Genomic DNA, 277841 nt, shown 5'->3' on the forward strand with positions numbered 1-277841 from the left:
AACACAGGTGCACCTTGTGCCGGCGACAATAGAGTACCACAGTAGGATTCATAATGCCCATAACACCTAGCGGTCAAACAAGGAAATGTTCCAATCGTTTTCCCACTATTCATTTCTCCCATAGGGAATTTTAGTTACACTTAAAAAACGTCTGTGTTTTGTGTAGGTTTATCCTGGTGTGCATGTGTATATCTCTCTAGTACAAAGTGACTTAACAATATATTCGTTTCTATTTACCCCAAAAATGAAATGGTAATTAGCAGCTAATGATAAAGAACTACAAATGCCATAATGATCTGGACGAGACTGCAGAATCGAGGCAAAGGTAAGAATCTCTGGATTAACTATCTAATGTTAGCTAAATTTAGTAATGAATACATTTCTTTAAAATGGACAATTCTGTGAACGGTCTTGTGCAAGTTTTAAATTGACAATACCTGTTAGCAAAGGTGTCAACTAGAGATGACATGCAGGAGCTTGCAGGGATTTGTAGTCTTGAATGATTTTCGAATTTGAGAGTAAATAGAGGAGAATATACAGTTGAAGTCGGAAGTCTACATACACCTTAGCCAAATGCATTTAACCTCAGTTTTTCACAATTCCTGACATTTAATCCTAGTAAAAATTCCCTGTCTTAGGTCAGTTAGGATCACCACTTTATTTTAAGAATGTGAAATGTCAGAATAATAGTAGAGAGAATGATTTATTTCAGCTTTTATGTCTTTCATCACATTCCCACTGGGTCAGAAGTAAACATACACGCAATTAGTATTTGGTAGCATTGCCTTTAAATTGTTGAACTTGGGTCAAACGTTTTGAGTAGCCTTCCACAAGCTTCCCACAATAAGTTGGGTGAATTTTGGCCCATTCCTCCTGACAGAGCTGGTGTAACTTAGTCAGGTTTGTAGGCATCCTTGCTCGCACACGCTTTTTCAGTTCTGCCCACAAATTTTCTATGGGATTGAGGTCAGGGCTTTGTGATGGCCACTCCAATACCTTGACTTTTTTGTCTTAAGCCATTTTGCCACAACTTTGGAAGTATGCTTGGGGTCATTGTCCATTTGGAAGACCCATTTGCGACCAAGCTTTAACTTCCTGACTAATGTCTTGAGACGTTGCTTCAATACATACACATAATTTTCCACATGATGCCATCTATTTTGTGAAGTGTACCAGTTCCTCCTGCAGCAAAACACCCCCACAACATGATGCTGCCACCCCCATGCTTTATGGTTGGGATGGTGTTCTTCGGTTTGCAAGCCTAACCTTTTTTTCTCCAAACATAACAATGGTCATCATGGCCAAACAGGTCTATTATTGTTTCATCAGACCAGAGGACATTTCTCCAAAAAGTACGATCTTTGTCCCCATGTGCAGTTGCAAATCGTAGTCTGGCTTTTTTTAATGGTAGTTTTGGAGCAGTGGCTTCTTCCTTGCTGAGCGGCCTTTCAGGTTATGTCAATGTCCTCCAGCATCTTCACATGGTCCTTTGCTGTTGTTCTGAGATTGATTTGCACTTTTCGCACCAAAGTACGTTCATCTCTAGGATACAGAACACGTCTCCTTCCTGAGCGGTATGACGGCTGCATGGTACCATGGTGTTTATACTTGCATACTATTGTTTGTACAGATGAACGTGATACTTCAGGCGTTTGGAAGTTGCTCCCAAGGATGAACCAGACTTGTGGAAGTCTACACATTTTTTCCAGAGGTCTTGGCTTATTTCTTTTGATTTCCCCATTTTCCCACTGAGTTCGAAGGTAGGCCTTGAAATACATCCACAGGTACACCTCCAATTGACTAAAATGATGTCAATTACCCTATCAGAAGCTTCTAAAGCCATGACATCATTTTCTGGAATTTTCTAAGCTGTTTAAAGGCACAGTCAACTTAGTGTATGCAAACTTCTGACGTACTGGAATTGTGATACAATGACACCCCCACTGTGGCGTTCTATAAAAGGCCACTCTAAAATGTGCCGTTGTGTCACGACACAATGCCAAAGCTGTCTCAAGTTGAGGGAGTGTGCAATTGGCATGCAGACTGCAGGAATAGCCACCAGAGCTTTTGCCAGGTAACTGAATGTTAATTTCTCTTACGTCATTTAGAGAATTTGGTAGTACGTCCAACCGGCCTGAAAACCGCAGACCACGTGTAACCACGCCAGCCCAGGATCTCCACATCCAGCTTCTTCACCTGCAGGATCGTCTGAGACCAGCCACCTGGACAACTGAGGAATCTCTGGGTTTGCACAAACTGTCATAAACCGTCTAAGGGAAGCTCATATGCATGCTCGTCGTCCTCACCAGGGTCTTGACCTGACTGCAGTTCGGTTTCATAATCGACTTCAGTGGGCTAATGCTCACCTTAGATGGTCACTGGCATGCTGGAGAAGTGTGCTCTTCACGGATGAATCCCGGTTTCAACTGTACCGGGCAGATGGCAGACAGCGTGCATGTCATTGTGTGGGCAGATGTCAGCGTTGTGAACAAAGTGCCCCATGGAGGCGGTGGGGTTATGGTATGGGCAGGAAGAAGCTATGGACAATGAACACAATTGCATTTTATCGTTGGCAATTTGAATGCACAGAGATACCGTGACGAGATCCTGAGGCCCATTGTCGTGCCATTCATCCGCCACCATCATCTCATGTTTCCACATGATAATGCACGGCCCCATGTTGCAAGGATCTGTACTGCCAAATTCTCAAAAATGACGTTGGAGGCGGCTTATGGTAGAGAAATTAACATTACATTATCTGGTGGCTATTCCTGCAGTCAGCATGCCAATTGCACACTTAACCCAGTTCTCCATGGCCTGCATTCCCACCAGACATGTCATCCATTGAGCATGTTTGGGATCCTCTGGATCGACGTGTACAACAGCATGTTCCAGTTCTGACCAATATCCAGTAACTTCGCAAAGCCATTGAAGAGGTGTAGGACAACATTCCACAGGCCACAATCAACAGCCTGATCAACTCTACGCGAAGATGTGTCAAATGGTTGTCACACCAATTTGTAAGTCGCTCTGGATAAGAGCGTCTGCTAAATGACTTAAACGTAAACGTAAACACCAGATAGGTACTGATTTTCTGATCCTCACTCCTACTTTAAAAAAAAGGTATCTGTGACCAACATATGCATATCTGTATTCCCAGTCATGTGAAATCCATAGATTAGGGCCTAATGAATTTATTTAAATTGACTGATTTCCTTAAATGAACTGTGACTCAGTAAAATCTTTGAAATTGTTGCATGTTGCATTTATATTTTTGTTCAGTGTATATGAGGCAGACTTTGTTTGTTTTAGTGCAAATCCAACCCTTGTAATTTAGGTACAGTATGAAAATAAGGAGACAATTAGGCTACAGGAGCATCACAGGTAACATTTTGAGGATCATTTTCTTTCATTAATTTGAGCAATGTTCCTTGCAAAATGATTTCAGTTGTTTCCATAGATAGAGCAACCATTTACTGTCTATGTATCACTGACCCTGGATAAGCTAGTGACTGGGCTAACACAGCTAACCTTTCAGGTCAATAATATGCTGTTTTTATGAACAAAACGTTGGGTTTTTAATCATGAGGGAAATTGAACTAGCTAGTAGCTAGCTAGTTAAATTTAAAAAATCTAATCAAATTGTATGTCACATGCGCCGAAAACAACAGGTGTAGACCTTACCATGAAATGCTTACTTACAAGCCCTTAACCAACAACGTAGTTCAAGAAATACAGTTAAGAAAAGATTTACTAAATAAAGTAATGTATAAAATAAAAAGTAACACAGAATAACAATAACGAGGCTATATACAGGGGGTACCAGTACCGAGTCAATGTTCAGGTTACAGGTTAGTTGAGGTAAATTGTACATGTAGATAGGGGTAAAGTGACTATGCATAGATAATAAATAGCAAGTAGCAGCAATGTAAAAACAAAGGGGGGTGGTGGGGTGTCAATATAAATAGTCCGGGTGGCCATTTGATTAATTGTTCAGCAGTCTGATGGATTGGGGGTAGAAGCTGTCAAGGAGACTTTTGGACCTAGACTTGCGTTAGCAGAGAGAACAGTCTATGACTTGGGTGACTGGAGTCTTTGACCATTTTTTGGGCCTTCTTCTGACATCGCCTAGCATATAGGTCCTGGATGGCAGGAAGCTTGGCCCCGGTGATGTACTGGGCTGTACGCACTACCCTCTGTAGCGCCTGTCGTGGAAAATTGCAAGATTATGTTATAATGCTTGTATTGCATTGTAATGGTTGTTTTATTCGACAGAATAGAGTATTTTGTTAACTATTGTGTGTTCTACTGAGGATGGGCCTCTGAGATAACACTGACAGAGGAGATTTACGATGGGTCTAGGGTTTCCGGGATGATGGTGTTGATATGAGCCATGACCAGCCGTTCAAAGCACTTCATGGCTACCGACGTGACTCGTATGGGGCGGTAGTCATTTAGGCAGGTTACCTTTGCTTTCTTGGGCACAGGGACTATGGTGGTCTGCTTGAAACATGTAGGTTTTACAGACTCAGTCAGGGAGAGGTTAAAAATATTAGTGAAGAACAGCTGGTGCTCTCATGCATGCTTCAGTGTTGCTTACCTCGAAGCGAGCATAAAAGGCATTTAGTAGGCTCGCGTCACTGGGCAGCTCACCGCTGAGTTTCCCTTTGTAGTCCATAATAGTTTGCAAGCCCTGGTGTAGTAGGATTCAATCTTAGTCCTGTATTGACGCTTTGCCTGTTTGATGCTTCGTCTGAGGGTATAGCAGGATTTCTTATAAGCGTCTGGATTATTGTCCCGCTCCTTGAAAGTGGTAGCTGTAGCCGTTAGCTCGGTGTGTATGTTGTCTGTAATCCATGGCTTCTGGTTGGGATATGTACGTACGGTCACTGTGGGGACGACGTCATCGATGCACTTAATGCTGAAGCCGGTGACTGAGGTGGTATACTCCTCAAAGTCATTGGATGAATCCTGGAACATATTCCAGTCTGTGCTAGAAAAACAATCCTGTAGCGTAGCATCCACATCATCTGACCACTTCCATATCGAGCGAGTCACTGGTACTTCCTGCTTTAGTTTTTGCTTGTAAGCAGGAATCAAAAGGATAGAAGGGTCAGATTTGCGAAATGGAGTGCGAGGGAGAGCTTTGTATGAGTCTCTGTGTGTGGAGTAAAGGTGGTCTAGAGTTTTTTTCCCCTCTGGTTGCGCATGTGACATGCTGGTAGAAATGAGGTAAAACGGATTTAAGTTTGCCTGCATTAAAGTCCCCGGCCACTAGGAGCGCCACTTCTGGATGAGCATTTTCTTGCTTATATCCTTATACAGCTCGTTGAGTGCGGTCTTAGTGCCATCATTGGTTTGTGATGGTAAATAGACGGCTACAAAAAATATGGCTGAAAACTCTCTTGGTAGGTAGTATGGTCTACAGCTTATCATGAGGTACTCTACCTCAGGCGAACAATACCTCGAGACAGCTAGTAGCTTACAAGGTTAGCCAACTTCTCAAAACGAACCTCATTGTGGCTAGCTACTTTTTGTCCCTCATGCTAGCCATCACAACCAAATATCACTTCAGAAATGTCAAAATAAAAAAATATTGATATGGCCAGCATTGTAGACCGTTTGTGCCCTCTTGCTGCAGCTTTAGCTCATTTCGAAATAACAGAAATGCTGTGAAAAATTCTAAAATGTTTTGTCACCAGTGCCTGTTGGCATTTTTTATCCTCACGCACTGTTGCTCCCACAGCACTAATCTGGTGAGCACCTTTGTAACTCCGTCCAAGCAAGGCATTTGGTTGGTTTGAATTTTTGAGAGGCGTCACTGATTTAAACCGGGTTCTGACCCCACTTTAGCTGATTTCTGCCATGGAACTTCCCTTGTCTTCCCGTTTTAGGGAATGTGGAGTGTGTGTGCATGCGTGCGCATTGTCAAAATGTACGGTATGGCTCTATGCAGACCCATTAATATACAACATCCACTGTACAGTGAGGTCCAAAAGTATTGGGACAGTGAAATTGTTTTGGGGTTTTGGCTCTGTACTTCATCACTTTGGATTTGAAATTATACAATGACTGAGGTTAAAGTGCAGACTGTCAGCTTTAATTTTAGGGTATTTCCATCCATATCGGGTGAGCCGTTTAGAAATGACTGCACTTTTTGTAGTACTCACCATTTTAGGGGACCAAAAGTATTGGGATAAATTCACTTATGTGTACTAAACTATTAGAAAAGTATTTGGTCCCATATTCATAGCATGCAATGACTATATCAAGTTTGTGACTCTAAAAATGTGTTGGTTCCATTTGCTGCTCTTTTTGGTTTTGTTTCAGATTATTTTGCGCACAATAGAAATTAAATGGGAAATAACATGTAATTTTGGAGTCACTTTTACTGAAAATAAGAATGGAATATGTTTCTAAACACTTCTGCATGAATGTGGATGCTACAATGATTACGGAAAATCTTGAATGATTTGTGAATAATGATGAGTGAGAAAGTTTCAGACACAAACATCATACCCCCAAGACATGCTGACCTCTAAACATTACAATAATGGGGGGGGGGGGTTAGGTTTTTTGGGAGGTATGATATTTGTGCATCTTTAACTTGGCTGCAAGTATATCTGGCAGCAAGACAATAACCCCAAGCACAAAGAAATGGTTAATTGACCACAAACTCAACCTTTTGCAATGGCCATCTCCATCTCCGGACTTGAACCCCATTGAAAACCTGTGGTTTGAATTGAAGAGGGCAGTCTATAAGCACAGACAAAGGATATCAAAGTATTACTGGTTAAACAAAATCTTTCTCTGAGCAATTGTATTAGTATAAAATAAGATCATTGTCAAAATGTTTGGAGCATACAATATAGTTCAGTATTTGTATAATTTATTTTATACAGTCATTTTTGCTCATCTTTATCAATGCTGACAATAATTTCAGATGTGACCATGTGCACACATGCACATCATACAGTGTACACACTAGTGCAAGGAAATTCACAAATACATGTACACCCACACGTCAACTGTTCTCTCTGTTGCCGCACAGCAAGCGATCCTGATGCATCAAGTCTGGAACCAACAGGACACTGAACAGCTTCTACCATAAGTCATAAGACTACTAAATAGTCCTGGTATATATTTGGTTTACTATCTGTATTGACCCCCCTTTGCACTAACTATTTTGACTCATCACATACGCTGCTGCTACTGCTCATCATCTATCCTGTAGCCAAGTCACTTTATCCCTACCTCTACGTACATATCTACCTCAATTACCTCGTACCCCTGCACATCGACTCGGTACTTGTACCCTGTGTATATAGCCACGGTACCGTTATTCATTGTGTATTTATTCCTTGTGTTATCATTTTTATTAAATTTGTCTCTGCATTGTTGGGAAGTTCCGTAAATAAGCATTTCACTGTTAATCTACACCTGTTGTTTACGAAGCATGTGACAAATACAATTTTATTTGATTTTGGGGTTTTCAAAACAAAACACACATCCTCCGATTCTGAGGAAGCAACAAGGGGAGAGGAGGATTGAGGCACGGAGATCTAAAATTAAGTGGAGAAGCTTCGGGACACTGTGGAGGGACACTGTGGGAGAAAAGATTGCTCAGAATGCCACTCTGACAGTGGTGTTACTGTTGTGTTCTCTTTGCCTGGCTAACCAGACTCCCTGCTCTGGCCAAATGCTATACCACGCCCACGGACGTTAGTTCATCTCCGCAATGAGTCTGGATCAGAGAACCTCCCCAACACATTCAGGGCCGTCTAATTGGTACAGAAACCGATGGGTTGGGCCAGAGCCAGAACACACGTGGGTAAATCAGCGGTTTCAAAATTCATAATTGGCTTTGATACTCTGATTGGTTAGAGACAATCCAATCGCTGATGACTTTGGTTTATACAATGCCCCTCACCACAAATGACTTCAATGATGGCATCAGGTTAGCGTTCTCTCTCTCCCTCACTCCCTAGTGTAACAATCAGTGGAGGCCAGCAATAACAATATATGACAGAGGCAGGAGGGAGACGCATTCACAAACACTGGAAACAGATAGAGGTTAATTGAGGAGAATAGAGGAGAGGAGAACTGAGCAGAACCAATGGAAACCAAGGAGAACCGGGGAGAGGAAATAAGAAACAAGGACAGGAGAGATGAGGATAACTGAGAAAAAATGCAGGGAAAAGAAACTAGAAGAGGCTGATGAGAGGAGACACAAACCAACGAGAGAGGAGAGGAATATGATGCTCTCTTCAAGGCTGCCATATTATAAAGGGCTCAGTAAAAATCTCCCATCCTTGATGCCAGGAATGGACAGATGGCGTGAAAGAAAGAGAGAGAGAAGACGAAGGAAGGGAAGGATTGAGGAAATAGCAGGTCAGGGCAGGGAAGCACTCGGCTACTCCTCCTCCTAACCCTCATCATCTTCCTCCTACCCCTATCATCAGTGTCTCCCAATAAAGACAGATATTAGTCTTACCAGGCGAGCTTGAAGCCCTTCATTAGTGCAGCGGTGAGCAGAAGTGTTGCTGTCCAATGCCCATAGCGAGGTCTCCCCACTCGGACGGCCAGTCATTCCTTGCCATGTTGAGTGGCAACAGGAGGGGTAGTCCCGGGGCCCTAGGTCTGTCCGCAGGGCCCATGTGAGGGGGAGAAAGAGGGGAGCTTGCCCTGGCTCACAGAGAAACGGAGGAAGGAGAAGAGGAGCCAGCTAGCTCAAAATGCTACAATGCTAACACTAGTGCTGATAAAGCTGTCCTTTCCTGCTGCTTGTCCCAAACACTTTCAGCCTCATCTGTGTGTGTTTGTGGATGAGAGTGTGGATGAGAGTGTGAATGTGTATGTGTATGTGTGTGTGTGTGTGTGTGTGTCAGAGTGAGTACGGTGGTGGCAGCTGCTCACATGCAAACTCTCCCATATGCAGTAGACTCACTTACTCTCTCTCTCGCTCTGCAGATGAAAGCAAGAGCTGAGCCGCTTGCAGGGCTGAGGGACCTATTGGGCATGCTCCGTTCCTCTCACATCCAATCCAGCGAGCCCCCTCTTTCTCTCTATGAGCTTAGCTCCTCCCCCCAACAGAACAGTACTGTGGCGCCAACCAAACAGTACCGTTTCCCTCTCTATTTCACACACACACTCTCTTATGTCTGTTAGAGTCAGACCCTCGGAGGGGATTACAGTGTGTGTGTGTGTGTGTGTGGCTTCAAACTCCAGGATCCATCAGTCCTAGCAGCTGGCTCTCTAATCTCTTAATGCGGGATAGATGGAGCACACTGCGTGTGTGTGTGTGTGTGTGTCGGTGTGGATGTGAGAGCGAAAGATAATGTGTGTGTGTAAATGAAAATTAGGGAAACCTAATTGTACTGTTTTGTATATGTGTGTGCTTGTATGTGCCTGTGGCTGAGTCAATTTCCGTATTTCCAATTTCAAAATTTCTCTTTGGTCAAGTCACATTCATTGTCACAGGTTGGCATATTTTGTCATGATTCTTGCCGAGGAGGGAAAACGGCAGAGTGATCACTAGCTGGCAAAGCCACAAACTCATAAAATGTGATCATAAGCCTAACCTTAACCACAATGCTAATCCTAATGCTTAGCCATAACCACCCTGCTAACCCTAACCACCCTGCTAGCCCTAACCACCCTGCTAACCCTAACCACACTGCTAACCCTAACCACCCTGCTAACCCTAACCACCCTGCTAGCCCTAACCACCCTGCTAAGCCACTGATATTGTAAGTCAGTATTCTATATTGTAATTTATGGACATCTTGAGTAACATTTTCCTAACGTAATGACACACGCAAACTAACTAACATATTATATAGACAGGGGGAGTAAAATTATCATCTGTGACACAATTTATGTTGTAACTTTTCTTAATCAATGTCTGTGAGAAGGAGATGATTACCCTGTTCCAGTAAACACGCTGTATTTTGTACATGGTGCACACAATGCAATCCCCGTATCGTCTATAATAATACTACAGGCCATTTTCTTACAGCACGTGTGTCTAAGTTAAAGAAGCTATTTATATGCTGTACTATTTATATGCTGTTTTTGTTTAAATCAACAGGAGCCTTAAGTGCCCATTTAATTGTCAGACTCCTTCCTCATTTGGGTTGAGCTCTGGGTCAGAAATTAGCCTTGCTTTGCTCCCTGCACTATACGTCCTGCTCCAGCACATTTGGCAGCACGCCGACAGGGAAAAGGGGAAGGACTGAAGAGGGAGTTGGAGAGAGAGAGACGGAGGGAGGGAGTGGGCACCGGGGCTGCCTCCCTTTCTCCCTCCCTCTCTCTTTCCTTCTCCCTCTCTTTCTCTTTCTCCCTCTCTGCTACAGTCAAGTTTTGCAGAGTCACCTTACCCAAAATGCATTTGGGCCAAGGCTGGGTGTCACATGGCCAAGGACTGTTGTCATGGAAACCTCCCCTTAGATGCATGGGTAGTGCCACGATGACACAGGAATTCAAACCACTCAAAACCAATGACTTGTGTCACGTACATTCAGGTTTCATGAATGTAAACCAATCCATCCTAATCTGGTAAGACACATAAAATATCAGTATGAGTGTTTCTAGTCTGGTCGATTCCACAGTATAGTAACAGAGAGGACTGCCACAGTGATGTACCTATAGCCTACCATGTAATCACAGTGGTTACCTAAAAAAAGTACCCTTTTTGAACTTCAACCTTCCCCGAGTACCCCCTTACTAACACGCACCACACGTTTGACTGCGCTTTAATCAACAGAAAGTGGGTTTGAAAATGATTGTATTTTTTACACATTCATAATTGATTTGGATTAATTTAACATTGAAAAATGCCTTTTGACTGCATTTGAATAGCTTCTCAACACATCCAGTAGCAACATATTGATGACTTGAATGTCCCAAAAAAACATTACACTGGTACTCAGACAAGGATGTATCACTACAATATAATGTACCTGCTACAACTGACCAGTGTTGCATTTAGCCCTGGTAACACTAAAGTATTGTTCTTAATATTTTTAGACAGCAGTGAAGAGAGGGGAAGACTTTGGGTCATTGAAATGTGCAATATACACTGAGTACACCAAACATTAGGAAGACCTAATATTTGACAAGGCATGGACTCCACAGGGATGCTGGACCATGTTGAATCCAATGCTTCCCACAGTTGTGTCAAGTTGGCTGGATGTCCTTTGCGTGGTGGACCATTCTTGATATTATACTCACAGGAAACTGTTGAGAGTGAATAACCCAGCAGCGTTGCAGTTCTTGACACCCTCACACCAATGCACCTGGCACCTAATACCATACCCTGTTCAGAGGCACTTCAATATCCCTCTGAATGTCTTAATTGTCTCAAAGCTTAAAAATCTTTCTTTAACCTGTCTCCTCCCCTTCATCTACACTGAACAAAAAACAAGCATTTAGCTACACTTGCATTAACATCTGCTAACCATGTGTATGTGACTAATAAAATTTGATTTGAAGTGGATTTAACAAGTGACTTCAATAAGGGATCATAGCTTTAACCTGGATTCACCTGGCCAGTTTATGTCATGGAAAGAGCAAGTGTTCCTGTTTTGTATACTCAATGTAAGTCCCATGTATTATTATTACAAAACAACATATAGGGTTGAAAGAGAGAGACCTAAGGGCGGACCTGTGAATCGAACCTGTCTGACAGAACTGCGGTATGCCATGCAGGGTGTTCCAGCCGGCCTACATTGCTGCTCTATATTCACTGTAATTGTAGCTCTGGATGCGGGCCTGCTGATTTCCTGTGCTTGGTCTCTGGAGACGTGGCTGAGATCACTGTGGACCCAAGGCTCTCCTTACGCACGCATACGAACACACACACAGCTATTTCAGCACACACAGCTTCCTATGCTTTGAGCGGCGCAGCAGGGACACACACCAAGCCAGAGTTCAAAGGGCCAGGCCCCAGAGCGCCCACACACTGGCTCTCAGTCCCCTCTATAACCTTATTTGGTATTTTTAGCCACGCTGCTTTATACCGGCCAACCAATGAGAGGGCGGCGCGGGAAGTCAGGTGACAGACGGGTGCCTGTCGAGCTCGGTTAGCATCAGAAACAGAGCTTCTAGGCTGTGGTGCTAATCCCTTAGCCTAGCATCTGCTCTTCTACAATCTGCACCGGGCGAGCCTCCCATAGAAAGATTGACACTGCTCCGGGGTGAAGTGTCCCTTAGGTACAGAACAAGGATCAGCCTTTCTTAACCTAAACCATTCGTGAGGGGAAACACTAAACTGACACAAAATCAGCGTCTAGGGGAAACTTCCCCCTACTCAGCACGGCACACAGTTTCTCTCACGACGCCACCAACACAATATAGTGAGGCTACCGAGACATTAGTAACTCCGCAAGACTATAATTAGCAACATAATTATATGCTATCTAGCACCTTAATCTAAATGAGCACATCAAAGTCAGGGGAGGAGAGGCTGAGGGAATTAGTCTGAGATGGAAAGAGGAGTTTAGTGAAAGACAAAGTGATGGGCTGGAATGAGGGCGAGAGAAACGTTAACAGTTGGGAGTTTTAACTGTTACACCTTAAACCTTTTAGCTCTTGTCTGTCTGTAGTGGAGCGTGTGTATGTGTGTGTGTGTGTGTGTGTGTGTGTGTGTGTGTGTGTGTGTGTGTGTGTGTGTGTGTGTGTGTGTGTGTGTGTATGGGTTCAGATAACCCTGGTCTGCTGCATGCTGCAGTATGGTGGTGATGAATCATCAGATGTGGTAATATGAATCCCCGCTGATGCTGTTACTGCTGCATCACTGAAGCACCCTCTATCTCCTCAGATCAGAGCCGCAAACACCACTCTGACCTCTGAACCGAGATCCCTGAACAGATACGCACGCTCAGACAAGCGCGCACACACACAAAGATGCATGCACACAAAAACCCCTCTCTTTGCTATCTTCATATGACAATTCCTTTTATTCGTTTGTCCCATGTGGTTTGACTCTCAGGCCACACTGCTCTTCCTTACAAATGGACAATACAGTTCTATTTTATTGAATTATATTCTGCACTGATCTGAAAAGAGGTGAAAGCAATCGGGAACGACTACTGGAAATCTGCTCTCACCTGTTCCATTTCTTAAGATAATTAATAACAAATAATTTGGGGGGGTCCTATATTTATCCTGTTACAGAATTGTACTAGCGTGTCATGAAAACGTGTTTCTTGCATATCCCAACTCCTCCTAAGATGCCTGCAGGGAGTGGGCTCATGGCCAGGGTCACCATTCTCCAGCGCCCTTGGAGCAATTTGGGTTAAGTGCCTTGTTCAAGGGCACAGAGACAGATTGTTTTCACTGTGATTTGATCCAGTGACCTGCCTCCAGATCAGGGCACATGAAGGAAAGGAGTCAAGGAAAGCTACTTTACCCCTTTAACACTAGAACCGCTAAAGCCGCATTCTACTTTACCCCTTTAACACTAGAACCGTTAAAGCAGGCATTCTGACTGCTCATTCATGTATTTATTTTATTACTCTGACATTTTTAAAGTCATGCTCCCCGCCGTCTTTGTCATTATTTGAAAGGTTTAACCCCGTTGCCCCTCCTTCTCCCGACGGTTGGGCCTGCTCTGCTCATTCTCCCGACATTGGAAGGTGCAGTGGTCAGTTGATAATCACCCTGATACTGAACCTAAACTAATTTCACACATATAACAAATTAAGTAAAGTATGATGGGGACGAATGGGTGAGTTGATGAGCAAGGGGAAACGGACAATGCATAACTACGTAGTAACCAGAATGAAGAACAGGGTGGGCCATTCTTTGTATTGGTATATTCTACTAATAATCTCAAAATGGTATGTACCCTATATCAGTCCACCCAATCAAAGCAGTTTCATCAGTCTACTCTGGCCTACTTGGAGTACACAGTGAGAGCGTGCGTGATTTAGAAGGGCAAGAAGACAAAGACGAATGGATGGATGCACACGTGACACAGATGGCGGGGAGGAATTCAATCATGACATCTCTGATGATTATTCTTCTGATTCTGAGCCTCAGCCTGAATCTACACTTCCGAGGCCAAGTCATAAAAAAGCCAGAACGGTATGCCCGGGCCACCAACAAAGGAGATGGTGAGACAGGGGAAAGGAAGGAACTGCACCGTTTCAGAAAAGATCCACATTGGGCAGCAGGTGAGCAAGTTTCAGAGAATGTGGTGATGAGGCTTGTGGAACCTTATGCTGGCAAGGGGAGAAATGTCACCATGGACAATTTCTTCACTTCACTGTCATTGCCGAACAAGTTGCTTGCAAATAAAACAATCCTAGTCGGCACCATGAACAAAGCGAGATGGGAGCTCACCCTCTCTGCGTAAAATATGCACTTGCACAGCTGTTGTACTCCACAACGGTACTGAAGAATGACAAGACAACACTCACACTATACCAGTGCAAGGCAAGAAATAACATTTCTGTCGTTAGCACCATTTTTCCGACAGCTGCCATTGACAGGACATGACGAGAAAACCGGATACTATTACGCACTACAACCAAACAAGTATTCAGAACCCTTGACTTTTCCCACTTTGTAACCATATAGCCTTATTCTAACAGTGATTAAATCGTTTTTTCCCCTCAATCTACACACAATATCCCATAATGATAAAGCAAAACATTAGTATTCAGACCCTTTACTCAGTACTTTTTTAAAGCAGCTTTGGCAGCGAATACAGCCTTGAGTCTTCTTGGGTATGAAGCTACAAGCTTGGCACACTTGTATTTGGGAAGTTTCTCCCATTCTTCTCTGCAGATCCTCTCAAGCTCTGTCCGGTTGTATGGGGAGCGTAGCTGCACACATACTTTTGGTCATAAAGTGTAGCTACTAAGCAAAGAGTAGTAGCATAATAAAACTTAAAATTTGTGTTTTGAAAAACATTTTGTTATTTCCATAACGTTTCTTTAGACCTGCCCCCCAAAATGATAATGTTTATCTTTGTGATGGTTTTTCATTTGTACATATAGCCTACAGTAGCCCCAATTACATTAAGCCGTGGGTCGATTTCTCCTTTAGCGGATGGTGAGGGGGCCCGAACGTAGTTATAAATAATTGGTACACTGCAAATTGACCGCAAGAATCCCAAACAGATTTTTTATTTAATTTGTATTTAACCCTTATTTTATCAGGTAAGTTGACTGAGAACACATTCACAGCAACAACCTGGGGAATAGTTACAGGGGAGAGGAGGGGGGATGAATGAACCAATTGTAAGCTGGGGATGATTAGGTGACCATGATGATATGAGGGCCAGATGGGGAATTTAGCTCGGACACCGGGGTTAACACTCCTACTCTTACGATAAGTGCCATGGGATCTTTAGTGACGGCAGAGAGTCAGGACACCCATTTAACGTCCCATCCGAAAGACAGCACCCTACACAGGACAATGTCCCCAATCACTTAAAAAATATATATTGGACCAGAGGAAAGGGTGTCTCCTACTGGCCCTCCAACACCACTTCCAGCAGCATCTGGTCTACCAACCAGGACCAACCCTGCTTAGCTTCAGAAGAAAGCCAGCTGTGGGATGCAGGGTGGTATGCTGCTGGCAAATACAGATGTAGTATTTGACAAAAACATTGAGTATTTTCTAACCTTGATTTACATTGGGATATGATCAGATATGCCTCTCTATTTATGAGTGAGTGTCACGCCCTGACGTTAGAGATCCTTTGTATGTCTCTATTTTGCTTGGTCAGGGCGTGAGTTGGGGTGGGCATTCTATGTTTTTGTTCTATGTTGTCTATTTCTATGTGTTTGGCCGGGTGTGGTTGTCAATCAGAGGCAGCTGTCTATCGTTGTCTCTGATTGAGAACCATACTTAGGTAGCCTTTTCCCACCTGTGTTTTGTGGGTAGTTGTTTTCTGTTTTTGTGTCTGCACCAGACAGAACTGTTTCGCTTTCATTCTCCTGTTTGTTGTTTTTGTTCAATTTGGTTATTGGATTAAATTATGAACACTTTAAACGCTGCACCTTGGTCCACTCTTCCTTCAGCCCACGAGAATCGTTACAGAACTACACCACCACCAAAGGACCAAAAAGCGTGGTAGGAAGGAGCAGCATTTGTTGGAGAGTTGGACATGGGGGAAATCCTGGACGGCAAGGGACCCTGGGCACAGACGGGAGAGTATCGCCGTCCTAAAGAGGAGCTGGAGGCAGCTAAGGCAGAGCGGTGGCGCTACGAGGAGTTGGCTCGAGGAGCCGTGCACGAGAGGCAACCCAGAATTTTTTTGGGGGGGGGGGGGGGGGGGTTGGGGCACACTGGGAGATTGGCGGAGTCAGGTCATAGACCTGAGCCAACTCCTCGTGTTTGCCGTGGGGAGAGTGTGACCAGGCAAGCACTGTGTTATGCGGTGAAGCGCACAGTGTCCCCAGTGCGCACTCATAGCCCGGTGCTCTACATCGCAGCTCCTCGCATCGGCCGGGCTAGAGTGGGCATCGAGCCAGGAGGGATGGTGCCGGCTCAGCGGCATCTGGCCTCCAGTGTGTCTCCTCGCCCGGGTTATCCTGCGCCAGCCCTACGCACGGTGTCCCCGGTTCGCCAGCACCAGCCCAGTGCGGCCTGTTCCAGCTCCCGCACTTGCCGGGCTACAGGGGGTATCCAGCCGGACGAGTTGTGCTAGCTCTGCGCTCGAGACCGCCAGTGCGCCTCCACGACCCAGTGTATCCGGTGCCTCGGCCAAGGAAGAGGCCTCCTGCATGTCTCCCAGCCTGGTGAGTCCTGTGCCTGTACTAAGCCCTAACCCTCCTGCATGTCTCCTCAGCCTGGTGAGTCCTGGGCCTGCTCCCAGAGTCAGGCCTCCTGTGTGTCTCTCCACTCAAGTGATGATCCATGGCAAGAAGCCTCCAGTGATGATCCATGGCAAGAATGCCTCCGTGATGATCCATGGCACGAAGCCTCCAGTGATGATCCATGGCAACGAAGCCTCCAGTGATGAATCCATGGCACGAAGCCTCCAGTGATGATCCATGGCAAGAAGCCTCCATGGATGATCCATGTGGCACGAAGCCTCCAGTGATGCATCCATGGCACGAAGCCTCCAGTGATGATCCATGGCACGAAGCCTCCAGTGATGATCCATGGCACGAAGCCTCCTGTGTCTCTCCACTCCAGTGACGCCCTTCAGTCCGGAGCCTCCAGCGTCGATCCCCAGTCCGGAGCCTCCAGCGTCGATCCCCAGGAGAAATAATTCAAGAAGTTTCATTGAAAATGAATCTGTTTTGGTGTTTAATTTTTGGGGGGGCTCTGTTACTGTACACTGGCACACTGTGATGTTGGCAATGGCCAAAATGACCTGAGGAGTGGATGTGTATTTCAAGTGGGTGGGTTGGAACCTTTGAAGTTTTTTTTAGAGCCGAGTTCAATGGAATAGTCCCAAAAGTGCTAAATCTGTTTCTAATTCTAAATAGCTTAATTTATTGTGATGTACATTTGTACAGGTTGTAAAACAAAATGTGTGAGGTGAGCAAAGGCCCTTCGAGCTCGGAGGCACCCCGAATCAGGGGACTGAGGGGGCGTGTGCTACGCCTTCATGGGAGAGGGTATACCAGTTCAAGGCAAGCTTGCAACACCTGAAAGCTTGCAATGGAGATGTTACACCATTATATGTCCTCCTTTGACACAAAAGAATAGTGTGTTCTTGCCACAGCTGGTGCTAAGAGTAAAAAGTGTTTTGAAATGTTTGGCTATGGTGTGCCCTAATGAACACGAGTCCCTTTATTAAGGGGTCTACACAGTCTATGCAAACAGAGGTCAGTTTGCGGCGCTTTCTACGTAGTTCTACGTACATTTGTGCGGCTGAATTTTTTGGAACGCGAGCAAACAGACCTCCGTCGGCTCTGTTCGCGTAGATCAGCCAAACTCAACTGGCGGACGCGGTCCAGGTCCGGACCCAGAAAAGGGTCAATCCGGACCAGACATCACATTTGTTATATAAAATTTACTACATTATTTTTAGATTTTTTAAAATCTACCAGGCGTAACAGCCTCTAACTCAGCAACCTTTCTTTCTCGCTCTCTCACGAAGCAACGCCAACCTCTACTAGTGCCCTGTCTAATCCAATCGCCTAGTTATATGCAAATACAAGAGGCCGCCGCGTCTTACCCAATCACATCAATCCAAATATCTTCTGTGGAACCATGGGACATGCTGGTAGAAAGTAACAAAGATTTGACCGTGATTCAAATGTAAATATCACATATAGAAGGAGCTTAGTTACCAGTATCTTTGTTAATAAGGCTTGTTCAAAAAAATTTAAGTTGACTCTGAAAACTGTAAATTCAAAGAAGAGTGAACGGAACAGTATGTATTCTCCCCGCAACTAGCACAAAACCAATGTGTCTGATATGCAGCGAGTCCGTAGCTCTCCTGAAAAGAGCCGATGTTAAGTGCTATTATGACACCAGGCATAGTAAATTCGATCAGATGTATCCCCTGAACACGGAGGTGAGAACAAACAAGATTAACCAACTCAGATCCCAATATGAGAGGTCCACCAAAGTCCTTGTCAATTCCCTGACAACCCAACAACGTGCAATGGAGTGTTCACTGAGGATAGCTTGGGTTTTGGAAAAACACCCCCAAAAAATGTCAGATGCTGAAATGGTAAAAGAAGGCATGTGTGAAGTTGCTGACACCTTGCTTGAAGGTAAAGAAAAAGATGAGCTCAGGGAAAAGGTCAAACAGATCCCACGGTCAGATCAACAGCAATGCGGACAACTGAAATATTTGCTCTAGATTTAACTTCATAACTTGAAGAGGACATTCACAATGCACCATGCATTTCATTAGATGTGGATGAATCAACAGATAACACTGATAATGCACAGCTTCTGGTGTTTGTCAGATTTTATAACGAAACAAAAAAGGAATTCTGTGAGGAGCTGTTGGGCTTAACAAATCGAGAAGCAGACACACGGGGAGAGGATATCCATGAGGTCATCAAAGGGATGCTTACAAAAAGCAGGATAGATCTGAAGTCAGAGGTCTCCATCACCACAGACGGAGCTCCAGCCATGAAAGGAAGAGGGAGGGGACTGGTTGCACATTTGAAAGAGGACCACCCTGACCTGACATCATATCACTGCATCATCCATCAGTCTGTCCTGTGTGCCAGTCTGGGAAAAGAGTATTTTGAGGTCATGACAACAATGAGGAAACTGATCAACTTTTTGAGAGCAATATCATCCCTACAACACTCCCTGCTACGAGGCATTCTGAAAGAGGCCAATGCCAGTTTTGATGACTTACTACTGCAATGTCAGATGGCTCAGCAAAGGCAGGGTTTTGGAATGCTTTTGGGCCATTCAAGAGGAAATCAAAGCTTTCTTATCAGAGCAAAAGAGTGACAAGGCAACTCAGTTTTCTGAGTTTTTGGAAGATAAGGAGAAGATGGAAACAGTTGCATTTTTTACGGACAATACATTACAACTTAATCAAATGAATGTTAAGCTGTAGGGACGGGACAACACAGTGTGTGATATGATAACAGCAGTCCAGGCTTTCCAGAAGAAATTGTATATTTTCAAGAATAATCTCCAAGGAGAATTTGTCCACTTCCCCAATATTCTGGTGTAAACGCACAGAGACAAAGATGTTCCCAACCATATTAATTTTATCCAGAAGCTGATGGATAACTTCAAGGCTCGCTTTGATGATTTCACTATTGGAAGAGAACTGCTGCTGATCATCCAGAACCCCTTCTTGGTCACAAATGTGAGAGAGTTGTCAGAAGAAGCAAAACAGATCTTCATATGGAATCACGTAGTAACCAAAAAGTGTTAACAAATCAAAATATATTTTAGATTTTTCAAAGTAGCCATCCTTTTCCTTGATGACAGCTTTATACACTCTTGGCATTCTCTCAACCATGCCAAACCATCTCAATTGGGTTGAGGTTGGGTGATTGTGGAGGCCAGGTCACCTGATCCAGCACTCCATCACTCTCCTTATTGGTCAAATAGCCCTTACACAGCATGAAGGTGTGTTGGGTCATTGTCCTGTTGAAAAACAAATCATAGTCCCACTAAGCGCAAACCAGATGGGATGGCGTACTGCTGCAGAATTCTGTGGTAGCCATGCTGGTTAAGTGTGCCTTGAATTCTAAATAAATCACTAACAGTATCACCAGCAAAGCACACCCACACCATCACACCTCCTCCTCCATGCTTCACGGTGAGAACCACACATGCAGAGATCATCCGTTCACCTACTCTGCATATCACAAACACACAGCGGTTGGAACCAAAAATCTCAAATTTGGACTCATCAGACCAAAGGACAGATTTCCACTACTCTAATGTCCATTGTTTGTGTTTCTTGGCCCAAGCAAGTCTCTTCTAGTAGTAGTTTCTTTGCAGCAATTGAACCATGAAGGCCTGATTCACACAGTCTCCTCTGAACAGTTGATGCCCTGCCTGTGTCATTAAACCCCTACAACTCATCCAGAACGCCGCAGCCCGTCTGGTGTTCAACCTTCCCAAGTTCTCTCACGTCACCCCGCTCCTCCGCTCTCTCCACTGGCTTCCAGTTGAAGCTCGCATCCGCTACAAGACCATGGTGCTTGCCTACGGAGCTGTGAGGGGAACGGCACCTCCGTACCTTCAGGCTCTGATCAGGCCCTACACCCAAACAAYGGCACTGCGTTCATCCACCTCTGGCCTGCTCGCCTCCCTACCTCTGAGGAAGTACAGTTCCCGCTCAGCCCAGTCAAAACTGTTCGCTGCTCTGGCACCCCAATGGTGGAACAAACTCCCTCACGACGCCAGTCAGCGGAGTCAATCACCACTCCTCGAGGGACACCTGAAACCCCACCTCTTCAAGGAATACCTAGGATAGGATAAAGTAATCTTCTAACCCCCCCCCCCCCCTTAAAGAGTTAGATGCACTATTGTAAAGTGGTTGTTCCACTGGATATCATAAGGTGAATGCACCAATTTGTAAGTCGCTCTGGATAAGAGCGTCTGCTAAATGACTTAAATGTAAATGTGTCTGTTACTTGAACTCTGTGAAGAATTTATTTGGGCTGCAATTTCTGAGGCTGATAACTCTAATGAACTTATCCTCTGCAGCAGAGGTAACTCTGGGTCTTCCGTTCCTGTGACGGTCCTCATGAGAGCCAGTTTCATCATAGCCCTTGCTGGTTTTTGCGACTGAACTTGAAGAAAATTTCAAAGTTCTTGACATTTTCCGCATTGACTAACCTTCATGTCTTAAAGTAATGATGGACTGTCATTTCTCTTTGTTATTTGAGCTGTTCTTGCCATAATATGGACTTGGTCTTTTACCAAATAGGGCTATCTTCTGTGTTACCCTCTGTCACAACACAACTGATTGGCTCAAACGCATTAAGAAGGAAAGAAATTCCACAAATGAACTTTTAACAAGGTACACCTGTTAATTGAAATGCATTCAAGGTTACTAACTCATGAAGCTGGTTAAGAGAATGCCAAGAGTGTGCAAAGCTGTCATCATGGCAAAGGGTGGCTACTTTGAAGAATCTCAAATATAAAATATATTTTGATTTGTTATTTCATAGTTTTGATGTCTTCTCTATTATTCTACAATGTAGAAAATAGTACAAAATTAAGAAAAACCCTTGAATGAGTAGGTGTCCAAACTTTTGACTGGTACTATACATCCTGACAATGTTTGGCTCCACATACAGCTGTGAATCAGGCCTCTCCACAATTAACTTTATTAAAAACAAATACCGCACCAGGCTCAGCAATGAACCCCTGCACCAGTGTCTCAGAGTTGCTCTCACACCATTTGTGTCAAGGCACATATACATTGGTTCACAGCGCACTTTTTGCATAGACAATTATGCAACCACTTTTGTTCTTCGGCAATGTTGATGCATGTTGCACATGTTTACATTAAAAATAAATAAGTTGTAATTAATTCAAATTCTTAGTCTCATTTAATGTATATTTCATATAACATGTTTCCTAAGTCATAGACGACTATGTTTGTTACTGCGCTGTACCACAGAGCCGATAAAGGACGATATCCATCCTGATCTTTGCCACCTAAGACATTTGTGTCACTGACAAACACCCCTGGTGTAGACTGTGTAGAGCCCTTTAGTCAAATGTATTCAACCTCACCAGTGCTCAGTGTGAGGAAATGAAACTAAAAGAAAGAAAGAAAGAAAAAGAGAGAGAGAAAAAGAAAGAGAGCGAGAGAGAGAGCGAGAGAGAGAGAGAGAGACTAGGGGAAATTCTCTGAGACTGTGTTGTAATGTGTACAGCCTCCTTGTGGTCAAGCCCAGAAGACATTTGATGAGAAAAAAAGGAACAGTTGCTTCAAAGCAACTTAACACCTCCAATTTAACACTTGGGAATTGAACACCCGTCTTTAAAACAGTCCCCCTCTCATTTCACTCTCTCTCTTTATCTTTCCTTCTCCCTTTCTCTCACACTCGGTCATGCACATTCTCCCCTCTCTCTAAATGACTCTAAACCTGCACTACTGTGTAGCAGTCCTCCTGTGTAGCAGCACTGCCCTCTAGTGGAATTATCAGAACAATGCAGGTACTTCACAGACCTCAGACCACACCACATCATCAACATCTCTTTGCACGCTAGCAAGTTGGGTTAAGTTGGCTGATAGGCGACACATTAAAAACATAACGTCTTCCAAAAGTCTTTATGAGCAATACATACCATTTTTATTTGCTCTCTCATTGTCTTTTAAGCATTCACCCAGCTGCCCACAAGCATGCATGTTTGAACATGCATATGCACGCAAGCGTGCAGTCACACACACAACCCCACAAATACGAACATGCTACACACCTCTCCTCCCGGCGATGAGGGGTCAAGAAGTGAGCAGAGTCCTCCTCATGGCTGCTTTGTAGGCTGCTCTCCCTGCTGGGGAAACACACCACAGAGAGACAGTGTTAGGTGTAATGTGTGTTGTAGGCTGCTCTCCCTGCTGGGGAAACACACCAACAGAGAGACAGTGTTAGGTGTAATGTGTGTTGTAGGCTGCTCTCCCTGCTGGGGAAACACACCACAGAGAGACAGTGTTAGGTGTAATGTGTGTTGTAGGCTGCTCTCCCTGCTTTTACGCTACTGCTACTCTCTGTTTGCCATATATGCAAAGTCACTTTAACTTCTTTGGGGTAGGGGGCAGTATTTTCACGTTCGGATGAAAAGCATGCCCAGAGTAAACGGCCTGCTAAAAAGCCATAAAATCTAGAATATGCATATTATTGGTAGATTCGGATAGAAAACACTCCGAAGATTCTAAAACTGTTTGAATGATGTCGGTGAGTATAACAGAACTCATATGGCAGGCAGAAACCTGAGAAAAAATCCAACCAGGAAGTGGGAAATCTGAGGTTGGTCGATTTTCAACTCAGCTCCTATTGAAGATACAGTGGGATATTGGTAATGTTGTACTTCCCAAGGCTTCCACTAGATGTCAACAGTCGTTAGAACCTTGTCTGATGCCTCTACTGTTTAGTGGGGCCGAAGGAGAGAGGAATGAGTCAGGTCTGCCATGAGGTGACCATGCTCTAACCATGCGCGTTCACGTGAGAGCGAGCTCTGTTCCATCGCACTTCTGAAGACACAAGAATACGCCGGTTGGAACATTATTGAAGAATTATGTTAAAAACATCCTAAAGATTGATTCAATACTTTGTTTGTCATGTTTTTACGGACTGTAATATAACATTTTAAACTTTTCGTCCGTACTTTCCGCTGGACCTGCCCGCGCGTGAGTTTGGAAAGTGTACTGAACGCTAGAACAACATGAAGGAATTTGGACATAAATGATGGACATTATCGAACAAAACAAACATTTATTGTGGAACTGGGATTCCTGGGAGTGCATTCTGATAAAGATCATCAAAGGTAKGTGAATGTTTATAATGTTARTTCTGACTTKTGTTGACTGCARAATATGGCGGKTATATTTGTGWCTTGATTGYGCTCTGAGRGCCGACTCAGATTATTGCATGGTTTGCTTTTTRCGTAAAGCTTTTTTGAAATCTGACACAGCAGTTGCATTAAGGAGAAGTGCATCTAAAATTCCATGCATAACAGTTGTATCTTTTAGCAATGTTTATTATGAGTATTCCTGTAAATTGATGTGGCTCTCTGCAAAATCAAAGGATGTTTTGTGACTTCTGAATGTAAGGCGCCAATGTAAACTCAGATTTTTGGATATAAATATGAACTTTACCGAACAAAACATACATGTATTGTGTAACATTAAGTCCTATGAGTGTCATCTGATGAAGATCATCAAAGGTTAGTGAATAATTTTATCTATATTTCTGCTTTTTGTGAATCTCTCTTTGGCTGGAAAAATGGCTGTGTTATTCTGTGAATAGGCACTCACCTAACATAATCGTTTGGTTTGCTTTCGTCGTAAAGCCTTTTTAAAATCGGACACTGTGGTTGGATTTACAAGTGTATCTTTAAAATGGTGTAAAATACATGTATGTTTGAAGAATTTTAATTATGGGATTTCTGTTGTTTTGAATTTGGCGCCATGCAGTTTCACTGGCTGTTGAAGAGGTGGGACACTACCGTCTCACGTACCCTAGAGAGGTTAACTATACATTCATGTACATACTACCTCAATTGGGCCGACCAACCAGTGCTCCCGCTGATAAAATAATTTATACGTTTAAAGAAAATGATGAAATAATTCCACTCTGAAGAGAGACACTCCATACTGTCTCCACCCGTGGAGGGGAGAAACTGTTAGGCTTGCAGAAAATTATGAAACATGTTGCAGATTAAACAATGTATCTGTATAGTGGAAAAACACAGACTGTCTGAGCAAGGCGTAGCTTAAGATTTGAACTTGTATGTATGTGCGTAGGATACCTACTGTTTGTGTGTGAAGGTATGTGCGTAAGGAGCCAGTATAAAATTGATGTTTTTGTACAATGAACTAGAACGTTCTCGTGAATAAACGTTTTGACTATTGTAAGCTGGGACTCTTGTTTGTATCATTCAACCAGAATCTTACAAACTCTGGGTTGCAGACTGAGTAGATTAATTGAAGTTAATGAACATTGATAACAAAATTCTCATAAAAATGTGGTCTTTCGAGCCGGATTCCAATACCTGTTCCTGTCGTCCGAAGGTAACACGCCGAAACCTAAAATAGGTTTTGTGAGATAGGACGGTAATTCTATGCGAACAAAATAACTCAAATGGTCAATTAACAAGAGTGAATTGACCATAGATCTGATTCAAAAGACAATACTGAAATAAAGTCAAAAAGGAGGAGGCGAGAGATTTGAATGAAATGAAACGAGGTAACCTAATCAAAGATCCAAAATTAATAGATTGGAATTAAACGAAGATAAACTAGTCATAGATCCAAATTAATAGTCATAACACAACAAAACCAGGTTAAAATGGGAAGTAAAGGTTCTAAGGGATGTGGAAAACTTACGGGCGATGAACAATGTATGGGGTTAAAAGATAAACGAAATATCGATTATGGCCTAAAATGGAGAAAGAAATATGGGTTTTGAAGGTTGCCTGGATGTGGGGAAATTGGAGTCTATGATTACACTAATGCATAAATGTGGAAAGGATGAGAATAAGCAGAGAGAACAAGGTTTTAACTAATAATGGGAGATAACTCCTCAAAGGAGGTCCCGGAATTAACCGGGGATGAGAGGTAAATCTAATGCCCAAAATGGAGAAAGAAGTACGAATTTGAGAGACGTCTAGATGTAGAAAAATTTGAATGAATGATAAAGTAGATACATAAGACATGTGTAGATAGTCAAGGGAAACAGCAGGTCGAGGGCTAGATACCTGGCTGTCTGAAGCCCGGGAAAGAAGTTAAGGCAAGCGTAGAGAAAGCGTGAGAGAAAGTTACAAGAAGGATATCAGCAGGGGAAAATGATGTGCGTGTGAGACCTAATAACTTATCAAAAGTCACAATAGTAATTATTCCTAAATTCTGAGTAGTGAAAAAAGTCAAGAGAGGAAAGGAAGAGGGAGATAGTAAGAAGAATCATCGCCGGAGAAATGCCTGGACCTTTAAATTAGGGCTATTTTCTGGGAATTGTCTCGGTAGGACGTGCCTGATTTTACGACTACAGACAATTATAAATAGGGTTATTTGCGAGGAGTCTTCATCATTTCAAAAGCTTTGGTGGTCCAGGGGTATAATTCTCACCTACTACGCAGGAGACCCAGGTTCGTATCACCAATAGACAAACATTTTTGGTTTCTGATTGTAATTCAACTATTGATATGTTTTGCCTGGAAAGATACTGTTGTTAGTGTTTGTTTAAGATATAAACTGAACGTTTTAATAGCTTGTTTAGGTTAAATTGAAAGACTAATTCATTCAAAATAATAGCGAGGCGATTTCGATGTAATATGGAGTCGTATTTAAATAACTGAATCACAGATAATGGCGATAGAGTTGTGCCCACCAAAATGTTTTATATTCTTATGGATTGACTGATGCATGTTATAAGTTTGGCGACTTACATGTTACTTTTAAGTCTTGGACATTTCATAATGGTGAAGCCGAAAGAGAAGGGACAGTTGTAAAGTTTGGTTTTAATCTTACAATAGAGGTAAGGCAGAACGTTGTTTGAGTAGAGGTTATATTTTTGCCCACTGGTAAGAAGAGGAGAGTTGGTTGTGGGCGCTGGGCTATATTTGGCTGTAAGGGATTCAGGTCTGAATAGTTGAATTGTAACAGTTTTGTGATAACACCAGTGAATTTGAACAGGAAGTTAATGTATTCTAACATTATAATCTGTTTCCATTACGTGGAACAATGTCAGGTCAGTACAGTGGATTGCAGGTTGAGTTCATTTTATTTTACAGGGACAGTGCACATTAATCACAGTTGTGTGTGTCTAATGGCAGGGTATTCCTATCAGGACTTTGAGAGACTGTTTGCAGACAGACTGAATGGGTTTTAATGTTGCAAAGCAAGCTTGGGCCAAACTAGTCAAGTAGTATGTTAAGTAGGGGAATTTCATAGATTTTAAGTACAGTATTGTATCCAAGGGTAGCACATGTTCAATTAAGTACATATAAACATTGAGGAAGTTTAAAACTAATGAATGGAGGGAGTACAATGGAATTATCATTATTATTAGGTTTTGTTTGTAGTCAACGTTTGGGTTTCTGAATCGGTGTAGTATAATGAATGCTGACCAAGTGTTTTTTTTCTGGGAAAAGGAGTGTTTCATTGTCTCTCTTTGGAATGTTTCCTAGAGCCACGATATCTTAAAGGGGTACACACACATATGGCATTTTAGAAGTTTTATTTTCTGAGTTTTAATTAAACACATAAATTATTTAGATAAGGGGATGTTCTGGGTACCTGGGATACAACATGTAGAAAATGTTTGATGGTTTTTCTTTAATTTGTCTAATATAGTAAGAAATACTTATTTGAAAGGGTGGTATGACTTTTGACCTCTATCATGGCTCTCCTGTGTGGTCTGATCAGCCTCATGGGAGGGCCATTTGGATAATGAATTTGAGGTCATTTGTAATACTGATTTAAGGTAATTTGTGTAAGTGATAATTATGATGGAGTTTATAGTTCTTTGACATATTTGAAATTTGAACCGATGAGAAAAAAGAAGAGGGCATAACCTTTGACTAAGGGTAGACTTCCTTAAGTCTCTCTTCCTATGGCCACAAGGGTACAATAATTTTTCTTTGTGGAGGGTTTCAGAGTAGTGATTTTGATCTGATTATTTTATTTGAAACTTTGTTTTAGCTTTTGACCAGTAGTAGTATTTTTCATACAATACTCTCATGGAGAATTATGGGTTAAAAATGGGGCAAAGGTGGGTTTATAAAAAACTGTCAAGGTTATTTTGAAACTCCCACTATTTTGGCTTAAGTAATGGTTAGTAATCTAGCAAAGTTTTATTTTCCCATACAGCTGTTGTTGTATGCAGTGTAAGAAATGTAACACAACAAGGCTGTGAAATTGATATAATAGTATTATTATATTTTGTTGTTGAACAAGGTTATAATGTTAGCAAGAATAAGTTTAATAATGGTAGACTTATGTAAGTATTTAGAACATATCTAAGCAAACAGGACAGGGATATATGACATCTGTGGTGATTCAGGATCATTGAGAGTAATCGAGATAAACTTTATCAACTAGGTAATAATCTTAGAGATTACTAGCATAGACATGTTAATTTTTCAAAAAATCCATGAGTGCAGACAGTGAGACAGTGAGACATGTAGTCAATATTTGGAAACAACCCATATCTGTTATAAGAAAGAGCGACAGACAGATAGTAGAAAAGGCAGACGGAGAAGGGCCCCCCCGCCCTATGCTGAGCCCTAAATTGACCTTGATGGTTTGGGAGTATTAGGAGGAGGAAGTGAGCAAGATAGAGAGAGAGCAGAAGGAATTTGAGGAGAATGAGAGGGAGAGACTGGGAATGAGGAGCAGGAGACCGGGAGCGTTACGAAGGTTAGAATCTCATTATAAGCCAGGATTGAGAGAAGATAGAAGTGACACAGAATAGTTAGATGACAATGAGAAGATACCCCAATTCCCACTCATAACCTTACCCAATCCCAGAGCTGGGGACGGAGCATAACCAGACACGATAGAAGTATAGGGCATGGACACAGAGGGATGTAGCAAGGGCATTAGAAGGAGTCGCACATCCTAAGACAGGAATAGGGGGATTCAGAAGAGATTTGGTACAAGGATAAGTTGCCCATACTACCTAAGTCATTGTGTAGATATGCAGCAATATTGACATTTGGGCAGAGCCAGGCTCTGTGAAGGGAGTAGTACACAGCTTTGTACGAGATCTTCAGTTGCTTGGTAATTTCTCGCATGGAATAGCCTTCATTTCTCAGAACAAGAATAGACTGACGATTTTCAGAAGAAAGTTCTTTGTTTCTGTTCATTTTGAGCCTGTAATCGAACCCACAAATGCTGATTCTCCAGATACTCAACCAGTCTAAAGAAGGCCAGTTTTATTGCTTCTTTAATCAGAACAACAGTTTAACATTAACAATGTCTACACTGTATTTATGATCAATTTGATGTTATTTTAACGGGCAACAAAATGTGCTTTTCATTAAAAAACAAGGAAATTTCTAAGTGACCCCAAACTTAACGGTAGTGTATATTATTTATTTAAAAGTCCCACAAAGGTATTTAACCAAATTCCCAAAGCAAATATGACAATCTGATTACTTAGACAACACACAATGTCAAATGTCAAACTCAGAAAACCAAAGTAAAAAAAACTGACAGTAAACCAGACAGGAAACAGACAGAAAAAATGATAGAAGCCCCCACTAGAGAGCAGCAAAGACTTTGTTATTTAATTGTAACTTTTAATTTTTTTATTTTTTTAACTTTAGTTTATTAGTAAATCTTTTCTTAACTCTATTTTCTTAAAACTGCATTGCAAAGCAATGTCACAAATAACATTTGATTTGACTATGTCAACAATGAGGGTAAATATGTTATGGTAAGGCCAGGAGTCGTTCCATAATGTGATTTGACTAATCATTGTCGTAAATAGTTATTTCTTATTTCTAGTCTAGAATTAGGATTAATCTGTGTCCGGGAAACTGGCCTGTAGAGACATATACTGTGTCTCTGGTCGTCTTGTCACTGTAAGCTATAATTTGTCCTATTGAAAGTCATAACTGGCAACAATGCAAGGAAAAGGCAGCAACATTTATGCAAATACAGTGAGATGTTTTCCGTGAAGGGGCATCCAAAGACAAAAGACAAGTCTCCATTTGTTGAATAGGCCTCTTCACATAACCAACAGTGGCACGACTACAATCTGCCTTACATGTACCACAGGAAAGAGTGAGCCAAAGAAAAAGTGCCACCTCCCGCAGCAACTAATATACCGTCAGAGCAGCCTGGGAGCCAGTCTGTTTCTGCAATAGCCAACTTGGCAAGATTTGCCATGACAACAACGAGGCGTGGGTGCAGAAACAGTCTGCCATCCAGGCTGTGTGTCAGAGCACCGGAAACTAAAGGCTGGTGGGCTACGTAAGCAGCAGTTCTGTTTTATATTTAGCAAATCAGACCTGCGTTTCAAATGGCACTTTTGACCACAGCCCATAGCCCAGGTCTTCACAAACTCCTTCCAGTACTGTACCCTGGCACTTTTACATGGGTTATGTCTCAAATGGCACCCTATTCCCGATATAGTGCACTACTTTTGACCAGAGCTCTATGGGCCCCAAAAGTAGAGCACAACATAGGTAATAGGGTGTCATTTGGGACCCAGAGAGTACCTTTAGCTCTCATCTGTAAGGCTGTACATGTCAGGGGATTAGCACGCTTGTCAGCTCCAGAACTATCTATTTTACAGTAATGAGCTTGGATTGTAGCTTCTCACTTTGTCTCCTGGGACGGCTGTAGTATAAAGTCAGAGATGGGCTTCACCTCATCTCTTGTGAACACCCAAAAATTTGTCGAGATTGCAGGTTGACATTTATTGGGATTAATCTTGTCCTGGAGGTAGATGTAACAAGTGCGCTGAGAGTCGGAAAGCAAGTTCTGGGAGTGAGTGTTTTAATAAATAAATGAAACAATAAACAAGTACAACATACAACACACCGACATGAAAACAGAGTCAATAACACCTGCGGAAATAACCAAGGGGAGTGACAGATATAGGGAAGATAATCAAGGAGGTGATGGAGTCCAGGTGAGTGTCATGAGGCGCAGGTGCACGAGACGATGGTGAGAGGTGTGCGGGATAATCAGCAACCTGATGACCTAGAGGCTGGAGAGTGACAGCAGAGCTGAGCGATTTCCACTAAATGGGCCAGCGGCAAAGTCAAAATTGGCTATATGTATTGTAAAATTATCTCTTTGGTCTTAAATTCAGGTAATGGTTAGGCATAATAAGGCTAGCAGTGTGGTTAAGGTTAGGTTTAAAATCTGATTTGATTATCTGAGTGACTACCCTGTAGAGCTGCCTCCACTACAGGCAGTCATTCCACTGAGTCATTCCAAAAAATTCCAACCTGTGCCGAGATTAGTGTTCACCAGTTTTACAACTATCATCACAGTAGTACCAATGTTACAAGTTGTACAAATCGTACATATTTGAAAGTACTGAACAGCCAGGGACAATACTGTAGTAGTCAATACTCCTCATAAGACTCAAATATGCATTCTCTCACTTCTTCCAACCTAGACGAAGCTAGTAACAAACACCAGGCAACTTCTAGAAATAAACATTATGCTCATAAAATATGTACGAGGCCAAAACATCAACTTCCAATAGTGAACATACACCCACATTTTTATAAATATAAAATGTATTTATTAATTATTAATAGTCATATTCAAATTATTTATTGCTTAAACTATGTATTATGGCAACGCAGTGCAGTGCATAACATCTACATTCACTGAAGACCAAACTCTGTTAGTAAGGGCATTTGTATGTATTAAACATTTGTATCTATATTCTTAAGTACACTCCTGCATTTCCTGTTGTTTGATGATAAATAGCATGGGGCTGGTTTTATTTATAATGTATAGGACAATTCATACTCAGCACTGTGGCTTATGTAACATTCCAAGGAGCCTATTCAGAGTCGAGGTAAGCTTGGGGGTAAAAATAACCTGTTTATAGAACAGACTGGGACGTCACCAGCAGGTGTCTATGGCTGCGTTTAGACATGCACGCCAATTCTGATATTTCTTTCACGAATTGGTCTTTTGACCAATCAGATCTGCTCTGAAAAAGAGCTGATGTGAAAAGATCTAATGCGATTGGTCAAAAGACCAATTAGTGGCAAAAAATATGAGAATTAGGCTGCATGTGCAAACAAAGTCTACTAGATCACAGAAACCTGGGATGAAGTTTCAATGAACAAATAGGGGCCCACTGAGGACTTGAAACACTAGGTGCACTCTGACTTTTCCTGTCACTAATCCCTATTAGAAGCTTGTTCGAGTGAAAAGTGATAAAGGTCGTTGAAATCAACAAACCATATTTCCCTTTGATAAAAGTAGGTAGGTGTGACATTTTTTACAGAACAGATTTTTTTCAGGACCAATCTCTTACACAAAGACAAAAACAAAATACATCCCAGCAACTCTACAGACCAGGGTGTGTATTCATAAAGTGTCTAAACCTCAACAACAAAAAACTAAGAAAATGATACGGACAATGGCAACTCCAACTCTAAATCATACCTTTCACTTAGTGTGTAATTATACCTTTTCTGGTCATACAGAAACTGTTTTGTTCTATGGTTCCACTTCTACATGGTTCCAACTTCCGACTAAACTTTGATGCTTGAGGATGCCTTAAAAATAGTAAGCTTGCCCGACTTTATATACAACACTCAATGGGTAACCCACTCTTGTTGTATACATTAATAACACTTGGGGACTACCCTCATTTGTTATGTGACTGCCTGGCAGTAGGTTGAAGTTTCCCCTAGTTCCTGATCTTAGGTCAATTTAGCATTTTTCCCACTAATGGTTAAGGTTAGGATTGGGGAGGGGAAGCTAAATCCTAGAGGTAACTTCAGATGGAGCTTCTATACAGACCTGCTCTCACTGCTGTGCTCCTTCCTCTCTCGCACGTTCAGCCAACGCCGTAGCAGGAAGCGTTTGCGTCGCGGCGAAGCGCTGGGTGTGGAGCAGTTGGACCAGGTGGCTGCCGCGTCCTCGTCGCTGATTGGCGTTATCTCGATGGACGGCAGCTGAAGGTACTCCATGGCCCCTGAGAAGGAGCGTGACCCATGGCCCTTACTCATGACCTCTGACCTCGTGGCAGCCGCCACAGACACAGCCGGGGTCACGCTGCTCTCACTCTGCACGTTCTTCATGCGGCGCATCTTGAAGCGCTTGCGGCGGAGGGACGGAGTGGCGGAAGGGTCACCATCCCCGGCGGGTACCTCAACTTCGTCTCCCGATGCGGAGGCTCCCAATCCTGGGTCGCCATCCTGGGTCTCCCAGTCGCCGGGGGATTGCACCTGGAAGGAGGGGAGCCGAAGGTTCTCAGACATGATCTTCTGTCCCACCAACAACTGGCTCATAAAAGCAGCCGAGGGGCACCCTCTATCCAGGGAGGCTGATAGAGGGAGAGGGAACGGATGTCTTGCAGGATGCTGCGTGGAGTGCAGCAGTGTAGGTGGAGAGACCTTTGAACTGTTTTGTCCAGAGTGATAGGGAGTATACAGAATCAGGACTTGGTCGAGGTTGTAACTCTACCTTGTTATTGTGTGACAGATCAGGGCAGTTCCTCAGTGGTCCTTATGAGCAATGGCATCACCTATCCAGTCCTGCTGTCTGTCCTCTCCAATGAGACTAGAAAGAGCAGAATCTCTGCCTGCACTCGTGATCAGAGACATCTGGCATGTGGCTCCATCTAAGTACTGTGTTCCATGAGGTATGTCAGTTTGAGCTGACAAGTGGAGGTATAATGTTACACCAGTTCTTCCAAGTAGACGGTTTGGATGCAAAAGCACTATGGCATCTTCTTGTGTCATTACTCGTCCTGATGACTTGCTCTATGTGCCGAGGTCTCGAGAATTTCTGATCCAGCCGCTGTCAGTAGTCCATTAAGATGAGTGCTATTCAGCGCCCCCTTGCTCTAGTCCCTGGTATCACAGCCATGGCCTAAAAGTCAGAGGAAAATGAAAGGATACCGTATGCTAAGTACGGTGTAGCCACATGCATGTAGATATTCACAGCACCAGTCACAATTACACAATGATACAGAGACACACACACAGCGAGAGAGAGAGACACACAACGAGAGCGAGCGAGACACACACACAGCGAGAGAGTGACACACACAGCGAGAGCGAGAGACACACACAGCAAGAGAGACACACACAGCGAGAGCGAGACACACACACACAGCGAGAGCGAGCGAGAGAGAGACACCATTACAGCGAAGAAGGAGAGAGACACACACACCAGGAGAAGAGAGAGAGGAGAGAACACATAGCGAGCGAGAACACACACACAAGCGAGCGAGACACACACACAGCCGAGAGCGAGACACACACACAGCGAGAGCGAGAACACACACACACAGCGAAACGCGAGCGAGACACACACACAGCCGAGAGCGAGACACACACACAGCGAGCAAACACACAGCGAGAGCGAGACACACACACAGCGAGAGCGAGAGACACACACAGCGAGAGGCGAGACACACACACAGCGAGAGCGAGACACACACACAGCGAGAGAGAGGAAGAGAACACACAGGAGAGAGAGAGAGAGACACACAGCGAGAGAGAGAGAGAGACACACACAGCGAGAGCGAGCGAGAGAGAGACACACACACAGCGAGAGAGAGAGAGACACACAGCGAGAGAAAGAGAAGACACACAGCGAGAGAGAGAGAGACACACAGCGAGAGAGAGAGAGACACACAGCGAGAGAGAGAGAGAGAGAGAGACACATAAGGAGCGAGACACACACACACGAGAAGCGGACGAGAGACACAACACAGCGAGAGCGGAGACACACACACAGCGAGACAAACACACAGCGAGAGCGAGAGACACACACAGCGAGAGCGAGACACACACACAGCGAGAGCGAGACACACACACAGCGAGAGCGGAACGACACACAGCGAGGAGCGAGACACACACACAGCGAGAGCGAGAACCCACAGCGAGAGCGAGACACACACACAGCGAGAGCGAGAGACACACACAGCGAGAGCGAGACACACACACAGCGAGAGCGAGAGACACAACCAGCGAGAGCGAGACACACACCAGCGAGAGCGAGAGACAACACACAGCGAGAGCGAGACACCACACACAGCGAGAGCGAGAACACACACACAGCGAGAGAAAGAGACACACACACACAGCGAGGCGGCACACCGAGGAGAGAGAGACGCAGCGAGAGCGAGCGAGACACACACACAGCGAGAGCGAGACACACACAGCGAGAGACACACACAGCGAGAGCGAGCGAGACACACACACAGCGAGAGCAAGCGACACACACAGCGAGAGCGAGAGCGAGAGAGAGAGAGAGAGAGACACACAGAGGGAGCTGGGGACTGATATTCTGATTGGTTTCATCTCCTTCCCAGCAGGGAGCTGATTCAGAGAAAATAACTGTTGATTGCCCTCATGGGAAGCTAATTTCTGCATGCAACCCAAATGGCATCGCTATTCCCTATGGGTCCTGGTCAAAAGTAGCGAACTATGTTGGGAATAGGGTGCCATTTGGAACGCAATTCTGAGTTGAGTGAGCCACCATCCATCATCCTACTATTTCTCTGCAGATTAAGGCCAAAACAGATTGGGGATGCCATTCACATCAGATAATGACAGACAAACAGACAATTCTATATGTGGATGATAAACTCCAGCTCCAAAATTCCCAGTTTTCAGATTTTCATAGAAGTCAGATAATACAGAGATTATTTTCTTTCCCATATTTTCTGTATTCACTTTTCATTCTGATCATGCCAGTTGTTTAACTCGCAAAGCACTGTTAAAAACTCACTCTGTATAAAGCCTTTGGTACATGGCAGATTAGATACTGTACCAGTCAAAAGTTTGAAATAACACATATGGAATCATGTAAACTCAGCAAAAAAAAGAAACAGCCCTTTTTCAGGACCCTGTCTTTCAAAGATAGTGTTTAAACCCTTTACAATTAAGATCTGTAAATGTAATTAGATTTTTACAACTTGTTTCCCATGCTTGTTCAATGAACCATAAACAATTAATGAACATGCACCTGTGGAACGGTTGTTAAGACCCTAACAGCTTACAAACGGTAGGCAATATTTACACATGTTAAGTTTGCTGAAAATAAACGCAGTTGACAGTGAGAGGACGTTTCTTTTTTTGCTGAGTTTAGTAACCCAAAAAAAGTGTTAAACAAATCAAAATATATTTTATATTTGAAATTCTTCAAAGTAGCCACCCTATGCCATGATGATAGCTTTGCACACTCTTGGCATTCTCTCAACCAGATTCATGAGGTAGTCACCTTGAATGCATTTCAAGTAACAGGTGTGCCTTGTTAAAAGTTCATTTGTGAAATTTCTTTCCTTCTTAATGCGTTTGAGCCAATCAGTTGTGTTGTGACAAGGTAGGGGTGCTATACAGAAGATAGCCCTTTTTGGTAAAAAACCAAGTGCATATTATGGTCAAGAACAGCTCAAATAGCAAAGAGAAACGACAGTCCATCATTACTTTAAGACATGAAGGTCAGTCAATCCGGAACATTTCAAAAACACTTCTTCAAGTGCAGTCGTAAAAACCATCAAGCACTACGATGAAACCCCCACAGGACCCCCACAGGAAAGGAAGACCCAGAGTTACCTCTGCTGCAGAGGATAAGTCTCAGAAATTACAGCCCAAATAAATGCTTCACAAAATTGAAGTAACAGACATCTCAACATCAACTGTTCCGAGGAGACTGCGTGAATCAGGCCTTCATGGTCGAATTGCTGCAAAGAAACCACTACTAAAGGACACCAAAAAGAGGAAGAGACTTGCTTGGGCCAAGAAACACGAGCAATGGACATTAGACCGGTGGAAATCTGTCCTTTGGTCTGAGTCCAAATTTGAGATTTTTGGTTCCAACCGCCATGTCTTTGTGAGATGCAGAGTAGGTGAACGGATGATCTCCCCATGTGTGGTGCCCACCATGAAGCATGGAGAAGGTGGTGTGATGGTGCTTTGCTGGTGACACTGTCTGTGATTCATTTAGAATTCAAGGCACCCTTAACCAGCATGGTTACCACATCATTCTGCAGCGATACGCCATCCCATCGGGTTTGCACTTAGTGGGACTATAATTTGCTTTTCAACAGGACAATGACCCAACACACCTCCAGGTTGTGTAAGGGCTATCTTACCAATAAGGAGAGTGATGTAGTTCTGCATCAGATGACCTGGCCTCCACAATCACCCAACCTCAACCCAATTGAGATGGTTTGGGATGAGTTGGACCGCAGAGTGAAGGAAAAGCATCCAACAAGTGCTCAGCATATGTGGGAACTCCTTCAAGACTGTTGGAAAATCTTTCCAAGTGAAGCTGGTTGAGAGAATGCCAAGCGTGTGCAAAGCTGTCAAGGCAAAGGGTGGCTACTTTGAAGAATGTCAAATATAAAATATATTTTGATTTGTTTAACACTTTTTTGGATACTACATTCCATGGTTTTGATGTCTTCACTATTATTCTACAATGTAGAAAACAGTACAAATAAAGAAAAACCCTGGAATGAGTAGGTTTGTCCAAACTTTTGACTGGTACTGTAAATGTCAAAGAACTTCTCTTCACAACTGAATGGAGACCTACTTATTGAGGACGTTGTTTGAATCGTGTTCAATACAGATTCCAGGCTACTTACAGATTCAGCATTAGATAAAATAGCTAACTGCATCTAATGTAATATATGATGTTGAAAAGAGCTTGAATATAATGCTTCGAGTTCATTAATCTGTGGTGCAACAACATCCAGTCCTGTGATCACAGGATGTGGTTAAAACTGAGTAATGTAACATTTGGCTGCAATCTGATTACTATAAAATGAACGTACCTCGTATGCCCTTTCACACAATCTCCTTCACGCAGGCACACAGCTTTTAAAATTGTGTGATTTTGCAGGACCACATTTTCTAAAAGATCTTGTTCAGGGATTTAACAAATGAACTGACCTACAGCGTGAGAAACCCTTCCACTGCCCACATCGTTGGTGGCAGCTTTCAGTCAGTCAACAACCAGGTTGATAGAACAGAGATTTGTTTTTAAAGACTCCCAACCAAGCTCAGCAAAGATATTGCATTACTGTACATTAATACTTTCTTCACCTTAGACCTCCACAACTTTCTTTTAAGATGTATTTTTAAAGGTGCAGTCTGGGATTTGATCAATAGTCATTTAAATTCTTATTATATGCACATTGATATTCAAAGAATATAACTGTAAATGCCTCATGAGCTTATCACTGTCTATGAATTTGAGAGGGGTTCCCTAGTGGCGCAGCAGTCTAAGGCATTGCATCTCAGTGCAAGAGGCGTCACTATAGTATAGTACCTGGTTCAAATTCAGGCTGTGTCACATCCGGCCGCGATTGGGAGTCCCATAGGGCGGCGCACAATTGGCCCAGCGTCGTCCGTGTTTTGCCGGAGTGGGCAGTCATTGTAAATAAGAATTTGTTCTTAACTGACTTGCCTAGTTAAATAAAGGTTAAATAAAATACAAAAAATATATATATACCCAGCTCTACCTACCCCTCTGCTCTATCCAAAAACAAGTGGTGGGGAGGGGCTTCCATTTTGCTGAATAACTAATCCAAGACAGTAGCTTAAAAAAAATAAACAAATGCACAAAACTTGTTTACAGCATAAGACATCTTTACTTTGTCAATAACATTGAATGGTTCTGCTCCAACAGCAATATGGCCTTCTTTAATGCTTTAATCTATAAAAGAGTAACTGAAAAATACATTTCAAATAAAGCTCAGTGCACAAAGAGAAATAGGCCTATGTGTGAGAACTACCATCACAACAGATAAATTGTGTGCATACAAAATGGCACCCTAATACCTTTACAGTGCACTATAGGGCTCTGGTAAAAAGTAGTGCACAATAGAGGGAATAGGGTGCCATTTGGGATGCATCCTGGGACTGACTGGGGCCCCACAATGACCATCTAAAGAGGCTAAACAAACAACCACCTGGCTGTGTTTATACAGTCCTGCTGAAGTTATTCAAGTCTTGCACGCTAAATGAGGAACCTCTTTGCCCTCATCCGCAATAAGAACAGTGGAACTGCAAGTCAAGGTCAAATATTTGCCTTGGAACCTTGGAGCAGTCAAACCAAACCGTTTGCTTCAATCACAGTCAACGACTACAGGTGACATGAAATCTGTGGCCCAGTTAGATAGCCTACCCCCATACATCTCACTGCCGCATCACTGTAGAGCAGACACCAAATTGACTCTCTCAGAAATACACTGACTGGTCTGTCCCTCTCAGAAATACACTGACTGGTCTGTTCCTCTCAGAAATACACTGACTGGTCTGTCCCTCTCAGAAAATACACTGACTGGTCTGTCCCTCTCAGAAATACACTGACTGGTCTGTCCTCTCGAGAATACACTGACTGGTCTGTCCCTCTCAGAAATACACTGACTGGTCTGTCCCTCTCAGAAATACACTGACTGGTCTGTCCCTCTCAGAAATACACTGACTGGTCTGTCCCTCTCAGAAATACACTGACTGGTCTGTCCCTCTCAGAAATACACTGACTGGTCTGTCCCTCTCAGAATAACACTGACTGGTCTGTCCCTCTCAGAAATACACTGACTGTTCCGTCCCTCTCGAAATACCTGAACTGGTCTGTCCCTCTCAGAAATACACTGACTGGTCTGTCCCTCTCAGAAATACACTGACTGGTCTGTCCCTCTCAGAAATACACTGACTGGGTTATCCCTCTCAGAAATACACTGACTGGTCTATCCCTCTCAGAAATACACTGACAGGTAGGTCTGTCTCTCTTTCGCTGTCTCAATGGACAAAGAAAGCAGAGGGAAGTGTGGTAGGTGACCAGTTACTTCTTTTCAATGTGTTTCCCCTCTAAGGAAGACAGTCAGTTGACCAACTGAATGCATTCAACCGAAATGTGTCTTCCGCATTTATCCCAACTCCTCTGAAACGACATCAATGTCATCGGTGCCCGGGGAGCAGTTGTTGTTGGGGTGAACTGACTTGCTCAAGGGCAGAACTGCCTCTGGGATTCGAACCAGCGACCTTTCGGTTACTGGCCCAATGCTCTTAACCTCCAGGCTACCTACCGCAAAGCACGCAAAGTCAGCAGACAAAAGCCTGCCATTCTACCATCAGACATGTATACAGCTGCGTTTACACAGGCAGCCCAATTCTGATATTTTTTTCACTAATTGGTCTTTTGACCAATCAGATCAGCTCTGAAAAATATTTTGATGTGATTGGTCAAAAGAACAATTTAGTGGGAAAGTATGATAATCGGGTTGCCTATGTATTGTGTGGAAATCAAACTGTTATAAATGTCCAAATAAATGTCCAAGGCCAACTTCGTTTGGCAAATGAGTGTTGGTCTTATTTCAGGAATTGTACTCTCTGAAGAAGTTACATAGCCTAACATCCTAATAGGAAACTGCAGGACCCAATCAAAATGTTAATAGGTGACATTTTCTAATTTGACAATTCCACAAGAATGTGTCAATGCTCTGACAAAGTTGTGTAGTGCCCCATGTCACGCATTGTCATACCGTAACTACACGCCAATGTCCTTATGAATTAATATCAAAACGTACAATACGACCACTCAGTATCGCTGTAGGCTATATCACAGCAATGCATTAAAAGTAAAATAGGACAAAGAACGTCAAATAAATGAGATACTACGTGGCAATTATTTCATACAAAACCAGCGAAAAGCTGCACTAGTCCCCACGATATGACAATGTAAATATTGCAACGTTTTTCAAAACACCAAAATGTAATGTTTCAGCAAACAATTAGCCTGCTATCCGTATTCCTACCTTTTCAGACCCAGGCATGAATTGTTGAAAAAGTAGCCAGATGTCAAACTGCACCTTGTAAACTTTGTCACAGCAATAGACCGCGGACTTTCACAATGTATTTCCTTTCGTTAAGATGTGTCCACGCACAGCCTTGAGGGGAAGTTTTGACAAAAAAAATAATAACTTTGCTTGTTCTATCAATCACTATTTATCAAACGTATCTCAGAAATAATTTGTAATTTATCCTTTTGTCAACTTTATTTCCTGCACATAGGCTACCAGGCAGTATTCGATTGACACGTCCTTCATTCAATCAGAATGGCCTTTCAGTTTCAAAGTTCCGAGAAGGCTACGCTTTTCGGAAGAAGGTCTTATTTGTGTCAGGTTGCATTTCGTGCCTGAACTGTTAACGCTAAGTGAGAATGTGACAACAAATGACGCATGTGACAATTCCGCAAACACTTATCAATTTCATATGGCCTCGTACTTATTCACATCATGATCTCAGAGATCTTTGCGATACACCCCATCAAAATTCTCCCTTTTCATATCATAATCCCTCTCCAATCATTTATCTATGCCTATTTCTCAAATCACACAATCCAGGCCTAAATAGACTGAACACTAGAAATTATAAAACACATTTTGCAACAAAGGCTACAGCCTAACACTAGAAATTATTAAATACATTTTGCAACAAAGGCTACAGCCTAAAATGTCATAATTGTCAGTAGCTTCGATGCAAACGCGATACTTTGACATTGAGAGTCCAGCACAATGTCAAAAGTCTCATTGTCGCATCGAAGCTAAATGGTCAGATGTTGTTCATCATAGCCTATTATGCTTCACGGTGTAGGCCTATAATGAGATCTAATCATCAGTTTCTCATGGAGAAAGATGTTTCTAATTTTGTAGATAGCCTACAGTATCATAACAGCTGTGTTAGTTGTTCTCTTTAACTATTGTCCTCCTATCCCCTTTCATCTATATTTTTTTCATTTGCATTCAGGCTTGAATAAAAAAAAGCCCATTATAAAATAGCCTAGAGCCAGACCATCAATGGCCATATTGAGGTTATTGTGATTGACAGAGCGGGTTGGTTAGTTACATGACTTGGGGGGTGAAACACAATTACATCCTAAATGGCACGCTATGGGCCCTGGTTAAAAGTAGTGCACTATAAAGGAAATAAGGGTGCCATTTTGGACACATTCACAAATTATTTTCAGATTCCAACCTCGCCACACATCAGCCTGGCAATGACACAATGAGTTGTGATGTCATCCCGAAGGCATCTTTACTGGCAAGTAGGGTGACCACATGTCCCGAATTGTGCGGTCAGTCGGGAATTTTGGCCCTTTGTCCCGCAACCAAACAATCAATCCCGCATTTTACCAACAAATTCAAACACCACCAATTTAGGAAAAAAATGCAATTTGTCCCGTATTTCAGTCAGACATTCCAACCTGTCTCTTGCAGTCACGTTGCGCTTATGAAAATACATCATAAGGATGTGGTAGCCTAATGGTAGCTTAAACACCACTTCCCAATCATTTTCAATGGAAGGAAAGCGGTGAGAAGCGGAGGGGGGACCATTGGGCAGCGCGAACGTGCCGAAAATTTTCTAAATTTCCCTACTTTATGCAAATCACCTGAGGCGACCAATCATATGGAGTGGTTCCCATGACGAATTTGATGCTCTGCGATCCAAGGCGGGAGACTTTCTTCAGCAAATATGGTTGACAAAAATACTAGGATGGAAGCAAATGTAAGTAATTATAACATCATAACGAATCAGGCAAAAAAAAGTACAGTTGAGAGGAATGTTAGTTCATGTAAAGACAAACAATTATGCATATTTTTTGTCATAAAGTTCATTACGAAAATCCCTATTTAGCAAGCTAGCTGACTAGCTAAAATTAGCCAGCTAGCTGTCTAGCTTTATGTGTGTTGTGACATGAGTTAGGAATTGTAATTCTGGTTGTTTAATGTTTTAGGGACTCCTGAGAAAACCAGCAAACCAGGCTGTCGTCTTGTGAAACAGTGGATGTAAAGAATCTAGCTAGCTGAAGGTTTTACTGCAAATTGAATGTACAATTTTGTAAGCTTGCCTTGCTGATATTTGCCATGCAATGCAGCTGAAGTAACGTAGCTAGCCAACTATTTTCTTGCTTATTGCACAGTGGAGGATAAAAATACCTGTATGCCTATGGATGTGTAGCAAGCCATGTAGCCGATCTGTGTATGGACCCTAAAACGTTTGGTAAACATATTAGTTCAGAACCTAGCTATGAACCTCAGCTATCATAGCCAGTTGTATCAACTTCAACGAAGCCTATGGAATGAGTAGAATATAATATAACTTTGTACCAAGGATGCAAGTCATATATACATGTAGTTACCAATCAATCAATCAAATGTATTTATATAGCCCTTCTTACATCAGCTGATATCTCAAAGTGCTGTACAGAAACCCAGCCTAAAACCCCAAACAGCAAGCAATGCAGGTGTAGAAGCACGGTGGTTAGGAAAAACTCCCTAGAAATGCCAAAACCTAGGAAGAAACCTAGAGAGGAACCAGGCTATGAGGGGTGACCAGTCCTCTTCTGGCTGTGCTGGGTGGAGATTATAACAGAACATGGCCAAGATGTTCAAATGTTCATAAATGACCAGCAGGGTCAAATAATAATAATATCATGTATGAGATCCCAACATTGTAGCCTGTACATTTAATATATTCACTGATCATGCACTCTACCTTGGCAAATAAATGTGCAGTGCAGGTATGAATGTCTGTGATATTCTTTTTCAGTCATATCCAATACCAGGAGTATAAAATTCCAGTCTTTGAATGATGCTCTGTCTGCATGTATAAAATTATACACTTCAACAGTGTTTACCAATCCTGGACTCTCTACAAGCAACAAAGATCAAGAAATACCAGCGAGACACAGAGGACTACCAGCTCAAACAGGTGTACGCATGGGAAGGCCCAAGAACAGGAGCACGGAGAGGCCGACGGAGGGACGCACCACTGATCGGGGGACGCAGATACACAGCAGCGGGAGGACATGGAAACTTGGACACAGAGGCATCCACCGGGAGCGAATTCCCTACAGACAGTGACTCTAGCTACCATGGCACACAGTCCGTTTTTTTAGCCCGAAAGCAACATAGGGCTCCACGAAAGAAAATAAACGATGCAGGAGAGGCAAGCGGTCGAAGAGGAGACCAGGAACACAGGCCGTGGACACGGAGCTACAGCATGACGCGGTAATTAACCTCTCCAAAAAAGACCTTACTGACGCTCAAAGTCTCAGTCTTATCTAAGGGCCTCTCTTTTGTACCTACATGTACAGATAAACCATTCGATACGAAAGTAGATCTGTTTAAATTCTTTCGCAAGATTAAACTTAAGCATGTGTTTTCYCAAAACACTGATTCGGGCCTAGTAACACATCAAAGAACTGGTACCCATTTTAAGCCCAAAAGCAAATTCTGTCCCATGGTTAACAACTCCTCGATTAATACCTATTGTAGGTTAGTCGAACAAGAAGCCATGTCAGTATATACGAGACAAACAAACCATATTCAGAAGAATCTCACTAGAACAGAAGAACTGGCACTCAATGAATTAATGAAAGATTCATCTTTGGTTATAAAACCTACAGACAAGGGGGGTGCTGTGGTTGTTTTAGACTATGAAAAATATAAAGAAGAAATTCAGAGACAACTCAGCAATGAACGTTTCTATAGAAAACTGAGTGTTGATCCCACACAGGTGTTCCAAAGGGATATATGCTCGAATCTGGAGCAAGCCCTATTAAACAACCTTATCTCAAAACCTGAATATGAATATCTTTGCTGCAAATGTGCCATACGTCCATGCTTATACATTTTACCGAAATTACACAAACCTAAAACACAACAAGGCAACTATCCAGGCAGACCAGTGGTTGCAGGAATAGGCTCAATGCTAGAGCCATTGTCGAACTTTGTAGACTCTTTTATTAAATCTCATGTGCAATCATTGCCATCATATGTATAAGACTCTATAGACTTCATAAACAAGATCTCACCAATAATGGGTTTAAAAGAAGACTGTATTTTGGTCACATTAGATGTCGAGAGTCTATATACCAGCATTCCCCATGTGGGGGGGCTGGCAGCACTAGCACACTATTTGGGAGGCAGAGATACTAATGAATATCCACCAACAAACTTCATTCTAGAGTTGGCTGAATATGTTTTGACATATAACTATTTCAGGTTTGATGATGAATACTACCTTCAAACGAATGGAACATCGATGGGCTCTACATTTGCTCCGAGCTATGTTAACCTCTATATGGGTCTTTTTGAAGAACGTTTTGTTAATAATGAAAACGAGAATCCATTTTTGAATAAAGTCCTGAAGTGATATCGATATATTGACAAAAAAAATTGTATATGGGAAGGAACTGAAGAAGAACTGTCAGATTTTATGGCACCACTCAATGACATTGACCCTAATCTCAAATTCACTATTGAACGTGACACTCAACGTGTTCATTATCTCGATATGTGGATTGAGAAATCAAATGGAACCCTGGTTACAACTCTGTATAGAAAAGAAACGGACAGATATACTCTATTACAGGGTGACAGCTTCCACCCTGAGCCATTAAAACTTTTTAGGGATAGGGGGCAGCATTTTCACTTTGGATGAATAGCGTGCCCAAAGTGAACTGCCTCCTACTCTGTTCCAGATGCTAATATATGCATATTATTATTACTATCGGATAGAACACACTCTGAAGTTTCTAAAACTGTTTGAATCATGTCTGTGAGTATAACAGAACTCATACGGCAGGCAAAAACCCAAACAGGAAGTGGGAATTCTGAGGCTGGTCGATTTTCAACTCATCGCCTATTGAAATCCCTGTGGGATATGGATCTGTTTGCACTTCCTACGCCTTCCACTAGATGTCAACAGTCTGTAGAATGTTGAATGAAGCTTCTACTGTGTTAGGCCGGATGGGGGCTGTTTGAGTCAGTGGTCTGGCAGAGTGCCAGGTCCTGGTCATGCGCATTCCACATGATATCGACTTGCTTTCCATTATTTCTACAGACAGAAAGGAATTCTCCGGTTGGAACGTTATTGAATATTTAGGATAACAACATCCTGAAGATTGATTCTATAGTTAGTTTGACAAGTTTATTCGACCTGTAATATAACTTTTTGAAGTTTTCGTCCGACGTTCGCCTGGACCTGCACGAGCGTTTGGATGTGTATACTAAACGCGCTAACAAAAGTAGCTACTTGGACATAAATAATGGACATTATCGAACAAAACAACAATTTATTGTGGAACTAGGATTCCTGGGAGTGCATTCTGATGAAGATCATCAAAGGTAAGGGAATATTTATCATGTAATTTCGTATTTCTGTTGAATCCAACATGGCGGAGAAATATGTGTTGTTTATATCTGAGCGCCGTCTCAGATTATTGCATGGTGTGCTTTTTCCGTAAAGTTTTTTTAAAATCTGACACAGCGGTTGCATTAAGAACAAGTGTATCTTTAATTATATGTAAAACATGTATCTTTCATCAAAGTTTATGAGTATATCTGTTATTTGACGTGGCTCTCTGCAATTTCTCCGGATATTTTGGAGGCATTTCTGAACATGGCGCCAATATAAACTGAGATTTTTGGATATAAATATGCACATTATCGAACAAAACATACATCATCTGATGAAGATCATCAAAGGTTAGTGATTCATTTTATCTCTATTTCTGCTTTTTGTGACTCCTATCTTTGGCTGGGAAAATGGCTGTGTGTTTTTTGGACTTGGCAGTGATCTAACATAATCATATGTTGTGTTTTCGCTGTAAAGCATTTTTTAAATCGGACACGATGGGTAGATTAACAAGATGCTTATCTTTCATTTGCTGTATTGGACTTGTTAATGTGTTAAAGTTACATATTTCCCAAAAATATTTTGGAATTTCCCGCGCTGCCTTTTCAGCGGAATGTTGTCGAGGGGTTACGCTAGTGGAACGTGTGTCCTAGAAAGGTTAAAAAGAGGACTTCCAAGAAGCCAATTTTTTAGACTGCGCCGTATATGCCACTCCACAGAGGATTATCTAGAAAAAGCAGCGGAGATGCGCATGAGGTTTCTAAGAAGAGGCTATTCGTCACAATGTGTGGATGAAGCTCATAATTTGGCATTGGAAAAGACACGAGATGAACTGCTACAAAAAAGACCCGCTAAAGCTAAAGAACACTCCGTAATGTTCACAACTACATATACTTTGAATTCGCGAAAAGTGGGAGGTGTGGTCAAGAAACACTGGCATATTTTATCATCGGACCCAGCTTTGCCGGCTGAATTTAAATATCCACCACGTATTGTGTATAGGAGAGGTCGCAATTTACGCGATAAATTGTTTCATGCCAACTGCCAGCCACAAAAGAAAATTAGCCAAGCTCTTTTACGCCCTCTACCAAATGGTAGCTATAAATGCAGAGGATGCGCACAGTGCAACAATATGATGAAGTGGGAATATTTCTGCCACCCACACACAGGAAAACGGTTCCAAATAAATGACATTATTACGTGTTCCACCACCCATGTTATTTACATTATTAAATGTCCATGTGGGCTCTTATGTCGGTAAAACCACCCGCTCTCTCAAACAGAGAATTAGTGAACATAAAAGTTCAATCAGGAGAAATGACAGGGATTATCCAGTCGCTGTACATTTCAATGACCTGAAGCATGACATTTCCACCTTTAGATTTTGTGGCATAGAGAAAGTTAAAATATCAGACAGAGGAGGAGATATTAATAATACTCTGAGTAAAAGAGAATGGTTTTGGATTTTCACCCTCCAGACATTATTTCCTAACGGACTTAATGATGAAATGCCTATGTATGTTATGTTGTGAATTTGAACATGAAATATGTGTCTATTGTAGATTATTCTGACGTTTTTCGTACGATGTACCCAATGACTAATGAAAACTTGCTATGTCCTCATTGAGATTTTACAGACGTGTTCAATACGCCTTATTTATACACTTTTGTAATATTTCTGAAATGCATATTGTTATATTTGGTAGCACTTATGTTTTTTCTTTGCCTCCAACCCCCTTCGATGTGTAGAACGGATGTGGGTGGGGCCAGGTCTACATAAGGGTGCACATTTTAAAAAATCACAAAAGCTCTGACGAAGGCCGTGTGGCCGATACGTAAGCTTATTAAATATCGGTGATACTATCAGGAGCAGTGTGCGGTTTCCTTTTTCCTTCATCTTCTGCATGTATATATAAAAATTATACACTTCAACAGTGTTTACCAATCCTAGAATTGACTAGAAACATGATTTAACTAGTTAGGCTGATTTGTAATACATATATACAGTACCAGTCAAAGGTTTGGGCACACCTACTCATTCAAGGGTTTTTCTACATTGTAGAATAATAGTGAAGACATCAAAACTATGAAATAACACATATGGAATCATGTGTTAAACAAATAAAAAAAAGTGTTAAACAAATAAAAATATATTTTATATTTGACATTCTTCAAAGTAGCCACGCTTTGCACACGCTTGGCATTCTCTCAACCAGCTTCACCTGTAATGCTTTTCCAACAGTCTTGAAGGAGTTCCCACATATGCTGACCACTTGTTGGATGCTTTTCTTTCACTCTGCGGTACAACTCATCCCAAACCATTTCAATTGGGTTGAGGTTGGGTGATTGTGGAGGCCAGGTCATCTGATCCATCACTCTTCTCTTTGGTCAAATAGCCCTTACACAGCCTGGAGGTGTGTTGGGTCATTGTCCTGTTGAAAAACTAATGGGATGGCGTATCGCTGCAGAATGCTATGGTAGCCAATGCTGCTTAAGTGTGCCTGGAATTCTAAATAAATCACTGAGAGTGTCACCAGCAAAGCACCCCCACACCACCTCCTCCATGCTTCACGGTGGGAACCACACACCGGAGTTCATCCATTCACCTACTCTACGTCTCACAAAGACATGGTGGTTGGAACCAAAAATCTCAAATTTGGACTCCACCGGTCTTATGTCCATTGCTCGTGTTTCTTGGCCCAAGCTTCTGCTTATTGGTGTCCTTTAGTAGTGGTTTCTTTGCAGCAATTCGACCATGACGGCCTGATTTACACAGTCTCCTCTGAACAGTTGATGTTGAGATGTGTCTGTTACTTGAACTCTGAAGGATTTATATGGGCTGCAATTTCTGAGGCTAGTAACTCTAATGAACTTATCCTCTGCAGCAGAGGTAACTCTGGGTCTTGCTTTGCTGTGGGGGTCCTCATGAGAGCCAGTTTCATCATAGCGCTTAATGATTTTTATGACTGCACTTGACGAAACTTTCAAAGTGCATGAAATGTTCCATATTGACTGACCTTCATATTTTAAAGTAATAATGGATTGTCATTTCTCTTTGCTTATTTGAGCTGTTTTCCCATAATATGGACTTGTTTTTTTTTACCAAAAAGGGTTATCTTCTGTATACCACCTCTACCTTGTCACAACACAACTGATTGGCTCAAACGCATTAAGTAGGAAAGAAATTCCACAAATGAACTTTTAACAAGGCACACCTGTTAATTGAAATGCATTACAGGTGACTACCTCATGAATCTGGTTGAGAGAATGCCAAGAGTGTGCAAAGCTGTCATCAAGGCAACAGGTGGCTACTTTGAACAATCTAAAATACAAAATATATTTTGATTTGTTTAACACTTTTTTGGTTACTACATGATTCCATATATGTGTTATTTCATAATTTTGTTGTCTTCAGTTATTCTACAATGTAGAAAATTGTACAAATAAAGAAAAACCCTTGAATGAGTAGGTGTGTCCAATTGACTGGTACTGTACATAAATAGAACTTAAACAGTACACTACACCTCCTATGCATCATGTAAATACTCTAAAACCAGTTTCTCAATATCATTTTTTTCCCACCTGCATTGATCTGATAAACACAGGATAGGTGTAGTATTTCATCAAATGAGAGACTTAATTTCAACCAGTAGAGAATGTGAAATGCTTTATTGAAAGAAGTTCATTATCCAAGTGTTATAAATACATAATACATGCATTATAAATATACTTGTAATATTATATATAGAGGTTCAATCTTTACTTCAATGCACATATGGTGTGCATGATAAAAACAGAGGAAGAAAGGAGGTGATGAGAGAGGTATAAAAGGGAAAGAGGTAAGAACAGAGGAACAGGGAAGACAGCAATTGTGTTTCTAGTGGTGTCCTAACCAGCCTTGGGCTCCCAGTCGGTCCGAAGGTTATTTTAAGAGCGAGTGAGGTAGCGATGATGGGACTGGGGGTTGGCATCCTCTCTCACATCAAAACATACCTGCAGACGAGAGAGAATTTAAAAAACACAAGGCTTAAACATGCTAACATTGTCAGTCATGATAATCATCAGAAGGTGAAATGCAAAACTGACCTTGGATCATTAACTCTGGGACTACTACATCTCTATCTGTATTTCAATGTAAAGCATCTCTTTAATAATACTTCCTGTTGACCCGACCAAGTGACCTGTCATCATGCTGTGCCCTCTATGTAGCCAGTTCAGATGCGGGAGGGATTCACCAACACAGCTGATATAACCTAAAGGATTTAGGGAGAAGGGGAGAGGGATGAAGGAGAGCGACTGTTATTGAGAAAATAAGGTAGTTAAAGAGTGTTTAATGGGAATCTGTGTGTGTGGCCTCACCTGGTGTCCACACTAAGTGGCTGCAGAGTACTTTATGCTGTAAAACATGCACAGACACACAAGGATAAACAATATAGCGTAGTTATAGAAATAATTAAGTGTCTTACTATTCTCCATGGTTGGCCCTCTTCCCTATTCTTTGAAAGTGTAAGGAGCCACAGTTATACACCTGAGCATGCTTACTGCACAACACAATCCAGCAATCAGATTGATACATGAGTGTGTAGGTGTGGGTTGTAGGGTGTCTAATTGTTCTACATTATTTCAATATGGGTGAATTAAAATAGCCTGTACAGACATCACACCCTTACCTAAACAGCACCCTCAGCAGAGAAGTAGAAATCAAAGGGATATAAACTGGGAACTGCAGTTGACATAGCTAAGTAAATGGAAGAATACTCTTATTGCAATGTGGATGGCTCTTAAAAGAGCCGTTGGTTGTGCATAGTGTAATCTATGGTGTTGCCAGGGAACAGCACCCTCTTCGAAGAAGTAGGAGGTGAAGTTCTCACACACACAGATTGCCTCTCTTGCTGCGTTGTTGGACCCCATCCTTGAAACATCCTACAGATCAGTAGACTTGGTCCTCGTCTCCATCCTCATGAAGATATGCAGGACACAGGTAGCCTTCACAAGCCTGAATTCCCCCAGGAGGCAGTCCCAGATGGCCCTGGTCACCCAACCTTGCAGTGCCCTACACGGTAACTGTAGGGAATCGTTTTGAAGGAATCTCCAGTTACAAGGTATCTGTAGGAATATGGAAGATAATATCATTATTAGACTTTTACATCACCAGGTCATTGTGGATTACTAAAGTATAATATCCCTTACAACACATCATGATAACATTGGATAGATAGATGCATGTGCATACACATGTGCATGTGACAATAGCAGGATCATATCAAGGATAGCGTCACAAATGAATAAATACATATCACTTGAAGCTTGATGAGTTGATCATTTAACCCACTGTTCCTAGGCCATCATTGTAAATATGAATGTGTTCTTAACTGACTTGCCTAGTTAAATAAAGGTCAAATAAAACATTTGAGTCAGCTGTGCAGTGCTAAGGAAAAAACAAAAAATGTGCTCCCCATTGAGTTCCCAGGACCAGGACTGAAAACCACTGCTCTTCATTGGGACCTCTTCATCTGCAGACAGGCTTTCACAGCTCTCTGTTTCTGAGGACAGAAAACCTCACAAGAAACAGACTTCATTATACTCAAAATAAGACCACACTGAATATTATGTCACTATTATCTCCGGCCTCACTTCTAGGGACTGGAACTACACAAAGTACCTGCCCTATCCAGAATAGCCTACTCTCTCACTTTGACAGTTGGGGCTGCTATCCTTTCACCCTCCTCCATGGCTGTTAGCTAGCTACCTACAAATGCATTTGGAGTTTATTTTTTAATTTTTTACAGTGATAAATACATCAAGATAGCTAGCTAATAGGAAGTTAGGTAGCTGGTGATATTTAATTCACTTAGCTAGCTATCTATACAGTATGTAAAGTTGGCCAGATAGCAAGTTAGCTACATTAGCAGCTCATTTGAGTTAGCCCGCACTGTTGCTAGTTAACTAGTAATACATATTATGTTTTACATTTTTTAAATGTATTTACTTACTTGAATAGGTTCTCCCAGCCATGTGGACGATTGGAAACAGGTCAGCAAAGTTTGTTTGTCACCAGAGCGTTTTAGAGCATATTACTATGTACTTGTGAATAAATTCATGAAAAATGGAGAATGGATTAAACTATTTACCCATTTAATAACCAGACCTTAATACAAACTTGCTATGCTGAATTCTTGACCCACAATCAAATGTGCTGCTATATGCTGCAAGGACGCCCACAAGCGAGCCACTCTGGGCGGCCTAAGCGACACGCTGCAATTTACAGCGTGCTAGTGTACACGAATCGTAAGCCTACTGGTGATGTTAAACACTCCAATCATTGTTGAGATCTGATACCCTACACAGCACAAGACAAGATGTAGGCCAATGTCATAGGCCTATCATCAACCAATCATATTTCTCAAACCCTTTCGGGCTAAATTTCAACTAAACTTCGAGAGGATGGATAGGCCTCCTAACTACTTACAGAAAGCGTGCTTCTGATGAAGACCTACAAAAGTAAGTAAATAGCTGTATTAGACTCAAACTTGTGAGGCTCTCCTGCTCATTCAACATATGTTCTGCTACTTCACTCATTCCTGTTTTAAAAGACTCCCATATCCTAACTGTTTTACATTCCCTGAGATCAACCAGAATTTTTTCCTTTGACAAATATTCAGAGAGAATTTCATAAAAATAGCCACACATGGTCTCTTGTTTCTGCATCAAGAGTAGGCTACGCTTCAATTGCTTGGTCGGTGTAGTGGACTGCAGGGGTGTATTGCTGCCAGAGCACACCGGATGGTGGTAGTCACAATGGTGGTAGTTTAGTAAAGTTATAGCAAAGCTGAATCAATGTCTTGGAAGATGACAACGATAGTATAACGTCACTGTTACACCAAAAACACCACATTTCCTATCAGATTGTAGGTCGGTTAGCTGAATAGTCCCCCCAAAATGTAATGCGGCCAAAACTCAACAGCGTGCGCCACTAGGCAGAATGTTCTTTGATTGAAACAAAATATAGGAAGGCTATATAGTTTAACACGATCTGCTCTAATTTAATCACTAAAAAGTAATTTAAGAAGCTTTAAATGCATATTCCCATTAAACTGACTTGAGATCAAATGATTGGGATGCAGACGCAGTTTGGACATTTCCCTGGTAAAATGTGAAGAATTATCATTCACAATTGATAGTGACGATGGCCTATTTTAAAGATGGGTATGACTAACTTGGTTTGAAGGTATTAAAAATTGTATTGAGATAATAGGCAGACGTTGCAATTGGTGGATGTATTTTATGCATATTCTATAATGATATTCGATATCTATCAGTACAAACTTTGAGAAATTATGCTACTAAATGTTTTTATTCATGTAGGGTCACACTGTCTGGCAAAACCATCCTGTTGTCCCGCATATGGGTAATTTAAATGTGGTGACCCTAGTGACAAGTTTTATCTTTTCAAAGTTTGACCCAAAAAACAAAACAAAATGTGAATGGTCTGTGTAATTGAGGAAACTGTACCACACTCAGATAATTTGTGTGCTGATATAGATACAGATTGAGGTACATTGATGCCACAATATCCTGCAAGGGATAAAAAAAAGTGTTCTATCACCCAAATCTCCAAACATATTTGTCATCGGTTGTCCTTAAATGATTTAGGGAAAACTTTGCCACACATGGAAACCACTGGCCACATCTTTGACTTCGCCAATTATTGTCATCTCCAAGGTTTTGGCATCTTCCATAAATTGCGTCTGCAAATCTGCCATATAAATAGTTAAAAAGAATAAGATGAAGCTCCGGTAAAGATGGATAACTATTAAAAGATAGCTGATATGCGTTTTTCTACATTGTAATGGACACAGAGAACTTTTGGCTGCTGGCAGGCTTCGGCACAGCAAAGCCAAGTCAGACCGTGCTCATGGTTCTTACAGGGGAAGTCAAATGAAAGGCTACAATGGATTTGCTCATGATCCTGCATGCCACAAATAACATGTAGCTATAATTTCCCAGAATTTATTTTGAGGGGGCTTTTCATTATCTGGATAGACATTTCTAGCTAATGTTACACCAATCAAAGCAGTGGACCGTGTAGTGAAGCAAAACTATTAATCTTGGGGCAACAGGGGGAGCAGGTTTGCAAAATGCTATCATATCACGGAATTATACTATTTAATAAATGGTCAGATATATGGGGGCGGAAGGTAGCCTGGCGGTTAAGAGCGTTGGGCTAGTAACTCAAAGGTTGCTGGTTCGAACCCCCGAGCTGACTAGGTGAAAAATCTATCAATGTACTCTTGACAAGGAACTTAACCCTAATTGCTCTGGATAAGAGCATCAGCTAAATGACTCAAATTTAAATATATATTTTTTAGATTACAGACTAGTTCAAAAATAAGTGAAAATTGACAAAATATCCAATGGATTATGATTATTTTCGGGGGAAAAACTAAATAAAAATGGATGTGCAAAAACACAAGTTTGCATCCCCTATTTTAATTTGCTCCATGGCTGAGGCGAGCAAGTGGACAAGTCTGTTTGGATCATCTCAGTCTTGAAGAGGAATAACTTTGCATCTGTTTCTGATTAATAAACAATCCCATGCTGATGGGTGGTAACATTCAAATAAAACCCAGCCCTGAAATGTAACGTAGGCTGAAAATAATGTGTATGTCATATATCATAGGAAAAGACACCGCATTCACACAGATTTGCACGAAATGGGCACTTCAGATTTGTCACTTCAAGCCCAAATATATAATTCTTTGACTAAAACGATGACTTATCAACTTAAATCGTTGTGCAACATCATGGGTAAGCTCTGGCTATCGTCTTACAGCTCAAAAAAGTGGATTTCTACTGGTGTGGGTGCTTAAATTCCTATATCAAAGAATCATGCTGCCCAAAAACAGGGTTGTCAAACATATGGCCTGCAGGCCGAATCTGGCCCACGAGGGGGTCCAAAACGGTTAGAGTACTTTACTTTAAAATGACTAAAACCAAATGGAAACTGTGTAGAAATGATAATGGACCTACATTCATACAGTTTCTTGACTGTGTCCAGCTCACTACTAATCACCAAAATGAAAGCTAGACAGTCAGGGAGCATCGAAAATTTTGAAACATGCATAGGACTATTTTGTTCAAATTTGAATGTCAAAGAAATATTTTTTTAAATCACTGCGGCCCTCCGGACCTCGTTTAAGATCGAATGCAACCCCCGGGGAAAAATTTGTTTGACCCCCCCTGCCCTAAAATATCAACAATGCCCCCACAACATCCTTCCTCCGCAGTCAGACCCTGTTCCTCATGTCAAGATGAGTAACCAACCACATTTCCTCAACAGTGTGGATGCATTCAATGCTTCACTTCAAATACCTCCCGCAGTCCTCCAGCCCTTGGCTGATGTGTTACTCTTAAATAAATGGATAAATGGTGTGTAATATTTGCCTTAAATTAGCATTTTGCCTACACAGCTCACAATGCACTGCAGTACAACCAGCCCAGTGCCCACTGACTATACAGGACCAAAGTCCCTTTAAAAAAAAGCTACAGTAGTCTCTGAACAATGTTTTAATAATTGCTATTCTAAGGACAGATAAGATCATCTGTAATCGGGGTCCTTTTCAATTCAGCAAGTAAATTGACATTACAATATTTTCTTCAATGCTTCTCTATGAGGAAAAAAAATATTGGAATTTGTTTACTTCCTGAATTGAACTGGAATTGACCCCAACCCTGAAATACTGTAACTGAAATCATTTGAATACTAGGTCTGTACATTATTCAATTTGGATCTTAGCTTGGCTACAGACGGACCCTTTCTACTGTATCTCCCTTTGCCGCTGAGTTCAGAGCCATTTCATTATTTTGTTCATAATGACTAATGCTCAACATAATTTACCCAAATGTCAACTTGCCTCTTTCAAACAAGTGTGTTTTGTGCCCTAGTTAAAAGCCTCAAACCCCCCACGAGAGCGTCAGTATGACACATAACGGCACAAAGCACACTTTAACGTCACTCCTCTAATTTCCATCAGTACCACCAAAGACTCACTTGACTTCAGGCTATAGAAATCCACTGGGGACACAAAAGTGCTTCTCAAACATTCACCCTATTCCCTACATAGTCCACTAACGGGAATAGGGTGTCAATAGTTATGTATTCGGTTCATGTTTAAGCCCCCCCTTTGGGGCTGTCAAATCGCTCTCCCTCTCAGAATACGCCTATAGGAGTTTCGCATTCAAAGCCACATGTACTCTTCAGTAATATATTAAACCCACAATGAGTCTGACTGGAACGGAAAGAGAGTCAAAAGAGGATGATAAGTGGTGGTGATTTCAAGAACAATCTGTCGGTTACACTGTAATAATCATGACAAGATGGATGTCGTTGACAATCAACAGTCTATCTACAGTCATGACACAATCCATTAGTTTGTTCGCTTTACACTGAACCAATATCTGACCTAAACACTGAATCATCATAAGAGTGCAAAGTCCGTTGTCATTACTGTTTGTTATGTCATGACTATATCAGTGTTATGTAGCCGTTATGAAAAAGGGTTCAAGTGTTACCAAAACTACTTCTACCAGTGTGTAGAGAAAACGTAGGATGAATATCTAATGAATAATTGTAGACCAAAGCTGCTGTTCTTAATTCAAAAGACATATGAAAAGTAGGTCTTGTATTCCCAAATGATATAATGCATCCCCAAACGATTCGTACTACTAGGCCGGTCTACTGACGTCAGCCGCTATGAATAAATTATTACAGTTAATTTAAAAAATGTGCTGCACAGTGCACTTTAATAGGTGCTTTCTGTGCAGTAATCAGTCAGAAAGTAATCCTTATTCCGTTTTTTTGATAATCAAGTACTGTACTCAACACGGAAATGAATGAATAGTGAAGTGATTCAAAGTGATTTTATCCAACAACAAACTAATTCATCAACTCCTTACCATTTAGTGCATAGCTGATCGTAATCTTCCCTGTTACAAAATGAATAAAGAGGTGTTTGGCTATATGAACTAGGAGGAACGGTCAACTACCCGACAACATCGTTACTTTCCAAAAACGTCTGTCTCAATTCCTCAAATAAAGATCACACTTGAGAACAGCAAACAGTGAGTGGACATTCACTTTCTTGATATGGCTATACTTTTCCCCCCAGCTCGTGACATTTATATTTGCATATGTCCTCTATTTTTTATAATTTATTGAGATTAGCTCCACTCCTGTTACATATTCATAACGATCTGCTCCTGACCAATCCCTGGGGACTTGACCTCGGTCAGACCCATGTCATGTGTGTGGGGGATGAGCCCTCTCTCTAGGCTGCCATGATAAATTCCCCTTGATGGTGATAAGCCTGTCTGTGCTATACGGTACCCTTAGGGGTGCTGAGACGCCCCTACACATACAAACACATACACTGAACCTCCCACTGGGAAACCCACTCTGTGTGTGACACCAACTCAGAACCATGTGGTAATACATTGACAATTTGTGTGGAATGCTTTATTTTGTGTGGTGGCACATACCAAAACGATGCCCTTTCACTTCTCTAGAGCAGTATTTTTCAGCCCAGTACTATTCTCACAAAACGAATTCCACTAATCAAGGGCTCAGTGATTAGTTAAATAGGTATATCAGGTGCAGTATGTTAATGCTGGCCTAGAACAAAAGCCTGCACACACCCTGTGGGTCCCCAGGACCAGGATTGAGGAGCAGTGCTCTAGACTAAAGATGATCCCCATAGTCTTGGTATGGAACCTGCTCCTGGGTGAATTTTCTCCTACATGTACAGATCTAGGATCAGATTTCCTTCCCCCTATCTTAACCATTAGTGGGGAAATACACATACCCAATGGCAGGTCTAGTGGCAACTTTACCCTACACTATGGAACCTCTGAGATCAGGCATGCTAATAGAACACTAGCTAGCTGAAATAGAAGCGTCTGATTGGACATTACGTAACCAGGGCTGTCACTTCTCATTTCACCAGGCCAGTGAGAGAGGGCGGGCTGAGGAGTCAGACGACGTCCACTGTAAGAGCAATGGGATTTGATTTAATTTTCATCGAGATACAAATAATCACAATCCCACAAACTAGCAAACCATTAGGCGTATTGCGACAACGTCATTTAGGATTAGGCTGACGGTGTGCATATGGAACAGAACTGTCATACAGAATGTCCAGCCTCAGGACATGAAACAACCCTCACCATTTCCAACCAATATTACTACCTCTTCTCAGCTGACATAGAACGTCAAAACAACTTGACACAACATTACAATCATGTAGCATCTTACTTCGAGTTGCACATCAGCCATCTAGGTAAGATATTTAATCTAGGATAGTGTTGAATGGTGCATAGAGGCATCTTCTCCCTACCAAGTGTGATAGGATAAAATATTTAGGCACAACTTGAACTACAGGCTATTAGGCTGTCAGGAAGTATGTACAAAGCCACCCCAACTACATAGCTCCGAGGTGAAATTTCCCCTAGGTACAGATCTAGGATCAGCTTCCCCTTCCCCAATCCTAACCTTAACCATTAGTGGGGGAAAATGTTAAACTGACACAAGATCAGAGGGTTTCTCAAGGGTTCTTTGGGAAGGGTGAGCCTTTCAATGGTTCTTTGCCACTCAGAAAAGGGTTCTTTCATTTTTGAAGGAGAATTAAAATGTAGGTGCGGCATCTCAGAATATTTTGGGGCGTGGTTTCCTCACAGTTCTTTTTGTGAAACTGAGTGACATTCCTATTTAACTGTTGTGTAATGCCATTACATGTTAAATATGACTATGGCCAGTTATGGTGTCTTGTGAAATACTCATGTATGACCTTGTGTCAGTTGAGAACAGTTGACTAAATCAGTATGTGGGTCTCAATTCTCTCCTCAGGGACCCACAGCCATTGCAGGGCTAGCAAACCTGATTCAACATAACACAAAAACACATAAGGAATTTTAACAATATAGTATGGCTAACCAGATTAAAAAACCCTGTATGGTTATTCAAAAGGATCTACAAAAGAACCTTGGATTGGAGATTGAGGAAGGATTTTATAGAACCATTATCCATAAAAGTTCTATAAAGAACCATAAAAATGTGTTCTATATAGCCCCAAAAAGGGTTGTAACCAGAGCAGAACCCTTTTTTGGTGAGATATAGAACCTTTTATTAATGTTTTTTTATAGAACCTTCAGGAAAGGGTTATTTATAGCACCATACAGGTTCCATTTGGAAATGTTAGGAGCATGGGTCTTTATAGAACCTTCCAAAAAAGGTTATATATATATAACACTATATTCCCCACCCCCCCCAAAAAATGAGTGTGTGTACTCCCTTTTAACAGTGAGTGTAAGTAAACAATATTGTGGAGGATGGATGAGCTTGTAAGAGTTGTGCCTGCAGCAAATGGGTACAGAAATAGGCTCATGCCCAGCTGTACCTTCGCCTGATATAATGTAACATGACATTACAGCACACTACAATTACATCTGTTAGCAACACATGTTGAAGGGGTTAACTGTTGCATTACTTTATTTCACGTTCCTGAAATATAGAATATCACTTAAATATTAGATTTTTTTATAATTTAATGATGAATGACAAAGATAAATGAATTTGTTCTGGTCATGCAAAATGCCATACTCATCATAGCTGCATATTAGACCACACACACTTCACGCGAGACTTCCTACCACGAAACCTACCACCGTTTACACAGCAGGAATATGATGCGGTTTTGAAAAAAGCTGGATTCTAACGTTTATTTGATAGCAAGGGACACATTTCACTATGTCTGGTAAGTAGAGTTCCTAGAGATTCTACATATGCTTTTATTGACAGGAAGAAGAAGAAAAAATTGTGAAGCCGGCTATATTTTCCATCGCCAACCACCAGAACAATGCACAGCTCAGGGAGTCCAACCAATACACAGACTCCCGATGTTGTGTCCCAAAGCTAGGCCACAAATATGCCCAAGGTGAATGGTTGAGCATGGCTGTGTGTTTCAGTCCAGCCAGCCTGCAGTAGATACAGCGTATGTCCGACCAGTCTAGTCTGACCCCATATTTACAGAACACATATTAGCAACTTCATCATTCCTCCTCCTGAAACCTCACCCCTCCTCAAGTCAATGTTTCAACCCAGCATTAGTCAAGTCTGGGTGACTAGTGCAGGGTTGAGACATGACTAGGGGAGGGGTGAGGTCTGAAGAAGAGGAATGTGGAAATTCCTAATATGTTTTGGTGAAGTTGGCTCCTGAGTGGCACAGCGGTCTAAGGTACTGCATCTCAGTGCTAGAGGCGTCACTACAGACCCTGGTTCGATCCCGGGCTGTATCACAACCGGCCGTGATCATGAGTCCCATAGAGCGACACCCAATTGGCCCAGCGTCGTCCGGGTTTAGGGGAGGGTTTGGCCATTGTAAAAAATGTGTAAGAATTTGTTCTTAATTGACTTGCCTAGTTAAACAAAGGTTCAATAAAATGTAATTTAAAAATGTTTCTGAAGTTGAAGTTTTGAGCAGTTTTCTCCAGTGGTTAGCTTCAAGGCAGACTATTTTGGACTGATGTGCAGTGTGCTTTTCTGTCTCCTTCGCAGCTGTCGTGGCATTCACCCAGGTGGATGCTGCACATCAGTAGTGAGAGAGTTCTAGCCATGGCATCTGACTTCAGATACTAATACTGAGAAGCGCTGCTTCAGAAACCAGGGACCAGGGAGCCCTGATGAATGACTACGGACCAGTCTGAAACACCCAGGATGTGACCCCCCTCTATTTCATCTCTGAATGCCTCCTCTCTAGCCTTCCCATTGGGGCTGACTGCTCAAGCCATGAAGGAACTACCCTGCCTGCCATAATCTATTGAACTATTTGTTTTGTTTTTCAAAATTGCATGAATTTGTTTTCTCTTAAAGTGCTTTGAGAGTGTAATGAAAAGCGCTATAAAAGCTTAATAAATCTATTCTTATTCTTATTATTATGTATTCCGTAGATGCTCACCTACTTTCTCCAGACTGCACGCTCAGCTGCACCGTTGCGGACCTGCTGTTAAGACAACCTTCCTTGGGTGGAAAGAGCAGAACACTCCCCCAAACAACCTAAGTTGCATTGCAAAAGCAATGCTCTCAGGGCACGTAGCGTATACTAGCTAGCTAGAGTACTGTATGCATGATTTGCTACAATGCCTCCAGAGCACAAAACGCATGCTAGTATAAGGGTGATTTAATCTGTTCAGACAAGGTTTGTATCTGGGGAATATTTTAAGCAATCTGAGGCCCATGTTTTTAAATGTACAGCGCATATGTAGCCTATGTACCCCCTGGGACTTCACTAAAGAAACATATCAATATCCTTCAGCTCAAAATAACATATTAAGATCTCTAAATCAGGAGGATTAGCTTGGTGCTTTTTTAAATAATACGATTACTATTAACATAATGGGTAAGTTTCTAGCTACTATTGTGGGTTTACACTAGGAGTATGTTGTTGTGTTCCACACAAGCCAATGATAAGAGCCTAAGTGTCCCAATGAGAGCAGTGGGATGTGGGAGTGAAATTATGTTGTTACTTATTATTATTCATTGGCTCAGCATCCACTTTAACAAGGAGGATTTCAGCTATAATTCTCTCACATATGTCACCATTTTTTTTTTTATAGCTGGTATTTATTCTGTTATTTTCATTTTTTTAAAGCCGTGTGGCGTTATCTAGGAAGGGAAAGCGGTAACTGTCTTTCGAGGGTTGGATATAATATGCAACTCTGCATCTTACTGTACAAGCTGAAGAATGGTGTTTTCAAAATGAGGTTCAAGCCCACAGACCCCACTGATGCTACTCAAACTATTTTGGGAGAAAGAATAGTCTGTGATTAATTGTGTTTAGCAAAAGGATGAAGACTGACGATGCTAATCATTTTTTGATTCATTTTTTTATTTAACCCTTATTTTATCAGGTAAGTTGACTGAGAACACATTCTGATTTACAGCAACAACCTGGGGAATAGTTACAGGGGAGCCAATTGTAAGCTGGGGATGATTAGGTGGCCATGATGGTACAGTATGAAGACCAGATTGGGAATTTAGCCAGAACACCAGGGGTTAACACCCCTACTCTTACGATAAGTGCCATGGGATCTTTAGTGACCACAGAGAGTTAGGACACCCGTTTAACGTCCCATCCGAAAGACGGAACCCTACACAGGGCAATGTCCCCAATCACTGCCCTGGGGCATTGGGATATTTTTTTAGACCAGAGGAAAGGGTGCCTCCTACTGGCCCTCCAACATCACTTCCGGCAGCATCTGGTCTCCCATCTAGGAACTGACCAGGACCATAAGTTATGAATGCATGGCTAATGCAAATTAGTTGTGCCTTACGTGATAAACGATCGTTCAAGCTGGAGCCAGATTTTCATAATTACTAAACAAAAACATTGTCTAAGTGTTGAGATTAAATTATGAGAAAAACATATTTCAAGGAACAATTGGGTTCACTTGTCATTGCTGGCAGTTTGGAGACCTGAAGCATTCTGAACACACATTACCTATCAGCAATAGAACAATTTCCTTATTAATCCTCACAGAATGAGGTAATTATTTTGTCAAGTGTTGACAAAAGCCCTATGTCCAATATGAAAATGAGGGCCTACTTGTTTTAATGGCAGATAATTCTTCAGAGCAAGGCCATAGAATTGTTCAGGGTCCCCATGGAGCGAATGTTAGAAAGATAAGAAAGCGCACCGTCAGATGTTGGTAGTGGGATAGTCACAAGGTGGCCATTCCAAAATGGACAACTGAATGCTGAGTAAATAGTTAAGCTATTTTAAGCATATAACTTAGGGTTAGAGGCTTATGGTTAAAAAGTGTCGTTCCAGTACTTTCATCCTTCCCAGCATGGCTAGTGCTAATGCTGATCATATATTTCCTTGATTCCTTACGTCCTCTCTCCATACGTCCTCTCTCCATACATTGAAGGTGAAGGTCTGAGGGGAGGAACTTAAATCTTCTCCTCCAATGCATTTTGAGAAGGAGGCGAAAAGAGAACACATGATGAATCAAGGAAACACCAACATTCATCCGGTGAGTGAAGGGAAATGGAAAATGATGGAGGGGAGGAGACATCTCTACTCTCTCAATCACTATACAGTCTGCATGGTAGGTCCCCAAATCCATCCTCTCAGACAATCCACTCTCTTTACCCCCATGGGTAATTTGAAGAGGGCTTAGAGAAATCCCCCTATCTATCTTAGCTCTCTGCAGAGGGGAGCCCGTACTGTATGGTGATCACAGACATCCACTGAGAAGCAGGGAAATAAACAGAGCTGGAGGGAAGAAAAGTGGGGCACAGTACATTCTACTCCAACAGTTGAATAAACTATAACGTATCATTGAGTGAGTGGCATTTATGAACTACAACAGTGATTACCTAAATGAGCATTAACCATACTCACCTTTCAGAGAGTCACAGGTTGTGAGGCTAAACAATTTAATGCACTGCATCAATGTGATACTTTAAAGTAACTGTCCAGTGTTTCCAGATTTCTATGAAATATTACCTATAATTAACTACAATATGAGTGAAATTGTTTTTCTTGGAATGGTGTGGGCGTACCTCAACAGAATGGTGTGGGCATATATCGGTCATTGAAAATATTCATGTGAGTAGACCGCTGATTGGCCAGCTCATCCTCTAGGAGGATGACATCTTCCTCTGAAGAAATAGCAAGCATTTTTTAAACGTTCTGTTTGAGATACAAGTTTGTGGTAGAGTTTATGGAAGTTTTTCTCAAATTTAAGCTTTGGCCACAAATATGAGTATTGGATTCAACAACATTATTTGAGTTAATAACATAATATTAACTTTTATAAGTGAGATTTTCACTGGATAGTTACTTTAATTAGATATCAAGCTGGGTCCCTTGCATTTGGCTGCTTCAGGTCAATGTCATGGCTCATGGCTTCATGAGTAGGAGACATGATATGGGTGATGATGGCAACATCTTTGGAGGAGGCAGACCTTAATACAGGTTATGAGCTGCATTTTTAAATCAGAGACAGTAGGAGACAGAACCAGTAGCGATCTAATGATGTGATGGCATTCACATTACACCACCTCCCCCATTGCCTCTGTATAACAAGGTGTGCCTCATTGGAAAATACTGAAACACGATCAGACTAAAGGACATGACGCAAGTCATTGCAATAATACTTTTTGGTGAAATTCTGAAAGCTGGTTCTCTTGAAAAAGGACACTATGCTCTGGAATGACTAATATCAATCTAGTCCAGATTGTTGCACAAACTGATCACTCCCTGTTCCACTCATCACACTTGTGACTTCACAAGCTATTCATCACTGGCTATCTCCATTGACTCAAGACAAGTGACTAAAGCACTGGTTGGACTCTGTTACTCTTCATAACTTATGGAGTATTTCAATGTTAGAAGTTGATTGGCAATATTAAAAGTCTACATTGTGCTTTGTCCCCTCACATACATACAGACATACATACATACATACAATTTAAAAAAATGCAAGACTTTACAATTAGTTACTATCAAATCTAACCTTCAACGTACAACTTTGAAGCAAAAAAATTGTTGGATTTACCTCTTTCTTGCGCACCATACCGCTTTCTCCAAATTCCTTGGCTTGTTGTAAAACACTGTTTAAATGAACAGCCTAATAATCAATTTCCTTGGAGTAAAACTAGAAAAGGAGTATCATGTGTATCCTCTCCTGTATTCCCTCTACCGTCCAGACTCTCTAAATGCAGCTCAGAGAAGCACTGAAAAAAGGCAGGGGAGTACTCTCATTCTTAAGATGCATCCTCCCCAGGTCTCATTCACTCACATTTCCATTTATTTTTCTTCTTTTGCATGCCGTCTCGCTCTCTATCGGCCTCTCTTTCTCTTTCGTCTCTTCACCGACTCAGTTTCATCCCTATTATTTGGCGTTCTCTCTCCCGGTCTCTTGCAGCTCACTCCACTTGCTCTTGTCCACCTCCCTCTTCTCCGTTTGCCTCTTCACTTACTCCTTTCTTGCGCTCTCTCTTCTCTATTTGCCTCTCTCTTCACTCACTCCTTGCATGCTCTTGCACTCATATATATATATATTATTTATTTTTTTCTCTCTCGCTTGCTCTAACCAGTGAATCTTGCTGTTATCCTGTTTTCCGGTGTGCCTTGATTCCCAAGCCAGAGAGCACCACCACCAAAATAACACACGCACCACTTAGACCAGACCCTTTTACAATTGTTTTTGGTCGGGTGGACAGAGTGACATGGTGTTCTAGGGGGTAAATATATCCCGGCGTAGCATGGCGTGCATCTCAAATGGCACCCTAATCCCTATATAGTGCACTACTTTGTGATCTGGTCAAAAGTAGTGCACTATATAGGGAACAGTGTGCCATTTGGTACATAACCATGCTGTCTCAATCCTGATAATTCACCACTCCATATCCTCCAAAAACACACATGCAGCGTGTGCAGCTTTGTAGAAATTCAGCCTCGGAGCATTCACAGCAACAACAATCAAGGTGTTTTACAGTGCTATGCCAACATAAAGCATAAGCACTTCCTCTTCTGCAAATCCTTATTATTTGGCGTCTCGACAGTCTGGTTTTGTGCATGCATTAAAAAAGAGAGCTATCAGTCTTTGTAAAGCATTGTGGCATCATAAAACATTCAAACACAAGGACAAATCTTCCACAAGAGGGAAGGACAAATCTTCCACAAGAGGGAAGGACAAATCCTCCACAAGAGGGAAGGACAAATCCTCCACAAGAGGAAAGGACAATCCTCGCACAAGAGGGGGAAGGACAAATCCTCGCACACAGGAGGGGAAGGACAAATCCTCCACAAGAGGGAAGGACAAATCCTCCACAAGAGGGAAGGACAAATCCTCCACAAGAGGGAAGGACAAATTTTCCACAAGAGGGAAGGACAATCCTCCACAAGAGGGAAGGACAATCCTCCACAAGAGGGAAGGACAAATCGGGTGACAGTGAAACAGAAAACAATCCTTTATCCACCATATATTGCAACATTAGTTTAGCCGTGCTCTTAATAAAAGCAACTAACCGAAACGTTAAGCACAAGTGTTTGTTTCTCTTTACCATTACAAAATGTTTACCAATATTATTTATGAAACACAATACTAAAAAAGGTTAAGTGCATCCAATCCTTTACAATATTTTCGAATTGACAACACTCATGAGAACATTCTTTATGCTAATATATTCATACAGCTCATGACAACAAATGTCTAAAATATCTCAAACACCATTTTCTTTTTATTCTTTTTTTTTTTTACATCAAGTCAGTAGCTTCTTCTGACCTACTTTCAATGGAAGTGCCTCTGAAACTCATCTAGAACAGTGCAAAAATATTTTTGCAGCCCTAAATATTAGCCTAATTCGACACTTCGCTATTTACAGGTATTGCAGGCTGCAGTTGCACCCTTCTCAGTGTATGAGGTAATTAAGGTAGATACAGTATGTACATATAACTAGGAATAAAGTGACAAATAATAAACAGTAGCAGCAGCGTATGTGATGACAAAAAAGTTACAGGTTTTTCATCACAATATTCTCAATGCAAACCTGTTTACAGTGACATATAGCCTAAATATAATGAAAACAGAAGACTTGAACAAAAACTGCATACACAAATGCTAATGGTATTCATACGCTATTTGTATACATTCACAATTATTTGATATCAAAACACAGTAAGTTGGATAAACAGGAACCCATATTTCCTCTTGTAAGGACTGGGAGTCTAGCATTGTTAGGGCCATCGAGACCAAAATTATTGAGTGTGCTATAAATAGCATTTTCCCCTCACCAGATGCAGTGTGTGTGCTGTTGTTCTGCAGATAGTGTGTACAGTATGCTACTCTGATGCTGCGGTTAGAAAGATTAACTGAACTGTTGCAGTTAACTTAGAGCAAGGCCTTAGGTCCAATCTGGTAGCTGGCTCTCAAGCCAGGAATGAAGGTGCTGTAGCAGTCTAATCTATGTGTACACAGATCCCACTTGTCATATGGCATGACACGCTCTCTGGAAAAACTACATATGGAAGGGAGGAAGTCCCCAGAAGAGAGTTGGTTGACTTTGCATCCCAAAAGGCATCCTATTCCCTATATAGTGCACTACCTTTGACTAAAGCACTATGGGCCCTGGTCAAAAGTAGTGCACTATAAAGGGAATAGGATGCCATTTGGGATGTACAATTTAATTCCAGAATTAATGATTCAGTCAGGATTGTTATCCTTGATGATTAGCATCTTGTTTGTGGTTAACTAGACCCGAAGATGTGTCCCAAACAGCATAGGGTTCAACTATATAGGGAATAAGGTGCCATTTGGGACAACCACAGAATGGTGAATAGGGAGACCAGAGACCACCCTGTCTGCTTCTTAACAAGGTGGCCACATTAAATTGATACATTTCATGTATGTAGAGTTTTACAGTACTGTACTCAAAAAAGGCAAAGCTAAAAGACAATTAAGCTATTTTTAAACACCTTGTGGAAAACCTTGAACACATACAAATTCAGACAGTGTTTCCTGACTTGAATCATATAAAAACATCTTCCCAGAAACAGGAGACCACACACCTATTTTCTTTACCACCAGTCACGAGAAGCCATACACCTCAAAATGACAGTACATTTCTGTTCAACCGTTTTGCCTATTTTTTCGCAGCACTTTCACTCACAACCTTTAGCTAAACAAATCTCCAGCAGTGCTGTCTGACTCAAATCACATTACCATCTTCCCACAGAGCAGGAGACCATGTACACTCACCCCGCTCACCACCCCCAGTCTATGACCGAGTAGCCATCCCAGTCATGCTCCCATAACCAGCCTGGTACATGCCAAGAATACTCAACGACAGAGTAGGATAGAATGCAATTCAGTTAAGATCTGTTCATTCAGTTGGCCTTTTACAGGGATTTGAGTTAAAGATAACATTAAACAATCAAAATGTAGGGGCCTCCCGGTTTGATACCAGGCTGTGTCGCAGCCGGCCGCGACCGGGAGACCCATGAGGCGACGCACAATTGGCCCAGCGTCGTCCGGGTTAGGGGAGGATGCGGCTGGGCGGGATGTCCTTGTCCCATCGCGCTCTAGAGACTCCTGACATGGTCGCCGGGTGTACAAGTGCTTCCTCCGACACATTGGTGCGGCTGGCTTCCGGGTTAAGAGTAAATTGTGTCAAGAAGCAGTGCGGCTTGAAGGGGTTGTGTTTCGGAGGACGCACTGCTCTCGACCTTCGCCTCTCCCGAGTCCGTATGGGAGTTGCAGCGATGGGACAAGACTAACTACCAGTTGGATATAACGAAATTGGGGAGAAAAGAGGGTAAAGGACAAAAATGAAAAAAGAATAACATCAGCATTTTGAGACAACATGACAGATGACAACTACCACATGAAAACAGATAGAGCTATTTACACACCACATGAGGCTGCTAAGCGGAGGACGGCTCATAATAATGGAACGGCGCGAATGTAATGACATCAAATACAGTAGCAGTCAAAAGTTTGGACAAACCTAATCATTCAAGGGTTTTTCTTTATTTTTACTATCTTCTACATTGTTGAATAATAGTGAAGACATCAAAACTATGAAATAACGCATATGGAAAGATAAAAGCTTGCGCACACTTGGCATTTGGCATTCTCTCAACCAGCTTCACTTTGAACGGTCTTGGACGAGTTCCCACATATGCTGAGCACATGTTGGCTGCTATTCCTTCACGTTGCAGTCCAACTCATCCCAAACCATCTCATTTGGGTTGAGGTCGGGTGATTGTGGAGGCCAGGTCATCTGATGATGATCATCACTCTCCTTCTTGGTCAAATATCCCTTACACAGCCTGGAGGTGTGTTGTGTCATTGTCCAGTTGAAAAACAAATGATAGTCCCACTAAGCGCAAACCAGATGGGATGGCGTATTGCTGCAGAATGCTATGGTAGCCATGCTGGTTAAGTGTGCCTTGAATTCTAAATAAATCACAGGACAGTGTGACCAGAAAAGCACCATCACACCTCTTCCTCCATGCTTCACGGTGGGAACTACACATGCGGAGATCAACCATTCATTCACCTACTCTGCGTCTCACAAAGACACGGCGGTTGGAACCAAAAATCTCAAATTTGGACTCATCAGACCAACGGACAGATTTCCACCAGTCTTATTATTGGTGTCTTTTAGTGGTGGTTTCTTTGCAGCAATTCGACCATGAAGGCCTGATTCACACAGTCTCCTCTGAACAGTTGATGCTGAGATGTGTCTGTTACTTGAGATCTGTGAAGCATTTATTTTGCCATTTGTCTTAGTCAAGGTTAGGGGAAAATAAGCTGTACGTGGATCTGTGCCTATAGGAGAATTTACAGTGCCTTTTGAAAGTATTCATACCATTTGACATTTTCCACACTTTGTTATGGAAGTTTTATTCTAAAATGTATTGAAATAATTTCCTCAGCAATCTACACACAATACCCCATTACGACAAAGCGAAAACAGGTTCAGACATGATTTGCAAATGAAATACCTTACGTAAATAAATACCTTATTTTACGTAAGTATTCAGACCCTTTGTTATGAGACTCGAAATTGAGCCCAAGTGCATCCTGTTTCCATTGATCATCCTTGAGATGTTTCTACAAATTGATTGGAGTCCACCTGTGGTAAATTCAATTGATTGGACATGATTTGGAAGGGAACACACCTGTCTATATAAGGTCCCACAGTTGACAGTGCATGTCAGAGGAAAAACCAAGCCAAAGGAATTGTCCATAGAGCCCCGAGACAGGATCATGTCTAGGCAAGGGTACCAAAACATTTCTGCAGCATTTTCAGGTCCCCAAGAACACAGTGGCTTCCATTCTTAATTGGAAGAAGTTTGGAACCACCAGGACTCTTCCTAGAGCAGGCTGCCCGGCCAAACTGAGCAATCGGGGGAGAAGGGCATTGGTCAGGGAGGTGACCAAAAACCCGATGGTCACTCTGACAGAGCTCCTCTGTGGAGAAGGGAGAACCTTCCAGGAGGACAACCATCTCTGCAGCACTCCACCAATTAGGCCTTTATGGTAAAGTGGCCAGATGGAAGCCACTCCTCAGTAAAAGGGACATGACAGCCTGCTTACAGTTTCCCAAAAGGCATCTAAAGACTCCCAGACCCCAAGAAATAAGATTCTATGTTTTTCAGCAGCAGGGACTGGGAGACTAGTCAGGATTAAGGGAAAGATGAACAGAGTAAAGTACAGAGAGATCCTTTATGAAAACCTGCTCCGGAGCGCTCAGGACCTCAGACTGGGGCGAAGGTTCCCCTTCCAACAGGACAACAACCCTAAGCACACAGCCAAGACAACATAGTAGTGGCTTCGGGACAAGCCTCTGAATATCCTTGAGTGGTCCAGCCAGAGTCCGGACTCGAACCGGATCAACATCTCTGGAGAGACCTTAAAAATTGCAATTCAGCAACGCTGCCCATCCAACCAGACAGAGTTTGAGATGATCTGCAGAGAGGAATGGGAGAAATTCCCCAAATACAGGTGTGCCAAGCTTGTAGCGTCTTACCCACGATGACTCGAGGCTGTAATCGCTGACAAAGGTGCTTCAACAAAGTACTGAGTAAACAGTCTGAATACTTATGTAAATGTGACATTTCATAATTTTTTTGTTGAAATTAGCAAAAATGTCTAAAACCTTTTTGCTTTGTCAATATGGGGTATTGTGTGTAGATTGATGAAGAAAAAATCAATTGAATTAATTTTAGAATAAGGCTGTAACCTAACAAAATGTGGAAAAAGTCAATGGGTCTGAATACTTTCCGAAGGCACTGTATACCTGAGCCAGACCAATATGTAATATTTTCCCAATATTTGATTAAACCACCGATATTACTTACATATGATGAACAAGAAAATATCATGCTATTCACAATGTACTACAGACATTTCAGAATTGGTGGATTTGCTTCCCAAACATTTATATACAGTGGTTCCTCCTTTAAAAGTTGCGCCATCTGCATCACACCTTGCGGGCTGCTGCAGCATTCTGTGGCACGTTATTTATTTGTCAGCCATTTTTTTTGTTAATGCGAGTTAGTTCTAGTTTGACCACCAGAGGGCATCTTTGAGAAGCATTTGATAGTCTTCCATATTGGCATTACCAGAGAATTTAAAACCTTTTTTGTAATAACATAGTATATGGGATTGATTAAGAAATTTGGCTTAATTAATTTGATTAATATTATGGTGTTTCTATTCCGAGAAAAATGAAACCCTCGGGGTTTCTGTTAGGATGGAATGTAAAATATTGCGCTGTACAACGTGATGGTTGGCAGTAGGCTACAGCATAAGAGGATTGGAGGATTCTAAATTAATATCTAAGGGGCATAACATTTCCACAGTTGACGCTGTTGCTATGCAACCTCTTGCTAGCTAGTTAGCATAACAAATGACTAGTTAGACATTTTTCAAGTTTGGGTGTGTTCTTAAATTCATTCTGGACTGCCTGCGCTCATAAATTCAGAGCGTTGTCAGATTGTCAATTTGTAAATTCAGACCACTTCACTCTCGGAGCGCACACTTGATGTTCGGGCTGAGGAGAAGGGTTGATTTGAGCGTTTTGGCCTTACAACGGCAGTCAAGCACCCAAGCTAACGTAGCTTGCTAGCTACTTCCAGACACAAATGAGACCACTCTGACCATTTTACTCACCCTAGCAGAGCTGGTTAGGCAGTTTTCGTGTTAACCAGAGTGTTGGTGACTGTAACTGTGCTGCTGGAAACAATTTAAATTACGCTTTTTTTGACGATGTTTACTGACACTGGCCATATTCAAAGGGTGTTGAGAGCTCATAAATTCATTATTCTGCACTCTGGTACACTCAGACGAGAGTGCTCTGAAAGAGTAGATAGCCAGAGCGAATTTACGAAAGCACCAGAATGTCCATTGAGAATGCACAACGACTATACCATTTGACTATACCATTTAGCTAAGCTAAGAATAATCCAGTCAATAAACATTGGGTAGTTAGATAGCTTATAGTTAATTTACTGGCAAGTTTGATGCATAACTACTAACTTTAGGTAGATAGCATATCATTACAGCAGTATGTACCGGTATGTTAGCCATGTGGTTCGTAAGGACAGCATAGCTAACAAATTGTCAGCAAACATAATGTGTAAGGTAACTTATTTGAAAAGTCATTACTTTACTACATTGAGTAGCACGCTACCAAGAGGACGCGCTCTATCAACTATGCGTCTTGAGCATGCTTTTGGTGTACAGTCGATAGCGCGCTGGTCTTCGGGCAAGAAGATTGAGGGTTCGAAACCTGCTCCCTGCTTGTTTAATTTGAAGTCGTGCACAATTATCCGTTTATATTAGCCATTAATTGTCAGTTAGAGGCACAGTAGTGCATTGGGACCCAAAAGCAGAATCAGTGCTCTAACTCCCCCTTGGTCGTTAGGGCAAATCTGGTCTGTGATAGGAGTGTTTTTTTTTCACACCTAGCTCGGCTATTAGACAATTCTTTAGTAAAGTTTGAATAGTCTATTGGTTCAGCTATCCAACTTGCAACAAATTGTTGTTACTCCCATCTAGTTCCTCGCTCTCTTCCACGCGTCATTCTCCGCCTGAGTGGCTCGCTTGTGGGAGTGCTGGCAGGATATGGCAGCACCTTCGGTTTTGCGTCAAGAATTCTGCATAGCAAGTTTGTATGAAGGTCTGGTTATTCACAGGCAAATTGTTATATGCTATGGAGGTACATTTGTGTCTTTTTGTCCAGAGCAAAATCTTTCTTTTCAAGCAAAAATAATTGTTCTGAAAGCAAAAATGAGGCTTCAAAGTAAAAGAAAAACCAATACTGTTGGTTGTAGCCTTTCTTTCCGACACAAAGGAAGTCATAGCAGACACCTACAAAGGACTGTGTGATGATGGCATCTCAGCTAAGCAGCACTGGGCGTTCTTCCATCCAACTTCTACATCGCTAGTAGTTAGCTCCTACGATTCAGTGTCGGTTCATAATATTCTACACACACACACAGTAGAATGATATATCATGCAATTATTATTCTCAAGCTAACCAAAAACATTTAGCTACGAACACCTGTTCTCACCATTTTCAGTTAGATGAATTTAACTTTCTTACATGGCAACTGATAAGCAGGCAATGTCCTATTTGTTTCACAGTCAATATATAAATCATATTTCATGACAGTGTAACGGTTAACTTTAGGGATAGGGGGCAGCATTTTCACTTTGGATGAATAGCGTGCCAAAATTGAACTGCCTCCTACTCTGTCCCAGATGCTAATATATGCATAGTATTATTACTATTGGATAGAAAACACTCTGAAGTTTCTAAAACTGTTTGAATGTCTGTGAGTATAACAGAACTCATATGGCAGGCAAACTTCCAAACAGGAAGTGGAAATTCTGAGGCTGGTTGTTTTTCAACTCATCGCCTATTCAAATCCCAGGGAGATATGGATTTGTTTGCACTTCCTACGCCTTCCACTAGATGTCAACAGTCGGTAGAACGTTGAATGAAGTTTATACTGTGTTGTGGGGCCGGATGAGAGGGGAATGAGTCAGTGGTCTGGCAGATTGCCAGTTCCTGGTCATGCGCATTCCTCATGATATCGCCTTGCGTTCCATAACTTATACAGACACGAAGGAATGCTCCGGTTGGAACGTTATTGGATATATATGATAACAACATCCTGAAGATTGATTCTCTACTTAGTTTGACAAGTTTATTCGACCTGTGATAAAACTTTTTGAAGTTTTCGTCCGACGTTATGCGTGACTTGCACGAGCGTTTGGATGTGTGTGCAAAACGCGCTAGCAAAAGTAGCTACTTGGACATAAATAATTTACATTATCGAACAAAACAACAATTTATTGTCGAACTAGGATTCCTGGGAGTGCATTCTGATGAAGATTATCAAAGGTAAGGGAATATTTATGATGTCATTTCGTATTTCTGTTGACTCCAACATGGAGGAGAAATTTTGTTTTTATCTGAGCGCCGTCTCAGATTATTGCATGGTGTGCTTTTTCCGTAAAGTTGTTTTGAAATCTGACACAGTGGTTGCATTAAGAACAAGTGTATCTTTAATTATATGTAAAACATGTATCTTTCATCAAAGTGTATGATGAGTATTTCTGTTATTAGATGTTGCTCTCTGCAATTTCTCCGGATATTTTGGAGGCATTTCTGAACATGGCGCCAATGTAAACTAAGATTTTTGGATATAAATATGCACATTATCAAACAATAAATACATGTATTGTGTAACATGATGTCCTATGAGTGTCATCTGGTGAAGATCATCAAAGGTTAGTGATTAATGTTATCTCTATTTCTGTTTTTGTGTGTGTTTTTTGAACTTGGTGGTGATCTAACATAATCATGTTGTTTTTTCGCTGTAAAGCATTTTTGAAATCAGACACGATGGGTAGATTAACAAGATGTTTATCTTTCATTTGCTGTATTGGACTTGTTAATGTGTGAAAGCTACATATTTCTAAAATATCTTTGAATTTCCCGCGGAATGTTGTGGGGGGGTTCTGCTAGCGGAACGTGTGTCCTAGAAAGGTTAACTTTGTTTACAGAAGGATGAAAGAACACAATATGTCTGTCAGGGAATGCTATTCTGATGTCAGATGAAGAGTTAGACCAGAAAGTCAGGGCCATTAAGGTAAGGATGCCCCATGCGGGCTTTAGAATGGTCAAAGGAAGTCTCAGAGCAATGGGCCATCGTGTACAATGGTGAAGAGTTAGGGAGACTTTGTAGCATGTAGATAGTGCAGGTATCAATGCCAGAATCATCCAGCTTCGTTGCATTGCTCGGCAAAAATACTCTGTTCCTGCTCCCCTGTCTCTCATCCACATTGATACAAATCACAAATTAATAAAGTACTAAGATGTGTAATGTCTCCATCAAATCTAAAAAGTTGTTTTAACTTTTTATTCTTATTTATTCTTAGACAAAAGTTCAATGATGTATGAAATTGGAGTTGTTCTTCATCAACTGGTAATACATAAATAATGAAGCAGGTTAATAGGTTAACTTCTCTAGGGTAGGTGAGACGCTAACGTCCCACCAGGCCAACATCCGGTGAAACTGCAGAGAGCTAACATTTTAAATACACCATTCGTTGTATTAAACATTCTTGTAAATACATGTATCTTACATCATTTAAAAGATGAACGTCTTGTTAATCCAGCCGCTGTGTCAGATTTCAAAAAGGTTTACTGCAAAAGCKAACATMRGATTTTCTGAGGACYGCGCCCCACACARACAAGTATTACTAGCATTTTCCAACCAAGCATTAGCGTCACAAAAGTCAGAAATAACAATAAAATAAATTGCTTACCATTGAAGATCTTCCTCTGGTGGCAATGCCAAGTGTCCTAACTACACAGTGAATGTTCGTTTTGTTTGATAAAATCCATTTTTATAGCCTAACACGAAACATTTGTAAACCGGTTGCGTCGTGATTTCTGTCTCATTCAACTTTGGACGAAGCGTTTGTGGTAATTACACGCACTAAACAAACGTTTATCCAGTCATGGTTGGTTTTATTGCAATCCTCTGGTTGTTACTAACACAACCATACATGATGGTTCTTTTCCCGGGACGTATTGACCGAAGCAAACCGATTTGAAGACACCAATCAATTACCTCATCACGCACCAATGGTAGGACCGGTCTATCGTTGATTGACTGTATTTTGTCCCAATGACCACTGATCATCTTGAAATCTAGCTTGGAAGATAGCCAATGAGCTGAGGTAAACTGCAATATGTAATGTTTATACTTTCGAAGACCAGCCTTTGTCATAAACTCTGGCGTAAAAGAGGTTCATTCGCCATTGCAAATCCTACTTGACGGAGCCACGAGTGTTAACTTCTTATGGCTGAAGGGGCAGTATTGAGTAGCTTGGATGAAAGGTGCCCATATCAAACGGCCTGCTCCTCAGTCATAGTTCCTAATATTTGCATATTATTATTAGTATTTGATAGAAAACACTCTAAAGTTTCTAAAACTGTTTGAATTATGTCTGTGAGATTAACAGAACTCATATTGGCAGGCAAAATCCTGAGTTGAAATCAAAACAGGAAGTCAGAAATCTGAGCCTGTATGTATTCACCAGAGTCCCTTAAGAAATCCACTTGAGTTATGAATGATGTTGCACTGCCTAGGGGTTCCACTAGATGTCAACCATCAATAGAAATTCCAATGAGACTCCTATGATGTTGTGGGAGAGAATGATAGCAGAATCAGTCAAGTGTCCATCAAGCAGCCATTTTCTGATCATGCTTTTTTTTCATGGAAGTCACCTACGTTCCATTGCTCACGCAGACAAGAACGAATACTCCGGTTGAAACTTTATTGAAGCTATATGTTAAAAACATCCTAATGATTGATTCGGTACTTAGTTTGAAATGTTTCTTCGACCGGTAATATCACATTTTGAAGTTTTTGTCCGATATAAAGCTGACCAGAATTAGCGTTTGCACATGTTTACAAAACGCGCTAACAATTGGACATAAATAACGGATTTTTTCGAACAAAACAAACATTTATTGTGGACCTGGGATTCCTGGTGTGCTTTCTGATGTAGATCATCAAAGGTAATGGAATATTTATCATGTATTTTTGTGTTTATGGTGACGCCATCTTTGCAGCTGTGGTATGCTACTATTGAGCGCCGTCTCAGATTATAGCGTGCATTTCTTTTTCCGTAAATCTGACATAGTGGTTGCATTAAGGAGAGGTATATCTATAATTCAATGTGTATAACTTGTATTATCATCTATATTTATGATGAGTATTTCTGTTGAAACGAAGTCACTTGATGTTTTTGCATTTAGTGAATCTAGTCGCCTCAATGTAAACTCAGATTTTTTTATATAAATATGAATTTAATCAAACAAAACATGCATGTATTGTGTAACATGAAGTCCTATGAGTGTCATCTGATGAAAAATTATCTAAGGTTAGTGATTCATTTTATCTCTATTCTGGTTTTTGTGAAGCTATATTTAGCTGGAAAAAATGGCTATGCTTATTGTGGTTTTGTGGTGACCTAACAATCGTTTGTAGTGCTTTCGCTGAAAAGCCTATTTGAAACACTTTGGTGGGATTAACAACAAGATTACCTTTAAAATGATATAAGACACATGAATGTCTGAGGAATTTTAATTATGAGATTTCTGTTTTTTGAATTTGGCGCCCTGCACTTCGACTGGCTGTTGTCATATCGGTCCCGTTACCAGGACTTCAGCCATAAGAAGTTAATTAAGCATAGCAGTACATATTCAATAGCATTTTCAACATGTTTATATATTTAAATTATGGCGAATAAATCAGGAAAAGCTAAAACAAAGTCTAGGTATACAGATTTAACCCAAATTATAGAGGAAATTGATAGACAGCGAGACAGAGTTTCTTCAGGAAGATGAATCTTTTAGTGAAGCTAGTTTTGACTCCCAAGCGGGATTCATGTTTCTGCATGGCAAGGATGCCATGCTGGATTGGTCAATTCTAATGCTAATGTCATTGTTTGAAATTAATATGAAATATTATTCATTTGAGATTTATTTTATTCTTATTTTATTTGCAATGTATAATAATATAATCTGTAATGAAATGTGTAAAGTACACATTGGCAATACTGTGTGTGTGTGTGATATATTTTTTAAATGTATTTTACATGAACATGGAATGGAACAGCACTTCACCATAGTGATTATGTTCACTGTACTCTATATATATCTGTTTATTTTACGTGTTGATACAGGGCTCATACGTGAAAGTATTGTTACTGATTTTTTTATCTTTCACAGTGGCAGTGATTATGATTATGAGCCGCCATTGTGTAGGTGTCCATCTCCCTCTGAAGCTGGTTCATCCAGCCAGTCCCCCGCTGTCTCTGGCTCCACACCTACCCGGCCATCTAGAGTTGTGAAGTCAGTGACAAAGAAGAGGAGGTGGGGAAGAGAGAAACCTGCAGACAGAGGGCCAGAGGCACTCTGTGTTAGAAGATGATGTGGAACCAAATCCACCCGTTTTTAGACCCAAAAGGCAGCCAGGACCTCAACTAGACATGACTGCAAAGTACAGCCCCCTTCAACTTTTTCAACTGTTTTTCACCTCGTCAGTTGTTGATTCCCTGGTGGCGAACACCAATAAGTATGGGGCTAAGAAGCAGGCAGGAAAGAAAGAGGCATGGAAGACCATTTCCATGTCAGACCTTTTCTGCTACTTTTCAATGGTCATTTACATGGGGCTGGTGAAGTTGAAAACTCTAAAGGGACTACTGGAAAACATCAGCTCTCTATCAACTGCCTTTCCCCATGACTGTCATGTCTTCTAAAAGGTTTCTGACTATCTCACGGGCGCTTCACATCAGTGACCCAGAAGTTGATGGGGAGAATGACAAGAAGAGAGGCACACCAAGGTTTGATAGGCTCTGTAAAATAAAACCTCTCTACCCCAGCATCGTTGATGCCTGCAAGACTTATTTTCAGCCCGCCCAGAACCTGTCCATCGATGAGAGAATGGTAGCCTCCAAGGCCAGAATCAGCCTCAAACAATACATGCGTAACAAACCAACCAAATGGGGTTACAAGCTGTTTGTTTTGGCTGATTCTGTGTGTGCCTACACTTGCAATTTTTTTGTTTATGAGGGAAAAAACAGTTTTGCTACCGGTAATGGACTGAGTTATGATTCCGTTATGGAGTTATTGGATTTTCAACTGCTGGGGAAGGGCTACAAACTTTTTGTGGACAACTTCTACACAAGCCCTACCCTGTTTGCAGACCTAAGGAAGCTGGATATGTGGGCTTGTGGCACCACTCGGACCAACAGGGTGGGATTTCCAAAGACCAAGCTGAACGACATGCCTAAGCGGGCTGAGCGGGGTACCATGCGATGGATCCGTGAAGATGGCCTGCTGTTTGTGAAGTGGATGATTACCAGAGAGGTGGTCATGTGCTCCAGTATCCACAAGTCCTTCAGTGGAGATCATGTCATCAGACGTGTGAAGGATGGTGCCGGGGCATGGACCACAAAAAATGTCCCCATTCCAGCTACTGTGAAGGACTACAACAAGAGCATGGGAGGTGTGAACCTGTCAGATGCGCTGATAGGATACTACAATGTTCTTCACAAGACCATGAAATGGTACAAAACATTTTTCTATCATTTCATTGACATTGCTGTGGTGAATTCCTTCATCCTCCAGAAGGAAATGGCCAAGAGCTGTGGACAGCCCCCCATCTCACAGCTAGCCTTCAGGGAGCTGCTCATCCAGGAGCTTGCTAGCTACAGCAAGTCCACTGCAGCACCTTCTGCTCCAACCAGTGCTGTTCACCTGCCCAGATTCATCTCTGCAGGTATGAATGTGCCTCAGGGCAAAAAGGGCACAGTAGGGAGACGTCATTGTGCGCTTTGTCACAGGAAATGCCCCATCACCTGCACCACTTGTTCAGTAACCCTCTGCTTTACAGCAGAAAGAGACTGCTATGGGGCATGGCATGAGCAGCACAATATTGTGTAGAGGACTGAGGGTCTTCACAATATTGTAAATAGAAAATGTGTAAATAGTTAACCTTATTTGTTTGTTTATTATTATTTATTTATTTCAACAACAAAAAATCATTTATATATATTTTTTGGGGGAGTGTGTTATAATAGCATTTATGTATTTTGTATATAGTTCTTTCCTTCAAAATGTATCACTGTACCAATTTGGCCACTTGGGTACATTTGTGTGGGACACCTGGGTGACTTCATGCTCAATATCATGTAGCTCGCTCATTTTTGAAGTTCTGTCTAAAACTTTGCTCAGCTATTGTTGCCATCTTATGTTCTTCATTCAATTCATCCACAGCATCCTATCTGTATGTTTGGCTGTTCTTGGCCATTTGAAAGATGATGCAGCAACAATAAAAAAACAGAAAACGTATGTTTATTTCCTTGTATTTTCTTCTACCAGATCTATTGTGTTATATTCTCCTACATTCAATTCACATTTCCACAAAATTCAGAGTGTTTCCTTTCAAATGATACCAAGAATATGCATATACTTGATTCTGGGCCTGAGTTACAGGCAGTTAGATTAGGGTATGTCTTTAGGCGGAAATTGAGAAGAAGGGGAGGGGTACCCCAAAGAAGTTAAACATTTCACTTTTAATTACATTTACATTTAAGTCATTTAGCAGACGCTCTTATCCAGAGCGACTTACAAATTGGTGCATTCACCTTATGATATCCAGTGGAACAACCACTTTACAATAGTGCATCTAACTCTTTTAAGGGGGGGGGGGTTAGAAGGATTACTTTATCCTATCCTAGGTATTCCTTAAAGAGGTGGGGTTTCAGGTGTCTTCCGGAAGGTGGTGATTGACTCCGCTGACCTGGCGTCGTGAGGGAGTTTGTTCCACCATTAGGGTGCCAGAGCAGCAAACAGTTTTGACTGGCTGAGCGGGAACTGTACTTCCTCAAGGTAGGGAGGCGAGCAGGCCAGAGGTGGATGAACGCAGTGCCCTTGTTTGGGTGTAGGGCCTGATCAGAGCCTGAAGGTACGGAGGTGCCGTTCCCCTCACAGCTCCGTAGGCAAGCACCATGATCTTGTAGCGGATGCGAGCTTCAACTGGAAGCCAGTGAGAGAGCGGAGGAGCGGGTGACGTGAGAGAACTTGGGAAAGTTGAACACCAGACGGGCTGCGGCGTTCTGGATGAGTTGTAGGGGTTTAATGGCACAGGCAGGGAGCCCAGCCAACAGCGAGTTGCAGTAATCCAGACGGGAGATGACAAGTGCCTGGATTAGGACCTGGATTGGATTAATTCCAATGCTTTTTTTCAAGATACAACATTGTCATCTTTGGCGGTATAGATGGATTTTCAAGGAAGTTAAGTATAGTATTTTGTATACATATTGCATATTTCCATCACCTAATGAACAACCACAATACCAGTCTGGTTTAAGTTTTCTGTGCTGTATTGACGTATCCTGAAATTTACTTCTGCCGCTTTAGATTGAACGGTCATTCTCAGTTATTGTTTTAATCTATAAAAAATACGCTATTTTCTTTACTGTCAGAGTGCGAGTTGATTAAGGGGTCGAAAAAGTAGATATTGTCAGATGCATGTTCACTGTCCGAGGAACAGGCCGTGGAAGCCTTATTGCTGGCAAAGGTGTCCATACCAGAGGTTATAACCAAACTGTTCTGTGTTCTTTTTCTCTCTTCCTCTCTGCCTGTCTTGTTGTACATGGAACCTGTCTCACATGCATACATTTTTTAAAAAAAACTGCTAATTTTCAGATTTACACCCACAAACATAGCCATTTTCACTGACTATCAAGCCCCCTGTCGCTGCCAAGTCATGATTTCCCTGGGGGTTAGCCTTGCAATAACCAAGTGGTGAGACACATAGCCCTCTATATTGAAATGTTTCAGGTACACTCAGATAGGTGTCCGCGTCACATACAGTCAGTCAATAACCACTCACAGAGACACACACAACTTACATTTCTATAACCTCGGACCCACCTCAGTGTTCACTATTCATGGTGGAAGACCACAGGACCACAGACATTAGGCCCCCCCACAAAACCTTTTCTTTCTCTCTGTTAGAGTGGAACGCTTATGGAGAGATGTTTGGAGTGCTGTGACATGTCAGTACCAGAGGTCGACTGATTATGATTTTTCAACGCCGATACCGATTATTGGAGGACCAAAAAAAGCCGATACCAATTAATCTGACAATTTATTTATTTATTTGTAATAATGACAATTACAACAATACTGAATGAACACTTATTTTAGCTGAATATAATAGATTTTATTTATGTATTTAGCCTCAAATAAATAATGAAACATGTTCAATTTGGTTTAAATAATGCAAAAACAAAGTGTTGGAGAAGAAAGTAAAAGTGCAATATGTGCCATGTAAAAAAGCTAATGTTTAAGTTCCTTGCTCAGAACATGAGAACATATGAAAGCTGGTGGTTCCTTTTAATTAACATGAGTCTTCAATATTCCCAGGTAAGTAGTTTTAGGTTGTAGTTATTATAGGAATTATAGGACTATTTCTCTCTATACGATTTGTATTTCATATACATTTGACTATTGGATGTTCTTATAGGCACTTTAGTATTGCCAGTGTAACAGTATAGTTTCCATCCCTCTCCTCGCTCCTACCTGGGCTCGAACCAGGAACACATCGACAACAGCCACCCTCGAAGCAGCGTTACCCATGCAGAGCAAGGGGAACAACTACTCCAACTCTCAGAGCGAGTGACGTTTGAAACGCTATTAGCGCGCACCCCGCTAACTAGCTAGCCATTTCACATTGGTTACACCAGCCTAATCTCGGGAGTTGATAGGCTTCAATGCTTGAAGCATTGCGAAGAGCTGCTGGCAAATGCACGAAAGTGCTGTTTGAATGAATGCTTACGAGCCTGCTGGTGCCTACCATCGCTCAATCAGACTGCTCTATCAAATAATAGACTTAATTATAACATAATAAAACACAGAAATATGAGCCTTTGGTCATTAAAATGGTAGAATCCGGAAACTATCATTTCGAAAACAAAACGTTTATTCTTTCAGTGAAATACGGAACCATTCCGTATTTTATCTAACGGATTGCATCCCTAAGTCTAAATATTGCTGTTACATTGTACAACCTTCAATGTTATGTCATAATTATGTACAATTCTGGCAAATTAATTACGGCCTTTGTTAGAAATAAATGGACTTCACACAGTTCGCAACGAGCCAGGCGGCCCAAACTGCTGCATATACCCTGACTGCTTGCCCGGAACGCAAGAGAAGTGACAATTTGCCTAGTTATAAGAAATTCATGTTAGCAGGCAATATTAACTAAATATGCAGGTTTAAAAATATATTCTTGTGTATTGATTTTAAAGAAAAGCATTGATGTTTATGGTTAGGTACTTGGTGCAACGACAGCGCTTTTTTCGCAAACCCATTTGTCGAAGTAGGCTGCGAGTCAATGAGAAATTAACAGGCACCGCATCGATTATATGCAACGCAGGACACGCTAGATAAACTAGTAATATCATCAACCATGTGTAGTTAACTAGTGATTATGTTAAGATTGATTGTTTTTTATATTATATTGTTTTCTTGCTGCCCTCGCGTAACAGATAGTCAGCCTGCCACGCAGCCTCCTCGTGGAGTGCAATGTAAGGCAGGTGGTTAGAGCGTTGTACTAGTAACCGGAAGGTTGCAAAAACGAATCCCTGAGCTGACAAGGTAAAAATCTGTCGTTCTACCCCTGAACAAGGCAGTTAACTCACCGTTCCTAGGCCGTCATTGAAAATAAGAATGTGTTAACTGACTTGCCTAGTTAAATAAAGGTGTTAAATTATTATTAATATACACTGCTCAAAAAAATTAAGGGAACACTTAAACAACACAATGTAACTACAAGTCAATCACACTTCTGTGAAATCAAACTGTCCACTTAGGAAGCAACACTGATTGACAATAAATTTCACATGCTGTTGTGCAAATGGAATAGACAAAAGGTGGAAATCATAGGCAATTAGCAAGACACCCCCAATAAAGGAGTGGTTCTGCAGGTGGTGACCACAGACCACTTCTCAGTTCCTATGCTTCCTGGCTGATGTTTTGGTCACTTTTGAATGCTGGCGGTGGTAGCATGAGACGGAGTCTACAACCCACACAAGTGGCTCAGGTAGTGCAGCTCATCCAGGATGGCACATCAATGCGAGCTGTGTCAAGAAGGTTTGCTGTGTCTGTCAGCGTAGTGTCCAGAGCATGGAGGCGCTACCAGGAGACAGGCCAGTACATCAGGAGACGTGGAGGAGGCCATAGGAAGGCAACAACCCAGCAGCAAGACCGCTACCTCCGCCTTTGTGCAAGGAGGAGCACTGCCAGAGCCCTGCAAAATGACCTCCAGCAGGTAATACTTATTTTCCACCATAATTTGCAAATAAATTCATAAAAAATCCTACATCGTGATTTTCTGGATTTTTTGTGATATGTGAATGGCTTGACAGATCTTCCTTTAAATTTATCGTCACTAATACAGATCTGGAGGACCAGCTTTATCAGGAGGATAATCTGGAATCAGGAAACACTGACAATGGGGTCATTGTTCCTGACATCCCATGCCCCCTGTCTACTGAGAATCTTGCTGTGCTGCAACATCAAGTGAACCATACCACTGACTCCTCATCTTTTGGTCAGGACATATACATGCACGCTCTTCGATTAGTTAGGAGTCTCCAGCCTTTTTAGGTGCAGTCCTCCCACACTATGTAGGATAATGTTTTAGCCCCAGTGCCACTCCTGAAAATGGCAAATATTTGAATTTTTTGGAGGAGGGTGAAAGGATAGCAGGCCCAGCTGTCAAAGAAGGCCAGCATCCCGGAGTCACCTCTTCACTGTTGACGTTGAGACTGGGATTTTGTGGGTACTGTTTAATGAAGCTGCCAGTTGAGGACTTGAGGCGTCTGTTTCTCAAACTAGACACTCTAATGTACTTGTCCTCTTGCTCAGTTGTGCACCGTGGCCTCCCACTCGTTCTATTCTGGTTAGAGCCAGTTTGCGCTGTTTTGTGAAGGGAGTAGTACACAGCGTTGTACGAGATCTTCAGTTTCTTGGCAATTTCTCGCATGGAAGAGACTTCATTTCTCAGACCAAGAATAGACTGACGAGTTTCAGAAGAAAGTTCTTTGTTTCTGGCTATTTTGAGCCTCTAATCTAACCCACAAATGCTGATGCTCCAGATACTCAACTAGTCTAAAGAAGGCCAGTTTTATTGCTTCTTTAATCTGCACAACAGTTTTCAGCTATGCTAACATAATTGCAAAAGACTCAATGGAGGAACGAAGTCAGAGAAATGCTGATGAATGTCTTGCTCGAGCTGTGTATGCAACTGGTTCAACTGATGCTCACAGGCAATGTGTATTGGAAGAGATTTCTGAATGTTCTTCGCCCAGCATACACCCCTCCAACCAGACATGCTTTATCTACTAATTTACTGGTGATGGTCAAGCAAATCATAGAGAAAGCAGACTGTATTGCAATCCTCTGATGGGTGGTTGAATGTTCGTGGGCAAGGAATAATTAACTACATCACCTCCACCTCTCAGCCAGTATTCTACAAGAGCGCAGACACAAGGGACAACAGACACACCGGTCTCTACATTGCAGATGAGCTGAAGGCAGTCATCAATGACCTTGGACCACAGAAGGTATTTGCACTGGTGACAGACAATGCTGTGAACATGAAGGCTGCTTGGTCTAAAGTGGAGGAGTCCTACCCTCACATCACACCCATTGGCTGTGCTGTTCATACATTGAATCTGCTCCTCAAGAACATCATGGCACTTAAAACAATGGATACACTCTACAAGAGAGCCAAGGAAATTGTTGGGTATGTGAAGGGTCATCAAGTTATAGCAGCAATCTACCTCAACAAGCAAAGTGAGAAGAATAAGAGCACCACATTGAAGCTGCCAAGCAACACCCGTTGGGGTGGTGTTGTCATCGTGTTTGACAGTCTGCTGGAGGGGAAGGAGTCTCTTCAAGAAATGGGCATATCACAGTCTGCCGATATGGACAGCCCCATCAAGAGGATCCTCCTGGATGATGTATTTTGGGAGAGAGTGGTAAGCAGCCTGAAACCTATAGCAGTAGCCATTACACGGATTGAAGGAAACAATGCCATCCTGTCTGATGTTCAGACTCTGCTTGCAGAAGTAAAAGAAGAAATCCGTACTGCCCTGCCCACTTCCCTGTTGCTCCAAGCAGGGGGAAACTGGAGTTCTGAAATACATCAAAAAGCGTGAAGACTTCTGCCTGAAACCCATACACGCCGCAGTGTACATGTTGGACCCCAAGTATTCTGGCAAGAGCACCCTGTCTGGTGCAGAGATCAACAAGGCCTATTGTGTCATCACTACCGTGTCTCGCCACCTTGGCCTGGATGAGGGCAAGGTTCTTGGCAGTCTGGCGAAGTACACTTACAAGCAAGGGCTTTGGGATGGAGATGCAATATGGCAGTCGTGCCAACATATCTCATCAGCCACCTGTAGGAAGGGACTTTATGGATCTGAGGCTCTTTTACCTGTGGCCTCCATCATCCTCCAAATCCCACCAACATCAGCCTCCTCAGAGCGCAAGCTGTCCTTGTTTGGGAACACACACACGAAAGCACGCAACAGGCTGACCAATACAAGTGTTGGTGACCATCTGGGAAAGCTTTTTGAGCTTGGCAACGAGCCATCCTCAACAAGGTTGGAAAGTGACAGTGAAGATGAGGCCTCAGATTCTGATGTTCAAGAGGTGGACATTGAGGAGGTCCAGGGAGAAGACATGGAAGCCTGAGAGGAAGCCAACCAAAGCTTTAGTTTCTAGACTATCATTATACAGATGTATGTTGAAAACATGTCAACTCAGTTAAAGTTCAATTCGTAACTAAATAGTTTAACATTTCTATTGGAAGGATTTAAGAAATTTGCAATTATGTCTCCTTATGATAAGGTAAAAGGTTTATGTATCCATATAATATGATAAATATATCCAATGCAAAAATAATCTACATTTAAATGATATTAATATTATTTTGCATATATTTCCGTTAATTCACATATATTCCCGTTAATTCCCACGGAAAGTTTCAACCTCTGAATATTCCCCAAAATGTGCAACCCTAGTGTGGACCATGAAAGATCCTTAGTGATGTGCACACTGAGAAACTTGAAGCTCTCGACTCGCTCCACTACAGCCCTGTCGATGCGAATGGGGGTGTGCTCTGCCTTCCGTTTCCTGTAGCCCACGATCAGCTCCTTTGTCTTGCTGACGTTGAGGTAGAGGTTGTTGTTCTGGCACCACACTGCCAGCTCTCTGACCTCCTCCCTACAGGCTGTCTCATCGTTGTCGGTGATCAGGCCTACTACCGTCATGTTGCTCTACAAACTTAAAATGATGGACACCTAGCCACTTATGGAAGTGCTAAATATTTGTGGCCTCAAACTGTGTGTACTGTATGCTAGTTGACAGGTTGAGTTCATCAGGAGTTGAGTGGAGCGCGGTTGCGGATCAACGTGCAAAGGTTCATGTTCGCCATCTCTCCCTCTGCCATCATCAGAGCAGTTTATCTGCACACCAGCTGACCAAAACATCACCTGTTTTACATCAAGTGGATCCCAATCTTCTCTTTTGTGTTTGTTTCCAACAGTCGGTCAAGCTCTCGATTCAGAAGTTGTACATGTATGGTCATTAAGGCAACATAAAAATAAGTGAATCAACCTTGAAGATCAAACTTTCCTCTACCTTCACGGAGTGCCTCCACCACATTATAGCAATAATCTGAAGAGTTAATCTAATCGGAAAATTGCTACTCTCGTCTTCTTAGTACATACTGTATCTGTCACTGTAATGGTGCCAAAATGAAACAGCCCTTAGGAGCTCCTCTGTTAGATAGCTGAACTGCTGGTCCTTCTGATTCATAACGGTACCATATCTCCCCAGACTTCAGACTCTTTCCTCTTCTCTAACTAGAATACATGCACACACCGCACCCAGCCCTACTGCAAGTTGGCCTCCGGAGCTCAGTGGTTGGACTCATTCTAATTGACTTGGTGGACACAGTGGCAACGTATTCAGTAACCATCAAAGGCCTCCCTCCCTGTGCTGCTCAAATCACTCCTCCACTTAGAAGTGCAGTGAAATATCCAACTCTAAAGTTTGCAGTCATACACATTATATAGTACATGTAGTGTGCTGATTGAATAAAATAGCAGTTTTGCAGTGGGTGGAAGGCGAGTCATTAAGGAGGAGAATGCCAATTAGTCACATCACATTAACCGAAACAACATTCCTGTTGGTGACTGTAAATGCTATTTAAACAAACAGTAAACACTGGAAAGACTGATTGTCTGTGTACTCAAAAACAAACTACAACTAGACTGTCAACTACAAACAACTAGAATTGTTGACTGTCAGAAAAAAATATAACCCTAAAAAGTTAAAATCGGACAAACTATATGGACATCTATCTTTGTCAAAAGTCTCACACCAACACTAAAACTGTAGATGACACTGCAGAAGTTCCTAGAGGAACAGATTGCTTTAGCTCTGGAGTTTTTTTGACTCAGTCATCCTCTCCCAACCCCAGAACTGGTGAGAAGAGAGATGAGCGCAATCTGCTTCGTGACTTGCTGGCCGTGGGGGTGTATTCGGCCTTCGAGGGGTTGTGTGGGAGAGACTATTCAGACTGGAGGAGTCACCCACAGGTACACCTCTAATTGACTCAAATTATGTCAATTAGCCAATCAGAAGCTTCTAAAGCCATGACATCATTTTCTGGAATTTTCCAAGCTGTTTAAAGGCACAGTCAACTTAGTGTATGTAAACTTCTGACCCACTGGAATTGTGATACATTGAATTATAAGTGAAATAAAAATTGTTGGAAAAATTACTGTTATGCACAAAGTAGATGTCCTAACCGACTTGCCAAAACTATAGTTTAACAAGAAATTTGTGGAGTGGTTGAAAAACGAGTTTTAATGAGTGTATGTAAACTTCCGACTTCAACTGTATATAGGGAATAGGGTGCCATATGAGACGCAAATCATAAGTGGTTATACCACAGCATTGTTGAATACTCGTTTCTGATTGGCTAGAAGGGAATTCTAGAATGGATATTAAAACCAGACAGTTGGAAAAGATATCCGGACACCTGACAATCATGACGCAATATCCACCTACACATGTAGCCTGTACTTGCTACAAAGTTACAGAAAGCTAAACCAACAAACACACAAACCAAAATTGGATACATTGTAAACTTAGGTCCAACGAAGAAAAACTTAGCTAGCTAGTTAGCAATTGATTTTTTTTGCTGAGACTTTTTTGGGGAGCATCTGATGACCTAACGTGATGAGTGATGAACATGAATTTCTCTGATCCCTACTGTAGTCATGATGCAAGTGGCGCTATGCTGTCAAATCCTCCCACATTCAATTTCTAGTTTGACCAGGTGTTTTCAGCAACTGATATTTTTGAATTTGGTTGTCATATTGGCAGGTTTGCTAGCAACAAACTATTTCGCAAGCTTCTAGCCTAGTGTTTGATTTGCAATGTGACAAGAAGGCACTATGCAAGGTAAAATTGGGTGCTGTAGGACACCTACAGCACCCGGTGTCACAGAAAGGCCAAGAAGGTCATCAAGGACAACAACCACCAGAGCCACTGCCTGTTCACCTCGCTATCATCCAGAAGGCAAAGTCAGTACAGGCGCATCAAAGCTGGGACCGAGAGACTAAAAAACAACTTCTATCTCAAGGCCATCACTGTTAAATAGCCATCACTAGCACATAGTGATGCCTATATACATAGACTTGAAATCACTGGCCACTATAATAAATGGAACACTAGTCACTTTAATAATGTTTACATATCTTGCATTACTCATCTCATATGCATATACTGTGTTCTATACTATTCTACCGTATCTTAGTCTATGCCACTCTGACATTGCTCGTCCATATATTTATATATCCTTAATTCCATTCCTTTACTTAGATTTGTGTGTATTGGGTATATGTTGTGAAATTGTTCGATATTACTTGTTATATATTACTGCACTGTCAGAGATAGAAACACAAGCATTTCGCTTCACCCGCAATAACATCTGCTAAACACATATCTGACCAATAAAATTTGATGTCAAAAGAAAACAGCTTAAACAAATGCAGCTACTTTTCTGTTATTCTGGTTGCTGCAGAGGTCATGACTGCAAGGGATAACGGAACATATAGAATGAACAACTGGGTCGTGTCCTTAAATATAGAACTAATCGAACAAACGAATGATTGGATAGCGTCTCTAGCAACCAAAAGATGAAAGTATGAATTTGCTTATAAAAATATCAACTATTTTTTTTCTCCCCCTACCGGTAAATGTGTGATTTAGTATTGTTTTATTTGGTAACTGTGGTATAAGTGGGATAAACGCCTCTTGTCCCGCTGAGTCATCCATTATTTCCAAGGTAATGTGCAGAAGGTCTGTGTTTATCCGTTACATAATAGCACAAAGCCCCTCCCCCCAAATCTTGGATTTGACTCATTCTCTGCCGGTAGTGTGACAACGCGCCATTGTGTGCCCTGATTGTGCCATTACTGTGTCGTCCCATGTTGATGTGAGACATTTGGCACCACTGGAAGAGATGGCGAGTAACTTAAGGAATCAGATATAGCTACAGAATATATGCTAGAGACTGAGGTTACGCAACGCGCTGGATGAGTAAACTTCTAAACAAGGGTGTACACATTGTGACAGCTCCAGTGCACCATTTTTTGCTCTAGATAAGAACATCAATGACTAAAATATCAAATTAAAATTTTAACTTGGATGGAGCAGGCTCAGGGTTTTTGAAGGGAAACGTAAGGTGGAGTGTGTAGTAGACTGTGTGTGTGTGTAGGGAAATACATCATGTGCAGTGATGTAGTGGAGAGTAAACACAAGCAAACGCAGGTCACCCACCCTAATTTGTTTGCCCAACAGTTTACCCACCTTTTGCAGAAAAATGCATTTAAAGTATAGGGAGCGTTACTTTTTTTACCCCGGCAAGCGATCACAGTTTACCCATCAATTGTTTTTACCACTACATCACTGGTCCTGTGACACTTAGGGGGATTGTTCATTCAAAAACAATATTTTAGTATTTTGTTCATTAATCCACTTACCCAAATAACTGTGCAAAGACACTGTCTGTCCAGACACAGTGCACTTCGAGCTCACAAAACCAGCTTCATATGTCCTTGTGCGTATCTTGCGCATGCACAAACACAATCTACACTCCTCTGCTCTGAATGACAAACGGTCTATTCTTCTAGCCTCATACAGGTGGCAGAAAACGACCTGTCAATCATTCCTGCTTTGGCCACAGGAGAAACATCAGCAGTGCATGATGGGACTTAATCTCCTTATCATCATTAATATAACAAGTGACAGAAGACATGTGTACCGGGTTCTCTGTGAACAGAATAGTTCAGCCTGGGTATCTATAGGGCAGTGCATTCACTAGGAACCAAACGTGCCAAAACAGGGAGAGACTAACCTGAATTTGAACAATAAGAAACACTTGCAACATGTTTTACTACATTGTGCACTAATAAACACACCTCAGGGCAGTGTTTCACATGGAAATAGCATAGCATAGTCAGTGTATATGTATTACCCAAGTCTTCCATCTAGTGGCCGTGAGTGAGACTCAAAGACACCAAAGAGGCTAAATTATGATCAGTACCACACATATTCTGTCAGGCTTCTAGGCTGTTCTATACACATCAATTTGTCATGCCAGCCCTCATTTTCAGTAGGCAGTTACTGATCAATAACAAAGTTACAGGCTGGTGTGCAAGAGGCTTGTCTGGCTGGTCTACCGGGTAATGCTGCCGCCTGCAGTACATATAAACCACCCCAGCTACTATACATCTCCCTCTGTTTCCCTATCCATGTCATGCTATCCCCGGCTGAATAAAATGGAGGAAAAAATGCCTAAGAAATATATTCTAACAGTAACTGTCTGGCTACTTAACATGGCCTTGCTCTCCAGAATTAGAAGCTATCCACAACAGATTGTGAAGAGCAGTAGAAATTCAACTGCTTCCACTCAAATTGAAGGAACTTTAGAGGTGTTCGAATTTTTACTCTACCATATTAATATCAAATATGTTCTTCTGTATATCGCAGGTGGATGAAACTGGATGTAACAATTCAACTGACAAAACTTTAAAACAATCAGACAATTTATTATTTGAGTTATTTGGGGTGAACAAAGAAGCACCTGAAAAGGTGTAGGCTACTTTGTAAAATGTTAGCCTTACAATATGACTTAGAAGAATACTTTTTTCAGACGTATTCATTCATCATTCATATTCTTCTTCTAAGTCAGCATGGTTACTGATACAGTACTGACAAGAAAAGAGCTATATTAAATAATGCATGTCCTGTTTTTGCAGAAGGGGTGAAATAGGATACAGAGTGTGTTGCATTAGGGATTTAATTTCCTAATGTTGATATAATATCGACATTACATTCCCATAAGAGGCCTGGACATGCATTACAACAACCTAATCCCTTATTCAAACTGTGGTTCCTACACTGCTGCTTTTCCCAAGGATACTAGATCTATATCTATTTTTAGCAGCTAGAGGTCACAGATAATGGCTAAGGAGTCGATAAGGCAGCCTGCAAGTGTCTATATCCCAAATAAAACATGTAAGGAATAGGCTACCATTTGGGACATAACCAGCGTGCAGGCTAGGGACACGAGGCATGGGATCTACTGAATGGAAATAATGATCTGGGATTGATTTCAGCTCAGTACGTCTGTATTCTATGTTGAGTCGAACATTCACTGGTCACATATCCCAGTGGACACTACACAGATGCTTTTAACCATTACTTTGACAAGAGGGGAGCACTTTCACAAGCAAATCTTTACAATGTCCGTCTAGAACAATTGGCAATCAGGTAACCTATTTGTTATGCTTAAGCATTTCATAAGCACAACAAATGCAATTTATGCATGTCTGTAAGGCTTGGGGGATTTTTTTCATATGAGGTTTGTCACAGTGATTGTCTGCACGCATTCATTCAAGCTGAGCATAAACAAATCAGAGTCTAATGTAGGAGTGTTTCATTCTAGCCTGGCTAGAAAAATACCCTGCAGTCCTTCTGTTGTACAACCAACATATTGGTAGCTTTAAAATAAAATTGCAATAAGAAAGACTTGTCAATAATCAACTGACTGGCTTTCTTGATGTCTATAGTATTCTCTCGGGTGTGCAATCTGGTTTCCGCTCAGGTTATGGATGTGCCACTGCAACCTTAAAATGTCCTCAATGATGTCACCATTGCCCTTGATTCTAAGCAATATTGTGCTGCTATTTTTATTGACTTGGCCAAAGCTTTTGATACGGTAGACCATTCCATTCTTGTGGGCCGGCTATGTAGTATTGGTGTCTGTGAGGGGTCTTTGGCCTGGTTTGCACAATATATCAGTGAACATATCGGAATCGGCCAATATTAGCTAAAAATGCCAACATCGGTATCGGCCCGATGTCTAGTTTAACACCAATGTTAAAAACTGATGTCAAAGCTATCGTGCACACCTCTATAATCGTTGGTACAAGACGTAATGACGCCACGTAGAATTGTGCTACACGTGCAACACAGCCTTCCTAACCTAGCCCACAATGTCTGCTGTATGGATCAAGCAGTCAACAAGTCGAGCCGTCATTTGAAAGAGTAAGAACATTTCAGCGAGCAACGAAAAGGCGAAATCCATTAAAGCCAAGATAATAAAATTCATTGCCTTTGACAATCAACCGTTCTCTGGGGGGAAGGGGTGAACCGGTTGAGACTTGGCGAGACTTTTGGTCTAGACCTGGCGTTCCGGTACCGCTTGCCGAGCAGTTACCATACCAGGTGGTGATGCAACCCATCAGAATGCTCTCGATGGTGCAGCTGTAGAACCTTTTGAGGATCTGAGGGCCCATGCCAAATCTTTTCATTCTCCTGAGGGGGAAAAGGTTTTGTTGTGCCCTCTTCACGACTGTCTTGGTATGTTTGGACCATGATAGTTTATTGGTGATGTGGACACCCAGGAACTTGAAACTCTCGACCCGCTCCACTACAGCCCAGCCTGTTCGGCCCGCCTTTTCCTGTAGTCCACGATCAGCTCCTTTGTCTTGCTCACATTGAGGGAGAGGTTGTTGTCCTGGCACCACACTGCCAGTTCTCTGACCTCCTCCATATATGCAGTCTCATCGTTGTCGGTGATCAGGCCTACCACTGTTGTGTCGTCAGCAAACTTAATGACGGTGTTGAAGTTGTGTTTGGCCATGCAGTCGTGGGTGAACAGGGAATACAGGAGGGGACTAAGTACACACCCCTGAGGGGCCCCAGTGTTAAGGATTAGTGTGGCAGACGTTATGTTGCCTACTCTTACCACCTGGGTGGTAATAAAGTTTTTGATTTGTTTGACTGCAACTTCTGGGGTAGCTAGCTTTAGCTTGGTACCTGGCTAGCACCAATACAACCAGCCTGAAAACGATGACCAGTAGAAACTGCAGTCATTTTCATTATTCTTAGCAATGATTTAGGAAACCTTGAGTAAGTATTAGCTAGGTTGCCCCTTGTTGTTTGTCAATTGAAATTGAACTTTGAAAGGGACTTTTTACTAGGATTAAATGTCAGGAATTGTGAAAAACTGAGTTTAAATGTATTTGGCTAAGGTGTATGTAAACTTCCGACTTCAACTGTACTAGAACACTTACAAGGCCACAATATTTTTAAATATTGGTTATCGGCATCAGTTTCTTTTTGCAAGGAAAATATCGGATATCGGTATCGGACAAAATTGTCATATCGGTGCATCACTACTAACTACCTCTCAAAGAGTGCAATGTATAATGTCAGAAAATCTGCTTTCTCAGCCACTGCCTGTCACCAAGGGAGCACCCCAAGGCTCGATCCTAGGCCCCACGCTCTTCTCAATTTACATCAACAAAATAGCTTAGGCAGTAGGAAGCTCTCTCATCTATTTATACGCAGATGATACCGTCTTACAGCTGGCCCCTCCCCGGATGTTGTGTTAAATACTCTACAACAAAGCTTTCTTAGTGCCCAACAAGATTTCTCTACCCTTAACCTTGTTCTGAACACCACCAAAACAAAGGTCATGTGGTTTGGTAAGAAGAATGCCCCTCTCCCCACAGGTGTGATTACTACCTCTGAGGGTTTAGAGCTTGAGGTAGTCACCTCATACAAGTACTTGGGAGTATGGCTAGACGGTACACTGTCTTTCTCTCAGCAGATATCAAAGCTGCAGGCTAAAGTTAAATCTAGACTTGGTTTCCTCTATCGTAATCGCTCCTCTTTCACCCCAACTGCCTAACTAACCCTGATTCATATGACCATCCTACCCATGCTAGATTACCGAGACGTAATTTATAGATCGGCAGGTAAGGGTGCTCTCGAGCGGCTAGATGTCCTTTACTATTCAGGCCATCAGATTTGCCAACAATGCTCCTTATAGGACACATCACTGCACTCTATACTCCTCTAAACTGGTCATCTATGTATACCCGCCGCAAGACCCACTGGTTGATGCTTATTTATAAAACCCTCTTAGGCCTCACTCCCCCCGATCTGAGATATCTACTGCAGCCCTCATCCACATACAACACCCATTCTGCCAGTCACATTCTGTTAAAAGGGCCCCAAAACACACACATCCCTGGGTCGCTTCTCTTGTCAGTTCGCTGTAGCTTGCGACTGGAACGAGCTGCAACAAACACTCAAACTGGACAGTTTTATCTCAATCTCTTCATTCAAAGACTCAATCATGGACACTCTTACTGACAGTTGTGGCTGCTTTGTGTGATGTATTGTTGTCTCTACCTTCTTGCCCTTTGTGCTGTTGTCTGTGCCCAATAATGTTTGTACCATGTTTTGTGCTGCTACCATGTTGTGTTGCTACCATATTGTTGTTATGTTGTGTTGTTACTATGCTGTGTTGTCATGTGTTGCTGCCTTGCTATATTGTTGTCTTAAGTCTCTCTTTATGTAGTGTTGTGTAGTCTCTCTCGTTGTAATGCGTGTTTTGTCCTATATTTATATATTTTTAACCCCAGCCCTCGTCCCCGCAGTAGGCCTTTTGGTAGGCCGTCATTGTAAATAAGAATTTGTTCTTAAAACTGACTTGCCTAGTTAAATAAAAAGGTTTTTAAAAAATGAGTTACTGCAAACGATCCAATAAAGATTGCGATGTCACTCCTCTGGTGCGTTAGAGCCCTGGCGGTCTTTCGGATGCAAAACTGGCCTGTGCTCCAGGTAAAAGTTGGCCAAAAAGTCACTTATCTAGGATCAGCTTACTCTCCTCAAACCACAACCTTAACCATCTGGAGGGTTTGGAGGGTACTATGGTGTTAAATGCTGAGCTGTAGTCGATGAACAGCATTCTTACATAGGTATTCCTCTTGCCCAGATGGGTTAGGGCAGTGTACAGTGTGATTGTGTTGTCTGTGGACCTATTGGGACGGTAAGCAAATTGGAGTGGGTCTAGGGTGTCAGGTAGGGTGGGGGTGATATGGTCCTTGACTAGTCTCTCAAAGCACTTCATGATGACGGAAGTGAGTGCTACGGGGCGATAGTCATTTAGCTCAGTTACCTTAGCTTTCCTGGGAACAGGAACAATGGTGGCCCTCTTACATTTACATTACATTTAAGTCATTTAGCAGACGCTCTTATCCAGAGCGACTTACAAATTGGTGCATTCACCTTATGATATCCAGTGGAACAACCACTTTACAATAGTGCATCTAARTCTTTAAGGGGGGGGGGGGGGTTAGAAGGATTACTTTATCCTATCCTAGGTATTCCTAGGTATTCCATGAAGAGGTGGGGTTTCAGGTGTCTCCGGAAGGTGGTGATTGACTTCGCTGGGCGCTGACGACACCCTCACGACCTGGCGTCGTGAGGGAGTTTGTTCCACCATTGGGGTGACAGAGCAGCGAACAGTTTTGACTGGGCTGAGCGGGAACTGTACTTCCTCAGAGGTAGGGAGGCGAGCAGGCCAGAGGTGGATGAACGCAGTGCCCTTGTTTGGGTGTAGGGCCTGATCAGAGCCTGAAGGTACGGAGGTGCCGTTCCCCTCACAGCTCCGTAGGCAAGCACCATGGTCTTGTAGCGGATGCGAGCTTCAACTGGAAGCCAGTGGAGAGAGCGGAGGAGCGGGGTGACGTGAGAGAACTTGGGAAGGTTGAACACCAGACGGGCTGCGGCGTTCTGGATGAGTTGTAGGGGTTTAATGGCACAGGCAGGGAGCCCAGCCAACAGCTAGTTGCAGTAATCCAGACGGGAGATGACAAGTGCCTGGATTAGGACCTGCGCCGCTTCCTGTGTGAGGCATGTGGGAACAGCAGACTGGGATGCTTGATTACATATGTCCGTAAACACACCAGCCAGCTGGTCTGCGCATGCTCTGAGGACGGGGCTAGGGTTGCCGTCTCGGCCGGCATCCTTGCGAGGGTTGTTGTTTAGTTTGTCTGGGAGAGAGACATTGGGGTCCGCGACGGGGCTGGTTTTCTTTATGTAGTCTGTGATTGACTGTAGACCCTGCCACATACCTCTCGTGTCTGAGCCGTTGAATTGCGACTCTACTTTGTCTCTATACTGACGCTTAGCTTGTTTGATTGCCTTGCGGAGGGAATAGCTACACTGTTTGTATTTGGTCATGTTTCCGGTCGCCTTGCCCTGATTAAAAGCCATGGATCGCGCTTTCAGTTTTGCGCAAATGCTGCCATCAATCCACGGTTTCTGGTTGGGGAAGGTTTTAATAGTTGCTGTGGGTACAACATAACCAATGCACTTGCTAATAAACTCGCCCACCGAATCAGTGTACTCATCAATGTTGTTGTCCGACGCTATGTGGAACATATCCCAGTCCACGTGATGGAAGCAATCTTGAAGCGTGGAATCCGGTAGGTCGGACCAGCATTGAACAGACCTGAGCACGGGCGTTTCATGTCTTAGTTTCTGTCTATAGGCTGGGAGCAACAAAATGGAGTCGTGGTAGGATTTTTCAAAAGGAGGGCGGGGGAGGGCTTTGTATGCATTACAGAAGTTAGAATAACTGGTTTTGCCAGCCCGGGTCACGCATTCGATATGCTGATAAAATTTAGGGAGCCTTGTTTTCAGATTAGCCTTGTTAATATCCCCAGCTACAATAAATGCAGCCTCAGGATATGTGGTTTCTAGTTTACATAGAGTCCAATGAAGTTCTTTCAGGGCTGTCGATGTGTCTGCTTGGGGGGGATATACATGACTGTTATTATAATCTAAGAGAATTCTCTTGGTAGATAATGCGGTCAGCATTTGATTGTAAGGAATTTGAAGTCAGGTGAACAAAAGGACTTGATTTCCTGTATGGTGTTATGATCACACCGCGTCTCGTTAATCATAAGGCATACACCCCCGCCCTTCTTCTTACCAGAGAGTTGTTTGTTTCTGTCGGCGCGATGCGTGAAGATACCAGGTGGTTGTACCGGCTCTGATAACGTATCCTGAGTGAGCCATGTTTCTGTGAAACAAAGAAAGTTACAATCTCTGATGTCTCTCTGGAAGGCAACCCTTGCTCGGATTTCATCTACCTTGTTGTCAAGAGACTGGACATTGGCGAGTAGTATACTCGGGAGCGGTGGGCGATGTGCCCGTCTACGGCGCCTGACCAGAAGACCGCTCCGTCTGTTGTTTTGGGTCGCCGGCTGGGATCCGATCCATTGTCCTGGGTGGTGGACCAAACAGATGATCTGCTTCGGGAAAGTCGTATTCCTAGTCGTAATGTTGGTGAGTTGACGTTGCTCTTATATTCAATAGATCCTCCGAAGGCGCCTGTTTGCTAATAAAAAACTGGTTACCAATGGAATTAGAGCAGTAAAAACAAATGTTTTGTCATACCAGTGGTATACAGTCTGATATACCATGGCTGTCAGCCAATCAGCATTCAGGGCTCGAACCGCCCTGTTTATAATATTGTATATATGCTTTAAACTTCTCCTAGTGGCTGGTGGTGGTGAGGTATCTCTGTCTCTTGACACTCTGCCATGTTAATCTTGGAGTGAGACCATGCATGAGACTAAGAGAGCACTGCTGCACTCTAATTTGTGTGCTGCTGACACATGGTCACACTTCTGACACTACTGGGGTTTCCTCGCCCAGGGGTATATGGGCAGCCATGCTCAGGCATTGTGTGTGTTTTTTGCTGTCAGACTGCACAGAATCACTGATCTACGAATCATCTTGCATCCCATTCCCAAATAACAATTCATTATTATGTGTTCAAGATTAGAGTGATTCTTCACGAAACCAGAACAAAAAAATACCATGATTTTTGGGGATTTCCACCAAATGTAATCTATAGAATGGTCCTTTGGAGGAAGTTTTAATTACATATATTTGAGATCTGTATCTAAAAGCATAATTGAGAAATAACTAATCAAAGTTGGCATATTTGACATTTTTGGGCTTATCCAGGCTTCCATCAGTAGGTGCTCCAAAGCAAAAATGTATGTCATATGAAGCTTTCCTGCTTGTTCTGTAACATGAGTAGTATGTACGATTATTTTTTTTAATTGAAATGAAAATATTACTCGTATTACAGAACAAGCAGTAAAGCTTCATATCACATACATTTTTGCTTTGGAGCACCTACTGATGGACTCTTAAAGAAGGATAAGGCCAAAATTACATACATTTGCCAACTTTAATTATTTCTCAGTTATGATTTTAGATACAAATATGTCAACAATCTTTTCTCCAAATAACCATTCTATGAATTACATTTTGTGAAAATCCCTAAAATCATGGTCTTTTTTTTGTCCTAGTTTGTGAGGAATCACTCATTAGCAATTCTGCACCTCACCTTGCTTCAACTGATCCTCTCAGACACGCCGACTGGCTAAATCCAAGGCCAACAAGGCTCTTTCTCGAGCCACCTGTGATTCTGCCTCGAGGTTTGTTTGCCTCATAGTGGATCAAATCAAATTGTATTTGTCACATGCGCCGAATACAACAGGTGTACAGTGAAATACAGCGAATACAACCTTACAGTGAAATGCTTACTTACAAGCCCTTAACCAACAATGAAGTTAAGAAAAATAAGTGTTAAAATATTTACTAAAATAAACTGAAGTGTAAAATAATAAAATAAATAAGAGTAGTGAGGCTATATACAGCAATATACAGGGGGTTACCGGTACAGAGTCAATGTGCTGGGACACAGGTTAGTTGAGGTAATTGAGGTACCGTCTCGACCCCGCCCTGTGCAACTGTGTTCTGGACTTCCTGACGGGCCGCCCCCAGGTGGTGAGAGTAGGAAACAACATCTCCACCCCGCTGATCCTCAACACTGGGGCCCCACAAGGGTGCGTTCTCAGGCGCAGTAGCGCCTCTTCAACCTCAGGAGGCTGAAGAAATTCGGCTTGTCACCAAAAATTCTCAAACTTTTACAGATGCATCCTGTCGGGCTGTATCACCGCCTGGTACGGCAACTGCTCCGCCCACAACCGTACGGCTCTTCAGAGGGTAATGAGGTCTGCACAACACATCACCGGGGGCAAACTACCTGCCCTCCAGGCACCTACACCACCCGATGTCACAGGATGGCCAAAAAGATCATCAAGGACAACAACCACCTGAGCCACTGCCTGTTCACCCCGCTATCATCCAGAAGGCGAGGTCAGAACAGGTGCAACAAAGCTGGGACCGAGAGACTGAAAAACAGCTTCTATCTCAAGGCCATCAGACTGTTAAACAGCCATCGCTAACATTGAGTGGCTGCTGCCAACATACTGACTCATCTCTAGCCACATTAATAATAAAAAATTGGATGTAATAAATGTATCACTAGCCACTTTAAACAATGCCAATTTATATAATGTTTACATACCCTACATTACTCATCTCATATATATATACTGTACTCTATACCATCTACTGCATCTGGCCTATGCCGTTCGGCCATCTCTCATCCATATATTTGTATGTATATATTCTTATTCATTCCTTTACACTTGTGTGTATAAGGTAGTTGTGAAATTGTTATATTACTTGTTAGATATTACTGCATGGTCGAAACTAGAAGCACAAGCATTTCGCTATACTCGCATTAACATCTGCTAACCAAGTGCATGTGCCAAATAAAATTTGATTTGGTTTATGGCCAACATACCACGGCTAAGGGCTGTATCCAGGCAGTACGCGTTGCGTCTTGCGTAAGAACAGCCCTTAGTCGTGGTATATTGGCCATACACCACACTCCCTTAGGCCTTATTGCTTAATTAAACCATTCAAATGTAGAGCAGGAAAGTTATGCTATCTGATTGTTGATGTAGAGATTATGGAGGTGCCCTCTATTGCTTATGCGAATTATTGTGAATTATTAGCATATGGTGAAAGAGTTATCCTCCGCTTTAAATGAGGATGTCCAATCTGACAGATGCAATTCAATACCTCAATTGGACACTGCTTTGGTATAAAAATGATATTAAAAACATTATTTCCCCCTCAGTGGAAGTACAAGCATCAGAATTCCATTGATAAAGCCTTTGCTTAGAAGTGATATGATTCTTATATCCAATTCATACAGACGTCATACCAGCATATTGTAAACATTGCATGTCGCGATGCATCTGAATATCAGCCAGCATTCTGAAAATTATTAAATAGTCTCATCTCATCATCTTTAGGCATTTTTAGTCAGGGTGGGGCGGTGAGCTTTATTCCACATGAAAGCAGACTGTACGTAAGCTTCAGAGTCCTCCTCTGTAGCCTTGATAGAGCATATAATCATCCCTCTTTTCTTTTCCTTTAATTAAACCCTTTCCAACCAAAGGGGGGGGGGGGGGTAATATGCCACCATCTCCCAGTCCCACTTGGTACAGTTACAATCAGTAATTTCCTGCTTTCCCAGGCCCCATTGACATCCCATGACATGTTGGTGGATCTGAAACGTGTAGGATGCTTTTGATCGGCAGGAGGCCTTGAATTGACATGAGGACAAATTGGCAGTGATTTGACTTTGATACAGATGTGGCAGCTGTATTACAGTGTTTTAATGACTTGATTAACAGTGATAGCTGTTAAAAACAGAGTGCACACTGATCAGCTTTGATTGATCCTATTTTTGGTAAATCAATGCCTGATTGAGCCAACATCCATCGCGACTGATTACCTCTTATCAAAGGCATCAACTCACTCTTGCGCAGCTCAATAAAAAAGGTAAATACTTTAAAGTGATAGTTCAGAGATTTTACATAATTAGACATGTTTCCTTATAGACTTGGGCGGTAAACCATATATATATCTTACATCAGGGAATTTTGAAATAGCCACAGGATGGTTTTTCAATACCGTCAAAACTATTTCTTTGAAGTTTTTATATACATTTTTATAGTTGTAGCTACTTAAGTTAATACCTGCCGTCAACTTGTGCAATACGTTAGGAGATGAAGCAGATCGTGTTCTTCATTTCACCTGTCACAATATTTTATATTATGAAGGTTACTGTAGTTCCCCAGAACAGTTGAGCCAGTCAAGTGTTTGTTTGTAAATAGCACAACGGGAGAAAGGGTAGCAGTTGAGTCCAGCTGTGTATTGACGGGTCGCGTTATATATTGAAAGTCAAGCGTTTTTTTGCTTCAATAGAGTGATCTGGGACGTACCACTATAGTTTTCCTTCTCAGAAAATACATTAGTGCAACACATTCGGCTGAAAATAGCTTCATTTTCATCAGATGACAACAGAAGTGCAACACTATTTGGCTGGCAGCCAAACAAGTAAATGAGCTTACAATGAAAAAGCACAATCTTCTTTGCAAAAATTATGCATGGCTATCATACTTTGAATGTTTAGCCAGCTACAGTTACCCATAGTTGGCTAGCTAGTTTATAGTTCGGTCATTTATTCCAATAAATTGTAGAATTCCCCAAAACATATTTATGAAGCTAGTTACATTTTATAGGCTCCTCACTACGAGACCAAGCCAATTTGAGCATCACTCCCATTTGCCAACACTAAAATAAATGTCATCTACATATATTTTTTTAAGCAAGCTTGCGTCATAATCTTGTCTCACATGCCGAAAATGCAGCCGTGCTGATTCAATTTTACACTTCGTGGCTACCGGAGTTAGACACGGTACTACAGCTTACATTCAATGTGGGTCATATCAACCCCACAAGTGATCAAAGTTCTTCACTCCCTTCCTCAACCAAAATTTCAGGCCGATGGGGCAACATTTGTGAATTGGACCACCAATTAGGATGCCAATCAAACTGCATCCGATTTCGACAGATTCCCCAGAGGTAAAGTGGCTAGCGTGAGGACTGCAGCCCTGGATACCGCCCAACCCGATTTACTTACCTTGAAGGCAGTCTGGACGAGAAGAGACAGCAAGCCACTGCTTTCAAGGTAAGTAAACAAATATGTACATTTACATTTAAGTCATTTAGCAGACGCTCTTATCCAGAGCGACTTACAAATTGGAAAGTTCATACATATTCATCCTGGTCCCCCCGTGGGGAATGAACCCACAACCCTGGCGTTGCAAGCGTCATGCTCTACCAACTGAGCCACACGGCACACGGGACTACATATGTAAATATGTAAAACGGCTGAACTATTCCTTTAGTTTAAGGGAATAACAGGGTTCATAAGGCTTACTAAAAAGACAACACTGTGCTGCTTCCTCTCAGCACTTATCCTTGATGAGTACACAATGAATATCACCAAAACATGACCTGCATTTTAGCTCAGTGCTTTAGAAAGGCAAAATGTGCAGGGTAATCAGCCGGAGAACATTAAACAACGGAAACGATAATGAAAACTACCTGACCGTGAGGTGAATTCATGCACTAGGCCTACTCTGCTGTCAGACCAAGGACAAACAGCAAAGGATAAAGACATATCATCAGTGCTGGGCTGAACCAAGCACCTCACCTCAGCCACCCTCGTAACTCTCCCCATCTTGAAGCCAAGGTCAGGGGAACTAATGGGGGTGATAAGCTAAACAAACCTGGTGGTCACTGAGTACATTCAGCAAATGTTTACAGGTCTCTAAAATGTTTTGAATAAGTGTCCAATACTGAGTCACCTGCTATGTTGGTCTTATATTTTGCATTACATTGAATATGAAGACATATTTGGGTTTGAATGGTTGATTGACAAACATTAAGTGCTTCTCTGTTCTGATTGGTTTGGTTATTTTTACTGTATGTGACTGCAATGACAACACACACAAAAAAATCTTAAATAGGGAAGAGGTCAAGTTTACATGTAATTACTGTACACTGCATTATCAGGATACCTTCCTAAGTTTCCAGTTTATTTGCAGGCCAACGCTGAAATAGAGCTGTTGTAGAGAGGGGGACATATATATCTGCACTGTTGGAGAGCGAATTATCCAGGAACAGGCAGGGCATAATCAGAGTCAATACTGAGAGCAGGGGAAAGGGATCCAGCAACTACAACCCCCACTCTCCACTCCCTCTCTCCTGGCCAAGCCGCTTCAAAGGTGCCCTTCAAGAGCTGCAGCCTCCAGAACAGCGGTGCCTCTGCTTCTCTCTCATAGGCTGCCTGTGTGTGGTGTGAAGGAAGAACACTCTGTCTAACACCCAATACACAAGCCTAATGAGGGTAGGCTACTTCCCTGGTCTCTGCCTACATGAGACTTTTGCCAGCAAAATCATCCAGGCTAACTTTTACGATACATAATTGTCTATAATTGTTTCAAACATAGTACTGTGAAGCATTGGTGTCTGATCATGTCATTGGGTTTCATTAAGTCTACCCTGGGGTATTAGAATCAATACTGTGTGTGTGTTGTGCTGATGTCTAAAATGTGATTGGGTTACATTGTTTGTGATTACCTGCTTGGGTTTGATTATAGTATGTATTATTCTAGCCTATTTCATTGCAATGTGTTGAGATACAAGTTACGTAGACTTCCAATTAGTAATGAAATTGTAGGGCTGCCAGCCTGGATATTTGAGAAATGTGACGCTGATGAGAGTTTAAGCAACAACACTACAAAGCACAGAGGACAACTTCACCGAGTTGGCCAGACAATACGTTGTGTTAAAGTGCTTGGAATTTAAGTTTGAAATGCACAATAACTTTCAACAAAATGTTGTAAAAACGGTTTGAATACAGTGTCATGTTCACAGGATCAGGCTGCATTCAGTCTTCTGAATCCATGTTTATTCTGTTTATAAAAATATTTATTTTACAAAAGATCTCATCCATTGATGCCACTGGTTTTTATTTACAGTATACATATCTAAATATATGCAACTTACGTATTACTCCAACCCAACAAACCTTACGCAATTTGTATGGCAATTGTTAACGTTTGAGCATGAGTATAGTGAAGGACGAGAGTCTACTGCCTACTGCCTACCTGTGTCCTCTCGAATTCGACGGAATTGGTGACGGCGGTTTGCTTCGTTGTTGTAGCTGCTGCAAGTACCCCAGACTGATGCTCCTCGTCAAACATTCGTCCTCAGCCTCTTCGAGCTTCAGTTCCGGGATCAAATGTCCGTTGTTTGCCATTTGAAAGTTTAACGCGAAGGGCTAATGTACACAATACATGCGATGTTGCACTTCGTAAGGTTGTTAAAATGGGGCAGCTACAAGCGCCGTTAGAGGTTGCACCCGTGTGAAATATTCTGTTTTTGCTGTCCTCCCTGCATCGATAGGTTGACTGATTCTCCGACAGAGTGATGTGACGGAGAATAGCACACTTCGCGGGGGTGGAGTGGGGTAAGCGACGCAAATTAGTACTTCACAGGCACCTGCCCCGTTGCCCTCAAGAAAGAAAGTTTGAGCCATGAGTATTCCTATAGAACATAACGATAACCTTATGTTCTTCAATATAACTAATTTTACATTTGCACGCAAAAGGTTCAAAATTACTTGTCTTTATTTTTTGCCAATGCCTTCCCACTGGGCACAGCATCAATTCAACGTCTTTCCACGTTGGTTCTAAGCTTTCGTTGAAATTACGTGGAAACAACGTTGATTCAACCAGTGTTTGGCCAGTGGGTTCTCGAGGGTAACATGGGGCAAAACGGCCCCATTAATAAAAATTTGTAATTTCTGAAACAAAAAAGATAGGTTTGTATAAGTTATGTCGTGATGGTCATTAGGCAAGCAAACCGAAGGGATATGTGGCTACAGTTGACAACTTTTTAGATATTATTGAATAAAATATATTATTTTGCACCAATACAAGATTATTGGGTTGTTCACATGCTGTCGGAGTTATCGGAAGTTCCGAGTGGGAAGGTTAAATTTAAAGTACAGTAATTACAAGAAAACTGAGGTGATTCTGCTGAGTTCATAACCAAGTGGGAAGGTGGTAATTACCTGTTGTAAATACCATTTGAATGCATACACGTGCTATGAACTCGTTGAGAAACGATGATTGGCTAATGGCCAACCAGATGCATCAACCAGAAAATAAAAGTACAGCTATCATTAGGGTGAACACATGTCCCGGATTGTGCGGGGCAGTCCCACATTTCGTCCCTTTCCTATGTCCCACATTGTATCATCAAATTCAAACAGCACTAATCTAATTTACAAAAACAGGTTGATTTGTCCTGTATTTCAGTCATTTGCAATCTGTCTCTTAAGTTACTCTTATGAAAAACAAGAAATATATATACATTATATATATCATAAGGATGTGGCACTTGGGATGTTATTTTCTCCAATCGTTGAAATCTGGGGTGCGTTGCTGACACATTCCTGATCTTATAACAACTGGATAGGTATTATTTTAAGTATCAGCTAACCACATCACATGTTATAGCAATCTATAAGTTGATGACACAGTTGATGACGTGGCATGCAACCATTGGTTGATGCATGCCACGTTTGAGCAGAGGAACGCGACCCATATTCTGCGAAAGCGTATCTCATGATAAGCTATAGACCACACTATTTACCAAGAATAGTTTTCATCTGTATTTTTCATAGCTGTATATTTACCACAACAAACCGTTGCTGGCACTAAGTCCGCACTCAATGAGCCGTATAAGACCATAAGCAAACAGGAAAACGCTCATCAAGAGGCAGCGCTCCTAGTGGCCGGGGACTTTAATGCAGGGAAACTTAAATCCGTTTTACTTAATTTCTACCAGCATGTTAAATGTGGAACCAGAGGGAAAAAAACTTTACCCCACACAGAGATGGGTACAAAGCTCTCCCTCGCCCTCCATTTGGCAAATCTGACCATAATTCTATCCCGATTCCTGCTTACAAGCAAAAACTAAAGCAGGAAGCACCAGTGACTCGGTCAATAAAGAAGTGGTCAAATGATGCAGATGCTAAGCTACAGGACTGTTTTGCTAGCACAGACTGGAATATGTTTCTCGATTCTTCCGATGGCATTGAGGCTACAAAGGGTAGCACAGCCGTGAGCTGCCCAGTGACACGAGCCTACCAGACAAGCAAAATTACTTCTATGCTCGCTTCGAGACAAGCAACACTGAAGCATGCATGAGAGCATCAGCTGTTCCGGACGACTGTGTGATCACGCTCTCCGTAGTCGATGTGAGTAAGAACATTCACAAGGCCGCAAGGCCAGATGGATTACCAGGAAGTGTTCTCCGAGCATGCGCTGACCAACTGGCAAGTGTATTTACTGACATTTTCAACCTGTCCCTGAGTCTGTAATACCAACATGTTTCAAACAGACCACCATAGTCCCTGTGCCCATGAACACTAAGGTAACCTGCCAGAATGACTACCGACCCGTAGCACTCACGTCTGTAGCCATGAAGTGCTTTGAAAGGCTGGTCATGGCTCACATTAATACCATTATCCCAGAAACCCTAGACCCACTCCAATTTGCATACCGCCTCAACAGATACACAAATGATGCAATCTCTATTGCACTCCACACTGCCCTTTCCCACCTGGACAAAAGGAACACCTACGTGAGAATGCTATTCATTGACTCCAACACCATCATTAAGTTTGCAGATGACACACAATCACCGACAACGATGAGACAGCCTATACGGAGGAGGTCAGAGACCTGGCCCTGTGGTGCCAGGATAACAACCTCTCCGTCAACGTGATCAAGACAAAGGAGATGATTGTGGACTACAGGAAAAGGAGGACCGAGCGCGCCCCCATTCTCATCGACGGGGCTGTAGTAGAGCAGGTCCAAACAACAAACTATCATGGTCCAAACACACCAAGACAGTCGTGAAGAGGGCACGACAAAGCCTATTCACCCTCAGGAGACTAAAAATATTTCACATGGGTCCTCAGATCCTAAAACGTTCTACAGCTGCACCATCGAGAGCATCCTGACTGGTTGCATCCCTGACTGGTATGGCAACTGCTCGATCTCCAACCGCAAGGCACTACAGAGGGTAGTGCATACGGCCCAGTACATCACTGGAGTCAAGCTTCCTGCCATCCAGGACCTCTATACCAGGCGGTGTCAGATGAAGGCCCTAAAAATTGTCAAAGACTCCAGCCACCCTAGTCATAGACTGTTCGCTCTGCTACCGCACGGCAAGCGGTACCGGAGTGCCAAGTCTAGTTCCAAAAAGCTTCTTAACTGCTTCTACCCACAAGTCATAAGCCTCCTGAACAGCTAATGAAATGGCTACCCCCCCCCCACCCCCTCTTTTACGCTGCTGCTACTCTCTGTTTGTTATCTATGCGTAGTCACTTTAACTCTACCTACATGTACATATTACCTCAATTACCTTGAATAACCTGTGCCCCAGCACATTGACTCTGTACCGGTAACCCCCTGTATATTGCTGTATATAGCCTCGCTACTGTTATTTTACTGTTGCTCTTTAATTATTTGTTCATTTTATTTCTTATCTATTTTTTACCTAACACATTTCTTAACTGCATTGTTGGTTAAGGGCTTGTAAGTTAGCATTTCACTGTAAGGTCTACACCTCTTGTATTCGGCGCATGTGACAAATAAAATGTTATTTGATTTGAAGAGAGTTGGGCCAGTAACCGAAAGATCGCTAGTTCAAATCCCTGAGCCGACTTGGCGAAAAATCTATCGATGTGCACTTGAGCAAGGCACCTAACCTTGCTCAAGTGAGTCGCTATGGAGAAAAATGTCTGCTAAATGACTTTAAATGTATGATGTTTCCGAGTGAATTTACTATATGTCGGTTTTCAACGTATTTGATGGCCAAGAAGAAGAACGAAGCCAAAAAGTTAACTATTTCATTAGAACTACACACATGAACTACAACTTCCACCAGCTGTATATGTCTCACTTTCGACAGTGTGCCATATAATATTCATATCGAATATAAAACACATTAAACAGCCTGTAAGTAACAGGTTCTTACCATCCTGTGAGTCCTCAACTCGAGCAGGCACAGTTGAGCATGCTAACAAGGCTGCAGGAATTGTAGTTCAAATTATACTTTTCTAACTTGTGTTACTTCTTGAGGGTCTAATATTTTTATAAAATGCATTGGGTATGAGTAAATCAATACACAAATATGAATATAATTTTATAATGACTTAGTTTTTGTGAATTTGATGATATGGGCTGTGTTCCATAGCATCAAAACCGTGATGTATCATGGGTAAATTGTTACTGACTGATCTACAAATAATAATGAATCATTATTGATGATGCAAGAAGATTTGTAAATAGTTTTTTTGTTGTTGCACATAATCTTGAAGCCTCGTCAAGAGATTATGGGAATTTTACTGCAGTCATGATTCGACTGCCAGTGTGGCAATAATACGGTCACCGCAACGGCCTTAGCCCCATGTCACAAGGATCTGTACACAATTCCTGGAAGCTGAAAATGTCCCAGTTCTTCCATGGCCTGCATACAGTGCTCACCAGACATGTCACCCATTGAGCATGTAACGACTGCACCTGAGAGTCGGGAAGCAAGTTCAGGGAGTGAATGATTTTATTTATTTATTTATTCAAACAAACACGTAACACAAACAACGCAACTACATGAAAACAGAGTCAATAACACCTGAGGAAAGAACCAAGGGGTGACAGATATAGGGAAGATAATCAAGGAGGTGATGGAGTCCAGGTGAGTGTAATGAGGCGCAGGTGCGCGAGATGATGGTGACAGGTGTGCGGGATAATCAGCAGCCTGATGACCTAGAGGCCGGAGAGGGAGTATACGTGACAGTACCCCCTCCCCGACGCGCGGCTCTAACCGCAGGATGCCGTTAAAGGGGACGAACCCGGGGATCAGGAGCAGAACTGTCACCCCTGCTTAGGCACGGGAACCTGTTATGCCAGCTGAGGCACGGGAACCTGTTACGCCAGCTGAGGCACGGGAACCGGTTTACCGCCAGCTGAGGCACGGGAACCTGTTACGCCAGCTGAGGCACGGGAACCTGTTACGCCAGCTGAGGCACGGGAACCTGTTACGCCAGCTGGGGCGCGGGAACCTGTCGCGTCAGCTGAGGCACGGGGACCTGTCGCGTCAGCTGGGGCGCGGGAACCTGACAGATCGGTTGAGGCAGGGGAGCCTGGCGATCTGGCTAAGGCATGAAAGCCCAACGAACCGGCTGAGGCAGGGGAGCCTGGCGATCTGGTTGAGGCATGAGAGCCTGTAGCAGTTCCCGGACCCAATGTCATTACTCTGACACAAAAATAAAATAAAAAACACTCCCTGATGCTTCCCTTAGGTAAGGTGTGATTCTGTAACGAGTGCGCTGAGAGTCAGGAAGCAAGTTCAGGGAGTGAGTGTTTTAATAAATAAATAAATGAAACAAACACGTAACACAAACAACGCACCGATATGAAAACAGAGTCAATAACACCTGCGGAAAGAACCGAGGGGAGTGACAGATATAGGGAAGATAATCAAGAAGGTGATGGAGTCCAGGTGAGTGTGATGAGGTACAGGTGCGCAAGACAATGGTGACAGGTGTGCGGGATAATCAGCAACCTGCAGACCTAGACGCCGGAGAGGCCGGAGAGTGACAGAGGCCGGAGAGTGACAACTCAGGTGACAACTCACCAGACATGTCACCCATTGAGCAGTTTGGGATGCTCTGGATCGACGTGTACGAACGATAGTGTGTTCCAGTTGCCACCAATATCCAGCAACTTCGCACAGCCATTGAAGAGGAGTGGGACAACATTCCACAGGCGACAATCAACAGCTGATCAACTCTATGTGAAGGATATGTGTCACACTGCATGAGGCAAATAGTGGTCACACCAGATGCCTAGTGGTTTTTCTGATCCAGGCCCCTACTTAAAAAAAGTATATATATATCTGTGACCAACAGATGCATATTTGTATTCCCAGTCATGTGAATCTCTGTGGCCCCGCTGCCCGGGTAGACAGAGTTTAAAGCGGGTTAAAAGGGATTGTATTCGTTTTGGAACCAGCCAGGTGTCCTACTCTGGCCGATGGCAAAGTCGTCTCAAAACAAAAGTGAAGTAGAGTGGTTCCTCATTTAGTAGTTGTGTCATGCTGAGGCACAGCATGCGGGATGCTGCAGTATGGTACAGTGCACAACGTCATAGTGTTTTACTGTCAGCCATGGTTGACGTTATTACCAGAGGGTATCTATGAGGACGTCTTCATCAAGCTTTTTGCTGCTTGCTTACTTTTCCAAATAATCCTGCAGAGGTCCATGCAGGCCAGACGTTTTGATTGCTATACCAAATCTGAACGAGCATATTCCAAAGTCTTTAATGAAACTAGTTTTGCCAAAAAACACACATTTGCGCAGGTGGTCTCTGTTTCAAAATATAACATTTTCCTAGAACAACAGCAGCTCCATGTGTTCCTAGAATAACAGCAGCTCCATGTGTTCCTAGAACAACAGTAGCCCCAGACATACTGGCAACAATCAGTCAATAACCATTTGGGGAAAATATCCTCTCTTTTATTATTTTACATTTACATTTACATTTAAGTCATTTAGCAGACGCTCTTATCCAGAGCGACTTACAAATTGGAAAGTTCATACATATTCATCCATATTCATTTTATATTCCATCATCTTCGTATTGTAAAATAAGTGGGACTGTGGTAGGACTGGGGAATATAAGCGTAGGTGTGATGCAGTACGGTGTGATGAAGTAGCAGTGTGATGCAGTACGGTGTGATGCAGTACGGTGTGATGAAGTACGGTGTGATGAAGTAGCAGTGTGTGGGTAACCCCCCCATATTACAACCTACACCGTATGTGTTGTGATAATTACGTTGTTTGCTGTTAATTCGTATGCCTTGTCACCTTGATATATAGGCCTAAAAGCCAGGACAACAAGACTGGCAGAAATTCAACCATACTTTTGTTTTATCGCAAAACCAGATAGAAACCTCTGGCTGGTGAAGTCCATGGCGCAAATTGCATGTAACAGACAGTTACATTACCTACAGCATGGTTAAGCAAGTTTTTCTTCAACCTTTATTTAACTAGGCTAGTCAGTTAAGAACAAATTCTTATTTACAATGTCGGCCTACTGGGGAACAGTAGGTTAACTGCCTTGTTCAGGGGCAGAACGACAGCACAGGGATTCGATCCCAATGCTCTAACCACTAGACTACCTGCCCCCTCAAAGTTAATGTTTCCAACATTTTCGGACCACTAAACAACTACTGATTTAGAACCACAGAGCGTTACCGCAAGTTGCAAAGAAACAGGAGCTGCCTCCACTATTCCAGCACCATTTCAACTTCAACATTTCAACATCATCAAATCACCTCTGCTTAGTCTAATACAGTGACAGATACCAAAAACAATTTAGTACAATCAACATAAGCTAAATATGATGTGGCTGTCCATGGTTCTGATTTCTGTTTGTGCGTGCGATGTTAACGTTTCCTTCAAAACACATTTGAGGATGTTAATTGTAAAAGCATTCAAAACAATTGTTCTCTATAAATGGCTCTCATACATCCTCTGGGAAATATCTCACCTGACTCACTTAATCAAGGGCTTAATGATTAGTTGCCAACTTCTATCAGGTATGCTAGCTCTGAAATAGATCAAATACATGGAACAGCTGCAGGTCCCCAAGGAGAAGTCCAAAAGAAACTTGAGATCTACCGCTCAGATAAAATAAAAAAACATTACTTAAAAAACGTAGTCCTATGCAACATTAACCAATAAACAAAAGTTCTGTAGCAATGAGGTTTGTGCAGTAGGCTTTTGGCCCAATACATTATCACATTTTATTGGCTATGTTTGAATTACCCTGCCATTTTGAAATTATATTTAAAAATTGTAAGTATATGATCACACTGGTAATAGATCATCATTTGTTGTATTACTTGTGAGGCACAGCTGAGTGAGCATAATAATTTTTGTTTTTTATTTTACTGAACTGATGGCCTGCATCTGATGGTCAGTGAGGGGAGGGAGGGAGAGAGCAGTGGTGAGGCTGCCTCTAACCCGACTCACCGTCCCTCTGCTTCTTCCAGCTTATGGCAAAACTCAAGTTGCACTGCATTATTTCTGCCTCATGCACCAATTCATATTGTTACTCTATGACCAGAGAAAGGGAAATATTCCTCGATATTAAAAAAGACACAAGCCGGGCCTCCCGAGTGGCGCAGCGGTCTAAGGTGCTGCATCGCAGTGCTTGAGGTGTCAATACAGACCCGGGTTCGATCCCAGGCTGTGTCACAACTGGCCGTGATCGGAAGTCCCATAGGGCGGCGCACAATTGGCCCAGCGTCGTCTGGGTTAGGGGAGCGTTTGGCCGGGAGGGCTTTACTTGGCTCATCGCGCTCTAGCGACTCCTTGTGGCGGGCTCGGCGCCTGCAGGCTGACCCCGGTGTCGTCAGTTGAACAGTGTTTCCTCCGTCAGTTGAACAGTGTTTCCTCTGACTCATTGGTGCAACTGGCTTCTGGGTTAAGCGGGAGGACAAGATCGAAATTGGGGAGAAAATTAAAAAAAGACCCGATGCTAATAAAACCAACGCAAGCTTATCTAAACACTTTGCTGTACTCATTCATCAACTTGTAGACTTGTTTACGTGCTTACTTTGCTACCTGACAACTTTACGGTTTTTACTTTTTAATTACTGTTTATATTTTTAGTTTTTCCCTCACTCAACTTTTTTTTCATTCAACTTTTTCACTCCGGACACTTTATCTGGACGTGGTTCGTCAGGACCTCCACCAGCTGAAGCTAAGTAATAACATTAACATGATGCCTTCTAATTGCAGTCGCTGTACTCATAATATACAGGAGAACGATTGCCTTACGGCGAGGATAGCTGTGCTGCAAGCCCAGCTTCAGACGCAATCGTTAGGCAAGGGTAATTTCAGTGTAGGAAAGGATGAAACAGCGTCTGTGCCACCAGTAAGTACAGATAGTAGTATATATCCCCTCGCACAGTCCCAGAAGCCAACTTTCTCATGGCTTCTGGAGGGAAATGCTGTAGGAATGCTCAACCGGTGTCGCTCATTCAGCCGAAGAAACTTTCAACCGGTTCTCCCCATTAAGCAGCGAGTCGGAGTCAGAGGCCGAGCATTCTCTGGTCTCTACTAGTCATGAGCTTCTAGTCATGAAATCTATGCAGCCCACTCAATCACTTTTTATAGCTACTGTTTACAGGCCTCCTGGGCCATATACAGCGTTCCTCACTGAGTTCCCTGAATTCCTATTGGACATGGTAGTCATGGTAGATAATATTCACATTTTTGGTGACTTTAATATTCACATGGAAAAGTCCACAGACCCACTCCAAAAGGCTTTCGGAGCCATCATCAACTCAGTGGGTTTTGTCCAACTTGTCTCCGGACCTACTCACTGCCACAGTCATACTCTGGACCTAGTTTTGTCCCGTGGAATAAATGTTGTGGATCTTAATGTTTTTCCTCATAATCCTGGATTATCGGACCACCATTTTATTACGTTTGCAATCGCAACAAATAATCTGCTCAGACCCCAACCAAAGATCATCAAAAGTTGTGCTATAAATTCTCGGACAACCCAAAGATTCCTAGATGCCCTTCCAGACTCCATCCGCCTACCCAAGGACGTCAGAGTACAAAAATCAGTTAACCACCTAACTGAGGAACTCAATTTAACCTTGCGCAATACCCTAGATGCAGTCGCACCCCTAAAAACAAAAAACATTTGTCATAAGAAACTAGCTCCCTGGTATACAAAAAATACCCGAGCTCTGAAGCAAGCTTCCAGAAAATTGGAACGGAAATGGAGCCACACCAAATTGGAAGTCTTCCGATTAGCTTGGAAAGACAGTACCGTGCAGTGTCGAAGAGCCCTCACTGCTGCTCGATCATCATATTTTTCCAACTTAATTGAGGAAAATAAGAACAATCCAAAATGTATTTTTGATATTGTCGCAAGGCTAACTAAAAAGCAGCATTCCCCAAGAGAGGATGGCTTTCACTTCAGCAGTGACAAATTCATGAACCTCTTTGAGGAAAAGATCATGATCATTAGAAAGCAAATTACTGACTCCTCTTTAAATCTGCATATTCCTCCAAAGCTCAGTTGTCCTGAGTATGCACAACTCTGCCAGGACCTAGGATCAAGGGAGACACTCAAGTGTTTTAGTATTATATCTCTTGACACAATGATGAAAATAATTATGTTCTCTAAACCTTCAAGCTGCATACTGGACCCTATTCCAACTAAACAACTGAAAGAGCTGCTTCCTGTGCTTGGCCGTCCTATGTTGAACATAATAAACGGCTCTCTATCCACCGGATGTGTACCAAACTCACTAAAAGTGGCAGTAATAAAGCCTCTCTTGAAAAAGCCAAACCTTGACCCAGAAAATATAAAAAACAATCGGCCTATATCGAATCTCCCATCCCTCTCAAAAATGTTAGAAAAAGCTGTTGCGCAGCAATTCACTGCCTTCCTGAAGACAAACAATGTATACCAAACGCTTCAGTCTGGTTTTAGACCCCATCATAGCACTGAGACTACACTTGTGAAGGTGGTAAATTACCTTTTAATGGCGTCAGACCGAGGCTCTGCATCTGTCCTCGTGCTCCTAGACCTTAGTGCTGCTTTTGATACCATCGATCACCACATTCTTTTGGAGAGATTGGAAACCCAAATTGGTCTACACAGACAAGTTCTGGCCTGGTTTAGATCTTATCTGTCGGAAAGATATCAGTTTGTCTCTGTGGATGGTTTGTCCTCTGACAAATCAACTGTACATTTCTGTGTTCCTCAAGGTTCCGTTTTAGGACCACTATTGTTTTCACTATATATTTTACCTCTTGAGGATGTCATTTGCAAACATAATGTTAACGTTCACTGCTATGCGGATGACACACAGCTGTACATTTCGATGAAACATGGTGAAGCCCCAAAATTGCCCTCGCCGGAAGCCTGTGTTTCAGACATAAGGAAGTGGATGGCTGCAATTTTTCTACTTTTAAACTCGGACAAAACAGAGATGCTTGTTCTAGGTCCCAAGATTCTGTTGAATCTGACAATTAATCTTGATGGTTGTACAGTCGTCTCAAATAAAACTGTAAAGGACCTCGGCGTTACTCTGGACCCTGATCTCTCTTTTGACCAACATATCAAGACTGTTTCAAGGACAGCTTTTTTCCATCTACGTAACATTGCAAAAATCTGAAACTTTCTGTCCAAAAATGATGCAGAAAAATTAATCCATGCTTTTGTCACTTTCAGGTTAAACTACTGCAATGCTCTACTTTCCGGCTACCCGGATAAAGCAGTAAATAAACTTCAGTTAGTGCTAAACACGGCTGCTAGAATCTTGACGAGAACCAGAAAATGTGATCTTATTACTCCAGTGCTAGACTCTCTACAATCTCTACACTTCCTGTTAAGACAAGGGCTGATTTCAAGGTTTTATTGCTAACCTAAAAAGCATTACATGGGCTTGCTCCTACCTATCTTTCCGATTTGGTCCTGCCGTACATACCTACACAGACGCTACAGTCACAAGACGCAGGCCTTCTAACTGTCCCTAGAATTTCTAAGCAAACAGCTGGAGGCAGGGCTTTCTCCTATAGAGCTCCATTTTTATGGAATGGTCTGCCTACCCATGTGAGAGACGCAGACTCGGTCTCAACRTTTAAGTCTTTATTGAAGACTCATCTCTTCAGTAGGTCCTATGATTGAGTGTAGTCTGGCCCAGGAGTGTGAAGGTGAACGGAAAGGCACTGGAGCAACGAACCGCCCTTGCTGTCTCTGCCTGGCCGGAACTGGGATTCTCTGCCTCTAACCCTATTACAGGGGCTGAGTCACTGGCTTACTGGTACTCTTCCATGCCGTCCCTAGGAGGGGTGCGTCACTTGAGTGGGTTGAGTCACTGACGTGATCTTCCTTTCTGGGTTGGCGCGCCCCTTGGGTTGTGCCATGGCGGAGATCTTTGTGGGCTATACTTGGCCTTGTCTCAGGATGGTAAGTTGGTGGTTGAAGATATCCCTCTAGTGGTGTGGGTGCTGTGCTTTGGCAAAGTGGGTGGGGTTATAACCTGCCTGTTTGGCTCTGTCCGGGGGTATCGCCGGATGGGGCCACAGTGTCTCCGGATCCCTCCTGTCTCGGCCTCCAGTATTTATGCTGCAGTAGTTTATGTGTTGCACCCTCGACAACCACRGTGATTATTATTATTTGACCCTGCTGGTCATCTATGAACATTTGAACATCTTGTCCATGTTCTGTTATATTCTCCACCCGGCACAGCCAGAAGAGGACTGGCCACCCCTCATAGCCTGGTTCCTCTCTAGGTTTCTTCCTAGGTTCTGGCCTTTCTAGGGAGTTTTTCCTAGCCACCGTGCTTCTACACCTGCATTGCTTGCTGTTTGGGGTTTTAGGCTGGGTTTCTGTACAGCACTTTGAGATATCAGCTGATGTAAGAGGGGCTTTATAAATACATTTGATTTGATTTGAGCTGCAGTGCTGGTTATCGTGGAAGTAGGGAGAACGCACAATTTATTGCTTATAAAAGTGTTGAACAAAGTGTAGACAGTGCTGAATAACAACTTAAACATGAACTTACTTATAAAAACAGCAGCTCTTTGCTGTTTTCATTGAGTCTCTGTCTAGTCATGGTTTTAAAAGTTTTTACATCTCACAGTATCAACTTTGCTGTGTGCTCGAGGCCTCTTTTTACAGCCTATGGCTCAAGGAAACTGTGCAGACACAGTGATCTGAGCTATCTTATTGGCCAGCGGTAGGCATATAGGTGCACTTGATTTGTTCCCTGGGCCTGCCGGGTAGGCGGAGTTCTACCTTCAGACATATGAAATGCTTAAAAATGGGAACACTTTGCCTTCCCGGTGCTAGGGCTGCTGAATCAAGTGCATCTACTGCCAACAGTGAAAAAAGAGAGGAATGCAAGGCTTTATCATTTTTGTTTTTTACATAAATGTCTGGTGATCGACTACAAATGCCTTTGAGATCGACGGGTTGGTGACCACTGTTTTAGAACAATATCGCCCTAGTGTAATGTAATGACTATATTTTACCACTAGAGTGCATTATTGCACCTCAAATGTTTAAATGAGACCTCTAGTTGGCCAGAAAATGTTACTGTTTTGGTAGCCTACAGTGTCATAGCCAATGATGGTGGAGGGTAATCTTAAGGACAGTGGTTGGTTGTCGCATCAAATTGAACTCGATCAATTATTAATTTGAAGATCAGCTGTCTCACTGTCCAGCAGTTTTCCTGATTGTAATGGTTATTTAAGACTTTACTTATAGACACCCAAATCTGGAGGGACATTATACAGATGGACATTGCTTGCGACCCCATTCCGTTGAAGAGCCGCACTCAAGGGCACTACAGCACGCAGACCCCATCTGGTGTTTCACACAGCAACCTTATGGCCAGCCGTCTACAATATGCCTTTCACCGCCCCACCAAATGTTGAGATGGAATAGTCTGTATTCTGATTAGATCTGTGGGTATGGTCTGGGTCTGAGAAACCCCAGGGGTCAAACTAGATAATGATCTGAGATATCACCGGGAACTCGTCTATTTATTATCCTTTTCATATTTATTTGTAAGGTTTTATTGGTTTTTGGATAGTGACAGGCTTGAATAGAAGGGACAGGTGAGAAGGCCAGTCGGGCCGGGATTCCATCCCACGCAGGCAGGGGGACCATACATGTACAGGAGGCAGGGGCCTTAAACACTAGACTAGACCAACTCCAGGCACTAGTATGTGTATTTCATTACTTTACGGGCCAGTTTCACAGACACAGATGAAATAGCATGCACATTATAAAATACAGTGCATTCGGAAAGTATTAAGATCCTTTGACTTTTTCCACATTTTGTTACGTTACAGCCTTATTCTAAAATTGATTAAATTGTTTACACACAATACCCCATAATGACAAAGACCTTTTACTCAGTACTTTGTTGAAGCACCTTTGGCAGCGATTACAGCCTCGACTTCTTGGGTATGATGCTTCAAGCTTGGCACACCTGTATTTGGGGAGTTTCTCCCATTCTTCTCTGCAGATCCTCTCAAACTCTCTCAGATTGGATGGGGAGTGTTGCTGCACAGCTACTTTTAGGTCTCTCCAGAGATGTTCCATTGGTTTCAAGTCTGGGCTCTGGCTGGGCCACTCAATGACATTCAGAGACTTGTGCCAAAGCCACTCCTGCGTTGTCTTGGCTGTGTGCTTAGGGTCATTGTCCTGTTGGAAGGTGAACCTTCGTTCCAGTCTGAGGTCCTGAGGGCTCTGGAGCAGGTTTTCATCAAGAATCTCTCTGTACTTTGCTCCGTTCATCTTTCCCTCGATCCTAGTCTCCCAGTCCATGCCGCTGAAAAACATCCCCACAGCATGATGCTGCCACCACCATGCATCACCGTAGGGATGGTGCCAGGTTTCCTTCAGATGTGACGTGTGACATTCAGGCCAAAGAGTTCAATCTTGGTTTCATCAGACCAGAGAATCTTATTTCTTATGGTCTGAGAGTCTTTAGGTGCCTTTTGGCAAACTCCAAGTGGGCTGTCATGTGCCTTTTACTGAGGAGTGGCATCCGTCTCGCCACTCTACCATAAATGCCTGATTGGTGGAGTGCTGCAGAGATGGTTGTCCTTCTGGAAGTTTATCCCATCTCCACAGAGGAACTCTGGAGCTCTGTCAGAGTGACCATCGGGTTCTTGGTCACCTCCCTGACCAAGGCTCTTCTTCATCGGTTGCTCAGTTTGGCTGGGCGGCCAGCTCTAGGAAGAGTCTTGGTGGTTATAAACTTCTTCCATTTAAGAATGATGGATGCCACTGTGTTCTTGGGGACCTTCAATGCTGCAGAAATAGTTTGTTACCCTTCCCCAGATCTGTGCCTCGATACAATTATGTCTCTGCGCTTTACAGACAATTCATTGGACCTCATGGCTTGGTTTTTGCTCTGACATGCACTGTCAACTGTGGGACCTTATATAGACAGGTGTGTGCCTTTCCAAATCATGTCCAATCAATTAAATTTACCACAGGTGGACTCCAAGTTGTAGAAACATCTCAAGGCTTATGGAAACAGGATGCACCTGAGCTCAATTTCGAGTCTCATAGCAAAGGGTCTGAATACTTATGTAAATAAGGTATCTGTTTTTTTATTTTTTATGAATTTATATAAAACCTGTTTTCGCTTTGCACATCGCCTTGCACAATGTGGTATTGTGTTTAGATTGATGACGGAAAAAATATTTAAATCCATTTTAGAATAAGGTTGTAACGTAACAAACTGTGGATAAAGTCAAAAGGTCTGAATACTTCCGAATGCACTTTGTGTCCAGGAAACCGTCCCTACACATGCCGGCGTGTCTGAAGTAGAGAACAATCATACCAAGTGGCTATTCATCAAATGCTTTATTACAAACCAAAACAGTAATTATTCAGATATTGTACAAATATACATTTTTCACTCGAGAAGGAGGTATGTACATTGCCTTTTTGGTTTACAACAACTCAAAGTAACTGCATGACATTGTCAATCAAAGAAAATAGCGAGAGAGAACATTTCCCCCCTAAACCTGTTGGTGAAAAGAGCTTAACGCAAGCGGGACACAGAGAGCACAGTTTAAGAAAGTGCAAAGTACTTATGATTGAATACTTAACCCAAACGAGTAAACTCAAAATGAACATAACTTTCCTTTTTTACAGTCATAGCATTTGTTTTAACTGTAAAATTTTTCTGTACAAGATGATCATTTATATATTTATATAAGCATTGAGGCAAAAATACAGTTTTGTTCTTTCTCTAGTTAAGTATCTGTGACATGCATATCCATCATTTTTCAGCTTTGGGTGGATTCTTTCTCTCTTGAACATTACACTGTATGCATGATATCAAAGGTCCCATCACTCAAACCATAGTGGAGGTATTTAGAGTAGACAGACTAATAAATGACATCAAGATGCAAGTTTTGTACTAGTTAACCTATGGTAATGTCCTTTTGGAGTCGATACATGGTGAAAGGGCAACGTAACGCCTGTGGTTCACGTTGTTCCAATCCCCAGCATGGTTTGGAGCATTCCCATTCCTCCTGTCTGCCAAGCAAGACATTCAAACGAAAAAGGGTGGAAACCCTAATGATTCAGGACACAGAGCGCTCCGCCAGGGGAATTCAGAGTCACTCAGATAACAGGAAAATCGATACCGGTGCGTATCCTACCCCATCAACGGCCGTAAGAGCCACATTCAATCATCGGCCTCCCTGTATTGGCTTTTAAGGGTATAATGGGAAATTCAAAGGGGGTTGTGGTGCGTAATCAGGAGCTCTCCCTCAGGTGTCGTCCTCTCATCTCGCCACTCATCCGTCTCCTGGTTTAAAGGAGCTTTTCAACCAGCAGTGGGCAAGCTGGAAGTACTCGAGTCACAGAGACAAAATTGCTGCTTTCTTTTCACTCTTTGAACTGCCAACAATCATGAAATAATCTCATCACAAATAGGCCGACTTTAAAAAATACAATTATTGATACAAATTAATCTGGGTGATTTCAACCAGGCATGAACGAAAAGCCAGGTCAATTTTGAACCTTTAACAAGAAGTATAGACTCTCGAGTCACCCGTCCTCGTTTGAACCCTTTCGGAGGCCAGAGTGCGAGCGCGCTCTTATGCTCTGCACCGCTGGACGAGAAGAGCCCTCCCTCCTGGGTGATCTAAGATGAGTGTGCTGGGTTCTCCTGGAGGGCGCCACAGCATCAGTCACTCCAAATACCTCCTCACATCTCATCCATTACATTGCGATTGAGCCAGAATAACAGGGGTGTCTCTTTGGAGGAAGCAGTCATAACACTGAAGGACCAATGTGCTGCTGCGTAGAGGCAGTGAAGACTATCGCTAGGCAGAAGTCACGCCTTTGGATCAGATGAGAGCTCAGGCAAAAGTTGACATTTAAATGAGAGAATGGTAGGGCATAATTCAACACTTTCAGCCAGGATATTTTACTGAGGTTGAGTGTTGTTTAAATTCTGTTTGGCCACCATGAAGAGACTTTGATGGAATGATTTGAGTTTGACAAACTAGTATGACTACATGGTTAAACAAAATCACTCAAATCTATTGTCCTTTTCATTCTGCTTGAAATGGAGTCAATCTCAGGTGTACCGTAGAGTTAACCATTTTAAACTGTAAAGCCGTGTTTAATGTTTTGTGAATAATACTTTTTTGTGGTGTATTCAATTAAAATGTGTATGTTAACCCAAGGCCCTCTTTAGGATTATCATTACTGTTCTTCTATAATCACAAGATGGTGCTGAGCCAACGCATGTGATATCATATTATGATGTGTATGGCCCTTTGCTAATTTTCTCTTAATACAGAATATATTTTGTATTTTTTCAGACACAGTTCAACTGCAGGGGATTCAATTTATTGCTGCAAATCTCTGCTCATTAAAAAACAAGGATTCATCCAATGATTTTGGGCTGGAATCCAGCTATATCGCGGAAGTATTTAAAATGTAAAGGTAATTTTCGATTCAGCCGACTGTGAATGCGGTCTCCGCGAACGCGGGAACATTGCCTTTAAATTTAAATGGAGCTATAACGCGGATCTTGCACGTTACTTTGGCGATACAAATTGAATCCAGCCCTTTATATACTGCATGGCATAGAACACAATCATATGTTAGTTCAATCATTTTGGATGAATGGAAATGTTATTAACACAACACAAACAGAAATGCCATTAACCATCTTCAACAAACATCAACAGTGGCACTTTATCGATAGGGCTTAAGTTCACCCCTTTAATAACAATCTTTAAACATTCTGAAGGAATCTGAAATAAATGAAATAGAAAAAAGGAAACGTAGAATATTAGACAACAGCAATACATATTACAGCCATTAATAATCCCCTATGATGACCACAAAGTCACATATTCCTATGGCCTTAATTGACGCTGTCCATGAACATGGGAAGATAACGTTACATAAGTCCAGACTTGTTGAGTGTATAGTGCTGGATGCACAGGAAACATGGGAAATCAATACCAATATCTTTCTGATTGCTGCGAGTGACCCATGTGCAGGTGTATAGGATGACAGGTGACGTGTCTAGGTGGAGTCTCTTACTTAAGCTATATCATCTTTGTACAATCACAGGCAAACATCCCTCTTGTATCAGCATCAAAATTTCATCCACTCTCATTGGTGTGTCAATCGATCGGTGCACCCCCTTCCTTACTAAACCAATCACCATGCCTGCTGGCCTTGGCGGGTATCCCGGAGGAGAATACATGGAGGTCTGTGATGCCAGCAAAGAAGCCTGGGAGATATTGATTGGCTCGGTGTGGCGGAGTGTGTGAGTGTCGTAGGTGTGGTGCTCGGACAAGTCCAGAGAGAGGTTTACTTTTTCCGTTTTTTTTTTCTTTCTTTGTCTTTTTTCTGTCTTTGTCTTGTCCTGCCGTCTGGTTTGACCTGGTTGGTAGCAGATATCAGGTGTCATGAGACAGCCAGGCACCCTCGCCTGATCTCTGGTGAGCTATGCAGCCTGTGTATCTCCTTTGTTTGCTCTTTTCCAGTCCTCTATTTGCTCTCACTCCCTCCCTCCCTTTGTACATAGCCCGTTCCGCTTTCATGGCTCTGTCGGTTTGGTTTAAAAATACCTCAACTCTACACAGGGTCCTCCCTTGTGCATCATACTGGAAGAAGAGGAGCAATCACTGACCTCGTCGGAGTATGATACACATCACTGACCTTGTCGGAGTATGATGCACATCACTGACCTCGTCGGAGTATGATACACATCACTGACCTCGTCGGATATGATACACATCACTGACCTCGTCGGAGTATGATACACATCACTACCCGTCGGAGTATGATGCCACATTCACTGACCTCGTCGGAGTATGATACACATCACTGACCTCGTCAGAGTATGATGCACATCATTGACCTCGTCGGAGTATGATACACATCACTGACCTCGTCAGAGTATGATACACATCACTGACCTCGTCAGAGTATGATGCACATCACTGACCTCATCAGAGTATGATACACATCACTGACCTCGTCAGCAAAATCAGGCAAAAACACAATGAATGTTCTGTTGTCATGGGATGTCATGCGAACAAAAGATTTCGCTCTGTATTGTTTGTACAGGAGACAAAACCTCTTACGAAAGTCTTCCCTTCGTAGAATGCACTCAATTATACTTTTAGTTGATGATATGGCTGGTTTTCACAGCGTTTCTGGGGGCAGGTTGGGGGTTGCTATCAGCTGTGTACTGGGGCTTCTTGTGTCTGTCTGCGTCTACTCCCTCCACTACTCCCTCCCCTCCCTCCCTCCTACACAGTCTGGAAGGCCTGGGTCTGGGCAGGGATCATGACCGGCGTTGCTCCCATGCGGGCCAGGTTCCCGGGGCTTAGCTTGGGGGGAGGGCTGAGCTTGGCCGGGGCTGTGCGGGGCTCAGGGGTCTTGGGGACCACCTGTGTGTAGGCAGGGGGCTGTTGGGGGAAGCTGGGGGGCTGGCCGTTCTCCTTGAGGGCGGCGACGTCAGGAAGGCGGGCGCGGGGCCCCCGGGGGGCAGTGGTGTGGACCATGGACTGGGTGGAGGAGGTGCCCGAGCGGGAGCTTCCAGAACGGGACGAGGAGAGAGAATTGGGCTTCACCAGTTTGGCTTTGGGAGCCTCCGCGTCCTCCCTGAGGCAGAGACAAAGACATGTGGCTCAGGACATCGAAGGATGTCACTCAATGAAACAAGATAATATTAATGAAATGACAACCTTCCGCATAATGCACAGTGAGTGCATTATAAGCACATCTATAATGGTTTAAATGCATGCATAACACATTATAATGCACAACGCGTACACTACTGGTCAAAAGTTTTAGAACACCTACTCTTTGGTTTTTCTTTATTTTTACTATTTTCTACATTGTAGAATAATAGTGAGGACATCAAAACTATGAAATAATACATATGGAATCATGTAACCAAACAAGTGTTATTCTTCAAATAACCACCCTTTGCCTTGATGACAGCTTTTCACACTCTTGGCATTCTCTCAACCAGCTTCATGTGGTAGTCACCTGGAATGCATTTCAATTAACAGGTGTGCCTTCTTAAAAGTTAATTTGTGGAATTGATGTGTTGTGACAAGGTAGGGGGGTATACAGAAGATAGCCCTATTTGGTAAAAGTCTATATTTTGGCAAAAACAGCTCAAATAAGCAAAGAGAAATGACAGTCCATCATTACTTTAAGACATGAAATTCAGTCAACCATCAAGCGCTATGATGAAACTGTCTCTCATGAGGACCGCCACAGGAATGGAAGACCCAGAGTTACCTCTGCTGCCGAAGATAAGTTCATTAGAGTTACCAGCCTCAGAAATTGCAGCCCAAATAAATGCTTCACAGAGTTCAAGTAACAGACACATCTCAACATCAACTGTTCAGAGGAGACTGTGTGAATCAGGCCTTCATGGTCGAATTGCTGCAAAGAAACCACCAGAGGTGTGGACTCGAGTCACATGACTTGGACTCGAGTCAGACTCGAGTCACAAATATGATGACTTGCAACTCGACTTTGACTTTAACACCAATGACTCGTGACTTGACTTGGACTTGAGCCTTATGACTCGACCTGACTTGATACCCTACCCAAGCCCAAATATTTTAGAAAGTGTGCAGCGCATCAACTCTTCATTTAACGGATTACAGTTTGAATCGGACAGCAGCCAATCAAATTGTGCCAGCTGAGAAAAAGTTGTGCGTGGCAGTGCAGAGGAATGTCGGCGAGTGAATTCAGATGGAGCCTGAACGGCCGTGACAGAACTTCCCACCACCAAGGGACCAAGCAGCGTGGTAAGGGGGAGCAGCGCTATCTGGAGAAATGGACATGGGAGGAGATACTGGACGGTAAGGGACCCTGGAGGCAGGCTGGGGAGTATCGCCGTCCACGGGAGGAACTGGAGGCAGCGAAAGCAGAGCGGCAGCGTTACGAGGGAACACGGCTAGCAAGGAAGCCCGAGAGGCAGCCCCCCCAACACACGGGGAGTTTGGCTGAGTCAGGTTGGAGACCTGAGCCAACTCCCCGTGCTTACCGTGGCGAGCGTCGTACTGGTCAGGCACCGTGTTATGCGGTGGAGCGCACGGCGTCTCCAGTACGCGTTCTTAGCCCGGTGCGCTACATTCCAGCTCCCCGCATCTGCCGGGCTAGGGTGAGCATCCAGGCAGGAAGGGTTGTGCCAGCCCTGCTCTCCAGACCTTCAGTGCGCCTCCTCGGCCCAGTATATCCTGCGCCGGCTCTGCGCACTGTGTCTCCGGTATGTCTGCACAGCCCAGTGCGTCCTGTGCCAGCACCCCGCATTTGCAGGGTGAAGACGAGTTGTGCAGGCTCCAAGCTCGAGACCTCCAGTGCGCCTCCACGGCCCAGTGTATCCGGGTGCCTCTGCCAAGGACAGGGCCTCTTGTATGTCTCTCCAGCCTGGTGAGTCCTGTGCCTGCGCCCAGAACTAATCCTCCTGTATGTCTCCCCAGCCTGGTGAGCCCTGTGACAGCTCCACGTACCAGACTGCCCATACGTCTCCTCACTCCAGTAATGATCCATGGCACGAAGCCTCCAGTGATGATCCATGGCACGAAGCCTCCAGTGATGATCCATGGCACGAAGCCTCCAGTGATGATCCATGGCACGAAGCCTCCAGTGATGATCCATGGCAAGAAAGCCTCCAGTGATGATCCATGGCAAGAAGCTCCAGTGATGATCCATGGCACGAGCCTCCAGTGAGGGTCATGGCACGGAGCCTCCATGAGGAGTCATGGCACGGAGCCTCCAGCGACGGTCTCCAGTCCGGAGCCTCCAGCGACGGTCTACAGTCCGGAGCCTCCAGCAAGGTTTTCCAGTCCGGAGCCTCCAGCGACTGTCTCCAGTCCGGGTCCCCCAGCGAGGGTCTCCAGTCCGGGGCCCCCAGCGACGGTGCCCAGTCCGGGGCCCGCAACGAGGGTGCCCAGTCCGGGGCCCGCAACGAGGGTGCTCAGTCCGGGGCCCGCAACGAGGGTCCCTAGTCCAGAGGTGCCACCAAAGTGGGGTGAGCCAGTGGTGGAGCGGGGTCTGCGTCCCGCACCTGAGCTGCCACCGCGGATAGATGCCCACCCAGACTCTCCCCTATAGGTTCAGGTTTTGCGGCCGGAGTCCGCACCTTTGGGAGGGGGGTACTGTCACGCCTTGACCTTAGAGATTCTTTTTGTCTCTATTTGGTTTGGTCAGGGTGTGATTTGGGGTGGGTATTCTATGTTCTATTATTTGTATTTCTATGTTTTGGCTGGGTAGGGTTCTCAATCAGGGACAGCTGTCTATCGTTGTCTCTGATTGAGAACCATACTTAGGTAGCCCTTTTCCCCACCTGTCTTTGTGGGAAGTTAACTTAGCACTTAGCCTTAAGCTTCACGGTTGTTTGGTATTGTTTATTGTTTTGTCGGCGTCATCACCTCACCACGCTGCGCTTTGGTCAAGTTCTTTCAACGGCCGTGACAGAGCCCTTGGAAAGATGACACCCCAAATGATTATTTTCGGATATAAAGACGATGCTGTATCAATAAAAAAACAGATTGCAACTTGCAAAAAATGCGGGAAGAAAATTACAGTAACAATTTCCAACTTTGTTCGACATTTGAAGCTACACAAATAACGGTAAGTTGTGGCTAATATTGCCGACAGCTATATATTTTATTACTTTACTGGTGTATCATGTAGGCTAACGTAACATTAAATCAATGAGCCTCCACACAGTCAGTCAGTGCGGGAACATGATCATTGCACCCAAGATTGAGCTACAACTGGCTAGGCAGTTGTCCCACCTCTGGAAACCACTACTAAAGGACACCAATAATAAGAAGAGACTTGCTTGGGCCAAGAAACACGAGCAATGGACATTAGACCGGTGGAAATTTGTCCTTTGGTCTGGAGTCCAAATTGGAGATTTTTGGTTCCAACTGCCGTGTCTTTGTGAGACACAATGTGGGTGAACGGATGATCTCTGCATGTGTATTTCCCACCGTAAAGTATGGAGGAGAAGGTGTTATGGTGTGGGGGTGCTTTGCTGGTGACACTGTCTGTGATTTATTTAGAATTCAAGACACACCTAACCAGCATATAAGGAGAGTGATGGAGTGCTGCATCAGATGACCTGGCCTCCACAATCCCCCGACCTCAACCAAATTGAGATGGTTTGGGATGAGTCGGACCACAGAGTGAAGGAAACGCAGCCAACAAGTGCTCAGCATATGTAGGAACTCCTTCAAGACTTTTGGAAAAGCATTCCAGGTGAAGCTGGTTGAGAGAATGCCCAGAGTGTGCAAAGCTGTCATCAAGACAAAGTGTGGCTATTTTAAGAATCTCAAAAGAAAATATATTTTGATTTGTTTAACACTTTTTTTGGTTACTACATGATTCCATTTGTGCTATTTCATAGCTTTGATGTCTTCACTATTATTCTACAATGTAGAAAATAGTTTAAAAAACAACATTGAATGAGTAGGTGTTCTAAAACCTTTGGCCGGTAGTGTATGTCTGCATCCATAGAACATTATGAACTTGTAAGTCTTCATATAAAACTGGTGTGTTCTTTGCAGTAGCTGGCCAAATACATGGTATCCCCTTCTTACAATGAACCCTAGTTAGGTCAGGTAAGGACAYCACCTCATCGACATGCACTTAATTGTCACTACTTCATTAGCAACCCCTCACCTTCTCTAATTAAACATCAGTTTGATATCAGACTGTGTGTATGTATGTGTCACCGCTAATGCTCCATATGTCAACAGGACCGAAGTGACTGTCTGCTACGCGACTCTTCCCCTTGCTATGCCACTCCACTCCATTATTGGTGCTCAGCCATCCCCATGTGCCTGCAGAATTCAGCCCGACACTGGCTCCGCTATCGCCAAAAAATAGCTGCTGTTGTAACAAGCACTGCCAGCAGGCAGCATTATCAGACATAATTTAGGACGCTGGGAACTTGCTCCGAGGGATGGGAAGGAACCTGCTCCGAGGGATTGGGAGGAACCTGCTCTGAGGGATGGGGAGGAACCTGCTCTGAGGGATGGGGAGGAACCTGCTCTGAGGGATGGGGAGGAACCTGCTCTGAGGGATGGGGCGGAACCTGCTCTGAGTGGGAAGGAACCTGCTAGTGATGAGGAGGAACGCTGCTCTGAGGGATGGGAGCAACCTTGCTCTCTGGATGGGGAGGAAAGGGGAGCTGTAATACACAGGCTGGAGAGAGGATTGCTCTGAGAGTTGAGGACACTAGCTGCTCTTGAGAGTGAGGAAACTGCCTCTTGAGAGGTGAGGAACTGCTCTGTGGTTTGGTAACCTGCTCTGAGGGTAGCCTGCTCTGCAGAAGTGAGGAACCCTGGGTAGACTGACGATGGGTACTGCCAGAGGTGAGAAGAACCTGCCTCTGAAGTGTAGAACCTGCTCTTGAGAGTGAGAACTGCTCTGAAATGAGAGACCTGCATTTGAAGTGAGGAAACCTGCTCTGAGAAAGTGAGAAGACTGCTCTTGAGAGGGACCTGTCTGAGGTAGAACCTTACTTGCGTGAGAACCGCTAAGAATAGGAACCTGCTCTGAGAGGTAAGATAACTGCCATCTGAGAAGTAAGCGACCTGCTCTGGAGAGTAAGGAACCTCCTGCATTTGGTAGTTGGTCCTGCTCTGAGCAGGTGAGGGACCTGGTCTGAGGGATGGGGAGAAGGGATGCCGTATACTCAGGCTGCGAGAGGGGCAATCTGACTCAGCGCTGGAGAGTGGAATGCTACACAGGCTGCCGAAGGGATGCTACATAGGCTGAAGGCTACCAGAGAAGGGATGCTACACGGCTGTTGAGAAGGGATGCCACTACACCTAGGGATGCTAAAGGCGAGAAGGGAATCGTATTACAGCTGCGAAGGATGTCTAACACAGGCTGAGCAGAAGGATGCTTTACAAGCTGGAAAGGGATGCTACACAGCTGGAAGAAGGATTGCTACACAGCCTTCGAATGGGATCATACAACAGCGCTGTGAAATGGATGCTACAGCAGGCTGGAGAAAGAGGATGCTACAAGGCACTGAAGAGTGAATAAGTCCCTTTTTGTCCAACTAGTTGAGGTTTGTTCCCACCCCATCTGTTTATGTATTTACTTTTTTGTTATTTTTGATTCAATATGTTCTGTGTTTTTGACTATCTGCAAATCACCTTAACTAACCTAAATCTGTGTGTTTGAGGATGATTGTGTGTGAATGTATGTGTGTGGTGTGTGTGTGTGTGTGTGTGTGTGTGTGCGTGTGCTGTGCGTGTGTGATGCGCGTGTGTATGTGATTGTGTGTGTGGTACTGATCTCGTTAGGGGTCTCCTCCTCCTCGTATTTCTTCTTCTCCTTCTTGCGGAACACCAGCCAAATAATGAGAATGATGAGGAGGACACCGAAGGACACGCCCACCACAGCGCCCGCCACCACACCCATGCCCCGCACATCTAAAATGTACAAAAAGATAAATATGGTTCACAGGTTGAAAGAAAGGGATAGCTAATACTGTCCTACAGATCATCTTTGGTAACCTTAATGGGGTTATAATATGAGACAGTGTGTACGTGGGTGTTGGTTATAGCCTGGGTTACTCACAGTGCATCTTGACCTCTACGGTGCAGCTCTCCTCTCCCACATCGTTGCTGGCGGTACATTTATACACCCCAGCACTCTCCTTGGTCAGGTTCCTCAGTGTCACTATCTCTGAGTTTTTCAAATCTTACATGAGAACAGGACAAGGTCAATCAAATACATCTATCATCCTAATGGAGGTGTAAATTACATATATCATCCTAATAGAGGTGTAAATTACATCTCACGTTTCAAATTTATAAACAAGGCTGCATGGGGTTTCTGTTAATACGACTCCGTGCAGCCAATGGTAATGTATGTAAACCAATATGTAAACCAAAAAATAGTTTATTTTCAGCAAACTTAACATGTGTAAATATTTGTATGAACATAAGATTCAACAACTGAGAAATAAACTGAACAAGTTCCACAGACATGTGACTAACAGAAATTGAATAATGTGTCCCTGAACAAAGGGGGGGTCAAAATCAAAAGTAACAGTCAGTATCTGGTGTGGCCACCAGCTACATTAAGTACTGCAGTGCATCTCCTCATGGAGTGCGCCAGATTTGCCAGTTCTTGCTGTGAGATGTTACCCCACTCTTCCACCAAGGCACCTGCAAGTTCCCGGACATTTCTGGGGGGAATGCCCTCACCCTCCGATCCAACAGGTCCTAGACGTGCTCAATGGGATTGAGATCTGGGCTCTTCGCTGGCCATGACAGAACACTGACATTCCTATCTTGTAGGAAATCACGCACAGAACAAGCAGTATGGCTGGTGGCATTGTCAAGCTGCAGGGTCATGTCAGGAGGAGCCTGCAGGAAGGGTACCACATGAGGGAGGAGGATGTCTTCCCTGTAACGCACATCGTTGAGATTGCCTGCAATGACAACAAGCTCAGTCCGATGATGCTGTGACACAACGCCCCAGACCATGACGGACCCTCCACCTCCAAATCGATTCCGCTCCAGAGTACAGGCCTCGGTGTAACACTCATTCCCTCAACAATAAACGCAAATCTCACCATCACCCCTGGTGACACAAAACCGCAACTCGTCAGTGAAGAGCACTTTTTGCCAGTCCTGTCTGGTCCAGCGACGGGGGGTTTGTGCCCATAGGCAACGTTGTTGCCGGTGATGTCTGGTGAGGACCTGCCTTACAACAGGCCTACAAGCCCTCAGTCCAGCCTCTCTCAGCCTATTGCGGACAGTCTGAGCACTGGTGGAGGGATTGTGCGTTCCTGGTGTAACTTGGGCAGTTGTTGTTGCCATCCTGTACCTGTCCCGCAGGTGTGATGTTCGGATGTACCGATCCTCTGCAGGTGTTGTTACACGTGGTCTGCCACTGCAAGGACGATCAGCTGTCCGTTCTGTCTCCCTGTAGCGCTGTCTTAGGCGTCTCACAGTACGGACATTGCAATTTATTGCCCTGGCCACATCTGCAGTCCTCATGCCTCCTTGCAACATGCCTAAGGCACGTTCATGCAGATGAGCAGGAACCCTGGGCATCTTTCTTTTGGTGTTTTTCAGAGTCAGTAGAAAGGTCTCTTTAGTGTCCTAAGTTTTCATAACTGTGACCTTAATTGTCTACTGTCTGTAAGCTGTTAGTGTCTTAATGACCGTTCCACAGGTACATGTTCATTAATTGTTTGTGGTTCATTGCACAAGCATGAGAAGTTATTTTGATTTTTACGAATTATCTTTGAAAGACAGGGTCCTGAAAAAGGGACGTTTCCTTTTTTGCTGAGTTTATAATGCCGGGAGCCACTTGTGGATTTGACAGCTCTAATGCAGTTCCACCTCCGGCACCGCCAAAACAACCACTATGCAGATGTCCGCTAAAGCAGATCTGATTGAATAGAGTCCTAACAGTGAAATATTTACTTACAGGGAGGGTCTTTTCCAACAATGCAAAGTTAAGATAAAACATTGAAATAGAAACACGAGGAATACATACGTCAGGACTACCTGGCATGATGACTCCTTGCTGTCCCCAGTCCACCTGGCCTTGCTGCTGCTCCAGTTTCAAATGTTCTGCCTGCGGCTATGGAACCCTGACCTGTTCACCGGACGTGCTACCTGTCCCAGACCTGCTACCTGTCCCAGACCTGCTGTTTTTAACTCTCTAGAGACCGCAGGAGCGGTAGAGATACTCTTAATGATCGGCTATGAAAAGCCAACTGACATTCACTCCTGAGGTGCTGACCTGCTGCACCTTCGATAACTACTGTGATTATTATTATTTGACCATGCTGGCAATATTTATGAACATTTGAACATTCTGGGCCATGTTATGTTATAATCTCCACCCAGCACAGCCGGAAGTGGCCACCCTCATAGCCTGGTTCCTCTCTAGGTTTCTTCCTAGTTTTGGCCTTTCTAGGGAGTTTTTCCTAGCCACCGTGCTTCTACACCTGCATTGCTTGCTGTTTGGGGTTTTAGGCTGGGCTATATAAATAAATTTGATTTGATTTGATAATAGACAGTAGCAGCAGTGTGTGATGTGTGTGTGGGTAAAAGTAGGGGGTCAATGTGTGGATGACGGAATCACCACCTCAAGCTGAACTCGGCAAGACGGAGCTGCTCTCTTCCTCCCGGGGAAGACTGCCCGTTCCATGATCTCGCCATCACGGTTGACAACTCCATTGTGTCCTCCTCCAGAGCGCTAAGAACCTTGGCGTGATCCTGGACAACACCCTGTCGTTCTCAACTCACATCAAGGCGTGACCCGTTCCTGTAGGTTCATGCTCTACAACATTCGCAGAGTACGACCCTGCCTCACACAGGAAGCGGCGCAGGTCCTAATCCAGGCACTTGTCATCTCCCGTCTGGATTATTGCAACTCGCTGTTGGCTGGGCTCCCTGCCTGTGCCATTTAACCCCTACAACTCATCCAGAACGCCGCAGCCCGTCTGGTGTTCAACCTTCCCAAGTTCTCTCACGTCACCCCGCTCCTCCGCTCTCTCCACTGGCTTCCAGTTGAAGCTCGCATCCGCTACAAGACCATGGTGCTTGCCTACGGAGCTGTGAGGGGAACGGCACCTCCGTACCTTCAGGCTCTGATCAGGCCCTACACCCAAACAAGGGCACTGCGTTCATCCACCTCTGCCTGCTCGCCTCCTACCTCTGAGGAAGTACAGTTCCCGCTCAGCCCAGTCAAAACTGTTCGCTGCTCTGGCAACCCAATGGTGGAACAAACTCCCTCACCGACGCCAGGTCAGCGGAGTCAATCACCACCTTCCGGAGACACCTGAAACCCCACCTCTTTAAGGAATACCTAGGATAAAGTAATCCTCCTAACCCCACCCCTCCCCCTTAAAAGAGTTGATGCACTATTGTAAAGTGGTTGTTCCACTGGATTTCATAAGGTGAATGCACCAATTTGTAAGTCGCTCTGGATAAGAGCGTCTGCTAAATGACTTAAATGTAAATGTAAATGTAGGTAGTCCGGGTAGCCATTTGATTAGTTATTTAGCAGTCTTGTTATGCTGTCTTATAGCTTGGGGTTAGAAGCTGTTCAGGTTCCTGTTGGTTCCAGACTTGGTGCACTGGTACCGCTTGCCGTGCGGTAGCAAAGAGAACAGTCTATGGCTTGGGTGGCTGGAGTTTTTTGGGGCCTTTTTTGGGCCTTCCTGTAGCGCCTTGCGGTCGGGTACCTTGCAGTTGCCATACCAAGCGGTTATGCAGTCAGTCAAGATGCTCTCAATGGTGCAGCTGTTTAACTTTTTGAGGATCTGAGAGCCCATGCCAAATCTTTTCAACCTCCTGAGGGGGAGAGGTGCTGAGATGCCCTCTTCACAACTGTGTGGGTGTGTGTGGACCATGATAATTCCTTAGTGATGTGAACACAAAGGAACTTTTAGCTCTCGACTGACTCCACTACAGCCCCATCGTTGTGGATGGGGGTGTGCTCGCCCCTCCGTTTCCTGTAGTCCACAATCAGCTCCCTTATCTTGCTGACGTGGAGGGAGAGGTTGTTGTCCTGGCATCACACTGCCAGGTCTCTGACCTCCTCCCTATAGGCTGCCTCATCATCGTCGGTGATCAGTTGTACGACCGTTGTGTCGTCAGTAAACTTGATGATGGTATTGGAGTCGTGGGTGAACAGGGGGTACAGGAGGGGATGGTCAGCGTGGCAAATGTGTTGTTTCCTACCCTTATCGCCTGGTGGCGGTCCGTCAGGAAGTTCAGGATACAGTGATTGTGATGCTTTTTTTTCAACTATCAAAACCAGAAACACTATTGCAAGTGATGGTTATGTGGAGAGTGTTTGAACTTTGAACAATCATCGAATACATCAAATTAGATATTTTAAGAAAAATAGTGATAGATAAGAATGGAAATGTATAAAGTTAAACTAATTCAGTAACCAAACCATGATCCAAACAATGGTGTCTCTTTTACATTTTCCTGCAATGTCACTTTCATAATGTTTCTTCACATGTATGGCTCAGTTGGTAGAGCATGGCGCTTGCTATGCCAGGGTTGTGGGTTTTATTCCCACGGGGGACCAGTATTAAAAATGTATGCACTCACTACTGTAAGTCGCTCTGGATAAGAGCATCTGCTAATTGACTAAAACATTGTAATTGTAAAAAATGAGTAGTACTGTTCCCTGTTATAGACTGATTTTTTTAACCTATTCAATACAGAACAGAAATTCATAGGGCGTCGGGCTGGTGTTTGATTTGGGATTGGTAAACTCAATCCTTTGCTGTAACAGATGTGAATGGACAGTTTCCCAGAACAAGTAGGAGTGCTATTGACTAAGAACTTGGCCGAGTCTGCATGTGAGAAATTACTCTACCAACACTTGTCACTAACGCTAACTGGACATGTGAACAATGTCAAACAAGGATACTGGAGATGGTGTATTTGCATTGAAATTGGTCTGGCATTCTGACACACACTTTAATTATGTAAAGTACAGTATGTTCTGTCCCAAAAGTCCTTAAAGGGGATCTGGAAATTACTCAATGTTTTCATCTCAAGTAGGACATCTTAGTTGGAGTTTAAGTCAGTGTATGACTCATGACAAATGTTGATTTATGACAGACTTGTCAATATGTCTTGAAGGCACAGGAAATACATCCACACACACACAGAGAGCCTGCAGTGGACTAGAGGGCTTACCTATGAGGGCCAGTGGGGGCAGCTTTCCCACATACTTGCCCTTGTCCAGCAGCCTCTCCCATTTGTAGTTTATGGGGTCAGAGCCGTCTGTAGACTTACAGCTCATCTTAACATCACTACCCTCCAACAGCCGGCCCTCCATCCAACACCGCGGCTTAGACGGCTTCACTGGGTACAGAGAGAAAGAGAGAGATGAACACACACATTTTTGTGTTAGATAATAACAGGTTCATATTTCCCACGACATACCTTTATAATAACTAAAAAATAATCTTATCCACAAATTATCTCGTCTTGAGTTCTTGGACTTAAATGAAAGTGCACCTAAAATCAAACAACAGTGATCTTATGTAATGGTTCAGGTTCTGTATAAAAAGGACTAGAAGGTACATTAGAAGGTGTGAGTATTGTCAGAATGAGGGCTTCTGTAGTTCCACTGGTGGTGCTGCTATGTGTGTCTGGGGCATCATGAGCGCAGGGAGAGAGGGAGGAGGTGAGTGGAGTTCACTATGAGAGCCAGAAGACCAAAACTTCAGCCTTGACTGACAGTAAGACCACCACCCAACCTGACATCTGGACTGAGCTGAAACACCTGAGAGACGTGATGCACAACCTGGGAACCATCATGGTGGAACAGAGAGTGGAGCAGATGCACAACTATTGAAAACATGGCGGAGGTTTGAACTGAGAATCTTGTTAATAAAACTTTGAGTTACAAGTTGTAACGTTTTCAAATCATTATTGTGTTACAATTGTCAGATAAATGTGACAATATCTTTAAGATATAACTGGTCTCCTGACTTGAAGCAAAGAGTAAAATGTAGCAAATTACAAACAACATGCTAATCAGAGCAAGCTAGCTAGCTATCAGATTATTTTGCCCTTAGAACAAAAGTTGACACTTTATGTTAATCTTCTATTGGCAAAACAGACCATAGGTGGTGTTCTTCACTGCTCTGACTGGTACTGTACGACCCATCAGCAGTCATACTACTCTGACCTACAGAAAAATCTTCACAAACATAAAGGCTTACAACAACATTACAGGTACCACATTGTGTATCCATTTAAAATATTTGATGACTATTTAGTTATAGCATACTGTATATACTTTACATATGAATGAATATACAATATTATGTTTTTGTTATACAGGTATCTTCACAGCACCAGCGAGAGGAGTCTACTGTAGAAGATTCACTGCCTGTGGTATCATGGACACATGGATGGGTGCATACTTGTATAAGAATGACCAGAGAGTAATGGTCACACATGAAAATGTTGATGGTAATGGGAACTGTGAGTATGCATCTAATGCAGCTGTCCTTGAGTTAGAGGAAGGAGATGTCATCTATATATGTCTCCCTTCCATTCCTCAAATAACCGTAATACCTTTCTGCTCTTCAACATGTACATTTTTTTATGTTGAACAGAACAGTGTTCAGAACAGTGTTCAGAACAGTGTTAGAAAGTATTTTTCCCTGCTATCATTAAAAACATTCATTAAGCACTATATGTCTGTCATTACTGAGTGCTTACAGCAGTATAAAGTCATCTACCAATATCAAATGAGCAATAATGACAGAGTTGCATCACTAACAAGTCTGAGGTCATAGAATCTCCTACTAGATAGACCAACCAGCATGTTAAGTCTCTAGACTAGAACTGTATGTACATGAACCAGTGGTTCTGTTGTATTTTTGGTACACCGGTTCTCTCACAATAACTTCACAACATATCTCCCTATGAACAAACTTGATCAAGCACACATACACATTTAAACCATGTTTGAGAAATTACATTTTTATTAGTCCAGTTTAAAAGGGCAATTTAGTACAAGACTAGGTTTAAAGGGATGACATAATGCCCACTGGATGATGTCATTGGAAACACTTTTTTTTCGTCTCCATTTTTTTATACAAAACATAGAAACCAACGTTTTCACATTTGATGTTGGGTTGGTGCTGGAGATGATGAATATGAGGTTGAAAAGTGGTGACAATTTCCATTTAATGTATGTCTGGGAGACCGCTCCAGGATGTTCAACTGGACACGGATGAGTTTTCTGACATAAATTATGTTATTTTCAACAGTGCTTAAATGTGTGGATGAGAGACCAAACATATTTATTCCCACTAATAAATACATACAAATTTGACAAGGTCTCTGTCCTTTCTATGTGCTTCCAGATTTATATATTGTAACAACTGTATGTAACCAGATATCAATACATTACAGACACTGTATTCCTCCAAAAATCTATATAAAATCCACCATACAGTATCTTGTCCATATATATTGCTGACACTGAAAGTAATTAAGTGTTAGCCATTCAGTTATTTAAAATGCGTACTTCTTTACAGTTCCAATAAATCTCCAATATCAATAGCCCAGTAAAATGGTATACTATATATACAAAAGTATGCGGACAGCCTTTCAAATTAGTGGATTCGGATACTTCAACCACACCCGTTACTGACAGGTGTATACAAATCGAGCACACAGCCATGTAATCTCCATAGACAAATATTGGCAGTAGTATTGCCTTACTGAAGAGCTCAGTGACTTTCAACGTGCCACCATCATAGGATGCCACCTTTGGAACAAGTCAGTATATCAAATTTCTGCCCTGCTAGAGCTGCCCCGGTCAACTGTAAGTGCTGTTATTGTGTCTAGGAGCAACAACGACTCAACCGCAAAGTGTTAGGCCACACAAGGTCACAGAACGGGAAAGCCGAGGGCCGAAGCACATAGTGCGTAAAAATCGTCTGTCCTCGGTTGCAACACTCACTACTGAGTTCCAAACTGCCTCTGGAAGCACTGTCAGCAGAAAAACTGTTCGTCGGGAGCTTCATGAAATGGGTTTCCATGGCCAAGCAGCCGCACACAAGCCTAAGATCACCATGCACAATGCCAAGCATTGTCTGGAGTGGTGTAAAGCTAGCCGCCTTTGGATTCTGGAGCAGTGGAAATGCGTTCTCTGAAGTGATGAATCATGCTTCATCGTCTGGCAGTCTGACGGACGAATCTGGTTTTGGCGGATGCTAGGAGAATGGTACCTGCCCAAATGCATAGTGCCAACTGTAAAGTTTGGTGGAGGAGGAATAATTGTCTGGGGCTGTTTTCATGGTTTGGGCTAAGCCCCTTAATTGCAGGGAAGGGAAGTCTTAACGCTACAGAATACAATGACATTCTAGATGATTCTGTGCTTTCAACTTTGTGGCAACAGTTTGGGGAAGGCCCTTTCTTTTTTCAGCATGACAATGCCCCTGTGCACAAAGCAAGGTCCATACAGAAGTGATTTGTTGAGATTGGTGTATAAGAACTTGACTGGCCTGCACAGAGCCCTGACCTCAACCCAATTGAACACCTTTGAGATGAATTGGAATGCCAACTGCGAGCCAGGCCTAACCGCTCAACATCAGTGCCGACCTCATTAATGCTCTTGTGAGTGAATGTAAGCAAGTCTCCGCAGCATGTTCCAACATCTAGTGGAAAGTCTTCCCCGAAGAGTGGAGACTGTTATAGCAGCAAAGGGGGGACCAACTTCATATTAATGCCCATGACTTTGGAATGAGATGTTCGACGAGCAGGTATCCACATACTTGTCATGTAGTGTACATTAGAATGTGTGAGTGTTGTCAGAATGAGGGCTTCTGTAGTACCACTGGTGGTGCTGCTGTGTGTGTCTGGGGCATCATGGGCTCAGGGAGAGAGGGAGGAGGGGAGTGGAGTGGAGTTCACTATGAGAGCCAGAAGACCAAAACTTCAGCCTTGACCGACACACAGACCACCACCCAACCTGACATCTGGACTGAACTGAAACACCTGAGAGACGTGATGCACAACCTGGGAACCATCATGGTGTAACAGAGAGTGGAGCTGAGGAACATGGAGGCCAGACTGAAGACCAGTGAGAGCCAGGCGGTTGATCTGAAAGTGGAGCTGAGCGTCACCAAGACTGAACTACAGTTCACGAGGAACCAGATGAAGGAAGAGCAGGAGGAAAATGAAGGTAACTCCAACAGGTAGTGAATTTATGTTATTTAACCCATTGAAGCCAGATGGATGAGAGGAACAAGAGACAAACAACCTGACAACCTTCTACAAGAGACAGACAACCTGACAATCTTCTACAAGAGACAAACAACCTGACAACCTTCTACAAGAGACAGACAACCTGACAACCTTCTACAAGAGGGACAGAACAACCTGACAAACCCTTCTTACAAGAGACAAACAAACAACCTGACAACCTGACAACCTTTCTACAAGAGACAAACAACTGACAACCTAAACCTTCTACAAGAGGACAAAACAACCTGACAACCTTCTACAAGAGAAAACAACTGACACCTTGTACAAGAGACAAACAACCTGACAACCTTCTACAAGAGACAAACAACCTGAAACCTTCTACAAGAGACAAAACAACCGTGACAAAACCTTGACAAACCTTCTACAAGAGACAACAACCTGAAACAGGACAAAACAACCACACCTTCTACAGGAGGGACAAGGGACAAACCTGACAACCTTCTACAAGAGACAAACAACCTGACAACCTTCTACAAGACAACAAGCTGACACCTTCTACAGAGTCTGGCCTCCATGGTTGGAAGCTCTGCTGCTATGTGCTGGAATTGTATTATTAAAAACCAATAAGAATAAGAATAAGAATATAAGAATATGAGATATGTTTGGCTATCTGCTGGTCCATATACCATAATCACATCATTGTGTGGTTTTGCAGCGCTTGGCATTAAAAAGTGCTTACTTATTTTGAATACATTTTATTGTGCTAATTTACAAATTAAATACAAGAGACAGACAACCTGACAACCTTCTACAGAGACAAACAACTGACAACCTTCTACAAGAGACAAACAACCTGACAACCTTCTACAAGAGACAGACAACCTGACAACCTTCTACAAGAGACAGACAACCTGACAACCTTCTACAAGAGACAGACAACTGACAACCTTCTACAAGAGACAAACAACCTGACAACCTTCTATAAGAGACAGACAACCTGACAACCTTCTACAAGAGGACAAAACAACCTGACAACCTTCTACAAGAGACAGACAACCTGACCCTTCTACAGGAGACAAACAACCTGACAACCTTCTACAAGAGACGCACAAACTGACAACCTTCTACAAGAGACAAGACAACCTGACACACCTTCTACAAGAGACAAACAACCTGACAACTTCTACAAGAGACAAACAACCTGACAACCTTCTACGGAAGACAAACAACCTGACAACCTTCTACAAGAGACAGAACAACCTGACAACCTTCTACAAAGACAGACAACCTGACAACCTTCTACAAGAGACAGAACCTGACAACCTTCTACAGAGACAGACAAACCTGACAACCTTCTACAAGAGACAAACAACCTGACAACCTTCTACAAGAGCACAACTGACATGGCTCAGTGGTCTGCCCAGGTTGGAAGCTCTGCTGCTAGTGCTGGAATTGTATTATTAAAAACCAATAAGAATAAGATAAAGAATATAAGAATATGAGATATGTTTGGCTATCTGCTGGTCCATATACCATAATCACATCATTGTGGTGGTTTTGCAGCGCTTGGCATTAAAAAGTGCTTACTTATTTTGAATACATTTTATTGTGCTAATTTACAATTAAATACAAGAGACAGACAACCTGACAAACCTTCTTACAGGAGACAAACAAACCTGACAAAAACTTCGACCTCCAAAAGAGACAACTTAAAACAAAACCTGACAACCTTCTACAGGAGACAAACAACCTGACAACCTTCTACAAAGAAGACAAAAGACAACACCTGAACAACCTCTGGACTAAAGCTAAGACACCAACAACTCTCGGACACACCTCTTCTACAAGAGGCACACGGACAAACCTCCTTACGAGACACAACCTCACTTCTACAAGAGACAGACAACCTGAAACCTCCTTTACAAGAGACAGACAAAACCTGAAACCTTCTACAAGAGACAAAACAACCTGACAACCTTCTACAAGAGAAAACAACCTGACAACCTTCTACAGAGAGACAAACAACCTGACAACCTTCTACAGAGAAGAACTGACAGACAAGACAACCTGAACAAACCTTCTACAAGAGACAGACAACCTGACAACCAAATCAAGAACAGACAACTGACAACTTCTACAAGAGACAGACAAACCTGACAAACCTCTACAAGAGACAAACAACCTGACAACCTTCTACAAGAGACAGAGACAACCCTGACAACCTTCTACAAGGCAGACAAACACCTGACAACCTTCTACAGGAGACAAAAACACTGACAAACCTTCTAAGGAGACAAACAACCTAGACAAAAACCTTCTACAAGAGAACAGAACAACCTTGACAACCTTCTACAAGAGACAAAACAACCTGACAACCTTCTACAAAGAGAAGACAAAACCTTGAACAACCTTCTACAAGAGACAAACAACCTGACAAACCTTCTACAGGAGACAAAACAACCTGACAACCTTCTACAAGAGACAGAAAAAAACCTGACACCTTCTACAAGAGACAAAACAACCTGACAACCTTCTACAAGAGACAGACAACCTGACAACCTTCTAAAGAGACGACAAACAAAACCTGACAACCTTCTACAAGAGACAAACAACCTGACAACTTCTACAAGAGACAGACAACCTGGACAAACCTGACAACCTTCTACAAGAGACAAACAACCTGACAACCTTCTACAAGAGGACAGACAACCTGACAACCTTCTACAAGAGGGACAAGAACAACCTGACAACCTTCTACAAAGAGACAGACAAAACCTGACAACCTTCTACAAGAGACAAAAACAACCTGACACCTTCTACCAAGAGACAAAACAACCTGACAACCTTCTACAAGAGACAAGACAACCTGACAACACGAAAAACTTCTACAAAGAGACAAACAACCTGACAACCTTCTACAAGAGACAGGACAACGACAACCTGAACAAACCTTCTACAAGAGACAAGACAAACCTGACAACCTTCTACAGGAGAACAGACAACCTGACAACCTTCTACAAGAGAACAAAACAACCTGACAACTTCTACAAGGACAAAAAACAACCTGACAAACCTTCTACAGAGACAGAAACAACCTGACAACTTCTACAGAGAAGGACAAACAACTGACAACCTTCTACAAGAGACAAACAACCTGACAACCTTTACAAGAGACAGACAACCCTGACAACCTTCTACAAGAGGACAAACAACCTGACAACTTCTACAAAGAGACAAACAACCTGACAACCTTCTACAAAGAGACAAGAACAACCTGACAACCCTTCTACAAGAAGACAAACAAAAACCTGACAACCCTTCTTACAAGAGACAAACAAACCTGACAACCTTTACAAGGAAGGACAAGACAACCTGACACCTTCTACAAGAGACAAACAACCTGACAAACCTTCTACAAGAGACAAACACCTGAACAAACCTTCACAAGAGACAAGACAACTGACAACTTTCTACAGAGACAGAAAAAAAAAAACAACCTGACAACCTTCTACAAGAAGACAAACAACCTGACAACCTTCTACAAGAAAGGACAAACAACTGACAACCTGACAACCTTCTACAAGAGACAGACAACCTGACAACCTTCTACAAGAGACAAACAACCTGACAACCTTCTACAAGAGACAAACAAACTGAACACTTCTACAAGAGAACAAAGACAACCTGACAACCTTCTACAAGAGACAAACAACCTGACAACCTTCTACAAGAGACAGACAACCTGACAACCTTCTACAAGAGACCAAAACCTGACAAAACCTTCTACAAAGAGACAAACAAACCTGACAACCTTTTACAAGAGACAGGAACACTGACAACCTTCTACAAGAGACAAACAACCTGACAACCTTCTACAAGAGACAAAAGACAACCTGACACCTTACAAGAGACAGACAACTGAAACTTCTACAAGAGACAGACAACCTGACAACCTTCTACAAGAGACAGACAACACTGACAACTTCTACAAGAGACAGACAACCTGACAACCTTCTACAAGAGACAGAACAACCTGACAACCTTCTACAAGAGACAAACAAACCTGACAACCTTCTACAAGAGGACAAACAACCTGACAACCTTCTACAAGAGACAAACAACCTTGACAAACCTGACAACCTTCTTACAGAGACAGACAACCTGACAACCTTCTACAAGAGACAGAACAACCTGACAACCTTCTTACAAGAGACAGAACACCTGACAACTCTGCTCATTCAAAGAGACAAACAACCTGGACAACCTTCTACAAGAGGACAAACAACCTGACACAACCTTCTACAAGACGACAAGACAACCCTAAGACACCTGACAAACCACCCACCTTCTCACGGAACGAAAGACAACTGACAACCTTTCTACAAGGGAAGGGACAGAACAACCTGACAACCTTCTACAGGAGACAAACAAACACCTGACAAACCTTCTACAAGAGAAGACAAACCTGGACAACCTTCTAACAGGAGACAAAAAACCTTGACAAACCTTTCTACAAGAGGGACAAACAACCTGACAACCTTTTCTACAAGGAGACAGACAACCTGACAACCTTCTACAGGAGTACAACAACACCTGACAACCTTCTACAAGAGACACAAACCTTGAAACAATTTCTACCAGGAAGGGGACAAAAACAACCTGACAACCTTCTACAAGAGACAGACAACCTGACAACCTTCTACAAGAGACAGACAGTCTGAAGCCAGTAAATAAAGCTGTCAAATTAGTAGTAACATTGTTTATCCTTTGTTTTTACTTATTTCAACATGTCCAGCACAAACAGCAGATCTGACAGCCAGTGAGACCAGACTGACAATCAGTGGAGGAACTGGAAAGAGAGAACACAGGTTGTAGTACATAATGTACATACTGTATGTTAGCGTTGAGATAGTGTTATATGGACCAGCAGATAGCCAAACATATCTCATATTCTTATTGGTTTTTAATAATACAATTCCAGCACTAGCAGCAGAGCTTCCAACCATGGAGGCCAGATTGACAACCACTGAGAAAGAGGTAGAGGAACTGAAGAGAGAGAATACAGGTTATGTCCCAAATGGTTGTCTGTATGCTATTAAAACTGTCACGCCCTGACCTTAGAGAGCCTTTTTATGTCTCTATTTTGGTTTGATCAGGGTGTGATTTGGGTTGGGCTTCTATGTTTTGTTTTCTATGTTTCTTTATTTCTATGTTTTGGCCGGGAATGGTTCTCAATCAGGGACAGCTGTCTATCATTGTCCCTGATTGGGAACCATACTTAGGTAGCCCTATTTCCCTCCTTTCAGTGTGGGTTTGTTAGTGGCACTTAGCTCTGTAAGCTTCACAGTTGTTTTTTGTTTGTTGTTTTGTTGGCGTCAATTTCTAAAATAAAAGGAATATGTACGCTTACCACGCTGCACTTTGGTCTTCTTCCAGCATCGGCCGTGACAAAAACAAAGTAGAGTATAACATAAAAATGTTCTCAAACCAATGTTGCTGAATAAAAAATGTGTGATTTTGCAGCATATGATAAGATAAAATATATGCACTAATAATATGTTTACTTGATAATTGTAGTTGCTCTCCCATATTTAAAGACTGACCAAAGGTAGCGTTCTCCACTGCTCTGACTGGTACTGTAGGACTCATCACTAGTGACACTACTCTGACCTATAGCAAAGTCTTCACAAACAAGGCTTACAGACAAGGCTTACATCAACATTACAGATACTACTGCATTGTGTATTCTTTGCAAATATTTGGTGACTATTTCTTAAATATAAACGCAACATATAAAGTGTTGGTCAGATGTTTCATGAGCTGAAATTAAAGATCCCAGAATTTTTCCATACCCACAAAAAGCTTATTTCTCTCGAATTTTGTGTACAAATTTGTTTACATCCCTGTCAGTGAACATTTGGCATGCAGACTGAAGGAATGTCCACCAGCGCTGTTGCCAGAGAAATGAATGTTCATTCCAACGTTGTTTGTAGAATTTGGCAGAATGTCAAACCAGTCTCAATAACCGCAGACCACATGTAACTACGCCAGCCTAGGATCTTCACATCCGGCTTCTTCACCTGCGGGATCATCTGAGACCAGTCACCCGGACAGCTGATGAAACTGAGTTTTTCTGTCTGTAATTAAGCCCTTTTGTGGGGAAAAACTTCTGATTGGAAAAAAAACTTCTGATTGAAATAAATAAATTAGGCCCTAATCTATGGATTTCACATGACTGGGCAGGAACGCAGCCATGGGTGGGCCTGGTAGGGCATAGGCTGCGTTCCTGCCCAGTCATGTGAAATCCATAGATTAGGGCCTAATTTATTTATTTAAATTGACTGATTTCCTTATATGAACTGTGACTCAGTAGAATCATTGAAATTGTTGCATGTTGCATTTATATTTTTGTTCAGTGTATATATACATAAGAATGAATATACAATATAATATTTTTGTCATGCAGGTATCTTCACTGCACCAGTGAGAGGAGTCTACTACTTTAGATTCACTGCCTGTGGTATCATGGATGGGTGTACAGTATACTTGACCAGAGAGTAATGGTCACATACGAAGATGTTGATGCTGATCGGGATTGGGAGTAGGCATCTAATGCAGCTGTCCTTGAGTTAGAGGAGGGGGATGTGGTTTATACGCATCTACAGTACCTGGAAACTGCAGGCTGGCTGTATGGTGATTCAAACAACCGTAACTCCTTCAGCGGATTCTTGCTCCTCACCATGTAAATGATGTCATGTTGAACGGAATGTGTTTTTCCGTGGTATTGTTAAATATATTCATTAAGCATTTACTATATGAAACCTGGCTCAGCAAGTCTGTTCTTGATAAGGATATTTGTATAAATGGTTACAATGTGTATTGCACTGATAGAGTTAAGAAAGGTGGGGGTGTGGCTATATATGTAAAGACTACATTTCTTGTAAGTGTGGCAAAGTCTGAAACTATTTGTAAACAGAATTTCTTGCTTTGAAAATTGAGGTTTCAAAGGGTCTCTCTGTAACTGTGATTGGCTGTTATAGACCCCCTCTGCTCTCGGTGATGCATTTTCTTCTCTGATGCACCTTATGTCTAAACTTCTTTACAGTGAAATGGTGTTGGTTAAAGCCGGTGTCTGATGATTTAAAAATGTTTTGTAATTCTATGAATCTTACCCAGTTGATTAACTCACTCACTCGCCCAAATCTTAAATGCCCAGATAAATCTACCCTGATTGATTTGATATTGACAAATGTTCCAGATACATATTCTGCGGTTGGTGTTTTTTGTAATGATTTAAGTGACCATTGTGCTGTTGTTGCTGTTAGAAATACTAAGGTTCCTAAGACAAACGCATGCTTTATTCGTAAGAGAAATTTGAAGAGTTTTAATGAGCAGGCTTTCCTTCATGATTTGTTTTATTTTGACTGGAGCACTGGAGTTTATTCCTGATGTGGAAACTGCCTGGAAATTCTTTCAGGATGGTTTTCTCCAAATAGTAAACAAACATGCCCCATTCCACAGGTTCAGGGTTAAAGGGCGGGATGATCCATGGTTTTCTTCTGAGCTGTCTTGTATTATTCACAAACGTAATCTAGCCTGGGCTAAAGCAAGGAAATCATGTTCTGATACTGATTGGCTTCTTTTTAGGCAGTTGCGAAACAAGTGTTCTTTTCTTCTCAGGAAGGCCAAGTCTGAATGTTTTATGTCTGTTAGCACTTATAACCTGAATGACCCTAGAAAGTTGTGGAAGGCTATTAAGTCTATGTCTGGWAACAGTAATGTTAATGAATTACCGTCATGTGTATTGAAGGACTTTGTTGCTGTATATGACAAAACTGAAATGCTGAATTGTTTTAATCATCTGGTAGGCTGTTTGATTCAGTGTCCTCTGTCTCTGTACAACCCTGTGTGGATGAACCAGCGAGAGCTGGTCAAACTTTTAGCTTTTTGCCATTCTCAGTGCAGGAGATACATAAAGCCCTGAAATCCGTAGATCATTGAAAGCCTGATCTTCTTGATCCCTGCTTTTTAAATCTGGCAGCTGATTTCATAGCTGAACCACTTACATATCTGTTCAATCTAACCCTGGAATGTAATGAAATTCCAAAGATCTGGAAAATTTGTCCTTCAACTTTTAAAAGGGGGAGCTCCAACTCTTTTAAATAATTATAGGCCAATCTCAAAGCTGTCACCCCTGGTGAAAATACTTGAAACCCTTGTGAGTGAACAGCTAAAATAGTTTTTATATAATAACTCTACTTTATAAATGTACCAATCGGGTTTCAGGAAGAAGCATAGAATAATTACAGCAGCCATGAAGGTTTTAAAGGATATCACTGAAGCCCTTGACAAAAAAACAGCACTGAGTCTCACTTTTTATTGATCTCTCTAAGGCTTTTGATACAGTTGATCATGCTATACTGAGGCAGAGATTGTCAAGTGTAGGTCTTTCGGAGCATGCAGTTGCATGGTTTGCTAACTATCTGTCTGATAGAACTCAGTGCACTCAATTTGATGGGCTCATGTCTGTTAAATTGTCTGTCTGTAATGGTGTGCCCCAGGGCTCTGTACTTGGTCCCCTCTTATTCACTATTTATATAAATAATTTAGACAAAAATGTGCAAAATGCGCAACTTCACTTTTATGCTGATGATACTGTTATTTATTGTTGTGCGTCGTCTCCCACAAAAGCTTTCCAGAACTTGCAAACTGCTTTTTATACTGTTCAACATACCTTGTGTCAATTGAAGCTTATCCTCAAACTGACAAAACTAAACTAATAGTGTTTTCTAAAGCAAGAAATTGATCTCTGAACCTTTCACCTATTACTACCGGTCAGGGCAATGAGATTGAGACTCTGACTTTGAGATTTATTTTAAACTGTAAAACCCTTACGCCCCACTGCACTTTGTATACCAGGGTTGGCTGGCCTTCTCTAGTCACTCGTAGGCTCAGTCACTGGTATACTTTTATTTACAAAGCCATTTTGGGTTTACTACCATTTTATTTGGGCATTTTTATTGTTCAGAAAAGTGGTGGGTACTCTCTTTGTTCGCAGGACTTTATCCTGCTAACTGTTCCAAATGTCCGAACTGAATTTGGTAAAAGGGCTTTTATTTACTCTGCGCCATCGTCTTGGAACGACTTACAAAATACTTTTAAACTGGAAGAACTTGTCCCGATTGGTGTTTTTAAATCACTGATTAAGGATTTTGAGACTGATTCCCTGAACTGTCAATGTTTTTAATTTGCTGTTTAATGATTGTGTTATACTCTTGTGAATTCTATGGTTTTTACTAGATTACTTTGAGTTTTTCATGTTGTCTGTCTGTAATTGTTGTAATGACTTGGTGCTGCCTATCTTGGCCAGGACGCTCTTGAAAAATAGATTTTAAATCTCAATGAGCCCTTCCTGGTTAAACAAAGGTGAAATAAAATAAAATAAATATGTCTGTCATCACTGAGTGCTTACAGCAGTATAAAGTCATCTACTAATATGAAACGAGAAATAATGACCATGTTGACTGGTGCATCATTAAGAAGTCACAGAATCTCCTAATCTCCTACAGAATCTCCTACTAGATAGACCAACTAGCAGTTGTTCTGTTGTATTTTTGGTACTTTGTAACTGTGGTCATTCCTGCAGAAAACCACATTGATATCAAAGGAATTTATTCTTGCCAACTGAAAACAGATATCCCTATGAACATAGAGTTCAATCTTGGTTTCATCAGACCAGAGAATCTTGTTTCTCATGCTCTGAGAGTCCTTTAGGTGCCTTTTGGCAAACTCCAAGCGGGCTGTCATGTGCCTTTTACTGAGGAGTGGCATCCGTCTGGCCACTCTACCATAAAGGCCTGATTGGTAGGGTGCTGCAGAGATGGTTATCCTTCTGGAAGGTTCTCCCATCTCCACAGAAGAACTCAGGAGCTCTGTCAGGTTCTTGGTTACCTCCTTGAACAAGGCCCTTCTCCCCCAATTGCTCAGCTTGGCCAGGCAGACAGTTCTTGAAAAAGTCTTGGTGGTTCCAAACTTGTTTCATTTAATTTGTATTTATTTAACCTGTATTTAACTAGGCAAGTCAGTTAAGAATAAATTATTATTTACAATGACGGCCTACCGTCATTAACAGTGGGTTAACTGCCTTGTTCAGTGGCAGAATAACATATTTTTACCTTGTCAGCTTGGGGATTCAATAGAGCAATCTTTCGGTTTCTGGCCCAACGCGCTAACCACTAAGCTACCTGCCGCCCCAAGAATGCTGGAGGCCACTGTGTGGTCTATGCCTCGATACCATCCTGTCTCAGAGCTCTACGGACATTTCCTTCGACCTCATGGCTTGGTTTTTGCTCTGACAGTGGGACCTTATATAGACAGGTGTGTGCTTTTCCAAATTATGTCCATTCAATTTAATTTACCACAGGTGGACTCCAATCAAGTTGTAGAAACAGCTCCAGAATGATCCATGGAAACAGGATGCACCTGAGCTCCATTTTGAGTCTCATAGCAAAGGGTCTGAATACTTATGTAAATAAGGTATTTCAACAGGTATTTCAACATTTACTAAAAACCTGTTTTCGCTTTGTCATTATGGGGTACTGTGTGTAGATTGATGAGGAAAAAAACTAATTTAATTAATTTTAGACAAAGGCTGTAACGTAACAAAATGTGGAAAAAGTCAAGGGGTCTGAATACTTTCCGAATGCACTGTATAAGTGAGATAAATACAACAATGCCTGCTTAGACCATTTGGGCCCTGTTAGTAACTCCTTAGACACACCTCCACAACATCCCCACCATCCACCTCCCTCTCTCTATCATGGACCTCTCTTCCCCTGATCTCTCTTCATTTTGCTGAGTAGGGTGAATTCTAACCAGGATGCAATTAGGGGGGCTGAGGAGAAGGGGGAGGAGGAGGCGGGGCCCTCCATCATGTTTCTGTGTCAGTTCCACTTCCCACCGCGCCCCAACCCCAAATCCCCCATCCTCTTATCTTACCGTTGAACAAGACGAACGCTAATGTTTGTCTCACAAAAAATCGAAAGTGGCGTTTCAAAGCTGCGGGCCAATTTGTACAAATGTATGCATAAATGTGTGGTGCACTCTCTTAACGTCTTACTGTGGGAGACCGTGGGAGGGGAGGGCAGGCTGGAGAGAGCTCTATATCAGAGCCATACACAGCTAGATGCTGTATCACAGTGTCACAGGTGCTACTTACGCTTTTATCTCTTATGCACAGTCAGGGATTTGGTTCGGTAGCAACATGTGGCAGTGGTCCATTGTCTACACTTTTGGAGCTAATTTTCACTTTCACAAGTATGTGACAAGTAACTGCCATCTTATCCTTCAGTGACACCAACAGGATAGTTAGGTAGTGATTCAAACATCTCACCAACAGTGTTTGTGTGGTCATTGTCAGTCAACCACAGTATGAAGGGGGAAAGGATCGTATCACCTAAATCATTTCTATCCACCACATTAGCATGTATGCCTTTCCTGCAGTCAAATGACCTAGTGGCCTCATGGGTGGAATGTTATTCATATTTTTCATAATTTCATAATTAATAAACATTATTTATTTTTTTCACGCAGAAAATGTGTTGTTTCTATGTCAAACGGTTTTCTTATATTTCCGTCTTTTGTGATGTGTATAAAGTGTATTGTTGGGAAGCAAAACAAAACATGTAATACATTTCAACTCTATATCTGACATGGTACAGGTGTCTTCTCTTTTTAAGCCCATAACCACGTGTGTGAGGTGTATACTTTTGTTTCAAAGTAGATGTTTAAGACTACCAAGAAACACTCTGTGGGACCCTGATTTAGTCCAGTTTAGCAAAAGGTTAAACAATGTTAGACATTTCATATAAGAGTGAAACCTTGCAGGCAAGCAGTGGCAGGAACATCTCTTGATCTCTTGGAGGTCTTACTAGATGCCCACCTGTACAGCATCCCTTCTCAAGTCACATAAGAATGATACTGTATTGCAGTGAATTCGGTGTTAGCCCAACCAAACCCAATTCCCTGAGGGTTTCTTCTGTTTGTTTAGAATTGATCATCCAAAACCTTATATGGTGGTGAATGTTTTAATTTGTTTCTGTTTTGTTTGTTGCTGTGCATTTTCGTTTGGATTGTGTGAAAAATCCCCCAAAATACACAGTGGGTCTAGGACTTACTATGAGGTTGACCGTGCTCCATTGGTACTTACCAAGTACTATGAGAATGGCCGGGCTCCATTAGGACTTATCCTGTACTATGAGGTTGATCGTGCTTCCATTGGTACTTACCAAGTACTATGAGAATGGCCGGGCTCCATTAGGACTTACCCTGTACTATGAGGTTGATCGTGCTCCATTGGTACTTCCCCCCATTCTTCACCTTGCAGCTGTACTCGCCCGAGTCGCCCAGGCTGAGGTCACTGATCAGCAGGGAGGCGTCCCCCTTGAGGTAGTCCCCGGCTAAGGACAGCCGGCCCGCCTCCGCCTCATTGGGGTCGTACACCCGGCCCGCGAAGTAGGTGATCACCTGGCGGGGAGGGAGGGAAGGTGGCAAGGAGGGAGGGAATGAGGTACAGAGAGATAAGAGTTAGTGTTAGAGGTTCTGGCTGTGCATAGCAGGACTTGTGTAGGAAAGTGGAAATGGTGGTTCTGTACCCATGGTTATCTGGAGAAGGGTTGTGGATATGTGTAGGTGACACGCACATTGATACAGTACACGCACATATGCATCACTTAGGGGGGAATGATGAGGTATGCTAATGACCATTGTCAATCATTATAAACACAGATATCATATCATTGTGATTATGTGGTGATCATACTACATGCTGTGCTACAATACCTTCAGAAAGTATTCACACCCCTTTACTTATTACACATTTTGTTGTGTTACAGCCTGAATTAAAAATGGATAAAACAACATTCTCATCCATCTACACACAATACCCCATGATGAGAAGGTGAAAACATGCTTTTAGAAATCTTTGCACATATATTGAAAATTAAATACAGAAATATCTAATTTACCCCTGAGTCAAAACATGTTAGAATCACCGTTGGCAGTGATTAAAGCTGTGAGCCTTTCTGGATAAGTCTCTAAGAGCTTTGCATACCTGGATTGTACAATATTTCCCCATTATTCTTTTAAAAATTCTTCAGGCTCAGTCAAGTTGGTTGTTGATAATTGCCAGACAGCCATTTTTAAGTATTGCCATAGACTTTCAAGCCAATTTAAGTCAAAACTGTAACTAGGCCACTCAGGAACATTCAATGTCGTCTTGGTAAACAACTCCAGTATATATTTGGCCTTGTGTTTTAGGTTTTTGTCCTCCTGAAAGGTGAAATTGTCTCCCAGTGTCTGTTGGAAAGCAGACTGAACCAGGTTTTCCTCTAGGATTTTCCCTGTGCTTGGCTCTTATCCATTTAGTTTTATACAAAAAAACGACCTAGTCCTTGCCAATGACAAACGTACCCATAACATGATGCAGCCACCACCATGCTTGAAAATATGAAGAGTGATACTCAGTGATGTGTTGTGTTGGATTTGCCCCAAACATAACGCTTTTGTATTCAGTACATAAAGTTCCTTTCTTTGCCACATTTTCTGCAGTTTTACTTTAGTGCCTCATTGCAAAACAGGATGCATGTTATATATATATATATATATATATATATATATATATATATATATATATATATATATAACCACAAAGACCAGGGAAGTTTTCCAATGCCTTGCAAAGAAGGGTACATATTGGTAGATGGGTAAAAAAAAAAGCAGACATTGAATATCCCTTTGATCATGGCAAAGTTATTAATTCCACTAATTCCACATGCAATATTTTTATTCTGTACAGGCTTCTTTCTTTTCATTTTGTCATTTAGGTTAGTATTGTGGACTAACTACAATGTTGTTTATCCATCCTCAGTTTTATCCTATCACAGCCATTCAACTCTGCAACTGTTTTAAAGTCCCCATTGGCCTTACAGTGAAATCCCTGAGCGGTTTCCTTCCTCTCCAGCAACAGAGTTGATGCCTGTATCTTTGTAGTGACTGGGTGTATTGATACACCATCCAAAGTGGAATTAATAACTTTGCCATGATCAAAGGGATATTCAATGTCTGCTTTTTTTTTTTACCCATCTACCAATATGTACCCTTCTTTGCAAGGCATTGGAAAACTTCCCTGGTCTTTGTGGTTGAATATGTGTTTGAAATTCACTGCTTGACTGAGGGACCTTACATATAATTGTTTGTGTAGAGTACAGAGATGAGGCAGTCATTCAAATATCATGTCATTCAAAAGTCCATGGAACTTATGTGACTTGTTAATAAAATGTTTATTCCTGACCTTATTTAGGTTTGCCATAACAAAGGGGTTGAATACTTATTGACTCAAGACATTTCAGCTTTTCATTTTGTATTAATAAAAAATCAAACAAATGTTTTAAACATAATTCCACTTTGACATTATGGGAAATTGTGTGAAGGACCGTGACACAACATTTCAATTTAATCAATTTAAAAATCAAGCTGTAACACAACAAAATGTGGAAAAAGTAAAGGGGTATGAATACTTTCTGAAGACTGTATATAAACAACTGTGTCTACCACTACATTATCTCAGACCCAAAGACAAAACAAGACATTACTTCATCACTTAACCATGTAGGGAAATTCATAAATTAACAAATGCAGGGAAGAATGCAGATTTTTCTCAGCCCACAGCACTTAAAGTTTATAACCCCCATTGCAGGTATTAAACATCACCATGGATATCCAAGCAGAGCCTGTAAAGTGGGTGAATGCGATTTTATTTTCTGCGGATAAATAGCAGGCCTTGTAAACTATCCTTCACCGAAGGCAAACTGTAGCAGCACTTTCAATAACCTGCAGGGAGAGAGTGGAGGGAAAATGGAGGCGGCCATATTGGTCTAACAAGCTTGACGGTACCTCAGATATTAGCTTGACCAGTGGCCAAAATGGAAAGAAAACTCTGCCCACTTGCAGAAGTGCAAATGGGTTGAGTGAAACCAGAATGACTCTAAAAACAAGACAGTTTGCTGAAAGATCTTCAAAGTTGAGAGAAGTGGATGAGCGATTGATTCAGTCCTTTGGGGGTAATCCTAGTCATTGAGAAGAGTGGGTCCCTATATAGACCCATATGAACTGGAGACAGTGACGCACTGTTTGTTATGTCATGATGGGGGAGAAGCTGTGTCTGTGTCATAGAGCTGAGGATGCTTATCCATTCACAGAAGACACACTGCTGATGTATGCCTGGGTGGTTCAGCTGTCTAAGTCGTTGCTTCTCGATCACATATATTCATGGTGTACTACCGCTCCCAGTATGGGTTCAAATCAGATCCACTGCTCTAGTGCTTTCTCTCCTCCTATCTACTGTCTCTATCCTGAACAAAGAAACAATATAAATGCTGTATATAGCCTTGTTATTGTTATATCATTTTATTGTGTTACTTTTTATATTTTTTTAAACTTTTGTTTATTTAGTTAATAATTTCTTAACTCAACCACTGAAACTGCATTGTTGGTTAGTGGCTTGTAAGTAAGCATTTCACCGTAACGTGTATTCGGCACATGTGACAAATACAATTTGATTTGATTTATAATTTCTTTCTGGTTCTACGATCTCAATAGTCTGGAATTGCTTCCTGTTGTCTCCTCTCCTACTGATCTGAAAACACAGGCAAGGTGACAGAAATATAGACACCTATACCAGGAATGTGCTTTCACCTGTCTAGTTATGGAGGAAATGTGACAAGGGGAGGATGCCACTTTAGGCTGTTGAGATGCACCCAAAGCCAATAACCAAAGGGAGTCACTCACCACTCTCTGCTTGGAGCTGGGCTTGAGGAGGAGCCACTCGATGTCCAGTGTGGGGGCATCACCTGCCCAGAACTGGTGGTGACAGGGCAGTGTCGCATTGTCACCGACAACCCTCTTCATCTCCGTCTGGGCGCACGCCGTCAACACACCCAGCAGAACTGTGGGGCCAGAGAGGAAAAGGAGCTTAGAGACACTTTATGTGCACACACACAGACACACGCCAGAACTGGGCTTAAAAGCCTGTGTTTAATTATTTATTATTTTCCTTGTATTTGAGTATATTCAAATAAAGTGTCCGAAATAAACTACTTCTGTTGGAAGTATTTTCAAATAATTTCCTATAAATAGCTTACTATTTGAAATTATTTGTAATTATTTCCAAATACTCTTAGGACCAGGGTTAAAATCCGTGGGAGTATTTATTTGTATTTGAAATACTCTGTGTATTTCCAAAAACATTACAACGACTACTTGTATTTTCAAATGAAAAATATCTGAATACTTAAAGTAATTGAAATAACTGAAATAGTATTTGAACCAAGGTCTGACTGTCACGTTCTGACCTTAGTTCTTTTGTTATTTCTTTCTTTTATGGTCAGGGCGTGAGTTGGGTGGGTTATCTATGTTTGTTTTTCTATGTTGGGTTTTTTCGTTTGGCCTGATATGGTTCTCAATCAGAGGCAGGTGTTAGTCATTGTCTCTGATTGGGAACCATATTTAGGGAGCTTGTTTTGTATTGTGTTTTGTGGGTGGTTGTCTTCCGTGTCTGTGTGTTCCGCATGGAACTGTTTCGGTTTGTTATTTCACGTGGCGTTTATTGTTTTGTTTCTGTGTTCGTTTGTCTCATTAAAATATATTATGGACACATACCACGCTGCGCATTGGTCCGACATTTCTTACTCCTCGTCAGATGAGGAGGAGGACAGCCGTTACACTGACACACACACACACACACACACACACACACACACACACACACACACACACACACACACACACACACACACACACACAAAGTAATTGAAGGTATTGGGGGTAATAGTGAGCCTTATACACACAGCATGTGGAGAGAAGATTAGCTTTGTTGTGCTTTGATACAGTGTAACTAACTAGGTATTGAACCCGCATACCTCAACAATAGCATTATCGCACTGAACTAAAGTCCAGAAATTAGCTGCGATGCTGCTCACACATGTCTTCAAGTCTCAGACAGGTTATTCCTCAAACAAGGATACTCTCAAACATGGTTACTCCACACTCAATCATAGATGGGCCAACCACCTGAAAGAAAAGCATATTCCACAAAAGGTGATTAATGTTATGTTCAATGCCCTCTGCTTTATAAAATCTACCTCAACCCCACAGCACGTCTCCATACAGCTGAAGTGTAAATATCTCCATTGAAATACATTGTAAACCTTTTGCAGCCTGTCTACAAGGCAGTCATTCCAATGAGAGACAAATGGCCAATGCAACACACCGGGGGCCTTGGTCTGGATTAACTGCACAATGCCAGGCGTTGGAAATGGGCATGGATAGGACGGCATGAGACTGGCATTAGACTGGTGTCAGGGGCGATTTACACTGAGATCAGTCTCCTCAAAATGGATGGCAGAAAAAAGAGGACGAGGAAAGAAAAACAAATGTCCCTGAGCGTCCAAGTTTCTGTTGAGTTTCTGTCTGCGCCGCAAATGGCACCCTAATTCCCTATATAGTGTCATAGGGCTCTGGTCAAAAGTTGTGTACTCTGTAGGGAATAGTGTTCTATTTGGGATTCACCCTCTATCCCAATTTATTGCAGACTCAGTTCATCTCAAAGAGATACGCGAGACCAATCAAATGTGTCCGTCAACAGACAATAATATTGTCTGTTATATATTTAAGCAAAGCAGAGTGCCTGGATACAGCCCTTAGCCGTGGTATATTGGCCATATACCACAAACACCAGAGGTGCCTTATTGCTATTATAAACTGGTTACCAATGTAATTAGAGCAGTAAAAATACATGTTTTGTCATATCCGTGGTATACGGTCTGATATACCACGGCTGCCAGCCAATCAGAATTCAGGGCTCAAACCACCAGTTTATAAAATATAATATAATATATATCTACGTGGAACATTAGACAATATATTTGAGATGCTTAAGTCTTGAGAGAAGACATGTTTTCATTTGGTAATGATTAAGAACTTGTGAGAATGTTCTAAATCTTTATGAACATGAATGTTCCAAAAAGTTTTTTGTCTTATTCTTTGGAATTGAAAAAAAAAAAACATTATTCAGTGTAAAGTCAGATATTATATATCAACCATTTACAGTGCCAGGTGGAGAGTTTTTTTGACAAAATTAATTTCATGCTTGTGTAAGTATAACTGCAGTCGTATTGAATAAGATGCTATCGACGAGCAGGCTTAATTGTCTAGCACAGCTCAAGCGTTTGCTTTATTGATACACATTGTGAATTCATGTTTGCTGATTCATGTCCATAAATCCGGCCAGTCTCAGTATGCATACTTATAAATACTCCCACCACTTCTGAATCAAGACAACCTCTTTGATTCTCTTCTCTCTTTCTGCCTGGGCCACTTTACATTGGTTACACTGGTATAGTCTTTCTCACACACACACACAACACACCACACACACACACACACACCACAACACCACAACACACACACACTTATTTCAAATTCCCCACATCATCCATTGACCACCACTGACGCTGTAAATGATTTATACCCACCTGCACCTTGATTGGCGCCACAGCCCCGCCACAAGTTGTGTGTGTGACCCTGAGAACACTAAAGCCATATCACCTCTGCATATTGCCCACTCCCACATATCCTCACATATTCACATTGCTGACCAAGTCAGGAGCCCTCCACGACACTAGCATAAAATCTAGATTAGAGAGTGCTAACCAATTAGCTCACCCCCTCTTACCCCCATTCATGATACATGATAGCGGTAATTAAGATTTGTAATTAGAAGGAGCTGGAGTGAGTACGACAGGCTAATTGCTAATGATTACTCAATATGGGCCTAATTAGATTACGTTGAGTGGCACTCAGAAGCTCAGGGGTGACAAGCAGGTGAGAAGTTGACTCTTTTGTGACGGTAAATTGGTTGCTTACAAGCTACTGACAGACATGGCTAAGTCTAGGCTAGGCCTCCTGTACTAGAAGACTTTCGTCTTTATTTGCCTTTCGTGAACTAACACTCTCACTTTCCTACTAGCACTGACTTTGCTGATACTGTAGCTACTTGATTGAGGAAAAAGGTACTTACTATGACGGATACTCTATGTGGTTGTCCTACCTAGCTACCTTAAGATGAATGCACTAACTGTAAGTGGGTCGCTATGGATAAGAGCGTCTGCTAAAACATTTTTACTTTTTTTTTATGTAGTAGCTAAATTGCTTGGCCTGCTTTGAGAAAATGGGCGAAAGTCAATTTACAATAGAATTAATTTCTTCAGCAAACCCGGCAACAGCCACTTCCTGAATGAATAAAATGTCTGCCGCTAAAAGAGAGAGAGAGAGAGAGAGAGAGAGAGAGAGAGAGGGGTAAGAGAGAGAGAGAGAGAGAGAGAGAGAAAGAGAGAGAGAGAGAGCAAGAGAGCAAGAGAGCAAGAGAGAGAAGGGACCTGGGTCCTCTGAAGATGCCCTAGGGGGAGTCGTGCTCCAGTAAATTCCCTCCTCTCCAGTCTTATTATAGGAGAGCATGGGAGCCAGTGGGACACATTGGGCCCCGTACCTTTCAAACTGTCCAAAGTCACGCTGCCTGTCTGACTAGCCTGCCTAGCTTGGCCGCTCCCGAGTCAGCACATCGCCTGTGCTCCCTGGCTCTGTCACAGAGAAATGCTCAGATCTGAGTAAAAAAACACAGCAACTTCAAATAGACAACTAAAAGAGAAGGGGGCTAACTTCAGCCTGTGAGCTCACTTTGAATTATTTCTGTTCGTCCTATCGTTTGGGGTGAAGTATCCCAGAATGCATCAGTGGGCCCAAAGCATAAGGGTTGAGTGTCGTCTGACTGCTGACTAACTGGCTGTGTTAGCCGCACGTTGATATTTCTCACATCCTTAAATTCAACACAGTTGACGCAGCTCCATGTGTATACTTACCATAGGAGGTTGGTGGTACCTTAATTGGGGAGGATGGGCTTGTAGTAATGACTGGAGTGGAATAAGTGGAACGGTATCAAATCCATCAATCACATGGTTTCCATGTGTTTGATGCCATTCCATTCGCTCCGTTCTGGCCATTATTATGAGTCGTCCTCACCTCAGCAGCCTCCTGTGATACTTACAGTACTGATCTCAGGGAATGGCATAGGAGGCGACTGACAAGAAGAAGAGTGTGTCGCTTTGTGTTAGTAGTAAGTCTGCAAGCAAATGCAATGGCATGTGCCATATCTGCATAGTGAAACACACAGCCTGTGAGAGCGGCTATATCAATCACACACACACACCCCATGTGTAAGGCAGTTCACAGAGCTTCTAGGCTTTGAAATACATCGCTCATTACCCTTTAGGGGTTTGGTGTTACATACAGTATGAGTGACTAGTGCCTATCGTTACGGTTCAGGGCCAGCCCATGTGGACAGCCTTGGCAAGTTGAAAACACTGCTACCTGATGGTGCGACACCTTATATCTTCCCCTCGCTTGACAGACTAGTCTGCCGATAAAAAAGATTGAGTGTCGGTGTTGCATTACGCCAAGTTCCCTTCAACAGGGCAATATATAGTTCTTTAGCCACGAGCCAGAGTTCAAGCCATTTGGACTTTGCAGAGTTTCAGTCTGCGTGGTGACGGATGTAATACTCACCTCCGCCACTAGGTGTGCAGTGCCTACTGTATAACTTCATGCCTGTTTATAACACTTTTTAGGGGGAAGTTAGGAGCGTGACGAATAAGAAATTCATTACTTTAAACATTGAAAGATGAGCACATAATGTGGCAAAGCACTTTAGCGTGTCACATAAAATTACTGCACGTCAAGCATAATGACCTTTTCCCTGCTGTTTCCTTTTTTGCAGACAATCTAAATGTTTGATTGTGCCACCAGCTCTAAGTGAATAGGCCTGAAGGCGAGATGGATTGGCGGGAAGGGGGTAAGTAGCATCTGGGTGACTCCCAATTTGTGCTCAACATCCACAAACACCTCACAACATCACACACTCATCTGTTTTGTAAAAATTCACATCAATGCAATTAGATGTGAAACGAACTGACCAAATAAAGTGATATACAAAACCCAACATCCGACGGTTTCAGACGTCCTACCTTTTTCCTTCTCCAAATCACACCCATGGTTGCTCCTTCCGTAACCTCATTCATCTGGGGGTAAATCATTTTACGTGCTCCTGCAATTACTCGGCTGTCTCAATCCTGTATGCACTGCATCTGGCCTGCCGGGGAAAGGTTAGGAGTATTTCCTACTCAGTGACTTCAGACAGCACTTTGAAGGTGGGGGACGCTTTCCCATAATCCTTTGCTTCTACTACTGACCAGTTTCACTTTATACATCCCCTCCGTCCCCCCAAAAAGTGGCATTAGATGCCACCTCTTGGTTTGGAAAAAAGGGGAATAATACAGTACCCTCTCATGTGGCCAAAAGGGGGGGGGGGGGCTAGATCAGCACTCCTACTCTTAGACGCTTTGTGAATACATTGAAGTACACCCACATACCACACAACACACACTGAATCGAGGGAAAGATTGAGAGAAGAAAACCAGTCGAAATGAAGCCACCTGACATGTGGCAACCTTGAAATCAATCTTCAAAGGTAACTGAGATGGGTTCCGTGATATGATGGAGTGAAGCTAAGCCTCCCACTGGTCTCCCACTAAAGCAAGAAATCTGCGTAACCAATTAGATTATGGTAATCAGAGCCCTCATAAACATCACCGGCAGGACGTTCCGACAACACTTGATTACTGAGCCTTGTCCCAAATTGCACACTATTCCCTATATAGTGCACTACTTTTGACCAGGCCCTATAGGGAAGGCCCATAGGGCTCTGGTCAAAGTAGTGCACTATTGTAGGGAATAGGGTGCTATTTGGGATGCATTTGAATCTTATCCGTCTTCTGCATCTGTGGGGATTCTACCTGAATAGGGGGGACTTAACCAAAGTCTTGGACGGTGTCCAAATTTGAACTCCTTCCTTATTAAAGTTAACTACTTGTCTGAGCGTTGTCCTCAGTTAACCCTTGAGGGTGGAACTCATTGAAATGCAGGCCTTACAGCGAATGCTGAAACTCGGATAAATTGGTTCATTCGCTTCCAAAGAAAGATTCCCCTGTGTTAATATCTTCCCTAAACAGAGGCAGGGGGGGTCGGTGGACTTGAAAATACTTCAGGTAGGCTTAGACACAGCTGTGTGTGCAATAGGATAGAGACACAATCTTGGCCATTGATTCGCCTTCCGTTCATAATTGTAAACAACTTCAAAGACTTGGACCTTTTCCTTCACTTTTACTGGTTTCACAGCGTTGTGAATTTTGGGTTGAAACTCCACATGCCGGTCTATGTTGTGTAGAGACTAGTGTTAAAAGCCGTCACCAAACGTCAAGCTGCCTGCTCCACTGCAGATAAAGCCAGCGACAGTGATTACAGTACATATACATATACCACACCATGAGCCTCAGTAACAATCAAGTCCAGATGAGTGAAGGAGAGGGAGAAGGTGAGAGAGAAAGGAGGGGGGAAAACACGTACGCACACAGTCTTGTACAAATAACTTTGTGGGGACACAAAATTAATTCCCATTCAAAATCATATTTTCCCTAACACCTAACCCTAAACCGAACCCTAAACCTAACCCTAACTACAAAATGTTTTACCTTGTGGGGAGTAACAAAATGTCCCCAGTTGGTCCATTTTTTGTTTGTTTACTATTCTTGTGGGGACTTCTGGTCCAAGTATAGTTAAACATGTCCACACACACACACACACACACACACACACACACACACACACACACACACACACACACACACACACAGTAAGGACAGGAGTGCTCCTATTCCCTCCATGTATGCCACCCAAAAAAAGGAGGCCACAATTAACACTAGAAAAAACAATTGGTTAATTAATTACTCTGACATTTTTAAAGTCATGTTCCCCCGTCCTTGACTTTTCCTAAATAAGTCAATATAACACTGTTATTGTGAGAATCTTAATATCATGAACAGAATGTGTTATAAGTTTTAAGAGGACCCTCATTCACCTGCAGTCATTCACCACACAGCTGGTGGCCCATCGAAACTACACCTAAACTATATTGAATCTAATTTCACACATATAATAATAGGGTTAGCCGAAAGACAAGATTCAATTGCCAATAGTCTGATGGGGTGACAATATTATCAATTGTCAAATTGTATATGAAGAGATGGGTGCAGCTTGGAATTCACACAGAGGCAGGGAAACAGTGCCAAAAATGTTCTTTTTCAAATCCTCCTACAGAGTCCCATGCAGGTTTTATTTTTATTTATTTAACCTTTATTTAACTGAGCAAGTCAGTTAAGAACAAATTCTTATTTACAATGACGGCCTACCCGTCATTGTAAAAACCTGTCAAGGGAAGACGTTTTGATTTCTATATTGTATCAGAAAGAGCAGATTCTGCAGTTTCTAAAACACATACCTTTGTCAAATAAATCTAAAAATTGAAGAGGTGAGCTCTATTTCAAAATATATATTTTTTTCAAGAATAATTGCTGTTCCACGCGCTCCACACGTAAGCATGCGGCAGCATATAGCTCAGACTACTAAGAAAATGCTTTATGTATTCCAACGTTACCTAAGACCTTCATAAACACAACCAAATTAAAACAATTCCGATAGCATATATGAAATGTATTTATTAGACTGTTAGAATGTCATTGGCTCAATGGGGGGTCCCTCAAGCTTTTCTAGAATAAAATCAGCTGGGGTTTAGAAAGCGAAATCTAGAAAAAAGAGACAGAAAATAAACTTATATAGAGAAAAAACAGAGGGTAGAGAGGTCAGAGATAGGGAACAGTGACTGTCAGAGAGAATTTCCAGAGAAACCCTTGTTGCTCTTCAGAGGCTGCTTAGATCGTTGGTCCACGCACACGCACACATGCACACACACAAACAAGTGCACACACACACATACACACACAGAGAGAGAATGTGTACATTGTTAGTGAACATTGCCTCCAGAAAAATAGACGGCATCGTCTAACAGCCTCCCCGATGAGAAAGAATCCTTTCTTTCCATCATTCTCCACAGTCTGAATAATGATACTCTGCAATAAATTGTCTCTGTCTTCTTTCATATCATCAACTTGCTCCTGGTGATACGATATGAACAGCTTCGCTGTTGTCTTTTGCTTTAATATGAAAAGGAAATATTTATCATAGAGACTTCATAGTGTGTGGACATGCTCTCAGTCCCGACATACTGACTCCCCTCTACCTTCCCCCCACCCTGTTCTACACCCAGGACGTCTGATCTAGGATCAGGTCCCCAGCATAGTCATTATGATTTAAAAAGGCAAACTGATCCTAGATCAGCACTCCTACTCTGAGACGCTTTATGGATACCGGCCCATGAACATGGGACCCCTACTCACAACATCAAACCGCTGGGGCACTAAACATCTCACTACATCCCTCTGTAGCTATTATAGTGCTGCTGGTAGGTGATTGAGGAGCAAAGCGCTGCAAAGAATGACATCCTGTTTGAAATGGTAAGTTTGTCATAAACCGCAAAGTCATATACATGGCTTGATGTGCTTTGATCCGGACGCTTAGGCCCCGTACACACTCAAGTTGCAGATCTGATATACAACACATTTGATACAACAATTGTGATAGAAAGGAGAGCTTTCGGCACAAAAAGTAATTACCCTGCGGAGACACCCCACAATGGTTGTGGAAACATTTTGTGTACAGATAAACTCTGTTGCATCACAAAAATGTCTGAGGTTTCAACAAGCTCTGTGTCAAAGGAGTTGTACACCAGTTGTACAACCTAAGTGTGTACGGGGCCTTAGACTATTTGCTGTAAAAGTAAGATTAGGGCAACAACAAAAAATTGCTTATCAACTGCAATACCACTTTCATATCTGTTTTGCTGACTAAGCATCCGCATCTTTGAGCACTTTGAAGTTTTCCAGAGGTATAACAGCGCTCGTCTCATCCTTTGTAACTATGAGTTATCGTGACTGTTAAATCATCCCCCAAATGCACCAATAAAGGAGAATTCCACCCTATCAGTTCTTTAGTGTCACTGTGAGCTTGACGTCAACTGGCACTTTTACTGTCTCTTAATATATGGCCCTATCACCATGAACAGCTGCTGCGGATGCACTGCTGCTGCTGAATTGGAGAATTGACCTTTTTAGATCAATACTTAATACAGATTTTTGTGCTGCCAAGTCCTTTTTGCTGCAATTTGCAACTTTTGTGCCCATTAGGTGAAAAATATAGCTGACTGGTGGTGTACAAGTGTGTGTGCATAATGTGCATAATGTGTATATGCACTGTGTGTGGGGGGGTATGAGTGTGTGCATGGCTTGCTGTGTGTGTGTGGGGTATGATGTGCATGCTTGCGTGTGTGTGGGGGGTATGGTGTGTGCATGCTTGCGTGTGTGGGGGGTGGGTGTGTGCATGCTTGCTGTGTGGGCGGTATGGTGTGTGCATGCTTTCAGTGTGTGTGTGGGGGGGTATGGGTGTGTGCATGCTTGCGTGTGGTGTGTGGGGTATCGGTGTATGCATGCTTGTGTGTGTGTGTGTGTGTGGGGGGGGTATGGGTGTGTGCATGCTTGCGTGTGTGTGTGGGGGGTATGGGTGTACGCATGCTTGCGTGTGTGTGTGTGGGGGTATAGGTGTGTGCATGCGTGCATGTGTGTGAGGGGGGGTATGGGTGGTGCATGCTTGCGTGTGTGTGTGTGCGGGGTTATAGGTGGCATGCTTGCGTGTGGGGGGGTATGGGTGTGTGCATGCTTGCGTGTGTGTGCGTCTGTGTGTACTTCTGTTTGTGTGCATCTCAGCTTATGTGTGATAGGAATTCCAAAAAGTCATCTTTGTCTTCCACAGATCAATTCTCTATCCCAGTTGGTTTGCTTGACACTAAAACTTTTATTATCATCATGACCCCTCCAAGTTGGTTTGGCTATCATTACCTGTAATGTAATAGCCTGAAGGTTTGACTGAGCGCCACAGACATTCTTTTAACATTTACGGAGGCCATAAAAACATGACTAAGGCTTCTTCCCAAATGGCACCCTATTCCCTAAATAGTGCATTACTTTTGACCAGAGTCCAATAAGCCCTGGTCAAAAGTAGGGCATTATATAGGGAATAGGGTACCATTTGGGACTGGCCTAAACATCCCACACAGTAAAACAGTACTAATTGGAGATGCAGGCAGCTGCTCTGGACTGTACCAGCGGCCAACCATAAACTACCACCAGTGCATCGTAAAACAGCTTCAGTTTGGGTTAATTAGCTCATCCTGTCATCTACATGGAAGCATAACAACACCGTGGCTAGAGGAAAGGAGGGATATTCTCGTTTTGTCATTATTCCTCATCCTCCTTCTCAAATCGCACTGGACGAGAAGATGTGAGGTTCCTCCACTTGGATTTTCTCTTCCAATGAGCTATGAGAAGGAGGTCAAGGAAACAAGTACGCAAGGAACCAAGGATAGACCTTTGATATTCAGCCACAGCACCATGTTTGGAGCAATGGTGGCCCCTATAGACATTTTTACATTTAATTATTGACAGTTGGCTACAGGATGTTAGAGTGAGGGTATCATGTGGCATGAATAGCCAGACAGCTAAATGTCAGGCATTCCTGGAGTTAATTGAAAACAGGTAGCATACCTTCCTCGTTTATTAGCGCTCACTGTAGAGTGGAACACTAGCTAGCCACACTGCTACATGAGAACACATCAATGAGACACTACTTCATTAATAACAAGTGGTCTCTGGGTCCTGAAAAGGAGTAAATAGGTAATATGATGTATATAAAACAGGAAGTGCCAGATCTATCCATGTTCCATACCCTTCCATGCTTTCTGTAAACTGGTTCATGGGGTAATAACAGCGCATTTAGTATTACTGGTTTTAACAGTGGGTGGTTTCTTAATAAGAAAGGGTTTGTTTTCAGTAAAACCGATTGATTGAAACAAAGCAACAAGAATACATTAAATATCAATGAAATATCAATGGAATTATGTGTAAATGAGAGAATGGATAGAAGCGATGGGAACAGCATCACCTGCGAAAGCCTCGTATATCCTTCTCCTCTACTCTGTGCGTTAGCAGATGGAGAGAACACCCAATGGGCTGAGTCTGGTCCCCAAAGAGAGACAGAGGGACAGGAAGAGGAGCCTGTGGCTACAGGGCTAGTTGGGTTGGATTGATAACACTGTCCAATGCTCTTCTCCAATACCACACTGATTGAGGCTTCCAGATGGTGGATGGAACTGAACTGGAGGATGCCAAGGTTGAATGGTGTCAGCGGAGATGCATGGCCATTTCAATTCAGTCAATTCAGGAAGTAAACTGTAGTTTTATTCTAAACTATTTAGCTTTGACCTTCTAAATTGACTGAATTGAAATTGAATTCACACCAATCCTACACAAAACAGTTTAACAGTAGTCACCCATAGTGTAGTAACAGCCCTGCAGCCATTTGCAGGAGCTAGCCAGACACAGTTGTGTGTGTCTCTAAAGGCATTGATTTTTCATACACGCTTAGAAAAAAAGGTGCTACAGTATATATACAGTACCAGTCAAAAGTTTGGACACGTCTACTCATTTAACGTTTTTTTCTTTATTTTTACAATTTTCTACATTGTAGAATAACTGAAGACATCAAAACTATGAAATAACACATATAGAATCATGTAGTAACCAAAAAAGTGTTAAACAAATCAAAATATATTTTGTATTTTAGATTGTTCAAAGCAGCCACCCGTTGCCTTGATGACAGCTTTGCACACTCTTGGCATTCTCTCAACCAGATTCATGAGGTAGTCACCTGGAATGCATTTCAATTAACAGGTGTGCCTTGTTAAAAGTTAATTTGTGGATTTTTTTCCTTCTTAATGCTTTTGAGACAATCAGTTGTGTTGTGAGAAGGTAGGGGTGGTATACAAAATATAGCCCTAATTGGTTAAAAGACCAAGTCCATATTATGGCAAAAACAGCTCAAATAAGCAAAGAGACAGTCCATCATTACTTTAAGACATGAAGGTCAGTCAATTCCGAACATTTCAAGAACTTTGAACATTTCTTCAAGTGCAGTCCCAAAAACCATCAAGCGCTATGATGAAACTGTCTCTCATGTCCACACATTTCAAGGTTGCCTTGAAACAATGACTGGTAAATGATCCAAGACCAGCTCAGTTAATCCCTACCATTGTGACAATGAGTCGTCATAATGCTGCATCAAATGTACATGATCTTAGGGGCATTGGCAAACACAATGTAAGTAATTAAATTTATGTTCCCCTAATTGCACCGAATACATCTGTTTATCCTACAGCTATTGTAAGCAGTAACCATGAGCCTATAAACCAGAGTTACACTGTTAGCACTGAGGCGGTGTGCAATAGTAGGAAAACCAATTATGCAGCTCACCCTGCACTATCAGCTCCAATGTAAACAACATAAGTAAGTCTACCTCTGATACGCTTCCCAGTAAAGCATTAAAAACAATCAAGCAACCCAGAAAAGTGCTAAAAATAGCCCATATTAACATATGTAGCCTAAGAAACAAGGTCCATGAAGTCAATAACTTGCTTGTAACAGATGCCATTCATATTCTGACTATCTCTGAAACTCACTTAGATAATATATTTGATGATACAGTGGTAGCAATACATGGTTATAACATCTACCGAAAATAAAGAAATGCCAACGGAGGCGGCGTTGCGGTCCATATTCAGAACCACATTCCTGTAAAGCTTAGAGATGATCTAATGTTAAATACTGTTGAAGTAATATGGCTACAGGTTCATCTGCTTCACCTAAAGCCCATTCTTGTGGGAAGCTGCTATAGACCACCAAGTGCTAACAGTCAGTATCTGGATAATATGTGTGAAATGCTTGATAATGTATGTGAAATCAACAGAAAATTATATTTTCTGGGTGATTTAAATATTGACTGGCTATCATCAAGCTGCCCACTCAGGAAAAAACATTTCACACATCAAACTGTAACCAGTGCCTGCAACCTGAATCAGGTTGTCAGTCAACCTACCAGGGTAGTTACAAACATCACAGAAATTAAATCATCAACATGTATTGATCACATCTTTACTAACGCTGCAGATATTTGCTTTAAAGCAGTATCCAAATCCATAGGATGTAGTGATCACAATATATAGTGATTCATATGTTGAGGATGTAAAGAATATTTACGTGTGGTGTGTAATCAAATCAAAGTTTATTTGCCACGTGAGGAGCAACCAGACGCTGCACTTGACACATTTATGAAACTACTAATTCCAATTACTAATAAGCACGCACTCATTAAGAAAATTACTGTGAAAACTATTAAGTCCCCTTGGCTTGATGAGGAATTGAAAAATTGTCTGGTTGAGAGGGGTGAGGCAAAAGGTATGGCAATTAAGTCTGGCAGCCCAACTGGCTAACATACTGCAAATTAAGAAATCATGTGACTAACTAAATAAATAAAAAACTACACTATGAAACAATGATATATTATATAAAGAATGATAGTAAAAAGCTTTGGGGCACCTTAAATGACATTGAATCAGACGGCTCATTCATCACAAAGCCCACTGATATTGCAAACTACTTTAATGAATTTTTCATTGGCAAGACAAAAAAACTTAGGGATGACATGCCAGCAACAAACGCTGACACTACACATCCAAGTTTATCGTACCAAATTATGAAAGACAAGAATTGTACTTTTGAATTCCGTAAAGTCAGTGTGGAAGAGGTGAAAAAAAATATTGTTGTCTGTCAACAATGACAAGCCACCAGGGTCTGACAATCTGGATGGAAAATGACTGAGGATAATAGCAGATGATATTGCCACTCCTATTTGCCACATCTTCAATTTAAGCCTACTAGAGAGCGTGTGCCCTCAGGCCTGGAGGGAAGCTAAAGTCATTCCGCTACCAAAGAACAGTAAAGCCCCCTTTACTGGCTCAAATAGCTGACCAATCAGCCTCTTACCAACCCTTAGTAAACTTCTGGAAAAAATAGTGTTTGATCAGATACAATGCTACTTCACAGTAAAACAAATTGACAACATAATTTCAGCATGCTTATAGGGAAGGACACTAAACAAGCACAGCACTTACACAAATGACTGATGATTGGCTGAGAGAAATTGATGATAAAACGATTGTGGGGGCTGTCTTGTTAGACTTCAGTGCAGCTTTTGACATTATCGATCATAGTCTTCTGCTGGAAAAACATATGTGTTATGGCTTTACACTCCCTGCTATAATGTGGATAAAGAGTTACTTGTCTAACATAACACAGAGGGTGTTCTTTGATGGAAGCCTCTCAAACATAATCCAGTTAGAATCAGGAATTCCCCAGGGTAGCTGTTTAGGCCCCTTGCTTTTTTCAATTTTTACTAACGACATGCCACTGACTTTGAGTAAAGCCAGAGTATCTATGTATGCGAATGACTCAACACTATACACGTCAGCTACTACAACGAGTGAAATGACTGCGACACTCAACAAAGAGCTGCAGTTAGTTTGAGTGAGTGGCAAAGAATAAGTTAGCCCTAAATATTTCTAAAACTAAAAGCATTGTATTTGGAACAAAACACTCACTAAACCCTAAACCTCAACCAAATCTTGTAATAAATAATGTGGAAATTGAGCAAGTTGAGATGTCTAAACTGCTTGGACTAATCCTAGATTGTAAACTGTCATGGTTAAAACATATTGATGCAGTAGTAGCTACGATGGGGAGAAGTCTGTCTATAATAAAGTGATGCTCTGCCTTCTTAACAATACTATCAACAAGGCAGGTCCTACAGCTCCTAGTTTTATCGCATCTTGACTACTGTTCAGTCGTGTGGTCAGGTGCCACAAAAAAGGACTTAGGAAAATTGCATTTGGCTCAGAACAGGGCAGCACGGCTGGCCTTTGGATGTACCCAGAGAGCTAATATTAATAATATGCATGTCAATCTCTCCTGGCTGAAAGTGGAGGAGAGATTGACTTCATCACTACTGTTTATTAATGAGAGGTATTGAGACATGTTGGAATGCACCAAAGCTGTCTGTCTAAAACTAACTGGCATACCTGCTGGACCATCCATCCATTCTTCACAGTCCCCCAAGTCCAGAACAGACTATGGGAGGCCACACAGTACGACATAAGAGCCACCCATGAGCTACATGGAAACTCTTCTTTCACATCAGCTATGGGGATCCATAACAAATTACAAATAACAATACAGGAAAGGAAGAACTCAGAGTAACTCTGATGCAGAGGATACGTCATTAAAGAGTACACAGCCTCAGAAATTGCAGACCAAAATAAATGCTTCAACAGAGTTCCTTCCATCAGCAAGGGCATTGATGGACTACAGTGGGGAAATAAGTAAGTAATTATTTTCAGCCACCAATTGTGGCAAGTTCCTCCCACTTAAAAATGATGAGAGGCCTTAATTTTCATCATAGGTACGCTACTTCTTAGACAGACGCGACACACAATGAGCAAATAAAATCCAGAAATCACATTGGGTTAGGATTTTTATGAATTTATTTGCAAAATATGGTGGAAAATAAGTATTTTTGGTCACCTCAACCAAGCAGAGCTCTCACAGACCTGGTAACTCTTCTTTAAGAAGGCTCTCTGTCTCCACCGTTACGTGTATATTAAAGGCACCTGTTTGAACTTGTTATTCAGTATAAAAGACACCTGTCTCTAAAACCTCAAACAGTCACCTCCAAACTCCACTATGGCCAAATGACAAAGTTGATTTCTTCAAAACCCAAGCTGCTTAACCATATTGCAGCAGATTTCAGTCTTCCCAGCAGGCGTACAGGTCTACAATTTTGTTTCTGGGTCCTTTGACAGGTCTGTTGGTCTATTGGCCATTAGTGGAGTTTAGTTTCCCATGGTGTGTGACTGTGAGGTTTGCAAGGATGTGTGGACAGTCGTCCTGTTATACTATAACAAGTTCAACAGGTGCCCTTAATCAAGTAATATACGAGCTGGAGGACAGTGAGCCTCTTAAAGAAGAGTTAAGGTCTGTGAGAAGCCTGCTTGTTTGTAGGTGACAATACTATTTTTCCACATAATTTGCAAATTAAATTCATAAAAAAATCCTACAATTGTGATTTTTCTGGATTTTTTTTCTCATTTGGTCTGTCATAGGTTGAAGTGTAACCTATGATGAAGCATACAGGGCCTCCTCATCTTTTAAGTGGGGAAACTTGCACTAATTGGTGGCTGACTAAATACTTTTTTGCCCCACCGTATTCCACTAGAGATCGAGCCGATTATGATTTTCAACCGCGATAATTACCGATTATTGAGGAGCCAAAAAAAAGCCAGATACAGATATCGCCGATTATTTAAAATTTAACTTGTAATAATGAAAATTACCAAACAATACTGAGAAGGAATACCTTATTTAAACTTAAACATAATACATCAATAAAATCAATTTAGCCTCAAGTAAATAATGGAACATGTTTCAATTTGGTTAAATAATGCAAAAACAAAGTGTTTGGAGAAAGAAAGAAAAAGTGCAATATGTCCATGTAAGAAAGCTAACGTTTCAGTTCCTTGCTCAGAACATGAGAACATATGAAAGCTGGTGGTTCCTTTTAACATGAGTCTTTAATATTCCCAGGTAAGAAGTTTTAGGTTGTAGTTATTATAGGAATTATAGGATTATTTCCCTCTATACCATTTGTATTTCATTAACCTTTGACTATTAGATGTTCTTATAGGCAATTTAGTATTGCCAGTGTAACAGTATAGCTTCCGTCCCTCTCCTCGCTCCTCCCTGGGCTCGAACCAGCAACACAACGACAACAGCCACCATCGAAGCAGCGTTACCCATGCAGAGCAAGGGGAACAACTACTAGAAGGCTCAGAGCGAATGACGTTTGAAACGCTATTAGCGTGCGCTAACTAGCTAGCCATTTCACTTCGGTTACACCAGCCTCATCTCGGGAGTTGATAGGCTTGAAGTCATAAACAGCGCAATGCTTGACACACAACGAAGAGCTGCTGGCAAAACGCACGAAAGTGCTGTTTGAATGAATGTTTACGCGCCTGCTTCTGCCTACCACCGCTCAGTCAGATACTTAGATACTTGTATGCTTGTATGCTCAGTCAGATTATATGCAACGCAGGACACGCTAGATAATATCTAGTAATATCATCAACCATGTGTAGTTAACTAGTGATTATGATTGATTGTTTTTTATAAGATACGTTTAATGCTAGCTAGCAACTTACCTTGGCTTACTGCATTTGAGTAACAGGCAGTCTCCTTGTGGAGTGCAACGAGAGAGAGGCAGGTCGTTATTGCGTTGGACTAGTTAACTGTAAGGTTGCAAGATTGGATCCCCCGAGCTGACAAGGTGAAAATCTGTCGTAGGCCGTCCTTGGCCATCCTTGAAAATAAGAATGTGTTCTTAACTGACTTGCCTAGTTAAATAAAGGTATATAAAAAATATATATATTTATTTTTAAAAAATATATATATTTTTTTTATTTTATTTTTTATTTTTTTAATCGGCAAATCGGCGCCCAAAAATACCGATTTCCGATTGTTATGAAAACTTGAAATCGGCCCTAATTAATCGTCGACCGATTAATCGGTCGACCTCTAATCTCAACATCAACTATTCAGAGGAGACTGTGTGAATCAAGCCTTCATGGTTGAATTGATACAAAGAAAACACTACTAAAGGACACCAATAAGAAGAAGAAACTTGCTTGGGCCAAGAAACACAAGCAATGGACATTAGACTGGTGGAAATCTGTCCTTTGGTCTGATAAGTCCAAATTTGCGATTTTTGGTTCCAACAAAGTAAGTGAACGGAAGACCTCCACGTGTGGTTCCCACCATGAAGCATGGAGGAGAAGGTGTGATTGTGTGGGGGTGCTTTGCTGGTGATACTGTCTGTGATTTATTTGGAATTCAAGGCACACTTAACCAGCATGGCTACCACAGCATTCTGCAGCGATACACCATCCTATCTGGTTTGCGCTTATTGGGACTAGCATTTGTTTTTCAACAGGACAATGACCCAACACACCTCTAGGATGTGTAAGGGCTATTTGACCAAGAAGGAGAGTGATGGAGTGCTGCATCGGGTGACCTGGCCTCCACAATCATTCAACCTCAACCCAATTGAGATGGTTTGGGATAAGTTGGACCGCAGAGTAAAGGAAAAGCAGCCAAGAAGTGCTCAGCATACGTGGGAACTCCTTCAAGACTGTTGGATAAGCATTCCAGGTGAAGCTGGTTGAGAGAATGCCAAGAGTGCGAAGCTGTCATCAAGTCAAACGGTGGCTACTTTGAACAATCTCAAATATATTCTGATTTGTTTAACACTTTTTTGGTTACTACATGATTCCATATGTGTTATTTCATAGTTTTGATGTCTTCACTATTATTCTACAATGTAGAATAATAGTAAACATAAAGAAAAAACCTTGAATGAGTAGGTGTGTCCAAACTTTGACTGGTACTGTATATATATATATATTTATTTTTTGTTGTTGTTCAGTATAGAACCTAAAGGGGTTAATCGGCCGTCCCCATAGGATTACCCTTTGAAAAACCCTTTTTGGTTCCAGGTAGAACCCTCTTTGGTTCAGGTAGAACCCTTTTGGTTCCAAGTAGAACACTTTGGGTTCCATGTAGAACCCTTTCCACAGAGGGTTTTATATGGAACTCAAAAGGGTTATCCTATAGGAATAGCCATAGAACCCTTTTGGAACCCATTTTTCAAATAGTGTAAGAATCAGTCAATTGGTTATAATGTCATTCCCCATGCCTTTCCTAACCATGGCCTAACCTTGGAGATCTGCACTCGTTAGTCATAATGTCTGTAGAGACATATTATCTGCAGGCTAATGTTTACTGAGGGATATGAAACTAAACCTATTTGAGTTTGAATAAAGCAGTGTGCTTTCTAGTAAAGGGATAGTGTGATGGTTTCCTGCAGTTGGGGTTTGGTTTGATTGCATCCGGACCACAGTAACTCTGGATTACCTGTCTGGCTGAGCTCACACAGACAGACAGACAGACAGACAGACAGACAGAGACACACACACACACACACACACACACACACACACATCCAAACCACACACACACACAACAACACCACACACACACACACACACACACACACACAGCACAACACACACACACACACACACACACACACACACACACACACACACACACACACACACACACACACACACAAACCCACCATCGGCTCTGCATGCCCCAGATTCAGAGGGCGTGCTGCTAGCTGGCCCAGTGGAGGTGGAGATGGAGACTGCGAGGAGATTGGAACCAGATGAATGCTGTGCTTACAGGCTAAAGCCCCATCCGTCCCCACACTGGGCTTCTATTCCATATCTCTATCACCTCCAATCCAGATTAAAACAATGTAGGGAGACGCCATGCCAAACACTGGCTAGAATAGGGTGTGGGGGTGTGTGTGTGTGTGTGTGTGTGTTGTGTTGTGTGTGTGTGTGTGTTGTGTGTGTGTGTGTGTGTTGTGTGTGTGTGTGTGTGTGTGTGTTGTGTGTGTGTGTTGTGTGTGTGTGTGTGTGTGTGTGTCCATGCGGCGCGTGCGAGCGGGTGTCCGAGCATGTGTGTGTGTGTGTGTAAGAGAAAGAGTTGGACTAAGCCCCAGAGGGTGTGTGGAGGATTCTGCTTGCCATAATAATCGTACTTCCAAGTACGTTGTTGGTGTTTAGAATTTTCATTTTGATGTATAACGCTCTAGAGACAAGCTACACCAGACACATTAGTCAATGTAGTAAGACTGCTGTATTACTGAAAGGATGAAATAAACACTCTGGCTACAATCGAGCAGAGAAACACCAAAGGGGTAAATTGGGATTCAGACAACAACATGTGCATCCCACCACTTTTTTTGGTAAACAGGTGAGGGATAGGGAGAGTAAGACAGATGAACTAAGCTCATAAGGCATTTATGTTATATTCCTCAAGAATCAATAGCTGTATATTATTTATTTAAAGTCCATACATGGATGTACCAATCCCAGAATGCCCCTTTAAAGGAGTAGGGAAGGTATTTACCATAAATGAGCATAGACCGCTCCAGACTCATAATGTAAGTGGAAGAAGAAAAATTTGGAAAAAAACTTGAACTCAAAGTCTGGAGGGGAAAAAAAATCCCTAATGCGTGGGCTGTTATGATATCAAACTTGTAGATCGTCCGAGACCTTCTCTCTCCTTGTCTCTCAAAGACATGCAAACAAGCACTCACCACACGCACGCACATGCACACACACACACTCCCTCTCTTTCGCTCTCACTCTCTCATGATTAAAATGCATACCTGATCCTCCTTCATTACGATTTGGCTACATACCTCATAGATTCTCAGGGCATTCTAAGTACTTGAAACGCAATCAATGCGCAACCCCTTTTAGCTATGAGAACCCTTGAGTACCAAATAAATGGATTTGCTTTCGGCACGAAGTGTAAAGTCTCATTTCTGCTGCTCCGTCTAATTGTTCCACTTAACTAAAGAGAAGATTGTGTACAACGCCAAAGACGGATGTAAACCGTGACATTCTGCTGTCTTTAAGATAAGTGAAGAGGGTGAACTCTGGGCTGCTAGCCTGTCGCATTCCTCTGGTTTTGCTGACTCAGAGGCTTTGTCTTAATATGAATGACTGAGGCCTGTGGCGCTGCGGTGGTATTGTGGTACTGTGGCGCTGCGGTGCTGTGGTACTGTGGTGCTGTGGTACTGTGGCCTGTGTAGCTGTGGTGCTGTACAACCTGAGTGTGTACGGGGCATTAGAGTGCGAGTAATCATGAGGGTATTTGAATGTCAATGGGGTTCAAGTCTCGAGACTGAGACAGCTATTTCAAAATGTTGATTTTGTGGTCAATTAACAAAGAATTTGTGGACTTTGATTAGTGCTGGTGGTTATGTTTTTGCTGGAAGATCCACTTGCGGCCAAGTGTAAGCCTCCTGTCAGACACAACAAGGTTTTGGTTAATACTGATCTTAACAAGTGCCCCAGGACCTGTGGAAGCCAAGTAGCCCCATAACATCAAAGATCCACTACTATATATTACAGTAGGTATGAGGTACTTTTCTGCATATGCTTATGTTTTTCAATGACAAACCCACCACTGGTGTGCATGGCAAGAGAGCTCTATTTTCATGTCATTTGACCATAGCACCGGCTCCAATCCATGTGCCAATGCCGTTAATACAACTCTAGGCGGTGCTATGGTCAGATGACATGTGTGTGTGTCTGTCCACATCAGCAGACACATCTACATTCCTCCTTCTCAGCCCAGCACTACTGGGGCTGTGTCCCAAATGGCACCCTTTTCCTTATATAGTGCACTACAAACATAGTACCCTTTGCAGGGAATAGGGTGCCATTTGGGATGCAAGCAGAGGCACCTGAGAAAAAAAAGCCATGCAACTTGGCTGCGTTCAGGCCACTCTGGGGACAAGGAAATTAGACTTTCTCTACAGAAGGAAAAACAGGACTATTCCACGACTCAGAGATCCATCATCTAGACCTGAGGGGCCGGGACAGGGGGGGGAGAAGGGGAAAGACCCTCAGGGACAAACTCTATACTGCAAGTGCTCAATTTAGGCCTGTGTCCACACACATTCACATACAGTGCCTTCAGAAAGTATTGACACCCCTTGACTTTTCCCACATTTTGTTGTGTTACAGCCTGAATTTAAAGTGGATTTAATTTAGTTTTTTGTCTCTGACCTACATACAATACCCCATAATGTCAAAGTGGAATTATGTTTTTAGAAATTAATTAAAAATGAAAAGCTGAAATGTCTTGGGTCAATAAGTATTCAACCCCTTTGTTATGGCAAGCCTAAATAGGTTCTGGAGTAAATATGTGTGTAAGAAGTCACATAATAAGTTGCATGGACTCACTGTGTCTGCAATAACAGTGTATAACATAATTGTTGAATGACTCTCTGTACCCCACACATACAATTAGTGAATTTCAAAACACAGATTCAACCACAAAGACCAGGGAGGTTTGCCAATGCTTCGCAAAAAAAGGCACCTATTGGTAGATGGGTAAAAATTAAAAAGCAGACATTGAATATGCTTCATTCTATACCTAGAGGGCTCCTGATATCTCCAGGACTGATAAGTATAATTTTCGTCTTTATCTGTTGTGTGTCTAGTACTGCCTTTTTGCTAGCTAGGGCCATCTACTTTAAGTGCTATCTTCCCAGTAGCCTACTTGCAGTTGATTGTTGACACATCCACCAGGATTAAGGGGCAGGGCAATTTGTGACAGTTGTTTTGGTAATCAGTGGCTGGAAGGGGAGTGTTTTTTCTTCTCCTACACAATCAGCAATAGTACCAGGAGGTGTGCTCTTCACCTTTGCAAGGCAATTAGCAATTAGTATTAGTTCTTCAGTCTCTCTTGTTTTCTCAGCGGCAACTGTAAGTGGCGGTCTTGTCACAAAACTAAGACGGTTCTGCCGAGTTGTTCTGCAGTTATTTGAAGAAGGCTCCACACCACTTTCTCACTTGAGTATTTTACCTAGTTCTTTTCAGATTATCTCATTTTGCTCTTTTGTACACTGAACAAAAATATAATTGCAAAATGTAAAGTGTTGGCACCATGTTTCATGACCTGAAATAAAATATCCCAGAAATGTTCCATACACACAATTTTTTTTGTAAATTTCACATTTCACAATTTATTTACATCCCTGTTGGTGAGTATTTCTCCTTTGCCAAGATAATTCATCCACCTGACAAGTGTGGCATATCAAGAAGCTGATTAAACAGCATGATCACTACACAGGTGCACCTTGTGCTGAAGACAAAAGTCCACTAAAATGTGCAGTTTTATCACACAACCCAATGCCACAGATGTCTCAAGTTTTGAGGGAGCGTGCAATTGGCATGCTGACAGCAGGAATGTCCACCAGAGCTGTTGCCAGAGAATTTAATGTTAATTTCCTACCATAACCGCCTCCAATGTCGTTTTATATAATTTGGGAGGCCAACAGGCCTCACAACCGCAGACCACGTGTAACCATGCCAGCCCAGGACCTCCACATCCGGCTTCTTCACCTGCGGCATCGTCTGAGACCAGCCACCTGGACAGCTGATGAAATTGTGGGTTTGCACAACCAAAGAATGTCTGCACAAACTGTCAGAAACCATCTCAGGGAAGCTCATCTGCGTGCTTGTCGTCCTCACCAGGGTCTTGACCTGACTGCAGTTTGGCGTCGTAATAGACTTCAGTGGGCAAATGCTCACCTTGGTACACTGGAGAAGTGTGCTCTTCACGGATAAATCCCGGTTTCAACTGTATCGGGCAGATGGCAGACATTGTGTATGCTTCTACACCTGCATTGCTTGCTGTTTGGGGTTTTAGGCTGGGTTTCTGTACAGCACTTTGAGATATCAGCTGATGTAAGAAGGGCTATATAAATACATTTGATTTGATTTGATATGGTGTCGTGTGGGAGAGAAGTTTGCTGACGTCAACATTGTGAACCAAGCGGCCCATGGTGTCGGTGGGGTTAGGGTATGGGCAGTCATAAGCTACGGACAACGAACACAATTGCATTTTATCGATGGCAATTTGAATACACAGATACAGTGACGAGATCCTGACGCACATTGTCGTGCCATTCATCTGCCGCCATCACCTCATGTTTCCGCATGATAATGCACGGCCCCCTGTCTCAAGCATCTGTACACTATTCCTGGAAGCTGAAAATGTCCCATACTCACCAGACATGTCACCCATTGAGCATGTTTGGGATGCTCTGGATCAACGTGTACGACAACGTGTTTTCAGTTCCTGCCAATATCCAGCAACTTCGCACAGCCACAGGCAACAATCAACAGCCTGATCAACTGCATGTGAAGGAGATGTTGTGCTGCATGAGCAAATGGTGGTCACACCAAATATTTTCTGATCCACGCCCCTACCCTTTTTTTAAAGGTATCTGTGACCAACAATGCATATCTGTATTCTCAGTCATATGAAATCCATAGATTAGGGCTTACAGAATTTATTTCAATTGACTGATTGTCAGGTTTTGGCCAAGACTGTTCGGGTTTTGGTCACTAGATGTCCCCATTGCACCTTTTTTGTACCTTTTGTTTTTCTTGCTCTAATTATTGTTTGCACCTGTAGGTCATTCCCTTGTTAGTATTTAAACCCTGTGTGTTCCTTAGTTCCTTGCTCAGTGTTTGTAAGTTAGCACCCAGCCCCAGCCCAAGCCTTGTTTTAGATAGATATTTCTCTTGTTGGAATTTCCAGAGGTTCTCTGGTTTAGTTCTTGTGTTTTATTTGAGTAGTTTTTTTAGGTTTGTTTTTCCTTGCTGTTTTTTACCACTTTGTGGAGTTTCTTTTGTATTTTGGAGGATTTCCATTTTTGTGCTTCTTGGCTTTATTTTTGGACATTGTGGATTTAGTTTCTTTGCCTGAAGATTTTGTTCTTTAATTAAACCACCATCTCTAGTACTGCTGTGTCTGCCTCATCTTCTGGGTTCTGACGATTATTAGTGACTGTTTCTCACACCGGGTCCTGACACTGATTTCCTTATATGAACTGTAACTCAGTTACAGCCTGAATTCAAAATGGATTAAAGAGTTGTTTTTTCTCAACCATCTACACACAATACCCCATAATGACAAAGTGAAAGCATGTTTTTAAATTGTTTAGCAAATTTATTGAAAATGAACTATATAGTTTATCTAAGTATTTACACCCTACTTTGTAGAATCACCTTTGGTGGTGGATAGGGCTGTGAGTCTTTTGGGGTAAGTCTCTAAGAGCTTTGCACACCTAGATTGTACAATATTTGCACATTATTCTTAAAAAAATTATTCAAGCTCTGTTAAGTTGATTGTTGATTATTGCTAGACAGCCATTTTCAAGTATTGCCATAGATTTTCAAGTTGATTTAAGTCAAAACTGTAACTCAGCCACTCAAGAACATTCAATGTTGTCTTGGTAAGCAACTTCAGTGTAGATTTGCCCTTGTGTTTTAGGTTATTGTCCTGCTGAAAGATGCATTTGTCTCCCAGTGTCTGTTGGAAAGCAGACTGAACCAGGCTTGCCGACTAGGATTTTGCTTGTGCTTACAGCCATATTCTGTTTGTTATTATCAACAACAAAAAACTCCCTAGTTCTTGCCTATGACAAGCATACCCATAACATGATGCAGCCATGCTTGAAAATATGCTTGAAAATATGAAGAGTGGTACTCAGTGATGTGTTGTGTTGGATTTGTGTTGGATTTGCCACAAACATAACATTTTGTATTCAGGACAAAAAGTACATTTCTTTGCCACATTTTTTGCAGTATTACTTAAGTGCCTTATTGCAAACAGGATTCATGTTTTGGAATACTTTTTTTCTGTTCAGGCTTCCTTCCTTTCACTTTGTCATTTAGTTGTGGAGTAAATACAATGCTGTTGATCCATCCTCAATTGTCTCATATCACAACCATTAAACTCTAACTGTTTTAATATCACCATTGGCCTAGTGGTAAAATTCATGAGCAGTTTCTTTCCTCTCCAGCAACTGCGTTAGGAAGGATGCCTGTATCTTTGTAGTGAATGGGTGTATTGATACACCATCCAATAACTTCACCATGCTCAAAGGGATATATTCAGTGTTACTCATCTACCAATCGGTGCCCATCTTTGCGAGGCATTGAAAAACCTCCTTGGTCTTTGTGGTTGAATCTGTGCTTGAAATTCACTACTAGAGGGACCTTACAGATACTTGTATGTGTGGGGTACAGAGATGAGGTAGTCATTAAAAATCATGTTAAACACTATTATTAATTATTGAGTCCAACTTGTTATGCGATTTGTTAAGCACATTTTTACTCCTGAACTTATTTAGGCTTGCCATAACAAAAGGGTTGAATACTTATTGACTGAAGACATTTCAGCTCTAAAATTGTCAACAACAACAAATCAAATTTGACATTATGTGTAACGGCTGTCGTCCTCCTCTTCTGACGAGGAGAAGCGAGAAGGATCGGAGGACCAATATGCAGCGTGGTAAGTGTCCATAATGTTTATTAAAAGACATAAACTGAACACTACAAAATACAAAACAATAAACGTGAAACGAACGAAACCGAAACAGTACCGTGTGGCAACAAACACTCACACGGAAACAAACACCCACKAACCAAAAGRGAAACCCAGGCTACCTAAGTATGATTCTCAATCAGGGACAACGKTTGACAGCTGCCTCTGATTGAGAACCATACCAGGCCGAACTCAAAACCCCAACATAGAAAAACACACATAGACTGCCCACCCCAACTCACGCCCTGACCATACTAAATAAAGACAAAACAAAGGAAATAAAGGTCAGAACGTGACATTATGGGTGTTGATTAGTGACACAAAATCTACATTTTATACATTTTTAATACAGGCTGTAACAACAAAATGTGGAAAAAGTGAAGGGGGTAAATACATTCTGAAGGCACTGTAGATCACATCAAAGAATATTGCTACTCCAGCTGCTTTCTCTTCATCTGACTACATTTCCTCTCATAGTCAGAAAGCATCTGGTATTTGCGGTGGGCTACTCATTTCTCCTAAGTGGAGATGTTCTATTTTTCCCTATCTCACCTGTTCAACTTCTCCTTTGAATTCCATGCTGCCACTGTCACTTGTCCACTCAAGCTGAATATTGTTGTCATCTATCGCCCACCAGATAGTTCCTCAATGAGCTTGACACCTTGATAAACAAATTTTCTGACGATGGCTCACCGCTCTTCGTACTTGGCGACTTCAACCTTCTGACACCTGCCCTCGATTAATTTCTTTCCCTCTCTTTCCTTTCTTTGCCTATTTTGACCTCACCCTTTTCCAGTCCCCTCCCACTCACAAGGCAGGCAATAAACTTGACCTCATCTTTACTAGAGGCTTCTCGCGTACTAATCTCACTGAAACCCCCCTCCAGGTCTCTAATCACTACTTTGTTTCCTTTTCTGTCTCCCTTTCCTCCAACCCTAGCCACTCAGCCCCTACCCAGATGGTCATGCGTCGTCGCAATCTTCACTCTCTCCTCCCACTACTCTTTCCTCTTCTATCCTATCATCGATCCCTTCTGCTAAATCCTTCTCCTGCCTGCCTCCTGATTCTGGCTCTTTGAGCCTACTCTCCCGGAGCCTACTCTCCGCCTCCTGCTCCGTGGCTGAGTAGCTGAGCAAAAATGGAGGAAAACTACAATCTGGAGGACCCATCATCCTTTCACTCCTTCCTTTCTACCTTCTCTTCCTATGTATCTGCTGCTAACCCCTCTGCATCTAACCCTAGGAAACTATTTTCCATCTTCTCCTCCCTCCTTTATCCTCCATCCCCTCCCTCCTCCCTCTCTGTGAATGACTTTGTTAACCACTTTGAAAAGAAGGTTGACAACATCCACTCCTCATTCACTCAGCCTATTGAGTCCACTAGTCCCACTCACTCAGAGCTACCCTACGTCTTGACCTCTTTCTCCCCTCTCTCTCCAGATGAAATTCTGCAACTAGTGAGGTTCGGTCGCCCGACAACCTGCCCACTCGAACCCATCCACTCCTCCCTTCTCCAGACCAGCTCAGGAGATCTTCTCCCATTCCTCACTTCCCTCATCAACTCATCCCTGATCACTGGCTGCAGAGGGGACTTCAAAATGTCCCGAGTCGCTCCCCTCCTCAAGAAACCAACTATTGGCTCCTCTGATGTCAAAAATTACAAACCGGTATCCCTTCTTTAGTTTCTTTCCAAAACACTTGAGAGTGCTGTCTCTGACCAACTCTCTCGCTATCTCTCTCAGAACAATATTCTTGACCCTAACCAGTCAGGCTTCAAGATGGCTCACTCAACCGAGACTGCTCTTCTCTGCGTCACGGAGGCTCTCCGCACTGCCAAAGCTGACTCTCTCTCCTCTGACACCATGGAACCATCAGATCCTCCTCTCCACCCTCTAAGGGCTGGATGTCTCAGGCCGCTCCTACCAGGTGATGTGGTGAGTGTCTGTGTCTGCACCACGTACTCTCACTACTGGTGTCCCCCAGGGCTCGGTTCTATGCCAACTCCTCTTCTCGCCATACACCAAGTCACTTGGCTCCATCATATCCTCATATTGTCTCTCCTATCACTGCTATGCGGATTACACTCAACTACTTTTCTCGTTCCCCCTTTCTTACACCCAGAGTCGACACGCATCTCTGCGTGCCTGGCAGATATTTCAGTTTGGATGTCGGCCCACCACCTCAAGACGGAGCTGCTCTTCCTCCCGAGGAAGGCCTGCCTGCTCAAAGACCTCTCCATCATGGTTGACAACTCCACGCTGTCTCCTTCCCAGAGTGCAAAGAACCTTGGTGTGACCCTAGACAACACCCTGTCATTCTCTGCAAATATCAAAGCAGTAACTCGCTCCTGCAGGTTCATGCTTGACAACATCCGTAGAGTACGACCCTACCTCACGTAGGAAGCGGCGCAGGTCCTAATCCAGGCACTTGTCACCTCCTGTCTGGACTACTGCAACTCGCTGTCAGCTGGACTCTCCGCTTGTGCCATCAAACCCCTGCAACTTATTCAGAACGCTGCAGCCAGCCTGGTGTTCAACCGTCCCAAATTCTCCCATGTCACCCCACTTCTCCGCACACTCCACTGGCGTCCAGTCGAAGCTTACATCCACTACAAGACCATGGTACTTGCCTACGGAGCAGCAAGAGGAACTGCCCCACCCTACCTTCAGGTTATGCTCAAACCCTACACCTCAACCCGTGCACTCCGTTCTGCCACCTCAGGTCTCTTGGCCCTCCCACCCCTACAGGAGGGCAGCTCCCGCTCAGCCCAGTCCAAGCACTTCTCTGTCCTGGCACCCCAATGGTAGAACCATTCCGAAAAAATCTGAAACCCTACCTCTTCAAAGAGTATTTAAAAAAATCCCAGCGCAAGTTTTTCAGGATGAAAATGAAACGGAATGGAGCTAAGCACAGGCAAAATCCTAGATGAAAACCTGGTTCAGTCTGCATTCCAACAGACACAGCAGGACAATAACCTAAAACACAATGCCAAATCTACTCTGGAGTTGCTTATCAAGAAGACAGTGAATGTTCCTGAGTGGCCAAGTTAGTGTTGACTGAAATATACATGAAAATCTATGGCAAGACCTGAAAATGGTTATATAGCAATGATCAATAACCAATTGGACAGAGCTTGAAGAATATTGAAAAATATAATGGACGTTGCACAATCCAGCTGTGGAAAGGTCTTAGAGACTTACCCAGAAAGACTCACAGATTTAATCGCTGCCAAAAGATGCTTCTACAGTATTGACTGTAGAATAATTATGTAAATTAGATATTTCTGTATTTCATTTCCCAAAGATTCCTAACATTCCTAAAAACTTGTTTCACTTTGTCATTATGGGGTATTGTGTGTAGATGGGTGAGAAAATACATCAATTTAACCCATTTTGAATTCAGGCTGCAAAACAACAAAATGTAGAATAAGTCAAAGGGTAGAATAACTTTTCTGATGGCACTGTATATGTACACACACACACAAATACTCCAACGCGTACACACACACACACACACACACACACCACACACACACACACACACAACACACACACACACACACACACACACCACACACACACACACACACACACACACACACACACACACACACACACACTTCTATGCATCCATACACTACATAAATATTCACACACACAGACATCACAACCTCCCCCCAATCTTTCTCTCCTGCAGCCACTCTGCACGCGCACACACACACAACAACACACTAACACCAGGGCTGTGAGAACATCGCCCCTCCCCGATCCAATTACAAGAAATTATGCTCAGCATGGATAGGAAAAAGCAATGGATCAAAGGCTACATCCTAAATGACACCCTATTCCCTCTGGGCCCTGGTCAAAAGCAGTACACTATATAGGGAATAGGGTGCAATTTGGGATGCAACACTCTGGGAGCTATAGGGCTGAAGGATCTGGAGCTAGCATACACAGGCTAGGTCAAGGCGCTTGAGTCTGCCTGGAGTACCAGATGGGTGGCGTTTGAGCTTTTGGGACTATTCCATTGGTTTCATTGCTTGACAAGGCAAGCTCAATCAAGCACAGCTAAAGTGAAGTATTTTAAAGAAAACAAATATATGTCAAACCCAGGTCTGAGAAACGGGCTATATTGTTTAGCTTATGCATTCTGCTAGCCCTGGACACAATTTATAAGCTAGCCTTCCTCGTATCAGGGCGACTATCTCTGAGACGAAGCCATCTTTTTCTATCAATGTTTCTATTGATCTCTGTGATGTCTGTGATAAGGGTTTACACATCATGGACGGGAATGCTGGATTTCACTGGCGAGGGACAGCGGTGAGGGAAGGGAGTCGGGAGGGAGAGGGTGGGTTGTTTGTCAGGGCGACGCGGTGGGTTGAAGGTGAGATATGGGCGGAGGAGTAAAAGGTCACGTCGTGTAATGTTACAAACACATACAGTGGGGCAAAAAAGTATTTAGTCAGCCACCAATTGTGCAAGTTCTCCCACTTAAAAAGATGAGAGAGGCCTGTAATTTTCATCATAGGTACACTTCAACTATGACAGACAAAATGAGAAAAAAAATACAGATAATCACATTGTAGGATTTTTTATGAATTTATTTGCAAATTAAATTGCAAAACAATTGGTGGCTGACTAAATATTGCAAAACAATTGGTGGCTGACTAAATACTTTTTTGCCCCACTGTACATGGGGAGGAGACATTCTTTGAGATTTAAGGACTTTGGGATGAAAAGATGCCTGGTGTGTGTCTGATAAGGGATATGGAATATGTTCTCAACATAGTTTCTTAGTGTGTTTTGATGAGCAGACACACACATGTATGCATGCATGTAGGCATGCACACTGTACACACACACTCAACAGCTAGTTTATTAGGTACATCAACCCGTTCACGTAAATGGTTTGCACCTACAGACAGTGAGTCACATAGCCATGGCTTGTTATATAAAGCAGGCAGACAGGCATCAAGGCATTCAGTTACTGTTCGATTAAACGTTAGAACGGTCATGAGTGACCTAAGCAATTTTGAGAGTGGTATGATCTAAGCGTGGTATGATTTCAGCCAGCAGCATACCACCCTGCATACCACTGCTGGCTTGCTTCTGAAGTTAAGCAGGGTTGGTCCTGGTCAGTCCCTGGATGGGAGACCAGATGCTGCTGGAAGTGGTGTTGGAGGGCCAGTAGGAGGCACTCTTTCCTCTGGTCTAAAAAATATCCCAATTCCACAGTGATTGGGGACACTGCCCTGTGTAGGGTGCTGTTCGGATGGGACGTTAAACAGGTGTCCTGACTCTCTGAGGTCATTAAAAGATCCCGTGGTGCTTATCATAAGAGTAGGGGTGTTAACACTGGTGTCCTGGCTAAATTACCAATCTGGCCATCAAAAAACCATCATGGTCACCTAATAATCCCCAGTTTACAATTGGCTCATTCATTCATCCCCCTCCTCTCCCCTGTAACTATTCCCCAGGTTGTTGCTGTACATGAGAATGTGTTTAATATATATATTTTTAAAATGATCGTCGGTACCAGACATGCCGGATCCAGTATTTCAGAAACGTCCGGCCTCCTGGGCTTCCCATGCATGACAGTGCCTAGGGTTTACCGAGAATGGTGAGACAAACAAAAATCATCCAGTCAGCGGCAGTCCTGTGGGACCAACACAGCTCGTTGATGAGAGAGGTTGAAGGAGAATGGAAAGAATCGTGCAAGCTGACAGGCGGGCCACAAACAGACAAATAACAGCGCAGTACAACAGTGGTCATGGATTGGCTATTGCAGTAGACGACCACACTGGTGTCATGACGTTGCCCTCTTTGGGGCTAGCGAGTACCATCCTCCTCTCTCACCCCCTACCAACAGGCTCTGTTAGGCAGGTCATAAATTCCTTGAGAAGTTCTCTCCTCATGGCCAGAGTATAAGAGAGAGTGAGTTTTCATAGAGAGAACAAAGGAACTTCTTCCACATCACAGAACTTGAGAACTGAACAATATTCATGTTCTGGAGAATGTATAAACGGTCGGTGAAGTAGCCAGTTACGAACTGGTCCAATTTGTACAATTTTGTGAAACTCATGAGAGACAATACAGCCACATTACCATAACTCTGTTTATACAAGAGTCTCAGTTGTGAGGCTTGCATCTAATTGTTGTATAAAATGAATGAGTAAATATGAAACTATTTGTGAGATTATGTAATGTGATTTTAAACTGTTTAATGAAGGAAATTCCAATTCCCTTTGGAGTTTAGCTAAATCATTGGCCCGCCCCATGAGCACAGACATTGATCTGGCGTCATGGGACAGCCCCTTTCTACGGTTACGAATATAACCCCACTGGGAGGAATTCCCTTCAGACCAGCTTACCTCGATAACATTTACATTTTTACATTTACATTTAAGTCATTTAGCAGACGCTCTTATCCAGAGCGACTTACAAGTTAACCTTAACCCCGAGAGGGCTAAGGTTTCAGACCAGCTTACCACGAGAGGGCTAAGGTTTGAGGAGAGACCATAAACCTGAGTATAAGCTAAGGTTTGAGTAGATTGCTGAATCTTTTAACCATACCACGTGGTTAAACTCTGAGACTATCGATCTGACAGAATAAGAGCTACTCGTCGATACTAATTATTAGTCTGCAGCTAGAAAATATGTACCTGTGAATGCGAGGACCGACAACCGCCGAAACATCTATTCTATAACAACATTGCTGAATGTTAGTTCCACGGCAGAGAGAGAGAGGGCGGACAAACTCTCCAACAGAAACAAACTTTCCAACAGAGATCACGACAACACACTGAGCGTATATATATATTGATTGCAATTATTACCGAATGAGTGAGCGTTCATGTGCAAAGGATTAGCATTTAAATTGTTAGAATTATCAAGTGTGTAGTGATTCATTTGCGTGATTCCCGCCTTTCTCAGTCTACACCCACTTCCCTTTTTTCTACCAAGCCGCAATGCCGGTTTAGCCCACTAGGGCACATCCCCTATCATTTCCTTATAACCATATCTACTTTGTTTGTTTGTTTGTATGTGCATTTCTGTGATTATTTAGTTAGTTAATAAATAAATGATTGAGACAATTGATGTATGGAGGATTCATAGTGAAGACTGGGTTTGTGCAGATAACCAACAATTTATGACGTTTGGAATGAGACTAACGTGAGGTAAAGAATAATTCATTAATTAGAAGACTAATTGATCAGATATTAAAATATCAAAATTATAACTTTGTAATCTAAATATTTTCCTTGGTGCCCCAACTTCCTAGTTAATTACATTTACCTGATTAGTTAATCACATAATAATAATTACAGTGAATTGATTTGATAAACTAACAGTCTTCAGTTTTATGATGCCAAAGACACGACACTGGGTTCCACTACTATCAGCTAAAAACAAGTAGAAGCAGTTCCAATGGGCACACGATCACCAACACTGGACAACTGAGGAGTGGAAAAACATTGCCTGGTACAACAGCGAGCTCAGTTTACTTGAGTGGCCTGGTCAGTCCCCAGACCTCAACCCAATAGAGCGTCTTTGGTATGTGATGGAAGGGGATGTTCGCAGCATGAATGCACCGCCATCTAATCTGCAGCAACTGCGTGATGCAATAGTGTCATTATGGAACGTTTCTGACACCTTGTAGAATGCCCCGAATAAGTCAGGCTGTTCTGGAGGCAAAGGAGGGTCCAACCCGGTACCAGATGGGTGTACCTAATAAACTGACCGGTGAGTGTACATGCACACTGACACGCGCACACACAAAGTTTCCAAAAGTTTGCAACTATAATCACACTGAAAACATCATTAACGACTGCAGAATTCCATCCCAGTCCATCCCAAAACCACCAGTTCACATTTCTTAAAGAAAAACTAACAGGCCTGTGAGAGCCGGAATTGTTACTGGTTGGTAGGTGATCAAATACTTATGTCATGCAATAAAATGCAAATTAATTACTTAAAAATCATACAATGTGATTTTCTGGATTTTTGTTTTAGTTTCCGCCTCTCACAGTTGAAGTGTACCTATGATAAAAATGACAGACCTCTACATGCTTTGTAAGTAGGAAAACCTGCAAAATCGGCAGTGTATCAAATACTTGTGTTCTCCCCACTGTATGTGCATAATACTGCTGATCCCTCCACAATCCTCCGGAACCGACTCAAGTCAGTCAAGTAGCAGAGGGTGAAAATTTATTTACTGCCCAATGGATCTCTTGGAGACATCCCCTGCTTGGGTGTGGGGGTGTGCTGGATACTTCCAGAGAGAGGAGAGTGTGTGTGTGTGTGTGTGTGTGGGTGTGTGTGTGTGTGTGTGTGTGTGTGTGTGTGTGTGTGTGTGTGTGTGTGTGTGTGTGTGTGTGTGTGTGTGTGTGTGTGTGTGTGTGTGTGTGTGTGTCAGAATACGTTTTTATGGCTGGTTTGGATAAAGAAAACAATGTACACTACCGTTCCAAAGTTTGTGGTCACTTAGAAATGTCCTTATTCTTTTAAGAAAAGCAAATTTTTTGTCTATTAAAATAACATCAAATTGATCAGAAATACAATTGTACTTTTGTACTATTGTAGCTGGAAACGGATGTTTTATGGAATATTTACATTATCAGCAACCATCATTCCTGTGTTCCAATGGCACGTTGTGTTAGCTAAGTTTATCATTTTAAAAGGCTAATTGATCATTAGAAAACCCTTTTGCAATTATGTTAGCACAGCTGAAAACTGTTGTGCTGATTAAAGAAGCAATACAACTGGCTTTCTTTAGACTGGTTGAGTATCTGGAGCATCAGCATTTGTGGGTTTGAGTACAGGCTCAAAATGGCCAGAAACAAATAACTTTCTTCTGAAACTCGTCAGTCTATTCTCGTTCTGAAAAATGAAGTCCATGCGAGAAATTGCCAAGAAACTGAAGGTCTCGTACAACGCTGTGTACTACTCCCTTCACAGAACAGCTCAAACTGGTTCTAACCAGAATAGAAAGAGGAGTGGGAGGCCCCGGTGCACAACTGAGCAAGAGGACAAGTACATTAGAGTGTCTAGTTTGAGAAACAGACGCCTCACAAGTCCTCAACTGGCAGCTTCATTAAATAGTACCCGCAAAACACCAGTCTCAACGTCAACAGTGAGAGGCAAATCCGGGATGCTGGCCTTCTAGGCAGAGTTGCAAAGAGAAAGCCATATCTGAGACTGGCCAATAAAAATAAAAGATTAAGATGGGCAAAAGAACACAGACACTGGACAGAGGAACTTTGCCTAGAAGGCCTGCATCCCGGAGTCGCCTCTTCACTGTTGACGTTGAGACTGGTGTTTTGCGGGTATTATTTAATGAAGCTGCCAGTTGAGGACTTGTGAGGCGCCTATGTAGATATTCCATAAAAAATCTGCCATTTCCAGCTACAATAGTCATTTACAACATTAACAATGTCTTCATTGTATTTCTGATCAATTTGATGTTATATTAATGGACAAAAAATTGTGCTTTTCTTTCAAAAACAAGGACATTTCTAAGTGATGCCAAACTTTTGAATAGTAGTATACTTTATATATTCTACTAAAATGGACAATACAGTACTTAAATTGATTGTATGTATTCATTGTTCTATTTATTTACATTACATTTGTGCTGATGGTGTAGGCTACCACTCATATCCATGTGTCTGTGGCAGAAAGTAGTCAACAACAATAGAGACGCTTGCATGTGTGGTTCAAATGTTCAAATTTCAAAGGTCATTACGTGTACGATAACCTATTGCCCTCAGTTCATTGGCTGTGTCCTTCCACTCTTTGTTATTATGAACAAAACATCCTAATGTTGCTACCGTTATACTTGTATATGTCATTACTGTTATTCCCTTATATAAAATGTCAAGCGCTATACTGTGAAGAAGACACAATGTCCTCCTCACATTGTTATCTGGTCTTGAGCTGACTCAGTGCTGGCATGTTACTTTAATTGGACACAGTGAATGGGAGTGTCATTTCTGAATGACAGTGGCAGGAACCACAATGGCAGAAGAGCCTTGAGACAACACAGACACCGAAAATTCATAAAAAGCTGTTGTCGTCAAAGGATTATGACAACCGCTCAATACAAAGGGTGAGAGAAAAGTCAGCAAACAGCCTGTCAGTATAGGGAAAAGCAAAAAGGAGATGAGTAAGGAAAAAGAAAAGAACGAAACAAAAGCAGGTATTGTCTTCCTGACAGAGAAGCTTGCTCATCGTGCTACATTTTTGTATGGCAACACAATTTAGTGACATATTTAGTGACTGTATATAGTTTTGATATTTAGGATACATGTTTCATTACTATGACTAAACTAAATTGTTTCAAGTTCACTACTTAAATGACAGAGGAGTATCTTGCTTGCTCATTGGGCTTAATTCCAAGCAAAGTTCATATTCTGACCAGGCTACATTGAGGAGATGGTGATTCATTGTCCAAAAATTCCAAACCATCAGAAACACTTTTAGAAGTCACGGCAACTGTGTGTGTGTAAGTCTGCCTGTGTGCGCTAGTGTGTGACAGACCACATTCCAATGAAGTGTGTGAGGTCAGTGTTTAGATTATAGCAAGACCAGAGTCTGAGGGAGATGTCTCGAAGTGGCACCATAGCAACAAAAAACTAAAATAGTATGAAAATGTATCCACTCACTTTTGTACATTGCTTTGGATATGAGCTTCTGCTAAATGACTAAAATGTAAATGTAACCCCTGCTTTATGGAGACCCTCTTCCCCACGCTACACAATCAATCCCTTTATCTCTTCTCCTTTTCTATACCCCTCCTTTCCTTATCCTCCTCTCCTGTGCTCTGCTCTTCCCTTCTCTCAGGTTCTCCCCTCTCTCCTCTCCTCTATGTTCTTCCACAATAACCCTCTCCTTTCTTTCCTTTTTTCAATCTCTATTTTCCTTTTCTTGCCCTCCATTCAGTTCCTCTTCTCATGTCACCTTCTGTAGACTTATGGAGGTATGATGAGGGCCATCTGTTAAACCAATGTTCCTCAACACATTCTGTACCAGGTACAGGCGAGCTATGGTCCTCCTCAGGGACTCGGTGGATTAAAGGACTGACTGAATCTTTTAGTTATGATTTGATGGACCACTTCTGAGCAGCTGACCTGGACTTAAGAAACACAGTGTTTTCATTTTCTTTAGCAGTCAGAAATGTTAATGGGTGGATGGAAACTATTGTCCTTCAAGAGGATAGTTTTACTATCTGATACCATACTAACTATGAACTGTACTAATCACTGTACAGCAAGTGAGTCAATATTCTGAAAAAATATCATTTGAAGTCACGAAAACGATGTGCGCGATCCAATAGGGAAGAAGTCAGTGTGTTGTTGGGATTCTGGAGCATAGTAAGTAATCAACACAAGAACTAACAATTTTTCCCCCCAGCGCTACTCAGAGCTCTCAGTGTACCTTGATTTGAAAAATGTACTTTGCAAGAAATGACTGAAACACATAGCTGCATAAATTTACATTTAATAATCAAGGTCAGAATATTTCTTCTTAAAACAGCTTGGGTAATTTATCTATTTCTTGCCAAGCAACATTTTAGCATACGACCTCTGAAATCACAAACAACAGACAGCATTTCAACTCTTGGGCCGATCGTGACACTGATTTTAAGTCGCAGGCAGAGCTATGTCATCACACGAGCGTGAGTCCAACTCACCTCAGCTACATTAACTTTATTCTTTCAATTCTGTCTTCATCACATACGCAACCTTCCTGGATTCCTTAGGACTCCTTGTGTCTCAAGGCCATAGATGGGTTAGCTGACAAAGTCACAAAAACGATGTGCGCGATCCAATAGGGAAGAAGTCAGTGTGTTGTTGTGATTCTGGATGGCCAGATGGCAGCTTCTTGTTATTTTTGCTAGCTATGTGGGGAATCGTAGGTGGCTTGTTTCAGCTAATTAAAAAAATCTTGTTCTTGATAACATGTCTTGTTTTGAGGTGTTTTGACTGATGTCATATCTATGCTAATATGGCAAAAATTCGCTAACCAACAAATGGAACAATGTATTTGAGAGACAACAAGTGTTCATTGTGCAAATGAATTTATGTTTTCAATAAACATTGGAGACAAAATATAGTTTACATGTTGTCAACAATCTAAGCCAGACCCGTCTGTTTTGCCCCATAGTTCTGCACGTGTCGGTTTTGCTGCTAAACAACCAACCAGTCTATAAAGGTTGTTATGTCTCTAAAACTCTTTCATAAAAGAAAGAGGGAAGGAAGGATGAGAACGAGGGAGGGGAATGCTGACAGCCGAGAGATGGGCTTTGATCATGATTGATCTCGACAACATTTAGCATTCACACAAGACACACTCCTCCGCACACTCCCCCGCGCGCGCGCACTCTTCCGCGCGCACACTCTTCCTTCCGCGCGCGCGCACTCTTCCTTCCGCGCGCGCGCACACTCTTCCTTCCGCGCGCGCGCACACTCTTCCGCCCGCCCGCGCGCACACTCTTCCGCCCGCCCGCGCGCACACTCTTCCGCCCGCCCGCGCGCACACTCTTCCGCCCGCCCGCGCGCACACTCTCCGGCCCGCCCGCGCCCACACTCTCCGCCCGCGGGGCGCGCGACTGCCTCCGGCGCCGCGCGCCAGGCACTCTTCGCCGCGCGCCACACTCTTCCGCGCGCACCACTCTTCCGCGCGCACTCACTCTTCCGCGGCACCTCTATCCGCGCGCACACTCCTGCGCGCTACTCTCTCTCCGGCGCCACACTCCCCGCGACTGGCAACTCCCCCGCGCACACGCCCCCCGCCACATCCTTCCGCGCACACACTCCCCGAGCACACTCCTTCTCGGCACACCCCGCACTCCTGCCGCGGCACATCTCCTGCGCGACACTCCGCGACACTCCTCGCGCGCGACACTCCTCCGCGCGCACACTCCTCCGCGCGCACCCACTCCTCCGCGGCGCAACACTCCTTCCGCGGCTGCACACTTCCTCCGCCGCGCACACTCCTCCGCGCGCACACTCCTCCGCGCGACCACTCCCTCCCTCGCGCCCACAACTCCTCCGCGCGCACACACTCCTCCGCGCACACACTCCTCCGCACACACTCCTCCGCACACACTCCTCCGCACACACTCCTCCGCACACACTCCACCGCGCACACTCCACCGCGCACATACTGCCAGGGGACATGGACGTAACTGTGTGACGCACACAGCCCTGAAAACACCCAACACACTCACAGCAGAACCCATAATCTAAATCTCAAACTTTTCAAACCATATTCAAAGAGGTTACATTTCGAAATACAGCTTAAGGACTTAACCATTTAACATTTCTTTGGTGACATTGCCATCTGATTGTGTCCAATTGATCTGTTCAACTGCTAATAATGTGGTTTGGCATGGTATCCTGCTGTAAGGCTTGTTTTGCATTCACTAGATTTAATGAGGACAACAGTGACATGTAACTCCCCTGCACTGCAGATGGACTGACATCATCCTCATCATGTGCTGAGGCTGTCTTAATGTGAACACTGTAATCATCAGCTGCTGCAGCAGCATTATCAGCCCCATTAGTATAGTGGTGGAGGTACCGCAGTCATGGTCTAGTCATGGTGCTATCATCAACGGTCACATAACCATGTTTGTTCTTGTCATGGGTCAAGATGAAGGCAACGAAGGCCACCTTATGCGTTGACTATCCACCGAAGAGTGCAGCTTGGGGGAGATGATTTGTACCCAATCGTAAGCAAGCTTGATTGTATGGTACAGGGGTAAATGACATTACTCTTCATCCAATCTCAATCAAGCTTGATAGTAAGAAATGGGTGCATAACCACTCCAAACTTAACCTCTTCCTGTACCTGTGGAGAAGAGAAGAAAACAGGACGGACCCCACAGCCTTGTTGTCGTGCCTCTGTCTGTTTCAGTCAGTATGACTAACACTAACCAATGCAGGGACGTTGGCTTGCGCCCAGGGTGCCATTTGAGATTGGCACAGTCAGTGGCATGTTCACGAGCCGAGATTGACACGGGGTGAAAAACATGCAACGACTCTGCTTGAAGCAGGACACTGCTTGAAGCACACGGTTGCCGCACATCTCCCAGCCACCAGGGTGGGAATAATACATCTCCACAAAGAAGATGAATAAGCGTGATTTAGAATAATGAGGTATTAGGGGATATTATGCCTCCTGAGAACAGAGTGAAAATACCAAATTACTTTGGTTGGTGCTGCCTGCCTCCTAGCCTCCTTCTCCTATTCAACCACCCAACTCTATGAAAAACTCACCTTCTGTACTCACAACTGTACAATTACAGACTTTTCCTCACAACAAGTTCCTTGTCAAACAAATCTGTGTGGGGCTCACTGTGCAGAATAATTGGTTGTAATAGATTTGCTTGTTTTGAACGGCCGATACGCTATTTCCAGCTCTGACATGAGATCAAATGGATGTGAATTCAAAGGAAAACAGAGGAGCGCTTTCTCAGAACAAAGAGAACACATTTGACACATGCCGGTCTCTTTGAGTTGGAGGTAATGGAGTGGGAAGACAATAGAAATGGGAAATCCGTATGCCAGGGAAGTGTGGAGAGCAGCAATAGAGAATACTGTAGTCTGACCTGAAACCAACTCTCAACCTCATCGGGACCAATGAGATGACAGCAAAAATAGATTGGGGTTTGGCACCGGAATTGGACCGGAATCGGACAACTGTGTTTCAGAGTAAGGAAGGATGCATTTGGGTTTGGGACTGTATAGGGACAATATTGTGTTTTGATACGGCTACTGGGTATGGTGATGAACCCTTGAATCAACCACAACACTAGGTCACAATAGCAAACCGGGTCCAGAAATGCAACGATATAGGCCAGTTATTCCCTATAGTACAGTAGCAGTGTGGAGCTTTGTCAATGACAGCCAAAATGGTGGTGAATTGTTGTGTGTCTAAGCCTAAACTCAGTGGAGATTCAGATTATTCATATGGATATGATCCCCTTATTCAACCATTCAGGAAGTAATATGTTGCTAATTGTGAGGTACTTGAGTACTGACCTGACACATGGAAAAGGCTAGTTGAACCTTTATTCTTATCATCAATGATAAGCGGGGACTGTGAAGCAACACAAACATTGGCATAGATACATGCGTACACACACACACACACACACACACGATAAATTACAGTTGAAGTCGGAAGTTTACATACACTTAGGTTGGAGTCATTAAAACTTGTTTTCAACCACTCCACACATTTCTTGTTAACAAACGATAGTTGTGGCAAGTCGGTTAGGACATCTACTTTGTGCATGAAATAAGTAATTGTTCAAACAATTGTTTACAGACAGATTATTTCACTTATAATTCACTGTATCACAATTCCAGTGGGTCAGAAGTTTACATACACTAAGTTGACTGTGCCTTTCAACAGCTTGGAAAATTCCAGAAAATGATGTCATGGCTTTAGAAGCTTCTGATAGGCTAATTGACATCATTTGCGTCAATTGGAGGTGTACCTGGTGATGTATTTCAAGGCCTACCTTCAAACTCAGTGCCTCTTTGCTTGACATCATGGGAAAATCTAAATAAATCAGCCAAGACCCCAGAAAAACTATTGTAGACCTCGACAAGTCTGGTTCATCCTTGGGAGCAATTTCCAAATGCCTGAATGTACCACGTTCATCTGTACAAACAATAGCACGCCAGTATAAACACCATGAGACCACGCAGCCGTCATACCACTCAGGAAGGAGACCCGTTCTGTCTCCTAGCGATGAACATACTTTGGTGCGAAAAGTGCAAACCAATCCCAGAACAACAGCAAAGGACCTTGTGAAGATGCTTGAGGAAACAGGAACATAGTATCTATATCCACAGTAAAATGAGTCCTATATCGACATAACCTGAAAGGTCGCTCATCAAGGTAGAAGCCACTGCTCCAAAACCGCCATAAAAAAGCCAGATTACGGTTTGCAACTGCACATGGGGACAAAGATCGTACTTTTTGGAGAAATGTCCTCTGGTCTGATGAAACAAAAATAGAACTGTTTGGCCATAATGACCGTCGTTGTGTTTGGAGGAAAAAGGGGGAGTCTTGCATGCCAAAGAACCCCATCCCAACCGTGAAGCACGGGGGTGGCAGCATCATGTTGTGAGGGTGCTTTGCTGCAGGAGGGACTGGTGCACTTCACAAAATAGATGGCTTCATGAGGAAGGAAATTTATGTGGATATATTGAAGCAACATCTCAAGACATCAGTCAGGAAGTTAAAGCTTGGTCGCAAATGGGTTTTCCAAATGGACAATGGCCTCAAGCATACTTCCAAAGTTGTGGCAAAATGGCTGAAGGACAACAAGGTCAAGGTATTGGAGTGGCCATCACCAAGCCCTGACCTCAATCCTATAGAAAATTTGTGGGCAGAACTGAAAAAGCGCGTGCGAGCAAGGAGGCCTACAAACCTGACTCAGTTACACCAGCTCTGTCAGGAGGAATGGGCCAAAATTCACCCAACTTTTTGCGGGAAGATTGTGGAAGGCTACCCGAAACATTTGACCCAAGTGAAACAATTTAAAGGCAATGCTACCAAATACTAATTGAGTGTATGTAAACTTCTGACCCACTGGGAATGTGATGAAAGAAATAAAAGCTGTGTCACGACTTCCGCCGAAGTCAGTCCCTCTCCTTGTTCGGGCGGCGCTCGGCGTCGCCGGCCTTCTAGCCATCGCCGATCTACCTTTCATTTTCCATTTGTTTTGTCTTGTCTTCCCACACCTTGTTCCAATTCCATAATTACATGTTGTGTATTTAACCTTCTGTTTCCCCCCATGTCCTTGTACAGAATTGTTTATTGTGAGTGCTTGTGCACGTTATGTCTGGGGTTTTGTCCCATTGTATATATATTGTTTTGTTCACTGCGATTTTTATCATTAACTTCACTAGGGTAGGGGGCAGCATTTTGGATGAAAAGTGTGCCCAAATTAACCTGCCTCCTACTCAGCCATAAAAGCTAGAATATGCATATCATTAGTAGATTTGGATAGAAAACACTCTGAAGTTTATTAAACTGTTTGAATGATGTCTGGGAGTATAACAGAACTCATATGGCAGGCAAAAACCTGAGAAAAAATCTAACCAGGAAGTGGGAAACCTGAGGTTTGTCGTTATCAACTCATTGCCTATCGAATATACAGTGTGTATGGGGTCATATTGCACTTCCTAAGGCTTCCACTAGATGTCAACAGTCTTTAGAACCTGTTTGAGGCTTCTACTGTGAAGTGGGGGCGAATGAGAGGGGATTGAGTAAGGTCTCTCCCAGAGTGCTATGAGCTGACCATGCACGTTCACGTGAGAGATAGCTTGCGTTCCATTGTAATTCTAAAGACAAAGGAATTCTCCGGTTGGAACATTATTGAAGATTTATGTTAAAAACATCCTAAAGATTGATTCTATACATCGTTTGACATGTTTCTACGGACTGTAACGGAACTTTTTGACTTTTCGTCTGGACCGAGTGATCGCGCCTCATGAATTTTGATTGCTGGGCTAAACAAGCGAACAGAAAGGAGGTATTTGGACATAAATGATGGACTTTATCGAACAAATCAAACATTTATTGTGGAACTGGGATTCCTGGGAGTGCATTCTGATGAAGATCATCAAAGGTAAGTGAATATTTATAATGCTATTTCAGACTTCTGTTGACTGTATGCTGTACTCAGATTATTGCATGGTGTGCTTTTGGATGAATTGCGTGCCCATAGTGAACTGCCTCCTACTCTGTCCCAGATACTAATATATGCATATTATTATTACTATTGGATATAAAACCCTCTGACGTTTCTAAAACTGTTTGAATGATGTCTGTGAGTATAACAGAACTCATATGGCAGGCAAAAACCTGAGAAAAAATCCAAACAGGAAGTGAGAATTCTGAGACTGGTCAATGTTCAACTCATCGCCGATTCAATTCCCTGTAAGATATGGATCTGATTGCCTTCCACTAGATGTCAACAGTCTGTAGAACGTGGAATGAAGCCTCTAGTGTGATGTGGGGCCGGATGGGAGGTGTTTCAGTCACTGGTCATGCGCATTCCAAACGATATCGTCTGGCTTTCCATAACTTCTAGAGACACAAAGGAATTCTCCCGTTGGAACGTTATTGGATAGTTATGATAACAACATCCTGAAGATTGATTTTCTACTTATTTTGACCAGTTTATTCGACCTGTTATATAACTTTTTGCCATGGACCAAGTTGTCCAGACAATGGACCGCTGGGAGAGACAGGGAGTTCTCCCAGCGCCTCCACCAGCACAACCGGGGTCTCCACTACACGCCCCTCCTTCTCCTGGTCCCAGTGGGATTCGTCTCTCCCTTCCCCAGGAATATGATGGGACGGCTGCGAAATGCCAGGGGTTCCTATTACAACTGGACCTATACCTGGCAACCGTCCACCCGGCTCCTTAGGGCCGTGAGAGGGTGTCCGCCCTCGTCTCGTTTCTCACCGGGAAAGAGAGGGAGATGCGGCGTTGGACCAGTTTGAGGAGTTCACCCGCCGTTTCCGAGCAGTCTTCGACCACCCACCCGAGGGTAGAGCGGCAGGTGAGCGCCTCTTCCATCTGAGGCAGGGGACGAGGAGCGCCCAGGACTTCGCCCTGGAGTTTCGGACCCTGGCTGCCGGCGCAGGATGGAACGACAGGGCCCTGATCGACCATTATTGTTGCAGTCTGCGCGAGAACGTCCATCGGGAGTTGGCCTGCAGAGACACCACCCTCACGTTCGACCAGCTGGTGGACCTGTCCATCCGGCTGGATAACCTGCTGGCTACCCGCGGACGTTCAGATCGGGGTCTGTTGGTTCCATCCCCTCGCACCCCCTCTCCGATACCCATAGAGCTGGGAGGGGCGGTGCGCAGGGAGACCGGAGGGGGTTCCAGCTCGTGCACCATCTGTGGCCGCAGAGGTCACACTGCCGGTCGGTGCCGGGTTGGTTCCTCTGGGTATCGAGGCAGCAGGCAGGGCACTCTGGTGCCACCCCAGGTGAGCCGGTACCATTCTCACCCAGAGCCCTCTGTTGCACATATGTTTGTGTATGTCACTTTCCCTGAGTTTTCCCCGCATTCCCAGCATAAGGCGCTTGTCGATTCAGGCGCGGCTGGTAATTTTATAGATAAATCATTCACCCATAGTATAGGGATCCCCATTGTTCCCGTGGCTGTGCCCTTCCCCGTTCACGCCTTAGATAGTTGACCATTAGGCTCAGGTTTGATTAGGGAGGCCACTGCTCCTCTGGGCATGGTGACGCAGGGGGTTCACAAAGAGAGAATCAGTCTCTTCCTTATTGACTCTCCTGCGTTTCCCGTGGTGCTAGGCCTACCCTGGTTAGTTTGTCATGACCCCACTGTTTCTTGGCCATAGATGGCTCTCACGGGGTGGTATCAAGAGTGCTCGGGGAGGTGTTTAGGGTTTTCCGTTGGTGCTACTACGGTGGAAAGTCCAGACCAGGTCTCCACCGTGCGCATTCCCCCTGAATATGCCGATTTGGCTCTCGCCTTCTCCAAAAAGAAGGCGACTCAATAACCACCTCATCGACGGGGCGATTGTGCGATAGATCTCCTGGTAGACGCTGCACTTCCCAGGAGTACAGAAATCCAGCCCAAAACCCCAAACAGCAAGCAATGCAGGTGTAGAAGCAAGTAATGTTTTAAAAATGGTGTAAACTGCCTTAATTTTGCTGGACCCCAGGAAGAGTAGCTTCTGTTTTGGCAGCAGCTAATGGGGATCTATAATAAATACAAATACAGTTAATTAATGTTTGGAGTGGAACAAAACAAAGCAAATCCTGCCTCACTGACATTCATGGATCCCCTCCCTAGTCCCACTTTATGGGAATACTCTCTTAGTGCTCACAGTTCTGCTTTTGTCTTCTACGCCAGCGTCCAGCCCTGCCCTTCCTCTTCTTTTCTATTCTCCTCTGTCTGCTTCCCCTCTCTCCTTCACCCATCCACTCATCACCCTCTTCCCTCTTCTCCTCCCTCCTCTCTACCTCTCCTCTGTCTGCCTCCCCTCTCTCCTTCACTCAGTCACTCATCCACCACCTTCCCTTTCCCCTCTCCTCTCTACCTCTCTCTGTCTGGTTCCCCTCTCTCCTTCACTCTTCTCCTCCCTCCTCTCTACCTCTCCTCTGTCTGCTTCCCCTCTCTCCTTCACCTATTCACTCATCACCCCCTTCGCTCTTCTCCTCCCTCCTCTCTACCTCTCCTCTGTCTGCTTCCCCTCTTTCCTTCACTCATTCACTCATCACCCCCTTCGCTCTTCTCCTCCCTCCTCTCTAACTCTCCTCTGTCTGCCTCCCTGTCCTCCAACTTCTCTCTGTATGGTGAGTTATAGGGCCATGGATCTGCCTGTTTCCAGGCCACAGCACTTCTGCTTGCCCCGCTGGCCTTCCTTTATTAGACCCACCCCACCACTGTAAATTTGACAAGACCAAATCCCTACTAATGTTTGATTCATACCTCGAAGCAAAGGTCAAGTTATCCTCTCCTCAATAATTCAAGACAGCTGCTTTTCTAAAAAACCCAGGACATATATTAGCAGGGGTGGAATAGAAGCCAAATACACTCAATAAGCCACCTACTCAAGAACTGCCTATGCTTCTGTTTTTTCTCTCTCTGCACATTTCCTGGCAGCCCTTCAGTTGAAACAAAACCACCAGTCATAGTCTGTGCTGCATTGCAGTCCAGAGCCCAACTCCCGGAGAGAAAGCTGAGTAGAGGTAGGGTGTGACAGAAAGTAAGAAAATAACAGTGGTATGGGAGCAGTGTGTCTGTGTGTGAGAGTACGTGTGCACACGCATGTGTATCCATGTGCCCATGTGTGTGTGTGTTGAGCGATTTACGGCGTACACTGAACGCAGAGGAGAGCCCATGCAGTGGAGCCCATTGCAGCTGATGACAGGGCGATGGTGTGTGAAAGAGAGGTTTGACTCTCTGCCAGGTTAGTGCTGTCTCATGTACACCGCGATTAATGCCTAGCCCTATGGTAAACAGCAGGCAACGCAGTATGGAGGGAACGGATACTGGGGGCTTGGTCTCATTTAAAATATAGGCACATCACAGTGTTTGGTGTCAGACAATCTAAGCAAGGACAGCAGGTAGCTTAGCGGTTAACTTCTTATGGCTGCAATCCCGTTAACGGGATGATGATATGACAACAGCCAGTGAAAGTGCAGGGCGCCAAATTCAAACAACAGAAATCTCATAATTAAAATTCCTCAGACATACATGTGTCTTATACCATTTTAAAGGTAATCTTGTTGTTAATCCCACCAAAGTGACCGATTTCAAATATGCTTTTCACCGAAAGCACCACAAACGATTATGTTAGGTCACACCAAACCACAATAAGCACAGCCATTTTTACAGCCAAAGAAAGGAGTCACAAAAAGCACAAATAGAGATAAAATTAATCACTAACCTTTGATGATCTTCATCAGATGACACTCATAGGACTTCATGTTACACAATACATGTATGTTTTGTTTGATAAAGTTCATATTTATATCAAAAAATCTGAGTTTACATTGGAGCGTTACATTCACTAGTTCCAAAAACATCCAGTAATTTTGCATAGCCACATCGTTTCAACAGAAATACTCATCATAAATGTAGATGATAATACAAGTTATACACATGGAATTATAGATACACCTCTCGTTAATGCAACCGCTGTGTCAGATTTAAAAAAAACTTTACGGAAAAAGCAAACCATGCAATAATCTGAGACGGCGCTCAGAACAATAGTCAAATTAGCCGCCATGTTGGAGTCAACAGAAACCAGAAATGACATGATAAATGTTTCCTTACCTTTGATGAACTTCATCAGAATGCACTCCCAGGAATCCCAGGTCCACAATAAATGCTTGATTTGTTCGATAATGTCCGTTATTTATGTCCAATTAGCTACTTTTGTTAGCGCGTTTGGTAAACAATTCCAAAGTCACGAAGCGCGTTCCCTAAAAGCTGACGAAATGTCCAAAAGTTCAGTATCAGTCAGTAGAAACATGTCAAACGATGTATTGAATCAATCTTTAGAATGTTGTTAACATAAATCTTGAATAACGTTCCAACCGGAGAATTACATTGACTTCAGATGAGCGATGGAACAGAGCTCCCTATTATGTGAACGCGCATGGTGAAAGCATGGTCAGGTCATGGCAGACTTGACTAATTCCTCTCTCTCATTTGGCCCCCCTTCACAGTAGAGGCATCAGACAAATCTAGTGGAAGCCGTAGGAAGTGAAAACTCATTCATATCTCGCTGTGATTTCAATGGGATCTTGGTTGAAAATCGACCAGCCTAATAATTTCCACTCCCTATTTGGATTTTTTCTCAGGTTTTTGCCTGCCATATGAGTTCTGTTATACTCACAGACATAATTCAAACAGTTTTAGAAACGTCAGAGGGTTTTCTATCCAATACTAATAATAATATGCATATATTAGCAACTATGACTGAGGAGCAGGCCGTTTACTCTGGGCACCTCTGTGTACCTTTCATCCAAGCTACTCAATACTGCCCCTGCAGCCACAAGAAGTTAAGATCGTTGGGCCAGTAACCGTAACCGAACCGCTTGTTTGAGTCCCGAGCCAACTAGGTGAAAATCTGTCGATGTGCCATTAAGCAAGGCACTTAACCCTAAGTTGCTCTGGATCAAAAAAATTGTCAATGCAAGGGATGACATTCACTTCACACGAATACATGTCTATACCAACCCTACAAACATCTTGTTTGTGAGTGAATGCATCCAAATGACAGTTTCTCCCCCTCACAGCAAGAACCTATCCCGCACACAGGGCTCCATCTGTACACACTCTGTTGGCGGGTAGTCCTTTTCCCTCCGGCTGGGACTACACTATGGATGCATTCCAAATGGCACCCACAATGCACCACTTTTACGGCTCTGGTCAAAAGTAGTGCACTACATAGGGGATAGGGTGCCATTTGTGACCTAATCTGAGGGTTTTCTAAGGGCCGCTGCCGTCGCTCTGAGTGTGTAAATACTGCACATCACCTTGTATTTTAATCAGGCAGCAGAGATTGATGCTCACGGGCCGTCATGTTAAAGGTGGGCATCCATCAAATATGCCCCCAGTGTTTCACTCCTGTCAGCAGGGCAGGATGGAGACACACTGCCACCCCGGGTTGAGTTAGGAGATTCCCACCTAAGCATTATACAGTGGACACACACACACACAAACACCAGCATTGAGACACCAACATAAACACACACATGCATGCACACACGCATATACACGCGCACACATGCTCACAAACACCCGCATAAACAGACACTAACACACACACCCCAACGTAACATAGATCAGATCCACCCAGGCCACATTGACAGGTCATCCCAGGAGACAGATTTTGATGGATATGGACATTGATCAAAGCTCTTCACCTCTACTTCGCTTAGCAGTCCCGGTTAGGCCCAGCCGAGGAACACCAGAGTCATTCCCACTGCCAGGATCAAGAGGTCAACTCATCAGAATATTTCATAAACACAACGGTGTGGGAGACACACACACACACACACACACACACACACACACACACACACATACATACATACAGCAGGCAAATAATTACTTTAGACAGATAATGCTCAATGAGAAGGAAAAACTGTGATGTGCTATTTCAAGTGTTTCAAGTGTTCAGTCAAACCAGGTGAGGTCAGGTTTCGAGGATGAGGGAAATAAATTATTAAAATAATATGTATTTAAATGTTGTTGTGTTCCATGTAGTAACCTTTTGATAGCCTGGGTGTCAGTTGATTTCTGTTCTCTCGCCAACTCCTTATGGAATTGTCATGCAAAACATGTTTGACTTGACAATGACAATGGAGTTGGTAGGAGCACAAACAGATCTGGGACCAGGCTAACGTTTAGAGTGCAAATTCAATCAAACTCGGAAGGAGGAAAAACATTTAGGACTGCAGTTACTAGGTTATATAGAGCTCTACAGTATTCCACTTCTAACTCATTTCCTGTCACAATGACACACACCTATAATCCACTGTTCTTGTGTAAAAATGGCATAGAAACAAGATGGAGGATCATTAAAATAAAAAACACAGTGTTGAGTTAGTGTTCCTGCAAAAGCTCCAGCAGTCTAGCTTAGCGGCCATAGAACCAGTTATGATGAGCAATACTTTAAAAGCCCTATTGAGGCTGCTGTGTAACCCAACCACAGCCATATGTGAACTTGTTTATTAGCAAGCAAACAAATGAGAAGGAATCTGTCTCACTCATACATGTCTGTATACGAACGCAACATTCCCCCATCAACATGACATAAACACACACTATTTCATTCATTCAAGCATGGTCCAATTCCAGTGTTTGTCTTTTCATTACTCATATGGGATGACCAGGCCACTCTGGCTTGCGCCATTGAGTGCATCCTAAAGATAGTTGGCCTAAATCGGTTTCAACTGAATGTTTAGGTGTTTACGGCCTATCATGTTGGTTTCCTTGTGGAAATACTGTCACTCTTGAAAGTGCTATAAAAACAATAGTTTCTCGTTAGTCTGAACCAAATCTGAAAGAATACGGATAAAAATAAATGGATGACAATCAAGGGATTATAACAGTAACTGACAGAGGGAGACAAAACAGGCAGCTTGAAAGAAAAAAGACAAATGGCGAGAGAAAGACCGGACAGGGCGAGCCGATGGCTGACTAACTGAGTGAGCGAGCAAGAGAGTGGAAGAGCTCGCTAATGTAATTAATGCCCACTCGCCCTCGCCTCGCTTACTGTAACTGCCTAACACATTTTATCCCCCTCATGTACTGAAATGCATCTGCGAGTGAGAGAGCGGGGCTGGCTGTCTGGCTGGCTGTGCCGACGGGAGCAGCTGGTGTTTTTGCTATTTTTCGCAGAGGACGTTAACATAACCTTCGATGCGGTTCTCCTCTGTTTATTTTTCCCAAGCTTGTATCAGGGATGTTAGCTAGCTAGCTATTTTCTATGTTTGGGCTAAGAAGCATATGTAGCCTGCAGCCATCTGGGGTATTGGGGGTGGAATCCAAAACATCCAGGGGGGTGAGGGAGCCCAGAAGCCCAGCAGCAGACTCCCCTCCAGTCCACAGCGAGTAGAGGAAAGTCCAGAGACATGAAATAGACTGTGTCCCAAATAGTACCTTATTCCCAATAATGTGCACTACTTTTGACCAGAGCTCTATAGGTCTTGGTCAAAAATAGTGCCCTGCATAGGAATAGGGTGTCATTTGGGTCAGATGTATGTAATGGCTCTTTCTCCAGTGCCAGGGCCATAAGCCAGCAGGAAATCCTGGATGAGTATCTAACAGTAACACTATAGAGAACTGAATCCCTCCTGTCCTGTCTAGAGGTGTCATGCCCATTGAAACTGATGGGACATGTGCCATTTGACCACTGAAAATACACAATATATGGTTTATTTTGTGCATAATTAATCTAACATTTGGCCATCAGTGTCCCCTTAAAAGATGCCTCTGCTTCTATGTGTCCAAGAAATGACAGTGGTGGCTGATCACGATCTAGTGTCAGCTCTGTCTGCATATATTTAACTTCAACATCAATAGAACTTTCAATCCATTTCTTCAATGTCAATGCCCCGTGTCCCTTCAACAGTGCTGACGCAGCAACAGTGTCAGTGTCAGTGTCATTTAACAGTGTCATTTAATTGGGGCACCATCGTAACTAACTTGCTCACCACTGTGTCATCATCACCATTTGAACAGGTACAGAGTTCTCTTTTAATCTCAGTGTTTGACTAGTTTGACAGAGGAGGGCTTTTGCACGAGACAAGCTGAGATCGCTGAACCACTTCTCTGTCTGCATCCCTATGGGCCCTAGTTAAAATAATTGCACTAAATAGGGAATATGGTGTAATTTAGGAAGCAGCCTCTGAGGAAGAAATCAAGACTTAGAGAGATGTAGAAACAACCCTAACTGGCCTGGTAGTGGTACATTCTTAAGAAAAATCTTATTGTATATTCTCATTGAGAAGGGAGTGAAAAATCCATTCAGAGGGTAGATCCCAGTTCACTAATGAACTACGTACTTTCACAGTCCAATGTTAGTGAGGACAATGTTTAATGCAGCTATAGCGTTTAAATCAGAGAGAATATGAATTGAATAGGGATATACAAAATATAGAGCATCAGCAAGACAGCCATATATTAAGACGATATACTATATACAGTATAAGAAGATTTACTGTATATTAGTACATCACTGGGGCCGTGCTCCCACACATCCAGGATATCTAGTTGAAATGATGCCTGAGGAAGGCCCACAACATCATCAAAGACCCCACAAACCCCAGCCACGAGCTGCTCACACCCTTACCGTCAGGCAGACTGTATAGGAGCATGAGGTCTGATACCAACAGGCTCAGAGAGAGTTTCTATCTACAAGCCATCAGACTGCTGAACACTTGAACTGGACTGACCACCTGCACTGACTCTCTACATCATAGCACACACGCCTCACCTCTTCCCAAAAATGTAAATAAATTGTGCCTTCCTGTATTTATTCTATTCTACTAAGCCATATACTTTATTCTATTCTACTAAGCCATGTACTTTATTCTATTCTACTAAGCCATGTACTTTATTCTATTCAACTAAGCCATTTACTTTATTCTATTCTACTAAGCCATTTACTTTATTCTATTCTACTAAGCCATTTACTTTATTCTATTCTACTAAGCCATTTACTTTATCTATTCACTAAGCCATTTACTTTATTCTATTCTACTAAGCCATTTACTTACATATATTCTACAAGCCATTTACTTTATTCTATTCTACTAAGCCATTTACTTTATTCTATTCTACTAAGCCATTTACTTTATTCTATTCTACTAAGCCATTTACTTATTTCTATTCTACTAAGCCATTTACTTTATTCTATTCTACTAAGCCATTTACTTACTATTATACTAAGCCATTACTTTATTCTATTCAACTAAGCCATTTACTTTATTCTATTCTACGAAGCCATTTACTTTATTCTATTCTACAAGCCATTACTTTATCTATTCTACTAGCCATTTACTATATTCTATTCTACTAAGCCATTTACTTTATTCTATTCTACTAAGCCATTTACTTTATTCTATTCTACTAAGCCATATATACTTAATTCTAAGCCATTTACTTTATTCCTACTTTTCTACGAAGCCATTTACTTATTCTATTCTACTTGCCATTACTTTATTCTATTCTACTAAGCCATTTTACTTTTAGTTCTATTCTACTAAGCCATTTACTTTATTCTATTCTACTAAGCCCACTCTTGACTTTATTCTATTCTACTAAGCCATTTACTTTATTCTATTCTACTAAGCCATTTACTTTATTCTATTCTACTAAGCCATTTACTTTATTCTATTCTGCAGTAATACAGATTGAAATGTATTGTCTGCTGAAGAAAAAGCACTAAACAGATATTATTGTTCAGGTTGTAAGACATAAAAAATAAATAATTTACTCACTACAGCAAAATCTGCAAACAACCACAACTGTATTCCCAACCAAATGAAGGGCACATGTGGCTGCATATTTGATTCACTTCACGTTGTTTAAGCTGCTCCACAGCTCGTGAAGCGAAAACAAGCGAAAACCGCCAACAAAGGAGAACTTCAAAGGACTGTTCACTGACTAACCCACTAGAGACACTGAGAAAATTATTTCACTGCTTCAGAGAAACAGTGTTTCTAAAGACATAGAAACAGAGGCTCTGCTTCATTAACTTTGCCATACCCTGTATGAATGAATATACATTATCGCCAAAAATACCCTAACTTCAAGAAAGTAGACTAATATCACTAAACAAAATGCTTGGTTACAATGCTGTTTTTTTAAATGCATCAGTGATTTTACAATATCTAACAACCAAAAGAGGAGATGTAGAGGAGTGTATTATTGTGCTGGAGTACCTCTTGAATAACTAACAGTTAACACACACTGACACTATTTCCTGTATCTACACTATATATACAAAAGTATGTGGACACCCCTTCAAATTATTGGATTTGGCTATTTCAGCCATACCTGTTACTGACACGTGTATAAAATCGAGCACACAGCCATGCAATATCCATAGACATAGGATGCCACCTTTCCAACAAGTCAGTTCGTAAAATTTCTGCCCTGCTAGAGCAGCCCTGGTCAACTGTAAGTGCTGTTATTGTGAAGTGGAAACGTCTAGGAGCAACAATGGCTTAGCCCTGAAGTAGTAGGCTACACAAGCTCACACAACGGGACCGCAGAGTGCTGAAGCACGTACAAATTGTCTGTCCTCGGTTGAAACACTCATTACCTAGTTCCAAACTGCCAGCACAAGAACTGTTCGTCGGGAGCTTCGTGAAATGGGTTTCCATGGCCGAGCAGCCGCACACACGCCTAAGATTACCATGTGCAATGCCAAACGTTGGCTGGAGTGGTGTAAAGCTAGCCGCAATTGGACTCTGGAGCAGTGGAAACGCGTTCTCTGGAGTAATGAATCACGCTTCACCATCTGGCAGTCCGACAAACAAATCTGGGTTTGGCGGATGCCAGGAGAACGCTACCTGCTCAAATGCATAGTGCCAACTGTAAAGTTTGGGGAGGAGGAATAATGGCTGTTTTTCATGGTTCGGGTTAGGCCTCTTAGTTCCAGTGAAGGGAAATCTAAACGCTACAGCATACAATGACATTCTAGACAATTCTGTGGTTCCAACTTTGTGGCAACAGTTTGGGGAAGGCCCTTTACGGTTTCAGCAGGACAATGCCAATGTGCACAAAGCGAGGTCAATACAGAAATGGTTTGTCGAGATCGGTGTGGAAGAACTTGAGTGGCCTGCACAGAGCCCTGACCTCAACCCCATCGAACACCTTTGGGATGAATTGGAACGCCGACTGTGAGCCAGCCCTAATTGCCCAACATCAGTGCCCGACCTCACTAATGCTCTTGTCGCTGAATGGAAACAAGTCTCCGCAGCAATGTTCCAACATCTAGAAGAAAGCCTTCCCAGAAGAGTGGAGGCTGTTATAGTAGCAAAGGGGGGACCAACTCTGTATTAATGCCCATGATTTTGGAATGAGATGTTCGACAAGCAGGTGTCCACATACTTTTGGTCATGTAGTGTACCTCCGCTTAGGCTACCACACAGGTAGGGAATGCAACGAGTAGAGCGAGTGAGAAAATAAGATGGAAAATAAAAAGCAGGGTATAAATAGCTCAGACCAAACTAAACATTAACAGTAACAAATGAATGTGATAAAGAAGTACAGGTTAGACCCGGGGGGGCATTCAAAACCAAATCAAAATATATTTTATATTTGAGATTCTTCAAAGTAGCCACCCTTTGCCTTGATGACAGCTTTGCACACTCTGGGCATTGCTTGCTTGCTGTTTGGGGTTTTAGGCTGGGTTTCTGTACAGCAGTTTGTGACATCAGTTGATGTAAGAAGGGCTTTATAAATACATTTGATTTGATTTGCTCTATGGCATGCGCCAAGCACATAACTCAAACACCTACGCAGCAGCTCCCCTGGTTTTGAATAGATTTTCCACAGATACTTCAACAATGAATTGACTTGCGCCAGCACATCTCTTAACGAGCGGGCGGAGGGAGATTAATTTTAAAAAGCTGCTGACTTAGGAACGAGCGGACTGATGGACGTGACAGTGTGGAGGCGCTACGATCACTGTGATGACCATTACAGCCTTGTTTATTTGCTGTCAGCAAGTTGCGTGGATGGTGTCCGGTTTGCCAACTGGGGTGGGCCAGCTGGAGTGGGCCAGCTGGGGTGGGCCAGCTGGAGTGGGGCAGCTGGGGTGGGCCAGCTGGAGTGGGGCAGCTGGGGTGGGGCAGCTGGGGTGGGCCAGCTGGAGTGGGGCAGCTGGGGTGGGGCAGCTGGGGTGGGCCAGCTGGAGTGGGGCATGGATAGCCCTGGAATTCCAGGGGGTGGTGAGAGGGGGGTAAATGTGAGATGGTTCCTTGGTGGATGCAGCCAAACCCCATCATACCTTTCGCCCTCCTGAAACACACACACACACACAACGAGCCCTCTTTACCCCAATGACTCGCATGAAAATGTCAGGATTATGCCACATTAAGTGACATTAAGAGAAGGGAACATTTACCGCATTTCTGGACCATTTGTTAAGGTGAGGTGGGGTTGGAAGGAGTCTGGTGGGGGGATAGGTGGGCGGCTCGCGGGTACGGGGGTGTACAACACATGGGTGGGTCACGGAGCAGTTAGTGGTGGGCAACTTGCAGAGGGGCAGGCTGTTCTGCAGAGGAGGTGAGGGGGAGGTGTGTGTGGGTGGGTATGTTTGAGAGAGAGAGAGACTGTGTGTGTGTGTGTGTGTGTGTGTGTGTGTGTGTGTGTGTGTGTGTGTGTGTGTCTGTGTGTCTGTGTGTCTGTGTGTCTGTGTGTGGAGAGGTCCTCCCTGTGTGACGACAGTGCAGTACTCCCGGAACAGGTGGGGCCCAGAGCAGAGCGTGCCAGCACTGCAGAGGGGATGTGAGAGGAGGGAGGAGAGAGGTGATGGAGGGAGGGAGAGGAGGTGGGGTAAAAGGAGATAAAAAGAGATAAAAAGAGAAAGGTGGAGACCTGTGCTCTGTCAGAGAGAAACTGGATGTGTGCTGTCCAGGACAGACAACCTTTCTACCTATTTTTACTTTTAGTCTCAATCTCTCCCTCGCCTTCTCCCTCTCTCCTTCTCTCTCTCCTTCTCCTCTTTTTCCCCACTCTTCTCCTCATCCCTCCTATCTTTCTCCCTTTGCTCTCCTCTCCCTTCCACTCCACTCCACTCCTCTACCCCCTTTCCTCTCCTCTCCTCCCCTCCTGCCTCCTCTCATTTCTCTACTTCTCCTAGTTGGACAGTGTAATAGGATAGTCTTCATTGGGCAGTAAGAGCCCAGCATGCCAGCCCTACCAGCCTTCAGATCCATCAGCTACAGCAGGTTGGAGGGAGAGGCAGAGCTGAGATTTCTCTCTAAAACAGCGTTTCCCAAATTTGGTTCTCGGGACACCAAGGGGTGCAAGTTTTGGTTTTTGCCCTAACACTACACAGCTGATTCAAATGATCAAAGCTTGATGATTAGCTGATTAGTTGAATCAGCTGTGTAGTTCTAGGACAAAAACCAAAATGTGCACCCAGGGGGTGCTCCAGGAACAACTTTGGGAAACCTTGCTCTGCACACACACGGAAAAGCGCGCACGCACACACACACACACACACACACACACACACAAACTTACTGGCAGATACAAACACAGGGACGGACACACACTCAAAAATGTCTCCGTTCGCACACCTTCCTCAGGATGTCAACAGATTGATGGGGGTGGTTGTGCTGAGTCATCACTCACATTAGCAGAGAGAGATGCAGTGTTTGGAACAGACACCTACAGGTTACTGCTAAAATAAAGGAAACACCAACAAAGTGTCTTAATAGGGCGTTGGGCGACTACGTTCCAGAACAGCTTCTATCTGCCTTGGCCTAGATTCTACAAGTGTCTGGAACTCTACTGGAGGGATGCGATGCCATTCTTCTATGAGAAATTCCATAATTTGTCTCAGGCACCACTCCAGAATCTTCCATAAGTGTTCAATTGGGTTGAGATCTGGTGACTGACACACACACATACAGACACCCTTTAACCCTCCTATGCTCCTTTGAGACCCTCTTTCAAAGTCACCGAGACCTCTTCTTCTAGACATGGTACCCAAAATAATGGGCAACTGGGATTTTTTTTATACCTGTGTGGAAGCACATAATTTCAATATACTTTGTATCCCTCATTTACTCAAGTGTTTCCTTTATTTTGGTAGTTACCTGTATGTACCCTTCCAATGGGACAGACAGGCAAAGTAACGATGGCACCATATTCCCTATGGGCCCTGGTCAAAAGTACTGCACTATATAGGGAATAGGGTCCCATTTGGGATGCAGACACAGACATGGAGATGCTTGTCAAGGACAGAGGGAACACAACACACCAGTCGATGAGGGACAAAATAAAAGTCAGAGTGGTTAGCAGTCACAGCGAGCAAGTCCTGGAGAACAGGAGTGAGAGAGGGACAGAGGGACAGAGAGATATACAGAGAAAGAGTGAGTGAGTGGGTTGTTGCATTGCCACAGAGAGAGAGTGAGAGTGAGGGAGAGAGATATAGTAGATAGACAGGGAAAAAGAGAGATGGAGAGGACCAGACAGATAGAAAGAGAGGAGAGAATGAGTGAGTGAAAGAGAGTAGGTGGGGAGGACCAGACAGAGAAAGAGAGAGAGAGAGATACAGAGACCGACAGAGTGAATGTCAATGTCACAGCTCCGTGTTCCTCTGTGGGCATGGGACGGCCAGTGTTCATGATGGATGAGCTACACACACACAGAAACAATTGCGCGCACACACACACACCCCTACACACACACACACACCACACACACACACACACACACACACACACACACACACACACACACACACACACACACACACACACACACACACACACACACACACACACACACACACACACACACACACACTAGAGTGTGAGTGAGTGAGGAACCATAAGGAATTATCCCACTGTTGTGTCCCAAATGGTACCCTATTCCCTATATAGTACGCTACATTTGATCAGAGCCCTATGGAGCCTGGTCAAAAGTAATGCACTTTAAAGGCAATGCGGCGCCATTTGGGACATCCACGATGCCTGTGTGTCTTCCCCCTGTGCTATGGGTTCATGAAATACAGTGTCTGTTAGAGGGTGTGTACTACTGTAATCATGGGATTGATCCCCACACCATTGGATGTGAGCATGAAACATGGATGGGAGCATGAAACATGGATGTGAGCATAAAGCTAAATGACTGTAATGTAAATGAATAAGGATGCCTCCCACAACACTTCCCCACCTAGCGCTTTCTATAGAATGAACAATAAATACCAGCAGTCATCACTGTTTAATTCATAACTAATGTATTCCGATAGTGTAGTGAGCTGCTGTCTCAGGTTGTGTGCTGTAACATCCAGTGAGCTAGCATCAACCCCAATCTTCTACACTGAGAGTCACCAGGCCATGTCGGGAGGTATGGCACCAACTCCATACTTCACACTGTTATTCCAGGTAACAGTGTCAGTAACACAACCACGTCTAATGCCCCGTCCCCACCCCCCACCCACCACCACTCTATACCCTGCTTTCTGCCCTATCAAGCCATCCTGAGAAGGGGCAAAATTGAACTACCGGCCCAATATCTCCTTAATAAGCATATTAAAGGTCAGTAACACTCTTGAGCATCATATTTTACCATGTCTCACAGCTACACCACATGACCTCTTCACATCCCGGGAAACGTTGGATGTGGCCACAGTGGTAAAAGTGAAGCTTAAAAAGAGTGACAGCACAGTAATGGTACGTGTGCCGCTACAACGGATATCTCATATTTGGAGGCTTCGTTCTCACAAATAAAGTATGAATGTAGCATGTTAACTTGGATGGTAGAAATTGAATCCCATCTCGTGCCTGTGATCCGGCATCTCTTCTCATCTATAAATCCATTTCCCACCCCGCTCAGTCAGTTGTGCTGTGAAATTTAGGGACAGACACCCGATTCATTTTCAACCCACTGCGATGTCAATCCATCTCCGTCGGTGTGTTATGGAGTTGACGTGCTCAGTGGTGCTGACGACCAGGCCTCATCTGACCATGCATGCTGAGATTCCTTCACACACCACAGTGGATCAGCCATCGTTTGAGTTAGGGAGTGGGGACATTAATACATTCTTAAAACATATTTGACACATTCTGCACACTCTATCCATTCATTCCTTGACTAATGCACTATTTCCTCCAATAAAGTCGATCTGGTCTTTTTTCTCCTTCATATGACTTAGACCGGATTATGTCTTCTTACTGAAAAACACTGTGTGAAACCTGAAATATGCAGTGAAAAAGGGATTACTAGGTAATGGATTTATTCAAATGCTGAATGGAATACAAGATAAGACAATAAGAATATTTCCAGAAGCGGTGCTATCTAAGACAGAAAAACAATGAAATGTGCAAAAATAATAATTTGAAGGACATAAGAATGACATACACTCCCATACAAGAGATCTTTTGGACTAGTCTTCACAATTATATCTCTATACTCGCAATCCTGTTAATGCTACACCTGCAGCTCAGGCATTGCTATTAAAAAGTGAAAAAATATATATTAAGCTGATCAACGCCAAGACGTGAGAACACAAGCAATTATCATTTGTAGGGAGGCTGATCCTATAAACAGCATCTCCCTCATGCCCTGTTGAAGCACAAATTACTTAATAAGATTGGGTTGGTGTACATCATACCTCACAAAGGAAACGGAGGCTGAGAAACAAGAAGGGTGCTCAGAAGAGCCAGCCTGCTAAAGATGCCACAGACACCTCTCCTTTAGGCCTTTGCAGTAACTCTGTGGGCTTGATGATGCATGTCTGGGAAGCTCAAAGTGGTTAATGATGGTTTCCACAGAATGTTATGGGGTTGAAGATGTCCAATGAGGCATTGTTTCCCGGTCTCTGTGAAGTGATACTGGGTTTTCGTCGTCTTTGAAGCGTTAGGGGGTTGACACTTTCTTTGAAAAACTATGGAGCGAGCATTGGTGATTTCTTTGTAACCTTACAGTGTTGGGGCTTGCTTTGAAATGTTGACGCCATGCAACAGACATTCCCTTTGTGCAAATTGTGTAACGTTATTATGATGATGCTACAGAATATACCTTCTTTGGTTCTACCTATGGAACACTATGGGTTAGAGAGAGTAGCTGAGGCAGCAGGCATCTCTTTGGCTTTTCTCACAGCTAAACCAAACCAGAGTAGGGGGACATTTTATTGGCTTGTTAACAAGGATGGGGAGTGAGGGGATTGTCGAGGGAGGCAGGGAGGGCATGGAGGGTCCAGTGCTGACTCATTATTCACTGTCAGGAGTGCATCCAAGTGTAGCGGTTAATAGAGTGGATGGCATCTTCCCCGCCTGACAGGATTTTTTTTTTAGACTAACATCTGTAGACCATCATTGCCGCCGTAACGTCAGACGGTTTTATCCCATCATTCCACTGGGAAATAGTGCCGCTAAAACAAGGAGGATGCCATGAGCTGAAGATACTGGAGTTGTAATTGTGATTATTTCTCTATTCCATTTTTTTGTTGTTGTTGTTAGCGAGGAAATAAAATGCTTCAGTTCCAAGACAAATACAATGTTGGCTACTACCTGACTAATTTACTGGTATATTAAAAGCACATACTTAAAATATGACAAAAGCTTTATTTTAAGAATCAGAGATGCCCTTCCTATAGCTTTATAATGACAAAGTCTTGTATGTCACATCTTATACATCAAATCTTAAAATCTACAAGGACATTACTAAAGCAACATTGATTTATTTTAGTTACTATGATTCCTGTAAATGGCATGTATTTTCCTCAATGCCACATTTCAGCAAACACAAAGCCAAGGTAAGCATCTGAGATGGACCTTAGCCTTTAGTCGTCTCTGGAAGCCGTGTACACTGCAGCTAGCCTGTCAGACTGCATGATTACCAAGATAAAGAGGCCAGAAATAGACGTAGCCGAGACAGCGAATGAATAAGCAATGGTGNGGGGGGGCAGTGGCATTAACCACACACGTTTCCGCTAAAACCCCAAACAGGTTCAATTTGTTCCTGCTATAAAAGGGAGCAGTAGAGCATAACCACAACCTTTTCCTTCCAAGGAGGAGTCATGTCAGGCCTTAAAGAGATGTGATAGGAACTCAGGAAGTTTTTTCATTGAGGGAGATGTTGTGTTACTCAGTCTGGGTCCATTGGAGAAAATCCTTTAATGAGACCCATGGAACAAATTTGGGGCCTGTGCCATGCCTGCCCAGAATCCAAACACCACAACACAGAAACATAAAACCAGCGAGGATACACATCTGCACGTCCAGCACGGTGGAAAGGCTCCATTTCACCCCGAAGTTAAGTCTAACGACTCGTAAAGAAACAGGAATGGTGGTACCATCTGTTCGGGGGGAGAGCGAGATAGAGAAGAGGGAATAAAAAGGGCTACTTCAGCAGAGTTTTCTGCTCTATAAGCATGGCGGTTCCCTAACCTAAGCTTAATAGTAGGTGACTTAATATCCTAGCACAAACAGGATCAATGCTATCCTATCCTATCGCCACTGTGTTTTCATTTTCACTGTAGGTTGAGGCACTTTCTGACACGCAGAGCAGAGCGGAGCAATCACCTGCCGCGGGGAGTTGATGTCACTCTGCTGTGCATAAAACGTATTTTGTCATCCAAAAAAAAAGGTTCAGGCCTTCCGAGTGGCACAGCGGTCTAAGGCACTGCATCTCAGTGCTAGAGGCGTCACTAAAGATCCAGGTTCGATCCCGGGCTGTGTCACAGCCAGCCGCGACCAGGAGACCCATGAGGCGGAGCACAATTGGCCCAGAGTCGTCTGGGTTAGGGGAGGGTTTGGCCGGCCGGGATGTCCTTGTCCCATCGCGCCCTAGCGACTTCTGTGGCAGGCCGGGCGCATGCACACTGACACGTTGGACGGTGTTTCCTTTGACACATTGGTGCGGCTGCCCTCCGGGTTAAGCGGGCAGTGTGTCAAGAAGCAGTACAGCTTGGCCGTGTTTCGGGGATGCATGGCTCTCGACCTTTGCTTCTCCCGAATTCGTACGGGAGTTGCAGCGATGGGACAAGACTGTAACTACCAATTGGATATAAAAAAACTGGTTCTGGTATGTTCTGTGCGATCTCCACATTAGGACAACCTCTTGCTGAGACAGAGGCTGCCCTATTATGCAAGCCGTATTTGTGGCGTCAATGAGTGTACATCTCATAATGCCAAGATCTCTAGTCAATTAGTAAAAATAGTTCCTAACATTAACCTTAATACAAAGCAATAGACTACTCTAGATAATACACCATCAAATACGGAAAAGTCAAACTAAGGTGTTTGGACTAACGTAAATTAACATTAATGAACAGCAACGGAATGAATCACTGCAACATGCCATCACCATTATATTTGACTTTCATTGATATTTACGTCTCTAGCTAAACACTTTGGAACGACCCTGTTTTCATAGTTAACTCCAAACCCACAAGAATGACAGTAAATCATGCTGTTGATGTGCACGCATGCAAACACACACACACACACACACACACACACACACGAGAGTGTCTAACTAGTCTATACATCTGCAGGGTGGGGTTGACAATGCAAGACAACTATTTTGGAAGGGAATATTAGCTCTGTTTTTTCACTATGAAAGCAAGATGTGGATACGGTTTGAATTACAGTAAACTCAAACCATTCAAAAACATCTCTCAACGCTTAAGTACTGTAAACAGGGCAGTTCCTTTTCCTCGGCACTCCAAATCTGGTTGTAATTTAATCACTCACATCTCACAGTGAGTGGGTCACAGGTAGGGCTGTTGCGGGGCCGTATTACCGCGAACACCGGCGGTCACTAGTCATGAAGGCAGTCAAATTTCATGTGACCGTTTAGTCACGGTAATTAGGCTTCTCCAAGCTCTGATGTTGCTGATGGTCATTAGTAGCCTACCAAACTTGCTAACTGCCTGGTACTCAGCACTCTATTGTCCCTTTAATCACTCTGACATCAATGCAAATGTGTTCGAAAATCTAATCAAACACTTCATTAGAGCCCATGAGTTCATGTTGCGCAACATTTTAATAGGCTATGCAATTGCACGAGAAAACAGAGTGATGGTGTGTTAAAATCATCAGCTTTCTATAGGCTAGGCCTACTATATTTATTTCTCAACGTTCCTAATATTAAGGACATTGCTTATCTTTACAACAGGAGTATAGCCTACCTGGCTGGCATGACAATGGAAAAAGCATTCTCCATTCGCTATTTAAGTGCATATGTAACAGTATAACTTTAGACCGTCCCCTCGCCCCGACCCGGGCGCGAACCATGGACCCTCTGCACACATCAACAACGGTCGCCCACGAAGCATCGTTACCCATCGCTCCACAAAGGCCGCGGCCCTTGCAGAGCAAGGGGAACCACTACTTCAAGGTCTCAAAGCGAGTGACGTAACCGATTGAAACGCTATTAGCGCGCACCACCGCTAACTAGCTAGCCATTTCACATCCGTTACACATAGATGACATGTATTTTTCCCCGCTGCCCCTGTTTCGATACAGGTGTATGATAATGCTCCATTCTAAATCAAAACAAATTTCACACATATATTATTTAGTATATGTAAAGACAAGACTATATCAATAATAGTCTGATGGGTGACAATATTAGCCTAGCACTTGTGAATTATATATTATCACTTGTGAATGATGCCCAGCATAAGAAACTGCCTTTTTTATGCAACTTTTAAAAAAAAATTGTCACACATCTCACGTAGCCTAGCACACCTCATGTAGCCTAGCCCATAGGCCTATATGTTTTGATAAGGTTTGTATCACAACTAAAGTGACCAAATAACTTCTTAAAATTAAGCACAACAATCCGCTTTACAAGGAGTTTACAGCCTAACTGGCATGTCAGTTGGCTATGAAAAGCCAACTGACATTTACTCCTGAGTTGCTGACCTGTTGCACCCTCGACAACTACTGTGATTATTATTATTTGACCATGCTGGTCATTTATGAACATTTGAACATTTTGGTCATGTTCTGTTATAATCTCCACCCGGCACAGCCAGAAGAGGACTGACCACCCCTCGTAGCCTGGTTCCTCTATAGGTTTCTTCCTAGGTTTTGGCCTTTCTAGGGAGTTTTTCCTAGCCACCGTGCTTCTACACCTGCATTGCTTGCTGTTTGGGGTTTTAGGCTGGGTTTCTGTACAGCACTTTGAGATATCAGCTGATGTAAGAAGYGCTATATAAATACATTTGATTTGATTTGATAAGTAGCGTGTGAGTTTCAAGTTTGGATTAGATCATTTTCACCATAAAAATGCACCATCTAATAAAAGCATTACATGTATAATTGCATTTGCAGCCACTTTTGATAATGATGTTTTGCCACTAATGTCATACAGTGTCCTACTGCACATTGCTGCACTTATTTTATTTATCTATTTTCCCTTTATTTAACTAGGCAAGAAAAGTAAATGTGGACAGTTCTTCCAATATCTTCAATATGCACCTTGGAATTGGATAAGAATGCGCTCAGTTGCGTCCCCGATATGTCTGTCTTAACTTGTAGCCTGTGAGAAAGACCCGGTCACGAGATGGGGGAAGAGCAAAACGGACACTGGCTCACAAAATGCATGGATTATGCATTATGGCCACAAAGGGGATGCTGCCGTGAAATTAGAGGCATTATCAAGTGCTTGTCAAAGTGGGAATGCAAGACTAATGAAGTGCGTACAGCCTGCGCAAAAAAACAAAGCAGAGCTCATGCCTTTCAAACAACTTTTTTCAAATCCTCATTAGCGTAGCATCATGCAGCCTTACAATGTACTAAAAATCAAAACATATAGCCCAATGTTTGTAGAACTACTAACTTATTTTACATTTGTAATACAATTATTTTTTCTCCCGAATTTCATGGTATCCAAATGGTCTTTACAATCCTGTCCCATCGCTGCAACTCCCGTACAGACTCGGGAGAGGCAAAGGTCGAGAGCCATGCGTCCTCCGAAACACAACCCAGCCAAGCAGCATTGCTTCTTGACACAAAGATCGCTAAACCCGGAAGCCAGACGCACCAAAGTGTCGGAGGAAACACCGTACACCTGGTAACCGTGTCAGCATGCATTGTACCCAGCCCGCCACAAGAGTCGCTAGTATGCGAAGGGACAGCAACATCCCTGCCGGACCAACCCTCTCCTTACCCAGATGACGCTGGGCCAATTACGCCACCCCATGAGCCTCTTTGTTGCGGCCGGCTGCGACAGAGCCTGGACTCGAACCAGGAGCTCTAGTGGCACAGCTAGCGCAGCGTTGCAGTGCCTTAGACCACTGCCCACTCAGGAGGCCCGAACAACTAAAGTTACATGAATAACTCTAAATTAAGCATATAGGAGTACCTATTTCTTTGTTAACCACTCAACACAGAAAGCCGTATGTGTGCACTCCCTCAAATCGTATGGAGAAAATATTTATATTTTATTCAGCTTTATTCAATTGTATTCTTCATACTATAAAATGACCCTGTTCGTTGACCATCTTGAAGATGGTTTTATCTTTTGCTGCTTCCATATTTTGAGGTAGTATTCTGTAATGTATATGCCGGGAGTCAGGAAGCAGGTGCAGAAGGTGAGTTTAATAATGGAATGATACAAATGAACAAACATGAGAAGCGTACTGAATGTGAGAGAAAACAATAATTCCTAATGACAAGTGAGGGCTAAATAAAGGGGGAAAGATCAAGGAGAAACTAATGACCAGGTGTGCGTAATGATGGGGAACAGGTGTGTGTAATATAGATGCCAGGACCGGTGGTTAGTAGACCAGTGACGTTGAGAGCAGGAGGGAGGGAGCAGGAGTAGGCGTGACATTAACATAAGGACAACTCAGTATGCTATTCTGTTCTTCTGAAATAGACTACATTTTCTCTTTAGACCTGTCTAAAATAAACCATGGATTTATTGTGAAGGTGTAGGCTATATTACATGGATTTATTAGACTTTTAAAAATGTACATGTTCCAAAGATCTGCATCAGTGGCTTGTAGGCTATGCGTGGAAGCCAGGAGATGCTATGTGTTTATGTTAATTAGCTGTCAATTATTGTGAGACCGACAGTTATTTTCTTGACAATCACCGGCTGACAAAATTTTGTGACCGTCACAGCCCTAGTACTACAAGAACAAGTTTATTATTTATTGGGATCCCCATTAGCTGACGCCATGATGACAGCTAACCTACCTGGTGTTCATACACACAAAAAAAATTGTTTACAGACTTAAGACTATAAAAAGTTGAATTGATATTAAAATACAGTCACACAGGCCTCCTGAGTGGCACAGCAGCCCCAGGCACTGGGTTCGTTTGGGTTCGTTTGGCTGGGGGGGCTTTACCTGGCTCATCGTGCTCTAGCGACTCCTTGTGGCGGGCCGGGCACCTGCAGGCTGACCCCGGTCGTCAGATGAACAGTGTTTCCTCCGACACATTGGTGCAGCTGGCTTCTGGGTTAAACGAGTGGGTGTTAAGAAGCATGGCTTGGCGGGTCATGTTTAGACTGATGATGCATGACTCGTCCTTCGCCTCTCCCGAGCCCGTTTGGGAGTTTCAGCAATGAGACAAGACCGTAATCATGACCCAAAAATGACTAACAAAAAGAGACAAGTCCCACAATTGAGTAAAGACATTAAATACATTTTAACAGGACACAGAGACAATAGGAGTCAACAAACACTAGACATGTTAAAATAACTAGACGTGCTTTGATGGGAAAAAAAGATACAAGTACAGAGCATCCATCGAATCGCTACAATTTGTGCAGAGCATGAATTCCATACCAGGCATTGTCCAGGGCAACCATACATGTAGTTATGATTAGGTTGCATAAGCTGACAATAAACCGTATGGGGCATGTGAATGAACTTTAAATGAAAATCAAACAAATGATGCATAGCATCTTTCCACCTACACAATAAAGCCCATTCAAGACCAGAACAGAATAGATCAATGACATAAGGAACTAAAGCAGATTTTAAGGTAATCTTGTGACATGTCAGCATTCTACCGGGTTAAGTTATCACCAGAAAATTGTAGTCAGTACATGCCAGTGTTACTGGCCTCCAGTTTCAGCAAGTTTGGCTCATCTCTCATAGGCTATCCATTCCTCTCTCCATTCATGCTATTTGAGACTAGTGCCACGGGAGGTAGTTGCCTGCCGCATGTTTGGCTGTGATGGGCTAAAGGTGGGCTGGGGGGCGGGGGAGTCCGGCAACAGCGGTGTCACTGTGATTTCTGTCAGCCACTGTGATTTCTGTCAGCCACTGTGATTTATGTGAGCCGGATGAAGTGACCCTCAATGAGGTGGTGTGCCCCCTGTTGTGCAGCTCTCTGCTAATTAACACTGAGCCCCCCACCACCCCCTCATCCTCTCCATGCGCCATCACCACTGTTTAGTTCAGCCACCACAGAGAAACAATCGTCTCAGGCACAGAGGTGGCCTGGGTGAGAGATGTTGTTTACCACCACGGCAATACAGCAGAGGCATGAGCACAGGAGTCAGGATTACAGTCTAGAGCACAAACTCTTCCAACAACACTTCTAATGAGATTTATAATGAACCAGAGGAAACTACTTCAGAATCAAGCACGGACTGTAGGTTTTATAGATTTTCCTATTTGTCACTAGTATTATGATTATTCCTGTTTTGATTGCAGCCAAAATCAAAATAAGAATTCCTCCATAGGCCAATCGTGCAATATGCATTTAATTAAACTGGGACAAGACGAGGACCTTTAAGAGGACCTTCAATATTCCACCAGCTCCGCTGAGTTGACATGTCACGCCAGTGGTCTGGCCTGATGTGAGCACCTGAGCAAGACGCTAGCTAGCGCTAACGTGGAGTGCAAGGTGACTGCTAATTGACTTGGAGAGGAGATGGTGTGTGCATGAGAGGGAGCGCCTCTGTGGCAAAGTTGACGGATATCTCACTGTAAGAAGACAACAGAGCCCCTATCTAGATCCACTTGATTGCAGCTTCCACTGAGAGAGACAGAAAGAGAGGGAGAGAAAGAATGAGGTAGAGAATGGAGTAGAGAGAGAGAGAGAGAGAGTGAAAGAGGACAGAGAGAGAACAGAGAGAGAACAGAGAAAGAGAGAGAGAGAGAGAGATGAGGCCAGAGCACAGCAACATGTCACTCTCTAACCTCATCTCCACATTTGACAGATACTTTGCCTGCCCCTGGAGGTTCAGTCTAAATATAACCAAGAATAGGGGACAGATATGGTTTTTAAATCACTGTTTGCATTCATCTTGATAGATCACATGAAGGGGTTTATACACATGCATGTAGGCTATGTTGCAGGATAGGTCATTCTATGAGGCATGGTAATGTGTGAGCTGTGGGACTCCATTCCTAGAAGTGTGATATTTCATATGTGGATAATTTGGAATGGAAAGAGGGATGAATAAAGAGAAAAATCAAGAATCATAAAAGGTCAACATCTAAGTGTTCTAAAAATAGAGTGTGAAACGTCAACAAGCCAATGGGCAAAAAGACAAATCCGAGGGATGAACTGACTGGGGAGCAACACTGACTGCAAGGAGAAAGAAGACTCATTTTCCCCATCAGCTCTCTGACACATGAACAGTGCCTGGGTTATTCACCATTCCAGTCAGTCATCTAAAAATGTTTTCCATTGGAAGCTTACAGCTTGTTCCAAAAGGGAGGTCACAAGAGGATTCAATGTGAAATGCTTCTTACACTGTACTTCACTGTATTTCCCTGATCATTAGGGTTGTTCCCTTTAAGCTGTGCGCGTGGGTGGGACCGAGACTGCCTCTCAGAAGAAATATCAGCCTGAGGAGAGAAGCACGAGATTCAACTTCACTCAACTTTCTAGAGTTTTCCCCTTTAGTTAACACTATCAATGTTCCCTTTACTTTGTGATCGAATCAACGCAATATTAACCACTTTCAATGGAACATACCGAAACAAAACCAACTGTGCATGACTTAGTATGCAAAACGAACTATGTAAGAGATTTTGTTGTAGGCAGAACGCATCTGAGTAGGATTCTATTGCATTGGCACGAATCACTCAGCCAGTACTCTACACAGACCGGTGTGGCATAACCAATCAGAACTGCAGTAGGCCTATATGCAAATACACCATTGCCATATATGGATCTGTGCCGTTCACTTTGAACTGGACTGTGTTTACAGCATGAGTAGATGCGCCTGTTTTGAGATCAATGTGAGAGCTGCATGTAGCCACGTGTGCACATTTGTTCATATCCTTTGCTAGTTAGTGAGTTATTATACCAGTTATAGATAATTTGTAGTCAGCAATAGGAGAGTGATTGCTTCCTACAAGAGCACAAAACGTGTGTACATTTCTAGACATATTTGAAAAGCGAGTCGGGTAAAGAGTTTGTTTTTGTCTTAAAGGGGCAGTGTTGTATTTTGAGACAGGCTTAAATAAACTAAGTAGCCAATAGGCAGAGGGTAGCATAATTTGGCTGATTCTCTGTTATAATGGTATGGGAATAATAATGCATTTTATTTTGTAAAGTGGTTTCTTGCATCATCAATAACACAACAATATTTTCTGTCACCTCCTTGTCTGAAGGAGAAGTGGATTAACAGGCTATTCTTCTATTCAAAAGTCTAATGGAATGTAGGCATACATTGAACACCACACATTGGCTGCTTCTGTAGGCTGAATGATAGAACCGCTATTTCCATGTTAAAATGTTATGGGATGCCTTTTCTCCATTGTTTTTGATGGTAGGCCTACATTATGATCAAATAACCACAGTAGCCTACTTGACCACTGTCTGAAACTGTATCTGTAAAGTGGGTACAGCCTCAGTGCTCACAGTAAACGCGCTTGAAGTTCCACAGAAATTTCACAACGTTCAAGACTTTGGGCTCAGTGCCCCAAAAAATGAGAGGGAACATTGGTTGGAGGATATTGGACGTAACGGATAATAATAACATTTAGCACTGTTTGGATATCTCCTCCTGAGGTGTGAGACTATGACTAGCCATAGAGTGAATTACGACAAGATTATTAATCATTCAATAATATCTAGGCTATCCTATACACTGAAAGAGGTTGTTAGCTCATTCAGATGTACTTTATAGCCTAGTTTAATATTATAGTCTATTGTCAGGGCTTAGTCAAAGGCAAAAGTTGAATTACTTGTTAAAACCATACTTAGGCTTACATACAGTTCTGTGACCAAACTCATAAATGACGAGGTTGGATTAGCTGAACTTTCCCCAAATGTTTTTTTTCCTCACTGACTAGCCAACTTGTTTGGTTTGAAATGCTCCAAGGCAAACTGACTATATCATGAAACCGTGTTGTTTCTGCCGCTTGGGCTGGACTGCATGGCCTGTCTAACTCACTGCAATAATGCAACTAATGAACATTCAGTCTCATCACCCCATGGACAAGCAGGCTAATTGTGGTGGCGTGCCCCGCTCTTGGTCTCTCCCGACGGTTCAGCGAGACTGGGACATTACCACACACGTGTCTGAAGGCATGACCTGATGACAAACACACAAACAACATAGTTCAGGAGGACCTTCAGAATGACTAACATGACTTTCTTTTCTATTGCTGAATCACGTATGAATGTAAAACATTTCACATGATAATGAAAAAAAGTAGTTTTCTAAGTCAATAAGTAGGCTATAGCCTAGGCCTAACTGTAGCCTTCTTGGATGAGATTACAGTGTTTCTTGCAAGTTGCAGCAAATACCTAAAACTGTAGTCTATAGGGTGTTCACCCATGAAATTATTTAATTCAATGTTTCCCCAAAAAATATTAATTCAATGGAGAATTGCATTAAAAAAACAATAGTCCAAACTCTATGTCTTTACCATGTATTGTTCACAAGTTATGAATCACACTTGTGTAAGATGGCGCCGGAGCAGAATGCAGACATTTCACATGCCCCCAACCGATTGTGTTTTTTGTTCGTTTATCTGCGCTGTTTGTAACTTATTATAATTTCTTTACTCTTAGTGTACATATTGTTGCCGCTAACGTCTCTTTGCTACTATGGCCTATTTATTGCCATACTTCCTCATGCCATTTGCACACACTGTATATAGACTTTCTTTCTTTTCTATTGTGTTGTTGACTGTACGTTTGTTTATTCCATGTGTAACTCTGTGTTGTTGTTTCTGTCACACTGCTTTGCTTTATCTTGGCCAGGTCGCAGTTGTAAACGAGAACTTGTTCTCAACTAGCTTACCTGGTTAAATAAAGGTTACATATATATATATTTTTTAAATGACCGAAAATAACTTCTAGACATCAGGACTGCGATTACTCACCACGGACTAGCAGAATCCTTTTTCTTCTTTCACAACTCCGACGAGCCCGAGGCAGAGGATATACGGCTCCCTTGGGAACAGGCCCCGACCCCAGTGATCTGCGTGAAGAGGAGGCGGAGAAAGAGAGACCGGAGAGCGGGCTTCCTTCTGAGAAGTCGGAGGCGAACGTATAAACCCCCACTTCCCTCAATTCTGCTAGTAAACATGCAATCTTTGGACAATAAAATGGACGAGTTATTGGGAAGATTAAACTACCAACGGGACATTAAAACTGTAACATCTTACGTTTTGCGGAGTCATGGCTGAACGACGACAATATCAACATACAGCTGGCTGGTTATACGAGAGAACAGCGGCGTCTGGTAAGACAAGGGGCGGCAGTCTATGTATTTTTGTAAACAACAGCTGGTGCACGATATCTAAGGAAGTCTCGAGCTATTGCTCGCCTGAGGTAGAGTTTCTCATGATAAGCTGCAGACCACACTACCTACCGAGAGAGTTTTCATCTGTATTCTTTGTAGCTGTTTACATACCACCACAGTCAGAGGCTGGCACTAAGATAGCATTGAATGAGCTGTATTCCACCAAAAGCAAACAAGAAAACGCTCACCCAGAGGCAGCGCTCCTAGTAGCCAGGGACTTTAATGCAGGGAAACTTAAATCAGTTTTACCAAATTTCTATCAGCATGTTAAATGTGCAACCAGAGGGAAAATGTCTCTGGACTACCTATACTCCACACACAGAGATGCATACAAAGCTCTCCCTCGCCCTCCATTTGGCAAATCTGACCATAATTCCATCCTCCTGATTCCTGCTTACAAGCAAAAATTAAAGCAGGAAGCACCAGTGACTAGATTAATAAAAAAGTGGTCAGCTGAAACAGATGCTAAACTATAGGACTGTTTTGCTAGCACAGACTGGAATATGTTCCGGGATTCCTCCAATGGCATTGATGAGTTCGCCACATCAGTCATTGGCTTCATCAATAAGTGCATCAATGACGTCATTCCCACAGTGACCGTACGTACATACCCCAACCAGAAGCAATGGATTACAGGCAGCATCCGCACTGAGCTAAAGGCTAGAGCTGCCGCTTTCAAGGAGCAGGACTCTAACCCGGAAGCTTATAAGAAATCCCGCTATGCCCTCCGAAGAACCATCAAACAGGCAAAGCGTCAATATAGGACTAAGATCGATTCGTACTACACCGGCTCTGACGCTCTTCGAACGTGGCAGGGCCTGCAAAGCATTACAGACTACAAAGGGAAGCACAGCTGCCCAGTAACACGAGCCTACCAGACAAGCTAAAATACTTCTATGCTTGCTTCGAGGCAAATAACACTGAAACATGCATGAGAGCACCAGCTGTACCGGAAGACTGTGTGATCACGTTCTCCGCAGCCGATGTGAGCAAGGTCAACATTCACAAGACTGCAGGGCCAGACGGATTACCAGGACGTGAACTGTGCGCATGCGCTGACCAACTGGCAAGTGTCTTCACTGACATTTTCAATCTCTCCCTGTCCAAGTCTGTAATACCAACATGTTTTAAGCAGTCCACCATAGTGTCTGTCCCAAAGAACACTAAGGTAACCTGCCTAAATGACTACTGACCCATAACACTCACGTCTGTAGCTTTGAAAGGCTGGTCATGGCTCACAGCAACACCATCATCCCAGAAACCCTAGACTCACTCCAATGTACATAACGCCCCAACAGATCCACAGATGATGCAGTCTCTATTGCACTCCACACTGCCCTTTCCCACCTGGACAAAAGGAACACCTATGTGAGAATGCTATTCATTGACTACAGCTCAGCGTTCAACACCATAGTGCCCTCAAAGTTCATCAATAACCTAAGGACCCTGGGACTAAACACCTCCCTCTGCAACTGGATCCTGGACTTCCTGACGGGCCGCCCCCAGGTGGTAAGGGTAGGTAACAACACATCCGCCACGCTGATCCTCAACACAGGGGCCCCTCAGGGGTGCGTGCTCAGCCCCCTCCTGTACTCCCTGTTCACTCATGACTGCACGGCCAGGCACGACTCCAACACCATCATTAAATTTGCCGATGACACAACAGTGGTAGGCCTGAGCACACCATGACAGTCGTGAAGCGGGCACGACAAAACCTATTCCCCCCCAGGAGACTTAAAAGATTTGGCATGGGTCCTCAGATCGTCAAAAGGTTCTACAGCTGCACCATCGAGAGCATCCTGACTGGTTGCGTCACTGCCTGGTATGGCAACTGCTTGGCCTCCGACCGCAAGGCACTACAGAGGGTAGTGTGAACGGCCCAGTACATCACTTTCTGCCATCCAGGACCTCTATACCAGGCGGTGTCAGAGGAAGGCCCTAAAAATTGTCAAAGACTCCAGCCACCCCAGTCATAGACTGTTCTCTCTGCTACCACACGGCAAGCGTTACCGGAGCGCCAAGTCTAGGTCCAAGAGCTTCTACCCCCAAGCCATAAGACTCCTCCTGAACATCTAGTCAAATGGCTACCCAGACTATTTGCATTACCACCACCCCTTCCCCTCTTCACACCCCTGACGCTCTCTGTTGTCATCTATGCATAGTCACTTTAATTAACTCTACTTACATGTACATACTACCTCAACTAAACGGTGACCCGGCACATTGACTCTGTACCGGCACCCCCCTGTATATATTGTTATTTTTTACTGCTGCTCTTTATTTACTTGTTACTTTTATCTCTTATTCTAATCCCTATTTTTTGAAACTGCACTGTTGGTTACGTGCTCGTAAGTAAGCATTTCACTGTAAGGTGTTGTATTCGGTGCATGTGACTAATAACATTTGATTTGATTTTGAAGTTACAGACTATTTACTCACTTTGTCACTGCTACAGCTAACTTTGAATGTCAACTGACAAGCTAGCTAGTGGCTGCAGGGTCCTGTGTGATAACAGGTGGTTTTTCTCAATGAAATCCCTAGAATACAACATGAAATAGGATCTATATATTTATTAATTTACAAAGCTAACAGACTGAATTTCAATATCGACCAGGGCTAGAGAAATAGAAAGCCACAGATATGGGCTGCAGTCCAAACGGGACTTCTAAAACTCATCAGTCTATTCTTGTTCTGAGAAATTAAGGCTATTCCATGCGAGAAATTGCGAAGAAACTGAAGATCTCGTACAACGCTGTGTACTACTCCCTTCACAGAACAACGCAAACTGTCTCTAACCAGAATTAAAAGAGGAGTGGGAGGCCCGGTGCACAACTGAGCAAGAGGACAAGTACATTAGTGTCTAGTTTGAGAAACAGACGCCCCACAAGTCCTCAACTGGCAGCTTCATTAAATAGTACCCACAAAACACCAGTCTCAACAATGAAGAGGCGACTCCAGGATACTGGCCTTCTAGGCAGAGTTCCTCTGTCCAGTGTCTCTGTTCTTTTGCCCATCTTAATATTTTATTGGCCAGTCTGAGATATGGCTTTTTCTATGCAACTCTGCCTAGAAGGCCAGCAACCATGAGTCACCTCTTCACCGCAGCACCTAATATTGAAGAGTTGATCTACAGCTATTAATTTGGTCGCCCATCCAGTGCTTTAACTGAGCCCATCCCTACTTAGCTTTGATGTTTGTCACTGATTACTATCAATGTACTAGAGAGACCTCTAAATAACTCAACATACTGAGTGTACTAAACAGGAGAATCTTCCTAATACTGAGTTGCACCCCCGTTTGCCCTCAGGACAGGCTCAGTTCGTCGGGGCATGGACTCTACATGATGTTGAAAGCATTCCACATGGATGGTGGACCATGTTGACTCCAATGCTTGTCACAGTCATTTCAAGTTGACTGGATGTCCTTTGGGTGGTGGTCCATTCTTGTCACTTGACTTATTCCACATGTTGTTGTGTTAAAGCCTGAATTAAAAATGTACTAAATACATCTAGATTTTTTTCTCAACCATCTACACACAATTCCCCGTAATGACAAAGTGAAAACAGGTTTTTAGACATTGTTGCAAAAGTATTGAAAATTAAATGCATAAATATCTAATTTGCGTAAGTATTCACACCCCTTTGCTATGACACTCCAAATTGAGGTCAGATGCATCCACACTGGGCAAAAAGGGTCCATATCACGGGATATCTTTATATGACACGTTTTTGATATTCTAGAGTAGGTATTCCCAAACTTGGGTCGCAATGCCGTCGGGGGTACGCCAAATAAAAATGTGATTCACGTAAAAATAAAATACAAATAAATTATATATATATATATTATTTTTTTATTTATTTTTTTATTCTTCACATTTTCAAACAGTGCATTTATATTTTCCAACGGGGCTATACATTTGGGTGAGTTTTTTTTTTCTCGTCTGACTAGCCTCGTATCACTTCCAAAAATAAAATTAAACCATCTAGTGTTCACCGAAATAACAACACAATGTCAAATACAGGTAGCCTAGTCAAATAATTAACATCCAATCACATTAACCGTTACTCTCTCGCAGGAAACCTTCACTCTTGCGCAGGCATTTAGAAACGAAACATGACAATTTGAAAACTAAGCCACGGGAGTTTTTTGAGTGAGAATAAAGACGACTTTCAAGTAGTAAGACATGTATAAAAGCAACAGATACCATTAATAAAAAGGGGCTAGAAGAGTCCTATATGGTGAGCTACCGAGTGGCTAGGACAGGCAAGCCCCATACTATTGTGGAGGACTTCATTCTTCCTGCTGCCGCGGATATGGCTGGAACAATGCTGGGGGAAAAGTACAAAAAAACTATACAGACAATGCCTTCATCAAACAACACTGTTTCACAACACATCAGTGACATGGCAGGAGATGTTTTGAAACAATTACTGCTTCGCATACAAGCCAGTGAATTATATGCGTTACAGCTGGATGAGTCAACAGACGTGGTGAGCCTGGCACAGCTCCTGGTATATGTTATGTTAATGGTGGTCAATTAAGGAAGACATTCCCTTCTGCAAACCACTGGAAACCAGGACAACATGAGAGGATCTTTTTTAAGTACTGGACAGCTTTGTGACAACAAATGGACTTTGGTGGTCAAGATGTGTTGGTCTCTGTACTGATGGCGCAAAAGCCATGACAGGGAAACATAGTGGAATGGTAACGCAAATGCAAGCAGTTGCTCCCGACACCACTTTGGTACACTGTAACATCCACCGAGAGGATCTTGCTGACAAGGGAATGCCTGACAGCTTGAAAGACATTTTGGACACTACAATGAAAATGGTTCACTTTGTTAAAGCAATTCTTGTATTTTCTGCATTATGCAATGATATGGGCAGCGACCATGTAATGCTTTTACAATATACAGAAGTGCGCTGGTTATCAAGGGGCAAAATATTTACTTGTTTTTTTTAAATTGAGAGACAAGATTAAAGTTCTCGTTACTGACCATAATTTTCACTTGTCTGACCGCTTGCATGATGACGAGTTTCTCACACGACTAGCCTATCTGGGTGATGAAAGCGTACGTAGAGTTCCACATGTTTATTCAGATGAAACTCACAAAAACAATAGACAGCAAACGAAACGTGCAGCAAATGCAGTGCTCACAGGCAACTAAACAAAAACAAGATCCCACAAAAACCAGTGGGGAAATGGCTGCCTAAATATGATCTCCAATCAGAGACAACGATAAACAGCTGCCTCTGATTGGGAACCATACCAGGCCAACAGATAAATACTTATCCTTGATAGGAACACCCCCCCTAGTCCCACCCCGACCTAACCAAAAGAGATAATAACAAGGCTCTCTATGGTCAGGGCGTGACAATGATTAAGAAGTTGGAGCTCTTTTCTGTCTGCATTGACAAGGACTACACACAGGTCTTTCCATCATTGTATGAGTTGTTGTGTGCAAATGAACTCAAGCTTACGGACAATGTCAAATGTGATATAGCGAAGCACCTGAGTGAGATGGGTGCACAATTATGCAGGTACTTTCCCGAAACGGACAACAAGCGGTTGCAACAAGCGGTTCTGTGAAAATGTAATTTAATCAGAAGCCACTGCCAGATTTCTGGATAGGGCTGCGCTCAGCGTTTCTTGCCTTGGCAAATCGCGCTGTTAAGACACTGATGCCCTTTGGAACCACGTACCTATGTGAGAGTGGATTCTCGGCCCTCATTAGCATGAAAACTAAATACAGGCACAGACTGTGTGGAAAATGATTTAAGACTGAGTCTCTCTCCAATACAACCCAACATTGCAGAGTTATGTGCATCCTTTCAAGCACACCCTTCTCATTAACCTGTGGTGAGTTACTCACCATTTTCTAATGAACAAATAAGGTTTTATATGTAAAATGGCTTAATAAAGAGCAAAATTATTGATTATTATTATATTATTATTTGTGCCCTGGTCCTATAAGAGCTCTTTGTCACTTCCCACGAGCCGGGTTGTGATAAAAACTCACTCTCATTCTTATGTTTAATAAATGTATCATATAGTGTGTGTGTGGCAGGTTTACAATGATTGCAAAAAACAAAATTTGAGAGTGCGCTGACCCTGGCGCTAGAGGGGGTATGCAGCTGGAGGTTGAATGATTTAAGCAGTACGGGACAATAAAAAGTTTTGGAACCACTGTTCTAGAGAACACAGACCATTTTCAATGCATATTTAGAGTTTTGTCGATATGCACCATATCCTGAAAAATTCTGAATCCAGATGTGTCCTTTAGACATATATGACATTGGGATTACTCCGAATATCACACATACAGTTGAAGTCAGAATTTTACATACACTTAGGTTGGAGTCATTAAAACTCGTTTTTCAACTTCACAAATGTCTTGTGAACAAACTATAGTTTTGGCAAGTTGGTTAAGACATCTACTTTGTGCATGACACAAGTAATTTTTTCAACAATTGTTTACAGACAGATTATTTCACTTGTAATTCACTGCATCACAATTCCAGTGGGTCATAAGTTTACATACACTACGTTAGTTGACTGTGCCTTGAAACAGCTTGGAAAAATCCAGGAAATGATGTCATGGCTTTAGAAGCTTCTGATAGGCTAATTGACATAATTTGAGTCAATTGGAGGTATAACTGTAGATGTTTTTCAACGCCTACCTTCAAACTCAGTGCCTCTTTGCTTGACATCATGGGAAAATCTAAATAAATCAGCCAAGACCTCAGAAAAAAAATTGTAGACCTCCACAAGTCTGGTTCATCCTTGGGAGCAATTTCCAAATGCCTGAAGGTACCACATTCATCTTTACAAGCAATAGCACGCAAGTATAAACACCATGGGACCACGCAGCCGTCATACCGCTCAGGAGCGTACTTTGGTGCAAAAAGTGCTAATAAATCCCAGAACAACAGCAAAGGACCTTGTGAAGATGCTGGAGGAAACAGGTACATCTATATCCACAGTAAAACAAGTCCTATATCGACATAACCTGAAAGGCTGCTCAGTAAGGAAGAAGCCACTGCTCCAAAACTGGCATAAAAAAGCCAGACTACGGTTAGCATCTGCACATGGGGACAAAGATCGTACTTTTTGGAGAAATGTCCTCTGGTCTGATAAAACAAAAATATAACTTTTTGGCCATAATGACCATCGTTATGTTTGGAGGAAAAAGGGGGAAACTTGCAAGCCGAAGAACACCATCCCAACCATGAAGCACGAGGGTGGCAGCATCATGTTGTGTGTGGGGGGGTGTGTGTGGGGGGGGCTTTGCTGCAGGAGGGATTGCTGCACTTCACAAAATAGATGGGATCATGAGGCGAGAAAATTATGTGGATATATTGAAGCAACATCTCAAGACATCAGTCACAAATCAGTCATCAGTCACAAATGGGTCTTCCAAATGGACAATGACCCCAAGCATACTTCCAAAGTTGTGGCAAAATGACTTAAGGACAACAAAGTTAAGGTATTGGAGTGGCCATCACAAAGCCCTGACCTCAAGCCTATAGAACATTTGTGGGCAGAACTGAAAAAGCGTGTGCGAGCAAGGAGCCTACCAACCTGACTCAGTTACACCAGCTCTGTCAGGAGGAATGGGCCAAAATTCACCCAACTTATTGTGGGAAGCTTGTGGAAGGCTGCCCGAAACGTTTGACCCAAGTTAAACAATTTAAAGGCAATGCTAACAAATACTAATTGAGTGTATGTAAACTTCTGACCCACTGGGAATGTGATGAAAGAAATAAAAGCTGAAATAAATCATTCTCTCTACTATTACTCTGGCATTTCACATTCTTAAAATAAAGTGGTGATCCTAACTGACCTATGACAGGGAATTTTTACTAGGATTAAATGTCAGGAATTGTGAAAACTGAGTTTAAATGTATTTGACTAAGGTGTATGTAAACTTCCGACTTCAACGGTAGACATTTCCTAAAGCCAGATATGGACTCATTCAATATTCTGAGATATGTGACATCCTATTTTCTCACTTCATGTTGACAAATACTGACTGAATACATCACATACAGTGCATTCGGTAGGTATTCAGACCCCTTGACTTTTTCCACATTTTGTTACGTTACAGCCTTATTCTAAAATGGATTACATAGTTTCCCCCCCCTCATGAATCTACATACAATACCCCATAATGTCAAAGCAAAAACAGGTATTTAGAAAAATGTGCAAATGTATATACAAAAATGAAATATCACATTTACATAATTATTCAGACCCTTTACTCATACGTTGTTGAAGCACCTTTGGCAGCAATTACGGCTTTCGAGTCTTCTTGGGTATGACGCTACAAGCTTCGCACATCTGTATTTGGGGAGTTTCTCCCATTCTTCTCTGCAGATGCTCTCAGGCGCTGTCAGGTTGGATGGGGAGCATAGCTGCACAGATATTTTCAGGTCTCTCCAGAGATGTTCGATCGGGTTCAAGTCCAAGCTCTGGCTGGGCCACTCAAGGACATTCAGAGACTTGTCCTGAAGCCACTCCTGCAATGTCTTGGCAGTAGTGGGGTCTGAATACTTTATGAATGCACTGTATGTGTTTTCTCAGAACATTCAATATATTAAGCTATATTGATTCCAGATATTTTATTTATCTTAGTAGTTACAATCAAGAACGTTAGGTAATTTGGCCAGCAGCCAGTAGAGCTAGCTAGTTTGGCTTTATAGGGGAATAAAAGCTAACTGGTAGCCTAGCTAACGTTAGCTAACAAATAACGAAATTGCCTTTAACTATTTTTTTACCCCTATCAGGCCTCAAGGGGACAGCAAACATTTTAAAAAATGTAGGCATATTTTGTATTACTGGTTAATATAAGCTAGTAAGCTAGCTAACTAGAAACGTGGCTAGTTAGTTATCTTGTTCCAGTTAGTTTTATTGTCATGAATGAAGCAGGTAGAGTAGCTACCTTGTGGTATGGTTACGTGAAATGAAAATATTTTCTTGCACTATCGACACAATTTTGATTGATGATTTATGCATTGACAGTTTGGAGTGGATCACAGACCAACACTACCACCACGTTGGCTCTGGACTGCGAGGGACCACCACTGACGACCCAATCTGCACCCATAGCATCCATCGTCCATAACAAACAGGGCAGTCAGGGGTATTGAGGGTGTGCAACTTTTATTTTCTGTTAAATAAATAAAATACATTTTTAGATTGGCCTACCTTTGCATCTTTACAGAAAACGTGCTATGATTGGAACTCTGGATTTGCCGCATTTGCTATGCTGCATTTTATTTACAGAAATCGCAGAGATACACCTTGGAAATAGCAACTTGGATTAAATATGACAATGTTTGCCGTGTAACCTACTACTGAATATGGTGTAAATGTGTGCTCAGATCTGTCACCTCCATGTGAAGAAGCCCGATGATTTTCGGCGCCTAAACAGGTAAAATAATTTGGACGCTGGACATTGATCATGAGTCGGATTTAGATCAGTTTCGATCAGACATACGAGGATGAATATTACATATTATGTAAGGATATCTATTGAAATAATGCATTTGTTGAGAAATACGGATACATAAATGATCACGTAATGACTACAGATATTATACATTTCTGAAAATATGTGGATTCGTTCATGCTTAGGTATAAAGGCTTAGATATGTCAGCATGTTGACACATACCCTTTCCAGAGTTAGAATATTCTACAAATACCTAAGCAGGTGCACGCACATCAGGTGCGTGTCATAAACGTATCTCACCCCAGATATCTCCCTGGACTCATATGGTAGCAGGGAGATTTCTGAGGTCCTGATTGGATGTATGTAGAAACTATCCCATTACGGAGTATATCCTAGCTCCATATATGAAATTAAGGACATGCATATCTAGATCATGTCTACTGCTTATATCTAATAAAATGATGTATACTATATATCCCCTGATATTGACCCTTTTCTCCCAGTGCCAATTTCCTTTGATCATCATTGAGATGTCACTACAACTTGGAGTCCACCTGTAGCCAATTCAAATTGTTTGGACATGATTTAGAAAGGAACTGACCTGTCTGTAACGTCCCACAGTTGACAGAGCATGTCAGAGCAGAAACTATACCATGAAGTCCAAGTAACTGCCCGTAGATCCCCGAGATAGAATTGTGATGAGGCATATATCTGGGGAAGGGTATAAAACAATTGGTAGTGTGTTGAAAGTTTCCAAAAGCACAGTGGTCTCCATCATTGGGAAATTGCAAAAATATGGAACTCCCCAGACTCTGCCAAGAACTGTCCGTCCGACCAAACTTGGCAACCGGGCAAAAAGGATCTTGTTCAGGGACGTGACCAAGAACACAATGACCACTCTGATAGAACTACACAGTTCCTTGGCTGAGATGGAAGGACCTGCCAGAAGGACAACAGTCTGTACAGCACTTCACCAATCTGGGCTTTATGGGAGAGTGGCCAGACGGAAGCCACTCCTAAGAAAAAGGCACATGAAAGCACGCCTGGAGTTTGCAAAAATGCACATGAAAGACTCAGAGACCATAAGGCAAAAGATGATGTGGTCTGATGAGACAAAATGTTTACTATTTAGCCTGAATGCAAAGCGCTATGTCTGGCGAAAACCAGGACAGCTCAACACCCGTCTAACACCATCCCTACCGTGATTCATTATGGTGGCAGTATCATGCTGTGGGGATGCTTTTCAGCAGCAGGGACTGGGAGACTGGTAAGGATAGAGGGAACAATGAATGGAGCCGAATACAGACAAATCCTTAATGAGAACCTGCTTCAGAGTGCAAATTACTTTAGGCTGGGGTGAAGATTTACGTTCCGGGACAATGACCCCAAGCATACAGCCAAATAATGCTGGAATGGCTTCAGAACAAGAATATCAAAGTCCTTGAGTGGCCAAGCCAAAGCCCAGCGTTGAATCCTAATGAAAATCTGTGGAAAGACTTGCTGTTTACCACCACTCCCCATCTAACTTAACAGAGCTTGATAAAATCTGCAAGGAAAAATGGGAGAAAATCCCCAAATCCAGGTGCAAAATTGATACATACATACCCAAGACGACTCAAAGCTGTAATCGCCGCCAAAGGTGCTTCTACAAAGTATTGACTCAGGGGTGTGAATACTTCTGTAAATTAGATGTTTCTCCATTTCATTTTCAATACATTTGCAAAAGACTGTGCGTAGATGAGTGAAAGATGAAATCCATTTGGGGCGGCAGTTAGGCTAGTGGTTAGAGCGCTGGATCGAATCCCCGAGCTGACAAGGTAGAAATCTGTCATTCTGCCCCTGAACAGGGCAGTTCCCCTGGTAGGCCGTCATTGTAAACAAGAATTTGTTCTTAACTGACATGCCCAGTTAAATAAAGGTTACATTTTTACACGTTTTTTAATTTGTATTTAATCCATTTTGATTTCAGGCTGTAACAACAAAATGTGGAATAAGTCAAGGGGTATGAATAATTATTGAAGGCACTGTACATGTTTTCTTATGTAATCATAGAAAGTGTTCATATTCAATATAGCATACATAGGTCGCAGGTCTGTGAGATCTTCACAATTGCTGTAATATTCTGCGCAGAATCTTGAACAACATTGGTCACTTGCATGTACTTTTAATGTAATCTCAACTGTAATCCAGGTCATTTGGTTGTGCTATTAGATGTAGCATAGTGATAACACATTAAGTTGTTTTATAAATACAACATATCTGTCATATTCCAATTTGAACTTTGGTGCGCTTTTAAATGGTTGAAAGTGAAAACACATTTTGATGACAATGAAACCAAAAAATCTGACATTGTATTTCCATTTGAATTTGGTTGTGCTTTAGATGGTTGAAAGCATAATGATAACACATTGGGAAATCAACAAACTTATTGCTGTCTTTTTGAAAGGTTGAAATCTCATACTTTTTCTTGCAGAACACCCGGTATCTTAGAGATCCGTACGTATTCCCCCTCACTCTCTCCTCTTTACACAGGATAAAAAGCAGGTGCAATAGCTGTGCGCGCAGCCCGCTGAAAAAGGGGGACCTCTACAGTTGCGAGTGTACACGGCACACATGCCCTTCCGGTGCCAGTACGAGCGGTTTCACACCAACACGTTTCCTACGGGACAAGAAGCACAAATATGATTGGCCACTCAACACATTTGCAAGGTGCAGTACTACAGCAGCATCACCGTGAACAAAGAGCACTGGAGTTGGAGTGACTGCAGTGGAGAGATCTCAAACGAAGCCCTCACAAAAATAGAGATTTGCACAGCATATTATAACATTATGAAAGGGACAAATACCACGCTATATCCACATGCATGTTCAGGTTCCCTTTAAAAATAGATGTCAATGTGACTTCCCTGGTTAAATATAGCATTCAAATAGAAATATGTATTTGTTTATTTTGATGATATTTTAATCACCAAGCACTGTAAAATCATATGCATAAATTGATGATAATGATTACATTTTTAGATGCCCAATTATGGTAAAGATACTATTCAATCTACTTTATTTAGAAATTAGGGAAATGACAACCCTGATCTATGAGTCACCAACTGAACATTTCAGTACCTGATCTGCTTGTTTTTGGGTATGTCATTCCCCTTCTCTGTTGGTGCTGAATGGGCATTGGAAGGGTAAATAGTGGTGCTGCTGGTGACTCCCATAGTGGAGATCACAGTGGCATCCAAAGTACTTCACTACAGGGGCTGACTGGGACCAGAAATGGCTAATTATTAGCCAAATAATGATAATTATGTTCAAAACCCCCAATTTAGACTGGCCCACTGGGCTAAAATGGACCAGCCCATCTGGCCTTGGTCAGAACTGCCCTATGGCCATTCTTTCTCTGCTTCACTATCTATCAGTCCGTCCTTTGTTATTCCACAGGGGTTCCATGCAGGCAATACAATTGTTATTTTGTTGTTGCTTCGTGACTTCTATTTTCAGAATTGGATTTCCTCACACGCAGCTTGGCCTATGATGTATTGCTTTTGCTGATATGTACCAGAGCAAGCACAGCAGTCATGGCTGGATTGATCAACATCTCAACCAAATATTAGCCACATTTCCACATTGAAATTATGTGGTGTGTTTAATGGGAAGTCATTCAAATAGTCTAAGCCAATACTTTGATAGGACTATACATTTACCAAAGAACAAACTCAAAATCACAATTATAACAAACAAAATTGTCATGTTGTCAACAATTGAATGATACATCTACAATATTGTCTGGCACAGTTATTATTTCCCCATGCGACACACAGGCTTCCTGACACACACTCATCAACTGAAACAATGAATATAGAATTTATAACTCCTATAATAAACAATAGTCTATCAAATGAGGAAGTATAAGACCTAATATGTTTATGATCCTAATACCTGTAATGCAATTACCTGTAAGCTAGGCTATTAGATCCCCAATAGACTACCTGATGGTAATAAGTTGTGATATCTTTCCAAGTTGTTTCTTCATCACCTTGTATTGGCAACAGAAGCTTTAAAAAAGCCTAAAAACACAATAGGCCTAGCTATATACATTTTAAGGTGTGTTCAAAATACCTGTTGGACGCTCATAATCAACCTTAGGGCAACTTGAACATGCATGAACTCATGAATACGCAAATGTAAAGCGACTTCGTAATGATTGTCGAGGCCACATTATTTATCATTCATTTGAATGAGCTTCAAAAAACACAATAGTTAACTTTTCAGATATGCTTGGGATGGATGGAAAGGTTCTTGCAATGGGGAGATCTTTAACACATCTTTAAACTGCGACTGGATTGTAAAAAAATATTTTGATTACAATACCTATCATCTAAATTGCTATAAACCCAGAATAAAGCATAGGCTACTATGCTAGTTTACGGATAACATGGATTGCGCTACACTTTTGCACATTCTTATTTAATTAATATAACGGCGCGTGGCTCATGCACTGAACTTACCCAGGAACAATGTGGGAAATGAGCCAGACATCACGACTCTCAGCTGGAGCGAAAATTCCACAAAAAACAGCAGAACACGACGTCTTCTTTCTTCCCTAAAATGAGTTTAAGTCATATACCTGTGCCCTCAAATCTGAAGGAAATTGGAATAGTGCGAATGATGTTGGTCTATAGGTAGGCTACAACGCATATCACACATGTCCTTGTGCTCATTCAGAAATAGAGCCGCACATTTTCATTGTTTCTCGCAGAACACCCGGTATCTTAGAGTTGCCTTGCGCTACACTTCACAGAGGATACATGTCTGCGGTCGTGCAGGATCCGTACGTATTCCCCCCCACTCTCTCCTCTTTACACAGGATAAAAAGCGGGTGCAATAGCTGTGCGCGCAGCCCGCTGAAAAAGGGGGACCTCTACAGTTGCGAGTGTACACGGCACACATGCCCTTCCGGTGCCAGTACGAGCGGTTTCACACCAACACGTTTCCTACGGGACAAGAAGCACAAATATGATTGGCCACTCAACACATTTGCAAGGTGCAGTACTACAGCAGCATCACCGTGAACAAAGAGCACTGGAGTTGGAGTGACTGCAGTGGAGAGATCTCAAACGAAGCCCTCACAAAAATAGAGATTTGCACAGCATATTATAACATTATGAAAGGGACAAATACCACGCTATATCCACATGCATGTTCAGGTTCCCTTTAAAAATAGATGTCAATGTGACTTCCCTGGTTAAATATAGCATTCAAATAGAAATATGTATTTGTTTATTTTGATGATATTTTAATCACCAAGCACTGTAAAATCATATGCATAAATTGATGATAATGATTACATTTTCAGGTGCCCAATTATGGTAAAGATAATATTCAATCTACTTTATTTAGAAATTAGGAAAATGACAACCCTGATCTATGAGTCACCAACTGAACATTTCAGTACCTGATCTGCTTGTTTTTGGGTATGTCATTCCCCTTCTCTGTTGGTGCTGAATGGGCATTGGAAGGGTAAGTAGTGGTGCTGCTGGTGACTCCCATAGTGGAGATCACAGTGGCATCCAAAGTACTTCACTACAGGGGCTGACTGGGACCAGAAATGGCTAATTATTAGCCAAATAATAATAATTGTGCAAAACCCCCAATTTAGACTGGCCCACTGGGCTAAAATAGACCAGCCCATCTGGCCTTTGCCAGAACTGCCCTATGGCCATTCTGTCTCTGCTTCACTATCTATCAGTCCTTCCTTTGTTTTTCCACAGGGTTCCATACAGGCAAAACAATTGTTATTTTGTTCTTGCTTCATGACTTCTATTTTCAGAATTGGATTTCCTCACACGCAGCTTGGCCTATGATGTATTGCTTTTGCTGATTTGTACCAGAGCAAGCACAGCAGTCATGGCTGGATTACTAAATCCTTGATAAAACTGCGAATGACTGGCAGCTCGCAGTCTTCGATCTAGCCACAACAGAATGAGGCTGTCATAACATGGGCACCGTACGCATGACATATTGTCAAATCGTTCTATAACTTCACATTCTAGCAATTACTAGATAGCTTTTAATTTCACCCTGTCCATTGCTGATGAGTAGTCTAGCGCCATCAGAATAAACGAGACAAAAGCTGAACATGATCTTAAATGTGTTGACTGTGAATCTGTCTTGAAATAGCAGTGTGGAACAAAGACCTGGGCTCATTAAAAATGAATCAAGGGTATATTGGCCCTCATGTTTTCCCCCTGCTCAGGGATTCTCAGTGTGGATCAATGAAGGCTGAGGACATAACCATCTCTCCCAATAATAAAGCTTCACTTATTATAGCAACCATTCCAAAATGCTAGGAACGATCATTACAAAGTTCAGCGCCAAATTACTGCTTGGTTATACAAACATAAAACTATTTCTAAACAGACCTAAAAGTCGTTCATCTACATTGGGCAAACAGATGAAACGCCGGAACGAAAGAGTCACGTTTCATTCCTGTCATGATTGCGCACAAAAGTGAAAATTGAGAGAGAGAAAATATGATCTCCTTCATTGTTTTTGTCAAGAGTGTCAAGAGTGAAACCATGAGAGAGAGAGAGAGAGAGAGCGAGAGCGAGAGAGAGAGACAGAGACAGAGACAGGGATATATCCAAACCGAGAGCAAACCTCAGCAGTCTATAGGATGATGATGACCTGTACTCTGGCCCCAACTAATCTCAGCCATACCATAAAGACTTGTCTACATACTGGACATGATCTCTCACCAATCATTTCAAAGGATTCAGGAATGGACATGATGTCACTGGTACACCACCATTGGTCAAAACGGTTATACATTGAGTTCTAATTGGCGCAGACAACTCAGCTCCAACTGGTTTTCATCAATCAGTTATTCAGACTGAGAAGACTTGTCAACCTCAGCAGCCATTAGAATGAGTACTCTAAGACAACGACAGTAATCACTAAAGGACATGCAGAATTCCCTATCTTAGGTCAGTTAGGATCACCACTTTATTTTATTAAGAATGCTGGTAGGGATCTGCTCTGACTCCAAACACACACAGAGAGAGAGAGACAGAGAGAGAGAGAGAGAACTGCAGGTTAGGACGACACCGGATGGACACCAGAGGGCATAGTGGTAGCAGATGTGACCCCCCCCCCCCCCCCTCTATGGACACCACCTGGCGCAAGCCCCGGCTTGTCTGGGTGTGAGGTGTAAAAATCCTGTAAGAGGGAGGGATCCAGAATGTGACGACGAGACACCCAGCTACGCTCCTCAGGCCCGTATCCTTCCCAGTCCACCATATACTGCCACCCGCGGCCCCGACGGCGCACATCCAAAAGCCGCCGGACTGTATAGGCAGGATGGTCATCAATAAGACGAGGGGGTGGAGGAGCAGCTGCAGGAGGGGACAAGGGACTGGAGCAGACTGGTTTGATTAGTGATACATGGAAGGTGGGGTGAATTTTGAGAGTCAGGGAGTTTTAGATGAACAGCAGAGGGGTTTATGATATGATCAATCTCAAAGGGGCCAATGAATCGGGGAGCTAGTTTTTTCAAAACAACTTTCAGAGGCAAGTCCTTCGAAGAAAGCCATACCCTTTGGCCTGGAGTGTAGACTGGAGCTGCAGCACGACGAAGGTTAGCCTTGGATTGGGTCCTGGCGGAGGCACGAAGAAGGGCAGCCCGGGCCCTCCTCCAGGTGCGACGACAACAGCGCATGTGGTCCTGGACTGAGGGCACCGCTACTTCAACCTCTTGGGCAGGGAACAAGGGAGGTTGGTAACCTAGAGCACACTAAAAGGGAGACATACCTGATGAGGCGTTGATGAGGGTGTTGTGGGCATATTCCACCCAGGATAGCTGGGCACTCCAGGAGGAAGGGTAAGCTGAAGTAACACGGCGTATAGCTGTTTCCAACTCCTGGTTGGTCTGCTCGGTCTGACTGTTGGTCTGGGGGTGATATCCAGACGAAAGGCTGACCTTAATACCCAGAGCTGTGCAGAAGGCTATCCATACCTGGGATGTGAACTGGGGTCCTCTGTCAGAAACAATGTCACTGGGGATTCCATGCAGCCGCAAAAAATGGGATACCAACAGGTCCGCAGTCTCCCTGGAGGATGGAAGCTTGGAGAGGGGAATGAAGTGAGACGCTTTAGAAAATCGGTCAATAATAGTGAGGATGACTGAGTTACCATTTGATGGGGGAAGCCCAGTGACGAAGTACAAAGCTATGTGTGACCAGGGGCGACTAGGTATGGGAAGAGGATGAAGCAGACCAGATGTAGGTTTGGTGGTTTTATTCCGGGCACAGACTGACTAGGCTGATATGAATTCCCGAGTGTCTCTCTCCATGGTGGGCCACCAAAATCGCTGACGCAGGAAGACGACTGTCCGGTTCATGCCAGGGTGACAGGTGAGGTGAGGAGAATGGGCCCATTGAAGAACATCAGAACAAACTGAATCTGGCACAAACAGAGCCTTACAAGGGCCGTTTCTAGGAGCCTGACGAACACGAGACTCAATCTCCCAGGAGACAGCAGCAACGATGCAGGAGGATGGCATAATGGTCTCAGGCTTGGAACTTTTGTTCGCTGTGGTGAACTGACGAGAGAGGGCATCAGGCTTGGTATTCTTAGATCCGGGGCGATAAGTGAGTGTGAAGTTGAATCTTCCAAAAAACAATGCCCACCTGGCCTGCCGAGAGTTGATACGTTTGGCAGTCTGGATGTAGGCTAGATTTTTATGATCCGTTCACACAATGAAGGGAAGTACTGAACCCTCTAACCAGTGACGCCGCTCCTCAAGAGCCAGCTTAACAGCTAAGTGTTTCCCGGTTGCCTACGTCAAAATTTCTCTCTGCAGGTGAGAGCTTGCGGGACAAGAAGGCACAAGGCTGGAGCTTCTGATCCGCGGGAGAACGTTGAGACAGGACTGCACCTACCCCGGTGTCGGAAGCGTCCACCTCGAGGACGAACTGGAGTTCTGGGTCTGGCTGGGTAAGGATAGGAGCAGAAGTGGAGCGGTGCTTCCCGGAATGCTGCCTCTGCCTCGGGGAACCAGTGGAATGGAGTGGAGGTTGAGGTGAGAGGAGCTGCCAAACGACTGTAGTCATGGATGAATCTTCTATAAAAATTAGCAAACCCCAGAAAACGCTGTAACTGCTTCAGATTCGCGGGCACAGGCCACTCTGTGACTGCCCTAACCTTGGCAGGGTCCATTCGTAGCTGTCCTTCAGCAATGATGTAACCCAAGAAGGACACAGAGGAAACAGGAAACTCACATTTCTCAGCCTTGACAAATAGCTTATTCTCCAATAACCTTTGGAGAACTTGGTGGACGTGTTGCTTGTGAGCCTCAATGTCCTTCGAAAAAATAAGAATGTCATCCACATAGACAAAAACAAACACCCAATGACATCCCTTAGGACATCATTCACCAGGCCCTGAAAAACAGCTGGGGCGTTAGTGAGGCCAAAAGGCATAACGAGGTCCTCAATGTCCAAGTGGTGTGTTGAACGCCGTTTTCCACTCGTCTCCCTCTCTGATGCGGACAAGGTGGTAGGCATTCCGAAGGTCCAGTTTAGTAAATACTGTGGCACCATGAAGGGGGGCAAAAGCAGAACTGATAAGTGGCAAGGGATACTTATTCCTAACGGTGATGCTATTCAACCCACGGAAGTCTATGCATGGCCTCAGTGACCCGTCCTTCTTCTTGACAAAGAAAAATCCAGCCCTCACCGGAGAGGAAGAAGGCCTGACATGTCCGACAGCCAGTGAGTCCTGGTAATATTCCTCCATGGCCTCTTGCTCGGAGCGAGAGAGGTTATACAACCTGCTACTAGGGAGAGAAGCTCCAGGCTGAAGCTCGATAGCACAGTCGTAAGGCCGATGAGGCGGCAGAGATGGGGTGTGGTGCTTACTGAATACAGGAGCTAGACCGCAATATTCTGAAGGAACAGAAGACAGGTCTGGAGGATCTGGAATGGACTGGGGTGCAGACAAGGCAGGAGGAAGGGCAGAAAGTAGACAATTAGAATGGCAAAATGTACTCCAAGTAGTAACCCTTCCGGTAGACCAGTCAATCTGTGGGTTGTGTAGCTTTAACCATGGATGGCCCAGAACCAGAGGTGAGTGAGAACAGTCGATGATATGGAAACTGATCTTTTCCTGGTGATTACCAGAGAGACGCAGGATAACAGGAACAGTTCTCTCCAAAACACGGAAGAGTAGCTTTCCATTAAGAGCGTTGGCTTCCAGAGGTGAATCAAGCAAAACAGTGTCCAGGCCCAACTGCTTAACAACCCCTCGGTCCAGAAAACACTTGTCGGTGCCTGAATCGATGAGAGCAGGCAGAGGAAAAGCCTGGCTCTGCCACACAAGGTTGGCCTCAAGCAGGGGTCTGGGAGATGATGGGCAGGCAATTTGGCTCAACAGTATATCCCCCACAACTGCTGAGCCCTCTCTCTTGCTGGACACAGGGTACAAGCGGAGACCAGGTGACCAACCTGGCCACAATACAGACAGCTCCTAGTACTGATACGCCGCTGCCTCTCCTCTGGAGATAGACGAGTCCGGCCGAGCTGCATGGGTTCAGGATTGGAATCTGCCTGGTGATGTGATGCAGTCGAAGAAATTGAGCAAGGCACAGAAGCAGACGTTATTGGACATGCAACTCTACCTCCCCTCTCCCTCCGATGCTCACGGAGACAGTTGTCAATGCGGATAGTGAGAGAAATTAGTTCGTCAAGTCCATCAGGCTCCTCTCTGGATACCAACTCGTCCTTGAGGGTCTCAGTGAGTGCGTTCCGGAATGCTCCCTGAAGGGCCACGTCATTCCAGCCGCTCTCTGCGGCAAGGGTGCGGAACTCACATGCTATCTCAGCCACACTCTGAGAACCTTGACGAAGGGACAGAAGTCATATACCAGCATCTTTTCCACAGACCGAGTGGTCGAAGACCTTCCTCATCTCATCTGTGAATCCACTGTAAGAGAAACTTATAGATGACTGTCTGTCCAAACCGCAGTGGCCCAGGAGAGCGCTGCTCCCCGAAGGCAGCCAATCAAAATATAAATTTTGGCGCGTTCGCTAGCATAAGAGCAGGGCTGTTGCTCAAACACTAGTGAACATTGTACAAGAAAGGCTCTGCAAAGCCCAAGATTGCCATCATAGCGCTCAGGAGTAGGAACAAAAGGCCCCCGGAGTGGAGAAGAGGAACTGGAGACAGGTTGTGAATTCTGCAGGTTCGGACCTGTAGGTCAGACAGGCTCCGTGAAAACTCCTTGATGTTCTCCAGCAGGGTTTTCAGGGCTTGGTCATGTTGGTCCAGAAGGGTGCCTTGACCAACAAGAATTTGGTGAAGAGCTGGAGAGTCTGCTGGGTTCATCTTCTGGCCAGATCGTACTGTTACGCAGAGCGAACACAGGAGAACCCAAGAGCGGACTCAGATGCAGAAGCAGGGATGAATGAACCAAAATGTTTTATTGTACACAGAGAGATATGGAGTGCAGAACCGGGGTAGCTCAGATGAGTTGCAGAAAAACCCGAAGTGTAGAGTGAGGTTGTAGTTGACTGAGTTGAACAGGGTAAACAGGTCCTGAGGGGAATCCAAGGTGGCGGTGAAGTCCAGAGCAAGGTGGTTGGTGGTGAGATGTGGTACAGGAGACAGGAGCCAGAGACAGAGCGGTAGTGCAACGAGAGGACAAAACGGTGTAAGGCAGGGAAACAAGCACAGCAGGGCAACAGGATCTTGAGAACTGACAAAAGGCTAGGGTAACAACTGACTGAGCAGAGATTACGATCTTGCAGAGTGGAGGTGGCAGGAATGAGTATATGTAGAGTTCTTGATTTATGGGACGATTTGCAGCTGGTAGGGATCTGCTCTGACTCCAGCACACCTGTCTTCAACCACACAATCACACCAAGAGAGAGAGAGTGTATTCAGGGGGAGAACTGCAGGTTAGGACGACACCGGGTGGACACCAGAGGGCGTAGTGGGAGCAGATGTGACATCCACAAGGTTCCCACAATAAGTTGGGTGGATTTTGTCCCATTCCACTTGACAGAGCTGGTGTAACTGAGTCAGATTTGTAGGTCTACTTGCTCGCACATGCTTTTTCAGTTCTGCCCACAAATTTTCTATAGTATCGAGGTCAGGGCTTTATGATGGCTTTTTTTCCCCTTCAGCCATTTTGCCACAACTTTGGAAGTATGCTTGGGGTCATTGTCCATTTGGAAGACCCATTTGTGACCAAGCTTTAAATTCCTGACTGATGTCTTGAGATGTTGCTTCAATATATCCACATAATTTTCCTTCGCCACCTTTTTTGTGAAGTGCACCAGTCCCTCCTGCAGCAAAGCACCCCCACTACATGATGATGCCACCCCCGTGCTTCACAGTTGTGATGGTGTTCTTCGGCTTGCAAGCCTCCCCATTTTTCCTCCAAACATAATGATGGTCATTATTTCCAAACAGTTCTATTTTTGTTTCAGACCAGAGGACATTTCTCAAAAAAGTACAACCTTTGTCCCCAATGTGCAGTTGCAAACCGTAGTCTGGCTTTTTTATGGCGGTTTCGGAGCAGTGGCTTCTTTCTTGCTGAGCGGCCTTTCAGGTTATGTCGATATAGGACTTGTTTTACTGTGGAAATAGATACTTTTGTACCTGTTTCTTCCAGCATCTTCACAAGGTCCTTTGCTGTTGTTCTGGGATTGATTCGCACTTTTTGCACCAAAGTACATTCATCTCTAGGAGACAGAACGGGTCTCCTTCCTGAGCGATATGACAGCTGCGGGGTCCCATGGTGTTTATACTTGCGTTCTATTGTTTGTACAGATGAACGTGGTCTGTTGATACAGATGAACCTTCAGGCGTTTGAAAATTGCTCCCAAGGATGAACCAGACTTGTGGAGGTCTACACATTTTATTTCTGAGGTCTTGGCTGATTTATTTAGATTTTCCCATGATGTCAAGCAAAGAGGCACTGAGTTTGAAGGTAGGCGTTGAAATACATCCACAGGTACTCCTCCAATTGACTCAAATTATGTCAATTAGCCTATCAGAAGCTTCTAAAGCCATGACATCATTTTCTGGAATTTCCCAAACTGTTTAAAGGCACAGTCAACTTAGTGTATGTACTTCTGACCCACTGGAAATGTGATACAGTGAATTATAAGTGAAATAATCTGTCTGTAAACAATTGTTGGAAAAATGACTTGTGTCATGCACAAAGTAGATGTCCTAACCGACTTGCCAAAACTATAGTTTGTTAACAAGACATTTGTGGAGTGGTTGAAAAACAACACAAAATGTCCTCATGGTATTTCACAGAAAATTTATATTTTTCATGAATAACTCAGGGGTGAAAGATGTGTGAAACCCCAATGAATGCACGCACAATCAAAGGTTCTGAACGTTAAATAGGGGGCATTACAAGTGTTATCAGTTTAGAGTTTTCTACTTAATATATACCACCTACATCTTAAAAAATTGCCAAAGTGATTGAAAGAAACTGTAAGCTGAGAATCACTCACTGGAGAACATAGAGTACAAGGGTGTCTTTGGGTGGTGGGGTGGGGGTGGTGTGTGTGTGTGTGTGTGTTTGTGTGTTTGTGTGTGTGTGGGTGTGTGCCCTTGCATGCATGTGTGTGTGTGTGGTTTAAATATGTATCTCCTGTAAAAGGATCTGCATTAGCTCCTCTGAACATCCTGCACAAGGACAGTGGACTGTAAACACTCTACATGACTATTGATTGGCTAATTTACGCTAGCGTTGCTTTTCTTATCTGTGTCCCAAATGTCATCCAATTCCCTACATACTGCACTACTTTTGGCCAGAGCCCTATGGGCCATGGTCAAAAGTAGTGCACTTTGTAGGGAATGTGGTTCCAATTAGGACACAGGATAGTCTTATGTAAGATTAGTCTTATGTCCTTTAGTGATTACTGTCGTTGCCTTAGAGTACTCATTCTAATGGCTGCTAAGGTTGACAAGTATTCTCAGCCTGAATAACTGATTGATGAAAACCAGTTGGGGCTGAGTTGTCTGAGCCAATTAGAACTGAATGTATTACTATTTTGACCAATGGTGGTGTACCAGTGACATCATGTCCATTCCTGAACCCTTTGAATTGATTGGTGAGAGATCATGTCCAGTATGTAGACAAGTCTTTATGGTATGGTATCTGAGGGACCCTATAGCATCTGCCTGAGGAGAGGAGGGACCCTATAGTGTCTGTCTGAGGGGAGGAGGGACCCTATAGCAATTGTGAGAGAGGAAGACCCTATAGATGTCTGTCTGAGGATGAGACCATAGCATCTGCCTGAGGAGGGTGGAGCCTATGTATCTGCTCTGAGTGAGTGAGGACCTATCAGCGTCTGTATAGCAAGGGACCCATATAGGTCCATGTCGTGAGAGAGGAGCACCTTGTGTCGTCAAGGTGAGAGGATCATAAGCCTCTGTTGGGAGAGAGGACCTATCTAGCGTATTGTTGGGAAGAGGTACCTTATAGTGTCTGCCTGGGCGGAGGGATTAGCATCTTCTGAGCGGAGATGAGGGACCTATAGCTTCTGTCTGAGGAGAGGAGGACCAGTCCTATGCATCTGCTGAGGAGAGGAGGGACCCTAATGGGTCTGTCGTGAGGAGAGGAGAGACCATATCGGTCATCTGCCTGAGGAGAGGAGTCCCTCATAGTGTCTGCTGCTCGAGAGAGGGAATAGCATCTGCCTGAGGAAGGAGGGGACATAAGTGTCTGTCTGAGAAGAGGACCCTTGGATTGCTGAGGAGAGACCCTATAGCATCTGCCTGGGAGAGGGCCTATGTGTGCCTTGAGGAGGAAGAGCCCTATAGTGTCTGCTCTGAGGGGAGGAGGGACCCTATAGCATCTGCCAGAGGTGGGACCCTATAGTGTCTGTCTGAGGAGAGAGGAGACCTATAGTGTCTGCCTGAGAGAGGGACTTATGATCTGCTGAGGAGGGACCCTTAGTAGTCTGCTGAGGGGAGAGGCGACCTATAGCATCTGCCTGAGGGAGGAGGACCTATAAGACTCTGCCCTGGGAGAGTGAGGGACCTATAGCATCTCCTGAGAAGGAGCCATGATTGGGGAGGAGGACCTATACGATCTGCTGAGGGAAGGAGGACCCTATAGATCTGCTCTAGGGAGACTTAGTGCTCTGCTCTGGTGAGAGGAGGACCCTATAGCGCTGTCCTGAGGAGAGGAGTGAATATGTGTTGGGGAGAGGGACCATAAAGCATCGCACTGAGAGAAAGGAGAGAACCTATAGTTCTGTTATGAGAAAGAAGGGACACAAACTTCTTGTCTGATATGAGGGAGGGAGGATCCTAATAAAGTGTAACTAGACACTATAGAGGGAGAAGGCCTAAAATAGCGTACTGTCTGGGAGACAGCGAGGAGATACTAATGTGTGTCGTTAGAGAGAGGGAATAGCATATAGCATTTGTCTGAGAGAGGAGCGCCTATAGCTGTCTGCTGAGAGGAGGGACCACTATAGTGTCTGTCTGAGGAGGAGGACCCTATAGGTCTGTCTGAGGTAGAGGAGGCAATATAGTGCTGTGAAGTCGAACCGATATGAGTGGAGGGAGCGGGACATATGGCTGATGCTGGGAAGGAGGAGGACCATAGCGTTCTGTCTGAGGAAGGAGGGACCTATGATATCTGTGAGGAGAGGAGGACCCTATGAATCTCCTGGGGAGGGAGGACCCTATAGTGTCTGTCTGAGGAGAGGAGACCCTATAGGTCTGTCTGAGGAGAGGAGGGACCCTATAGTGTCTGCTCTGAGGGAGGACCCTATTGTCTGTCTGAGGGAGGAGGGACCCTATAGTGTCTGCTGAGAAAGACGAGCTACTGCATCTGCCTGAGGAGAGGAGACCCTATAGTGTCTGTCTGAGGGGAGGGGGACCCTATAGTGTCTGTCTGAGGAGAGGAGGGACCCTATGCAGTTGCCTGAGGAGAGGAGGACACTACAGTGTCTGCCTGAGGAGAGGAGGACCCTATAGCATCTGCCTTAGGGAGGAGGGACCTATAGTTCTGTCTGAGGAGAGGAGACCTATAGCATTTGCTTGAGGAGGAGGACCCTATAGTGTCTGCCTGAGGGAGGAGGGACCTAGCGTCTGTCTGAGGAGAGAGCCCTTAGTGTCTGTCTGAGGGAGGGGAGGACCTTATAGGTCTGTCTGGAGAGGAGGGAACCTATAGGTCTGTTTGAGGCAGAGGGCATATGCATCTGCCCTGGGGAGGAGGGACCCTATAGCGTCTGTCTGAGGAGAGGAGGGACCCTATAGTGTCTGTCTGAGGGGAGGAGGGACCCTATAGCATCTGCCTGAGGGGAGGAGGGACCCTATAGTGTCTGCCTGAGGGAAGGAGGGACCCTATAGTGTCTGCCTGAAGGGAGGAGCTAATACTCGAAGTTAAGTACATGGGATTGATCTGATCTGATGTGATCTAAAATAATTTTGTGGTCTTGTACGATAACGGTCTGTTCAAAAATAGTCGAGGGATGTTGCCTCACACCCATGGGCTTCATGGCAATTTGTATCAGGTGAGCAATTTGGAATTTCAGTTGGACTGATACATTTCCAAACCAGACTGTGATGCCGTATCTCAGGATACTCTCTATGACCACATGATAGAACAGGAGCATTATTTTCTAGTTAACTCCAAAAACACTGAGTCTACGTAGGAAATAGAGGCATTGTTGGACTCTGCAGCAGGCACTCTCTACTTGGACCTTCCAGCTCAACACATTGTCCATGTGTACGTTCAGGGACTTATACCAACTAACCTGTGCTATGTTGGCATTGTGGACAACCACAGGCACGTGTTCACCGACAGATTTGTGATGAAACACCATCTCCTCCGTTTTCTTTACATTAAGAATGAGATGGTGCTCATCACACCATTTGACAAACCTTTGAATCTGTGACCTGTACACAGTAGTATCAGCATCTTTATACATCAGACCAAGAATGGAGGATATAGTCAGACTATATGGACCATATAGTTATCAGGATTACTGCTAGTGCATTAATTTGTGTACAGTGTGAATAAGATGGGTTAACTCACACAACCCCATGCTAATGTCTCTAGCCCCAGAGAGGGTACTGTTAACTCTAACCTGCTGAGTACGGCTAGTCAAGAATGAGTGTTACCATCTTAAAGTATAGGTGTTAACACCCATGTGCTTTAACAGGCTGAGTATGACATGTGGCTGTATTGTGCTAAACGCTGAACTGAAATCAATAAATAACAGTCTAGCATAGGACTTGTTGGCGTATTCATACATGTGTGCTTGAAGACTCCAAGGAGTCACCCAACAATGTTTGTTATTCCAAGAAGAAAGACCACAACTGGGCCATTTGATCTTTTCTTGATATTTCTTTTTTAATGTGACATCGCATGGCAGAAACATACACGTTCATGACAGTCAGCGAGTTAGTCTTTAAAGGGGCTCTTTTCCGAACATCTGTTGTTTAGAGAGGGTGGCAACATTCATGCAAATTGCTCTGGGATTTGCTTTCTTCTCAGCATAGATTTTTCCTGAAATTATGGAACGGTCAGCTTCAAAAGCCTTTCGCAACATTGGCCTGTTTTTTTTCTTTTCCCAATTATTTATCAAGATCTTCTTATGAAAAAAGAGCACAGAGGGTGGTTGGAACTTATTATCATGACCTGATTAAGGAGAAGAGGGAGAAACCTCGACTGGCAGCAAAACAATAAAGCGGACCTGTCAAATGTGACAATGCAGAGGACAATTTTCAAGTGCAATGCTGTTTCATGCACATGACAGTTCTTTATTCATGCTTTACTTGGAAACGAAGAAGATCTGAACAGGCTCTTGATTGTTTAGTCATGGATGACATCATAAGCCCAACTTAAAAGCCTCTGCTGCTATTCGTGCGACATGATGCAATGCTGATTCTTTCAACTCCTCTCACCTGCATGGTCTATGACAACGTGGGGTAGAACAGTACAGTTTGCTATTTACTGTCGGTGTCATTTTGCAAACTAAGACACAACTTTCTTCAGGCAAATTAGCAGACTATTTAGGGCAGTGAAGACACGGATGAAAGTGGGTTTTGGCAATGATTAATTTAACATGTCCTCAGTTACAAGGCATTTAAGTTTAGCATCCTTATTTAGGTCATTCAGAGAGCCTTACTTGTAAACAAGGCATTTAAATAGCGTGTCCCCTGGCAAGAGGAAGTTAAAACTACTGTGTCGGGTCAGGTAGAACTGCTTAGCTCATATGCTCAAATAGAGCTCTTGATTAAGCAACCCAACTTACAGATGAAAACGTGTCCAGGGCACAGCCCAATGGGCATAGGACATGATAAAGACGTCTTTTTAACCAGGTTTTGCCCACTGGGAGGTTGCTGAGCCTTCCAGGGAAGAGGGAAAAGGACAGCAACACCAACATATGGATCTTAAAGACCTATTTATGAATCCACGTGCCCTTTTATTAATATTTCATTAGAGCTTTAGTTGCAGTCATCGTTTAAAGAGAAAGAATTTCAGAGGCAAGACATTTGGATTATCCTGAAAAATGATGGTTTGACTGAAAAGGAAAATCAGACTCACTTGTTTTTCCTTTTAGGGTGATGTAAGTGATTATTCAGGAACGGCTGCACGGTCCTATTCTTTTTGGGGTATTCCATTTTTTACTTTAAATGCTACCTGTGTGGTTGGTCCCATAGTGGTTGACCAAATGAACCAGAAATCAACTAATTGGAATATCTAGTGATGGTATTGCAGTTTACTGTCTGCTATGGATTAAAATGAATTAGGATTTAAGGTGGGGATTTCAATATACATTGAGGGTTTCCGATGAAATGGATTTCGAAGCCTTGAGCCTACAGTAGGGGTGTGTGTCTGCGGGATGATTGTGTGTATGTGTTGACTGCAGGACTGCTACAGTAAATCAACAGGCGCTCTACTCTAGATTAAGCTGTGGAGGAGTCCCCATAACACTCCCACAAGTGTTCATTAATCAAGCAGCTAAAGTAAGCACCCTCCCAGATAACATTGCTAAGATTCCTGACATTCTTTTTTCACCTGTTATTTTACACCAACAAATCCTTCATACTGTAGGCTTCTATGTGGTTCTTTTCTGTATTTAGTCAAACTTGATGGTTGTCTTGGATAGGGCTATGGTGGTCTTGACATTTTGTCAGCCGGTGATTGGTGATTGTCAAGACAATAACTGACGGACTCACAGAAATTTACCTTTAATTAACATAAACACATTTAGTATCTCCTGGCTTTGACACTGATGCAGACATTTGGAACATCTACATTTTAAAATGTTTAATAAATACATGTAATATAGCCTACATTATCACAATAAATCCATTATTTATTTTAAATGCAGACATTTGGAACATCTACATTTTAAAATGTTTAATAAATACATGTAATATAGCCTACATTATCACAATAAATCCATTATTTATTTTAGACAGGTCTAAAGAAACACGATATGAAGAAAATGTAGTCTATTTCAGAAGAACAGAACAGCATACTGAGTTCTCCTTATGTTAATGTCACGCCTACTCCTGCTCCCTCCCTCCTGCGCTTACGTCGCTGGTCTACTAACCACCGGTCCTGGCAACTATATTACCAACACCTGTTCCCCATAATTACGCTCACCTGGTCATTAGTTTCTCCTTGATCCCGCCCCCTTTATTTAGCCCTCACTTGTCATCAGTCATTAGGTATTATTGTTTTCTTTCACGTTCCGTACGCTTCTCATGTTTGTTCATTTGTATCATTCCGTTATTAAACTCACCTTCTGCATCTGCTTCCTGACTCCCGGCATATACGTTATAGAATATTACCTCAAAATATGGAAGCAGCAAAAGATAAAACCATCTCCCAGATGGTCAACGAACAGGGTCATCGACTCCACCAAAACCACGACCAGCTGTCGCAACTAGGTATTGCCATGGAGTAGGTCTACCTCGTTCTCCACTGCCTCGACACCACCAGCGAGGCTCTCCATTCACCTATCAGAGGGCCTCCTACCACGGATTGTCACAGTAAGCCAGTCCCCCAGCCTGCTCAGCCGTCTGCCCAGGTCAGCGATGCCCAACTGTCCCTTCTGGAGAAGTATGACGGTACCCCATCGAAATGCCGTGGCTTCCGAATCCAGTGCTCTATCTATTTTGCCTGTCAGAAGAGAGCCCTCACCACCAAGAGGTCCAAGGTTGCCACGGTCATTTCTCTGCTGACCGGACAGTCGTTGGAGTGGGCTACAGCCGTCTGGGAGAAAGGAGGAGCTGGGTTCCTATGAGAGGTTCATGGCTCTGTTCAGGGCGGTCTTCAGACATCCTCCAGAGGGCAGAGAGGGAGGTGAACAACTTTTCCAACTCCAGCAGGGTGCCCAGACCGCTGCGGAGTACACTCTCAACTTTCGGACTGTGGCAGCCTCCAGCGGATGGAATGAGCCGGCACTCCACACTCTATTCCGCAGTGGACTGCTCAAGGAGGTCCAGATGGAGCATGCTGGGATGACAACATATCCTTGGACGCTCTTATCTTGATGGCCATCCATCTGGATAACCTTCTTCGGGAGCGCCGGTGTCCACCTCGCCACTCGCTTCCCTCATTTAGCTGTCCTGAGGCAGAGCCTGAACCCATGGAGGTAGGGACCACACACCTCTCCACGGTAGAGTGGCGTCGCCCGGAGAAAGCTGGGCCCCTGTCCCTCTTGCGGCCAGGAGAGGCACCAGCTTCAGCGGTGTCCAGTGCGTCCTAACCCGGGGTCCACTAGAGCAGAGGGGCGGCCCCATGATCTTCCGTCTCCCAGGGTAGGCGTGAGTATAGCATTATCATTGTTTTCCGCTAAACCCTTTCTGGTTCCCATTTCACTGACTGGCTGTCCCTCAAGTGTTGTCTCTACAGCTCTAGTGGACCTGGTGCCGCTGGGAACTTCATCGACCAGGTCCTTGCCTCTTCCCTGAACTTAACTTCATACCCACTCTCCTTTTCCTGTCCAAGCCCTGGATACATGACCATTGGGATCTGGCACAATACGCACATCACAGCACCACTCACCCTCACCGTGGGACCCATGGACCAGGAAAGCCTTCCCTTCCTCATCACCACTGCACCCATACACAAAGTAATCCTCGGCCTCCCGTGGCTCCAATGTCACAACACCACCATCTCCTGTTCGAGGATAAATATCACCACCTGGGGACCAGGATGCCAGAGGACCTGCTTTGCCATACCCTGTGGTTCCACGCCGGTTGAGAGTCCTGTAAGTGGCATTCCAGCCCATCAATCGGTCCTCCTGTATCATTGGCCCCGTATTTTGGGACGTAGATGTGGACTACAGCCAGGCTCTGGAGAGGGAACCCGCTCCTGCTACCTCCCCTCCAGAATGCATCTAAGTCCCCACGGGGGTAAGAGATCAGCTGTGGACATGGGCACATACATTCCTCGTTGCTGGACACCCAGGTATCACCCGCACCATGCAATCCCACTCCGAGGCACAGGCTACAAGTGAAGACAGACACATTGGGGACTCAACTGCACGGCTCCGAGGCGCATGTTGAAGATATTGGAAGAACTGTCCACATTTACTTTTCTTCAGCCAACAAGATGAGTAGGCCTAATGAACAGCAAAAGCACTAGCCTATGTCAATCAAATTTCCCCCATAGTACAAAAGTTGACCTATTGTATTGTGTCCTAGAAATAAAAATACGTATGCCAGTTAGGCTCTACACCTGATTAATATGCTTAATGTTAAGAACTTATTTGGCCACTTTAGTTGTGATACAAACCTTATCAAAACATATAGGCCTACATGAGGTGTGCGACCATGATTTGGAAAAAGTTGCCAAAAAAAGCATGCGCAACAGCTGGGTGTCATTCACAAGTGATGATATATTATTCTATTCTAGATTTAGGTAAAATCCACAAATATTTCATACAAAGAAATTATGTTACTTTTGAGGATATATGTAGCTAGTTTAAGATGAAATATGGAAAAAATACATATGTAGAAAATCTGAATGTAAGATTAAAGCTTTTGAAAGTAGCTACTACTGAATCCCAATAACTGTGTTCTTTAACAGAAAAACTGTGTAAAATGTATTTTTTTCTTCATCTGTGCATAGAATGACCATGCCAGATCTTTAGTTTGACAAGTACTCCGTAAGAATGATGATGTGTAACGACCTGGGCTAAGATGACTGATGATGGCCACATGCAGGCTCGCGCACGCAGCACATATTGCCAAGTTGCACGCCACACCACACACACACACACACACACACACACACACACACACACACACACACACACACACACACACACACACACACACACACACACACACACACACACACACACACACACACACACACACACACACACACAACACACCACAACACACACACACACACACACACACACACACACACACACACACACACACACACACACACACACACCTCCTGATATTGCCAAACTGCATGCATATGTATACACACCCACACACCTAGAACACGCACACACATCCCCCTATAAGGCTGGGTTTTTGAAATTCCATACTGTTGTAAGTGTATGACTGTATAGTGCCTTCTCTTCACTGTTACTGTGTAGTAGTAGAGTAGTTCACTGTTACTGGCTAGTAGAGTTTAAAGTTTTAATTATTTCCAAAAAAGGTTTTAGAGAAATGTAGTTTATCAAATGTGAGTTGTTTTAATCACTGCACTGTCTAAATATTTTCTAGGAATGCATTCTTCACCCAGTCTCAAGTACGTCCCAAATGGCACCCTATTCCTTATATAGTGCACTATTTTCTGGTCAAAAGTAACGCGCTATATAGGGAAAGGGTGCCATTTGGGATGCACACTCTGCATACCGATCACACAATTAAAGAGATTACTCGTGGGGAAACATTGTCTGGCTGAAGTACACAGTGTATTAAATCATGACTGTTTACCATTTGGTGTGTACACTGCTCAGAGAGCCAATCACGCTGAGTGAACAGTCCAGGCTGGCTCCCAAATGGCAACCCATTCTCTAGATAGTGCACTACTTTGCCACTTGGTATGCAGTGCCAGTGTTAAATGTGACCAGACATTCCAAAGATCAATCAGTTCATTTTAAAAGTGGCCATCTTGATTTGCGGCTCCGTTTGTTACATACGGAAATGTAAATCAGAGTAAACAACCACGATTGTTTTGCCGAAGTCGGTCCCTCTCCTTGTTCGGGCGGCGTTCGGCGGTCGACGTCACCGGCCTTCTAGCCATCACCGATCCACTTTTCATATTCCATTTGTTTTGTCTTTGTCTTACACACCTGGTTTCAATCCCCCAATTACTTTTTCATTATTTAACCCTCTGTTCCCCAATGTTTGTTTGTGAGTATTTGTTTTTATGTAATACGGTCCGTTATGTGGGCTCGCTTCATTGTATTGTATTTGTCTATTTTGAGTAAATTACGTTTATTTACTCATATCTGCTGTCCTGCGCCTGACTCCTCTACACAAGCTACACACAGACCACATTACAACGATAGGTTGGACAAGCCTTCAACTGTATGGATTATACTGCCACCTACGTCAAATTAAAGCAACATAGGCCTACAAAAAATCCTACAGTAACGATATCAAGTCACACGAGAATACGTCGCAGTGGGCAAAACGGGTTGAAATGACTTCAATTCAATCAGTTTGGCAGACTAGATTCTACCACCGGTGGCATAACGATTGCCACCTGTGTGAAATATTTAATTAATTTAGGCTCCAATGTGTAAAGATGGACTCATAAAGAAGAGACAAGATGGTCGCCAGATACCCCACCAACAAGCACTTCTCTCTGAAGGTATGGGGCTGTGGCTTTACAGTCTCCATCCAGGGACACATATCTTTCCCTCATCCCACGGCTGGCCTTTGGGCGCTTGCCTGCTTTTCATTGAGCACCCCAGTAAAAATGGAAATACAGTATTTTATAGATTTCTGAAATGGAAATAGGTTCTTCTCATAATATGGCTCTGGTAGCTCATAGGCTAGGGAGTGGGGATATGGGTTACACACGTCCCAAAAAAACACTGAGAAGGGTTTTTGAGTGAGACCTGTTGCTTAGAAAGTTAATTTGTATTCATAGATTGGTTGAGATATTTGCTGAAGTGTGAGGAGATATTTTTGTAACATTCAGTCAAGAGAGAGTTGTGGCATCTTTATTGTGGCACAGTACAAGTGGTAGCATTAGATGTAGTAGTAGTAGTACTAGTAGTAGTAGTAGTACAGTAGTACTAGCAGTAGTAGTAGTAGTAGGCTAGTAGTAGTAGTAGTAGTAGTAGTAGTAGTAGTAGTAGTAGTATGCTAGTAGTAGGAGTCGGTGTAGTAGTAGTAGTAGTAGTAAAAGTAGCTGTAGTAGTAGTAGTAGTATATTAGTAGAAGTAGTAGTAGTCATATTCATAGTAGCCATAGTAGTAATAGTATGCTAGTAGTAGTAGTAGTAGTAGTAGTAATAGTAGTAAGTTTAGTAGTAGCAGTAGTAGGGTAGTAGTAGCAGTATGCTAGTCATAGTAGGGCAGTAGTAGTAGTAGTAGTAACAGGAGTAGGAGGAGTAGTAGTAGTAGTAGTAGTAGTAGTAGTAGTAGGGTAGTAGTAGTAGGATTAGTAGGAGTATGAGTATTAGTAGTAGAACTGGAAGTAGTAGTAGTAGTAGTAGTGGTAGCAGTAGTAACAGCAGAATAAGAACAATATTTGATCTATTTAGTAGTAGGGTAGAAGTGGTAGTAGTAGTAGTAGGCTAGTAGTAGTAGTAGTAGTAGTAGTATGTTAGTAGTAGTAGGCTAGTAGTAGTAGTAGTAATATGTTAGTAGTAGTAGTCGTAGTCATATTAGTAGTAGTAGTCGTAGTAATCATAGTAGTAGTGGTAGTAGTAGCCATAGTAGCAGCAGTAGTAGTAGTAGTATGTTAGTAGTAGAAGTCGTTGTAGTAAAAGTAGCAGTAGTAGTAGTAGTATATTAGTAGTAGTAGTTGTCATATTCATAGTAGGCATAGTAGTAGTAGTATGCTAGTAGTAGCAGTAGTAGTTTTAGTAGTAGAATTAGTGTAGGGTAGCAGTAGCAGTAGTAGTAGTAGTAGGAGGAGTAGTAGTAGTTGTAGTATTAGTAGTAGTTGTAATAGTCATAGTAGCAATAACATCAAAAATATTTGATCGATTTAGTAGTAGTAGTAGTAGTAGCAGCAGCAGAAGTAGTAGTATGCTAGGAGTAGTAGTAGTAGTAGTAGTAGTAGTAGTAGTAGTAGTAGTAGTAGTAGTAGAGGTAGTAACATCAGCAGTAGTAGTAATAGTAGTAGTAGTATGTTAGCAGTAGTAGTCGTATCAGTTGTAGTAGTAGTTGCAACGGTAGCAGTAGTTGTAGTAGTATGCTAGTAGTAGTATTGGTAGTCTTCGCCATGGTCGTAGTTGTAGTAGCAGAATGCTAGTAGTTGTAGTAGTAGTATGAATGTAGTAGTAGTTGCAGAAGTAGTAGTAGTAGCATGTTAGTAGTAGTAGTCGTTTTAGTAGTAGTAGTAGTAACAGTACAGTAGTAACTAGTACTAGTAGTAGGCATAGTCGTAGTAGTTTTATGCTAGTTTTAGAAGTCGTAGCGGTAGTAGCAGTAGAAGTAGTAGTAGTAGTAGTATGCTAGTAGTAGTAGCAGTAGTAGTAAGAGCAGTAGTAGTATGCTATTAGCAGTAGTAGTAGTAGTCGTGGAAGCAGTAGTAGTAGGTGTATGTTAGTAGTAGAAGTCGTAGTAGTAGTAGTCGTAGTCATAGTAGTTTTATGCTTGTTTTGTAGTCGTAGTATGCTAGTAGTAGTAGTCGTATTAGTATTAGTAGTAGCAGTATGCTAGTAGTTGTAGTCATGGTCATAGTAGTATTAGTTGTCTGCGTAGTAGTAGTCGTCGTGGTAGCAGAAGTAGTAGTAGTAGTTGTAATTGTAGTAGTAGTGTGCTAGTAGTAATAGCAGTAGTAGTATGCTAGTAGTAGTAGGGTAGAAGTTGGAGTGGTAGCAGTATGCTAGTAGTAGTAGGAGTAGTAGGAGTAGTAGTATTAGTATGATAGTAGTAGTAGGGCAGAAGTAGGAGTAGTAGCAGTAGCAGTATGCTAGTAGTGGTAGTCATAGTCATAGAAGTAGTAGTAGTCGTAGTAGAAGTCATAGTAGTAGTAGTCGTAGTCAAATAAGTTTTATCCTAGTAGTAGGAATCGTAGAAATAGTAGTTGTCATCGTTATTGTCGTAGCTGAAGTAATAGTATGCTAGTAGGAGTAGGAGTAGTAGTAGTAGTAGTAATAGTATGATAGTAGGAGTAGTAGTAGTAGTAATAGTATGATAGTAGGAGTATGAGTAGTAGGAGTAGTAGTAGTAGTAGGGTGGTAGAAGTAGTAGTATGGCAGTAGTAATAGTAGGAGCAGTAGTTGTAGTAGTAGTAGTAGTAGTAGTAGTAGTAGTAGTAGTAGTAGTAGTAGTAGTAGTAGTAGTAGTAGTATACTAGCTGTAGTAGTAGTATCCATAGTAGTTGTAGTAGTGTAGTAGTATTAGTAGCAGTAGTAGTAGTAGTAGGGTAGTAGTAGTATGCTAGTAGTAGTAGTAATAGTAGTAGTAGTGGTAGTAGTAGCAGTAGGTGTAGTAGTAGTAGTAGTAGTAGTAGTAGTAGTAGTAGTAGTATACTAGCATTAGTAGTTGTAGTCATAGCAGTTGTAGTATTGTAGTAGTAGTAGTAGCGGTAGTAGTTTGCTAGTAGTAGTGGTAGTAGTAGTAGTAGGGTATTAGTAGTAGTAGTGTGCTAGTAGTAGTCGTAGTAGTCGTAGCAGTAGTAGGGTAGTCGTAGTTGTAGTCATAGTCGTAGGAGTAGTAATACCAGTAGTAGTAGTAGTANTAGTAGTAGTAGTAGTCATAGTAGTAATAACAGCAGAATAAGAAACATATTTTATCTATTTAGTAGTATGGTAGTAGTAGTAGTTGTAGGGTAGTAGTAGTAGTAGTAGGTTAGTAGTAGTAGTAGTGTGCTAGTAGTAGTCATACTAGTAGTAGGGTAGTCGTAGTAGTAGTCATAGTCGTAGGAGTAGTAATACCAGTAGTAGTAGTAATAGTAGTAGTAGTAGTCACAGTAGTAATAACAGCAGAATAAGACAAATATTTTATCTATTTAGTTGTAGGGTAGTAGTAGTAATTGTAGGGTAGTAGTAGTAGTAGTAGTCATAGTAACAGCAGAATAAGAAAATTCTTTCATCTATTTAGCAGTAGGGTAGTAGTAGTTGTAGGGAGTAGTAGTAGTCGTAGTAGTAATAACAGCAGAATCAGAAATATATTTGATCTATTTAGTGGTAGGGTAGAAGTGGTAATATTAGTAGTAGGCTAGTGGTGGTAGTCATAGTCATAGTAGTAGTAGTAGTAGTAGTCGTAGTTGTAGTCATAGTAGTAGTAGTAGTCGTAGTCGTAGTAGTTTTATGCTAGTAGTAGCAGTCGTAGAGGTAGTAGCAGCAGTAGTAGTAGCAGTAGTATTAGTATGCTAATAATAGTAGTCGTAGTAGTAGTAGCAGAAGTAGTAGTAGTAGTATGTTAGTAGTAGTAGAAGTAGTGGTAGTAATAATAGTAGTCGTAGTTGTAGTATGTTAGTTGTAGTAGTTGTTGTAGTCGTAGTATTCGTAGTAGTAGTACTATGCTGGTAGTAGTAGTAGTAGTAGTAGTATGCTAGTAGTAGAGTAGTGGAAGAAGTAGTAGTTTGCTAGTAGTTGTAGTCATAGGCATAGTAGTATTAGTCATCATAGTAGTAGTATGCTAGTAGCAGTAGTCGTAGTAGTCGTAGCAGCAGTAGTAGTAGTATGTTTGTAGTAGTAGTTATAGCAGTAGAAGTATTACTAGTAACATTAGCAGTAGTAGTAGTTGTATGCTAGTAGTAGTCGTAGTAGTCATAGAAGTTTAATAGTAGTAGTAGTTGTCGCCATAGTCGTAGTCATAGTAGTAGTATGCTAGTAGGAGTAGTAGTAGTAGTAGTGGAAGTAGTAAAAGTAGTATGATAGTAGTATTAATAGTAGTAGTAGTAGTAGTAATAGAAGTAGTAGTGTGGTAGTAGTAATAGTAGTAGCAGTAGTAGCAGTAGTAGTAGTATGCTAGCAGTAGTAGTAGTAGTAGTAGTAGTAGTAGTAGTAGTAGTAGTAGTAGTAGTAGTAGAAGTGGTAGAAGTAGTAGTATGGTAGTTGTAGTAGTAGTAGTTGTAGTAGCAGTAATGGTAGTAGTATGCTAGAAGTAGACATAGTAGTAGTGGGGTAGTAGTAGTAGTCATATAAGTTGTAGTAGTCGTAGGAGTAGTTGTAGTAGTAGTAGTAGTAGCAGTAGTAGTAGTAGCAGTAGTAGTAGTCATAGTCATAGTAGTAGTATTTTAGTAGTAGTAGTCATAATATTAGTAGAAGTAGTAGAAGTCATAGTAGTAGTCATTGTAGTCTTAGCAGCAGTCGTAGTAGTAGTAGTAGTAGTAGTAGTAGTAGGTTAGCAGTAGTGTTCACAGTAGTGGTAGTAGTAGAAACATATGCAGTAGTAGTAGTAGTAGTAGTAGTAATAGTATGCTAGTAGTAGTATGCTAGTAGTAGTAGTAGTAGTAGTTGTAGTCGTTGTCCTCACCATAGTCATAGTCATAGTTTTCGTAGTAGTAGTATGCTAGTAGTAGTAGAAGTAGTAGCAGTCGTCGTCGTCATAGTCTTAGTCGTAGTAGTGGTATGCTAGTAGTAGGTGCAGTAGGTATGTTCGTAGTAGTATTAGTAGTAGTGTACTAGTAGTAGTAGGAGTAGTAGTAATAGTAGTAGTAGTATTAGTGTAGTAGAAGTAGTAGTAGGGTAATAGTATGGTAGTAGTAGTGGTAGTAGAAGTAGTAGTATGGTTGTAGTAGTACTAGTAGCAGTAGAAGCAGTATGCTAGTAGTAGCAGTAGTAGCAGTAGTAGTAGTAGTAGCAGTAGTAGTAATGTGGTAGTAGTAGTAGAAGTATCAGTAGTGGGCTAATAGTAGTTGTTTGCTTGTCTTAGTAGTGGTAGGGTAGTAGTAGTAGCAGGAGTAGTAGTTGTGGTAGTCATAGTAGTAGTAACGGCAGAGTAAGACAACACTTTTATCTATTTAGTAGGATAGGTTGTAGTGGTAGTAGTAGTAGTATTATTATTATTAGTAGTAGTTGTAGTAGGGTAGACGTAGTAGTAGTAGTAGTGGCATGCTAGTAGTAGTAGTAGTCATAATCTTAGTAGTATTAGTAGTCGTAGTAGTAGTCATAGTAGTAGTGGTAGTAGTAGTAGTCCGTTTTTGTAGTAGTATGCTAGTAGTAGTAATAGTCATAGTAGTAGTATCAGAAGTGGTAATAGTAATAGCAGTAAGATAGTAGTAGTAGTGGTAGTAGTAGTAGCAGCAGTAATAGTGGTAGTATGTTAGTAGCAGTAGTCATATTAGAAGTAGTAGTAGTAGTAACAGTAGCAGTAGTAGTAGGAGTAGTAGTGTGCTAGTAGTAGTAGTAGTAGTCTAAGTCGTAGTAGTCGTAGTAGTATGCTAGTAGTAGTAGTAGTAGTAGTAGTTGTCGTCATAATCGTAGTCGTAGTATTAGTATGCTAGTAGTAGAAGGAGTAGTAGTAATAAAAGTAGTAGTATGATGTTAATAGTAGGAGTAGTAGTTGTAGTCATAGTAGCAGTAGGGTAGTAGAAGTAGTAGCAGGGTTGTAGTATGGTGGTAATAGTAGTAGTAGTTGTAGTAGTAGTAGTAGTATTAGTCTTAGTAGTAGTTACAGCAGAATAAGATAAATATGTTTTTTATTTAGTAGTAGGGTAGTAGTGGTAGTAGTAGTATTAGGCTAGTAGTAGTAGTAGTAGTAGTAGTAGTAGTAGTAGTAGTAGTAGGGTAGAAGTGGTAGAAGTAGCGGTAGTGGTATGCTAGTAGTAGTTGTTTGCTTGTCTTAGTAGTGGTAGGGTAGTAGTAGTCGTAGTAGGAGTAGGGTAGTAGTAGTAGCAGTAGTANGGGTGAGACAGCTATAGGGTGGCTTGACAGGGTGGCTGACAGGACATATCAGGGTGGCTGAACAGGGTGGCTGACCAGGGTGGCTATCAGGGTGGCTGACAGGGTGGCTATCAGGGTGGCTGACAGGCTATCAGGGTGGCTGACAGGGTGGCTATCAGGGTGGCTAACAGGCTATCAGGGTGGCTGACAGGCTATCAGGGTGGTTATCAGGGTGGCTGACAGGCTATCAGGGTGGCTGACAGGGTGGCTGACAGGGTGGCTATCAGGGTGGCTATCAGGGTGGCTAACAGGGTGCTATCAGGGTGGCTGACAGGGTGGCTCATCAGGGTGCTAACAGGGTAGCTAACAGGGTGCTAACAGGGTGCTAACAGGATGCTAACAGGGTGCTAACAGGATGCTAACGGGTGCAGATGGGGTCCCTGGGCTTTGTTGTTATTCTTTGCTGGTCGTTGGTTTGCCAGAGCATTTGGCTGTATAATCCTTGGAATAAGAATCTTTGGTAGTAGGAATACTTCCAGGGAATTCTGTCCAAAATCAGCCCTGTAATACGATTTGAGTTACGTGCTCAAACCACACATCCCTCGCCTTGTAGTATGCAGTTTTTTACACCTGTATGATATATGAGTCGTACGTTTTTATATTTGGGTTCAAGCAGAAAACATCTGAGAAAAACAACAACTACACATTTTCTGAAATTATTTTAAATAAATCTGCTCTCATTATCCACTATCCAATGTCCACTGTCTTATACGAAAGTAGAGCAGCTATGGTTAGAGTTCTATAACCATTACATTATCCACTGTCTTCATACCAGTATAGATAGAGTCTATAACCATTACTTATCCCCTGTCTTATACCAGTATGGATAGAGTCTATAACCATTACATTATCCACTGTCTTTATTCCAGTATCGATAGACTCTATAACATTACAATATCCATTGTCTTTATTATTTATTTATTATTTTTTTTATTTTTATTTTGTTATATATTTTTTTAATTATATTATTATTATTATTTTTTTTTATTTTTTATTATTATTATTTATTTTTTTTTTGGGGGGGGGTTGGATCAGCTTAATCTTGCGGAAAGAATGTTGCTTCCAATGTATATGTCTGCATCATTTCCAATCCCCATATTTTTTGGGGTAATATATATATCCATACACGCATGCATACATATACATATATACATAACACATACCTATATAGACATACATACTTTTTTAAAGAATATACTTTTATTATTATCCCCGCACCCTACCACCGATCCCTCAATTGGAGTAAACTAATAATAACATTCTGTTTTTACTTCAATTTATACATCTTATACCCCATCTTACAGACACAGTCCACTTAACAATAGTTCTCTCTTATTGTTCTTAGTCCTTCCTCTATTTCTGTTGTCCATCCAATTTTATATTCCACTTGTAACTTGCTATTTCACAAAAGCTCGCAACTATACACATTTTCACAGGATCCCGTATGCCCTACATGTTTATCTTGTTATTAGTCCCACCCTTCAGTTCCACTCAACCCCTCCCATCTAATCTTCCAACATCATCCATTTCGGATTTTTTATTTGCCATATATTTTTCAAACTGTGCTGTGATGCTTTCACAACAAGACTTGAACCTTCCTATTCTCATAGCTTCTATAGATTGTAAATTAAAAATAAAACATTTTTGCTAAAATAATTATTGATATTATTGATTGATTGACTGGCTTTTCAAATCCCCCAGTATTGCTATTGTAGCGTTAGTTTTGGCAAATGTGCAATTTCTTCAGCCATTCCTGGACCTGTGACCAAAACAGCCACCCTGTCAGCCACCCTAATAGCCTGTCAGCCACCCTGATAGCCACCCTGTTAGCACCCTGTTAGCACCCTGTTAGCATCCTGATAGCACCCTGTTAGCACCCTGTTAGCACCCTGTCAGCCACCCTGATAGCCTGTCAGCCACCCTGATAGCCCTGCTGACAACCCCCCCAACATCCACTGAGGACACACACAAGCCACACATTGTATTCCTTATGGACTCAAAAAGGGAAATATACAGGAAATTGGGAAAGTATTCAGACGCCCTTAACTTTTTCCACATGTTGTTACATTGTATGTGTCACGCCCTGACCTTAGTTATCTCTGTTTTCTATATTATTTTGGTCAGGTCAGGGTGTGACTAGGGTGGGTACGCTTGTTTTGTATTGTCTAGGGTTTTTGTAAGTCTAGGGGTTTATTAGGTCTAGGTATTTGTATGTCTATGGTGGCCTGATATGGTTCCAATCAGAGGCAGCTGTTTATCGTTGTCTCTGATTGGGGATCATATTTAGGTTGCCATTTTCCCTTGGGTATTTGTGGGTTCTTATTCTATGTTTTAGAGTGCCTGTCTGCACTAGCCATATTAGCTTCACGGTTCGTTTTGTTATTTTGTTCGTTTTGTTCAGTGTTCGTTCTATAATTAAAGAAGAATGTACGCTTATCACGCTGTGCCTTGGTCTCCTCCCTACGACGGCCGTGGCAGTATGAACCTAGAGAAGAGTCCTCTCAGTCAGATGGTTCTGGGATTCTGTTCACAAACACAGTCAGACCGCGACAGAGCCCCCAGGACAGCAACACAATTAGAAAGCGGTCGGACCATCAAATAATTGGCATATAGAGAACCACTCAAAAGTTTAGACACACCTACTCATTCAAAGGTTTTTCTTTATCTTTACTATTTTCTACATTGAAACTCCACAAATTAACTTTTAACAAGGCGCACCTATTTAATTGAAATGCATTCCAGGTGACTACCTCATGAAGCTGGTTGAGAGAATGCCGAGAGTATGCAAAGCTGTCATTAAGGCAAAAGGTGGCTACTTTGAATAATCTCAAATATAAAATATATTTTGATTTGTTTAGCACTTTTTTTTTGGTTACTACATGATTCCATATGTGTTATTTCATAGTATTTCACAATCTAGAAAAATAGCAAAAATAAAGAAAACCCCTGGAATGAGTAGGTGTGTCCATACTTTTGACTGGTAGTGTATATATTGACAAATACATATTTGGGGAATTGGAAGTGATGCAGATCAGTTACATTGATGGAAGCTACAATCTATCTGCACTACCAAAGCTGATCTACCATATCTCAGACTTTCCAATAAAAAGAAAAGATTAAGATGGGCAAAAGAACACAGACACTGGACAGAGGAACTCTGCCTAGAAGGCCAGCATCCCGGAGTCGCCTCTTCTCTGTTTACAATGAGACTGGTGTTTTGCAGGTAATATTTATTGAAGCTGCCAGTTGAGGACTTGTGAGGCGTCTGTTTCTCAAAATAGACACTCTAATGTAATGTTCCTCTTGCTCAGTTGTGCAGTGCATTCGACCTCCCACTCCTCTTTCTATTTCTGGTTAGAGCCAGTTGCGCTCTTCTGTGAAGGAGTAGTACACAGCGTTGTACGAGATTTCAGTTTCTTCTTTGTTCTGGCCATTTTGAGACTGTAATCGAACCCACAATGCTGATGCTCCAGGTACCAAGTAGTCTAAAGAAGGACAGTTTTATTAGTTTTTAAATTTTATTTCACCTATTTAACCAGGTAGGCCAGTTGAGAACAAGTTCTCATTTACAACTATGACCTGGCCAAGATAAAGCAAAGCAGTGTGACAAAATACAACACAGAGTGACACATAAACAAACATACAGTCATAACACAATAGAAAAATATGTACAGTGTGTGCAAATGTAGAAGAGTGGAGGTAAGGCAATAAATAGGCCCTAGAGCGGAAATAATTACAATTTAGCATTAACACTGGAGTGATAGATGTGCGGAAATGATGTAAAGTAGATACTGAGGTGCAAAGAGCAAGAGGAGAAATAACATATGGGGATGAGTAGTTGGATGGGCTATTTACAGATGGGCTGTGTACAGGTACAGTGCTCTGACAGCTGATGCTTAAAGCTAGAGAGGGAGATATAAGACTCCAGCTTCAGTGATTTTTGCAATTCGTTCCAGTCATTGGCAGCAGAGAACTGGAAGGAAAGGGTGCCAAATGAAGTGTTGGCTTTGGGATGATCAGTGAAATATACCACTGGAGTGCGTGCTTGGGTGGGTGCTGCTATGGCGATAAGATGGGGCTTTACCTAGCAAAGACTATAGATGACCTGGAGCCAGTGGTTTGGCAATGAATATGTAGTGAGGGCCAGCCAAAGAGAAGCATACAGGTCGCAGTGGTGGTAGTATATGGGGCTTTGGTGACAGAACGGATGGACTGTGATAGACTACACCAGTTTGCTGAGTAGAGTGTTGGAGCTATTATGTAAATGACATCGCCAAGTCGAGGATCGGTTGGATAGTCAGTTTTACGAGGGTATGTTTGGCAGCGTGAGTGAAGGAGGCTGTTGTGAAATAGGAGCCTTACTAGATATTATTTTGGATTGAGATGTTTGATGTGAGTTGGAAGGAGAGTTTACAGTCTAACCAGACACTAGGTATTGTAGGAACCGTTTCAGAGTAGGGATGCAGTCGGACGGGCGGTGAAGGCCACAATCGTTGAAGAGCGGCATTTAGTTACTAGCATTTAAAAAGCAGTTTGAGGCCACGGATGAGAGGAATCACCAGCAGCAAAGAGCCAACATCATTGAATATATACAGAAAAAAGAGTCGGCCCAGAAATTGAACCCTGTGGCAACCCCATAAGACTCCAGAGTCCGACAACAACCCTCCGGATTTGACACATGGAACTCTATCAGAGAAAGTAGTTTGGTAACCAGGCAAGGACAGTCATTGACAAAAAACCAAGCGCTTCTAGGAGACTATGCGCCTCTGACTACAAATATGCTCGTAGATGATTCTATGCAGTCGAATAATTGAGCTTCGCGCGAAGTGCTCATGAGCGTGCAAGTACCGAAGCATGCAGCGTACTAGCCTGTGTCTCACTTTTCTCAGATGGAATTAATGATCAAGCGTTTTAGTTACACGTATATTAGGAGCTGGCGAGAGGGAGACAGCAACCGATCGGCACCTCTCTGCTCGATGAGAACCAGAGTCTAACGACAGACGATAAGAATAGTCTTGTTATAGTCTATGTGAGAAAGTCCGTATTAATGGTCATCGCATTGCTCGTGGATGCGCAGTGAACTAGTGGTCATGTTCAGAGAAAAGACCACCTATTATATTAAACAAGATACACATCAGAGTTGTATAGGGATAGAATAATAATAGTCTGATTAACATGTTTGGGAGTAATTCTATAGACGGTTCTCCCCCTTTTATTGAATAGAAGGGTAATGAACTCTGGAGTTCATATCCTTTTCTTACAGTTCTTATAGATCTCAAAGACGAAATAATAAAATGAGTAAAAAACAGGTGGATTGAACAGGAGGCACTATAGTTTAATATGGGATTGGTGACTAAGAGCACACTAGTAATAGGTAGGATTCAAGAAACACAAGAGACTTTATTAATTAATATAGAATGGAAGAATAAGTGTGAACCACAGAGAGACATGAGTAATTATATGTAATAAACAAGAACACAAGTGAACCATTAATGATAACAATGCAACCCAAATTTCATTGTGGCCAATCCAAAGACTGAGGATAGTAATGTACGGGCTCTAGTAACATAGTAACGTAGAATGATTAACGTTGATTATTAAGTGAATTCAGAAACTTAGTATATATAAGATGTATTTGTAATATACAAAGATACTATAGGGGACAATAGGGGTATTTGAATTAAGTACTTAGTATATATATGGGTATAGATGAATCGAGAGAACAATATTAGAAAATATGATGTGTATGTAACAGAGAAGAAATTAAATATAAATATCTACTAAAATGACCAAACCACAAGCAACCGACCAACTAAACATCAAAACTAGTAAGGATGAATCCTAGAACCAGAAACATTATGCGAGGATATTTTTGGGGGAGAGTAAAGAGAATAATGAGACACCATCTTATGTGAATAGGTGAGACAACAAAAACAAAAGAAATCAGTGCGGTGTCGTGTAATAACCAGCGTATAAAGTACTAATGAATAAGTGAGGGATACTCAGAAAATACTAGTGTACTTAGCTTCTTATTAATATCCGTTGTACACCAAGGATCTATTAGTAATCTTAGCGCGGAGAAAATGTGAATTCAGATAGTAATACGGGGCTTATGGAAGCAGGACTAGTAATAGGGAACCATGAACAACACGGAGCGTGAAAGGTGATAGGGCGAGTTTGAGGGACAAAACTAGTTAAATAGAGGGAGTTAATCAGTAACTAGATTATAAATATGTGGAGGTTAGAAACAGAAAGATAAATAGAAGAGTAATATGAAATCACAAGTACTAGTAAATAGGAGAGTATAAACAAAACATCAAGTAAGGATGTAGCACAAGTTCGAAACCCAGCGAGCACCCCTAGGCCATAATAGGAGATTGAAAACCCCACAGTACTGAGATGAGAGTTGAGAGCAGCGAGCTAGTAAGTAAGGGGTGAAAACAGAACTATCTCATTGACTAGGGTGTAATCAGACCGTAATAGGGTGTAACAGTACTAGTAATAGGGAGGAGTTAAAAAACAAGAGAAACTATTAGGAAGTGAAGGTTGAAGCAGACTATTAAAATAGGGTTGAAAACAGACTAGTAATGAGGTGAACAGGGGGGGGGGACTAGGTAAAAATTAAAAAGGGCCTATTTAATGGGATTATGAAGTTTTATTTTAATCATATAACAACCGGCGCGCAAAAAAAAAACTTTAGTTTCTTTGAGGTTTTTTAAAGAAAATGATAAATAAATTTGCAAGAACGGCTATTAATATTTTTGCAACTTCCAATAGTTGTCCGCTGGTACTCAGGAGGGCGGATATAATTATGGGCGCTTGAACCACAAACGACTTATGTTAATAGATGTTGTAACTGAGAGCTGCAAGGTGACATCAGAGGTGTATACATGTACTTATAAGATAAAATATTCTTTTCCGCGATGAAAAGCGGAGAGCTCGCTAAGATCTCTCCGGGCCTCAACACCCAAGACTGGGAGGATTATATTTAGAAGATTGAAACAAACTTAGCTAAAAATATGGGATAATAGAAACAGAACACCCAACCACAGCGCTCAATCAAGGGTTCCGCGAAACGAGACGTAATAAATTTAGTTGACTTATCAAGTAATACGAAGCTCAATACAGATACTAGTAATAGGGGTGACTTAAATCTAGAAAAACATATAGATTTAAAATAAGGGTTATGACAGACTACTCCAATAGAAGGATTGAAACAGAACTGTAAATAGGCGAGAGTGAAACAAGGAACTGAGTGAGAGGTAGAGGGGTTTGAAGCAGCCACAATGTTAAATTATGCGCAGTTTGAACAGACTAGTAATAGGGTTGAAACAAGAAACCACTTATTTAAGACATAAAAGGAATGATCTATGTCATCTAGAGGTGAATTTAGGTTTGACCAAACAGAAGCTGCATTAAACAGGGCGTTGTATACTTCCGCACTCCCCAAGATAATAGAGGGGAAACCTGGCAACATGAAACATAATAAATAAAGAGAGTTGCCACTTGTAAACACGCTCACCCATACAAAGAGAATAACACAGAGGCGTAGTAATCACGCCGAGAGTTAAATACAATATTCTAGTAATATGTGCGTTTGTAACAAGGAAACTATAAATAAAAAGGAATTGAAAACAGAACGGTAATAGGGATTGAACCGCTACGTGACACAATAGAGTTAAGAAACACAAGAACTAAGTAATAGGATGAACAGAACTAGAAAATAGGGGTATGAAACCCAGAAACTAGAATAATAGGGGAGTTTGGGAAACAAGTGAGCGTAGGTAAATTATGGTGTTTTTTGTAACAAGAACTAGATAGATGAAAATAGGCGGTGAACTAGACTAGTAATAGGTAGAACAGAAACTTTATTTTTTAATAGGAGGCGTTTTGTAAACAGACTTTAGTGAATAGGATTGAACAGAACTAAGTAAAACTAGCGCGCTTAAACCGGCAGAGTACCGAGTAGATAGAGCGCTTTGAATCAGACTAGTAATTACGCGGTCTGATACAGACTATGTTTAATTATGGGGTTAAGCAGTAACACTACGTATATGCATTGGTGAGGGACACGAGAGATTTAGTAATATATAGGGGTTGAGGACGAGGACTGTAATAGGGGTTAGACCCAACAGCCCACTCCCAATCCAGATAGAGGCGATGAAAACAGACTAGAATAGGGAAATAAGGGGTGTGAACAGACTAAATAGGGAGACTAGTGGTGAACAGATCTAGTTATATACGGCGAGGAGTGTAAGCAGCGCATAAGTAATAGGGGTGAACAGACTAGTAATAAGGAATTAGAAAAACAAAAGAACTAAGATAAAGAATAAGGTGTGTTTGATACCAGATTACGATATATTAGGAAGTTAAACAAAGACTAGTAATAGGGGATGAACAGAAACTAAAGATAACATTTGAGATGGGAATGTGAAACAAGAAAACAGTAAATAGAGGCTTTGAGATCATTGAGACTAGGGTAAGCTAGAGGGGGGGGAAACCAAGAGGGAGCTGGGAAGGGAAAACCAATTTGTGGGTCTCCCCGCCGTGTTTTGTGGGAACTGAGTTGTTGAACAAGTAGAACTAGTAATAGGATGTGAAACAGAACTCAGCCACAAGAGAGGTTGAACAGACTAATTATATAGGGGTTGAACTAGTACATATAACATTAATGGTTGATTAAATCCCAGACGGTAGTGGAAGTGAGGAGCGCTATAAACACGGCGACCTAGATTAAAATATGGTTGTTTTGAAACTTAGATCATCGATAAAATGGAGGGGTGTGAGACAGAAAGCACATTAGTTAAATAGTGGGAGAGATTGTTTGAACAGGGGAGCTGGTCACAAGTTTAGTTGAACCAGGGGCGGAAGCCAACTATGGGGAAGTCACGTGGGAATTAGACACACACCAAGCATAATAAAATAGGGAAGTTGAGACGAGGGATTACATAGTGAAAATGAAGAGGAGAATATGACTATGTTTATCACTAGTGGGATAATTATGTGTTTTATATTATCAAGGTTACTCAGTTGAGATAGGCGAGAGAGAGTGTTTGAAACAGTTGATCTAGTATTTATATGGGGTTTGAACAAAGAAACATAGAAAGTGCGAGGGGTGAACAGGACACTCAAGTAAATTAGAAGGTTGAAATTCTAGATCGTGGAGGTTAATAGTCGGGTTGAACAAAAGCTAGGTGAATAGAGGGGTCCGAAACAGACTAAGTTAAATTTATTGGATCGGTTTAATATCAGAAGCTATGTGAATTACGAGGTATGAAACCAGTTACAAGTTATAGTAGGGGTTGAACAGGTGAGGCGTGAACATCCCATATTAGGGGGTTGAACACGCACTATTAAAGAAATGGTGTGAAATCTAACACCTAGATATAGTGTTGCCTCTAGCAAACAGATACTCAAATAGAGGGTTGAAACATGTTTATTTCTTTAGTTACTCAGATGAGGCTGTGATGATATGCGAAGTAAAACTAAGTATTATAATACAGGAAGCGTCTGAACTATGACTAGTTAATTATAGGAATCTTGAACTAGTTATCTTAGTTAAATAAGCGGTATATAGAAGAAAACAAAGACAACCAGGGGAAGAGAGAAGAGAGGGAGAAGAGTGAGCTTGAAGAGATGGCAAAAAACCCCGAAAAGGGAGATTGAGAGTAGTGAGAGAGTGAGATAGTGAGTAGAACTGTTACGCATTAGAACATGGGTGGCTGAGGAAGAAGAGAAGGGGAGAGAGCAAGAGATAAGAACTTAGATGAGAAGAGAAGGATGATTGAGAGGTATGACAACAGGGCAGAGAGAAGTATGTTAGATGAATGATTGTATGAAGAGAAGCGAGAGCAGAGCCAGCGAAGTAGATGTTATACAGACAGGAGAGAGGAC

The 277841-nt window shown here is 42.7% G+C and overlaps 2 protein-coding genes across 3 annotated transcripts in view; both read right to left on the reverse strand.

Moving 5' to 3' along the window:
* gramd1ba (GRAM domain containing 1Ba) overlaps positions 1-33649 on the reverse strand; it is a 102254-nt gene extending 68605 nt beyond the window's left edge. Inside the window, exons 1-2 of one of the 2 annotated variants that reach the window (XM_023968310.2) lie at positions 32585-33649; positions 22840-22914 (exon numbers count right to left, since the gene is read on the reverse strand). In XM_023968310.2, the coding sequence (XP_023824078.1) occupies positions 22840-22914; positions 32585-33075 (566 nt within the window). In that variant the 5' untranslated portion in view covers positions 33076-33649. Of the gene's footprint in view, positions 1-8494; positions 8953-22839; positions 22915-32584 lie in introns of those variants that run through there. The other variant, XM_070434342.1, reaches the window with a different exon arrangement.
* Positions 33650-120407: 86758 nt separating this feature from the next.
* LOC111950848 (CXADR-like membrane protein) lies at positions 120408-242850 on the reverse strand. The gene is made up of 7 exons (XM_070434343.1): positions 242410-242850; positions 155673-155830; positions 152153-152351; positions 135789-135956; positions 130678-130800; positions 130389-130529; positions 120408-124738 (listed from the first exon to the last, which is right to left on the reverse strand). Exons 1-7 carry the CDS (start codon positions 242438-242440, stop codon positions 124359-124361), a joined length of 1200 nt encoding a protein of 399 aa, XP_070290444.1. The 5' UTR covers positions 242441-242850; the 3' UTR covers positions 120408-124358.
* Between the last annotated feature and the right edge of the window lie 34991 nt (positions 242851-277841).

This window comes from Salvelinus sp. IW2-2015, linkage group LG23, assembly GCF_002910315.2.
Source record: "Salvelinus sp. IW2-2015 linkage group LG23, ASM291031v2, whole genome shotgun sequence".
Lineage (NCBI taxonomy): Eukaryota > Metazoa > Chordata > Actinopteri > Salmoniformes > Salmonidae > Salvelinus > Salvelinus sp. IW2-2015.

Excerpts from the sequence above, each read along its gene's own strand:
- LOC111950848 (XM_070434343.1), bottom strand. The coding sequence starts at position 242,440 with ATGTCTGGCTCATTTCCCACATTGTTCCTGG. Across the intron at positions 152,352-155,672 it reads CCAGCTCCAAGCAGAGAGTG|GTGATCACCTACTTCGCGGG; the intron begins GTGAGTGACTCC and ends CCTCCCCGCCAG. Across the intron at positions 124,739-130,388 it reads GGAGACCCCTAACGAGATCA|CCACATGTCTTTGTCTCTGC; the intron begins GTACCACACACA and ends CGATGTCCTGAG.